This window comes from Salmo salar, chromosome 23, assembly GCF_965601325.2.
Source record: "Salmo salar chromosome 23, fSalSal1, whole genome shotgun sequence".
NCBI classification, from domain to species: Eukaryota; Metazoa; Chordata; class Actinopteri; order Salmoniformes; family Salmonidae; genus Salmo; species Salmo salar.
Genome location: NC_138313.1, coordinates 11,281,251 through 11,569,608, shown reverse-complemented (window position 1 = coordinate 11,569,608; position 288,358 = coordinate 11,281,251). Strand labels below are relative to the sequence as shown.

The 288,358-nt window shown below is 43.0% G+C and overlaps 4 protein-coding genes across 6 annotated transcripts in view; 1 reads left to right on the top strand and 3 right to left on the bottom strand.

Moving 5' to 3' along the window:
• LOC106584049 (rho GTPase-activating protein SYDE2) overlaps positions 1-85,436 on the bottom strand; it is an 89,024-nt gene extending 3,588 nt beyond the window's left edge. Inside the window, exons 1-6 of one of the 2 annotated variants that reach the window (XM_014168859.3) lie at positions 82,848-85,436; positions 61,028-61,762; positions 35,185-36,377; positions 31,531-31,657; positions 10,560-10,741; positions 9,937-10,168 (exon numbers count right to left, since the gene is read on the bottom strand). In XM_014168859.3, coding sequence (XP_014024334.3) covers positions 9,937-10,168; positions 10,560-10,741; positions 31,531-31,657; positions 35,185-36,377; positions 61,028-61,762; positions 82,848-85,056 — 4,678 coding nt within the window. In that variant the 5' untranslated portion in view covers positions 85,057-85,436. The remainder of the gene's footprint in view (positions 1-9,936; positions 10,169-10,559; positions 10,742-31,530; positions 31,658-35,184; positions 36,378-61,027; positions 61,763-82,847) is intronic. The other variant, XM_014168863.3, reaches the window with a different exon arrangement.
• Positions 85,437-91,871: 6,435 nt separating this feature from the next.
• Positions 91,872-106,331, bottom strand: LOC106584048 (UPF0690 protein C1orf52 homolog). Its single transcript, XM_014168858.2, has 3 exons — positions 105,887-106,331; positions 94,286-94,499; positions 91,872-92,838 (listed from the first exon to the last, which is right to left on the bottom strand). The coding sequence occupies exons 1-3, from the start codon at positions 106,193-106,195 to the stop codon at positions 92,684-92,686; spliced, it is 678 nt and encodes a 225-aa protein (XP_014024333.1). The 5' UTR covers positions 106,196-106,331; the 3' UTR covers positions 91,872-92,683.
• Positions 106,332-122,475: 16,144 nt separating this feature from the next.
• On the bottom strand, positions 122,476-236,677 carry LOC106584046 (N(G),N(G)-dimethylarginine dimethylaminohydrolase 1). Of its 2 annotated transcripts, none has more exons than XM_014168856.3 (6): positions 236,306-236,677; positions 146,318-146,417; positions 145,379-145,452; positions 141,367-141,486; positions 126,084-126,227; positions 122,476-123,980 (listed from the first exon to the last, which is right to left on the bottom strand). In XM_014168856.3, the coding sequence occupies exons 1-6, from the start codon at positions 236,381-236,383 to the stop codon at positions 123,864-123,866; spliced, it is 633 nt and encodes a 210-aa protein (XP_014024331.1). In that variant the 5' UTR covers positions 236,384-236,677; the 3' UTR covers positions 122,476-123,863. The 2 variants fall into 2 exon arrangements, with proteins under 2 accessions (XP_014024331.1, XP_014024330.1); XM_014168855.3 differs by lacking the exon at positions 236,306-236,677 and adding an exon at positions 232,331-232,905.
• A 1,057-nt stretch (positions 236,678-237,734) lies between these two features.
• On the top strand, positions 237,735-240,695 carry cef10 (CEF-10). Its single transcript, NM_001139977.1, has 5 exons — positions 237,735-237,980; positions 238,251-238,470; positions 238,858-239,202; positions 239,326-239,528; positions 239,667-240,695. Exons 1-5 carry the CDS (start codon positions 237,933-237,935, stop codon positions 239,967-239,969), a joined length of 1,119 nt encoding a protein of 372 aa, NP_001133449.1. The 5' UTR covers positions 237,735-237,932; the 3' UTR covers positions 239,970-240,695.
• Positions 240,696-288,358: the final 47,663 nt, after the last annotated feature.

The following is a 288,358-nucleotide window of genomic DNA, read 5'->3' as shown; positions in this document are numbered from 1 at the left end:
CCCTAACGAAGCTGGGCAAATTGGGCGCCGCCCCATTGGTCTCCCGGTCGCGGCCGGCTGTCGACGGAGCTTGGACTCGAACCAGGATCTCTAGTGGCACAGCTAGCACTGCGATGTAGTTCCTTAGACCACTGTGCCACTCGGGAGGCCCTCATTTGAAATGTTTTAAGCACACTGTACACACAAGGTCCTCCTGGAGTTAAATTCAGGATCTAAAAGTGGTATTTCCGACATCAACCCATGCCATGTTGCAACGACATGCTAAATCCACTCCAACACACTCTACTACTTCACTTCTACATCTAGTACCTTTTAACTTAGTCTTCAAATACTAGGTACAAATCACATCTAACCTAACACACATCCCTGCTTTGGGGTGAAGAAGGAGAGGTGGGGGGCGGGGGAAATCACATGATATGAGCATGTCTGATCTAAGGAGAAGAACACTGAGCACTCCAACCACCACTTCCCAGTTACCTGTCCTCCTGTAGGTCTCTCTGTGTACCTAGTACACTGTGTCCCCGACAGTACATCTTTAGATACCTCCTACAGTCAGTGGCGGAATAAAACAAAAAACAAAAAAAAACATTTCAGAGGTAAAACAGACAATGTCCACTCACTGCAACAACAGCAACCTGTCAGTCAGACAGTTTACAGGAAAACACCTTTGCATTTGACTTGACTTTTACATCTCCTTTATGCTGAAGGAGGAAGAAAGTAAAGTACACAAACCCCACAGTGGTACAGTAGAGCCAACCGTTGGTTCTGATATCATACCGTATGAATAATACTTTGAATCATTGTAAACCCATTGAGAAACTGTTGATGGACAAATAATGCTTGTGCATCTCCCATTGATCCAAAGATAAGGAAATAACCCTGAACTCCCCTCCACCCCATCCTGCCACACACCTTCCTGGATACTTCCACATCCAGGGCTGCTACCACTGTACTGGGATCAGTTAAAAAAAGATCCAGAGCCTCAGACACCCTTCCTCTCTCCTCGCTCCCCTACACGCCACTACTCTGCCATAGTGTGATCTCTCTCTGACCACAAAATAAACACCACAGCATGCACCAAAGCCAATGCACCAAAAACCAAGGCCCGGCAATCACATACAGTAATACACATAAACATATCAGCCCACACGCACGCACGCACGCACACTCTGGCAACCCATCATTCAGGGCAGGTGGCGCAGGTCATTGACAACAGATAAAATTACGTAAAATCACGTTATATCTACAGTAGCTTTGATTGGACTGATTATGTCAACCTGTTTTGAGTCCCACCTTTTAAGCTAAGGTGTGGCGCCTGTTTCACATGTTATTTTGACATTAATACGTGTCACATATCAGTTTGCAAGCAATGTAAAAAAAAAATATCATTGAGTTAATAAAGCTGCATACAAACTTGGTCTATTTTTGCTTTCTTGAGTAAGGCAGCTCCAAAATGCAGGTGTTTCAGCCTAGCGCTTTCTGTGGTGGTGCGGCAGCCAGCGAAAATACGGAGTGTAGGGGTTGGTAATATTCTCTAGTTGCACCATGATTGGGTAATGTTCTCTAGTTGTGCCGTGATTGGCTCAGTGCTCTGTCACTCATGGGGACACTACGTCACAGCCAAATCTAAGGGTAGAGATTGAAAATTCGAGCCCCTTGGGTGCTGCCATAGAGTAACATAAGAAGTGCCCATCCAAGAAAGCTCAAGGTCATTGACAACAGATAAAATGACGTCAAATCACGTTATATCTACAATAGCTTTGATTGGACTGATCATGTCAATGTCATACTTTCAAAATCTTAGCTAATAAGCTAGCAGTCATCATCATTTATCAAGTCGACAATCTACTGGTAAATGCTTTTTAATCCTTGTCATATGAAGATAAAGAATTAAGAGAAATTATAGATAAAACGTATCGGTGCTCATCGGCCATTGGACATAAACATTACACAACAAGTTGGAAATCGCAAATTCAACCATGAGTGGTTTGGAAGGAATTAGTGGCTAACGGCAAGCATTGCAAAGCAATCACTAGCCTTCTATTCAGTGGAGTTGGTGTGTGGTTCCAATTCTGGGTTTAAGGGTCTCTTTCCAATGTGAAATATACCTGCTGGAGCGCATGCTACGGGTGGGTGCTGCTATGGTGACCAGTGAGCTGAGATAAGGAGGGGCTTTACTTAGCAAAGACTTATAGATGACCTGCAGCCAGCGGGTTTGGCGACAAATATGAAGCGAGGGCCAGCCAATGAGAGCATACAGGTCGCAGTGGTGGGTAGTATATGGGGCTTTGGTGACAAAACGGATGGCACTGTGATAGACTGCATCCAATTTGCTGAGTAGAGTGTTGGAAGCTATTTTGTAAATGACATCGCAGAACTCAAGGATCGGTAGGATGGTCAGTTTTACGAGGGTATGTTTGGCAGCATGAGTGAAGGATGCTTTGTTGCGAAATAGGAAGCCAATTCTAGATTTTGGATTGGAGATGCTTAATATGAGTTTGGAAGGAGAGTTTACAATCTAACCAGACACCTAGGTATTTGTAGTTGTCCACATATTCTAAGTCAGAACCGTCCAGAGTAGTGATGCTGGACGGGCAGGCAGGTGTGGGCAGCGATCAGTTGAAGAGCATGCATTTAGTTTTACTTGCATTTAAGAGCAGTTGGAGGTCATGGAAGAAGAGTTGTATGGCATTGAAGCTCATCTGGAGGTTAGTTAGCACAGTGTCCAAAGAAGGGCCAGAAGTATACAGAATGGTGTCGTCTGCGTAGAGGTGGATCAGAGAATCACCAGCAGCAAGAGCGACATCATTGATGTATACAGAGAAAAGAGTCGGCCCGAGAATTGAACCCTGTGGCACCCCCATAGAGACTCCCAGAGGTCCGGGCAACAGGCCCTCTGATTTGACACACTGAACTCTGTCTGAGAAGTAGTTGGTGAACCAGGCGAGGCAGTCATTTGAGAAACCAAGGCTGTTGAGTCTGTCAATCACCACATTCTTATCAGCAGAGTCGAAAACCTTGGCCAGGTCGATGAATACAGCTGCCACAGTATTGTCTCTTATCGATGGCAGTTATGATATCGTTTAGGACCTTGAGCGTGGCTGAGGTGCACCCATGACTAGCTCGGAAATCAGATTGCATAGCGGAGAAGGTACAGTGGGATTCAAAATGGTTGGTGATCTGTTTGTTAACTTGGCTTTCGAAGACCTTAGAAAGGCAGGGTAGGATAGATATAGGTCTGTAACAGTTTGGGTCTAGAGTGTCTCCCCCTTTAAAGAAGGGGATGACCGCGGCAGCTTTCCAATCTTTGGGGATCTCAGATGATACGAAAGAGGTAGAACAGGCTAGTAATAGGGGTTGCAACAATTGCGGCGGATAATTTTAGAAAGAGAGGGTACAGATTGTCTAGCCCGGCTGATTTGTAGGGGTCCAGATTTTGCAGCTCTTTAAGAACATCGGCTATCTGGATTTGAGTGAAGGAAAAATGGGGGAGGCTTGGGCAAGTTGCTGAGGGGGGTGCAGGGCTGTTGACCGGGGCAGGGGTAGCCAGGTGGAAAGCATGGCCTGCCGTAGAAAAATGCTTATTGAAATTCTCAATTATCGTGGATTTATCGGTGGTGACAGTGTTTCCTATCCTCAGTGCAGTGGGCAGATGGGAGGAGGTGCTCTTATTCTCAATGGACTTTAAAGTGTCCCAGAACTTTTTGGAGTTTGTGCTACAGGATGCGAATTTCTGTTTGAAAAAGCTAGCCTTTGCTTTCCTAACTGCCTGTGTATATTGGTTCCTAACTTCCCTGAAAAGTTGCATATCGCGGGGGCTATTCGATGCTAATGCAGTAAGCCACAGGATGTTTTTGTGCTGGTCAAGGGCAGTCAGGTCTGGAGTGAACCAAGGGCTATATCTGTTCCTGGTTCTACATTTTTTTAATGGGGCATGCTTATTTAAGATGGTGAGGAAAGCACTTTTAAAGAATAACCAGGCATCCTCTACTGATGGAATAAGGTCAATATCCTTACAGGATACCCGGGCCAGGTCTATTAGAAAGGCCTGCTCGCTGAAGTGTTTTAGGGAGCGTTTGACAGTGAGGAGGGGTGGCCGTTTGACCGCAGACCTATTACGGACGCAGGCAATGAGGCAGTGATCGCTGAGATCTTGGTTGAAGACAGCAGAGGTGTATTTGGAGGGCAGGTTGGTTAGGATGATATCTATGAGGGTGCCCGTGTTTACGGATTTGTGGTTGTACCTGGTAGGTTCATTGATCATTTGTGTGAGATTGAGAGCATCTAGCTTAGATTGTAGGACGGCCGGGGCATTAAGCATGTACCAGTTTAGGTCACCTAACAGTATGAGCTCTGACGCTAGATGGGGGCAATCAATTCACATATGCTGTCCAAGGCACAGCTGGGGGCAGAAGGTGGTCTATAGCAAGTGGCAACCGTGAGAGACTTGTTTCTGGAAAGGTGAATATTTAAAAGTAGAAGCTCAAATTGTTTTGGCACAGACCTGGATAGTATGACAGGGAGATATGTATACCGTAGCTAAGAAAGTAATACTAAGTGTATGTTGTGTAGTAAGCTGTTAATAGCCCATGTGTCTCACCCTAATAATTTGGTCCCTTTTCCCCCTCTTAATTTCGACTACTGTTCTGACTTGGTGGTGCACATGTAGCCTCGCCTGTTTTAGAGAAATGTAATCGAATATTGTAAGATCTTTCATTGTCTGCTTATATGCCCCCTTTATTTATCATATGGTTCTGACTTGGTGTACAGGGAGAATACTGTAAGAACGACCCATGTTCTGAATTATATTTCAAAAGCGCTGAACAAATAGTTATATTGACTACGTCAATCCTAGCTCGCTCATTTATGTCTAAAACGAAATGATGGATTGCCTCTTATCAGCTCGTCGTCCCCTTATGTCATAGTTTGTACATCTCAATTGTCAATAGAAACCACATTTGTTTAAGCAAGTCAGCCATATAAGCTATGTTTTTTTTAAAGGGCAGTAAATGAGGCTGAATTAACTGTTTCGCTGCCAGACAAGGCTCAGCTGATAGCCAGGTGTAGCAGTGGTAAGGTGTTGTGACTGTTGTTGGGACTCTGCTGTTGGGACAGCTTTACTTAGGCCCTATCAATTTATGGGCACCGTTTGTCACCGTCATAGTGCAATTCATGTATTGTTTAGTTTTGTGTTGTGTAGTGGCTTTGCTGGCATGCATCTAAAAAATATATTTGTTTGCTCCACAAGATTTACATGCTAAAATTGCCACTGCACACACATACAGTACATTAACACTCTCCTCCCCGACACAAAACAAAGCACGTACAGAGACCAAGCCAAGCATTCTCCCACTCATACACTCCCAGACACACACTCCAGGCCTATGCAACAATGCATTGGAAGGTGTGGACCTTGTGAAGAAGCTGAAAATATCCTATAATGGTTTTTAAATGTTAGAGTAAAGCTGGGAGAGCTATGGGCTAAGGTTAGGACTGGAATGTCCTTAATTATAGACTGGCCACATTACACACTGAGCTGAGGAAGTGGGCATAAAGGACAGGAGGTAGGTGTGTGTGTGTGTGTGTGTGTGTGTGTGTGTGTGTGTGTGTGTGTGTGTGTGTGTGTGTGTGTGTGTGTGTGTGTGTGTGTGTGCGTGCGTGCGTGCGTGCGTGCGTGCGTGCGTGCGTGCGTGTGTGCGTGTGTGTATAAACATAGGGTTGCAGGCCAGCCAAGACTTAAATTTCAGCTTGGTCAAGGTTAGAGTTACTCACTCAGGACACACCTCTAGGCTCTAGCCAGGGATGGAAACTACACTGTGACCCCCAAGTATGTTTTACTCAAATACTTCTAGTAAGTTGAACTCAAAGTAAATGAAAAGTGATTATTACTTAAAATGTTTATATGGTACTGACCCAAACTAAATGAGAAGTCGCATATACTACATTTTTTTAAGTTATGATAACAAACTTTTTACCCAGCATGCTCTACTTCAGGTAGATTTTTTGGAATTGTTTTTAATATCTGTGTTTTTGCATGTACATTGAGTGATTGGTTGATTCATATTATGCTACACAAAGATAAATAACATACAATTTCCTAAACTGATCCAATCATTTGTTAGATTTTTGGCACCCATTACTGAAATGGTTGTTACAGTTTTAATGGCTTAGATAGTATCTGCACATTGTTCCTAATCCCGGCAGTCATTATGAAATAAGGTTGCGGGTGAATAAAAATTCCAACTGTTGGATTTCCAAACTCCAATTCCAACAAAAATTACACTTTGCAAGCCAGCATAATGTGACTTTCAAGCTTCCAGAAATCCCAGATGGAAGATTAAAATCTGGGAATTTGGAGAAAGTTACTGGAATTTTGCAACCCTACTAACAGGCCTGACGTGGCCCGTAAACCATGAGTTTCAGGCCACTGTATTAGGGTAATGCTAGGCCTCAAAATAAGGCCTTAAGAGATATGTAATGTATCATCATAAAGAGCTTAATTATAATGATAATATTAGCCAAGGAACTCACTTGAAGGCCACAGGTTCAAAAATGTATGAATTCAAGAACCATGTCTCTGTCACTAACAAATACATTCATGGGGGGTAAGTCTACAATTCGCTCGAAAAAGGCAAGGCACACTGAGAAATTATATTGGCTTAATGTTGGCGAGGCTTCCAATTGATTATTTTTGGCCACCCGTGAGTAGAAGTGTTGTACCAGTTTAACTGGTCTATGGTAGAGCTAGATCTTTGCAGCTGACAAATTAATGGGTACAATATTCAACAGCAGTCTGTTCTCTCAGGTACAAAATTATCTGAGATGGTTTCCTTGGACTGAATATCTAACTAGCACTAACATGTTTGCAATCTTTAAATAAGGATATATTCCATGTACAGAATTTGTTTCATGTAAGATTTTGTATATGGAGTACTGAAAGTATTCATACCCTTTGACTTTTTCCACATTTTGTTGTGTTACAGCCCGACTTAAAAATGGATTCAATAGATTTTTTTCTCACCCATCCACACACACAATACCCCATATTGACAAAGTGAAAACATTATGTGACTTGTTAAGCAAATGTTTTACTCCTGTACTTATGTAGGCTTGCCATAACAAAGGGGGTGAATACTTATTGACTCAAGACATTTCAGCTTTCATTTTTTATTAATTGGTAAACATTTTGAAAAACATAATTCCACTTTAACATGATCAGGTAATGTGTGTAAGCCAGTGATAAAAAAAGTCAAGGGATGTAAATATTTTCTAAAGGCACTGTATACAGTTGAAGTCGGCAGTTTACATACACTTAGGTTGGAGTCAATTAAACTCCTTTTTCAACTTCTCCACAAATTTCTTGTTAACAAACTATAGTTTTGGCAAGTTGGTTAGGACATCTACTTTGTGCATGACACAAGTCCTTTTTCCAACAATTGTTTACAGGCAGATTACTTCACTTATAATTCACTGTATCGCAATTCCAGTGGGTCAGAAGTTTAAATACACTAAGTTGACTGTGCCTTTAAACAGCTTGGAAAATTCCAGAAAATGATGTCATGGCTTCAGAAGCTTCTGATAGGCTAATTGACATCATTTGAGTCAATTGGAGGTGTACCTGTGGATGTATTTCAAGGCCTACCTTCAAACTCAGTGCCTCTTTGCTTGACATCATGGGAAAATCAAAAGAAATCAGCCAAGACCTCAGAAAAAAAATTGTAGACCTCCACAAGTCTGGTTCATCCTTGGGAGCAATTTCCAAATGCCTGAAGGTACCACGTTCATCTGTACTAACAATAGTAAGCAAGTATAAACACTATGGGACCACGCAGCTGTCATACCGCTCAGGAAGGAGACGCGTTCTGTCTCCTAGAAATTAATGTTCTTTGGTGTGAAAAGTGCAAATCAATCCCAGAACAACAGCAAAGGACCTTGTGAAGATGCTGGAGGAAACAGGTACAAAAGTATCTATATCCACAGTAAAACAAGTCCTATATCGACATAACCTGAAAGGTCGCTCAGCAAGGAAGAAGCCACTGCTCCATAACCGCCATAAAAAAGCCAAACTACGGGCTAACACAACAAAATGTGGAATAAGTCAAAGGGTATGAATACTTTCAGTGCTCCATATGCAAAATCTTACATGAAACAAATTCTGTACATGGAAAGGAGGAATGGGCCAAAATTCACCCAACTTATTGTGGGAAGCTTGTGGAAGGCTACCCAAAACGTTTGACCCAAGTTAAACAATTTAAAGGCAATGCTACCAAATACTAATTGAGTGTATGTAAACTTCTGACCCACTGGGAATGTGATGAAATAAAAGCTGAAATAAATCACTCTCTATTATTATTCTGACATTTCACATACTTAAAATAAAGTGGTGATCCTTACTGACCTAAGACAGGGAATTTGTTACCAGGATTAAATGTCAGGAATTGTGAAAAACTGAGTTTAAATATATTTTGCTAAGGTGTATGTAAACTTCCGACTTCAACTGTATTGTAAGGTCTGTCGTCAGGAATGGACCAAGGCGCAGCGGGAATGTGGATACTCATATTTCTTTAATAAAAACACGCAAAGCATCCACAGGGAAAAACAATAAACAATACTCACGACGACAGGAACAGTTTTGCAGGCACACCAAACGCAGTGCAAAAACAACTACCCACAACCACAAGGAAAAACACACAGTACTATATAGGACTCCCAATCAAAGGCAACTCAACACACCTGCCTTCAATTGGGAGACCAACAACCAACTCACACGTAACACAAAAATCTCTGCCACGTCCTGACCAAAACGAATACAATTGCTCCCTCTGCTGGTCAGGACGTGACATGTATACACAACACTATGAAGTTAAATTGGTTAGAGAGAATGTTAGAGATCTGAGGGGATTAGACAGTTACTGTATAGTCTTACAGTTTTCTCTTCCCCATCCTCCTTAAGAGGCAGCACATCCATCGGCACAGGATTTGACAACCAAACCCCCTAGCAACCCTACGCTCATCTTTCTTTCATATCCCTATATCCCAGTTATACTCAACAGTGCATATCTGTGTCTCGTATCACCGTGCACACAAAGAAGACAGCTGCTGAGAGCAGAACAGAGACACATTACCAACCATAGAGCCACAGTTGGTCCAGGATGTCTTCGGATGCATCCCAAATGGCACCCTATTCGCTTTTACAGTGCACTTCTTTTGACCAGGTCCCATAGGGCTCTGAACAAAAGTAGTGCACTATATAAGGAATAGGGTGCCATTTTAGACGCATACTTTCTCTGGACGGTGATTTATATAAAAGCGTCCTTTTTCCCCCTTGCTTGGTTTACAGTAAGGCTTTGGCCATCCCGTCATGATGAAGCACTCTGTGGAGCATTTAATCTACGATGAATGAACAGATGTGGCGAATGGCTATCTGCTGGGGTGTGTGTGCGTGCGTGCGTGCGTGCGTATGTATGTGTCAGCCAAAGCGCCATCCCAGCCTTTTAAAGTCATGTTTGGAACAGAACCACAGCACAGTGCTGGGAACAATTTCCACTAGAAAGCATCCAGGGGAACATAGTGTCCTTCTAAGAAATGGCTTGTCTGATTTTGGGTGAATGCTTAAGTCTGTTATTACTTGTTTATTAAGTTGTTGGTTTAGTAATTCAGAATGCCGATGTGCTGTAGACACACTACTCAACGGCCTAATCTAAAAGGCTGATACATTCACTGCAGGAGTAATGAGCCAGTAATTAAGATAGTCATTTAGTAAATATAAAAGGCCTCTAGATCCAGTGGTACTGCATGGTACTACACCATGAAGTATACTGGTTTAGAATGTATCCCTGACCAAGATGGCTGCCATTATCACCTCATTCTAGAGTTATGAAGGTTCATTTCAAACACCACTCTAGTATTGTAATGTATATCTATGGTGGAGGTTACCTGGCCATAGCTGCAGCAGGTAGTGTAGCACTTCGATATGTTTCTTGAAGTGCAGGGCGCTGGCCAACTCCTCCGAGTCGATGAAGACCCGGTTGCTATGACAGCTGGCCTCCTGGCGTTGGCTGAGCAGCACGGGGCCGAAGCATACCGCCAGGTTCTGACACGTCATCTTGTTGACCTCATGGTGTGACGCCACCAGCTTCAGATGGTCCAGCAGCCTCCGCAGGGTCAACTGGGGTAACAGAGACAGAGAGCATGCTGGGTAAGGGTGGATTAACACTGACCAATGACACGGCTCATTTTAGAAGCACAAACACACTAAGGGAAAGGGAATACCTAGTCGGTTGCACAAAAATGCATTCAACCGAAATGTGTCGGTTATTGGGTCTTTGTTTATGTTATTGTTATTTCCCTCAGCTACTGTTATTTTCCAACATCAAGAGGGTTTGAAACTGTGTACTGTGAACGCTGCACAGTACTAATGAACATTACTGAAGGAACTTGGTGAATGTAGAGAACCAAGAGCACTGTGAACCCAAAAAGGCAACTGCAAAAGCACTTTGTGACAAATGTTGATTCATGAATAAACTTGATTGATCGATTGAAGAGGAACTGTCCCTTACCCTCTCCACATCTGGCAGGTTCTCCAGGAGACTGACGGTGTGTTCTGTGTCTGCCGGGTCATTTTCACATCCTCCTGCTCCGATACGCAGAGGTCTCTGAGCCATAGAGTCCAACACAGTCTCATACAAGTGCTTAGTGATAAGGGGGTAGGGCAACTCACGCAGGTAGTCCTTCAGAACACCTGGAGAGAGAGAGAGAGAGAGAGAGAGAGAGAGAGGAGAGAGAGGAAGAGGGAGGGAGGGGAAGAGAAGGGTGAATGAGAGGGAGTGGGAGAGAGAGAGGGAGGAGATGGCGAGAGAAGAAGTAGGGGAAGGGAGGTGAGAGAGAGTATGAGAAACCCTTCAGTGAGTTAACAGAAAAATAATCTCTGATCATAACAACTCTGATAATGATGATGACAGCTGCTACTTAAGAGGACAGCAAAGATTTTCACCAGAAAGGAGACAATGAACAACACCACTGTCTGTTTGTGCTCTGTGGACCTAATCAGCTGGGCTTCATATGTTTTTTTTTTTTTACACGGCTCAATGAAGTGAAATACCTCTTATGTACTACTTCACAAGACAGCTAAAAATACCTGACAAATCCCTAACAATATTAGCTTTTCTCAATAACGACTCTTCATAAAGATAAGTGTTTTCTTCTCCCCTTTTATTACAGCAGGCCAGACCTGGCACACACTGCTGGCTGCCAAGGCTTTTAAGACTCTTTGTTGTGGTGGGCTCTATTCTGATTGAAATCAGGTGTGACATGGCAGCCTCAGAATGTCGGAGAAGGTGGTGGGGCGAAGAGGGTGGGGGGGACTCGGTTCTGTGATGGCGTGGGCGTTCACACCTGTAACTCCAGCCACATTCAGCCTTCACCAGGCGCAGACAAAAGAGACGAACAAACATAAAGCCCACACTGTCTATATACACTAAGCCCCTTGCCTTTTCTTTTCATGAAGGAGGAGGACAAAAAATAACAGACAAATACAGAAATAAAGAAGAAAAAAGTATTGACAGCGTGTCAATTCTTTGAGGTGGACTGGATTATTTTCTTTCTTTTGTGCCTAAGTACCCAGCTAGCACATTTGGTTCACTGGAAGTTGTGGGAACGTATAATCTTTTGTGTTTACGTTCTGAGAACAAATGTTCTGGGAATGTTATTCTACCCCCCAAGACATAAGACTGCTAAATATTTAGTAAAAAAAATTGAGAACAAACTTTGAGGGCGTTCTTCTACTCCCTAGCCAGAAGACTGCTAAATAGTTAACCAATTAGATACCCGGACTATCTGCATTGACCCTTTTTGCGCTAACTTTTTTAAACTCATCACATATGCTGCTGCTACTGTTTATTATCGGTCACTTTATTCCTAGTTATATGTACATATGTAACTCAATTACTTTGTACCCCTGCACATTGACTCGGTACTGGTACCCCGTGTATATATCGTTACTCATTGTGTATTTATTATTACGTTTATTATTACGTGTTTTACTTTAGTATTATTTATACAGTTGAAGTCGGAAGTTTACATACACTTAGGTTAGTCATTCAAACTCGTTTTTCAACCACTCCACAAATTTCTTGTTAACAAACTATAGTTTTGGCAAGTTGGTTAGGACATCTACTTTGTGCATGACACAAGTCATTTTTCCAACAATTGTTTACAGACAGATTATTTCACTTATAATTCACAATTCCAGTGGGTCAGAAGTTTACATACACTAAGTTGACTGTGGCTTTAAACAGTTTGGAAAATTGCAGAAAATGATGTCATGGCTTTAGAAACTTCTGATAGGCTAATTGACATAATTTGAGTCAATTGGAGGTGTACCCGGGGATGTATTTCAAGGCCTACCTTCAAACTCAGTGCCTCTTCACTTGACATCATGGGAAAATCAAAAGAAATCAGCCAAGACGTAAAAATAATTGTAGACCTCCACAAGTCTGGTTCCTCCTTGAGAGCAATTTCCAAACGCCTGAAGGTACCACGTTCATCTGTACAAACAATAGTACGCAAGTATAAACACCATGGGACCACGCAGTCGTCATACCGCTCAGGAAGGAGACGCGTTCTGTCTCCTAGAGATGAACGTACTTTGGTGCGAAAAGTGCAAATCAATCCCAGAACAACAGCAAAGGACCTTGTGAGGATGCTGGAGGAAACAGGTACAAAAGTATCTATATCCACAGTAAAACGAGTCCTATATTGACATCGACGCTCAGCAAGGAAGAAGCCACTGCTCCAAAACCGCCATAAAAAACTTTCACTGAATGCTAACATTGCTAGCTTATTTGGGGTTAACTTTTTTGAAATCCAAGCACAGATAGGACACATAGAAATTAATTACCTTAGGCATTAATCGTGCAAACACATTTCTTTTTTATTGTGACATTGGGATTTTTTTTTTTAATCACTTCTAGAATATGGCTGTAACGTAACAAAATGTGGAAATAATCAAGGGGTCTGAATACTGAATCAAAATGTTCTATCTTATAACAATAAGCATTTGTGCCAATTTGAATTAAAAATGGTTCAGTGGGTACTGACGGAACATAGGGCCGAGGGAACATAGGGAACATAGGAAGAGTTTAATGTACATTTTTACCAATATTTTATTTCTAACATTCTACATTACAACTCACCGTCTAGTAGTTTCATAGTGACAATGTTCCCTAACAGATTTAGAGGAGCAAAGAGAGCAGGAATCAATCTTCACTTTGTAATCCTGTCCATTCCCATTGTCCACTTAAGGAAGAGAATCATTAACTTAATGCTGTCCCGTCTATTTCAGACTGCCTGGCATAATCACCATCCCTGCTACCCACTAATCCAGCCAGAGACAGGAAACAAAGAGCAGATTGACCATTAAGTGGGAATCTGGGATTAGGCTGCTTTTTAGTGGTGGAATAAACAGGATTTCCTCCCCAGAGATGGAATAATAAAGTACTGTTCCATTCTATTCTCATTCCAGTGCATGAAGTCTGGCAGGAATGCAGTAGGTGGACTCCTGTTGACATAGTGATGTACAGTGCATTCAGAAAGTATTTAGACCTTGACTTTTTCCACATTTTGTTACGTTACAGCCTTATTCTAAAATGTATTAAATAATAAACAAATCCTCATCAATCTACACACAATACACCATAATGACAAAGTGAATTTAAAAAAAAATACATTTTAGCAAATGTTTCAAAATAAAAAACAGAAATAACTTATTTACATAAGTATTCAGAACCTTTGCTATGAGTCTCAAAATTGAGCTCAGGTGCATCCTGTTTCCATTAATCATCCTTGAGATGTTTCTCCAACTTCATTTGAGTCCATCTGCAGTAAACACAATTGATTGGATATGATTTGGAAAGGCAGACATGTTTATATAAGGTCCCACAGTTGAAAGTGTATGGCAGAGCAAAAACCAAGCCATGAGGTCGAAGGAATTGTCCGTAGAGCTCCGAGACAGGATTGTGTCAAGGCACAGATCTGGAGAATGGTACCAAAACATTTCTGCAGCATTAAAGGTCCCCAAAAACACAGTGGCCTCCATCATTCTTAAATGGAAGAAGAATAGAACCGCCAAGACTCTTCCTTGAGCTGTCTGCCCAGCCAAACTGAACAATCTGGGAGAAGGGCCTTGGTCAGGGAAGAACCTGATGGTCACTCTGACAGAGCTCTAGTGGTCCTCTGTGGAGATGGGAGAACCTTTCAGAAGGACAACCATCTCTGCACACTCCACCAATCAGGCCTTTATTGTAGAGTGGCCAGATGGAAGCCACTCTTCAGTAAAAGGCCCATGACAGCCCACTTGGAGTTTGCCAAAAGGCACCTAAAGGACTCTCAGACCATAAGAAACAAGATTCTCTTGTCTGCTGAAACCAAGATTGAACTCTTTGGCCTGAATGCCAAGCGTCACGTTTGGAGGAAACCTGGCACTACGGTGAAGAATGGTGGTGGCAGCATCATGCTGTGGAGATGTTTTTCAGCAGCAGGGACTGGGAGACTAGTCAGGATCGAGGATTGTAAGTCGCTCTGGATAAGAGCGTCTGCTAAATGACTTAAATGTAAATGTAATCCTTGATGAAAACCTTCTCCAGAGCGCTCAGGACCTCAGACTGGGGCGAAGGATCCCCTTCCAACAGGATTGTAAGTCGCTCTGGATAAGAGCGTCTGCTAAATGACTTAAATGTAAATGTAAATGTAATCCTTGATGAAAACCTTCTCCAGAGCGCTCAGGACCTCAGACTGGGGCGAAGGATCCCCTTCCAACAGGACAAGGACCCTAAGCACACAGCCAAGACAATGCAGGAATGGCTTCAGGACAAGTCTCTGAATGTCCTTGAGTGGCCCAGCCAGAGCCCGGACTTGAATCCGAACGAACATCTCTGGAGAGAACTGAAAATAGCTGTGCAGCGACGCTCCCCATCCAACCTGACAGAGCTTGAGAGGATCAGCAGAGAAGAATGGGAGAAACATCCCAAATATAGGTAAGTCAAGCTTGTAGCATCATACCAAAGAAGACTCAACGCTGTAATCCCTGTCAAAGGTGCTTCAACAAAGTACTGAGTACAGGGTCTGAATATTTACTGTACCAGTCAACATTTTGGACACACCTACTCATTCAGGGGTTTTTCTTAATTTTTACTATTTTCTACATTGCTGAATAATATTCATGTTGGAACCAAAAAAGTGTTAAACATCTAAATATATTTTATATTTCAGATTCTTCAAAGTAGTCACCCTTTGCTTTGATGATAGCTTTGCACACTCTTTTCCACCAGTCTTGAAGGAGTTTCCACATATGCTGAGCACTTTTTGGCTGCTTTTCCTTCACTCTGCAGTCCAAATCATCCCAAACCATCTCAATTGGGTTGAGGTCGGGTGATTGTGGAGGCCAGGTCATCTGATGCAGCACTCCATCACTCTCCTTCTTGGTCAAATAGCCCTTACACAGCCTGGAGGTGTGTTTTTTTTGGGTCATTGTCCATCATGAAGTGCTTTGAGAGACTAGTCAAGGACCATATCACCTCCACCCTACCTGACACCCTAGACCCACTCCAATTTGCTTACCGCCCCAATAGGTCCACAGACGACGCAATCGCAATCACACTGCCCTAACCCATCTGGACAAGAGGAATACCTATGTGAGAATGCTGTTCATCGACTACAGCTCAGCATTTAACACCATAGTACCCTCAAATCGTCATCAAGCTCGAGACCCTGGGTCTCGACCCCACCCTGTGCAACTGGGTCCTGGACTTCCTGACGGGCCTTCCCCAGGTGGTGAGGGTAGGTAACAACATCTCCACCCCGCTGATCCTCAACACTGGGGCGCCACAAGGGTGCGTTCTCAGCCCTCTCCTGTACTCCCTGTTCACCCACGACTGTGTGGCCATGCATGCCTCCAACTCAATCATCAAGTTTGCAGACGACACTACAGTGGTAGGCTTGATTATCAACAACGACGAGACGGCCTACCGGGAGGAGGTGAGGGCCCTCGGAGTGTGGTGTCAGGAAAATAACCTCACCCTCAACGTCAACAAAACAAAGGAGATGATGGTGGACTTCAGGAAACAGCAGAGGGAGCAGCCCCCTATCCACATTGACGGGACAGTAGCGGAGAGGGTAGAAAGTTTTAAGTTCCTCGGCGTACACATCACGGACAAACTGAAATGGTCCAACCACACAGACAGCGTGGTGAAGAAGGCGCAGCAGTCCCTCTTCAACCTCAGGAGGCTGAAGAAATTCGACTTGTCACCAAAAACACTCACAAACTTTTACAGATGCACAATCGAGAGCATCCTGTCGGGCTGTATCACCGCCTGGTACGGCAACTGCTCCGCCCATAACCATAAGGCTCTCCAGAGGGTAGTGAGATCTGCACAACGCATCACCGGGGGCAAACTACCTGCCCTCCAGGACACCTACACCACCTGAGCCACTGCCTGTTCACCCCGCTATCATCCAGAAGGCGAGGTTAGTACAGGTGCATCAAAGCGGGGACCGAGAGACTGAAAAACAGCTTCTATCTCAAGGCCATCAGACTGTTAAACAGCCATCACTAACATTGAGTGGCTGCTGCCAACATACTGACTCAACTCCAGCCACTTTAATAATGGTAAAATTGATGTAATAAATGTATCACTAGCCACTTTAAACAATGCCACTTCATATAATGTTTACATACCCTACATTACTCATCTCATATGTATACACTGTACTCTATACCATATACTGCATCTTGCCATCTTGATGTAATGTATCACTAGCCACTTTAAACAATGCCACTTTATATGTTTACATACCCTACATTACTCATCTCATATGTATATACTGTACTCTATACCATCCACTGCATCTTGCCTATGCCGTTCTATACCATCACTCATTCATTTGTTAGCTAGCCAGCCATCGAGGTTAGCTAGCCAGCTATTTCCGTCCCCCGCGACGCCTTTTTTCCTAACCCAGCCAACTATTACCGATGAGCAGCATTGTAGAAACTAAATACATTACAAGGAACGTCTTGATTAGTGTTATGTTAGCTAGCTAGCTACAAAGTTGCTTTGTATCATGACAAGGTGTAGTACTGAAACTATCGAGGTTACCTAGCCAGCTACACATTCAAAGTCAACAACGCAGCCACTGCTAGCTAGCCTACTCCACCAGCCAGCAGTACTGTATCATTTTAGTCAATAAGATTTTTGCAACGTAAGCTTAACTTCCTGAACATTCGAGACGTGTAGTCCACTTGTCATTCCAATCTCCTTTGCATTAGCGTAGCCTCTTCTGTAGCTTGTCTACTATGTGTCTGTCTATCCCTGTTCTCTCTCCTCTGCACAGGCCATACAAACGCTCCACACCGCGTGGCCGCTGCCATTCTAACCTGGTGGTCCCAGCGCGCACGACCCACGTGGAGTTCCAGGTCTCCGGCAGCCTCTGGAACTGCCGGTCTGCGGCCAACAAGGCTGAGTTCATCTCAGCCTATGCTACCCTCCAGTCCCTAGACTTCCTGGCGCTGACGGAAACATGGTTTACCACAGATAACACTGCTACTCCTACTGCTCTCTCCTCGTCTGACTACGTGTTCTCGCATACCCCTAGAGCATCGAGCCAGCGGGGTGGTGGCACTGGAATCCTCATCTCTCCCAAGTGGACATTCTCTCTTTCTCCCCTGACCCATCTGTCTATCTCCTCATTTGAATTCCATGCTGTCACAGTTACCAGCCCTTTCAAGCTTAACATCCTTATCATTTATCGCCCTCCAGGTTCCCTTGGAGAGTTCATCAATGAGCTTGACGCCTTGATAAATTCCTTTCCTGAGGATGGCTCACCTCTCACAGTTCTGGGTGACTTTAACCTCCCCACGTCTACCTTCGACTCATTCCTCTCTGCCTCCTTCTTTCCACTCCTCTCCTCTTTCGACCTCACCCTCTCACCTTCCCCCCCTACTCACAAGGCAGGCAATACGCTTGACCTCATCTTTACTAGATGCTGTTCTTCCACTAATCTCATTGCAACTCCCCTCCAAGTCTCCGACCACTACCTTGTATCCTTTTCCCTCTCGCTCTCATCCAACACTTCTCACTCTGCCCCTATTCTGATGGTATTGCGCCGTCCCAACCTTCGCTCTCTCTCTCCCGCTACTCTCTCCTCTTCCATCCTATCATCTCTTCCCTCTGCTCAAACCTTCTCCAACCTATCTCCTGATTCTGCCTCCTCAACCCTCCTCTCCTCCCTCTCTGCATCCTTTGATTTCCTCTGTCCCCTATCCTCCAGGCCGGCTCGGTCCTCCCCTCCTGCTCCGTGGCTCGACGACTCACTGCGAGCTCACAGAACAGGGCTCCGGGCAGCCGAGCGAAAATGGAGGAAAACTCGCCTCCCTGCGGACCTGGCATCCTTTCACTCCCTCCTCTCTACATTTTCCTCTTCTGTCTCTGCTGCTAAAGCCACTTTCTACCACTCTAAACTCCAAGCATCTGCCTCTAACCCTAGGAAGCTCTTTGCTACCTTCTCCTCCCTCCTGAATCCTCCTCCCCCTCCCCCCCCCCCTCCTCCCTCTCTGCGGATGACTTCGTCAACCATTTTGAAAAGAAGGTTGACGACATCCGATCCTCGTTTGCTAAGTCAAACGACACTGCTGGTCCTGCTCACACTGCCCTACCCTGTGCTTTGACCTCGTTCTCCCCTCTCTCTCCAGATGAAATCTCGCGTCTTGTGACGGCCGGCCGCCCAACAACCTGCCCACTTGACCCTATCCCCTCCTCTCTTCTCCAGACCATTTCCGGAGACCTTCTCCCCTACCTCACCTCGCTCATCAACTCATCCTTGACCGCTGGCTACGTCCCTTCCGTCTTCAAGAGAGCGAGAGTTGCACCCCTTCTGAAAAAACCTACACTCGATCCCTCCGATGTCAACAACTACAGACCAGTATCCCTTCTTTCCTTTCTCTCCAAAACTCTTGAACGTGCCGTCCTTGGCCAGCTCTCTTGCTATCTCTCTCAGAATGACCTTCTTGATCCTAATCAGTCAGGTTTCAAGACTGGGCATTCAACTGAGACTGCTCTTCTCTGTGTCACGGAGGCTCTCCGCACTGCTAAAGCTAACTCTCTCTCCTCTGCTCTCATCCTTCTAGACCTATCTGCTGCCTTTGATACCGTGAACCATCAGATCCTCCTCTCCACCCTCTCCGAGCTGGGCATCTCCGGCGCCGCCCACGCTTGGATTGCGTCCTACCTGACAGGTCGCTCCTACCAGGTGGCGTGGCGAGAATCTGTCTCCGCACCACGTGCTCTCACCACTGGTGTCCCCCAGGGCTCTGTTCTTGGCCCACTCCTATTCTCGCTATACACCAAGTCACTTGGCTCTGTCATATCCTCACATGGTCTCTCATATCATTGCTATGCAGATGACACACAATTAATCTTCTCCTTTCCCCCTTCTGACAACCAGGTGGCGAATCGCATCTCTGCATGTCTGGCAGACATATCAGTGTGGATGACGGATCACCACCTCAAGCTGAACCTCGGCAAGACGGAGCTGCTCTTCCTCCCGGGGAAGGACTGCCCGTTCCATGATCTCGCCATCACGGTTGACAACTCCCTTGTGTCCTCCTCCCAGAGTGCTAAGAGCCTTGGCGTGACCCTGGACAACACCCTGTCGTTCTCCACCAACATCAAGGCGGTGACCCGATCCTGTAGGTTCATGCTCTACAACATTCGCAGAGTACGACCCTGCCTCACACAGGAAGCGGCGCAGGTCCTAATCCAGGCACTTGTCATCTCCCGTCTGGATTATTGCAACTCGCTGTTGGCTGGGCTCCCTGCCTGTGCCATTAAACCCCTACAACTCATCCAGAACGCCGCAGCCCGTCTGGTGTTCAACCTTCCCAAGTTCTCTCACGTCACCCCGCTCCTCCGCTCTCTCCACTGGCTTCCAGTCGAAGCTCGCATCCGCTACAAGACCATGGTGCTTGCCTACGGAGCTGTGAGGGGAACGGCACCTCCGTACCTTCAGGCTCTGATCAGGCCCTACACCCAAACAAGGGCACTCCGTTCATCCACCTCTGGCCTGCTCGCCTCCCTACCTCTGAGGAAGCACAGTTCCCGCTCAGCCCAGTCAAAACTGTTCGCTGCTCTGGCACCCCAATGGTGGAACAAGCTCCCTCACGACGCCAGGACAGCGGAGTCAATCACCACCTTCCGGAGACACCTGAAACCCCACCTCTTCAAGGAATACCTGGGATAGGATAAAGTAATCCTTCTAACCCCCCCCTTAAAAGATTTAGATGCACTATTGTAAAGTGGTTGTTCCACTGGATATTATAAGGTGAATGCACCAATTTGTAAGTCGCTCTGGATAAGAGCGTCTGCTAAATGACTTAAATGTTAAATGTAAAAATTTATATATTTTTATTCATTTCTTTACACTTGTGTGTGTAAGGTAATTGTTGTGAAATTGTTAGGTTAGATTACTCGTTGGATATTACTGCATTGTCGGAACTAGAAGCACAAGCATTTCGCTACACTCGCATTAACACCTGCTAACCATGTGTATGTGACAAATAAACAACGCCATAAACGCTGTCTGCCATCTGCCCGGTAAAGCTGAAACCGGAATTCAGCCGTTTAGAGCACATTTCTCCAGCGTGCCAGTGGTCATCGAAGATGAGCATTTTCCCACTGAAGTCAGTTATGACGCCGAACTGCAGTCAGGTCAAGACCCTGGTGAGGACGTCGAGCACACAGATGACCTTCCCTGAGACAGAATCTGACAGTTTGTGCAGAAATTCTTTAGTTGTGCAAACCCACAGCTTCATCAACTGTCAGGGTGGCTGGTCTCAGATGATCTCACAGGTGATGAAGCCGTAAGTGGAGGGAAAGGGGGATGCCTAGTCAGTTGTACAACAATGCATTCCACTGAAATGTATAATTTTTTTACCTTTATTTAGCTAGGCAAGTCAGTTAAGAACAAATTCTTATTTACAATGACGGCCTACCCCGGACAATTGTGTGTGTGTGTGTGTGTGTAGCAACTCAGAGCAGAGAGATTGCAGCCATTATGTGTGGGGTAAACAATTAGCCTGCTATGACTCCGCGGTTGGAGTACCTTAACCCCTGTTGGGGCCTGACACACACACTCACACAAAACACAAGGCAAGGTCAGGCTCAGGGGTGAACAGGTGTCCTTGCTCTGCAGGTGTTACCCTTATTTTCACAGCCTGTCTGACAGGCAACAAACATGCCATGGAGAGGAGGACTGTTGTTCAGGGAAGGTGTTTTGGGATTTTGTGCCAGTAATTAGCTTTGAATTGCCTCAGAAAGTTTTTTTGGTCAAAATTGTAATCACTGAAAGGCAAATCTCACCATAGATCGGCCCGACAACTGAAACAGTAGATTTTTGCAGAAACTCTACAGAAATATCAGGAAACATTATAACATCCATACACTACAAAACCAACACTGTAATGGGGGCAATGCTCCAAAACCTTTGAACTCTTGTTAAAACAAAAACTGCAGGCTGCCGTCGGCCGGTGCCACCCTAAAGCAAAAAATATCAGACTTGTTCTCCCCTACCAACACTACAACCCCAATTTCCTCACCCCCACTACCCCCCATCCCCTCGAACCAGCAGACCAGTAGAGAGAGGGCCGGGAGGGGGGTGTCCAGTCCTTGTGTTGCCTCCAGGTGTTGCTGACACCGATCCACCCACTCACACAGGGCCAGGGCTGTAGGTCTTTGTATGGCGGGCTGACCAACTCCCTCCGGGGCCTCCCTGCCTCCTGGTGGCCCAGAGCTCAACTAATCCACCATGCGTGAGTGAGCCAAATACCATCTGTGTTTGTTTGGCAACAAAGGGGTCACTTGTCTTTCCATGTCTTCACTGCATGGGGAGGGCTGGGCTGGAGTGGAGGGGCAGAGGGAGGAAGGAAGTGGACTGGCGGTATGAAAAATAATTCAAGTCAGCTAGCTGAGCGACAAACTGGGGTCTGTATCCCTGATAACAAACTAGGCTTGCAAAACGAGGTAATCTATGGTAGTCTATGGTAACTTTGTTCATTTATACTTGAATAACCTTTTAAAAAAGTATTCATATACAGTGTAAATGTTTTATATCTGTGCCCATATTGTCCATGAGTTTCTAGTAGAAAGACCATGTGGCTTAAGAGAAAATAGCCTAATTAATGAAAAAAGCATCTAATCAACAATGGCATTATTTTCTATTAATTCTGCAACTCTTCTAACTACTGACTTTAACTCACAACTGCCACCAGTTTGGCGTCAATATTTACAACAAAGACATTGACATTATGTATTTTACAAAGTGTGTAAAAAATATATAAAGGACATGCTGAAACCCTTATATTAAACACCAATGGTATTCACTAAGTTGACGGTATATATTTAGGATAATGTTTGACAACTTTGTCACTATTTTAAAATCATCGTACTTAATTATTTTTTATATAAACTCAGCAAAAAAAGAAACGTCCCATTTTCAGGACCCAGTCTTGCAAAAAATTCGTAAAAATCCAAATAACTTCACAGATCTTCATTGTAAAGGGTTTAAACACTGCTTGTTCGATGAACCATAAACAATTAATGAACATGCACCCGTGGAACGGTCGTTAAGACACTAATAGCTTACTGACGGTAGGCAATTAAGGTCACAGTTATGAAAACTTAGGAAACTAAAGAAGCCTTTCTGCTGACTCTGAAAAACACCAAAAGAAAGATGTCCAGGGTCCCTGCTCATCTGCGTGAACGTGCCTTAGGCATGCTGCAAGGAGGCATGAGGACTGCAGATGTGGCCAGGGCAATAAATTGCAATGTCCGTACTGTGAGACGCCTAAGACAGCGCTACAGGGAGACAGGACGGACAGCTGATCGTCCTCACAGTGGCAGACCACGTGTAACACCTGCACAGGATCGGTACATCCGAACATCACACCTGCGGAACAGGTACAGGATGGCAACAACAACTGCCCGAGAAACACCAGAAATGCACAATCCCTCAATCAGTGCTCAGACTGTCCGCAATAGGCTGAGAGAGGCTGGACTGAGGGCTTGTAAGCCTGTTGTAAGGCAAGTCCTCACCAGACATCACCGGCAACAACGTCGCCTTTGGGCACAAACCCACCATCGCTGGACCAGACAGGATTGGCAAAATGTTCTCTTCACTGAAGAGTTGTGGTTTTGTCTCACCAGGGGTGATGGTCGGATTCGCGTTTATCGTCAAAGGAGTGAGCGTTACACCGAGGCCTGTATTCTGGAGCAGGATCAATTTGGAGGTGGAGGGTCCGTCATGGTCTGGGGCGGGGTGTCACAGCATTATCGGACTGAGCTTGTTGTCATTGCAGGCAATCTCAATGCTGTGCGTTACAGGGAAGACATCCTCCTCCCTCATGTGGTACCCATCCTGCAGGCTCATCCTGACATGACCCTCCAGCATGACAATGCCACCAGCCATACTGCTCGTTCTGTGCAGGATTCCCTGCAAGACAGGAATGTCAGTGTTCTGCCATGGCCAGCAAAGAACCCGGATCTCAATCCCATTGAGCACGTCTGGGACCTGTTGGATCAGAGGGTGAGGGCTAGGGCCATTCCCCCCAGAAATGTCCGGGAACTTGCAGGTGCCTTGGTGGGAGAGTGGGGTACCATATCACAGCAAGAACTGACAAATCTGGTGCAGTCCATGAGAAGGAGATGGACTGAAGTACTTAATGCAGCTGGTGGCCACACCAGATACTGACTGCTACTTTTGATTTTGCCCCCCTCCCTTTTGTTCAGGGACATATTATTCCATTTCTGTTAGTCACATGTCTGTGGAACTTGTTCCGTTTATGTCGCAGTTGTTGAATCTAATGTTCATACAAATATTTACACGTTAAGTTTTCTGAAAATAAACGCAGTTGACAGTGAGAGGACCTTTCTTTTTTTGCTGAGTTTATAAGACCACACAGAGGCCCAAAGATAATTACAGACACCTGTGATAATCTCAAGTACCCAAAAAGGCCACTAGATGTCATGTGATAAAATCCTTGAAAGTTATCCAAATTCTGGTAGTTTACAGGTAAACATAGAAAGTTAGCAGTAATATAATACCCTCCCTTTGCAACCCTATAACAAACTAACAAGTGAAAAAGGAGTCTCCACTTTCGGTTTCTTCTTTGGAGCAACTAGCACCCCAAAACACTGGCCTACCTTTCACTGTTCTGTTCATTTTAGAACATCACTGAGGCTTTTTGTTAGCTTCCTGCCAAGCAGAAAGTTGCTTGAAAGGGCTGATAGGGCTATCCTCTCAGATAACTGTCAAATGTCCTTGCATTAGCTACCAGGTGGAGCAACAACATCAGTTAACCCTTGTGTGGTGTTCGGGTCTGTAAGAACCCATATTCAATGTTTACTAAAATAAAAATGATACAATGATTGAACCTGAGACTCATTGGCCTTGGCTCATTTTCTGTGAAGAACATGTAAAATAACACATTTTCATTGAGTGCACACTGCACCCCCCTACACATGTATATTACATATGTGGTGTTTCGGTCCACTTGAACCGAGGGTAATAATAGTGTGGAAAAGTGTGTGTGTATGTGTGTAGGTGAAAACAAGTACAAATTAAACAAAAAGGTTTGCTGTGTGCCTTCACTCTGTCCTCCTCCTCCCTGGCCTAGCACCAAGAACCTGTCTGTCTGTCTCCCTGCCTGTCTGCCTGTCTCCCGCTTTTCTCGCACTCTTTACCCTTTGTAGTGTGTGAAGATGAAGAATTTTCAGAATATGAGGACCATATCTCTGTCAATTCGGTGTCTGACAGGGAGTTGGAAGAAGAGGATGAGATTTACCCCCAGCCAGTCCCAGGACCAGCCCGTCAGCAGCCAACTCCTCAGCAGCTTGAAGGAGGAGAAATACGGATGTCATTTTTTTTTTATTGAGAGGTCTTCTTGCCCAAGGAATGAGCCACCCCGCATGGCTGCCAACGTGATAAGGATGCAACCAGGGCCGACGCAGATGGCGGTTACTCATGTGCAGGACATAGTCTTCTTTTGAACTGTTCATCCCAGACACCATTCTGAAAATGATTCTGGACTGCCCTAATTTGGAGGGAAGGTGTGTTTTTGGAGAGAGACGGAAGGAGATGGACCAAACTCATTGACATGCATACTTTGGGGTTCTTATCCTTGCTGGTGTTTTCACATTCAAATGGGGAATCCACAGAATCCTTGTGGGATGCAAAAACTGGCAGATAACTTTTCTGTGCAACAATGTATCTGGAAAACTTCCACATTATTTCCAGGATTATCCACTCCGATAACCGAGACACCAGACCAGTTCGGCGGCAGAGAGACAAGCTAGCTGTAATCAGGTCAGTGTGTGGGATAAGTGGGTGGACCGCCTTCCTCTGTTTTACAACCCTGGACCCAACGTTACTGTTGATGAGCAGCTTATACCATTTAGGTGCTGCTGCCCCTTCAGGCAGTACATATCATCTAAACCCGCAAAATATGGAATCAAGATCTGGGCTGACTGCGATGCTGCTTCATCATATGCGTGGAACTTGCAAGTGTATACGGGGGCGCCAGGGGGAGGAGCCCCTGAGAAGAACCAAGGGATGCTGGTTGTCTTGGACGTGACAGGGACTCCGTGGCCGCAACATCACATGTGATAAGTAAAACAGCGCCGGAGAAAAAGGCAGTTTTATGTGCCGCCAACCGATTGCGTTTTTTGGTTCGTAACTTATTTTTTTACTTATTTTGTACATAATGTTGCCGCTACCGTCTCTTATGACCGGAAATAACTTCTGGACATCAGGACTGCGATTACTCACCACGGACTAGCAGAATCCTTTTTTTCCTTTGACGAGTCTGACGAGCCCGACGCGAACGATATACTACTTTCTCGGGAAAAGGCCCAGATCTGCCTTATGAGAATTCGTAGGCGATCGAATAAACCCCCACTTCCTTCCATTCAGCTAGCAAACGTGCATTCTTTGGAGAATAAAATACCTTCGCGGAAGATTAAACTACCAAAGGGACATTCAAAACAGTAATATCTTATGCTTCACAGAGTTGTGGCTGAACGACGACACTATCAACATACAGCTGGTTGGTTATACGTTGCACCGGCAGGATAGAACAGCAGCGTCTGGTAAGACAAGGGGCAACGGACAAAGTGTTTTTGTAAATAACCGCTGGTGCACGATATCTAAGGGAGTCTCGAGCTATTGCTCGTCTGAGGTAGAGTATCTCAGGATAAGCTGTAGACCACACTATCTACCCAGAGAGTTTTCATCTCTATTTTTCGTAGCTGTTTACATAGCACCACAGTCAGAGGCTGGCACTAAGACAGCACTGAATGAGCTGTATTCCGCTATAAGCAAACAAGAAAATGCTCACCCAGAGGCGGCCCTCCTAGTAGCCATGGACTTTAATGCAGGGAAACTTAAATCTATTTTACCAAATTTCTATCAGCATGTTAAATGTGCAACCAGAGGGGAAAAAAAAAACTCTGGACCACCTTTACTCCACACACAGAGACGCATACAAAGCTCTCCCTCGCCCTCCATTTCGCAAATCTGACCATAATTCTATTCTCCTGATTCCTGCTTACAAACTCAAATTAAAGCAGGAAGCACCAGTGACTAGATCAATAAAAAAGTAGTCAGATGAAGCAGATGCTAAGCTACAGGACTCTTTTGCTAGCACAGACTGGAATATGTTACGGGATTCCTCCGATGGCATTGAGGAGTACACCACATCAGTCATTGGCTTCATCAATAAGTGCGTTGATGACATCATCCCCACAGTGTCTTCACTGACATTTTCAACCTCTCCCTGTCCGAGTCTGTAATACCAACATGTTTCAAGCAGACCACCATAGTGCCTGTGCCCAAGAACACTAAGGTGAACTGCCTAAATGACTACCGACCCGTAGCACTCATCTGTAGCCATGAAGTGCTTTGAAAGGCTGGTCATGGCTCAACACCCAACCCTAGACCCACCTGAATTTGCATACCGCCCCAACAGATCCCCAGATGATGCAATCTCTATTGCACTCCACACTTCCCTTTCCAACCTGGACAAAAGGAACACCTATGTGAGAATGCTATTCATTGACTACAGCTCAGCGTTCAATACCATAGTGCCCTCAAAGCAAATCAATAAGCTAAGGACCCTGGGACTAAACACCTGCCTCTGCAACTGGATCCTGGACTTCCTGACGGGCCGCACACAGGTGGTAAGGGTAGGTAATAACACATTCGCCACGCTGATCCTCAACTCAGGGGCCCCTCAGGGGAGCGTGCTCAGTCCCCTCCTGTACCCCCTGTTCACTCATGACTGCACGGCCAGTCACGACTCCAACACCATCATTAAGTTTGCCAATGACACAACAGTGGTAGGCCTGATCACCAACAAGACAGCCTATAGGGAGGAGGTCCGAGACCTGGCCGTGTGGTGCCTTGACAACAACCTCTCCCTCAATGCGATCAAGACAAAGGAGATGATTGTGAACTGCAGGAAAAAGAGGACCGAGCACACCCCATTCTCATCGACGGGGCTGCAGTGGAGCAGGTTGAGAGCTTCAAGTTCCTTGGTGTACACATCACCAACAAACTAACATGGTCCAAACACACCAAGACAGTCGTGAAGAGGGCACGATAAAACCTATTCCCCCTCAGGAGACTGAAAAGATTTGGCATGGGTCCTCAGATCCTCAAAAGGTTCTACAACTGCACCATCAAGAGCATCCTGACTGGTTGCATCACTGCCTGGTATGGCAACTGCTCGGCCTCCGACTGCAAGGCATTACAGAGCGTAGTGCGAACGGCCCAGTACATCACTGGGGCCAAGCCTTCTGCCATCCAGGACCTCTATACCAGGCGGTGACAGAGGAAAGACTCCTGAACACCTAATCAAATGGCTACCCAGACTATTTGCATTGCCCCCCCCCCCCCTCTTTTACACCGCTGCTACTCTTTGTTGTTATCATCTATGCATAGTCACTTTAATAACTCTACCTACATGTACATATTACCACCTCAACTAACCGGTGCCCCCGCACATCGACTCTGTATCGGTACCCCCCTGTATATAGTCTCGCTATTGTTATTTTACTGCTGCTCTTTAATGACTTTTATTTCTTATTCTTATCTGTATTTCTTTTTAAACTGCATTGTTGGTTAGGGGCTCGTAAGTAAGCATTTCACTGTAAGGTCTACTACACCTGTTGTATTCGGCGCATGTGACTAATACAATTTGATTTGATAACTTTTTTACTTCGCTCAAGCTGGGACAGGAGCTCCTCAAGAGGAAGCTGACGATGGTAGGAACAGTACGAAAAAACAAGCCAGAGCTCCCACCTGGGCTGTTAAATACACGGAACAGGCCTATTAATTCCTCTGAGTTTGTGTTCACGGCTGTCACGTCCCTAGTGTCCTATGTGCCAAAGAAAGGCAAAAATGTGGTACTCATGAGTACGCTGCATAGGGATGGGCGAGTCTGTGTGGCCAGGAAACCAGAAATCATAATGGATTACAATGCCACAAAAGGAGGGGTGGACAATTTAGACAAGCTGGTGACTGGCTACAGCTGCAAAAGAAGAACCCTACGCTGGCCCACTTGTGATTTTCTTCAACATCTTGGACATCTCAGCTTACAACGCGGTTGTCATTTAGATGGCATTGAACCCAGATTGGAACAGAGGGAAGCTCCAGAGGAGACGGCTCTTTCTCGAGGAGCTGGGCAAGTCATTGGTAAGACCTCAAATCCAGAGGAGGCAACATATCCCAAGGACCCCAGCTTCTGCAGCCATAGTGAGGAGGATTCAGGAGGAGGATGCTGGTGTGAGTGATGTTGTTGCTTGTGTGTGTGTGTGTCTGAATCTCCTACCTTGGCCTGCTGTAACTATATATGTGCGTGACTGAGTGAGTGAGTGAGTGAGTGAGTGAGTGAGTGAGTGAGTGAGTGAGTGAATGAGTGAGTGAGTGAAATATTAGTAAAATTCCTGAACTAAGTGTTTTCATCATTGTAGATTGCAGCCGGTAGCAACAAGAAGAAGCGCTGCAATGTGTTGGGACCCAAGAAGGACAGGAAGACAGTACACATGCATCAAGTGCAAGAAATACATTTGCAACCACACACAGTAAAACTCTGTCCCTCATGTGGTGTATAGACCGGCCTTAATTTGTGTTCAATGGGGCTCATTTATAATTTTCATAAAATACTGTATGTAAAATTTGTCCTTCCAATTTGTTCAGTTCAAAGCAATAAACATCAATAGTGATGAAAACCTTGTTTCATTTATATTTGTTCAAGATAAACATGATTTATTCCACCCATGTTTTGATTATATAAAAAAAAAAAACGCTTTTATTGATAAATGTGATCTAGCAGAGGTAAATGGCAAATATTAACCATGTATGCTGTCTATACTGCTTGTAATTGATATAAGTCAACATCTAAGTATTAAGTAATTTTTTATGTAAATTGTTATGGCTGTATTGGGTCCATCAGACCTGTGAACATTGGGCGAATAACAAAAACATGAACACCACACAAGGGATCCTTGTATAGGCTCCTAGCTATGTTACATCGGCTAAAAATAAATGATACTTCAAGAAGAACTGTTACTGACCCTGTTACTGACCCAGTAGGCCTCTCAACTGCCTCCCTTGGTTAAGCATTACGGATTCTACAAGCAGGACCAGAGGAGTCCGAGGTAATCTCTGCCCGGTGGACTGAAACACACAACCGTGACTAAAAGTAAATCGAGCAGCTTGTCCCTCCATCTGTGCTCCTGTCTAAAGGGGCTGTGGGACTGGAGGGCTGTGGGACTGGAGGGTGGCTCTGTGGACACTGGATCCTGGGGGAATGTTCCCTAGTCAAAAGGGGCTGAGAGAGAGAGAGAGAGCGCTTCTGGCCCCCTACACCTCCCTCCCTGATTTAAGCCACATCCCAGCTGTTAACACAGACTCTGATTCAATTACAGTACAGATCTGCAAAGTCTAGACTCCTGCTGTCTGTCTACTGACTCCATGTTAACCTACAATAAAACGTCTGAATGTACATAGCAAAAACTTTATGGGGTTAAACTGAAAGTGCAAGGAAAATCTAACCCCAGAAAATCTGCTGATACAAAAACAGAGTTAGCTAAATAAATTCAGTTCATTTATGTCAGCTACTGTTCTGTATTCAGAGCATGACAACCATGATGAGGCTGTTTAGTGAAGTTGGTAACTTTGTCTGGGATCAAGGTTTGAAACAAAGGAAGGCCAGGCAGCACACATGTTTTGCAAGCTTTGGATTGAACTTTGACTTGGTCTTCCTTTTCACTACCTCTGCCTTTTAAATTAGCCGTGTGACAAGCCAGCCCTCACCGACACCTCTTAGCTCATACGTTTGGCATGCTTATTAGCTAGCCTCTCTGTCTCTCTCTCTGGCTGGCCTGACTCCACTTAAACCACCAACCCCCATACCCCAAGCCCCTCTATCTACCACCGCTCTCTGCCCAGCCTAACCCAGCCCTGCCCAGCCCAGGACAACCACCCTTCCTCTCTTTCTCTCCCTCACTCCACTTCCTCAGCCCATCTGTAACAGCCGCATGCTCGGCAGAGCAAATTTAGGCAGCAAGCAAAAAACAACAATCCACACTGGTGTTGGCCCTTTTTTTATTACCCGTTCAACTATTAACTGTGTTCTTTGCTCTGCCATGCAAATGCATTCAGATCAAAGCAGGCATCATACGAGGACACCTATATGGGCCTCTTCCTAATCCCACAATGCAGAGGGCTTCCATGGTCTTCCTCTTTTTTGGTGGGAGAAATCCATGAGCAAGTATTTTTCTATTAACTGTCTATTCCCGGAATCTGTATTCATTGGTTGACTGAAGGTGACATGGCAGGCAGACTCTAGAAGTGAACAGATAATTGGTGTTTGTTAATTCAGCCATTTTGATCAGGGTAATATCCTTCTGCAGGGGAAAGGGGAAAATTGGACATTCACGCCAGTCCCCACATGTTCAGGCAGAACAAATAATATTTAGCCAATGAAATAGTTTGTCCTAGTTTGTCACTGACACTGATAGAAACCAGTGAGGAATTACAGTACTTTAAGCAGAGTGAAACTGGGATATTGTCTCCTCTTGTGTAGATAATGGCAAAACTGTGTATGTGTGTGTGTGTGTGGGCGTGTTCCGGAGGTGGTCAGAGAGAGTGGTGTGTCAGAACCAGGAAGAGAGGAATGAAGGATTGACCTAAATGCACATTGGCCTGGATGGTTGGCTGGTTCGTGTGAGGACTCTCCCCTCAGGCACACTCACATACCGGTGGTATGCTGACTGGAATGCTTTTACTACAAAACACGCACGCACGCACAAGCACACACACACACGCACAGACTCGTATGCCATGTGTATACGTCACGCACACAGCAAGGGTTTTAATATATGTTAGGGGACAGAGGTTCTGATGCGGTTGGCAGTGTAATGTTACCTGTGATGACGTTGATGTCAGGGTAGGTGTTTTCACAGAGCTCCACTCCTAGGCTGTCCCTCTCAAAGGCCTCCCGCAGCTCCTTTTTTACTGATGCTGAGCCACACAGACGGTAGAGGCCCACAACCTGCAGAAACACACACACAACCAGGTTGAATACACACACACAACTTGCAAAAGCACACAGCAAGGTTAAATATTTTCCCAAATATAACCATTCACAACCCATTCACCCACATACACAATCCAGTCTCAATTGGTTCAAGGCTTAAAAATTCTCCTTTAACTTGTCTCCTCCCCTTCATCTATATTGATTGAAGTGGATTTAACAAATGACATCAATAAGGGAGCATAGCTTTCACCTGGATTCACCTGGTCAGTCAATGTTATGGAAAGAGCAGGTGTGGAGCAATGTTTTGTGTATATTCAGCATGACATTCATGTGAGCATTATAATATCACTACAACCCAAAATGAATGTGAAATGCAGTCATAACTTAGCTATGACAGCAATTTATTTAGACTACTTTGCATTTGTCTGGACATGCTATCAGTAGCCAGCCATCAGCCATGGGTGGAGCATTGCACTCTGGGAGTTGAAATGCTCTCTGGGAATCGTAGTATGCTGTGTAAAATCCATTGTATTTCTATGGTGTGTAGACTATATTGCAATATAGAAGCTTCAGAAATGAGTTTAAAAGTGTTTTTTTTATGTCATTTTGGATGCTCTGAGTCTCATATGGTTTTGCATAAGGAAAATGTATGTTTTATTTTTTGAAAGAAATTGAATATAGAAGATATTCTACTTGTTATTTTAGTTCTACCGGTTATTAACATATTGTTTCATGTTTAAAAAAAGAAAGCCCAGTGGTTACTCTGTGACTTTAGCTAATCAGTTTTTTTTGTTGTTGTTGTGGTATCGTTTCGGTATCGAGTATCGTTTTGGTATTGAGTAATGTTTCAGTATCGACTATTGTGATACTAAACCTGGTATCGAAGTCAAAATTCTGGTATCGTGACAACACTAAGCTGGACACAATATCTATAGTTTTTACAGACCTACAGGCTCCAACCACATGTCTATACAGGCTACTTGCCACACTGTTTGTGCCTGAGATGTCTCAGTTCTGTATAGCATTTCTAAACATCCCTCCCTCACACGAGAGGGAGAAAAATGGGCAGATTAGGCAAGGATTTAGCTTTGTGCAAAAGTAAACAGAAGTCACTGGGCACAATGAGCAAGTCCACTGAGCGAAAGCTCTACCTTTAGTTTAGGGTCAGTAGAAGCTCTGCTGAGCAACATACATACACGTGTACACACACACACACACACACACACACACACACACACACACACACACACACACACACACACACACACACACACACACACACACACACACACACAAAAATAGGAAATACTGGTCTGTCCTCATCTTAATTAAAAACAACAGAATGGTTTAGTGTGGTGAGTCAGGGACTTTCTGAATGAACCCTGAATGAGTGAGTATACACACACACACAGGTTGGACCCCTGACTAAGCCAATCAGTAGGGAGTGGAACTTTACAGTGTCACGTCCTGACCAGTGAAAGAGGTCATTTGCCATAGTAGTATGGTCAGGGCGTGGCAGGGGGGTTTGTTTTGTATGTATTTTGGGTTTTCTGTTTCTATGTGGGTTTGTTCTAGTTGTCTATTTCTATGTGTTGATTTTCATGTTCGGCCAGGTATGGTTTCCAATCAGAGGCAGGTGTCTTTCGTTGTCTCTGATTGGAAGCCATACTTAGGCAGCCTGTTTTTCCTTTGGGGTTGTGGGTAGTTGTTTCCCGTTCTAGTCTGAGTACCTGACGGGACTGTGTTGGTCGTTTTGTTATTTTGTCAAGTGTCGTCATTAAAATATTGAAAATGAGCACTATCCACGCTGTGTCTTGGTCTCCATTTCACGACCCCTGTGACACACAGGTTGAAAAAAGATGGTTGCACCTGCAACATTTACAGACTTCTGACCCCTCATAGCTTCTAGCAAAACAATGCAAGCGCTACAATTCACAAAATCGGATTTTATACTTGGTCAAATGACTTTTTACTTGAGAGAACACAACTAGCGCAGCTGATATCAGCTGGCTATTTTTCTCAATATGTCTGGTAGAGACAATGTACTTTCTTAAAGAAATCTGACACTACCAAACACAAAAAACACGCATTACAGCATCCACACACATTACTCGCTTCTGTGACACCAATCTGCAGTCTTTTCAGAACAGCCACAATCATCCCCCAAGTGCCTTAAAAGCTTCAGAGCCCCTCGGGCCATGCATTGGTGGAGACATTGAAACGAGAGTAGTCTCCATCTAGGGATACACATAATTATGTCTAAAGACATGTTACGCTGTGTGTCTGGCTCTCTCTGCCTGCCTCAGTGACACGTCCTATAAATTCCTGTGTAATCTGGTGTAGATTCCCTCCTAACCCCTCTCAGCATGGGCCCCTGGGGGAACCACGGGGTAAAGATGGCTCCAAACTGCATCTAGTGATACATAGTCATATCCCCTTACATAAGCTCTACTATGTCTCTGACATATGTGTGTCTCTTTAAACAACAGAGAAAGAGAACAGGAGAGAGAAATGGAGAGAGCATGCAGAGAGTAAGAAGGGGAGAGAGAAATAAATGGAGGAGTACAAAGAAAACACAGGTAATAAATGAACTTGGCCAGTGGCTAAAACCATTAGCACAAAACTGATTGGCCCAAATGCATAGCCACCCTAGTGAGGGACCGGCCCATGACATGCTCAGTATCTAGGCCAGACAGCCCCTTCAGAGTAACACTGATAAATGTCCTCTATAAGAACCTGAAGGAAGGTCTGCCTATGAGCCTGCTGGTAGCCATAGTCCCCGTCCCCTACTGAGGGCGAGCCCATGTAGAGCAGCCAGCCAGAGGACTGATATATGAGCTGTGTTATGTAGTGTGGAGAGGCCTGGAGAAAGGCCCTGGAGAATGGCCCGATGGAGGTTGCCCCACCAAGGACCAGCCACTCAGGGCACCTGCTGCCCGTAGCATCCTCCCTAAGATGGATGGATTTTCTACGGCAGCAGCCAGACACTTTTACGGCTGGGTGGCATCCCAACTAATTAGAAGAAACCAGTGCCAAAGGAGAGAGACTAATTAGAGAGTCTCTCTCCTTTGGCACTGGGCTTCAAAGAAGAAGACGGGAAGAAGAGTTATAGGGCAGTTCTCATATGGCACATCTGCAGCCAGCCTCCCAATACCCCTGCTGCCTGTCTTGCTCTGTTCCATCTCTCTCTCTCTTTCTGTATCACATAAAAGGCCACTTGCAACATGAAAACAAGAAGGCCTGTTATGTGATGCATGGTCTAATGTCTGCCACTCAACCAGAATCATCCAGAACTCGCCTCTGGACATGTTCCTCTCGCACCGAATGCTGAGTAACCAGGCCACTCACTCAGCTTGCTGGCTGTCACAATATAAAAGCACTGTACCGGCTATTCCTTGCCAAAATCGGTAGTTGGCTAACTAAGAAAGTCCAAGGTCTAAATAAGGGTTCTCTGACAGTCCAAGGCCCGTTGGCCAAATTTTCATTGTTGGACATAAAAGGCTGTAAAAACATTAAACATTAACACCATGAACTGAACTCACCTGGCAGCCTCTCGTCTCGATCTCCGTGATGCACTTCTCGATGAGCAGGGGCAGCATGAGTCCCGTGTTTTCCCTCACCACCACCCTCCAGGCCTCCACCCCAAACATCTGTGGCTCCCGGTCCCCATTGTAGCCTCCATCCAGGGAGTTCTGCCACTGCTCCATCAGGTTCAGCTTCACGTAGATCAGGCCTCGAGGCTCCAGCTTCACCGCCAGCTGATGACTCCTGCTCACCCTGAAGAGTGCCGGTAACACCACTGTACCGTAACAGCACACCCGGTTCTTCTTGGGTGTGGGGTCCCAGCTGAACACCACTAGCTTCAGGTGCTGGGCGTTCTCCAGCTCAATGTTGAAGGTGTGGTCCATGTCTAGGAAGGTGGTCCGACAGGTGAGCAGGGCAGTGCGCGCCTTGTTGACCGAGTCCACCTGGATGGCACAGTAGACGTCTCGGGAGTCGAAGCGTGGTGGCTTGAGGTCCTCGGCGCCGTAGAAGTGCAGGCTCATCAGGCCCGAGATGTATTGGGTGCACTTAGGCTGTTCTGTGAAGGCGTAGTGGCGGAACGCGTCAATGTCTAGTTCTGTGCCGTGCAGCTTGGGGCTGCCACTTCCTCTGGTTACTCCTCCAGCTCCTGTTTTCTCTCCTCCTCCAGTGGCTGGGTCTTTCTCCTTCCCATTGCCTCCCTTGGCCTCTGAGGACCCGTGCTTCCCAGACTTGGCCACCAGTTCTGGGGAGTCCCCGTCACTGAGGTAGCCCCCCTTGCTAGCCGACTTGGAGGTCCCGCTGCTCTTCTTCTTGCTGTAGCTTTGTTGCGTCGACACACTGCTGTCCAGGTGATACCTCGAGATCACATTATGGCTAGCCGCCGCCCCCTGTCCACCCCTTGGGGACAACCTGGGAGGAGCCGGGCCCGGTTCTGAACCGTAATTGGTTTTGGGATACTGGGTCCTTGTCTCTAAGTTGCTGCTCGCGCTGGCTCCGTTGCAGCTGCTGTTGTTGTTGTTGCTAGGGGTCCCTTTTACGCTGAGCTTGCGGCTGAGTTCCGGAAGCTTCTTCATCTTCATTGAGAGTTTCCTGACAGTGCGTGGGGACTTGATCTTGTCCGGGAATGACCAGTTGAGGGAGCTTCCCTTTTTGGCAGGGTTGAGGCTGGAGGGCGGCGGGAAGCCAGGGATGGCCAGGTCAGGGGCTTCTGCTGCAGGGAAACAACCAGGACAGAGAGAGGGGTAGACATCATTTTAAACTGTGAAAATACACCAAGATAATAGATTACCAAGATAATAAACCAAGATAACACTCAACCTCGTGGCACTAAAGAAGGGCACAGGAAAGATTTCTTAAATACATTTTTTGCCATGTACTTACTGTATACAGTTGAAGTCAGAAGTTTACATACACTTAGGTTGGAGTCAATAAAACTTGTTTTTCAACAACTCCACAAATATCTTGTTAACAAACTATAGTTTTCGCAAGTCGGTTAGGACATCTACTTTGTGCATGACACAAGTAATTTTCCACCAATTGTTTAGAGAGATTATTTCACTTATAATTCACTGTATCACAATTCCAGTCGGTCAGAAGTTTACATACACTAAGTTAACTGTGCCTTTAAACAGCTTGGAAAATTCCAGAAAATGATGTCATGGCTTTAGAAGCTTCTGATAGGCTAATTTACATAATTTGAGTCAATTGGAGGTGTACCTGGGGATGTATTTCAAGGCCTACCTTCAAACTCAGTGCCTCTTTGCTTGACATCATGGGAAAATCAAAAGAAATCAGCCAAAAATTGTAGACCGCCACAAGTCTGGTTCATCCTTAGGAGCAATTTCCAAACGCCTGAAGGTACCACGTTCATCTGTACAAACAATTGTACGCAAGTATAAACACCATGGGACCACGCAGCTGTCATACCGCTCAGGAAGGAGACGTGTTCTGTCTCTTAGAAATGAACGTACTTTGGTGCGAAATGTGCAAATCAATCCCAGAACAACATCAAAGGACCTTGTGAAGATGCTGGAGGAAACAGGTACAAAAGTATCTATATCCACAGTAAAACGAGTCCTAATATCGACATAACCTGACAGGCCGCTCAGCAAGGAAGTAGCCACTGCTCCAAAACCGCCATAAAAAAGCCAGACTACGGTTTGCAACTGCACGTAGGGACAAATATCCTACTTTTTGGAGAAATGTCCTCTGGTCTGATGAAACAAAAATAGAACTGTTTGGCCATAATGACCATCGTTATGTTTGGAGGAAAAAGGGGTAGGTTTGCAAGTCGAAGAACACTATCCCAACCGTGAAGCACAGGGTTGGAAGCATCATGTTGTGGGGGTGCTTTGCTGCAGGAGGGACTGGTGCACTTCACAAAATAGATGGCATCATGAGTGAGGTAAATTATGTGGATATATTGAAGCAACATCTCAAGATATCAGTCACGAAGTTAAAGCTTGGTCGCAAATGGGTCTTCCAAATGGACAATGACCCCAAGCATACTTCCAAAGTTGTGGCAAAATGGCTTAAAGACAACAAAGTCAAGGTATTGGAGTGGCCATCACAAAGCCCTGACCTCAATCCCATAGAAAATGTGTGGGCAGAACTGAAAAAGCATGTGTGAACAAGGAGGCCTACAGATCTAACTCAGTTACACCAGCTCTGTCAGGAGGAATGGGCCATAATTCACCCAACTTATTGTTGGAAGCTTGTGGAAGGCTACCCAAAACGTTTGACCCAAGTTAAACAATTTAAAGGCAATGCTACCAAATACTAATTGAGTGTATGTAAACTTCTGACCCACTGGGAATGTGATGAAAGAAATAAAAGCTGAAATAAATCACTGTACTATTATTCTGACATTTCACATTCTTAAAATAAAGTGGTGATCCTAGCTGACCTAAGACAGGGAATTTTAACTAGGATTAAATGTCAGGAATTGTGAAAAACTGAGTTTAAATGTATTTGGCTAAGGTGTATGTAAACTTCCGACTTCAACTGTATGTCAGTGTTTAGCTTATCACTTTGTGCAAAGATTAGATGTCTGACAGTTGGACAGGGGTTGAAATTAGACTAATATGGGACTAAATTCCATTGCTTTACACTGTTGGCAACTACTTACATGCCAGGTCAGACCATGACAAACTTCACCATTGATAAAAAAATAGGTCAGCCCTTAGCTAATAATTCATTCTAGTGCTGTGTTTAATTGAATTAAATGCTGGGGAAATTCAAATTAGATTATGCCAGATCTTATTAGCAAAGGTGCAAGCAAGCCACATCTGAAACAAACTGCTTTACAAAGAGGAATGCTTCACGGCGCAAGGCTAACATTACTGAAGGCAGTCTGTTACTCTAGGTATAGATACTGTATGTCTGGTATGCATCTACAACTTGCCTAACAGGGATATGAACTTGCATTCAGGAATGTTAGTCAGAGACAAGACAGAAGCTCTGTGGCCAGAGTGAGAGTCTAGTGGGAAGCGTCTGAAGTAGGACTGTCACTGGGCTCAGCCTGCTTCCTACAAACCATCCAGGCATACAAACTCTGTTTCTACAACAACCCCTCTTGCGCAATGCAATTCTATTATTTTGTTTCAGGAGAAGTTTGTCAGGTTAAAATAATCTATCTGGTCCAGCAGCCAGCCAGCGCTGAGCAGGGTGTACAGTGAGGACATGGACCGGGAAATCCTCACCCCTCTGCCTCAGGCCAGGCTAGCTACAGCTTAGATCAGGGATGGGCAATTTTGAAGCTAGTTTGCTGCAATTCTACACATTTTGCAATGGGGCGGAGAGAAATGTTTGCTGTTTTAATTATGATATCTGAGTGAGACTGACTTACAAAATCAATGGCCAGTAATTTGACCATGATAACAAGTTTAGATAGCTGGCTGATAATCAAATTTAGCAATCTAAAAATGTTGACTGACATAACAAAAGAGAAAAACTGCTGATGCACAACCACATTTCGAAATGGCACCTTGTGTATTCTACTATTCTTCTTCTTCTGTTATATTGGCGATCATACAATTTCAATGTGCATCCTGCCACCTACTATACGAGATGGAAACAGGATTCCCCAAAAAATGGAAATATTTAAAAAAAAAAACGTACAAAAAATAATAAATCAACCAACTTTCTGTTAAAAATAAATAAAACAGATCTGATCCCTACACAAGCTCAAGGGGAACCTGGGAGGGCGGGTCTTCTGGCGCCAGTTCCCCCTGCAAGTCTTTCCTTGAGTCCCAAAAACTTTTCTGCTGCAGCCACAATGATGTCTAGTATCTTTTGTCTGGCAGCAAACAAACTACAGGCTGTAGTCTACTATTATAACTCGCAACAGTAAGTTCAGACCCTGACTGAGTTCAAAACAATTGGGGGGGGGGGGGGATTAATCGGAGGTCCTTCAAAAGTGGGGTCGCGGGCCGCATGCCGGCAGTTGCCCATTCCTGGACCGGATGCTTGAGCCCGTTTCAAACGTAAAACAGTGCTTTTCCATTCGCTTTCTTAATAGGATTTCCTCCCTTCTTCGTTACCCTCTTCCCTTTTCAATCCTTTCCCTTTCCACACACTACAGGGAAAATACCATCAGCTTCAAGGGAGAAGATGCCCAAAACATGTAACACGGCTGATGTAACTCATTTATACAGTGCCTTTGGAAAGTATTCAGACCCCTTGACCTTTTCCACGTTTTGTTAGCCTTATTCTAAAATGGATTAAACAAAACAAAATCTTCAGTAATCTACACACAATACCCCATCATGACAAAATGAAAACAGGTTTTTATACATTTTTGCAAATGTATTAAAAATAAAAAACAGAAATACCTTATTTACATAACTATTCAGACCCTTCGCTATGAGACTCGAAATTGAGCTCACGTGCATTCTGTCTCCATTGATAACCCTTGAGATGTTTCAACAACTTGGAGTCCAGCTGTGGTAAATTCAATTGATTGGACATGATTTGAAAAGGAACACCCCTGTCTGTATAAGGTCCCACAGTTGATGTCAAAGCAAAAACCAAGCCATGAGGTCGAAGGAATTGTCCGTAGAGGTCCGAGACAGGACTGTCGATGCACAAATCTGGGGAAGTGTACAAAAAAAAAACTGCAGCATTGAAGGTCCCCAAGAACACAGTGGTCTCCATCATTCTTAAATGGATAACGTTTGGAACCACCAAGACTCTTCCTAGACCTGGCCTCCCTGCCAAACTGAGCAATCTGGGGAGAAGGGCCATGGTCAGGGATGTGACCAAGAACCCGATGGTCACTCTTGACAGAGCTCTAGAGTTCCTCTGTGGAGATGGGAGAACCTTCCAGAAGGACAACCATCTCTACAGCACTCCACCAATCAGGCCTTTATGGTAGAGTGGTCCAATGGAAGCCACTCCTCAGTAAAAGGCACATGACAGCCCGCTTGGAGGTTGCCAAAAAGCACCTAAAAACTCTCAGACCATGAGAAACAAGATTCTCTGGTCTGATGAAACTACGATTGAACTCTTTGGCATGATTGCCAAGCGTCACGCCTGGAGTAAACCTGGCACCATACCACAGCATCATGCTGTGGGGATGTTTTTCGGCAGCAGGGACTGGGAGACTAGTCAGGATGGAGGGAAAGGTGAACGGAGCAAAGTATAGAGAGATCCTAGATGAAAACCTGAACCAGAGCGCTCAGGACCTCAGACTGGGGTGAAGGTTCATCTTCCAACAGGACAACGACCCTAAGCACAGAGCCAAGACAACGCAGGAGTGGCCTCGGGACAAGTCTCTGAATGTCCTTGAGTGGCCCAGCGAGAGCCCGGCTTCATTACCCTCTTCCCTAGACCCCGATCGAACATCTAAACCTGACAGAGCTTGAGAGGATCTGCAGAAAAGAATGGGAGAAACTCCCCAAATAAGGTTGTGCCAAGATTGTAGCGTCATACCCAAGAAGACTCAATGCTGTAATTGCTGCCAAATGTGCTTCAACAAAGTACTGAGTAAAGGGTCTGAATACTTATGTAAATGTGATATTTCAGTTTTTATAAATTAGCAACATTTCTAAAATCTGTTTTTGCTTTGTCATTATAGGGTATTGTGTGTAGATTGATGAGGGGAAAAAACTATTTAATACATTTTAGAATAAAGCTGTAAAGTAACAAAATGTGAAAAAAGTCAAGGTATCTGAATACTTTCCAAAGGCAATGTATATTGTACAGAACCTAAAACACTCACCAGTGTACGATTTGGTGCACTGCAGTACTAGTATCTACATTCATGTCCTCGAAGACAGTCAATAACTAGTACAAATAAAACAAAAACTTGAGTTAATTTCTTCAACATTGCATTACTTTCTGGGCACAAGTCTTTTACAGTTGAATATAAGACATTAAATCACTCGAAAACAGGCTACAATGTGCCTATTCTCTCTTTACAGTTCTCGCTTGTGTATCATTCCATTTCTCTGTTTTTGTTTTCAAACTGCAAGTTCCTCCACAGTGCTGAGACAAAGGAGTCATTCTGTTGGCTAATCACTGAAGAGAGCAAAGCAGAGGGAGAGGGAGAGAGAGGGAGTCAAAAAGAGGGCGAGAATGGAGAGGGAGAGAAAAAGAGAGGCAAGATAAAGTAGAAGAGGGCAATATAGATAGAGAGGGAATAGGAGTAAAAGAGAGTAAGAGAGATGAGAGTAAAAAAAAAAATAGTAGAGAAGAGCATGACAACATCCTCTGCTCTATTTTCAGAGAGGCCTGCTGTGCTATTCTGGTTAGGGATAAAAGCTTTGCATGCTTTGGTTCGGCTGGCGCCTAGCTAAACTCGGTTAGGCGAACCGAACAAGTTTGCTCCATACTCCCTTACAAGACCTTCACTTGAAAAAAGAGAAAAAGCAGCAATAGTACTGTTTGTCCATCATGAGACTCCGCAGCATGGATACTCTTCCTCAAAATAGTCCGAATTAATCTAAGATACTGTAACTCAAGAAATCTGTCATTCATTTTGACGTTTTTGGCAATTTTACATCTGACTAAAATGTTTGGTGCAGTATTTCTCAAGTGAAAAAATGACAACAAATACTTCATTGAAGAACCCCTACTGTTGACCGATGAAAGGGCGTAGACTTCGGCTCCGAAATTCGGCTTGCCTTGAGAAAAAATGTTGCGTGCAGCCTAAAAAACCCTTGCCGAAGACCAAAACGAAGAAAAGAAAACCTCACAAAATGCCGTCATTATATATGCACGGAATTTTTCGAACTGTTTCGGATGGGAATCATGCGGACGCCTTAAGAGGGAGGTAGGAAATGGGCAGAGGAGGGGTAAGAGGGAGGCAAGGAGGGGCCAGAGGAGGTGTCAGAGGCTGTAGAAAAGGGGTAACATGGGGGAAAGAATAGTACAGGGTGGGTTGCTGCATGCATGGAGAGGTGCAAAGGAGGAGGTATGGGGGGACAAAGGCACCCCTTTGTCCTGAGAATCAGAGGCCTGGCCAGTGAAAGGGGGTGTTCTCTGACATTCCATAATAAACCATGTTTAGGCTCCCTTCCTTTTCCTCTGGCTGCTGAACATACTTCCCTGTCAGCTAGTGCTTCATCACAATAACAAACACCAACACAGAGAGTGGGAAAAAGCCTCTGGAAGAAGTGCCAAAAAACATCTAAGGTTGGGCCATGTCCCAGATATTGTCCCAGATATTGAGGTTTAGGTTTGGCCGAACTCACGACTCACACTGAAACCACAGGAACACACGTTTGACCAATCAGATTGCGTACCCGAAACGAACCGTTTCATAATCCCCCATAATAAAAAACGTGTTAAGTGTCTGTTCAAAATCATTGTCTTATTTGAAATCTGTTTTCAGATTAGTACATGATGTGGAAATGTCTTCGGCAATTATCCAAAATCTAATGGTATAAACAGAACCCTCATCCACAACAGCCAACCGGGTCAAATCCGGTGGATATAACATTTACCAAGTATAATAATATTACCTAAAAAACTATTTCCAATGACTACTGTGCTGTTTTCCATAGTTCCCTCACAGCTCTCTTCTGTAGCCATTCACCCTCTGGCAACAGCAACAGCAGCGGCAGAGAGAGGGAAAGACACCCGACACCCTCTACCTGATATTCAGGGGCACTGTTTGATACTTAACCTCGGGGGGCCATGTTCATAAGGTCAAAGGGCGAAGGGTTGCATTCCACCCACTGGAACCGGCGCTGGGTGACTACGCCCCCGTACCCTCTGTGACCCACAGGTCGACCCCAGGCAGCCTGCCACTGACACCTCTCACAAAGAGCAGGAATTTATGGCCCTTGGCTTGATTGCCTTTAATAACATTCTGGGCCCAGACAGCTGCTAAGCGAGGGAACGGTCTGTTTGTTTCGAAGGACTGTGTGTGTGCGTGCAGGTTTTTTTTTATAAAAATGGGGCTTAAGTGGTGGGCGTGGCCATTGGTGTGGCCAATGGTGCAGTCGCCAACCTAACATTTTAGAGGCCCTCCTGTTGGCTGCAGTAACAATATCAACCTGTTTTAAAGTTTATTTCCTGCATTTCTACACATTTTGCCATGTGGTGGAGATACCATGATACAGTTTAAAGCAAATTTCCTGCAATTCTACATGTTGCAATCAAAATATGCATTGTATTCATAACCCCCATAACCTTTTTCCACATTTTCTTGTGTTACAGCCTAAATTTCAAATGGATGAAATGAAGATTTTGTGTCACTGGCCTACGCACAATACCCCATAATGTCAAAGTGGAAACAGCTCAGGGTTTTCACCATGACTCCAATGGTGACTTTAAAACAGTTACAGAGTTTAATGGCTGTGATAGGAGAAAACTGAGGGTGGATCAACAACATTATAGTTACTCCACAATACTAACCTAAATGACAGAGTGAAAAGAAGGAAGCCTGTACAGAATAAAAATATTCCAAAACATGCATCCTGTTTGCAATAAGGCACTAAAGTAAAACTTAAAGAAATGAACTTTATGTCCTAAACTGCAAAAATGTGGCAAAGAAATGTACTTAATGTCCTGAATACAAAGCGTTATGTTTGGGGCAAATCCAACAAAACACATCCATGAGTACCACTTCATATTTTCAAGCATGGTGGTGGCTGCATCATGTTATGGGTATGCTTGTTATCGGCAAGGACTAGGGAGTTTTTTAGGATAAAAATAAATGGAATAGCGCTAAGCTCAGGTAAAACCCTAGAAGCAAACCGGGTTCAGTATGCTTTCCAACAGACACTGGGAGACAAATTCACCTTTCAGCAGGACAATAACCTAAAACACTAGGCCAAATCTGCACTGGAGTTGCTTACCAAGACGTCATTGAATGTTCCTGAGTGGCCTAGTTACAGTTTTGACTTAAATCGTCTTGAAAAATCTATGGAAAATGGCTGTCTAGCAATGATCAACAACAGCTTGACATTTTTTTAAAGAAAAATGTGCCAATATTGTACAATCCAGGTGTACAAAGCTCTTAAAAACTTAACCAGAAAGACTCATTTTAGGGAAATTATATATTTAGATATATGTATGTATTTCATTTTCAGAAATGTGCTAAAAAAATGTTTTCCCTTTGTCATTAAGGGGTATTGTGTGTAACACAACAACATGTGGAATAAGTCAAGGGGTATGAATACTTCCTGAAGGCACAGTATACACTGAACAAAAACAAATGCAACATGCAACAATTTTAAAGATTTTACTGAGTTACAGTTCAAATTAGGTAATCAGTCAACTGAAATGAATTCATTAAGGCCTAATCTATGGATTTCACCAGATTGGGAATAAATATATGCATCTGTTGATCACAGATAACTGAAAAAAAAAAGGTAGGAGTGTGGATCAGAAACCAGTCAGTATCTGATGTGACCACAATTCTTCTCATGCAGCGTGACACATCTCCTTTGCATAGAGTTGATCAGGCTGTTGATTGTGGTCTGTGGAATGTTTTCCCACTCCTCTTTTTTGGCTGTGCGAAGTTGCTGGATATTGGTGGGAACTGGAGCACACTGTCGTACACGTCAATCAAGAGTATCCGAAACATGCTCAGAGGGTGACATGTCTGGTGAGTATGCAGGCCATGGAAGAACTGGGACATTTTCAGCTACAAGGAATTGTTTACAGATCCTTGCAACATGGGGCCATGCATTATCATGCTGAAACGAGGTGATGGTGGCAGAAGAATGGCACGACAATGGGCCTCCGGATCTCTGTCCATTCAAATTACCATCAATAAAATGCCATTGTGTTCGTTGTCCGTAGCTTATGCTGGCCCATACCATAACCCCACCTCCACCATGGGGTACTCTGTTCACAATGTTAACATCAGCAAACCTCTCACTCACTCACGCCATCTTTCCTGTACAGTTGGAAACGGGAATCATCCGTGAAGAGCACAATTCTCCAGCATGCCAGCAGCCATCAAAGGTGAACGTTTTTCCACTGAAGTCGGTTTACGATGCCAAACTGCATTCAAGGCAAGACCCTGGTAAGGACGACGAGCACGCAGATGAACTTCCCTGAGACAGTTTTTGACAGTTTATGTGGAAATTATTTGGTTGTGCAAACCCACAGTTTCATCAGCTGTCTGGGTGGCTAGTCTCAGACGATCCCGCAGGTGAAGAAGCAGGATGTGGAGGTTCTGGGCTGGCGTGATTACACGTGGTCTAGATTTGTGAGGCTAGTTGGACATACATGCTACACATGTCATGTGGATGGATTATTTTGGCAAAGGAGAAATACATACATACATACATACATACATACATACATACATACATACATACATCACATACATACATACATACATACATACATACATACATACATACATACATACACTTAGGTTGGAGTCATTCAAACTACTTTTTCAACCACTCCACAAATGTATTGTTAACAAACTATAGTTTTGCCAAGTCGGTTAGGACATCTACTTTGTGCGTGACACAAGTAATTTTTCCAACAATTGTTTACAGACAGATTATTTCACTTATAATTCACTGTATCACATACGCCAAGCATCACGTCTGGAGGAAACCTTGCACCATCCCTATGGTGAAGCATGGTGGTGGCAGCATCATGCTGTGGGGATGTTTTTCAGTGGCAGGGAGTGCGAGACTAGTCAGGATCAAGGCAAAGATGAATGGAGCAGAAATATCCTTGATGAAACCCTGCTCCAGAGGGCTCAGGACCTCAGACTGGGGTGAATGTTCACCTTCCAACAGGACAACAACCCTAAGCACACAGCTAAGACAACACAGGAGTGGCTTCGGGACAAGTCTCTGAATGTCCTTGAGTGGTTCAGCCAGTCCGGACTTGAACCCGGTCGAACATCTCTGGAGAGACCTGAAAATAACTGTGCAGCAACGCTCCCCATCCAACCTGACAGAGCTTGAGAGGATCTGCAGAGAATAATTGGAGAAACTCCAATTAGGTAAATAATAGTTTGCAGGAAAACTAATCGTTTGCCACAGCAGGAAAATAATCCTACAGCAAGATGTGAATTACTATGTGGATTATAGTTAAATGGACGTTTTATGTAGGGGTTGATACATTTTCCATTAGGGCAAATCAATTCTGACATTTTTAAGTGGAAATGTCAAACTTTAGAAGCCTTTTTAAACCTTGAATACACTACAAGTTTGCATTTCCGGCTGTGCATGAAAATTCTCAGCAACAAAAGAGTGAACAAATTAAGATCCGACAACTGTATATAAGGAATAGGATGCCATTTGGGATGCAGCAAGATATTACTGTATTGGTGGCTCTCCTTGTGCTCTAAATCATTCAGTGCTGGATTCCTTTCAGGAGCCCAGAGGCGTTTCATTACAATGGTGACCAAACCCCTGCTAATATAGACTGCATCCGAAATGCCACCATATTCCCTATATATTGCACTACTTTTGACCAAAGGGTGCCATTTGGGATGCAACAATAGCCAGGCATGCAGGCAGTCTCTTCCTGGTCTCATTAGCACAACAACATGGCTACCTGTCAACGCAGCTTGTCCTGCTCTCTACGTAGGCTAAGGAAGCTACTGCAACAGGAATTTAATCTCAGCCCAGACCTCCTCTGTATCTTCAGCAACAGTATGTGTGTGTGTGTGTGTGTGTGTGTGTGTGTGTGTGTGTGTGTGTGTGTGTGTGTGTGTGTGTGTGTGTGTGTGTGTGTGTGTGTGTGTGTGTGTGTGTGTGTGTGTGTGTGTGTGTGTGTGTCTGTGCGCAAGTGCATACGTGCACGCACAACTGTATTTGTGTGTGTGTGTGTTTGTCTATTTTCAAAATTCATGAAATTATCATTAATTTACTACAGTACTGCACTTTTGCTGACTGATCCAATCAAAACAACCATAAAAATAGCGCTGACCACATATGACCCCATCGGTCCAACTACCAGATTCCCGTCCAGGCGCTAAGGGAACACTCTGAAACACTTTGCCTCTAAATGCGCTCTATAGTCCATCAATCATTATCCTCTATACAAACACAGCATTCAGCAAGGAGTCTAAGGGTGTATCCGGTTAGGAAAAAGAACCAACAAGCTGGACAGACAGAGAGTGCTTGTGTTGGAGTGGGTCATTCTAATCTAACATGTGCACAAATTCATTATTATTCAACAGACACTGTTATTATTTAGAGCCAATACAAAGTGTTATCCATTTTTAGCCACTTGTAATAAAGTAGCTTCTGTCCTCTTCATAGCTTTGGCACAAAGTGAAGAAGGGATAGTGAGACTTTATAGGAGAAGAGGAGGAAGAGGAGGGTGAAAGGATGTAGGCATCACAAAAACCTGTAAGAGGAGGACATCATGGTTCCTCTCCCCGTTCTATCCCTCTTTTATTCTAATCTAGGCCTTCTTCAGGCTGCATGGGACGAATCTGGCATTACTGAAAGCAGTGACCCTACTACTCCACTCCTGTCTTTCCCTGCTCCTCTGTCTACATAGCCTGTGACCTGTGGTAGATTGAGTGACAGGTCTCCATTACTCCCTGTGGGGAGAGGAGTGGAAACATTACATGACCAAATAGTCCAGTCAGTCAATCACAGATAGGAGGCCAACAACACAGCACATTAGACATTTGTCTTTTTAAATTAAGTCCTCAACCTCCCCCATCCCCCACCAACCAGCTAGTAGCACACCCTGTTTAAATCAGGGACATGTCTGATGCATTGTCCTCCTGCAAACCCAAAACACAACCTGTCACCCTGCCATTCCCTTCTGTGACAGTGTCACATTTAGATGGAGCAGTCAGCTCCAGTTACATCCCAAAGGATTATGGGAGTATCTTTACCACTTTACAGAGACCTGGCCATGTTAAATCAGAGCTAGGGTTGCAAAGCTACCAGTAATTTACCAAAGTTACTGGAATCTTCAGTAATTTTGGCAATTAACAGGAAACATTTGGCAATCTATTGTAACTTTGTTCATTTACACTTGAATAACTTAAAAAAAAATGTATTCATACAGTGCCTTCATAAAGCATTCACACCCCTTGACTTTTTATTGTGTTACAAAGTGGGATGAAAATTGATTTATTTATAATTTTTCATCAAAACTGTAACTCGGCCACTCAGGAAAATTCACTGTCTTCTTGGTAAGCAACCAGTGTAGATTTGGCCTAGTGTTTTAGGTTATTGTCCTGCTGAAAGGTGAATTAATCTCCCGTCTGGCGGAAAGCAGACTGAACCAGATTTTCCTCATGAATTGTGCCTGTTCTTAGCTCCATTCTGTTTATTTTTATCCTGAAAAACTGCCCAGTCCTTCACGATTACAGGAATACCAATAACATGATGCAGCTACCACTATGCTTGAAAATATAATGAGTGGTGCTCAGCAATGTGTTGTATTAGATTTTCCCCAAACATAACACTTTGATTTCAGGACAAAACATTAATTGCTTTGCCAGATTTTTTGCTGTATAAATTGAGTGCCTTGTTGCAAACAGGATGCGTGTTTTGGAATATGTTTATTCTGTGCAGGCTTCCTTCTTTTCACTCTGTCATTTAGGTTAGTATTGTGGAGTAACTACAACAGTGTTCATCAATCCTCAGGTTTCTCCTATCACAGCCATTAAACTGTGTAACTGTTTTAAAGTCACCATTGGTCTTATGGTGAAATCACTGAGCGGTTTCCTTCCTCTCCGGCAAATGAGTTAGGATAGACGAAAGTACCTTTCTATTGACAGGGTGTATTGATACACCATTCAAAGAGTAATTAATAACTTCACCATGCTCAAAGGGATATTCAATGTCTACTTTTTTTCTTTTTTTACCCATCTACCAATAGTTGTCCTTTACGAGGCATTGGAAACCTCCTTGGTCTTTGTGGTTAAATCTGTGTTTGAAATTCACTGCTTGTTTAAGGGACCTTACAGACAATTGTATGCGTGGTGTACAGAGGTGAGGTAGTCATTCAAAAATCAGGATAAACACTATTATTGCACAGACAGTGAGTCCATGCAACTTATTGTATCTTGTTGAGCAAATGTTTACTCCTAAACTTATTTAGGCTTGCCATAACAGAGGTTGAATAATTGACTCAAGTGATTTTTAGCTTTTCATTTTTATTAATTTGTACAAATTTCAAAAAACATAATTCCACCTTGACATTATGGGATATTGTGTGTAGGCCAGTGACAAATCTCAATTTAATACATTTTAAATTCATTAAATGTGAAAAAAGTCAAGTGGTGTGAATACTTTCTGAAGGCACTGTATATAGTAGTCATGATTTATATAATATTGTCCATGAGTTTCTAGTGGATAGACCATTTGGTTCAAGAGAAAATAGCCCAATTAATGGCTTTATTTTCAATTAACTCTAAAACTCTTCCAACTATAGATTTTCTCCCCCCACATCTGCCACCAGTTTGATGCCAAAACATTGACAACATATACACATACATATACACCATATATATACACACACACACACACACACACACACACACACACACACACACACACACACACACATACATACATACATACATACATACATATATATATATATATATATATACACACACAGTCATATATATATCATGCTGAAACCCTCATATTTAGAATCATGTTTTACAGCTTTGTAATTCTGTTTTAATAACTGCATAAATTTTACATGCGATAAGATCACACAGAGGGCCAGAGATCATTACAGACAACTGTGATAATCTGAAGTACCCCAAAAGGTCATCACGTGATGTCACTGAGAGCAGGGATTTTGCTGTTGTCCCATTGGCCGAGCTAGTTGCCATCCGCCAGTCAAGCCATGTGTGGTGTCACTCACTCTCACAAAGAAAGGTTCAGAGAGAATGTCCCCTCAGAACACTGTTTTGGAAGGAATGTCACAAAGACTATTGTCTTGTAAACGTTGGAGATGTAGGCTGAGGGAGGTTCCAAAACATTTGCTGTTTTCACTCAGACAAATGTAAAAAGTGCTTTAATACTTTAAAATGTCTAACCAACTAGTATTTCCAATAGATATTGGGTAGTTTGCTCTACTCACAGATACATTTAGTAAAAGAGAAGTGAGCAACACATTGCACTTGTCTGGCATATTATGGCTTTCATAAATAAGTTATGTTGCTATGACTGGAGGAGATAAGAACAGTTTAAGGCAGAAGTTTACAAACACCTTAGCCAAATACATTGAGACTGTTTCACAATTCCTGACATTTAATCCTAATACAAATTCCCTGTCTTGGGTTAGTTAGGATCACCACTATTTAAAAAAAATATGAAATGTCAGAATAAAAGTAGAGAATTATTTATTTCAGCTTTTATTTCTTTCATCACATTTCCAGTGGGTCAGAAGTTTACATACACTCAATTAGTATTCGGTAGCATTGCCTTTAAATTCTTTAACTTGGGTCAAACGTTTTGGGTAGCCTTCCACAAGCTTCCCACAATAAGATGGGTGAATTTTGGCCCATTCCTCCTGACAGAGCCACTCCAATATATTGACTTTGTTGTACTTAAGCCATTTTGCCACAACTTTGGAAATATGCTTGGGGTCATTGTCCACTTGGAAGACCCATTTGCGACCAAGCTTTAACTTCCTGACTGATGTCTTGAGATGTTGCTTCAATATATCCACATAATGTTCCTCCCTCATGATGGCATCTATTTTGTGAAGTGCACCAGTCCCTCCTGCAGCAAAGCACCCCCACAACATAATTTGCAAGCCTCCCCCTTTTTCCTCCAAACAATATGGCCAAACAGTTCTCTGGTCTGATGAAACAAAAATAGGACATTTTGCCAAAAAGTACGATCTTTGTCCCCATGTGCAGTTGCAAACTGTAGTCTGGCTTTTTTATGGCGGTTTTGGAGCAGTGGCTTCTTCCTTGCTGAGCGGCCTTTCAAGTTATGTCAAAATAGGACTCGTTTTACTGTGGATATAGATACTTTTGTACCGGTTTCCTCCAGCATCTTCATAAGGTCCTTTGCTGTTGTTCTGGGATTGATTTGCACTTTTCACACCAAAGTACATTAATCTCCAGGAGACAGAACGCGTCTCCTTCCTGAGCGGTATGACGGCTGCGTGGTCCCATAGTGTTTATACTTGCGTACTATTGTTAGTACAGATGAACGTGGTAACTTCAGGCGTTTGGAAATCGCTCCCAAGGATGAACCAGACTTGTGGAGGTCTACAATTTTTTTTCTGAGGTCTTGGCTGATGTCTTTTGATTTTCCCATGATGTCAAGCATAGAGGCACTGAGTTTGAAGGTAGGCCTTGAAATACATCCACAGGTACACCTCCAATTGACTCAAATGATGTCAATTAGCCTATCAGAAGCCATGACATCATTTTCTGGAATTTTCCAAGCTGTTTAAAAGGCACAGTCAACTTAGTCTATGTAAACTTCTGACCCACTGGAATTGTGATAGTGAATTCTAAGTGAAACAATCCGTCTAAACAATTGTTGGAAAAATTACTTGTGTCATACACAAAGTAGATGTCCTAACCGACTTGGAAAAACTATAGCTTGTTAACAAGAAATTTGTGGAGTGGTTGAAAACCGAGTTTTAATGACTCCAACCTAAGTGTATGTAAACTTCTGACTTCAACTGTATGTCCTTGTTATTCAGGTTTTCTTAGTGTTAAACAACCAGAAAGATGTTTTGCGTTCCACAGAAGACAGTTGTTAAAAGTCCTAACTATGGGTTACTTCAAGATTTGTCAAAATGTCCAAACTACTGTTGCCACAGTAAAAAACAAACAAAAAATACGTATTAAAAGAGACAGCTGTGCGCTCATGCTGGTCACTTGAAATAGACGTCAATTTCGGAAATCGATATGCCTTCTTCGGAGCTCACACCCCCAAAAGAAAGATCACCCAGCAATTGGTGAGAACTCATGAGGCTGCTTATGTCACTGCGCTATGGCAGCTCTAGCAAGCCTTTAGAATATTATGAATACTGATGGTACCTTTTAAATATTTTGGTTTTAATGCCTAAAAACTGTTAACCTTTTGAGTCGTTTGTTTTAACCCTGTAACCACACGGAATTAACCTTGTAACCATACAGAATGAATGTGTCAACAAAAAAAACGTTCATCAAAATGTCAAATTTCGAGGGGAAACTATGAGATCTTGTTGATGTGCTAGCTGTCATCACTATAGATGAAGTCACACTGTCCAGTCTCAACAACACACACTGCTAGATAACTAATGTCCACCCTTACAAAAATGAATTTGTTGCAGCAAACGTCCCGCAAGTTTGCAGAAAATTTGCTGGAAACTAAATAGTATGCCACAAAATGTTGCCAGAAGTTTTCCAACGTTTTCCATTAGTGGTGAATGTGAGGAAAACCTGTGGCAACAACTTCCAAGACCTGTAACCATTGATGACCAATCAGAAGGATTAGAAACATCTGATGGAAAATGGAAACCAAGCTATCTAGCTTGCGACCTACCAAAGTTGTCCAGTGAGTTTCTAACTTATTAAACGTGACATTTTATTTGCTAAATTATGCCTAGTTTGCAATGTCATGTTTTATGGGATAGAGTGAAAGGCTGGGAGGATGCATCAACACCCTGGAAATGTGTTTGTGGTGCAATCACTCGTAACACTCATTTTTTGAGTGATAAATGAGTGTATTGTCTTCAAGATTGATATGGTAAGCAAATACAAGTATTCTCAAATGTAGCCCATACATAGTTTGTAACAATTAGATCTTTCATTGCTTTAAAACTAGTAGTAGCTAACTCATCTTGATCATGTTGTTCCCTCTCTCATTCTAGAAGCAATCAGTTACAAGGCAAACATACAGATTGAGGCCTACAATCAAATTGAGGACAGAGAAATGTGTGTGCACCAGACAGGTCAATGCTTCATGCATGCATGGATTTGAGATGTAAGTTACACTCTCCAAAAAAAAGCTGGGTTGTCTGAATGACTCAAATTGCAGGCATTGGGTCTATAGTTGGGTTGTTTTCTGTAAAAACAGGAAGGTTGGGTTGTGGGGCAAAGTCAACCAATTTTTTTTAGATGCATGCCAGCAAAGCCACTACACAACACTAAACAAGTCCACCATAACATGAGCAAGTGTCACGATGTGGCAACTTACAAGTCTTCTAGAGCGACTTTGTGACTGACTGGAAAACAGGCCCAGACAGAATGGCACATATGTATTAAGATACAGTATCAGTCAAATGTATGGACACAAATACTCATTCCAGGGTTTTTCAAAATGTTTTACAATTTTCTACATTGTAGAATAATAATGAAGGCATCAAAACTATGAAATAACACATCATGTAGTAACCCCCCCCCCAAAAGTGTTAAACAAATACGAGATTCTTCGAAGTAGCAACCCTTTGCCTTGATGACAGCTTTGCACACTCTTGGCATTCTCTCAACCAGCTTCATGAGATAGTCACCTGGAATGCATTTCAATTAACAGGTTTGCCTTGTTAAAAGTTAATGTGTGGAATTTCTTCCCTTCTTAATGCGTTGTGTTATGACAAAGTAGGGGTGGTATACAGAAGATAGCCCTATTTGGTAAAAAGACCAAAGTCCATTTATGGCAAGAACAGCTCAAATAAGAAAAGAGAAACAACAGTCCATCATTACGTTAAGACATGGTCAGTCACTCTGGAAAATTAAGTAATTTGAACGTTTCTTCAAGTGCAGTTGCAAAAAACATCAAGCACGATGATGAAACTGGCTCTCATGAGGACCGCCACAGGAAAGGAAGACCCAGTTACCTCTGCTGCAGAGGATAAGTTCATTAGAGTTACCAGCCTCAGAAATTGCAGCCCAAATAAATTCTTCAGAGTTCAAGTAACATCAACTGTTCAGAGGAGACTGCGTGAATCAGGCCTTCATGGTCGAATTGCTGCAAAGAAACCACTACTAAATGACACCAATAAGAAGAGAGAAACACGAGCAATGGTGGAAATCTTTGGTCTGATGAGTCCAAGTTTGAGATTTTTTGGTTCCTAACGCCGTGTCTTTGTGAGACGCAGAGTAGGTGAACGGAAGATATCAGTGTGTGTGGTTCCCACCGTGAAGCATGGAGTAGGTGTGATGGTGTGCTTTGCTGGTGATACTGTCTGTGATTTATTTAGAATTCAAGGCACACTTAACCAGCATGGCTACCACAGCATTCTGCAGCGATACGCCATCTCATCTGGTTTGTGCTTAGTGGGACTATCATACGTTTTTCAACAGGACAATGACCCAACACACCTCCAGGCTGTGTAAGGGCTATTTGACCAAGAAGGAGAGTGATGGTGCTACATCAGATGACCTGGCCTCCCCAATCAAACCAACTTCAACCCAATTGAGATGGTTTGGGATGAGTTGGACCACAGAGTGAAGGAAAAGCAGCCAACAAGTGCTCAGCGAGTTGAAAACAGCAGTTCTGGGAAACAGGTCAGGGTTCAAAAGCATTCCAGGTGACAACCTCATGAAGCTAGTTGAGAGAATGCCAAGAGTGTGCAAAGGTGACATCAAGACAAAGGGTGGCTACATTGAAGAATCTAATATATTGTATCCAAGACGTCTTGGTGGCGACCGGCAAGTTCGGCATGGTGGCAGCACTTTTACTTTGTGTTTGTTTTAAATGTTACTGGAAATAATTGCATCTGCTATTTAGATGAAAGAATAGTAAATTCTCAGCAACTTCTCAGTCATGCAAACACTTTTGATGGCATCCAGCACTTCGGATTTGGAAGGAATGTTATATACACCGAACTTTCATAGCACCTTGGCACAAACCAAAACGATCATCAAAATCTAGTCTGAAATCGCAAATTAAGGGTGGAGAACTTATAATAACTCTATTCCTTCTCTTATCAGGTGATATCCATCAATGCCCTGGACCTCACTTTATCATGAACCCCATCAAACGGCCTATGCTCCTCTTGCGAACGGTGGATAAAGAGTAACAGCAAAGCTTTGGTATGTTTGGAACGCGCGCAGTGGATTCATCTAAAATGCAGCGATTCTAGCTTTGGACACGGGGTCAATGAAGCTTACCGTTGCTGTCGGTGTGCTGTACCCGCGGGGTGTGTGAGCATTGAAGGTGGAGTGGGATCAGAGGACTTACCGAGAGTGGAGAGTGCACCGGAGGAGGGAGGCAATCAGAGGCGAGTGACGGGGGACGCGGTGGTGAGGACGATGGAGTGGCACCTGGGGAGGGGTGCTCCATGGCGACAGAGGCCACCGGAGGCAGGGCAGTGGGAAGATGGCAGCGCAGTGGGAGGCGAGTTACAAGTGGATCGGGAATTCAATGAGGCCTTTGGGAAGAAGGGCTTACATTTTGTGCACTTAAACGTCCAAAGCCTACTACCGAAGATGGATGAGATACGCCTGTTGGTTTGCAAATCAGAGGTGGGTGTCTTATGTTTTACTGAGACATGGTTGGATTCATCTGTTTGTGACTCAGAAATTGAGATAGGTAATTACTCTGTTGTCAGGAAGAATCGGAACGGTGGGGGAATATGTGCGTTTGTAAGATCTGACATTGCTTTTAACGTCAGATCGGATTTAAACGCTGATCTGGAGATTGTCTGGCTGGATATCTGCCTTCCCAAAACCAAGCCGATTTTGTTGGGGGTGTGTTTTATTGGCCGCCCAAGCAGAATGCATTCTATGAAGGTCTTGAAATTGTGTTGTCAAACTGTAATGATTCGCTGTTGAAGGAAATCATTTTGTTAGGGGATTTCAATACTGATGTCTGCAAAAAGAATAGCCCAACCCACAATGTATTTATGCAGTTTTGTAGATCACTTGCTCTGACCCAAATGATAAAAGATCCCACCAGAATATCTGAAACAGTGCAAAGTACAATTGACTTAATATTGGTGTCTGATAAATCTAAAATATCGCAGAGTGGAGTAATAGTCTATGGAATCAGTGATCATTTTATTACATTTTGCACAAGGAGGATTATTAAAGATATATTTAAGTGTCACAAAACCGTTAGAATCAGAGCACTCAAAGTACTGTGTAGAAAAGTTTAGGGAGGAAGTGGGTAAAATTGACTGGTCACCTGTGCTAGATAGTGTAGGGGTAGACAGGGACATGAAACAAGCTAAAGTTATACCTCTGTATAAGAAGGGGATAAAGTCTGACCCTGGGAATTTTCGGCCTGTATCTATCCTCTGTGTAACATCAAAGATCCTGGAGAGAATTGTACATGAGCAAATGTATGAATGTTAACAAACAGGGTCTAATGTAGGATTTTCAGTCGGGTTTTAGAAAAACATACTCCACTGATTCATGTCTACTTTACATGACTGACTTCATCAAAGAGATTGATGAGTGAAATCTGTGTGGAATGGTCCTGCTTGACCTACAGAAGGCCTTTGATATAGTTAACCACTGTCTCCTAATCTCCAAACTGGAGGCAGTGGGGTTAAGCAATATCCCTCTAGGCTGGGTAGAGTCCTATTTATCAGGAAGGGAGCAAGTAGTAGAGGTTAATGGTTCACTGTCTCAGGCAAAACCAATGAGTTGTGGCGTTCCGCAGGGGAGCGTACTTGGGCCTCTGCTGTTTTTATTGTATATTAATATGAAAGATGCTTGTTCTTGCCGTCTTTTTCTTTTTGCGGATGACTCTACAATTCTGGTGTCTCACAAAAGTAAAACTATGTTGCAGCGCATACTTAGCACAGAGCTTACTAACATTAGCAAATGGCTTGGAGATAAGCTATCTCTGCACTTAGGGAAAACTGAAGCAATTATTTTTGGATCCAGACCTAAATTGTGTAGGTCGTCTGAAATCAGAGTGGAGTTAGGGGGTGAGGTGCTGACTACTAAAACCTCTGTTAGCTACTTGGGATGTATCCTTGATGGAAGCTTGGGAGGTGTGAGCATGGCCAATAAGGTGCTAGGGAAGGTTAATGCCAGGACTAAGTTTTTGGCTAGAAAGTCCAGGCTGCTTGATAAGGACTCCATGAAAGTGCTAGCTACTGCCCTCATTCAATGCCATTTTGACTATGCTAGTACTTCCTGGTTTGGGGGCTGATCTAAACTTATAAAAGGGGAAGCTCCAGATAGCCCAGAATAAGTTGATCAGGGTAGTATTGAAGGTGAGTCCACGTACTCACATAGGCAGGAGCTGCTTTCAGGAACTAAACTGGCTGCCTGTTGAGGCTAGGGTGTCCCAGATTAGACTAGGTTTGGTTTACAGGAGTATTTATGGTCCTGCGCCCAGATATCTAAGTGATTACTTTCCTCGTGTAAGGGATGCACACAATCACAGCACCAGATCATGTGTTGCTGATTTGCGCTTATACAGGTTCAGGAATAATGCAGGGAAAGGTACTTTCTTCTATACTGGAGCCTCACAATGGAATGATTTGCCTCTTCCTATAAAAACAACGTCCTCTCTGGACAGATTTAAAAATAAAATAAAAATATGTTTGTCTTCTGTGCCAATATGAATAACCCCTATGATGTAACTGGAATGATGAGATAAAACAAAAACATAGATGTTCTTCTATTATTTCACTGCCATACTGTGTTCGATCTTGTCTAGCCATCTTGTCTCAAGAGGACCACAATGGAAATAAGTCCCAGACTTTGTTATCCTCAATGATTTTATTCATGTGCATGTATGGCTTTAAGTTTTGTGTGCTTGTTTTTTTTTTAAATGGTCGAATTAATAAACTAAACTAAATTTGATGAACACTTTTTTTGGTTACTACATGATTCCATATGTGTTATTACAATGTAGAAAATAGTAAAAATAAATAACCTTTGAATGAGTAGGTGAGTCCAAACTTTTGACTGGTACTGTACATCATTATTTCACATGGGTTGGGTCACAAGAATTTTCAGATATCAAAATGGTGTCGTGTCAAAAACTAAACTCAGATTTTTTTCACAATTGCTAATTTTGTAGCTTAGACTCTACTTTACATCTGAGGTTTTTGTGTTGTTCCCGCCATTGGATGACACAACATGCTCTTGAATACAGGGTCGGTGTCATTTTAATCAGAAATATAATTCATAGAATGGACCTATCCCTTCAGACCACTGCAATTTAGCTGGTACACTTGAAATGTAAATTGAATTGAAATTGTAACTTCTAATTACTACCACAAAGATGGCCGCCAGCCACTCACCGTTGAATGTCAATATAATTCATAGAAATGACCATTTTAAGTTGATTAATTTCAATAGATTTCCTATGGAGGATTGACAATATAATTTAAAACAAATCAATATTCCCATTCAAGTCAACGTTCTCTGACGTGTGGACCTCCAACCATCCTGGTGGTACCATTTGAAAGTAGAAATGTACATTTTATTCCCATTTTAATAAATGTATCAGCCAAAACATGACATGTACCCTGTAATCAAGAGCATGTTGTGTCTCAACCGATGGCGTGCACAACACAAAAACCTCAGATGGTGTAAAATAGGGGCTAAGCTACATATGTGACCCGATTCAGGAAACTAGGCGTATGTCGCAAGTCACGACTTCACAGGAGAACCGTTTGAATGTGAAATATATGATCAAAATCCGTTTTTTGGCAGAAATGCTTTCTCAAACAAGTGAACTTTCATGTGCCTTAAACGTGTATGCCATCTGTAAATACGAATGCAATTGTTAAATTACGAGCCTAGTTGGTTTAGCCACAGAAAAAGCCAGCAACCTTCCCGCTAGCCATGATTGGCTGAGATAATGAGTGGGCTGGACATGCCGAGAGATGAGTTTGAACAGATTGATCTGTGGTGTAGCATCGTGTCTATAAAATGAGCTGCTCGTTATGTGTAGATAATCCTTTCTACTGCAGTTTTTCGAAACATATAACATCAGCCATGGAGAACTGCAAATATGTTGCTACTGCTCTCAATAACATTGCTGCCCTGAATTTATCAGGCACTATCGACAAAGGTCAGAGGGAAATGTTGTGATGGACTACTTTCTGGAGGACGATCGTGCCATGAGGACTCTGACTGAAAATGAATCAGATGATGAGGAAATCCCTGATTTAGGTAAAAACATTTTTTAGTGATGTTCTCAGAATGCCATTTCGCATTGCTAGTTATAGCCTAATGTTAGCTAGCTAACTAGGTAACATTGAACCTATTTGGTTAACTTTAGCTAGCTATGACAATCGGTTTGCATTGCAAATTAAATCTTGCTGAAGTTTGATGGCTGGCTTGCTAGCTAACATTGTGTATGAACTATCTATTGTATAATAATGCTAAAATATTTGTATCTGGAGTTTGTCTTTCAGCATCAGTAGAACACGCCTGACTCTCCTCCACCAGTCATACAAGGAGAATGGTCTAATGCCTCCCATCAAAAAGAGACCTGGCCCAAGCAAGCACTGATTACAACTGAAGCATGAGGCCTTGTAGCAAGTGGTGAACTTCAACAACTACGCAGAGGATAATGCAATTGTATTGCCAGAGGTATGTGTAGTTGGGCTCTCTTCCTTCATGAATCTGTGGAGAAAAGTGCTGCCCCACATCTCATGCACTAAGCCCAGGACAGACCTGTGCTTGCAGTGCCAGAGGTTTAACTATCAGGTCTTCAGATCTGCCAGAAGCTGTTAAGTCAGCCAAGCTGTGGAAGCAAGAGCAGCATCTCCTGCTTGTTCAGAGTGAGCGGTCTGTCTACCAGAAGATGGTCGTTGACTGCAAGACCACCTGTCAAGACCTGCAGTTGTCTCTGGAGCCCCTACTGAACCAGCAAACAAAGACATCAGGATGCATTACAGCTTTGATTTTGCTCAAAAAGTAACATTTCCTCCTTTATACTGATTAAGGACATAGATGGGTATACACAAAAAAAAAAATATATATATATATATATATATATATATATATATGGGAGGCAGGCAAATGCCTTTGAGCTGTGTAAAGACAGATTGATAAGGGTGAGACAATTAATTATAATTTATCTTAATGTTATTTTGTTGTTTGCAGGTGCACTATCCTTCTGACACTATGCAGCCAGATCCCATCTACTTTTTAACTCCTTGCAAGTGGGGCTTGTTCGGTGTCTTCTTTGAAGAAAAACCACAACAAGTCAACTACTTGATTGATAAAGGCATGGTCATCCAGCAAAGGCAGCAGCGCAGTCATCAACTACATGCACCATTTCTTCACCAACTACGGAGTTGGGGAAACACGCGTGGACCTGAATTGTGATAACTGCAGTGGCCAAAACAATAACAAGTTTGTGCTCTGGTATTGTGTCTGAGTAAGCGTCATGTAATATTTATAAAATATTTTAATCTGGACACTTTCTGTTCACCAGGAACTTTTCCCTTATTGTAGTCTACTACCACTGTTTAGCACATGACCTTACATTTGAATCCTTAAAGAGATGGGTGGGGCTGGCTTAAGAGGGTGTGAACAATAGGTAGACCTAGAATTCTAGAGAGCATATTCTTTACCTGTAGCTGTGGCTCTGCTGGAACTGGATGGGCACTCCTGAGGTTTGCACGCGAGCAGCATCTGTCTTTGCAGATGTAGAGACGGCCCCATGCAACGTATGGCAATCCCCTGCTGACTCCGCTCTCCACCTCCGCCACCCATGCTCTCCCCCACACCCTCCAGGTTAGGGCTGCATCCCTCCAGAGCCCGCCTGACCCCGGCCTCCACTTCCCTGCTGGGCCTCGTCTGGGGGACGTGAGGATCCTGGGGACGTGTCTGGACCATCAGCCTGACCTGGGGGGTGGAAGTGGGTCTGTGGCTGTGATGCAGCTCTAGTTCCTCATCCTCAGGGATGGGGTTGTACCAGATCTCCCCCTCATCGTCTGCATCATTCTCCTCAGTCGGTTCCACACACCTGGAATGAGGCGCCACACGGGCGTGGCCCATTCTAACGAGGGGCAGGTGTAGGCAGAGGGGGTGGGATAGGGTTGGCCCGGGAGGGTTTAGGTTCTCTGGGGAGGAGCTAAGAGTGGAGAGTGGAGCTTGTCCGTGTCCATTGTATTCCTCTGCTCCCAGACGGTACCGGGGGTCGTCCGTGGCGTGATGCGGCCTCCCAGAGCTCTGCTGGAGCCAGTTACGTTTCTTGGAGACGGTGATGGTGTTGAGCGGGGGTCTCCATAGCGACGTCTCGACGGCCTTGCCCCCGCCCACATCAAGGCCGTTGGCGAAGGAGGAGTGGTCATTTTCTATCAGAGCTGCAGGAGAGAGAGAGACGTGTCAGACTGTAGAGCAGGAGAGACTGAGGCTGCATCTGAAATGGCATCCCATTGTCTGGTCAAAAGTAGTGCACTATGTAGAGAAAAGGGTGCCATTTTGGACGCCTTCTAATACTAGTATCTCACACGACCATCTGCTTACCTGTGCCCCTTCATACAGGAGCCCTAACACACAAAGAGGTATCCAGGCAACTATCACTGTGGAAATTGTGGTGGCTGTTTTATAACCCTTATCGCCACCTGTTGAATCATAGTCTCCCACTTGTTTTCTCAACCCAACATTTGATTAAATGATTCTATTTGCCTTGGGAGGATAACATTGTGTCTTTGCTACTTTCTCCTTCACACTCAACCACAAATACACTATTCGAAAACCAAACACGCCATCTCTCTTCACAGCTGTATTTCACTTCCGACAGTCAGAATGAAATGGGTGTTTTGTCAATATCCTCTTATGCTCTGCTATATTTTGACCAAACAAACGTTTTAATTACTACGCTACAGGCCCTGTACCGCACTAGCACATTAGGCTCCAATGACTTCCCATGTCGGAAATGTCAACTTGGGGAATGTACGAGCTCAAACCGATCAGGCGATAACAAAGAGACGGGACAGAGTCAGAGCACCTCAAACACTCTACACTCCTCAAACAGAGCGGAAAGAAAATCATAAAAACCCCCGCCGCCATGACAGCTGTGAAAATAGAAGAGCGAGGGATAAAGAGGAGGAGGGGATGAAAGGATGAGAATCATGGTTGGGGCGGTTGAAATATACTGAACAAATATATAACGGCAACATACAACAATTTCAAAGATTTTACCGAGTTACAGTTAATTTGTTGGTCACAGATACCACCACCCCCCAAAAAAGGAAGGGCTGTGAATCAGAAAACTAGTCAGTATACCGGTGTGACCACCATTTGCCTCATGCAGCTCAACACATCTCCTTCGCATAGAGTTGATCAAGCTGTTGATTGTGGCCTGTAGAATGTTGTCCCACTCCTCATCAATGGCTGTGCGAAGTTGCTAGATATTGGCAGGAACTGGCAGAGCACCCAAAAACGCTCAATGGGTGACATGTCTGGTGAGAATGCAGGCCATGGAAGAACTGGGACATTTTCAACTTCCACTAATTGTGTACAGATCCTTGCGACATGGGGCCGTGCATTATCATGCTGAAACATGAGGTGATGGCAGCGGATGAATGGCATAACAATGAGCCTCAGGATCTCTTCATGGTATCTCTGTGCATTGAAATTGCCATCGATAAAATGCAATCGTGTTCATAGATTATGCTTCTACACCTGCATTGTTTGCTGTTTGGGGTTCTAGGCTGGGTTTCTGTACAGCACTTTGAGATATCAGCTGATGTAAGAAGGGCTATATAAATAAGTTTGATTTGATTTACATTTGATTTGAATATGCCTGCCAATACCATAACCCACCGCCACCATGGGGCACTCAGTTCACAACGTTGACATCAGCAAACCGCTTGCCCACACGACACCATAAACGTGATCTGCGGTTGTGAGGCCAGATGGATGTACTGTCACATCCTCAAAAACGATGTTGGAGGCGGCTTATGGTAGAAAAATTTAAATGTATTATCTGGCAACAGCTCTGGTGGCCATTCCTGCAGTAAGCATGCCAATTTCATGCTTCCTCAAAACTTGAGACATCTGTGGCATTGTGTTGTGTGACAAACATTTTGGAGGGATCTTTTATTGTCCCCAGCACAAGGTGTTCAATCAGCCGCTTGATATGCCACACCTGTCATGTGGATGGATTATCTTGGCAAAGGAGAAATGGTCACCAACAGGGATGTAAACAAGTTTGTGCACCAAATTTGAGAGAAATAAGATTTGTGTGTATGAAACATTACTGGGATCCTTTATTTCAGCTCATGAAACATGGGACCAACACTTTACATTATATTTTTGTTCAGTGTAAGTACAGCCAGTGGCAATATGAACATGAATAGGGACTGATAAAAGGTGGCGATGTGGTAGCTTCTGGCTTGATATTCAAAGGGTTCAGAGAGTTACATCCCCATTCAACACAACAAGAGAAGGGGTGTCTGTGTGTCTGTACAGCTCGCAGCTCTGTGTGTACAGTTTACCTAGCAGATAGTAAAAAGACTCTTACAAGTCGCAAAGTAATTGACCCTGCAAATCATGCAAAGATTGTCTGTCTGACAGGTCCTGTTTTTCTGCTGGGAGTGTTGACAAGCCATGGGCTGATGAGCAGATGCTGCCTGCTGGGAGAGAAAGAGAAAAACCGACAAGCTGGATCTGAGTGGGCTGGATCCTGCTGCAACGCGCATGGCATGGCAGTCTTCTCTCTGTAAAGACAGCCTTCTCTCTCAGCCTAGATGAGCTCTCCACAGGACACGCTAATGACAAGTTCTCGTTTCCTTAAGGAAACAGATTTCATGTCAGCCAGTCTACAACCACCAAATTACAGACTGGCTGCTGAGAATATTTTCATACATACACTACCGTTCAAAAGTTTGGGGTCACTTGTTTCTGGCCTGTAATCGAACCTACAAATGCTGATGCTCCAGATGCTCAACTAGTCTAAAGAAGGCCAGTTTTATTGCTTCTTTAAATCAGAACAACAGTTTTCAGCTGTGCTAACATAATTGCAAAAGGGTTTTCTAATGATCAATTAGCCTTTTAAAATTATAAACTTGTATTAGCTAACACAATGTGCCATTGGAACACAGGAGTGATGGTTGCCGATAATGGACCTCTGTACGCCTATGTAGATATTCCATTAAAAAATGTTTACAATAAAAGCCGTTTCCAGCTACAATAGTCATTTACAACATTAACAAAATCTACACTGTATTTCTGATACATTTTATGTTATTTTAGTGGACAAAAAAATGATTTTCTTTCAAAAACAAGGACATTTCTAAGTGACCCCAAACTTTTGAATGGTAGTGTAGGGTCCAGGGTTGGGTGTTGGTGTGTGTGGACACGTCTGTGTCAGAATAAATTGCTTTCCATTTCTTTTTAACCAGTACAATCAGGAATTTAAGAGAACAGATATCACATGGCCTGTAAAGTTGCGTAAATTGGCAAGCTATTCTGAGTTCTCTAGATGGAGACTAAGATGCTTTTGTGAGTATGTTACTGTGTGTGCGCGTGCATGGACTTCATGGTGAGAGACTAGAGCTCCACTGGGATAAGTTCCCTGAAAAAATATATATATAAACCTCTGAGCTAAGGCTTGGGTTTCCTCTTCTCACATCGACTGACTGCATTTTATTAACTCTTAAAGAAAGCAACAGTTGACTTTGGAATAATTGCTGCCATCTACACTACCCAAATCTCTTCAACCGAGCCTTAAAGTGTAAAGTTCCTCTCACCATAACAGATGTTTTTTTGGAGTTATTGAATCATTTCATGCTTCCTGAGAAAAAAATATTCCTGTGATTCTCAGTCCCCCCACTGAGGCCTACAAAGCAGGTGGTCGGCCCTATGCTGAACCTATTTAGTCGACTCTTTGGTCAATAGGCTGCTGATCGACCGAGATTTCTTTAGTCGAGCAGTAGCAAAAAAAAAGTGTCAAAAGTTTGGACACACCTACTTTTTGCCGGATTTCTTTATTTTTACTATTTTCTACATTGTAGAATAATAGTGAAGACATCAAAACTATCTGTACATTTTTGGACAAACTGATCATAGCGAAAAAATGTCATATCTTTGCATTTCCCACTGTGTAAACACATTGCAAATAGGCTTGCAATAACTCCTGATAAAGTTGGGTAGCTGATATTCAGTGCTTAACAGCCAAATTGATTAGTCACAGCAATCAAGACTAACAAAGCCAATGCAATGGCATATTTTACAAAAGGTGGACCTACCACATGGATGGGTAAGCACGAGCAGAATTATTTTGGATGTCTTTTTTTATCCTGTCTGCACATTGTTTTTTGGTGTTTTATAAAACGGTAGGCTTACCACATAGATAAAACTCAATTTCAGGCAACACTGTAGGCTACACCTTAGTAAGCACGGACCGACACCTTTTAGACGTCTTTTTTTGGTACAGTTCCGGACCGGCCTTGATTTCCACATCCACAGACATCACTTTTTGGTCCGACCAAATCTGAACTAATCATTCATGTCTATGTTTGGTTCAGATTTGGTGCGGTCCAGACAGGCCCTGATTTCAATGTCCACGGATTTTTGGTCCGGTCCAGACCAGACAATCTGAACCATCATAGATGTTTAGTTCAGATTTTGTCCAGTCTGGACAAGACTTGATTTGGTCCAAACATAGACGTCTATAAATGACTTCTTTTCGACTTTCATTCAGAACCAAAAATAAGCCTGATTTCAACACCTGGAATTACGTATTTTCAACATTCGGAAAATATACCTTTTCAGCTTCCTGGAAAATATATATTTAAAACATACGGAAAATACCATTTCACCTTTCATCCAGAAGCTAAATTGGATCTAACTTCAACGTCTGGAAATTATGTATTTTAGACGTCTTTTCAACGTCATTTTGCTTACAGGGACTATTCTAGTTTTGCGGGGGCAACATTTTTTGGTCTCACCTATGGCGGCAGAACGGCAATGACCAGACTGGCTATAGGTCAGGCACTATTGTGCCCTATTCAGACGGGATTTGTCTTCCGGGGGAGGTCGGGTAATGTAATTATGTGCACGAGCATAAAACACTACATTTGTCAATTTTGTCGCGTCCGAATCTGCCACATCAGTAATTTGATAAACACTTTGATGTTCAGTGGTGGTCGCTGCAGCAGTGAGACAACGCGTGCTAGTCACAATCACTCGCTATCTTTATTTTATTTTTTTAAACACAGTGTAGCGAGTCCGAGCCTGGCCCAGCACAATTAAATCAATTGCTGGTTGGACTCCCTCAAGTCATTTGTGTGTCTTAATTAGGTTAATCAAACTGTGTGCTAAAAGATTCAGACAAACTCAGTGAATATTGTTGATTAAAACACATAGGATGTGTCAATATATGGAAAAATACATGTTCAAAAATGTCGACCAATCAAATGAACAGACGACTCTTTTGTCAGGGACAGCCCTACTTCGTAATACACTGTGATCTTCATACGGGAACACGCATACATTAAAGAGGGAACCACTTTAGTTCAAAAAGTCTGACTCTGCACACTTCAAGGATACCAAAAACCTTAGAAAGTGCTTCGCCACAGTATATTTACTACGACTAAGCAAGAGGCACGTCAGGAATCTGTTTACAGTGAGCGAGCCAGCAGTCTGTTTGCATTAGCTCGGCTTAAGCTCATGTCCTCTTGGAAGGGATGGTATGTTTACTTTAGCTTATGCTAAGTTCAGGGACTGGCCTGTTAGCTTTAGCAGGTGCTGAGTAGAGGAGATGTCCTGTTAGCTTTAGCATGTGCTGACTAAAGTTACACGAAATGAGTGCATGTTGTGTCTCTTTCATATTTAAAAATGTTTTATATGAATAAAGACTTGCTAAAGTGTCAAACTTCAGAATTTTGACATGTCCCTCTGTGCATCCCTTGACTTCTTTTTTGGCACTGTTACGGTCAACCTGTTACTTTATTAAGGCACTTAATAGGCACTTACTATAGGATGTTTAATTGAACCTTGAGACAGGAAGTGTTTTTTATTAAGTTGTTCTCTTTATGACAGAATGTTAAAATCAGGTGAAATAGAACAGGTTTTTCTCATCAACAGGATTCTAGACTGCGACCATATAGTCACATTTTGCGTCTGTTTGACTTCTCAAAAATAACTGTCATAGAGTCCAGCCACCCAACCAACCCATAGACTGTGCTCTATGCTACCGCACAGCAGTGGAGTAAAGTACTTCATTACAAATTCTTTAAAGTTCTACTTAAGTCGTTTTTTGGGGTATTTATATGTGACAAATTTTACTTAACTACATCCCTAAAAGAATATGTACTTTACTCCATACATTTTCCCTGACACCCAAAAGTACTTGCTACATTTTGAATGGCTAGCAGGACAGGAAAATTGTCAAATGAATGCACTTATCAAGAGAACATCCCTGGTCATCCCTATTGCCTCTGATCTGGCGGACTCACTAAACACAAATGCTTCGTTTCTAAATTATGTGTTGGAGTGTGCCCCTGGCTATCCATAAATAAATAAAAATACTTTTACTCAAGTATGACAATTGGGTACTTTTTCCACCACTGCCGTTGTGGTGCCATATTTTTCCATGTTTTAATAATGGATTTAATGGTGCTCCGTGGGAAGTTCAAAGTTTTGGATATTTTTTTTATAACCCAACCCTGATGTGTACTTCTCCACAACTTTGTTCCTGACCTGTTTGGCGAGCTCCTTGGTCTTCAGGTGCCGCTTGCTTTGTGGTGTTGCAGACTCTGGGGCCTTTCAGAACAGGTGTAAAAATACTGAGATCATGTGACCCTTAGATTGCGCACAGGCGGACTTTATTTAACTAATTATGCGACTTCTGAAGGTAATTGGTTGCACCATATCTTATTTAGGGGCTGCATAGCAAATGAGGTGAATACATATGCACACACTACTTTTACGTTTTTAATAAATTTTTAATTTTTAAATAAGTTATTTTTTTCATTTCACTTCATCAATTTGGACTATTTTGTGTATGTCCATTATATGAAATCCAAATAAAAATCAATTTAAATTACAGGTTGTAATGCAACAAAATAGGAAAAACGCCAAGGGGGATGAATGCTTTTGCAAGGCACTGTAAATCCATTTAATATACACCATCACAATGAATCCATTATTTATTTTAGGCAGGTCTAAAGAAACATTATGATATGGAGAAAATGTATTTCAGAGGAACAGAATAGCATCCCACTGGGCATATACGTCATTTCAACATCTAGTTTTGATTTACATTTGGTTGAGTTGTCAGCTGAAGTGAATTCAACATGAACTCAACAAAACAATTCACCATGTCATTTAGGTTGAAAGTTAGGTGAAAAAAAAGACAAAATGCCCTTATGTTGATGACTTTTTGCAAATCCAATTAGTTTTCCACATTGATTAAATGTCTTCACATAGATTTTTGGGGTTGAAATGACGTGGAAATAACATTGATTAACCAGATTTTTCCCAGTGGAATATTCAGAGTTGGCCTACTGTATGTTATCTGGCTATGCACCATGCCAATGGCAGCATAGGCTAGTCAATTTAGCAGACAAGAGATGTTTATAAATTCCATGCCATTTTTTCATATTATATGATTTTAAAGTAAGAAGAATACAACTGAACATAACTGAATAAAATAGAAAGGATATTGTTCCCTTTCCTGAGCGAGTACGCATAAGAGCTACCATAAAACTTAAATTAAACGCAGTCTCAAATAGCCGCTTGTCCCTTTTAATAGCCCGACAACAACACACATTTCAGCAAATAAACGCCTGTTTAAAATAAACACTGGGTCTAAATGAATTACCATGAATTGTTTACGAGGTTTAATGTTTGATTTGTCACATTAAATAATTCAGTAATGATTCAATAAAATGATGGCAATCATCAGTTTTTTTCAGCAGTAAGAAACTGATAGCCATTGGCTGCTAACAGCTGAGAACGGTTAGCTAACTGGCAAGCACAAAAACAGTCAAAGAGGAGAATAATTATTGTCAAGGAATTTTTATTTATTTATTTTAATAAAGGGATACTAAGACAAAAGAAATGTGACAGTGTGTAAATGATACCACATTAGTGCAGGAAGAAGAAATGGACTAAAATGCTGGATATGAATGCTGGAATTAAACAATTAACTATGCAAATGAAGAAAAGCTGTGTGCATTAAGGAAATAGACAGCTGGCTCAAATAGAAGTCTGTCTCTATTAAGTGCCTGTTTTGTTCAGTGATTTAAGTAAATAAACACCCAGACAGAACTGAGGCGCCACTACAGCCTGGGGTTCGATCCGGCCATGACCGGGAGCCCCATAGAGCAGTGCACAATTGGCCCAGCATCGTCCAGGTTAGGGTAGGGCTTGGCCGGGGGGCTTTCCTTGGCTCAACAGGCTCTAGCGACTCCTTGTGGTGGGCCGGGTGCCTGCAAGCCTACTTCGATTGTCAGTTGAACGGTGTTTTCTCCGAAACATTGGCACGGCTGGCTTCCAGGTTAAGTGAGCACAGTGCGGCTTGGCAGGTCATAATTTGGAGGACGCATGTCTCAACCTTCACCTCTCCTGAACCCGTTGGGGATTTGTAGCGATGAGAGAACATAGTAACTACCAATTGGGGAGAAAAATGGGCTTAAATATAAATAATAACAGATCCCCCAAAAAATTTGCAGTGGCCTATAGGCTAGACCAATTATGTATCAAAGACATTTTTTTTGCTGTGCTTAATATGCGGTGGGCTATTAGGTTATGTATTGTATAATGGCACAATCATTATTTTAATTCAGGCTTTTTTTGGGGCTTGGGCTCATAAACTCAACTGCGTGTATTTTCAGCAAACTTAACATGTTTAAATATTTGTATGAACATAACAAGATTCAACAACTGAGATACAAACTGAACAAGTTCCACAGACTAACAGAAATTGAATAATGTGTCCCTGAACAAAGGGGGGGAGGGGGGGTCAAAATCAAAAGTAACAGTCAGTATCGGGTGTGGCCACCAGCTGCATTAAGTACTGCAGTGCATCTCCTCCTCATGGACTGCACCGGATTTGCCAGTTCTTGCTGTGAAATGTTACCCCACTCTTCCACCAAGGTCCCTGCAAGTTCCCGGACCTTTCTGGGGAAATGGCCCTAGCCTTCACCCTCCGATCCAATAGGTCACAGACATGCTCAAATGGATTGAGATCCAGGCTCTTCGCTGGCCATGGCAGAACACTGACATTCCTGTCTTGCAGGAAATCACACACAGAACGAGCAGTATGGCTGGTGGCATTGTCATGCTGGAGGGTCATGTCAGGATGAGCCTGCAGGAAGGGTACCACATGAGGGAGGAGGATGTCTTCCCTGTAACACACAGCATTGAGATTGCATGCAATGGCAACAAGCTCAGTCCGATGATGCTGTGACACACCGCCCCAGACCATGACGGACCCTCCACCTCCAAATCGATCCCGCTCCAGAGTACAGGCCTCTGTGTAACGCTCATTCCTTCGACGATAAACGCGAATCCGACTATCACCCCTGGTGAGACAAAACCGCGAATCTGCCTTACAACAGGCCTACAAGCCCTCAGTCCAGCCTCTGTCAGCCTATTGCGGACAGTCTGAGCACTGATGGAGGGATTGTGCGTTCCTGGTGTAACTCGGGCAGTTGTTGTTGCCATCCTGTACCTGTCCCGCAGGTGTGATGTTCGGATGTACCGATCCTGTGCAGGTGTTGTTACACGTGGTCTGCCACTGCGAGGACAATCAGCTGTCCATCCTGTCTCCCAGTAGCGCTGTCTTAGGCGTCTCACAGTACGGACATTGCAATTTATTGCCCTGGCCACATCTGCAGTCATCATGCCTCCTTGCAGCATGCCTAAGGCACGTTCACGCAGATGAGCAGGGACCCTGGGCATCTTTCTTTTGGTGTTTTTCAGAGTCAATAGAAAGGCCTCTTTAGTGTCCTAAGTTTTCATAACTGTGACCTTAATTGGCTACCGTCAGTAAGCTGTTAGTGTCTTAATGACCGTTCCACAGTTGCATGTTCATTAATTGTTTATGGTTCATTGAGCAAGCATGGGAAACAGTGTTTAAACCCTTTACAATGAAGATCTGTGAAGTTATTTGGATTTTTACAAATTATCTTTGAAAGACAGGGCCCTGAAAAAGGGACGTTTCTTTTTTTGCTGAGTTTATATAGGCCTGTGCATATGCATAAGCTCCAATATATTTATGAGACGTCTTAAACGCTTTTAATGAATCATCACCTTTCAAAGCGGTGTCTATTTCATTGTTTGGCTTTGAAACAACATCCACAACAACTATGTTTTCCACTGAGTTTCAAGCTGTTGTTGAACTTCTTTCTTAAAATTGATCCATCACAGTGAGGTCAAACAATGTAGCCTAACGATAAGTTTTAAAAGCATGAAACTGTTTTGATGATAAGTGTTTGATGTGATTTTCGAGTGCATTTGTATTATGAGAATAAAGGGACAAGAGCGCTGAGTACCAGACCATTACTGAGCTGGTGGTCGTTAGCAAATTGGGTACTTCCAAAGCATCAGCGCCATTCATGTACAGAGCGAATAGGAGGAGATTACCGTGACTCAACGGTCAAGTTGTCACGCCCTGACCTGAGAGAGACGGTTTATTTCTCTATTTTGTTAGGTCAGGGTGTGGGGTGGGCATTCTATGTTTTGTATTTCTTTGTTTTGGGCCGAGTATGGTTCCTAATCAGAGGCAGCTGTCTATCGTTGTCTCTGATTAGGAATCATACATAGGCAGCCTTTTCCCACCTGTGTTTGTGGGTAGTTGTTTTCTGTTTTGTTATAGGTGACCTGACAGAACTGTTGGCTTTCGTTTTTTTGTTCTCAGAATTAAATAAATCATGAACACTCACGACGCTGCGCTTTGGTACCCTCTTTAGGACGGTCGTAACACAAGTAGAATTTGACTGCGGTCATGAGTCATGACTGCCGGTGTGGCAGTAATACGGTAACCCCAACAGCCCTAGCCTTAGCTCAAGTTGAATTAGAGGCAGCAGTCTTACAGGCTAGTGTGAGTTGAGCTGGTCACTGCAGAGCTGTCTCCTTTAAGGGGTCTTTCATAAGAGAGAGGGATCGTGCTCCAACACGTAGAACATTCCAGACCACAGCTCCTCTAGATTTACAGCCTTCTCTTAGACCTCCATCACACACGGCACGGCACCACCCTCCCCTAACACTACTCCTTCCATTTGCTACTATCTACTGTACCATCACACTCAAACTGTAAACGCATATGCCCTTCATATCAACATACGATGCTTTGAAAATAAAAATACCATGCCATGGAGACTCAAGCAGGAAAGAACCAACTGAAAAATAACTTCTGCGTGTTCTAGAAAAGTTACTCCTATCATCCATCAACTCAGTAAGCTGTGTGAGAACTAAAGAACTGGTGAAAAACATTTAAACTGGGTCAACCCCAACCGCAGCGTGTGAGCGCAGTATGAGTGTGAGCACGGTGTGTGCGCTGTCTGTGTGTGTGTGTATACCCTGACCTGACCCCAAGATAACGGTAGTTATCCTGAGGCTTCCTTCGACCTGGGCTGCTATTTGGCGTGAGAGTCTGGTGACCTTCCCCACCAGTGTCCACCATGGTCTCCACACACACACATACAAACAGACAGACACACAGTGCAGGCCAATTAAAAGTCACGCAGAGTGAGTGCTGTATCCCTGTGTCTCAGAGAGTGTCCTTCCTGCCCAATGAACATTCAAGACCTTAGGGGTAACAGATGGCCTGGTTAAATAACACACTGGTGTGTGTGTGTGTGTGTGTGTGTGTGTGTGTGTGTGTGTGTGTGTGTGTGTGTGTGTGTGTGTGTGTGTGTGTGTGTGTGTGTCCTCTTCCATGCAATCACATGACCCTGCCACCCTGTTGCAAGGGTGAGAATTGGAAACAGTTTCACCCTCCTGTTCACATAGAATTCCAAGAGAAAATAACAAGACGTCTGGCTCTGCCACCCTGGTGCCTCCTCTACCTCATTCATCACCTGATCTGTCTTTAGCATCACCATCATCCATAAATCTATCCACTTACACAAACAGCAGACAAGAGGAAGCATTGTACCTGGTAACCTGGAACTGGTTCTATGTATGTTTGTGAGAGAAAACCATGCAGCTCAGTAACAAGACTTGACGTGATACAGACACTGAGAGTGACAGTCTTAACATGACTTAACAGTGGAGGGAAGTAGACAAAGAGAATCAGATTATGCCACTTTAATAGATTAACAAGAGCAAGGGAGATCACTTTACCCTGGGTTATGTGTTATGGCAAAAGGGCTATGCCACAATTTTGCAAAGCATCAGCTCTTACGACCGGATATATCACCATTATAAAGTATGTGAAACATCTATTATTTGTGAAACGTCTATGTCAACCTTTTAAAGGGTTTATGAATCCTTTACGCATTATAAGTTATATAGTGTGACCACGGACAAATATTACGAGGGGAACAGACTGAGCCACAGACTGAGGCATAACAGGAACTGAGAAAGGGATAGGCAAGGACACAGAGAAAATCACATTTTCAAAGTTCAAACAGCAGGTGGGTGTTTTACCCTGCTGGCTAGCATGGCTATACAGTGCATTTGGAAAGTATTCAGACTGCTTGACTTTTCCCCCATTTTGTTACATTACAGCCTTATTCTAAATGTGATGAAATTGTTAATTTCCCCCTCATCAATCTACACACAATACCACATAATGACAAAGCAAAAACAGGTTTTTAGACATTTTTGCAAATCTATATTAAAAATATTTTCAATAAAATCACATTTACATCTGCATTCAGACCTTTTAATAAGTACTTTGTTGAAGCACCTTTGGAAGCAATTACAGTCTTCTTGGGTATGACGCTAGAAGCTTGGCACACCTGTATTTGGGGAGTTTCTCCCATTCTTCTCTGCAGATCCTCTCAAGCTGTCAGGTTGGAAGGGGAGTGTCACTGCACAGCTAATTTCAGGTCTCTCCAGAGATGTTCGATCGGGTTTAAGTCCGGGCACTGTCTGGGCCACTCAAGGACATTCAGAGACTTGTCCCCAACCCACTCCTGCGTTGTTGTAGCTGTGTGCTTAGGGTTGTTGTTCTGTTGGAAGGTGAACCTTCGCCACAGTCTGAGGTCCTGAGCACTGGAGAAGGTTTTCATCAAGGAGCTCTCTGTACTTGGCGCACTTTCTTCTTTCCCTCGATCCTGACTAGTCTCCCAGTCCCTGCCTCTGAAAAACATCCCCACAGCATGATACTGCCACCACCACCATGCTTCAACATAGGGATGGTGCAAGGTTCCCTCCAGACATGACACTTAGCATTCAGGGCAAAGAGTTCAATCTTGAGTTCATCAGACCAGAGAATCTTGTTTCTCATGGTCTGAGAGTCCTTTAAATGCCTTTTGGCAAACTCCAAGTGGGCTGTCATGTGAATTAGGGATGGCACGATATATCGGTGAACATATCGGAATCGGACGATATTAGCTAAAAATGACAACATCGTGTCAGCCCGATGTGTAGTTTAACGCCGATGTGCAAAACCGATGTCAAAGCTGACGTGCATACCTATATTACATAGGTACATGAAGTAATGACGCCATGTAAAATTTTGCGCTACACGTGCAACACAGCATTCCCAACCTAGCCCACAATGTCTGCTGTGTGGATCGAGCGGTCAACAAGTCGAGCAGTCATTTGAAAGAGTAAGAACATTTCAGTGAGACAACTCAAAGGCGAAATCCATTAACGCCAAGATAATGGAATTCATTGTCCTTGACAATCAACCGTTCTCTGTCGTGGGTGATGTTGGCTTTCGCCGACTGGTCGAGCACTGGTACACAATACCATGTGCTCTATTTTTCAGATGTTGCCCTACCTGAGTTACACAGTAATAGCATCACTGCTATTAGCTTCACGACATACTATGGAACGCAGTTTGGGTCATTGCTGGTCAAAAAGGATACACGTCAAATAACACGATTTGACCCATTACATAAGCTTATAGAATGTTGTGTATTCTGAATTTGCACGTGCAAGCCAAGCGCCACCACTGCTATCACTAGCACTGTCAAAGCTGTTCAAAAAAGTCTGCAAACAAGCAAACACCGGCCACGAATGATGTGTTTACAATACCGCGTTAGTAATAAAGCATTATTTGTTCGACCGCAACTTCTGGAGTAGCTTGCTAACTTTAGCTTGGTACCTAGCTAGCACCAATACAACCAACCTGAAACAATGACCAGTGGAAACTGCAGTCATTTTCATTATTCTTAGCAATGATTTAGGAATCCTTGTGAGTTAGCTAGGTAGCCACTTGTTGTTTGCCTATTGAAATTGAACTTCAGTTCATGAAAATAAATAGCTAGCCAGCTACTTAAGCCTGTTGCCCAAAGCTAACGTTATAAGCAACCAGCTAGCTTCATCTGGCTAGTGAGGCTCGACCGGGTTATGTGTTGTGAAGCTAGAAACAATAAGGATTTGGCACATTAGTGGAATTTGCGGTTTGCCTTCAAAATAAAAGTACCTCTTTGAAAGTGATGCAGAAGGTTACAATTAGTGGAATCATGCCATATTTAGACTAGATAATGTTAAACAAGGTTGGAATTGGAAGCAATGAAATGGGGTATCAGTCTACTTGGTGTCAACGACAGAACACAACTGTGAAGAGTTTACGCAAATATTAGTGTTGTAGCTCTTATCGCGGGACTGTGACTGTGTGAAATCACCTCCCCAGTCAGCCTATTGTGTGTATTGACATTTATATTGCACTGTACAGCTTTACCTAAGGTTTGGGGATCAATGCAACGGGGTATCAGTCTACTACATACCTAAAATATTTTTACCAACATCCTCCTCGGAGTTATCAGACTCCAAAACATCCACGCAGTATGGTTTTTCCTCGGGAATAGTGTTCGATACACATAGATTGACAATAAATGTGGCTCAATTCAGTTGTTTCAGAGTCCCACAATAAGAGCTACGACGCTAATGTTCTCTGGGTGTCACTGAGTAGACTGATACCCCATGTCACAATCCATAGGTAAAACTGTACAGTGAAATAAGTATGCCCCCAATGCAATTCTAAAGTGTAATACATTCAGTGTGATTTCAACAGATTTTTGTCAAATGAACAAATTATTGTCTTTTGTTGATTTTATATAACAACATTACAACCTTGTTTAGCATGATCTATTCAATTATGGTACAATTCTACTATTTGTCATCACTGTCAAATATATACTTTTATTTTGAAGACTAACCGCAAAGTCCACTATTGTGGCTAATCTTTATTGTGGCTAGCTTCACATTTAATCAAATAAGAACTGTCTTATAAATTAGGGTTCTTTTAGATGATGACAGCTAGCATTATAGTTAGCTAGCTAACTATAGCTACTGAAACAGATTATGTCGTTTTTCTATGTTTTTGGAGAATATTATTTTTTTCATCCATGAGCTAGCTAGCTTTTTTGATTGACCAGCACTGTAGGTGCGCAAGACAACTTCACCAGCATCATGGTATATGTATCGATGAATCGTTGTGACATATGAAATACGAGTGATAGTGTAATCAATGTGTAATAACTACGTAAAAAATGTATAAACGTGTTAAATTATTATGTGACGTGCAGTCATATTCAGGTCCTGATTGGTCAACAAGCTTATTTGACACGTCAAATAGTGTTATTTGACACTCAGTGTTATTTGACACGTCAAATAGTGTTATTTGACGTGTACCTTTTTTGACACGCAAAGACCCAAACTGCGTTCCATAGAAATCCTGGTTGAGAATGAAACGACTGAACAAATGAACAATGAAACAGCACAGCAAGTAAGTGAAAGAAATAGGTTTTGATTATGTTTTACTGGTAATGGGACATACGTACATGGCAACAAAATAACTTGTGTGTGTGTGTGTAACTTTTATTTAACTAGGCAAGTCAGTTAGGAACAAATTCCTACTTACAATGACAGCCTACCCCGGCCAAACCCGGATGACGCTGGGCCAATTGTGTGTCGCCCTATGTGAGCCCAATCACGGCCGGATGTGATACAGCCTGGATTCGAACCAGGGACTGTAGTGAAACGTCTTGCACTGAAATGCAATGCCTTAGACTACTGTGTCCATGAGTGTGTGTTAACTATTTAACTGTACTAGAATGCTTAAAAGGCCGCTAAAATTGTAAATATCGGTTATAGGTATAACTTTTGGGGGCAAGGAAAATATCAGATATCGGTATCGGCACATCACTAGTCTGAATACTTTCCGAATGCACTGTATACAGCCAAGTTATCATTACTCATTTAATTTTTTCCTCATGTTATTTTTTTCTATTATTTTTCTATTTTTCTCTCTGCCTTGTTGGGTAGCTAAGGAAGCATTTCACTATTAGTCTACACCAGGGGTTTACAAAGCATGCGACAACTGTTTTGCAAAAGTAGTTGACTGCAAGTGTTACTCAAGGTTGAAAATGCATGGCACTACGTCAGACAGCAACTGGCTGTCAGTTTGTAGGTGCTCAGTGTGGATTGCGAACGGCTCTAGCAACTTCACAAGCTGCTCTAGCTTGGCCCAGTCGCGGGTCAGCAAGTTGGTCGGTGTGGGTTGCGAACGGGTCCAGCAACTTCACAAGCTGTTCTAGCTTGGTCCAGTCATGCTCCGTGCTCGCCCTCTGATTTCTTCCCTGTTAGCTAGTGATAGCTAGTGATAGTGATGCGCAAGCTACCCACTGGGCAAAAACTGGTTTAATCAACGTTGTGTCCATGTCATTTCAGCAACAGAAAATCTATGTGAAGACGTTGAATCAACTTGGAAAACTGATTGGATACGCAAAATAAACTAAAACCTAAACCTAACCTAAATCCAATGACATGGTGACATTTGTTGTTGATTTCACGTTGAATTAACGTTAGTTGACAACAAGGTACTAAGACTATACATGGAACAACCACCCACAAACACAAGAGAAAAATAAACCCACTTAAATATGGCCTCCAATTAGAAGCAACGATAACCAGCTGCTTCTAATTGGAGGTCGTTCCCAAAACTAACATAGAAAAAGACAAACTAAAAAACCCACATAGAAATAGAAAACATAGAACATAAACCAAAAACCCCGAAACACACTAAACAAACACACCCCTGCCACGTCCTGACCAAACTACAACAACAAATAACCCCTTTTACTGGTCAGGACGTGACACACCAAATGTAAATGAAAACTAGATGTTGAACTGACGCCTGTGCCCAGTGGGTAGGCCTATTTGAAACATCAACATCTACTAGCAACATTTACCCACCAGATTCAGAAGCTCGAAAACCCCACTAGAAAAGAAAGCTTGAAAACGCTATTTTATTTCGGCCCAAAGTTTAGAAGAAAAAAACACACACACGCGTACGTACACACACACACACACACACACACACACACACACACACGCACATATACACGCACACACACACACACACACACGATAAGACATCTGACAACTTCTCACTAGTCTATTTTAACCTACTTCCCTAGACACTCAGACTCACATCACTGTGAATAGCAAGTACAGTGTAGGTGATGAATCTACAGGGGATTTTCACACTAGACTTTAAAATAACTGTAGTAAAATATAATTTACACTCCAAATCGAATGAATGATTTTCCTGACTTCAAAGTGAATTCTAATTTCCAATTAAAAAACCAGGAGGGGGATAAACAGGGATCACTGTTATTGTCAGCCCAGACACATATAAATATCTGCATAAATTAAGAGAGAGCCCATAAAAGGAGAGTTTATAGTCTGGGTCACGCTTTGAGAGGTTTGTGCATTTCTTTTTTAAAGTGAGAGAGAGAGAGAAAGGTGAGAGAGCGAGAGAGAGCGAGAGAGAGCGAGAGAGAGAGAGAGAGAGAGCGAGAGAGAGCGAGAGAGAGAGAGAGAGAGAGAGAGAGAGAGACCCACGGGGTAGGATACGCTTTAGGGCTGACCTTGGTAAATACTTTATCACTCCCCATTTTGTTCATTCATTCTGAGGAATTAAGTAACAGGGTGCAAACATGTTAAACAACATGAATGGCATTCTAAATATTCACTCCCAGGTCCTTTTAAAATGCAAGTTACCATGGAGATGTGGGTTGGGTAAACTTATGAAGTAAGGAGGGGGGGACATGACAGCCCAATCCCCCCACTTTCTTCTTTCCTATCCCCAACAACAACCTACAGAGAGAGGAGGAAGGAGGTGGAAACGGAGCTGCACTTCCTAACCTCCTGCCAAATGTATGACCATATTAGAGACACATATTTCCCTCAGATTACACAGATCCACAAAGATTTTGAAAACAAACCCAATTTTAATAAACTCCCATATCTACTGGGTGAAATCCCACAGTGTGCCATCACAGCAGCAATATTTCTGACCTGTTGCCACAAGAAAAGGGCAAACAGTGAAGAACAAACACCATTGTAAATACAGCCCATATTTATGTTTATTTATTTTCCCTTTAATACTTTAACTATTTGCACATCATTACAACACTGTATATAGACATAATATAATATTTGAAATGTCTTTATTCTTTTGGAACTTCTGTGAGTGTAATGTTCACTGTTAATTGTTATTGTTTATTTCACTTTTGTTTATTATCTTCTTCACTTGCTTTGACAATGTAAACATTTGTTTCCCATGCCAATAAAGCCCTTGAATTGAATTGAGATACACCTTCCCTTCCCAGGTTCCTGAGCTAGTCTTTTCTACACATCCCTTTTCATACACAGCAGAAATAGCCTAGATGCTTGTATGTCTCTCTCCCCTCTCTTTCTTCTCTCTTCTCATGTTTGTCAACTTCAACAGGTCTGGTAAAAAGATTAATAGAGTGACAGAGATGGAAAAAAGAGAGAAAGATGAGGAGAGAGATACAGACGAGAGCGAGTAGAAAAAGAGAGAGTAGAAGGTTAGCAGCACCCGTCCCCTCTCTCACCCCCAACCCCCGGTTGCCCTTTTCTTGTGGCAAAAGGTCACAAATATTGCTGCCGTGTGAATGCACACTGTGGCACACCGTGAGGGAAATATGTGTCTCTAAAGACAAACAGAGGCCTTTCCGCTGCAGTCTGGAGATCACACTATTTCTAGCACTGCACCAGAGAGAGTCAACAACAGCACTCAGCACATGTGGCCTAACGCCCTATTGATTTACCCTGGACCTGACTCTCAACCCACCACAGTCACACACACACACACACACACACACACCCACCATGGAACACCAACTGGACATGGCAGGGATAGGTTTTCTAACATGGTAATATCAAAACAGGACATCCATTTGTGTTACAATGTTTTCATCTCAAATTTTGCTGGTAAGCAACATTAAACATTAATACACATTATTACATGTATTGTTGAAGAGACATTTTTTATACATACAGTTGAAGTCGGAAGTTTACATACACCTTAGCCAATTACATTTAAACTCAATTTTTCACAATTCCTGAGATTTAATCCTATTCAAATTTCCCTATCTTAGGTGAGTTACGATCACCACTTTATTTTAAGAATGTGAAATGTCAGAATAATAGTATAGAGAATGATTTATTTCAGCTTTTATTTCTTTCATCACATTCCCAGTGGGTCAGAAGTTTACATACACTCAATTAGTATTTGGTAGCATTGCCTTTAAATTGTTTAACTTGGGTCAAACGTTTCGGGTAGCCTTCCACAAGGTTCCCACAATAAGTTGGGTGAATTTGGGCCCATTCCTCCTGACAGAGCTGATGTAACTGAGTCGGGTTTGTAGGCCTCCATGCTCGCACACGCTTTTTCAGTTCTGCCCACAAATTTTCTATAGGATTGAGGTCAGGGCTTTGTGATGGCCACTCCAATACCTTGACTTTGTTGTCCTTAAGCCATTTTGCCACAACTTTGGAAGTATGCTTGGGGTCATTGTCCATTTGGAAGACCCATTTGCGACCAAGCTTTAACTTCCTGACTGATGTTTTAAGATGTTGCGTCAATATATCCACATAATTTTCATCCCTCATCATGCCATCTATTTTGTGAAGTGCACCAGTCCCTCCTGCAGCAAAGCACCCCCACAACATAATTCTGCCACCCCCTTGCTTCACGGTTGGGATGGTGTTCTTCGGATTGCAAGCCTCCCCCTTTTTCCTCCAAACATAATGATGGTAATTATGGCCAAACAGCCCTATTTTTATCATCGCCAGAGGACACCCAGTAGGATTTTGTCCCTACGTGCAGTTGCAAACCGTAGTCTGGCTTTTTTATGGCGGTTTTATGAGCGGCCTTTCAGGTTATGTCAATATTGGACTCATTTTACTGTGGATATAGATACTTTTGTACCTGTTTCTTCCAACATCTTCACAAGATCCTTTGCTGTTGTTCTGGGATTGATTTGCACTTTTCGCACCAAAGTACGTTCATCTCTAGGAGACAGAACACGTCTCCTTCCTGAGCGGTATGACAGCTGCGTGGTCCCATGGTGTTTATACTTGCGTACTATTGTTTGTACAGATGAACGTGGTACCTTCAGGCGTTAAGAAATTGCTCCCAAGGATGAACCAGACTTGTGGAGGTCTTCAATTATTTTCTGAGGTCTTGGCTGATTTCTTTTGATTTTCCCATGATGTCAAGCAAAGAGGCACTGAGTTTGAAGGTAGGCCTTGAAATACATCCACAGGTACACCTCCAATTGACTCAAATGATGTCAATTAGCCTATCAGAAGCTTCTAAAGCCATGACATAATTTTCTGGAATGTTCCAAGCTGTTTAAATGCACAGTCAGCTTAGTGTATGTAAACTTCTGACACACTGGAATTGTGATACAGTGAATGATAAGTGAAATAATCTGTCTGTAAACAATTGTTGGAAAAAATGACTTGTGTCATGCACAAAGTAGATGTCCTAACCGACTTGCCAAACTTATAGTTTGTTAACAAGAAATTTGTGGAGTGGTTTAAAAATGAGTTTTAATGATTCCAACCTAAGTGTATGTAAAATTCCGACTTCAACTGTATCCACCACCACCTGTTTCACCGTTATCAAGAGCATGAGACTACAGAGTGAGTTAGTGGTTATTGTTACTATTACAGCGTGACCCTCTATAACCCCGTGACGCGATATTCTGTGTTAAAATGTATCGTAAATTAGTGTGTGAAGGAGAAGAACCAGATCCCGCCACCAGTTAGACTTTAGAGAATCCTAATAAGGAAAGCAAAGAGGCCGGTCAGACAGGCATTCATTCCGTCCCTTTGGTTTGCATCCAGAGGGGGGAGATTGAGACCACCACCACCAGACGAAGTAGTTTAATATGGGTGAAGGAGGTTGGAGGAGGACAACTAGTGGGAGATTCCCTGGATGGGAGAGTGAATCCACTGGGGGGGCCACCACCACCCCAGGAGAGGCCTTCCTACCTGACTTCTGCGTTGCCTGGCCCTGGCATGAGACCACTGCGGCTGGTTTAGCCCTGTCAACTCTGGTCATCAGGGCTTCTGGTTTAGATCCACCTGGCCCCGAGCTGACCTGGCCCTGGCTGGGCCGTGGTGCCCTATCCAGGCCACCGTGAGCACCATAGGGTTGGGGCGTGGACCCTGCAATGCGCTGCTTCATCTCAGATGACAGTAGGCGGCCTTTGTGCATCCACTCCTGCATCTTGTTGACGGTGACACCATGGGGCTTGCCAGAACCTCCCTGGTCCAGAGCCCAATTACTCATCTCTCTGTCTCGATTGTTGTTACCACCCTGCTGGGGTTCTGCATTGTCGGATGACCCGGTAAGGCTGTTGACCGAGCCTCTACTCTCGTTTAACTTGCCATTGTCACCGGTGTCTTGGAGCAGGTCGTCGCTGCTCGTGCCACCATCGTAGCTAGTCTGTTTCTCAAATGGGTCAGAGGCTCCAACAGCTTTCGGCCTACTTGCTCCATCCCCATCCTCACAGGCCCCAACAACCGAAGGGCTTTGGGAACCGAGGCCCTGGATACAGGGCCCATTGTGCACACCACTGGAGTATTTGATAGTTCCGTCACTAGTGGAACGCAGTAAGGGGGGCCTAATCCTGCTAGCAGATAGGTTCACAAGGCTCTTGCTAATTAAATTATTATTTTCATTCAGTAGGCACAATAGGAGCGAGTCCATGTCAGACACCTGTTGGGCACTGTACTCTCCAGATGACAAAGCATCACTGCCCACGTGCTTGAAGGAAGACCATGAGCACATGCTCTTCTGATCTATAAATCCGTTGACACTGACCTGACCTTCAAAACGAATATCATGCATGGCGTTTATAAGCAGGTAATACGCCTCTTTCAACTGGCTATGTAGTCTGTCTGTCTCCTGCACACTGTCACTGATGACATGTCCTCTTGGAACATCTCTTCCCGACTCTATGCTTTCTACTTTATCAGAGCCTTTTCTGTCATTCGGTCCCACTGACTCCGATATGTAAAAGGGGAGAATTTCGTTATCATAATAATCGTCATCCTCGCTATCTATAGAGTGGTGTCGGAGTGTTCCCTCTCTAGCGCATATGAAATGGGAAGCCACGTTTACGTCGCACATCTCCAATTCAGTTGGGAAGAATGTGGGGCTCTGCAAATGTGTCACCCTAATGTTGTCCCCGGTAAATTCAGGCGAGCTCCCGTAACTCTCGATGTTTCTAATAACAATGTTTTCCTCGGTGTAACTACCGGTCGGATGATGTGCACATAGGACATCCAGCGGATACATTTGCATCCAGTTAGTTGTAACGTTTGTTTCCAATATTTGGTTGTGGCCAGGAAGCAAATTTGCCTTGCCTTTTAAATCATTTATTGACCTCTGCGCGTTCTCTTCCTTGTAGTTGTACACAGTTTGATGGCAGGAGTCTGCCTGCCCGTCGCTGACTCGAGTCTTTAGATATGTATCAAAGCAGTCATTTGTCCCATTGCTCTTTGAAACAGGAGAGTGGCCACCTGTCAGTTTAACTACCTCTCGATCTACAACACCAGGCCGTCTGTGGTATATAATGTTATTATTAGGACTACTGCCACCGAACCCTATGGAGTCCCCTGCGCTGTACTGTCGCGGAATGGGGCCAAAGTGTTTTCTCTGTTCGTGCGGTCTCCCGATGTGTTCTTGTTGTACTTGTCTCGAGAAGTAGCCTGGCACTTGTTTATGGATTCTGCCCATCTCGTATCTATCGTGCCCCCCGTACTGCGTTGCTATTTGAAGTGAGACCCCCAAGAGTTCTTCATTAACTCGACCCCTAAACCCCGAGCCTTCGCTACCCTGATTGTCTCCCGGCCCCCGGCTAGTGTTTATGTGCATGGTAGCTGGAGCCTCGTCCTGCTGGGGAAACACACTAGTCTTAACTCCTACCGTGCTCTGCTCCCAAACGGATCCAACCGTGTTTTCTACAATCCCGTTCACATAACTCTCGTTACCTCTCATGATATGGTCTGCCACACAATGCAACTCTGCGAACATTACTACTGGACGAGCTTGTCCGTGTGGGTTTTGAGAAACTTTTTCTTTACCTTCTCTGCCCCCATTAGCTGCAGCGCCGTATCCACCAGCCGGTGTCCCTTTCTTGGATTTCTTCCCCCGAAGTTTTGCTAGTAAAGTCCTCCGCAGAGGATCAGCCATTCCTTACTTTCCACCCGGTGTTTCTCCAGTTTCAGTACACGCCCCCTGGTCGGTAGAGACCGAGTTTGAGTAGCCTTTCTGTGGACAAAACTCGCCGAGCGTACGGAGTCCTCTCCATTGTCCACTGACACATCTAATATGCCCCCTTCAGTGTCTATAGCTAATTAGCTTGTTAGCTCACTTGCACCTCTCGTTTTTCACTCCCTCTCTCTCCACACTTCGCTATCTGTCTCCCCTCATCTCTGTGCTTGCAGTTAAAATATTTGGAATATTTTCTGGCGGTGATAGGAGCGCGTTGCGCAAACTCGTGCGCAAGCAGTAGGTTCAAAATGTTTAGCTGGCTGCTACGTTGTACAACTTCACCGAATATCTTGTGAATTTGGCTACAAAGTATCCCAACGACACAACGTGTGACATTGTATCCCAGAGGTAACATGTGACAGATTAGTAAATCACTGGTTACTTTCCAGTGAATCTAAACGTATTATGCAAAGTTATATAGGCTTGGTCGTGCATAATACAATTATATTACTACTACTAATATAATAACGGTTTCAAATGTGGTTTCCATGCCAATCCACAAACTATAGACAACTCATATAGCAATAATATATAAGTGTTTATCACCAACATGTTTGTCAATCTCAATATATTTTATTGGTTTTTACTGACTTGTCAGTGCACGCATTTCCCGGAGGATATGGAGTACAAAGCATCAGTGAACCTGATGACTTCTGTGCATGTCTGCAGAACAGATTTACAAGATGCTCAAGATTTGTTTTAATGAGTTGAGCATGACAATAAAACCACAAGAAAAGATGGTAGACAGAGTGAATAGACTAAGTATTGCTATCTCCCTTCACTACCAGTAAGCTAAAACACTTGATTGAACAGGTTACTGATTACTTATGCATTCATTTTTCTGTACTTTCTTGGAGAATAAGATAAACGTATGTCACTTTATGTACTGATACAATGTACTTACACAAATTATTCCCTTTTTTGTTCTTCTGGAATAAGACCTATGAGATAGTGTTGCTGGGAAATCCTTATTTTTAAGTGAACAGCCTTTATAGTGTTCAAATCCAACAGCACTTTGTCCTTGACCTGCTTAATAATAAAAGTGCAAGACCATGAGTAGCCTTCTGCTCAAAGGCATCATGTGCCCCCTCAGATGTGTCCTGTTTAAAAATGTTAAATAAAAATCTATATTTTTGGGGGGGTTTGTTGTAAAAATGGTTGTTGTTTCTCTGTTATACTACTAGCCCCTTATACATTTTATGAAGTTGGCATTAGCTAGCCAAGATTGGGAACCTATCTCCCAACTTCATAACTAGCTGCCAAGAAGCCATTTCAGGCTATCAATTAAGTTAGAGTAGCTAGCTTGTCTAAGTATCTTAGCTGCCATGCCTGCTGGCAAGGTTGGTAGACATGAAAAGCAATAAATTACTAAATAAGACGCACATACCTTTCAATCTTTTACCGAGATTTTAGCAGTGATGCAGAGAAGATGTAGTTTCTTAAATAAAAAAATTCAAAATAACACCAGTCAGGGGGTAACAGATGGCTCTAGAGGTGTGCTTAGATATGCAGAAAAATAAACACATTTATTGAATAAACATATAATTAAGCATAATTCTCCAATTTAGAGACAGGGGGAGTAGCCCCCCTCCAACCATCCTCATGCACTTTGTGCCCCCCTAGATTGTTGGGAATGCATGACGCTGTCATAGATGAGCCTATAAAAACATGGACACAGTCTAGTTTTATTTCCTTAAGCATAACACCGTGAGTGAAGTCACATGGCAAAGCAACATTACGCTAAGGTCTCTAGTAGAATGCGAGTTGTGCAACAACTAACGTTGCCAAGTAGTGAGAGCATCCTAGCCTGTTCCAAGTGCCTTATACATGTAAGAGCACATTGCAATTTACACTGCAAGCTCCATGATACAACAGGGAAAGAAGAGGATGATTTGTTTCTTTTTTCAATCACTCACTTTCCTCTTTGTTATGGATGGCAGGGGCAGAACATCTGCTTGGCTGGACCCTATACAGACAAACCTGTGGTTGTGTGCTTGTGTGTAGGCTGTGTGACTGTGTGAGAGAGAGTGGTGGACAGAGGGCTTTGCAGCTGTTGGGGCTCTCGTCCCGATGGCTGGCCATTGTTCCCAGTCTCTCCCCCAGACTGGTTTATGGGCCTTCACATTTTTTCAATGCGCACCGCAACTAAATGTATGGCCATGACATGCAGCCTTTCTCAGGTTATAAATTAGACTGGATCCCTGACTGTCAGAGCTGCAGCATTGCAAAGGGCCTCCTTTATGCTCAAGAGAGTCACTATTCCTTTCACATGCATTCCTCTGTATCCTCTCACCATTTGGAATGATGAGAAAACCATGAAAACAACACAAAACGAACTCTGTTTTCAGTTGAGAACAGAGTGTTAAAGGTTCCAGGCATAAGCGACATAAGCAGTCACTTAACGACCCCGGCCTTTTGTTATGTCACTCACTAAAATGTTTCAGATTGGTAAATTAGCTGGCTAGACTAACTTAACATGGCCGAATTACTGACCGGCATGAAGGGCATGTGCCCAGAGGCCCTGACCTCCAGGGGGCCCCCATTGATTTTGTTCGTCACTCTCACTCAGATATTTTAACATGGCAGAAGTTATGACAAAATGTGTACAATTTCAGGAATTAAGTTATAAAACTGCAACAATCTTTCTCAACCCCATTGCAAAACGTGTAGAATTACAGGAAATTTGCTGTAAAACAGCGTTTTTCTCTCCACCCCATGACCCTAGCCCCCCAAAAGGCTAAAGCCAGCCCTGATTGTCCCTAAAGTGAATAGTTAGAATTTGTTTATACATTGATATACAGACATTAATCTGTATTCCAACCACTGCCAAACAAAATGTTGTCATCACAACATCTTCCCTGAAATCTTACAAATCCTGACACAGCTTTATAAGTAGTGCACACCGTTAAGCATCAAGACAACACACTCATCAACACACTGACACTCCCAGGCTAGACCAGGGCAGGGTTATCTTTAAGCCTCCAGTCCAGTGCATGCGTTTGCTACTTGACCTTCTCCGGACACTTAAGCCTCTTCAGGCAGAACATGACGATGACAGAGATGTAGAGACACACATCTCTAACCGTAAGCCTACTGCTGTCCAGGAAGGCTATCAGGTTATTGCTCTGGCTCAGCGGGTTGGCCCTCTGCTCTGCCTTTGTCTCTGCTTGGCTTTATCGACAGACAGCCAATAGCATGTTTATCATCACAGAGGTCTCCTCATCTCCCTCCCTGCTACTGTTCACCATCCATCCGCAACCTCTCCTCTCCCTCTTTGGCGTCTGGCACCAATTTACTGCCACACACCATTGATCTCAGGCATGTCCACATGCTAGAGAGAGGGAGTGTGAGAGCGCGCGAGCGGAAGAGAGAGTCTTTCCTCTATAACACCACCAAAATGCCCAGGGCCCGGTTTCCCAAAAGCATCTTAAGGCTAAGTTCATCTTTAGAACCATCGATGGTTGATCGATGATCCACTATATGTTTAGACATTTTATGATAATTATGTTGTCACCTAAAACACACACACATCTCGATAACATGTGTTTAATGTACAGCTGGGACAGCAACGTGTTGCCTTACATGAAGCATTTAATGACATATTTAAGAAAGGATTTGTTCCTAGCTGATATCCAGGGTTTTCCCGCTCTGCAACATCTGTTTGTCAGAATGGGCCAGACAGTGGTGTGAAAAGCAACGGTTTGCTTCTAGAAAACATCTGCCCACGGCCCCTGCTGGCAGTGGGAGTGAGAAGAGAGACAACACAAGGCGTGCCTCTCAGCACCAAGCGGACCTGGGTTCAAACACTATTAGAAATCGTTCAAATACTTTGAGCGCTTGCTCTAGCTAGCCTGTCTGGAGTTGTCAGATGGGCAAGTTTTGCAGGTTTTGGACTCTTCTACTGACCAGGCAAGCGCAATCAAGCGCATACAATCACATTTATTTGAAATTATTTCAAATAGTATTTGAATCCAGGTCTGCGCTTCTCAGCAGCACCCACCACCCAGCATTCCCTGCAAGCCTCGCTGACAACCTGACAGCCCTCTTTCCTGGCACTTAGTAGTCCTCTCTCTCTCTCAGGGCGTAAATGTAGACCACAGGACAGTAAAGCAGCACATAACAGCAGTGGCCAGAGCCATGGGATTATATTATTGGTGATGTTATACCATCATCATTTGGGTTTAATACAACTAGCACATGGAAAAAACTAGGAGTATGAAATCAAACAAGGTCTTCATTAATTAAGTATGTCCATATCACTAAGGTATAGGGTCACTGGAAATGAGTAGTTAAGGACTTTTAAGAGCAAGGTAGCAACAGCCAGAGCTATGGATTAAAGAGGTCTCATCCCAGAGTGCACTCTGTTTTGCCAGGACATCATCATCATCATCATCATCATCAGGGCTTGAATTTACTTGATATGTGACACATAACATACTGTACAGGATGTCATCATATGATCCAATATTACACTTGGGAGTTCACTTATCAGCCATATATAAGGGAAGTTTGACTTGCATGACATTTACAGGGGACATATACTTGACCTTACAGTAAGTGTATCATATCATGCCTAGTAAATCACTAAGTGATGTATAAATAAAACAACACTTAGAGGACATAGGCCTGCTTGACCTTACAGTAAACGTGTGGCATGCTGTGTCATGTCATGCCTGTTTGTAACATTTCTTTCTACGCTTGGAGTAGTTCACTGGTGATGGATGAATTCATCTGAAGAAAAACAAAAAACAAAAAAGGTCATTGGTCGAGTACACAGATTTGCAGGTGTTACAGCGAAATGCTTGTGTTACTAGCTCCAACAATGCAGTAGAACGTCTAGCAAGTACCATACAAATAATCACAAAAATCTCAACAAGAAATCAAGAAATGACAGAATGGGTCCAATCAACAACCTAGAGTGAAAATATTAGAGTGAGCTGAGCATGTGTCAGAATCCAGAGTATAAATAGGTGGTGTGTATAGACAGTATATAATTTGGAAAGAAGACAGATTGGCAGTATTTCAATTACTTATGAGTATTTTGTCAATTTTACACTGGGCTGAACTACACGTCAATGTATTTTGTAACAAGACACTTTCGAGAGCTGTAATTTGTTTTTTCAAAATAATTTTCTATGCCATTTTTAATAGCAGTTCACCATTCTGAGGACCCCTTTCACTCCGCATTGATATCAGAAGTCTGATGGCACCATTGTGTGATAAGAGCGTCTGCTAAATGAACAAAATATATACAGTGCCTTCAGAAAGTATTCACACCACTTGACTTTATCCAAATGTTGTTGTTAGTCTGACTTTAAAATTGATTAAATTAAGATTGTGTCACTGGTCTACACACAATACCCCATATAGTCAAATTGGAATTGTTTTAGGACATTTTTACTTATTAATAAAACATCTAAAGCTGAAATTTCTAGTCAATAAGTATTCAACCCCTTTGTTATGGCAACTCTAAATAAGTTCAAGAGCAAAAATGTGCTTAGCAAGACACATAATAAGTTGCATGGACTAACTGTGTGTGCAATGAAACTGTTAAACATTTTTGAATGACCTCCTCATCCTTGTACCCCACACATACAATTATCTGTAATGTCCCTAAGTCGAGCAGTGAATTTCAAAGACAGATTCAACCACAAAGACCAGGAAAGTTGTCCAATGCCTCGCACTGTGGAATAAGTCAAGGGGTATGAATACTTACTTTCTGAAGGCACTGTACAACTAGAGCAAATTAGCCTTCCCCACTAGTGAGACGGTAATGCACTGTATATGGCTTATGCATTGCTGACAGGAGTTCTTTCCTTCCTCCCAGTCATACATGTGAATTTCCACACTACATTGCAAAACCCACGTCTCCTGTTTGGCATTCACTATCTTGAACATTGATGGATGTTACCTTGCTGGTCATCCACCGAGTCAGGGGAGAAGTGTTAGTTACCAACCGCAAAATATGGTTGATTGATTTTCCCATCTCCTGCTCCAGAGCTGGATCAGGTACACATTTCAGGCAAGGCCAGGCACATACCTGGAACAGGAATATGATCAAAAGCATCATTTACCAGTATTTCAGATTAGCGGTCGATGACTGATATGGCAGGAATTCCTCTGATCACAGAACAGTTGCAGTTAAGAATTGCGGAAACATCTTTTTTTTCTAGGGCTAAATACCCATTATATTTGCTCCATTGACTACTGGAAATTTCTGAACCGGGAATGCACATTTCATGCATGTCAATCAGAGCACATTCTCAAAAATACAGGTTCCAAAATGTCAATTTCAAATACACCTAAGTGCTGTTAAATATGAACAACGTATGATAATAGGAACTCTGTATTCATAAACAGAATGTCCATACCACCATGGTATAGTTTCATTGGAAATAACTAGCTATAAAGCACATGAGGGCTAAGGAAATAAAAAAACTGAACAAGAGTTAAAGTAATGTTTAACAGATAGAATCATTTCACAGGTGTTTCCAGTCATCCTTTACTTATCTGAAGTACACTGCCAGTACAGCATGTGGCAAAATGTTCCAAGTGACTCCTTTCACACTCGTTTCACAACATGGCACCTTGAACGTCACTTTGCTCCCCCCTGGTGTCTCACTCAGCATTTTGCTTTGTTCATTACAGTTATGCTTGATTGACCATATAGCGTTCACGTCAATGTACAGTAGACTTCTTTGGTCAAGCTAAAGAATGAAAGCTAATCAACAAAGTCATTAACATTCCCTTTATTGCATCAGTTGTGTATGACAAGGGAATGTACTACAAAACTGACATTAAAACTGTCAGTGTGTGGTTAACTGTATACATATTGTACAGACACAGTGAAAGACACGGCAACATAAGTTACTACAACTGCAAATGAGCCTTTCCCTCCAGTGAAAAGGTTGTGTACCAAATGTGGCCCAATGGCGCCATCAGGTGGATATTTTATGTAAATGAAAAGTTATCCGCTTGGTTTCAATCAGTCTATCGAATGCAGTGTTTCTTGACCTCGCTCCCTATGTTCTCGCCAACAGACACACTAATAATGCAATGTCTTTACCGTACATTTCTTACTATTCAAAAATAAAAAGCCATATACATTATTTTTTTTTTTTATCTACCCATGGTCCAAATGAACCCATTTTCGATTTCCCCCAAAGCAGTTGAAAGACATTCATCCAAATGAAGCCTATAATATGTTGGTCAGGCAGTTGTTTTACAACGAAACATTGGACAATACCTACAGACACACAAACTCAGGAATAAATGCGGTTTCCACTAGTGTCTGGATAATATGCACGTCAAAGATATACCAAGGGATTACAAATAACAGTCCAAATGTTTCAATAACATCTATATCATGTGTACTGGGTAGACGAGCACTGGACCATTCACATAACCGGGGGCTGGACACAGGAGAAGAGAGAGGAGTGTGAGGGTGTCTGAGGGGGAAAGCTGTAGGACAGTCCCTGAGGGTTAATGCACCCAGACTATGGACCAAAACCCAAATCAAAGCCCAGGTTTCAACCAGATCTAGGCCTCAGTCCGCGTTCTGCCTGAGAATCCTCTTCTCTTCCTCTACGAAACTCTTGTCAGAGGTGGCCTGGCCCAGATCCCTCTTCCTCTTCTCCTTCTGTTGGAAGCTCTCTACCCTCCTCTTTTTTGCTGACACGGATGCCTTGTCTCCGTCCTCGTCTACAACAGGGAGAAAACAGCACATCAGAATTCTAATTCAGAAATTAACAGATTGCATAGCCACCTACTGTGCTTAGGGCTTACCTAACCAGCACCGATTTCACCCCCTGCTATACATATCAAGTTACTGTGTATCAGCGAGGGAGAGAGAGAAATTATTTTCTGTATGAAAGTCATTGAGAGATGTGCAGGCATAGATATAGAACCCAGGTAGATAAGCAGATACAGAGTTAAAGATGGTAGCGCAAGTTCACTCCACAGCTTGAAATGTCTCCACACGCGTCACAGAATTGCTAACTTCTCGGTAGCACAACTGGCTAGTACGTTGTCAAGCGAGCAGTAATGTCGGTTTGCGAGTCATTGGGCCCTGGTTCAAGCAGCTGTATGAATTTGTACAGTGTACCTCGGGTAGTACCAAATAAGATGGAAGCTATACCACAGACAAAAGGGGAAACCCAGACAAATCACAGCGGCTATAAATCTGAAGCATCCGTTTAGAACTTCTCGCCGCTAAATACTTACTTGACCCTTTCTAAAAGTTTTTTTGTTGTTGCATTGCTTAGGAGTGCAAGGGCGAATTTAAGTTTATTGGTCAGATACACGGTTTAGCAGGTGTTATAGCAGTGCAATGAACTAACTAGCTCCTAACAAGGCAGTCGAATGTCAAACAATTACAATTGTACGAAAAATACAACAAAAAGCAAGATTAAGAATGGCGGGACGAATCCAATGAACAACCCAAATAGCACTGTAGCAGTATCAAAACGCAATTATGCATACAGTACCAGTCAAAAGTTTGGACACACCTACTCATTCCAGAGTTTCTTTAGTTTGACTATTTTCTATATTGTAGAATAATAGTGAAGACATCAAAACTATGAAATAACACATGGAATCATGTAGTAACCAAAAAAGTGTTAAATCAAAATATATTTTATATTTGAGATTCTTAAGTAGCCACCCTTTGCCTTGATGACAGCTTTGCACACTCACAATCCAGTATATAAATAAATGGTGTGTATAAACCATACAACTAATACAATTTAGAATAGTAGAAATATTAGAATAAGCTATGGTCAGGGATACAGTGACCAAACGGGAAGTGACCAGTGGTTCGATGTCTCTACAAGATGGGAAAGCAGTGTTGGCTTTGAGTGTGTGTGAGTGACTGTTTTGTGTGAGTGAGTGTGCATCACCTGGTATGCTGAGTGAGTGTGTTTCAGTAAGCGTTCCCTAACAGAAATATGCAAATACATAATAAAACACACCAATAGGATCTTGCTAGTGGTTGGCTCTGCCCACCTCCTTGCTTGTTTCTGACCATTTTTCTTCATTTGCTCCCATTGGAAAGAACGCCAATGATAAATCTTGGGTTAGTTGTCAGTATTTTTGGCTATACTAAGCAGGCAGACCCTGGTCAGTCATACAGATATTGTTTTCCCCCTACCTGAATCTGATGGCTGTTCATCTGTGGGCAGGAAGACAGCGTTGCCAGTGTGAGGCTGTGGAGCGTCTTCTCCGTTATCCTCGTAGATGTTGGACCACTTTATGGCCATGTCCATACCTGGGGGAGCTCCCTTCTTGGGCTTCTCTGTTTCTGTGGCGTAACTCTGAGGAGGGGGCACCGCATTCGTCTTCCACATCTTGAACTCCTTGGCAGGCTGCAGGCAAAAGATAATTATAATCAACTCCCATTTTACTTTAAAAAACAAAAGGGTTCCCCTATTCATCTGTGCCTTAAGTGTACGGTTTACAATGCAACACATTTTACTGCACCTATCCGGTCTATGTTACAATAAAACACATACACTAAGTGGCCGGTTTATTAGGTAAACCCCATTCACAAAATTAGTTTGCGCCTACAGACAGTGAATCACGTGGCCGTGGCTTGCTATATAATGCAGGTAGACAGGCATCGAGACATTCAGTTACTGTTTGATTGAATGTTAGAATGGGCAAAGCAGGTGACCTAAGCTACTGAGCGTGGTATGATCTGTGCCATGCGTGACGGTTCTAGGGCTGTGGCGGTCACAAAATTTTGTCAGCCAGTGATTGTCTAGCAAATAATTGGCAGTTGCACGGTAATTGATCGTTAATTAACATAAACACATTTAGTATCTCCTGGCTTCCTGGCCTACAAGCCACTGATGGAGACCTTTGGAACATCTACAGTCTATTAAATCCATGTAATATAGCCTACACATTCACAATAAATCCATTATTTATTTTAGACAGGTCTAAATAAACATGATATTAAGAAAATGTTGTCTATTTCAGAACAACAGAATAGCATACTCTGAGTTGTCCTTATGTTAGGTTCTGATCTGGCTATGCCATATGGCTGTAGGCTACACTAGTTCAATTAGCAGACAAGATTTGTTCAGAAATCCGTGGCATTATTTTATATTATGAAAAATTCAATTGAACAAAGCTGAATAAAATAGAAAGGATATTTTCTCCAAACGATTTGAGGGAGTGCGCACATGCGGCTATTCTGTGTCGAGCAGTTAACAAAGGAATAGGTACTATTGCATGCTTAATTTAGAGTTATTAACCTGTTAGGGCTAGGGGGCAGTATTGACACGGCTGGATAAAAAACATACCCGATTTAATCTGGTTACCACTCCTACCCAGTAACTAGAATATGCATATACTTATTACATATGGATAGAAAACACCCTAAAGTTTCTAAAACTGTTTGAATGGTGTCTGTGAGTATAACAGAACTCAAATGGCAGGTCAAAACCTGAGAGATTCCTTTACAGGAAGTGGCCTGTCTGACCATTTCTTGAACTTATTTTCCATCTCTATCTTTTACTAAGGATCTCTGCTCTAACGTGACACTTCCTACGTCGTCCATAGGCGCTCAGAGCCCGGGAAAAAACAGAATGTCGTCATCCCAGCCCCAGGCTGAAACACATTATCGCCTTTCTCAAGTGGCCGATCAAGGGACTCTGGGCTTAGGCGCATGACCCGACCGCCCCCGCCTTTGTGATTTTTTCCTCTGTTTGCCGAAAAGGAGATTCCCTGTCGGAATATTATCACTTTTCTACGAGAAAAATGGCGTAAAAATTGATTTTAAACAGCGGTTGACATGCTTCGAAGTACGGTAATGGAATATTTAGAATTTTTTTGTCACGAATTGCGCCATGCGCACGACCCTTCTTTACCATTTCGGATAGTGTCTGGAACGCACGAACAAAACGCCGCTATTCGGATATAACGATGGATTATTTTGGACCAAACCAACATTTGTTATTGAAGTAGCAGTCCTGGGAGTGCATTCTGACGAAGACAACAAAAGGTAATCAAACTTTTATAATAGTAAATATGATTATGGTGAGTGCTAAACTTGCCGGGTGTCTAAATAGCGAGCCCGTGATGCCTGGGCTATGTACTTAGAATATTGCAAAATGTGCTTTCACCAAAAAGCTATTTTAAAATCGGACATATCGAGTGCATAGAGGAGGTCTGTATCTATAATTCTTAAAATAATTGTTATGCTTTTTGTGAACGTTTATCGTGAGTAATTTAGTAAAATGTTAGCATATTCCCCGGAAGTTTGCGGGGGGTATGCTAGTTCTGAACGTCACATGCTAATGTAAAAAGCTGGTTTTTGATATAAATATGAACTTGATTGAACAAAACATGCATGTATTGTATAACATAATGTCCTAGGGTTGTCATCTGATGAAGATCATCAAAGGTGAGTGCTGCATTTAGCTGTCTTCTGGGTTTTGGTGACATTATATGCTAGCTTGAAAAATGGGTGTCTGATTATTTCTGGCTTGGTACTCTGCTGACATAATCTAATGTTTTGCTTTCGTTGTAAAGCCTTTTTGAAATCGGACAGTGTGGTTAGATTAACGAGAGTCTTGTCTTTAAATAGCTCTAAAATAGTCATATGTTGAGAAATTCAAGTAATAGGATTTTTAAGGTTTTGAAAATCGCGCCACAGGCTTCAAGTGGCTGTTACGTAGGTGGGACGAATTCGTCCCGCCTAGCCCATAGAGGTTAATGTAACTTCAGTTGTTCTACAAATGTTGGGCTATATGTTTTGATTTTTAATACATTGTAAGGCTACATGATGCGACTAATGATGATTTGAAAAAAGTCGCTTGAAAAGGCATGAGTTCTGCTTTGTTTTTATTGTGCAGGCTGTACACACTTCATCAGTCTCTCATTCACAAATTGACAAGCACTTGATATTTCCTCTAATTTCCCGGTGGCATCCCCTTTGTCTGGCCATAATGCACCCTAAAACAATCCATGCCTTTTGCAGCCAGTAGCCGTTGTGCCCTTGGGCTAATTATAATAATTAGAATGCCCTTCTCCCTGAGTGCTGCGTGCTCTGAAGCACTACTCACACACATGGCTCTCCATCACGTGACTCGAGTCTTTCTCACAGGCTACAAGTGAAGACAGACACGTCGAGGACGCAACTGCGTGTGTTCTTATCCAATTCGAGGCGCATACATACTGAAGATACTGGAAGAACTGTCCACATTTACTTTTCGTCAGCCAACAAGATGGGTAGACCTAACAAACAGCAAAAGCACTAGCCTATGTCAATCTACTATCACCAATTGTACAAAAGTTGATTTATTCCATTCTGTGCGAGGAATAAATATTACAAACATAGTCTGGGACAGTTGTGGGATGCGATAGATCCCAAATTAATACAACCACTAGCATCAAAAATACTTTTTTACACAACGAGGCTGATGCAACAGATCATAATGTTTACCTCTCAAATTTTGATAAACTATTAGGCTATTTCTTCACATTATAAGCGCAGCAATGTCCAAACGGCAGTAGGCTATAAGCGCGAATGTTCCATTGGCGGGAAAACACCATTATCAAAAGTGACCGCAAATGCGATTATACATGTAATGCTTTTATTATAAAGGTGCATTTTTATGGTGAAAAATATCTTCCCCAAACGTGAAACTCACAGGCTGCTTATGTATGCCAGTTAGGCTCTACACCCCTTGTAAAGCAGATTAATGTGCTTCATTTTAAGAAGTTATTTGGCCACTTTAGTGATACAAACCTTATAGGCCTATGGGCTAGGCAACATGAGGTGTGCGACAGATTCGAAAAAGCAGCAAAAAAAGGCATTGTTTCTTACCTTATGCTGTGCATCATTCACAAGTGGTAATACATAATTCACAAGTGATAGTCTGATGGGTGACAATATTAGGCTATTCTTGATTTAAATTATGTCTTTAGATACAGTATGTTAAATAATATGTGTGAAATTTGTTTTGATTTAGAAAGGTGCATGATAATGGTCCAGTCTCGAAACAGGGGCAGGGGAAAAAAATACAATATCATCTATGCACTTAAATAGCAAATGGAGGACGCTTTTCCCGTGGTTAATTTTCATGCCAGCCAGGTAGGCAATACTCCTGTTGCAAAGAGAAGCAATGTGCTTAATAGTAGGAAAATGAAATAAATATAGTAAGCCTAGCCTATATAAAGCTGATGGGACCCTCCTCTATTAAAAAGAGGTCATCACTCTGTTTTCTAACACAATTGAATAGCCTATACCAATGTTGCGCAACATCAGCTCACGGCCTCTCATGAAGTGTTTGATTAGATTTGATTACATTTGCATTGATGTCAGAGGGCTTAGAGGGACAATGGAGTGCTGAGTTCCAGGCAGTTAGCACGTTTGGTAGGCTACTAATGACCATCAGCATCAGAGCTTTGGAGAAGCCTAATTACCGTAACTAAACGGTCACATGGAATTTGGCTGCCTTCATGACTGCCGGTGTGGCGGTAATACAGTCACCGCAACAGCCCTAGCCAGTTCCAGTATCTCAGAAACGTCCGGCCTCCTGGGATTTTCACGCACGACAGTGTCATGGTGCGACAAACAAAAAACATCCAGTCAGGGGCAGTCCTGTGGGTAAAAACAGCTCGATGAGAGGTCGAAGGAAAATGGCAAGAATTATTTCAAGCTAACAGGTTAGCCACAAACGGGCAAATAACGGCGTAGTGGTGTGCAGAACGGCATCTCGGAACGCACAACTCGTCAGTCCTTGTCACGTATGGGCTATTGCAGCAGACGACCATGCTGGTTTGCATTCCTATCAGCTAAAAACAAGAAGAAGCGGATCCAGTGGGCACGCGATCACCAACACTGGACAACTGAGGAGTGGAAAAACATTGCCTGGTCGAACGAATCCCGCTTCCTGTTGCGTCATGCTGAAGGCAGAGTCAGGATTTGGTGTAGGCAACAAGGCCCCATCCTGCCTGGTGTCAACGGTACAGGCTGGTGGCGGTGGTGTAGGGAATGTTTTCCTGGCCCATTGATACCAGGCTGTTCTGGAGGTAAAAGGGGGGTCCGACCCGCTACTAGATGAGTGTACCTAATAAACTGGCACTGAGTGTACAAACATTAGGAACACCTGCTCTTTCCATGAAAGACTGACCAGGTGAAAGCTATGATCCCTTATTGATGTCACTTGTTAAATCCACTTCAAATCAGTGTAGATGAAGGGGAGGAGACAGGTTAAAGAAGGATTTTTAAGCCCTGAGACAATTGAAACATGGATTGTGCATGTGTGCCATTTAGAGTGTGGACGGGCAAGACAAAATATTTAAGTGCCTTTGAACGGGGTATGGTAGTAGGTGCCAGGCGCACCGGTTTGTGTCAAGCTCAACAGTTTCCCGTGTGTATCAAGAATGGTCCACCACCCAAAGGACATCCAGCCAACTTGACAACTGTGGGAAGCACTGGAGACAACATGGGCCAGTTGACAACTTGTAGTCCATGCCACAACGAATTGAGGCTTTTCTGAGGGCAAAAGGCTGTGCAATACAATATTAGGAAGGTGTTCCTTATGTTTTGTACACTCTGTGTATACAGTAAAAATATAATAATAAATGCTATTTAGCAGATGCTTTTATCCAAAGCGATTAACAGTCATGCATGCATGCATTTTACATATGGGTGGGTGGCCCCAGCAGGAATCGAACCCACAACCCTTAGCGTTGCAGACGCCATTCTCTTATGACAGTAGTTATAGTAGTTATAGCTACCAGATTGTAACAGGCTAATGCTATGTTCCATTAGCCATTTCAGAATAGGTACTGTTTGGTGAAGCAGAGAATTTGACCAACCTTAACTTGGCGATACTATCATCGTTCTCGATTTGGCCAACCTAGGGGTGCAAATTGACTAACCAACCCTCATTAACTGGGCAACAAACAGCAAAACATTTTCCAAACAGTCAAATGACATGACCAACAGAAAATACTATCCATGCAACACAAGGAATGGACATTTTTCATTAAGAGATACATTTGAATGAAAACAAGCAACAATAGCAAGCCTATCGTCTAACACTCAAAAGGCTAAAGCCTATTATTGAACACACAACTGCTGTAACGAAGCACTTCATCAAACCTCCTTTTTCAAACATTTACCAAAATGCAATTCGTAGGAAAACACTGTTCTAAACAGTGCACTTAATGCGAGCGGTTTCATATATGACAGAGATTAAAATTACTATCAGAAACTTAGAAAAGAGGCGGAATCTAATAGCAACAACTAGGATGTGCTGCTAATATGGCTAGGATTGTGCCATTGGCTTGTTGATATAAAAAAGTTGATATGAAAACCAATAGAATAGGAGAGAAATGCTGGTAATTGGCATGAGGAAGCTTTTATAAAAGAATTGCCACCACATTTCTATGGTTGGATTTTTGCTAGGCTACTTTGAAGCAAGGTAAGACATTCCTCAATATTTGGAGTAAAACGTTCAGGTTTCAAAGAATGATACTGCCTCAACCGTGGTAATGTGGTGGGTGACGAACTGATAGCCTGCCTACCGTTGACTATAGCTTATGCACTCGAATGGCGGGCGCGCTTTAATTACGAGTTGAAATTGAGAAATAAAAATAACTATTTTTAAAAGTGTGGTCATCAAAAGAGGTTAACACGCGACTGCATTTAGAATTTGTTGCACAATGACTGGGTTTATAAAAAGAACATTTCACTCTAGTACCAGCTTTGAGGAGCTGCTCTCAGGTGAAAGGCTATTCCGATCCTCAAACTAGTTTCTGTATGCTTTGTGCGTGTGATAAATAAGATACACGACGACTAATGAAAATACAGTCGAGAAAATTAATTCCCACTAAAGCATGACTGGTCAAATGTATTTTCAGCATCTAAAACCGATTAACGGTTAAGATCCCTAGGCCAAACATTTATCTTCTAAAATGTCTGTGTCAAATCAAAATGATCTGCTCCAGCTGCAGGTGGTTCTTTTGAACTTAGAAAATGCTCTGTTATTTAAAAAATAAATGCTTTGCTCCATGAAATAATCCAACAATATGTACGCCGCCATCTTGTCTATTTAAAATCTTCTCTCATTGATTGAGACAGGTGGGTCAACCCCAAAGTGTCTCGATCAATGAGAGAAGATCTTGTGCCCAAGAACGCCAAAGTAACCTGTTTAAATGACTATCACCCTGTAGCACTCACATCTGTAGCCATGAATTGCTTTGAAAGGTCAAGGCTCACATCAACATCATCCCAGACACCCTGGACCCATTCCATTTCGCCCTAACAGATCCACAGTGGCGTATATTCATGGATGCCAAGCTTCCCCCAAAAAACGGACCAAGCAATAATTAATTTTTTATTTTTCATTTTGCCTCTCTTGTATAAAAAGTATAAAATAGCCAATCAGCGTGAATTGTCCTAGCGCACCAAAAAAAAGTGTCAAGGGAAGCCAGTTTGGATTTGGCTTCACTCCTATCACATCGCATTAAGAGAAATACGCAATTGACAGAAACAACTTGAATTGTTGCATCTTGTTGTGTTCCATCCGGTGGCTAGCTAGCTAAAATTGACCCTTTCCTAAATTAGCCTTGTGGTTTTACTTAATTCTCTGTACTGGGCAATGATTATAACGGCAATTCTGATCCAACCATAAATTCAAACATTGTGCCCCTGGACTGAAAGAATATAAGTTCAATATGTAGCTAGATGTAGAAGGCTAATGTTAACTAGCTAATGCAGCCCACAAAAGGAAATTAGGCTAGCGAACAAGCATTTTAGCCAGGAAGCTTAGGACAACAAAAACTAAAAGCGTGTACTGTATGACAGAGTCAAGAACGCACGCAAACACACAAATCAGAACCATGGACAGCCACCTCATATTTAGCTTAAGTTGATTGAACTAAATTGTTTTTTTGTTTCTTTTAGTTGTCACTGTAGACTAATAAGCATAGGTGATTTGATGATGTTGAAATGGTGATGGAATAGTGGAGGCAGCTCCTGTTTTATTTGCGACTTGCGGTAACTGTGGTTCTAAATCAATAGTTATTTAGTAGTCTGAAAATACTTGCTTGACCATGATGTAGGTTATGTAACTGTTTGTTCCATGCAATATGCTTTCTGGACTTCACAGGAAAGAGGTTGCCATCCGGTTTTGTGATGAAACAAAGGTGTGGTTGAATCTATTCTGCCACTGTGTCTTCTTCTTGTCTCGGCCTTAGGCCTATATATCATGGTTGCAAGGCAAATGAACTAACAGGGTATAGAGCAAACACAATTATCACAACATAGGTTGTAATATGTAATATCTGGCTTGGCTCCCCCAGTGATTTCACCCATGCACCGCTAGTGTTGCACTCCACATGGCCCTTTCCCACTTAGACAAAAGGAACACCTATGTGAGAATGCTGTTAACTGATTACAGCTCAGCGTTCAACACCATAGTGCCCTCTAAGATCACTAAGCTAAGGACCCTGGGACTGAACAGCCCCCTCTGCAACTGGATCCTGCACTTCCTGATGGGACGTCCCCAGGTGGTGAGGGAAGCAACAACATCCGTCACGCTGACCCTCAACACGGGTGCGTGCTCAGTCCCCTCCTGTACTCCCTGTTCACCCACGACTGTGTATCCCTGCTCGACTCCAACACCATCATTAAGTTTGCAGATGAAACGACGGTGGAAGGTCTGATCACCGACGCCGTGATAGCCTATAGGTAGGTGGTCATAGACCTGGTAGTCTGGACTACAGGAAACGGAGGGCTGAGTACGCCCCCATTCACATCGATGGGGCTGTAGTGGAGTGGGTCGAGAGCTTCAAGTTCCTCAGTGTCCACATCACTAAGAGATCTATCAAGGTCCAAACACACCAACACAGTCGTGAAAATGGCACGACAACACCTTTCCCCCTCAGGAAGCTGAAAAGATTTGGCATGGGCCATCAGATCCTTAAAAAGTTCTACAGCTGCACCATTGAGAGCATCTTGACTGGCTGCATCACCGCTTGGTATGGCAACTGTTTGGCATCCAACTGCAAGGCAGTACAGACGGTAGTGCATACGGCCCTGTATATCACTGGGTCGAACCCTCTGCCATCCAAGACCTCTATACCAGGCAGAGGAAGACCCTAACAATTATTGTCAAAGACTCCAGACACCCAAGTCATAGACAGTTCTCTCTGCTACCAGACAGCAAGAAATACCGATGCGCAAAGACTGGATCCAACAAGACCCTGAACAGCTTCTCCACCCAAGTCATAAGACTGCTAAATAGTTAGTTAAATAGTTAACCAAATAGCTACCCAGGCTACCTGCTTTGACCCTAACTCATCACAAACATTGTTGCTACCATTTACCATCTGCCACTTTATTCCTAGTTAAATGTACAAATCTACTTTAATTACCTCCTACCCCTGCACATCTACTCGGTACTGGTACCCCTTGTATATACTGATGTATTTATTATTACGTGTTTTACTTTTCTATTATTATTTTTTCTTTGCATTGTTGGGAAGAGCATTTCACTTAGTCCACAGATGGAGGCATACACATTGTTGGATTACTTCATCGAGTAAAACATTTATTTTAATAAATGGGGCATTTTCTAAATTCTAACGAACCACCTGCAACTGGACACAGACATTTGAGAAGATACATGTTTGGCTGAATCGAGAACAAAGATAGTATCGTCAAGTTAAGGTTGGTCGAAAATTCTCTGCTACGCCAAACAGTACCTATCCTGTAACACTAATGGAGCATCACATTAGCTGTTACAATCTGCTAGCCATTATAGCAGATGAGCTGGCAGTCAAGTAAAACTTGAAAATCCCTGGAATAGAGCTTGCCAGTTGACGAGCCGTGGAAAGTTAGCGCAAGTGGATGATGAGTTCGAATCAAACAGCGCATCAAGCAAAGTTGGTGAAGACGAATGTTCTGAATGGACAACAGTAGTATCGAAAAACTGGAACAAAAAGGAAATTGTCAAAAATTGGAGTGGAGGATACGTATATGAATGAAAATGAATTGTTTCTTGTTGGGATGCATTTGTTGAGTAAGAAAGCATATGTGGGAGACCCGTTTGAGGTGTCGAAAATGGTGAAGTATGCGCTGGGAAAAGTAGTCTGTCATAGTTACCAGGAGTGGTCTTATTTGGATTAATTGTATTTCTGAAGAACAGAGGAAAGTTGCAGTGAGAATCTGGACAACAGAAGGTGTGTTTTGAACTTTGGAGTAGAGCACCAGTCAGAGGAGTCATCTCAGGGGTGACGACGGATGTTCAGGTTGAATCCCTGAAGAGATTTCCTGGTGTGGTTGGTGCCTGGCGTCTGACCAGCTGGGTGAATGGAAAAAAATAAGAAAGTCTGTCAGTACTGTTTTTTTTTGTTGATAAAGAGAAAATACCTACGCATGTGAAGCTTGGTTATGTAAGATACGCTGTAAGAGCTTTCGTCCCCAAACCATTGCAGTGTAAGAATTGTAAAGGATTTGGCCATGTTTCAAGTGTGTGCAGATGGAGAGAGTATATTGAAGAACGGTGTGTAGAAGGACGACAGTGTTGCAATTGTGGTGGGGATCATGATCCCAAGTTCCTGGAGTGCCCTGTAAGGGTGAAGGAGATTGAGGTGGCAAAAGTTAGAACGGTCAATCAAATCTCCTATGTAGAGGGGATTAAAAGAATTGAGAAAACAAGTGATGCTAGTGAAGATATGGTAGTGGACGCACCACAGCGTAGCTGCAAGTCAAAAGATACCCTGTGTGTTAAAAATGTGGATTTTGTGGCATTCATGGCCACAGTTACAAACTGTACAGCCCTAAAAAAATTGTCAAAGACCCCAGCCACCCCAGTCATAGACTGTTCTCTCTACTACCGCATGGCAAGTGTTTTTGGGACTTAATGATCTTACATCTGAAGACTTGCAAGGGTTACTGGTACCAGAAGACCAGACCTCCCAGGACCCCCTTGAGCCTTTGTTGGGATGAGATCTGTTTTTTTATTAACAGAAAATGTTTGATTTATTTTATTTACTGTTAGTTTGGTAGTTAATTCCATTTGTGGGAATCCTGTTTCCATCCCACACTGTATGTCGCGGAATACACATTAAATTGTGTGATCGCCAATATAGCAAAGAAGAACTCTCCAACCTGTAGTCCTAAAACATGGAAATAAATTAACTCTGGTTTGTTCAGCCATCCCTATGGCAAAAAACAGGGTTTGGGAATAAACGCCGAAAATAAGGTCTAAGGTTAATACAGGCTTAGGAGGTCGTATACGTTTTGTTATATGAGATAATAGCAGTCAGTTAACGAGACCTTTATGAATTATGAAACTTTTATATGTTTTTTATTATCACAAATTATTCAAAATTCACAAACAATGACGTTAGCTGATGAAGGTTATCTCACAGAACAAAACTATAAGATCAAAACCTGTGACTGGCTTTTATCCCAAAACGCCATTAATTTTCCTCATAGTAGCCTTTGTCCAAGGAACCATGGCGGAGTAAGTGTCTACAAAAATAATTACTATTTCTCTCTAAACCTGTGGCAACACTGTAGTGTTGCTTGCTTGTAAAACTAACGTTATCTAGCTGGTAGAATACAGTACAGTGGTGTTTCACTGGCTAATGTAACACTACACTGACGTTAGCTACTAGCAGTAGCTGCTATATTGTTGTATCGCTGTGGGAATTAGCTAGCTAGTTAACGCCACATTTCAAGCTACACGGAATGCTAGCTAGCTTCGTATTTTTACAGTACCTCTTCGGGAGCTTTCACGGCGCGGCTCTCCCAATCTATCTGTTTATTCAATGGGTTGTACAGGAAGGATGGCTTGGCAACCGACTTGAAGAGCTCGTCGGGTTTGGGTAGAGGAACTCCACTAACCGCCCGCTTGGTCCCGTGTTGGGGAGATTTGTTGCCGCTTCCAGTAGCATCGTCCCCCCCCTTTCCTCTCGATTTCTTCTGGCCCTGTTCATCAGAATCGCTGCTGTTACTATCGCTACTGTCACTCAGATCATCGTAACTCATGAAGTAATGGAAAGAGTCTGGTTTCTTCTTATCAACCATACTGATGAAAGGATTACATTAGCTAGTAATACGATGAATTTAACTTTAGAGATAGGAATATAATGCCCTAGCTAATTAGCAAGCAACCTTGATGATTTTGCTGGTTACTCCATTTTGAATCACTATTGCCGTAAGATTTGTAATACCCTAAAAAGTTGTCGTAAAACTATTTTCTTAAAGGAGCAGTAGTCCCTTTTTTCAAGACACTCTACATAACTTTTGTGAACAGTTATTTTCCTCAAACTCAATGCACAACCATATTGTATATTTACCAAAATCAAAATGTATTTTCATTTCTTAAACCAGGGCTGTAATATACAGTGTGTGTGAGTGTCTCCTAACTGACAGATTATTCGTATGGTATACAGTATATACTGATAAAAATATAAACACTACATATGTTGGTCCGATGTTTCATGAACTGAAATAACAGATCTAAGAAATTTTCCATACGCACAAAAAGGTTATTTCTTTCAAATTTAGTTCACAAATTTATTGACATTCCTGTTAGTGAGTATTTCTCCTTTGCCAAGATAATACATCCACCTGTGACAGGTGTGGCGTATCAAGAAGCTGATTAAACAGCATGATCATTACACAGGTGCACCTTGTGTTGAGGACAATAAAAGGCCACTCTAAAATGTGCAGTTTTGTAACACAACATAATGCCACAGATGTCTCAAGTTTTGAGGGAGTGTGCAATTGGCAAGGTGACTGCAGGAATGTCCACGAGAACTGTTGCCAGATAGTTGAGTGTTCATTTCTCTACCATAAGTCGCAGCCAATGTCATTTTAGAGAATTTGGCAGTACGTCCAACCGGCCTACGTGTAACCACAACAGCTGTGGACCTCCACATCTGGCTTCTTCACCCGCGGGATTGTCTCAGACCAGCCTCCCGGACAACTGATGAAACTGTGGGTTTGCACAACCGTAGAATTTCTGCACAAACTGTCAGAAACCATCTCAGGGAAGCTCATCTGAGTGCTCGGTATCCTCACCAGGGTCTTGACCTGACTGCAGTTTGCCGTCGTAACCGACTTCAGTGGGCAAATGCTCACCTTCGATGGCCACTGGCACGCTGGAGAAGTGTGCTCTGCAAGTATGAATCCCGGTTTCAACTGTAACAGGCAGATGGCAGACATGTATGTACGTGTATGGCGTTTTGTGGGCAAGCGGTTTGCTGATGCCAACGTTGTGAACAGAGTGCTCCACGGTGGCCTGGGGTTATGGTATGGGCATGCATAAACTGAGGACAACAAACACAATATAATTTTATTGATGGCAATTTCAATGCACAGAGATACCATAACAAGATCCTGACGCCCATTGTCGTGCCATTAAACCGCTCCCATCACCTCATGTTTAAGCATGATAATGCACGGCCCTATGTCGCAAGGATCTCTACACAATTCCTGGAAGCTGAAAATGTCCCAGTTCTTCCAGGGCCTGCATACTCACCAGACATGCTACCCATTGAGCATATTTGGGATTCTCTGGATCGACGTGTACGACAGCGTGTTCCAGTTTCTGCCAATATCCAGAAACTTCGCACAGCCATTGAAGAGGAGTGGGACCACATTCCACAGGCCACAATCAACAGCCAGATTAACTCTATGCGAAGGAAATGTGTTGCGCTGCATGAAGCAAATGGTGGTCACACCAGATACTGACTGGTTTTCTGATCCACGCCCCTACCTTTTTTTTAAGGTACTGTCACCAACAGATGCATATGATACTGACTGGTTTTCTGATCCACACCCCTACCTTTTTAAGGTACTGTCACCAACAGATGCATATCTGTATTCCCAGTCATGTGAAATCCATAGATTAGGGCCTAATGAATTTATTTAAATTGATTGATTTCCTTATATGAACTGTAACTCAGTAAAATCTGTTGCCTTTTATATATTTGTTCAGTGTATATTATTTTGCAAAACTCTTTTGGGGGCCAAAAATAATCACTTGTGGGACGGTTTTGGTCTGCGGGCCACCTGTTGCCAACCCCTGACATAGAGGACTCCACATCTCATGAATATAGTTATGTTATACATGCAGCATATTGTGAACATAATATGGTTTGAATGAGTACATTTTATACTTGTCTCTTATCTCAGGTGAGTCGATATTCACGTCAAATGATGTCATTCCCGTTTGACCACGCCCACAAATTGGTGAAAATAAAAATGATTTCCCATTGCAAAAGAGTCAACTTCGTTGCTGATTTTTTTGTTATACAGAAATAACAAAACATGCCGAAAAGCTGCTGTGTTGTTCAATGTACTTGTAACCAGGTCAAAAATCCCGACCTATGGTTCACAATGCTCCAATGTAGCGAAATAGAGCCTGAGAGAAAAGCCCTGTGCGGCTTCAGGCTATTCGGCGTGGAAGAGTGGGAAATGTGGGGACCCGGTGTCCAAGGAGTCTGGCTACAGGTAGCTACAGTATGTGTGTGGAAAACATTTTATCACACGTAAAACATTTAACTGGTTTAGCATAGTCTGTTTGTAACTCCAGTCACTACTGTATAGTTTGTTTATGTTGTTGGTCTTGGCTAGCTTAATGTTCCGGTCTGCTCGTTTCAGTCAATTACAAAAAAACTACATTTAAGAAAAGTACAAAAGATTACTTTTCAACATTGCCTGCTCCCGAGCGTTCTCACTATTTAGCAAAACGTAATATTGTAGGGCTTCCATCATGCCCCTTTTCATGATGGTCTAGGAAAATAAACATTTAAATTTCTTCTCATGTTCCTCTTCCAAGGCCATCCAGTTGTAAAAATATTTCAATTATCAAATATACGACCACAAGGGAGCGATATAACACTTATTTTTGAATGTGTGACTGAGGCAAGAGACTACTAGTGCAGACCAATCACTGTCTACTATATCAGCCTCCATATCATGCACATACGTCTCTAAGAAGTCAACAGTTCAATTTGATGTTAGAATTAAGTTTATTGTACAAAGAAGATGAAAAGCTAAAATCAAGATGCAGTGTGAAAATAATATGTTAATGGCTGAGCTAGATTACCACTCTAACCAAACATCTAAAACAGAAATGGGCAACTCCAGTCCTTGGGGGCTGGAGTATTGTCAAACGTTTCCCCCATCCCTAGCAAACAGTTGATTAAACTAATTGTATTCTAAACTGAAGATCATGATTAGTTGATTATTGGAGTCAGGTGTGTTAGCTGGGGCTGGGGATAAAGTGTGACACCAATCAGGCCCCTGAGGAATGGAGTTTCCCATCCCTGATCTAAAATACACAAACCAAGAAACCTGAGTCAAAATATGGACAATTCTGAACCCTTCTATACAGTGGCAGATTTAGGCATAGGCAACATGGGCAGCCGCCCGGGGCGGCATCTTGCCGGGGGTGGTATGGGGCGCCCGCACAAAAAAAAAAAAAAAAAAAATGCAATATTTTTTTTTATAAATATTCCGAATGGTGACATTTGTACGATCGGTTCTCTATCGCTCATTTTCACGTCATGCCAGTGAAATCATGTGACCGTGTGGGACTGTGGGTCAATTAACCTTGTCGGAGTTGGCACCCTGATTCTAGATTGTGAGCTAGGCAGGCTACTGCCTGGGAAGGTCTCCCACTCAGAAGTACGAGATGGGGAGGGGGCGGGGGTAGGTTGACCTCAGGTCTCCCCACTGGAAGCCCGAGGTAGGGGGGGCGGGGGAATCTATCAAATAGCGCACCTCTAACTTTGTATCGTACTAATGCAATTAGTTGTGCTTCTACACCTGCATTGCTTGCTGTTTGGGGTTTTAGGCTTGGTTTCTGTACAGCACTTTGAGATATCAGCTGATGTAAGAAGGGCTTTATAAATACATTTGATTTGATTTGTGCAATTTAGTTTGTGTTTCCTGTTTGAAGTACAATAGTGTAATAATCAGGTTCTCTTTTTTATAAGTGTTATTCTATTTGTGCATTTTTGTGATATAGGATTTCTGCAATTTAGTTTTATTGGTGTGTTCTTTGTTAGCAATAGGGTTATAGTGTAATAATTTGATGATCTTTTTTTACTTGTATTTACATACTACAATTTGTTTCTATTTGTCATTGTTACCACTTTTTGATATTTGTGAGTCTTATTTTTGTATATATATTTATATAGGTTTAAATGTTACGATTAATTATTTGTGTTGTTCCAAATGTCTGAATATAAATTACAGTTAGTGCAGGATGGTGCTTTTTTTGTTGTTGGAGGGGGGGTTCGCCCAGGGAGCCATACAAGCTAGAACCGCCACTGCTTCTATGGGATACACAAGGTCACTCAAAAGGTAAATCTCAACATTTTATCGTAGTTTATGAGGAATTCAATCTTATTTTTTACTTTTTTATTTCACCTTTATTTAACCAGGTAGGCCAGTTGCGAACTGGCCAAGATAAAGCAAAGCAGTTCGACACAAACAACACAGAGTTACACATGGGATAAACAAACATACAGTCAATAACACAATAGAAAAATCTATATACAGTGTGTGCAGATGTAGTAAGATTAGGGAGGTAAGGCAATAAATAGGCCATAGTGGCGAAATAATTACAATTTAGCATAAACACTGGAGTGATAGATGTGCAGAAGATGACATGCAAGTAGAGATACTGGGGTGAAAATGAGCAAAAAAATAAATAACAATATGGGAAAGAGGTAGTTGGGTGGGTTATTTACAGATGTGCTATGCACAGGTTCAATGATCAGTAAGCTGCTCTGACAGCTGATGCTTAAAGTTAGTGAGGGAGATATACAGTTGAAGTTGGAAGTTTACATACACTTAGGTTGGAGTCATTAAAACTTGTTTTTCAACCACTCAAACCATAGTTTTGGCAAGTCGATTAGGACATCTACATTGTGTGTGACACAGGTCATTTTTCCAACAATTGTCTACAAACAGATTATTTCACTTATAATTCATTGTATCACAATTCCAGTGGGTCAGAAGTTTACATACACTAAGTTGACTGTGCATTTAAACAGCTTGGAAAATTCCAGAAAATGATGTCATGGCTTTAGAAGCTTCTGATAGGCTAATTGACAATATTTGAGTCAATTGGAGGTGTACCTGTGGATATATTTCAAAGCCTACCTTCAAACTCAGTGCCTCTTTGCTTCACATCATGGGAAAATCAAAAGGAATCAGCCAAAACATCAGAAAAAATTGTAGACCTCCACAAGTCTGGTTCATCCTTGGGAGCAATTTCCAAATGCCTAAAGGTACCACGTTCATCTGTACAAACAATAGTACGCAAGTATATACACCATGGGACCACGCAGCCATCATACCGCTCAGGAAGGAGATGTGTTCTGTCTCCTAGAGATGAATATACTTTGGTGCGAAAAGTGCAAATCAATCCCAGAACAACAGCAAAGGACATTGTGAAGATGCTGGAGGAAACAAGTACAAAAATATCTATATCCACAGTAAAACGAGTCCTATATCGACATAACCTGGAGGCCGCTCAGCAAGGAAGAAGCCACTGCTCCAAAACAAAATAAAAAAGCCAGACTACGGTTTGCAACTGCACATGCGGACAAAGATCGTACTTTTTGGAGAAATGTCCTCTGGTCTGATGAAACAAAAATAGAACTGTTTGGCCATAATGACCATCGTTATGTTTGGAAGAAAAAGGGGGAAGCTTGCAAGCCGAAGAACACCATCCCAACAGTGAAGCACGGGGGTGGCAGCATCATGTTGTGGGGGTGCTTTGCTGTAGGAGGGACTGGTGCACTTCACAAAATAGATGGCATCATGAGGGATGAAAATTATGTGGATATACTGAAGTAACATCTCAAGACATCAGTCAGGAAGTTAAAGCTTGGTCACAAATGGGTCTTCCAAATGAACAATGACCCCAAGCATACTTCCAAAGTTGTGGCAAAATGGCTTAAGGACAACAAAGTCAAGGTGTTGGTGTGGCCATCACAAAGCCCTGACCTCAATCCAATAGAAAATGTGAAGCAGAACTGAAAAAGAATTTGCGAGAAAGGAGGCCTACAAACCTGACTCAGTTACACCAGCTCTGTCAGGAGGAATGGGCCATAATTCACCAACTTATTGTGGGAAGCTTGTGGAAGGCTACCCGAAACGTTTGACCCAAGTTAAACAATTGAAAGGCAATGCTACCAAATACTAATTGAGTGTATGTAAACTTCTGACCCACTGGGAATGTGATGAAAGAAATGAAAGCTGAATAAATCAATCTGTCTACTACTATTCTCACATTTCACATTCTTAAAATGAAGTGGTGATCCTAAGACAGGGAATTTTAACTAGGATTAAATGTCAGGAATTGTGAAACACTGAGTTTAAATGTATTTGGCTAAGGTGTACGTAAACTTCCGACTTCAACTGTAAGTCTCCAGCTTCAATGATTTTTGTAATTCGTTCCAGTCTTTGGCAGCAGAGAACTGGAAGGAAAGGCAGCCAAAGGAGGAGTTGGCTTTTGGGATGACCAGTGAAATATACCTGCTGGAGCGCGTGCTACAGGTGAGTGTTGCTATGGTGACCAGTGAGCTGAGATAAGGCGGGGCGTTACCTAGCAAAGATTTGTTGATGACCTGGAGCCAGTGGGTTTGGCGACAAATATGAAGCGAGGGCCAGCCATTGAGAGCATACAGGCCACAGTGGTGGGTAGTATATGGGGCGTTGGTGACAAAACGGATGGCACTGTGATAGACTACATCCAATTTGCTGAGTAGAGTGTTTGAAGGCTATTTTGTAAATGACATCGCCAAAGTCGAGGATCGGTAGGATAGTCAGTTTTACGAGGGAATGTTTGGCAGCATGAGGGAAGGATGCTTTGTTGCGAAATAGCTAGCCGATTCTAGATTTAATTTTGGATTGGAGATGCTTAATGTGAGTCTGGAAGGAGAGTTTACAGTCTAACCAGACACCTAGGTATTTGCAGTTGTCCACGTATTCTAAGTCAGAATCACCGTCCAGAGTAGTGATGCAGGTGTGGGCAGCGATCGGTTGAAGAGCATGCATTTAGTTTTACTTGCATTTAAGAGCAGTTGGAGGCCACGAAATGAGTGTTATATGGCATTGAAGCTCATCTGTAGGTCTGTTAACCTCTTGGGGCTAGGTGGGACGCTAGCGTGCCACCCGTGGTGCACTCCATCAACAGCAGGTGCATTTCAAGAGCGGCAAATTTGAATCCAAATAAATGTCAAACTTCAAATTTTTCAAAAATACAACTATGTTACACCATTTGAAAGATAAACATCTCCTTAATCTAACCACGTTTTACGATTTCAAAAAGGTTTTACGGCGAAAGCATAAATTTAGAGTATGTTAGGACAGTACATTTACAAGAGTTGTGTGTAATGTTTTGTCAAGTCAAAGACAGGGTCACCAAAACCATAAAACCAGCTAAAATGATGCACTAACCTTTTACAATCTCCATCAGATGACACTCCTAGGACATTATGTTAGACAATGCATGCATTTTTAGTTCTATCAAGTTCATATTTATATACAAAAACAGCGTTTTACTATGGCATTGATGTTGAACAGTGTCCAAAGAAGGGCCAGATGTATACAGAATGGTGTTGTCTGCATAGAGGTGGATCAGAGAATCACCAGCAGCAAGAGCGACATCATTGACATATACGGCGAAAAGAGTCGGCCCGAGAATTGAACCCTGTGGCATCCCCATGGAGACTGCCAGAGGTCCGGACGACAGGCCCTCTGATTTAACACACTGAACTCTGTCTGAGAAGTAGTTGGTGAACCAGGCGAGGCAGTCATTTGAGAAACCAAGGTTGTTGAGTCTGCCAATAAGAATGCAGTGATTGACAGAGTCGAAAGCCTTGGCCAGGTTGATGAAGACGGCTGCACAGTACTGTCTTTTATCGATGGTGGTTTTGATATCGTTTAGGACCTTGAGCATGGCTGAGGTGCACCCATGACCAGCTCGGAAACCAGATTGCATAGCAGAGAATGTACGGTGGGATTCGAAATGATCGGGGATCTGTTTGTTAACTTGGCTTTCGAAGGCTTTAGAAAGGCAGGGTAGGATAGATATAGGACTGTAACAGTTTGGGTCTAGAGTGTCTCCCTCTTTAAAGAGGGGGATGACCGCGGCAGCTTTCCAATCTTTAGGGATCTCAGACGATACGAAAGAGAGGTTGAACAGGCCAGTAATAGGGGTTGCAACAATTGCGGCGGATAATTTTAGAAAGAGAGGGTCCAGATTGTCTTGCCCAGCTGATTTGTAGGGGTCCAGATTTTGCAATGGGGCATGCTTATTTAAGATGGTGAGGAAATCACTTTAAAAGAATAACCAGGCATCCTCTACTGATGGAATGAGTTCAATATCCTTCCAGGATACCCGGGCCAGGTCGATTAGAAAGGCCTGCTCGCTTAAGTGTTTTTTGGAGCGTTTGACAGTGATGAGGGGTGGTCGTTTGACTGCGGACCCATTACGGACGTAGGCAATGAGGCAGTGATCGCTGAGATCCTGGTTGAAGACAGCAGAGGTGTATTTAGAGGGCAGGTTGGTCAGGATGATATCTATGAGGGTGCCCGTGTTTACAGATTTAGGGTTGTACCTTGTAGGTTCGTTGATAATTTGTGTGAGATTGAGAGCATCTAGCTTAGTTTGTAGGACGGCCGGGGTGTTATGCATATCCCAGTTTAGGTCACCTAACAGTACGAACTCTGAAGATAAATGGGGGGCAATTCATTCACATATGGTGTCCAGGGCACAGCTGGGGACTGAGGGGGGTCTATGACAAGCAGCAACAGTGAGAGACTTATTTCTGGAAAGGTGGATTTTTAAAAGTAGAAGCTCAAACTGTTTGGGCACAGACCTGGATAGCATGACAGAACTCTGCAGACTATCTCTGCAGTAGATTGCAACTCCGCCCCCTTTGGCAGTTCTATCTTGGTGGAAAATGTTGTAGTTGGGGATGAACATTTCAGAAATTTTGGTGGCCTTCCTAAGCCAGGATTCAGACACGGCTAGAACTGGCGGAGTCTGCTAAAGCAGTGAATAAAACAAACTTAGGGAAGAGGCTTCTGATGTTAACATGCATGAAACCTAGGCTTTGGTTTATCTAGGCTCTTGGTGTATAATGTTGTCATGTGGAACAGCAAATTAGTTTGCAGGGGGGCAGTACGTTTATCAGCAATGAAACTTGTCATCACTGATAGAAAAAATATGAACCCTTGAATAGATTTTTCTTTTGGCGAATCTATTTGGCGAAAAATTCAGATTATCACATGCAAAACCCTTGGTGGGATGAGGTGATTATTATCACTTTCAGCAGTAGAATACAACTGCAGCCCATTTCTATTCTACTGCCTGCTCTGCTCTGGTCAAAAGTAGTGCACTATGTAGGGAATAGGGTGCCATTTGGACGTATGCCTAGAAAGCCACTGACTGAGTGAAATCTGCTCTGCGCTGGATCAACATATCATAGGAAAACATTATCCTGTCTCGTTTTTGCTCGAAGTTATTCGTCAACCAACTGACATTTATGTCAATTGGCCATGCTCCCAGCAGGCTTTGCGGTGCCAATGGGAAAAGATGAGCGTCAACCACTTGATGTTTATGTCAATACACTGCAGTCAATGGGAAAAGATCAGTGTTGGAGGGTTGACGTGTATGTCAATACATTGTGTTCAATTTGAAAAGATGAGCGTCACAGAGTTGATGCTTATGTCAATACTTTCCAGTAAATGGGGGGGGAAATATTAAAAGACGAGGCTTAGACAGACAGACATGTCTCTCTATTCCCCCTCTCACAGTCCATCTTTCTCCTTCTCTTTGCCTCCCTCTATCTCCTCTACCCCCATCCTCCTTTCTCTCCCTATCTCTTCTTTCTCCCTCTCTGCTTTCTATTTCTTCCTTACTGCTCTCTCTTTTTCCCTCTCTGCTCTCTCTCCCGCCACTTCTCCTTCTCCCCCTCTCTCCTTCCTCCACAGACAGAATATTGACACATAAATATGTGTCAACACAGGCCATCCCTGTAAGGTCACGATGGGTTGTGTGAAAGGATGGGTAGCTTCAAGTGAGATCTGCCTTTCTGCAATGTAGTCGGGGTGGGCCGACTTAATTAATAGTGACACGTGGCAAGGACCACAGACTACAAAGGCAAATCCAGCTATGTGGTGCCCACTGAAGCCTCCCTCCCAGACGAGTTTAACACAGATTGCATCCCTGGCTGCGTCCTCAGAGTGTGCGCTGACCAACTGGAGTGTGCCTTCTCGGACATCTTCAACCTGTCCCAGGCTGTAGTCCCCACTTGGTTCAAGAAGACCAGCGTCGCCCCAGTGCCCAAGAAAACCAAGGTGACATGCCCAAATGACTATCGCTCTGTCACATTCACCCCTATCATCATGAACTGCTTTGAGTGGTTGATCGTGGTGCACATCAAGGCCAGCATGCCAGGCACACTGGAACGACTCCAATTTTCCTACCACTCCAACAGATACACGGAAGATGTCATTTCCATCGCTATTCACACAGCCCGAACACATCTGGACAAGAGGAACACCTATGTGAGAATGCTGTTCATTGGCTACAGTTCAGCATTCAACACCATTGTTCCTTCCAAGCACGACACCAAGCTCAGAGTCCTGCATCTGCAACTGGATTCTGAACATCCTGACTGGCAGACCACAGGCTGTGAGGATTGTCAAAAACACTTCCTCCACACGGACTCTTACCACAGTCCCCCACCCCCCCTTGGGGTTTGTCCTCAGCCCTCTGCTGTACTCCCTGTTCACACACGACTGTGTGGTTTGCCTGACACCAACTCCATCATTCAAGTTTGCCGATGACACCATAGTTGTAGGCCTGATAATTAACGACAATGAGTCAGCCTATAGGGAGGAAGTGCTAAGTGAACAGGTATTGTGGTGCCGAGACCACAACCTCATCCTCAATGTCAGCAAAGCAAAGGAGTTGATTGTTGAATTCAGGAAGCAGAGGAGGGAACACGCCCCGATCTACATCACGAGGACTGCTGTAGAGAGTCAGCAGTCACGAGGAAAGTAGAGCGTCCACATCACCGAGGACTTGACATGGATCCACAACACCACCACTCTTGTCGAGGGTGAAACAGCACCTGTACTTCCTAAGGCGGCATGCCATGCCGGGTCCTTTCTAAATACTACCGCTGCACGATCTAGAAAGTCCAGACCAGTTGCATCACATCCTGGCATGGGAATTGCTCCATCCAGAACCGCAAGACCCTCCAGCGGGTGGTGAAGACAGTCCAGTACATCACTAGGGCAGTGTTCCAACCCATCTCATGAAATCTATTTGAAACGGTGCCTGAGGAAGTCTCACAGCACCGTCAAGGATCCCACACACCCCATTCACGAGCTGTTAACTCCCTTACTGCCAGGCATACTGTATCGGAGCATGAGGTCTGATACCAACAGGCTGAGAGACTGTTTGGATCTTCAAGCCATCAGACTGCTGAACACTCAAACTGGACTGACCACCTGCACTGACTCTCCGCTCCTTAGCACTCACTCACTCACTCACTCACTCACTCACTCACTCACTCACTCACTCACTCACTCACTCACTCACTCACTCACTCACTCACTCACTCACTCACTCACTCACTCACTCACTCACTCACTCACTCACTCAGAGAGAGTACCCCCTTTCTGATACTTGTGTAAATATTGTACTATAAATGGTGCCTTCCTTTATACTTATGCTAAAATGTTTTTCTATTCTACTGAGTCATTTACTTTGTTTGTATTCTGATCTTTTATTGTTATGTAGTTTACGAAAGTTAAATCAGGAAATCTGGTCTTAATGCTTGTTTAACTTCATCCAGTAAGCATAACTTTTGTTTTCTAGTAGGAATGAATACAAACGTATCATCAGCAAAGCTTCTTGTTTCTTCCCTTCTTTCCTGGAATGTCCGTCACCGATTTACAGTACCTTATAGTACGGTTGCTATTTAACCTATGGACTCACTTTTGCAATTATCACCTTCCTCCCTCTCAACCAATTGGTGTAAGTCTTTGAGTATTTATGTATTTATGTCAACTTACCTTAGTTCTCTCATTTGCTGTTTTTCAGCAACAGTTTGACAACCATCCACCTCCCAACAAGCTATAATAACCTTAAGGCCCGTCATTGGAACTCCTTTACCCCAGCGAGGGGGTTTCGATGCTACCTGCCATCACTTCATCTGGCTCAGAGGATCTTCCCTCGGAGACGAGGCCATACCCCAAACTATTTAATGAAGTTTCATATTGTATTTTGTCTTTGTTGTTCATTCTGTTAAGACTGTACTCAATTGAAGTTGCATTAATAAATATTTCTAAGGTTGAGGCCTTAACTCTAACCTTCTCAGCTCAACCCTAGCTGTAACCCTTACTTCTTGTCCAGTAACTCTATCCCCCACTACTTTGCAGAAAGGTAGGCCTCACTTGAAGCCTGACGTAGAGTTAATGTGCTATTGAGTTACATTGGCAGAACAGTTATTAACAGTGTCTCTTAAGATTTGTCTTTTCACCTTTAGGTTATTGTGTACTGAGTGGAATCACAGAGGTACAGGCCAGATGTAAAATCGAAAAATGTAATGTGCAGGCTTTCAATTTGGGGTTTATAAAATGTTTAAATTCATAATGGTTATGAACTAAGCTTTGTTGCACTGAGCACGACCTTGGATTTCTGACACCTTTTTTGGAGATTGTCTAGGAAAGTTTGTGGCTTTCAGTTTGCAGAAAAGGTTCTAGTTGAATGTTACCAATATGTAGTGTTTAACATGTGTGCAAATGCTTAAACTAAGTTTTGAATCTAGACTAGAAACAAAATTCAGGTACTTTTCCATAGAAAAGTATTACCTACAGCCCTCATATAACCTTGCCGCATCCGTGGACTGCAATTGAGCAAGCTAACCGTCCTTCCACACAACCCATCCTGACTTTATAGGGACGCCCTGTGTTGAGGTTCTGTTTACTGTGGCAACAGGAAATGGCTTAGTTCATTCTCAACATGGTGCTTCATTCTTTCCCTGCAGTCAAACAAAAACACAATCTTCCATCCTCTGTAGAACGATCAATTCTTAAAGGTCATGAACAGTCAGTCATGTTTTTTTGTTAAATGTGATGAAACCAGATCAAAGTATAATGAACAAAGAATGAAAAATGACTGTTGCTTCTACATTGATGAAGTTTGATCATAAATTTACCGGTCCCCCTCCCACATGTCACACACTTGGGAGTCAGGAGGAGGCATTATTAAGGGGATAGAGTGACGTCACCCTAAATCTAATTGTAATACACAGACGAAGGCCTTGAGGCCGATACATAAAGCTTAAAAGAGCAGTGATACTAGCAAGAGCTGTCTGCGGGTTTCTTTATTTATCTTTCTCATCTTATTCAATTGTTACCATGCACCTACAACAAAGATAGCGCAGATGTGCGAGTGACTTTTGAATACACCAATGGTAACATGATTCTCTCTTACCTAATTCAAATAAGGCCCGCCTTGTAACCAACATCGGAGAAGGCGTGCTTGGAGGGCCGTGGTTTAAATAGCTACTCTACTGGTGCCAACATTTGACTGTAGGGTGTCAGCAAATATAATTAAACGTTTACACTTCATCTATGGCAAAGATACTTATGTCTTCCCTTTCATCTGTGTTTGACTAGCTTGGTCTTCAGCCAGCATGGAACAAAAGGGGGGGTGGGGGGGTGGTCATTCAAAACTCTGACGCAGTTGTCATGTCAATACATCAGTCAGTGCTGCTGTGAACCGTATGACAAGAGATGCCAAATGGGAGATGTATATATATATAAAAAAATGGACATCATCATTGATGTAATTCCATTGTTTCAGTTGCTTTGTGTATCACCAAATTTTACTTGATGATTTTACTGCAACACTGCATCCACTTTTCTTGCCACAAGTGTTTCAAAGAGCTGTCAGTCAAGGCGAGCTCATGAATATGAGATCACAGACCTCTCAGCCTGTCTTTTCAAACTGCCTGGTAGTTAGCCATGAGAGAGAAAGTATTTTTTTGTCACATTTTGAGCATTTCAATCCCCCCAAAAAATATTAGTCACTCAAAAGGCTATTTTACATGGCAATCAGAAGAACTGTTTTGGGACCTTTTTTAATGTATAGACATGAAACTGCCTGCCTGTCTTAGTTTTTGACCAATTTACCCATTGCAGCTGTATCACCAACTTTTTTTGTCTTGAATGCAATGTATTGACTTTTCAATGCTCTTGAGAGAGAGAGATAACTTTCGCTCAGCATCATACAGGCACCATCTGATCCTCTCTGCTATAGGCTGTGGACATTGGTAGCCATCTGTATGTGAACCTCCCTTCAATGAATGTTTCCCAATCTCCTATCTGACAACAGAGAAGGCCATTGGGGAAGAGCTTGTTAACGAGCCTCCAAGCTCTCATTGGAGACAATAGGTTGCGTCTGAAATGGTACCCTATTCCCAATAAAGTGCATTACTTTAGACCAAAATAGTGCACATTATAGGGTGCCATTTCAGACGCAACCTATTGCCTCCAATGAGTGCTTTGAGGCCTGTTAACGAGCTCTTCCCCAATGGCCTTATCTCTGTTGTCAGATATGAGATTGAGAAACATCTTCAGTGGAGGGAGGTTTACATATAGATGGCTAATGCAATGTAAATACGCCGGGGATAGCTAGATCAGATGTGGATGGTGGAGTGTCATTCACTCCCAAGTGTGTATTATCATCTCTCCAGCTGGAGGGACAGTTGGCGATAAGCCCTATTGGATTTCTCAGGGCTCACATTACCCAGCATGCTCTTATACAGCGAGAGCAGGGCAGGAAAAAGAGTACCAGTAGTAGAGAATATACAAGTAACTGCCAAAATAAAGGAAACACCAACATTGTGTCTTAATAGGGCGTTGGGCCACCACGAGCCGCCAGAACAGCTTCAATGCTCCTTGGCATAGATTCTACAAGTGTCTGGAACTCTATTGGAGGGATGTGACACCATTCTTCCACGAGATATTCCATCATTTGGTGTTTTATTGATGGTGGTGGAAAACGCTGTCTCAGGCGCCACTCCAAAATCTCCCATAAGTGTTCAATTGGGTTGAGAGCTGGTGACTGACACACACACATACACTTTAAACCTCCTTTGCTCCTTTGAGACCCCTCTTTCAAGGTCAGAGCTTTTCTTCTACTCATGGTAGCCAAAATAATGGGCAACTGGGCATTTTTATCCATGACCCTAAGAATGATGGGATGTTAACTGCTTAATTAACTCAGGAACCACACCTGTGTAGAAGCACCTGCTTTCAAAAATATAAACGCAACAATTTCAAAGATTTTACTGAGTTACAGTTCATATAAGGAAATCAGTAACTAAATGAATTAGGCCCTAATCTATGGATTTCATATGACTGGGAATACAGATATGCATCTGTTGGTCACAGATACCTTAAAAAAAAGTAGGGGCATGAATCAGAAAACCAGTCAGACCCTGGTGAGGACGACGAGCACGCAGATGAGCTTCCCTGAGACGATTTCTGACAGTATGTGCAGAAATTCTTCAGTTGCGCGAACCCACAGTTTCATCAGCTGTCTGGGTGCCTGGTCTAAGACATTTCAACAGGTGAAGAAGACGGATGTGGAGGTCCTTGGCTGGCATGGTTACACATGGTCTGCAGTTGTGAGGCCGGTTGGCCGTACTGCCAAATTCTCTAAAACAACGTTGGAGGCAGCTTATTGTAGAGAAATGAACATTCAATTCTCTGGCAACAGCTCTGGTGCTCCCTCAAAACTTGAGACATATGTGGCATTGTGTTGTATGACAAAACTGCACATTTTAGAGTGGCCTTTCATTATTATTATTATTATTTTTTTTTTAACCTTTATTTAACTAGGAAGTTAGTTAAGAACAAATTCTTATTTGCAATTACGGCCTACCAAAAGGCCTCCTGCGGGGAAGGGGGTTGGGATAAATGTAATAAAAATGAAATGTAATAAAAATATAGGACAAAACACACATCACAAGAGAGACAACACAACACTGCATAAAGAGAGACCTAAGACAACAACATAGCATGGCAGCAACACATGACAACACAGCATGGTAGCAACACAACATGACAACAACATGGTAGCAACCCACAGTTTCACAACACAAGGCGCACCTGTGTAATGATCATGCTGTTTAATCTGCTTCTTGATATACCACACCTGTCAGGTGGATAGATTATCTTGGCAAAGGAGAAATGCTCACTAACAGGGATATAAACACATTTGTGCACAACATTTGAGAGAAATAAGCTTTTTGGGGGTATGGAACATTTATGGGATCTTTTATTTCAGCTCATGAAACATGGGACCAACACTTTACGTGTTGCGTTTTTATATTTGTGTTCAGTATACTTTGTATCCCTCATTTAAATGTTTCTTTATTTTGTCAGTTACCCGTAGAATACAGTAGTCAATACAGGGACAATAAAGGGCTTTAAAACATCGAAGAAACCGCTATAATGGCTTCTTGACTAGACTATACAGCAGTAGTTATTAAGCCACTTAAGATGGAGGCACACAGCAAATTGAGACATGTTAAACGTATGTATAGTATAATGAGAAATTACAAGTATTGGTCATTACAAACATGTCATACACAACAGGGAAGTAGTGCTCAGTCCTTCATAAAGTGGGCACAGCTTAGGTTAAGACAGGGTAGGAAATTAACATCCTATGACTGTTTTTAGAAGGCATAATAGATGACAATTGCATGTGCATTTTGTAATTAGTTTCCTACCCTGGCTTTAGACTTCAGAATCACAGTTTAATAAGAGGAATTAACCCTTTGTTCAGCTAGATTGAATAACTAGCACCATCATCACAGCTAGGGATCAATCGACATTCCTGTTCAATAATCATAGAATTTTTTTTTGAATCAACAAGAATGTAGTAAGAGCACTCAGGTCTCCATGGCAGAGAGAGGAACAGCTCATTATGACAATTTCTAGATTATTAAGATAACTGGGTGGATTTCATTCCTTTTTCCCCCTCAATAAGAACTTCTACTTGTTACATGGCATGACTATGAATCATGATGAATTGAATCCAAAAGGAAATACAGAGAGCGCAATCAGCAATTGATTGTAAATGTATCTTGGCGGATTTGCGTTTTGTTTATTCTTCATAAACAGGCTCCTATACTATGCATACTGCACTATACCGTAACATTATATAGCTCCTCCACAGTTGTTTTTTTAAAATACTTTTCTATGAAACACCATCCTTTTGGCCTCTCCAGTGTTCTATTGTAAGTGATTGTTTTAAAAGGGTTGTAAACATTGACCAGTAAGCACAGGGATTGATTGACACATGAGCACTTTCAGAAGGGGGGGGGGGGGGGGGGGTAACCTGGATAACATTCTGTTATCGAGGGGTAACACAGCAGAAACAGACTTGTTTCGGGCAAGGGGGCAGCAGTGGGCCGACCCTGCCCTGAGAGCATACCTGGGTTCAAATACTATTCAGAATCATGTTAAATACATTGTCTGTGCTTGATTAAGCTTGCCTGGCTTAATAATGGCCCAATAGTATAGTCCCAAAATTGCAAACCCCGCTCTCCTGGCACATCAAAGTATGTGAAAGATTTCAAGTATAGTATTTGAACCCAGGTCAGGAGACCCCTAACGGAGTATGCTCAGATCAGACTTTGGCCTTCTTGTTGATGAGAACGGAGCAACAGGTGAGGGCTCCGTCCACCTTGACCTTCTCCATGTTCGACACTGGGATCAACATGTGGTCCTTCAGCTTCTCAAACACCTAGGGAAGAGAGTGAGAGAGGGAATATGTCTGTCTTCACCTTCCGTAACATTGTTTACAGGCATTGTTCATTTTACAATGATTTGGAAGCACTTATGAGGGATGCAAATCTAAGAATGAACATTTTAGGTATAGTGAGTTCTCAGTCTTCTGAAGGAAGAAAAACTAAGTGAGAAATATTACAACATCTCCAGAAACCCTCAACACAATGTGTCACCCTGTGGAGCCCCTCCTGAAGAAAACCACTGTTTTCCTAAGACACTTCCAAGCCAGTATATATATATATTATTTTTATTTTTTTCTCTCTCTCTCTCTCTTTCTCTACAACTTAGAAATAATGAAAAGGTCACCACCATTTTTAAGCAATTTTCATTTCTAAATTTTGTAGAAAAAAAATCTAAAGTAAAAAAGTACTAAACAATTACCTCATCAAAAGTTAAAACATTTTAAAAACAGTGATTTTCAAACACTATGAGGTTCGCGGTGACAAGGGAGCTAGAAAATACCCTCCCTCTGGCTAGAAACTCATTGCAGGGTTTAAAAATCCCCTTTTTTTTTACCCTGCAATGTCACACAGAAGCATTTCTTAGGACCTTTCTTATCTTTTTAACCACAGATCATAGAAACATACTGTTTTCATATATGTAGACACTGGTTCGGTGCTGGAGACAATGAATATGAGGTTGACTGGCAGAATTGCCCTTTAACAGTAAACATTACACACAAAAGTAAAAAAATAAATCCCCCTCTATACCATAGGAGCAACAAGCAACCCATGCACCTCCGGACTATCAGATCCTCCAGCCATGATGCAACAGGTCTTACTCTGGCCTTCCTACAACCAATACATAGAACAGGGATAAACCTCATCAACCGTTGGAGGGGGATCACGAGGTCAGGGGGGCGACGCACTCTATCCAAACTCCTCTCCGCCTAACTCTTTTTTTTCTTCTAAATCTGTTCTCTCACTCAAGTGTTTCTGTTTTTATGGCAGTGAGTCTGTGCTTTCCAGCTGGGTTGTTATTACTGTGGTTGAAATTTATACAAGGGGTAGGAGAACTTCACTGTGGGGGCTGAGACCTTTTGTCTAGTCGACTTCGATCTCTCTTCTCAGCCCCCCCCCCCCCCTTTATGTAACGTTACTAAAAATAGCCGTAGACAGAGTTTAGGGTGAGAATGTTTATATGGTTAGAAAGCAGAGCGGCTTTGCAGGCAGTGAGTGGGTTTGCTCTGATTGGGTTGACGAATCTCTCTCATTCTCTTCCTCCCTCTCTCTCTCCATCTGAAGGGCGGTCTGTCTGTCTAGATAACTGTTATATAGATGTGTTAAGTTCAATCAGGCTGAGAGAGCGCACGGCTTGTTTTTGTATCTCCCAGATCTGCTCTTCCAGAGGGGTGGTTGCGAGAGATTACATGGAACTGTGTCTGACAGTCTGACGCGCAGAAATGTATCCCTATGGTCTGACACCCCTGATGATTGTCATTCCAACACCTCTACATTTAATGATTCTTCATCACACAGATGGTGCGCAGAGGCAGAAAGCGTCCCAAGCTTCGATCCAGGACCCATATGAATACACTCTACAGTGGTCTGATACAGGACACTGAAGCAGTCACTCTGATTTTGTGTTTCGGTTGAATTCCCCTTTAGCCAATCCTCAAGGCAAATATTATATTAAGCCTTGGGAAATCGGACAACAGTTCCAAATCCAACGAGACATATTTCAATAAATGTTTCATACTAAAAATAAAATGTTCAAGTTTGGGTTTTAACCGCAGAGAACATTTGAGGTCTTAGGGCTGTCTGTGCAGATTGCAGGGTGTTGGTTGTCATAGTGACACAGGAATGCGTAGTGGCAATGAGGAATCTAAATGACATTGCTCATCCTCAGCCATCTCTTAACAGCTACAGAGACAATAACATTGTCATTCACTGCTCCCATACGAGCTGACATCCAAGAGGCACAAGGTCACGACAAAGTGCAGGGATATTTACAACAAACATATGCATACAAGACGACAAATATACAATATTCAGTAGCTAATAACTGGGGGAGCACAGAGATTGGCATGTGTGTGCTAGTGCACAGTGTGTGTGCTCACTTTGGCACTCTCTGGGAACTCCTCTGGGGTGCAGTGTAGCAGTACATGGCCTTTGCTGGGGAGGTTCATGTAGATGGTGTTGGCTGCAATGTCATCAGGCACCGTCAGCTTGTTGTAGCGATGGTCACTCATCTGCTGCATGATCTACAGACACATAGGAAGACAGACAGACAGACAGACAGATGTATGGTAAGCTGTAAGCGGGACATACAGCACCACGGTGAGATGGAGAGAAGCCCAGTCCAAATTCTCTCCTAAACCCCTTGGCCATAGCTCTCTGATGTTTCTAGATATCTAAAGAATATGGTGGGAGCTCCACCCCTACACTGCTTATACCTTTCCAGGCAAACATTGAAGGGTACGGTCGAAGGAGGAGGGGCAAGGATCATATTGTGGCTGGGCAAAAAGGAACCAGACCCTGCTGTTTTTGCCTGCTCCAGTCCTAACCTCCAAACCACTATCTGGGTGGCTGGGCCTTAATGGAGAACACAGACGGGCAGACAGACTGACTGACATTCTTTCACGGCAGATGTCTTGTTATTTATGTAATCTGCTGGGTCGGGGCTTGGGGGAGAAGGAGCAGCACTCCCTCCAATAAGTGGAAGTTCGAGCACTATGACTTGAATGCAGAGAAGAACAGATGTGTGTGTGTGTGTGTGTGTCCAATGTTTACAACCTGAACACCGGTGGATACCTTAGAGGAGGAAAAGGATGAGGGAGAACGAAGGTAAACAACATTGAAAGGGTATTGTCATCTCCTTCCCCTCTTCCCTGACTCCTTCCTCTCGCCCCTTTTGCTCTGCACCACTTTTTTATATCATGCAGAGAGAGAGTCTGAGCTGGTGTGTGTGTGTGTGTGTGTGTGTGTGTGTGTGTGTGTGTGTGTGTGTGTGTGTGTGTGTGTGTGTGTGTGTTTGAGGAGAATTGGGGTTAGAAGAGTGATTGTGTTGTTGATCCAGGATGATAAATCTCTCAACCCCTCACGGTGCTCCATTCGTCTCTGTGGATCATGACGTGAACAATGGGCTTTGTGGTTTGGCCTGTTCACACATTCCCCTCTACCCTGGGGTTGGCTGGTGTGAGTGTGTGAGAAATGTGCACGTGTCTAGTATGTGTTTGTATCTCCCAGATCTGCTCTTCCAGAAGGGCGGTTGCCGGGTCCGCCCGGGCCTGGCGGGGTGAGAAAACGACCATAAACACCTTGGCTTATGTATGGCGTGTTGCGTGATCGCAGCGGTCCCAAATGAAACACAGTCCATGTGCGTGACCGCGAGCGCTCTCTTCACACACAGGAGGATTAGAGGTCTGGCGAGAGAGACTGAGACAGAGAGGTGAGAGACTGTATGACACTCACGCCATACAGATCAGTATTTTACTCAGTTTTATAATAGTTCTAATTTTCTATCCTCTCAAATCCAAGTCGGACATTGACGAGGGATCATTTTTGGACTTCAGACAAATCCTCAGTTACTTTATCACATAATGACGTCATTACATCACTCCATCGCGGGGGTCAGAGGGCACAGAGCAGTAGCCAATGCCTGAGGAGCTGTGACATAACGGCTAGTCTCATGACAGACGGGCTAGCAAACACGCGAGATCTGGTTCTGGGTGCTGATAGAACATAATGGCAGACCACAGCTAGAGGAGACATACCGAAAGGCAGTCTATAGGAAATGCAACACTAACAGGACGAGGACTGTCTGATGAGCTGTCCAATTACTTTCTAATCTCAACTGACTGATGTTAAACTAGTACTCCCCATCTCAGTCCTCCTGGGCACAATTTGCCCTTCACTGAACTCTTCCCCATATACTGTAGGTATCGTTACTACCTCAGTCAAGCTTACAAACCCCCTGCAGATGAACGTTTTGCTATCTAACGTAAGACAAATGGGGCACAACAGAACTGGATTAGAACCAATGAACGATCTCTACAGTGAGCAGTGCCTCTCTCACAATGACTGTGTACATTCCCCCGAAGCACTGTTTAATATGAAAAACTGCTGAATGTGTGACGGAATGTGCAGAGTCAATCTTGCTAAACAAAATATTCACTGGGAGGTAACGGAATACCCTACGAGCAACAAACAAACACATAACAAAAACTACTGTCACTTTAATGAAGGGATATGGGATGCCATTCCTGTAAAGTCACCAGTACACAGAGTATTCTTGCAGCACACTTACAATATGTGGGATTTTCACAGTTCACACAATTTTCCCTGACCCGTGTAGCCATTAAACTAAGTTGTTACAATGGCTCTTTTCAAAAACACACTCACAAACCAGTTGCTATCCAATCGACCAGGGGAATGGTTATTACACTGTAATGGCTACCTGTTGATGTCATTATTTGGGATTGGTCCTTGACACACATTTCTTCCCAGAGAACCGACTGTTATTGGCTTATGGTCCATGTTTATTCATGTCCCTTTAGGCCAGCGTCTATTCAGGAAGGTGAATGCGGGGGCACAAGCATTGGTGTCTCTGTGAATAGGGGGGGGGCTGCTCCTCCTTCTGAGGCTGGGTACACCAAAACATTATGGGTTAAAAACAACCCAATGCTTGGGTTATTTGGTAACTCAGTGCTGGGTAAATATTGGACAGAACACACGCTGGGTTATCTTGATCCAGCCTGTTGGGTTGCGTGAATAACCCAACATGTTGTGTGGTTGGGATTACACAAACATGGGTAAATTTAACCAACAATTGGGTTTTATTCACTTTCATGCTGGGTTAACCCAGCAGCTGGGTCTTTTTAATGTAATCCTTAGGTTATTTTCAGGAGGCATGGCTTAATAGGGGTGTGGCTTTCAGATAGATATTTTTGGCTACCTGTAAAGGTAAATGTCATTGCTGTTCATCTGTTGTATTGTATCAAATGTTAAGATTGTACACTGCAATTTTGAATGTGCCTTAATTTGGCATATTTCATTATTATAAAATATGAATAATATTAACATTATTAATTGCATATTGCATAATGAAGTGGTAAGTATCCCAACTTTGTGATTTGTATAGGGTCTTAAGGAACACACATTTCTGTAAGCCTTAACATACGCTTACAATACAACATAACAGACTAACAGGAAATACATTTACTCGCACAGGTGGCCAAAAATAACTATTTGAAAGCCATGCCCCAAGTCTTCTGATCATGCCTCAATAACCCAGCATCAATAACCCAGAATCAACAACCCAACAGTGCTCTTTTTAAAGAAAATAACCCAACTAATTGAACCAATGCCTGCAACCCAGAAGTTTGGTCATCCAAACAACCCAGCATTTTGTAGTGTAAAGGGCTGAGTCTGGGGTATAGGACTGGGGTTGAGGCTGGGTTGTGGGATATAAGGCTGGTGTCTGGGTATAGGGCTGGGTCTGAGGTAGAAGGATGGGGGTATGGGCCTGGGGATAGGGCTGGGGCAGAAAGGGCAGTTATGAGCCAATCAGTGAGTCCTTTAAGCATGAGTCAACCTGGAACCCTGGATTGCTGGAAAGGGAGAGTGTGCGTGAGAGAGCATTAGCACTTCAGTATAAGTAAGAGGGAGTATTTTGGGGAGATGACTTCACGGCCGAGGCTTGGCAGTGATAGCCACGATTGTTATGAGTACGATCAGATGATGGAATTCATCCGGTACACGTCCTCAACTTGGGAGGGCTAAACATAGTATGACTGCAGACTATGCAAGGCACACACACATGCATTCAAGGACACACAGATGCACACACACAAACTGGCTGCCACATTTGGTGTGCCGTCAACTATACTGTATCAGAACCATGACTCAGTATCAGACCAGACATGGTAACATGGCAATACAGTCATAGCCTGCTTTAGTAACAAAGTCATAGTTTGGTCTGTGAATAACATGCCAAACTTATACCACTACTTCACTACACAAAATGAGGTGTGCGTTCACAAAAGCTCACAGAGGGAATCCAGCCAGCAGGCATGTAATAATATCTAATGATATTATCATTAGATTTGAGCTACATTCACAAAAACAACCCCTTTACGTTCATTACAGCTACATTCACAACAAAAGCAACCCATTTACATTCATTACAATAGCATTCACAACAACCCCTTTTGCGTTCATTAGAGCAGCGATGCCCAACCCCAGTCCTTAAGTACCCCTAACAGCACACATTTTTGTTGTAGCCCCAGACAAACTCACCTGATTCCACCAAAGATTGTCTATTATACTGACAAGACAGTCAAGTGACCGCTTCAACAATGGAAATACATGTCCTCAAAGATGAAAGGCAGGCAGGAGGAGGCGAGATCAGGTGGGACCCATTCTAGCAGATACGCATGAACAGGCCATAGAGATAGAGGACTCATCTTTGTATTGGTGCCATTATAGCGTTTGTGACAGCATGGGCAGCACCATTGAGGCAATCTCCATTTTAAAGTAGTCCGCTTTTTTCCTCTTCATTGGCTGATTGCTCCCAACTCATAGCAATGTTTATATTTTATTTAACTAGGCAAGTCAGTTAAGAACAAATTCAAATTTTACAATGGCGGCCTTTCCCTGGCCAAATCCTCCTCTAACCTAACCTGGACGACGCTGGGCCAATTGTGCGCCGCCCTATGGGACTCCCGATCACGGCCGGTTGCGATACAGCCCGGGATCAAACCTGGGTCTGTAGCAGGGGTGGGCAATTCCAGTCCTTGATAGGGCCTGATTGGTGTCACAGTTTTGCCCCAGCCCCCAACTAACACACCTGACTCCAATAATCACCTAATCGTGATCTTCAGTTTAGAATGCAATTTGATTAATCAGCTGTGTTTGCTAGGGATGGAGGAAAAGTGTGACACCAATCAGGAGGACTGGAGTTGCCCACCCCTGGTCTGTAGTGATGCCTCTAGCACTGAGACGCCGTGCATTAGACCGCTGTGCCACTCGGGAGCCCAATGGTGTAAGATGGTGTAAGCCCTCAATGGCCACGCAAAAATGAGTTATTTCCATGATTTATTTTTTATTTTATTTTACCTTTATTTAACTAGGCAAGTCAGTTAAGAACAAATTCTTATTTTCAATGACGGCCTAGAGTCCTCTGTTTAGCTCTATGACAACAGGCACAACTCCGATATAAAGTTGTTTTTTTCAAGGTTAGCGAAATGTCACGTGCGTCCACTTATATCAGTGCATTCATCACAACCGAACCATAAAACTTCTATTAGATCAAATAAGCCTCACGCAGCAAATTCAACACTCATTGACCTCAAATTCCTCACGTCGTGGGCTAATTTTTGTGGAAAGATTTTGGACTGAGTAAAACCTCTCACTTCACCTCTTCCTCTCTGATTCAACTCATTGAGGGCTTGATGATTAGTTGACAAGTTGGATCAGGTGTACCTTATGATCTCAGACGTTATAAAGGACTTTAATGAACCACAGCTAATTGCTAGCCTCTATGGGCTAGGTGGGACGCAAGCGTCCCACCCGTGGTGCACTCCATCAACAGCAGGTGCATTTCAAGAGCGGCAAATTTGAATCCAAATAAATGTCAAAATTCAAATTTTTCAAACATACAACTATTTTACACCCTTTGAAAGATAAACATCTCCTTAATCTAACCGCGTTTTACGATTTCAAAAAGGTTTTACGGCGAAAGCATAAATTTAGAGTATGTTAGGACAGTACATTTACAAGAGTTGTGTGTAATGTTGTGCCAATTCAAAGACAGGCGTCACCAAAACCATAAATCAGCTAAAATGATGCACTAACCTTTTACAATCTCCAACAGATGACACTCCTAGGACATTGTGTTAGACAATGCATGCATTTTTAGTTCTATCAAGTTCATATTTATATCCAAAAACAGCGTTTTACTGTGGCGTTGATGTTCGGGAAATCGTTTCCCTTCAATAACCGGCAGTCAAGTCAGCACCACAAATTAAATAATTAAAATTAGAAAACATTGGTAAAATATTATATTGTCATTTAAAGAATTATAGATTTACATCTCTTGAACGCAATCAACTTGCCAGATTTAAAAATAACCTTACTGGGAAATCACACTTTGCAATAATCTGAGCACTGCGCCCAGAAAAATACGCGTTGCGATACAGACTAGCCGCCATGTTGGGGAGATCTAAAATCGAAAATACTATGTAAATAATCCATTACCTTTGTTTCTCTTCATCAGATGTCACTTCCAGGTATCACAGGTCCATAACGAATGTAGTTTTGTTCAAAAAAGCTCATCATTTATGTCCAAAAATCTCCGTCTTGTTAGCACATGATCTAAGCCCGCCGGACTTCACTTCATGAACGAGGGGAAAAAATATATTTACGTTCGTTCAAACATGTCAAACGTTGTATAGCATAAATCATTAGGGCCTTTTTTAACCAGAACATGAATAATATTCAAGGTGGACAAATGCATTCTCTTTTAAAACGTATTGGAACGAGGGTACCCAACATGAACTCGCGCGCCAGGTGTCTAATGGGCCATCATCGTTCCATGGCTCTTGTTCGGTCAGATCTCCCTCCAGAAGACTCAAAACACTTTGTAAAGGCTGGTGACATCTAGTGGAAGCAATAGGAAGTGCCAAAATATTCCTCAGCCCCTGTGTTTTTTCAATGGCATAGGTTTAAAGGTAATACAACACATCAGGTATCCACTTCCTGTCAGAAAATGTCTCAGGGTTTTGCCTGCCAAATGAGTTCTGTTATACTCACAGACACCATTCAAACAGTTTTAGAAACTTTAGGGTGTTTTCTATCCATATATAATAAGTATATGCATATTCTAGTTACTGGGTAGGATTAGTAACCAGATTAAATCGGGTACATTTTTTTATCCAGCCGTGCAAATACTGCCCCCTAGCCCCAACAGGCTAGTTGGAGGAGGAGGGGGGGGGGGGGGGGGGTAATCAGGAATTACAATGCTGTGAGAAATTCTGTCATTAACCCATGCTAATGGCCCTTCTCTCTCTTCTCTACAATAGCTAATGGAATCTTAATGGGGCTCCAGTGTGTGTCAACTAAAAGTGTGCTGTATTAGTTAGCCATCACTATTACAGAGGTAGGATCTTCATTTGAGCCAGTTTTATACAACAGGAAGATAATCCTGCAGCAACAGAAAATGTGAATTATAATTTAGGTACATTTTTGTAGGGGTCGATTTAAAAAAAAAAATAATATTCAGTAATTTTTTGTTATTAGATCAAATCGGAAATTACAAACGTTAGAAGACTTTAAAAAAAGTTTGCATTTGCAGGAAAAATTCTCAGCAACAAAAGAGTGATCAAATTAAGACCCTGCACGCTGATGCAATTGTAACAGCTAATGGGGATCCACATGAACAAATAAGTACTTAGACGGACATGGAATTCTGTCTGTCTGTCGGTCTGTCTGTGGTTGAAGTATGTAGTATCTGTAGATAGTTCCTCTTAACTTAGTGTTTCAACACTTTGCAGCCCTGGGCCAGTAGGGGGTGACGTCTCACGAACCCTACCACTGAGAAAGCCTGGCTGTCATATTTCAGGTGTGTCTGTCCCAGGTGTGCAGGGCCAGAATACTGAACAGGCTCGCAGGACACATGCCCCGGGGCCCCTGACCTCCAGATGGAATATGATAGCAATGTGTAGAATTGCAGGAAATTAGCTTTAAAACTGCAAATTGTTCTCTCAGCCTTATAGCAAAATGTGAACAAAAGCATGAAATGAGCTATAAAACAGCATTTGTTTTCTTCTTCCATGACAAAAAGTGTATAATTGCAGGAAATTTCCTTTTAAACTGCACCATTTTCTCTTACTTAACCTCATGACAAAACATGTAGAATAGCATTATATTTTCTCTCTGCACCATGGCAAAATGTGTTGAAATGCAGTAAGTTTGCTGAATTCCAAAATGAAGAACAAAAAAAGAGGTTGGTGCCCCGGGGCCCCAAGTGCTGTAGTCCGACTGAGCAGGTGTGTGTGCTCACTTGTCTCTGAGGTTTCAAAATGTGTCACATTCTGTTTTCGTGTCTGTACTGTGTATTTACACAGAGTTGCGTGCCAGGCGCGTGACTCAACCCCCCCCCCCCTACAGTCTGTGATTTGGAGTGGTGTGTGCATGCCAGTCTCCTGCTTTGATGCCGGGGAATTCCTTGTGTCTGTTCCTCAGAAAAGAACAGGCAGAGATTTATTGCAACAGTCTCCATGAAAGGTAGCAATATGTCACTGTCAGTGTGTTTGTGTTTGCTCCACATCTTTTATGAAGAGGATCTGTATTCCCTACAGGGTGTGTGTGCATCCCTATAGTGGTTATTCAAGGTCTCGCATTAGATAAGCCCCATTGATTCAGAAGCCCCGTCTTTGGTAATGAGGCGGTGAGCGTTTTAAACATTTAAATAATAGTTGTATAATTGAGGTTCAGCTGTGTATAACATGGATTATACCATAGATTAACTACGAACATACATTTATCAGAGGGAGATCACATTCGCATGTGGTTTCTACAGGCTTGTAGAAGTTGTAGTCAGAGGCAGTCATCAAACCGCAGAGAGGGGGGGGGGGGGGGGGGGGATCTGTTGTCGTGTGTGAGGTAAGGGGGGGGTTGAGTCAACACGTGTGATGACCTGTCTTGCCATGTTACGCAGCGTAGTGAATGCCTGACAGAGGGGGAAGGAGAGCGGGAGGGAGGGAGGAGGAGGAGGGAGCACAGGGCTGTACAGATACAGTATATTGAGACAGAGCCAAAAATGAAAAGAGAAAAAAAGAAATAGTGTCAATGTAAAATAAACGCTCTTTAAACTTGATCGGTTTTCATGACTACAGTCCCAATCAGAGTTAACGTTGGGAATACCTGGGAAAAGGCAATGACAACCCTGCAAATCCCCAAAGATCCAAACATCCCTCGCATTGGTCCAACTCTGGTTCTTCCAAAGTAATGCTTGGGGGTATATGGGAGCTCCTCTGAGATAGAAAATGACCAAGTAGTGAAGCATGCATTGCCCTGTCTGTACCGTACTGTTTCTGCTTTACACTGAAGAAGCCTTCCTCTCAATGAGGTGTGCTCCCCTGTTTGTTCTACATCACTCAGGGGTGAGTTGAGTTAGAGCAATATGATCTCCAGTTTGATCTCAGTACAGGGGTGTGGGCAAGATGGCCTGCAGTTATTTCGAGCATCAAATGTGTCACCTGAAATACTATTCAATACAAAGACCAAATAAAACGTTTGCATTTGCAAACTCATTAAGAACTGTTTCCATTATTCTTATTATGGTGATTTATTACCAGGCGGAACTATTAAAAACAACGGGAAAATGAAGTAAAACATCTGACAAATCCATTCATATCGAAGACAAAAGAAGAAACAATATTATAATAATACAAATAATTAGGTGGGTGCTTACATTGGTCCTATTTGACAAATGTACAAGTATGTATTATATTCAAGTATTTCTCTCCACCTCCATCCACTTCCATCTCTCCTCCTGCCTCTCCGTCCCTTCCCCTCCAGCCTGCTCTCCCCCACCCCCTATTCTCTCTTCTCCCTCTCCATCCCCATACTACACAGTGCCTCTACCTAACTTTCTCTCCATCCCAACTCTCTCCCCCCTCTCTCTCATCCTGCCTATAGCTTTCTCTAAATTCATCCCTCCCCCTCTCCTCTCTCTCTGCAGACTCCTCTCCCTCCCTCCTTTTAACGCCTGTGTTCTTTGTTGTAAGAGACGGTTCCATCAAGGGCCAAAATGTTTCAAGTTTTGGTTTTGTTGAGCCCCACCACGAGAAGACAACCTCGGCATCCACATTTTTTGTGAGAAAGAATCGGCCACCTTGGCAATGTTTGAGAGTCGCTCAAATCTGTTCATCCCTGTCACCTATGAAGAATGTTCATATATACTCAGTGGCCAGTTTATAAGGTACACCATCCCGTTCACAAAAAAATGGTTCACTCCTACAGACAGAGAGTCACGTGGCCGTGGCTTGCTATATAAAGCAGGCAAAACGAGTGACCTATGCGACTTTGAGCGTGCTATGACCGTCGGTGCCAGGCGCACCGGTTCCAGTATCTCAGAAACAGCCGGCCTTCTGGGATTTTCACACACAACAGTTTCTTTGGTTTACCGAGAATGGGGCGACAAACAAAAAAACAAAGTCAGCAGCAGTCCTTGGGCAAAAACAGCTCGTTGATGAGACGTCGAAGGAGAATGGCCAGAATCGTTCAAGCTAACAATGCAAATAACGACGCAGTACAACAGCGGTGTGCAGAAAGGCTTGGAACGTATAACTCATCAGTCCTTGTCACGGATGGGCTGTTGCAGCAGACGACCACAACGGGTTCCACTCCTATCAGCTAACAACAAGAAGCGGCTCCAGTGGGCACGCGATCACCAACACTGGACAATTTATATGCACATATTCTTATTCCATCCCCTTATATTGTGTGTGTATAAGGTAGTCATTGTGAATTTGTTAGATTACTTGTTAGATATTACTGCACTGTCGGAACCAGAAACACAAGCATTTCGCTACACTCTCATTAACATCTGCTAACCATGTGTATGTGACAACTAAAATTCGATTTGAGTGGAAAAACCTTGCCGCTTCTTGGCAGAGTCAGGATTTGGGGTAAGTTTAGTGTAAACACGCCTGGCAGGCAACTCTGTGTCAATACACAGTACACAGTACACGGTACAGACACGAAACAGAATGTGACACATTTTGAAATCCAGGAGAGAAGGGAGAACACAGACCTTGGCGGGACTACCGCATTTGTGGCCCAGAGGCATTTAAAAAAATGATTCAGCTAACTTACTGTATTTCAACACATTTTGCCATGGTGCCAAGAGAATAATTTTCTGTATTATAATGCTATTCTACACATTTTGTCATGAGGCTAGGTAAGAGTAAATGATGTCGTTTTAAAGCAAATTTCCTGAAATTCTATACTTTTTGCCATGGAAAAAAAATAAATGCTATTTTTATAGGTCATATCATGCTTTTGCTCACATTATGCCACAAGGCTGAGAACATTTAGCAGTTTTAAAGCACATTTTCTGTTATTCTACACAATTCGCCATGAGGCTGAGAAAAAATGTTGCTGTTTTAAAGGAAATTTCCTGCAATTCTGCACATTTTGCTGTCATATGCTATCTGGGGCCCCAAGCAGGCCGATGGCGGCGCAGACAAAAGTGGTGTGCAGAACAGCATCTCGGAATGTACAACTCATCAGTCCTTGTCACGGATGGGATATTGCAGCAGACGACCACACCGGGTTCCACTCCTATCAGCTAAAACAAGAAGATGCGGCTCCAGTGGGCACGCGATCACCAACACTGGACAATTAAGGAGTGGAAAACCTTGCTGGTTCCTGTTGCGTCATGCTAATTGCAGAGTCAGGATTTGGCGTAAGCAGCATGAGTCCAAGGCCCCATCCTGCCTGGTGTCAATGGTACAGGCTGGTGGTGGAATGGTGTGGGAGGTACAGGCTGGTGGTGTGGTTAGGTCCCTTGATACCAATTGAGCAACGTTTCCATGCCCCGACGAATTCAGACTGCTCTGGAGGCAAAGGGGGTTCCAACCTAGTACTAGATGGGTGTACCTAATAAACTGTCCAGTGAGTGTAATGCCTAATAATCTTATCTAAAGTGTTAGATAAGTTAATTAAGTCCTTGTGCATATTGAGGAGGCCCCAGAAGAATTCTTACCTTATGCTTCAATGATGCCAGATGGCCCTGTTTATCAAAGCAGGACACTGGCATGCACACACCACTCCAAATCACAGACTGTAGTGTAGTGTACACACGCCTGGCACGCAACTCTGTGTCAATACACAGTACGAGGTAGAGACACGAAACAGACTGACACGTCAGACAATGGAGCACACACACCTGCTTGGCGGGACGACCACATTTGGGGCCCCGGGCATTAAAAAAAATCTAGAAATTCAACTAACTTACTGCATTTCAACACATTTCGCCATGGTGCAGAGAGAAAAATGTGCTGTTTTTATAATATGTGTTCGATGGGGTTGAGGTCAGGGCTCTTTGCATGCCAGTCGAGTCCTTCCACACCGATCTCAACAAAACATTTTTGTATGGACCTTGCTTTGTGCACTGGGGCATTGTCATGCTGAGACAGGATAGGGCCTTCCCCAAACTGTTGCCACAAAGTTGTAAGCACAGAATCATCTAGAATCTCATTGTATGCTGCAGTGCTAAGATTTCCCTTCACCGGAACTAAGGGGCCTAGCCTGAACGATGAAAAACAGCCCCAGACCATTATTCCTCCACTATGAATTCAGGCAGGTAGCGTTCTCCTGGCATCCGCCGAAAACAGATTTGTCCGTCGGACTGCTAGATGGTGAAGAGTGATTCATCATTCCAGAGAATGCGTTTACACTGCTCCAGAGTCCAATGGCAGTGAGCTTTACACCACTCCAGCCAACGCTTGGCAATGCGTATGGTGATCTTAGGCTTGTGTGCGGCTACTCGGCCATGGAAACCCATTTCCTGAAGCTCCCAACGAACAGTTCTTGTGGACTTTGCTTCCAGAGGCAGTTTGGAACTCAGTAGTGAGTGTTGCAACCAAGGACAGATTATTTTTTTCAGCACTCGGTGGTCCCGTTCTGTGAGCTTGTGTGGCCTATCACTTTTCGGTTGAGCCGTTGTTGCTCCTGGATGTTTCCACTTCACAATAAAAGCACAATCAGTTGATCGGGGCAGCTCTAGCAGGGCAGAAATTTGACAAAGTGACTTGTTGGAAAGGTTGCATCCTATAACGGTGCCACGTTGAAATTCACTGAGCTCTTCATTAAGGCCATTCTACTGCAAATGTTTGTCTATGGAGATTGCATGCCTGTCTGCTCGATTTCATACTCCTGTCAGCAACGGGTGATGCTGAAATAGCCGACTCCACTAATTGTAAGAGGTCGCTAGCTAGCATACACAGATATTTGCATGCTTGTGTTGCTATGGTTACACAGTACCAGAAGCTGTCAGGAGCAGTCTGTCTCTCAAAATAGACCAAAAACTACATTTTAGATACTTGCATATGAAATCTCTTCCCACATCCCTTGAATTAGTGCTGGCTGGTGCACATCGTGGCATTGTTGACTAGCTGGCTATTTTAATGTGGGATATCGTTTTCCCTGATTCACTTCCATTAATCAGAGGAGTAGGATAATGGCAGCTCGGTGGCTTCAAAGGCTCTTATTGGCCTAGACATTGCGTAGGCTGTCCAGGGTTTATATACAGTACAGTGCCTCCAGAAAGTATTCATACACCTTAACTTATTCCACATTTTGTTGTTACAGCCTGAATTAAAAAATATACACACAATATCCCATAATGACAAAGTGAAAACATGTTTTTAGAAATGTTTGCAAATTTATTGAAAATGAATTACAGAAATATCTAATTTACATAAGTATTCACACCCCATAGTCAATATTTTGTAAAAGCACCTTTGGCAGCGATTACAGCTGCGAGTCTTTCAAGGTAAGTCTCTAAGAGCTTTTCACACCTGGTAGTTGATCATTGCTAGACAACCTTTTTCAGGTCTTGCCATAGATTTTAAAGTAGATTTAAGTCAAAACAGTAACTCGGCCACTCAGGAACAGTCACTGTCTTCTTGGTAAGAAACTACAGTGTAGATTTGGCCTTGTGTTTTAGGTTATTGTCCTGCTGAAAGGTGAATTCATCTCCCAGTGTCTGGTGGAAAGCAGACTGAACCAGGTTTTCCTCTAGGATTTTGCTTGTTAATTTTTTTAATCAATTTTTAACGATTACATGCATACCCATAACATGATGCAACCACCACTATGCTTGAAAATATGGAGAGCAATTCTCAGTAATGTGTTGTACTGGACTTGCCCCAAACATAACACTTTGTATTCAGGACAAAAAGTGAATTGCTTTTCCACATTTTTTGCAGTATTACTTGAATACTGCTTTGTTGCAAACAGGATACATGTTTTGGAATATGTTTATTATTTTCACTCTGTCAATTAGGTTAGTATTGTGTAGTAACTACAATGTTGTTGATCCATTTTCATTTGTCTCTTATCACAGCCATTAAACTCTGTAACTGTTTTAAAGTCACCATTGGCGTCAATGGTTTCCTTCCTCTCCGGCAACTGAGTTAGGAAGGACGCCTGTATCTTTGTAGCGACTGGGTGTGTTGATAAACCATCCAAAGTGTAATTAATAAATTCACCATGCTCAAATGGATATTCAATATTTGATTTAGGTGCCCTTCTGTGCGAGGCATTGGAAAACCTTCCAGGTTTTTGTGGTTGAATCTGTATTCAACTACTCGACTAAAGAACCTTACAGATAATTGTATGTGTGGGGTACAGAGATGAGGTAGTCATAAAAAAATCATGTTAAACACTATTATTGCATACAGACTGAGTCCATGCAACATATAATGGGACTTGTTAAGCAAATGTTTATTCCTGAACTTATTTAGGTGTGCCATAACAAAGGGGTTGAATACTTATTGACTCAAGGGATTTCAGCTTTTCATTTTTAATTCGATTTTTTTTCTTCAAAAAACACAATTCCACTTTGACATTATGGGGGCCAGTGATTTAAAATGTAAATTTATACAATTTTAAATTCAGGCTGTAGCAACAAAATGTGGAAAAAATCAAGGGGTGTGAATACTTTCTGAAGTCACTGTACGTCATTGATTTCCACATATAATTGAAAGAAATTAGATTTTTATTCCATAAAGACTAATTGTGTCTTGTGAATATTGTAGAAAAATTATTTCAGCCATTTTCCATATTAAAAAGTGAAGTGCGATTTACAGTTTACCATGTACAGTAGGCAACAGGGAATATGTTCCTCCACCGATCTTGCCTTCTGGGATTTCCAGCAGTCTTTGTGTTTTTTAAATGTGACAAGCATTCATCGTAAAATTGTAAACTGACAAAAATGTTTAAAGTTAGAACCCATTAGTTAATATACAGCACCAACTACATAAACATCTGATAGGGTCCATTATTTGCTACCTGGATTTTAAAACATTGAGTTATGATTATGGGTAACTTGCAATAGCTCTTGAAAAGAGAAAGCAATTAAGCACGGTACTGTTTTAATAATTTTGTGCTTGTATGAGAATGATCACCACAAATTGAACTTGAAGAAAATCTATTGGGATGGGATAGGAGTTTTATTTCAGTTATGTTTTCTGCAAATACTATTAAACATATATTAATCTAAATGTAATTTACAAGATGCTGCAAAGGAAAGTAAGAAAGTAAGTCCAACTCTGTCCTCTGAACATAGGTCTATCTTGCATGACCCATGCACTCAATGGTGACTGATACCTTCAGGGCTTTCTGAGCCGGTTCGCTGGAGCCAATCACGATGAGGCCTGGTCCTCCCATGCTGCAAAAGCTCTTCAGGTGTAGACCATCAGTGACAGGGACAGTGGATACAGCATAGTCCTGCAAACACACAACAACCATACTGCTTTACAGGGACCGTGGACATAGTCTTGCAAACACACAACAAACCTACTGGATTACACAGCATAGTTCTGCAAACATGCAAGCCCTAACTAGACAGGTCCCAGTGGGAAAGGTAACCTAACCGACATTGGTTGAGAGTCTTAGAGACGAGGTCACTAAAGCCCCAGGCCACTGGTTGGTTGAGAGTCTGAGGTCACCAGAGCCCCAGGCCACTGGCCCCTCCCCTCAGTCTGTAAAAACCTAACCTAGCAGGCGTAAATTAAACTCTTGACATTAGATCCCCTATATACTGGTCTCAACGAGAAGAAACTGTCGGGAGGTTCTCTTCTGCACTGTTCAACCAATCCAGTAAATGTGGAGGAGGAGGACTTTTTGAGGACTTGGCAGAGGCTAGTTTTTAGTGGGAGCTGTGTTTTTCTCTGGCCTCGCATGCCAGACACTCTTATACGGCCGCCTGGCTACTGCTCAGACAAAGACTGATGATGTTGAGTGTCATCCTGCTCTGTTCTGTCTCATCTACCCCATGGCTATAGTTCTAGTTTAGAGCTCCCTGTTCCATGGTTAGTTTCTGGAGCACCAGACTACCGCTACTGCTCAGAGAGCGACTGATGATGTGGTGTCATCCTACTTTGGTCTGTCATACCATATCTACCCCATGGTAACAGGGGTTCTGGTGGGCTATTAATTAGCTTCTGGAGTGTGTTGTGTTGTGGCATGGGTTGGAATCCCAGGTTCACTGAGGCAGGAATGGACACGTTATATGGAGTGTCAATTCACTCCGCTTTGTCATCTGACCGATATCTGCCCCTGTTTCTCTGGCCTGGTCCATATTAAGTGTGTCATGACTTACCTGGACCACCTATTGAGGTGTTAAATGAGGTGAAAGGGCGACTGCAGTGCCACTTTAACAGTAGGCCTAGATTAAAGCAAATCGATCCTCTCTGAAGGAACAGCATTTCCTGACAGTCGGAATGTTTGTTTTACCACTATCCACTGAGTTTTTAAACTACGACGTGCAACATGTTTCAGCGCGCCAATAAATCAGTACTTTTTAGGTTCAAATTGCCGCCGTCTTGGAGCTAGAATTGGGATCATGTATACTGTGCTATTGACTAAACAAAAGGTAAAGGAGAGCAATGTACAATGCAGCAAATGAGGCATTTGTGGTAAGTGCATAGGGGCCGCCATCTTTATGCACTTCCACTATTGTCCTTTCCTCCTCATCCCCAGCTCTTCCTTGTCCTCCTGGAGCCCTATCTTAACAGTAAAATAGAACAACACCCTATTGACAACTCACAATTCATGACAATCACTGGATTAGGTTGCACAAGAATATTTTGAACCATGCATTCCCGCTTGGACATGTTAGATGAACAACTTATTTATTGAGTTTCCTACCATCTCAGTTGTCTAGTATACAGTCTAAAGCACTGCAAATTACTTTATAAGGTGAATGATAAAAAATATCTGAACATCTTGCATGACCCATGTACTCAATGGTGACTGATACCTTCAGGGCTTTCTGAGCCGGTTTGCTGGAGCCAATCACGATGAGGCCTGGTCCCCCCACGCTGCAAAAGCACTGCAAATTACTTTATAAGGTGAATGATAAAAAATATATTGCGTCTCGCCGAAAAAACAAAATAGTGTGAACAAATTATGAAAAAGTTGCTCACACTAATCTGGAGCCCTGTCAAGGGGTGTGATATAAAAAAATAAAAAATGCTACATTGTAATGTGTTCTTCTGCCAGTTTGGTTGCTGGGAAGAGAATCATGCGATAGGATGTTATGCAGAAAAATATGTTGGCAGTACAAGGCTATGTACAAGTAACTGCTAAGACAGGTGCTGCTCCAGTTTTCCATCAAGAAAACACCAAATTATGGAATTTCTTGTGGAAGAATGGTGTCACATCCTTCCAAGTGAGTTCTAGACACTATGCTGAATCTATGCCAAGGTCCATTGAAGCTGTTCTGGCTCGTATTGGCCCAATGCCTTATTAAGACACTTTGTTGATGTTTCCTGTATTTTTGTGCACATGAAAGTCAGTGATGTTTACTATAGGTTACTGAAGCAATTCAAATGTGATGTGGCTAAAATTTGACTGAAAAGAAAGGGCATTTAGTTGACTGAAATGGCCTACTGTTTTTGTCATTTTGATTCAGTAGCTTGAACCCCCCCCCCAAAAAAAAATGTTAAACCCTATTGATAACCCCATTAGACCCTATTGATAACCCCATTAGATCCTATTGATTACCCCATTAGATCCTATTGATTACCCCATTAGATCCTATTGATTACCCCATTAGATCCTATTGATTACCCCATTAGATCCTATTGATTACCCCATTAGATCCTATTGATTACCCCATTAGATCCTATTGATTACCCCATTAGATCCTATTGATTAACCCCATTAGATCCTATTGATAACCCCATTAGATCCTATTGATAACCCCATTAGATCCTATTGATAACCCCATTAGATTTATGCCCAAAGTTTAGGAAAAAAACTAAAAGTGAACATAATTCATGATGGGTTTTTATTTTAGTTAGTTTCGGGGTCTAAGGTAATAGTTTCAGTATTGTTTTAGATTTTCAAGAAGGTTTGTTAATTCATTGTTTTTTTTCATGATTCATTTTCGCATTAGTTTACTATAATAACCTTGATTCTCTGGTCTACCTATATACAAGTTACAATCACAAAGAAATACAGAATTTGAAGGTATGGGAGCAGACACAAAGGCCTACTGGGGGTATCAGGCATGAATCAATTGCCTTAGGTGTCTGGTTTATGAGATAGCTTACCATAAAGGACATCTGGTTGTTCATAAATATGTGGGGATAACTCATAAGTTATATGCAAAATATGATATGGACAGTGTTTTTGTATGAGTCTAAATTTGGCCTACAGGAAGGAGGTGAAATCTAGTTCTTCGTTTAAACCGTGTGGTGATACGGAATTTAATTTGTATACCCTCTGCGTGGTGGATAGCCTTTTTTCGACCCCGACACAAAGTAATTCATTAATAGTGACTTTGTACTATAAAATGTCTCGCAACTTGCGAGGTGATATTTTGATGTCCGATAGCGGATTTATGTTCTCCAAGGCGTACTTTAAAAGACAATAGCCTGGTAGAGATGTCTCCCCTGCACTTTGATCGTCCTCTCACGTGTCCTGCACTCAACAAGGATCATAAAATGAGGATAAGAGAATGTCCTTTACATATTTAACCCCCCAATCACATCTGTGGAAAATCCTGGCCTGAACAGAACAGGCTGTAAAATGATCCTGAATTTAATAAAGGAAGGAGGAAAAACAATGGGAGCTGTAGAGGGGAAAAAGCCTTGTATGTTTTCCATCATCAATACCTGACTTATCAAGGATAATGAATAACAGTGAGAGGCTGAGAGAGATACCATGGTGGAATTTAAATTGGACACAGACAGGAGCGGAAACAGGGCAGCGAGGAAAGGTCAAATTCCTGTTGGGGGTTGAACTCTCCAGGAAATGAACCCATGAATCAGCAAAAGGCCTTCTTTCCCGAAACCACTGGAATCACCCTCTTCTCCTGATCCTCCTAAGTGATGGCCATATGGTGACAATGGCAACAATCGTTCTGCTGTTTTTTTCTGGTTTCTCTCCTCGATATGTATACAGTATGATCAATTCATCTCAGCTGGCCATACATTCCTGAGACACCATGTTTGCCATCTAATCAATTTCCGAATCAATAGCGGATTTAAATGCCTTGAGGCCCTTGAATGAGACCATGATTACCTCAGGGGGTCAGTAATGGTGGCTTGATGACACAGGAAGTCAGTCTGAATATTCCCAGGGTCCACTGCCCTAGTCTGTTCTCACTCACCTTGAACACATCGGCCAGGATCTCTGCTCCTTTCTGATTGGTGCGTTTGGAAAGCCCCACAAAAAACTCTCTACCTGAGGAGAAACAGACAACAACCTGTGGTCAGTATGGATGGAGAGAAAGACAGATGGAGAGAAAGATAGAACAGAAAGAGAGAGAGAAAGTATGGCCTGAACGTTTGGGTCACCAGTCAAGAGCATTGCAGAGAGAATGGGCGTAGCCGTTGAACTTTTATAAATGAGCCCTTAGCCACGACGTTGCCAAGAGGAAATGTTCCTAGCCCTGCCTGCCAAGTGAAACCCATTTCAGCTGGATCGGAGATGGGAGGAACGCACCACAGAGAGCCAGCGTCTAGAAACTCAATTAAGTGTTCTAGTGCTTTTTCCAAGCCCTGCACGGTGAAGAGCATGACCCACATAACATTCACAGGCAAAGCTGCACAACTGTTACAGAATGTACAGAGTAGACCACAATAAAGACCTCACCTCACTAGCTCTCTACCTACACTATGTTCTCAGCTAGTTGATTGTGAGATGCCTGTTGTGGACCAAGGCTCCTATTGTGATGAAATGGGGTGTGTGTGTGTGAGATGGGGGTATAATATTGCCATCTGAGCTAATAATTTTCATTCATGCAGACTGCTGTAAGGAAAAACACTCTTGTGAGGTCACATAGAAAGATATGACAGTCAGCCAGTTGACATTTGTACGCCATTTTAGTTGAGGTCACCTCAACTACTTCACTATTCCGAATGAGTTATTCAGGAACAATATTTGTTCACCACCTGTGGTGATGGGTCATATCCTTTGCATGATCAAGTGGTCATACATGTTTAGCTTTGCTGAATACCTGTATACTGTATCCGTTTCCATAGTGATAACTAAGAGGATGGTGATGCCCGTGGTTTTAACGGTGTGCGATTAGTGGAACGTTGTGTACCTGTAAAGAGGACGTCTCCTCCATCCAAAGTGGCGTTCTCATCTGACATCTCAACAATGTTAAGGTCCAGCTCTTTCAGAGCTCGCCGCATGGCCTCCGTCTAGAAAACACACATAGACAGACAGGGTTAAGGCACATACACAAGTGCCTATCTAGGCACGTGCGGTCACGGACAGATGCACACACAAAGCATTCATTGGAAAGACTTTTATTGTAATGAGATATAGTACACACACGTGACACACCAATAGGAGAGCTCTCAATGATATATGGAAATGAATACCTGGGACAGCCTAATAAACAGTGTCCAGAGAAAGGTATTATGATCAAGTCATCATATTGCTACATAACACGAGCGAAAAGGCACATGATCCAACATCAGCCAGGTTCCTGAGTAGAGAACGAATCACGTAAACCAAACCAGTCTGTCCAAGAGATCATCATGACATCATCTCTGCGAGCCACAAGGTTATGTCATAACAGAGGAAGTATGTAAAACTTTTTATATGGCCACGGCGGTTGAAATGGGGTAGGAAGAGACCAACACTAACCTAAAAAAGGTTGGCGGATTAAAAAACAATCCATCCAAGTCAAAGTTCCTGGCTCGTTCTCTGGGTCAGCTGCCCTTGTGTGTGTGTCTCCATAGAAGAGGACCAGCTGTTTGGTGGTGGACTGGATTTGGTCAGTTTCGCCTGGTGTGAGGTCCACCTATTCTGGTTTTGACTGTCCCGGGTTTTGGGGGTCCCCAGGGAGCTGTGACTGCCGCGGGGCCTGGGGCCAATGTGATGTTAGTGTAACATCAGTGTTTCCACAGGCCCCTATCTCACCATGACCTCAGCCTAGCTGTTCACTAATCGAAGGCTTCTGCTTCTCCTCACACCAGACACCCGGGCCAAGCCATGAAGTCATCCAGGTAGAGACTGCCATGCAGGCCACGGCACAGCACAACACAGATAACACAAACACAGTTTCTCACTCTCCCACACACGCATACAGACACGTTATGCATTACACACATCCACACACAAATCCAAGACCTCCCTTGGTTCCTCAATGAAACATAGTAGAACATGAGAAACTGGCCCAATTACCCTTTAAGTTCTATGAGGTTTTTTTGGAAGGCTGCATGGGTTTGTTTTGTAGAGGGACTCTGATGTGATTTTGGACGATCTTGTGGCCCTGGCTCTCAGACACAACAGCACCTGTGTAAACTATCATCACACAGACCAGGCTGTACCGGCCGGTTCCTCATCTGCTACGGCTCAACCTCATTCAACACAAACTCAACCACTTCGCAGCATCCCACAGAGCACTCAAGGCATCTCCTCCACCACCTTATCCACATTTTCCCCTTTCTTCTCGCTCTCCTCCCTCTTCTTCAGCTCCCAAGAACATAGTCTCCTTTTCACCTATAGGTACACTGTACTCTAGTTCATTAGTGGTCATAAGTAGATAATATGAAGTCACTACTGAATGTCTATCTAATAAACAGCATGGAAAATAGCCGTTTTAATTGGACCAAATAGCTATTGAAATTAGAACAGACATGTTTTCGTTCAGAAGGTTATCAGTGCAACACCTTCAGCACTCCAATTAAGATGCATAGTAATTGCCCTAAGGGGACAAAAGTTGTTTTGAATGATGCACAATAGATTTCAGATCTACTTTCCACTTGTCTTTGGCCTCATATTGCGTAAGGAACCAAATCAAGTAAGTCAAGATTTCCACTTTATTCAGTTTCATCTCCATTTCTCTCTACTTCTCACTACTCTTCCCTTCTCCCAGTGCTACTCCACCATTCCCCCACAGCTGCCCAGCCTCCACCACTGCAGTTGCCCCTCTCCTTCCCCTCTGCCTCCCCATGTGGCACACTGTGACAGGACTGGAGCCTCTGCCTGTGCCATCACAGCTGCAGCCTCCAGGAATCTTCAACAATCCACCAACTAACGGGTGGGAGTACAAACGCACGCACCACGCAGATACGCACGCACACACAGACTAACCCCCTTGACTTCACCCCTCAGGCATTTCCTCTGACGTGACCTCACAGGAGGTGATCTGTCCCAGGGACGCCAACTGGGGCCCGGGAGTCAAACGCACCGACCCCTGAATACAGACAGGCGCTGATGGGGGGGAGTGTGTGTGTGTGTGTGTGTGTGTGTGTGTGTGTGTGTGTGTGTGTGTGTGTGTGTGTGTGTGTGTGTGTGTGTGTGTGTGTGTGTGTGTGTGAGAGAGAAATGGAGCGGGGAACAGTTCTGGGTGCCCGTACGTCTCGTTCTTTCCACCCGGACCCCCAAAACGGTTACGGATTAGATGTTTACATTGCATGGATGAGTAAATTAGCCCAGACTGGAAAATACAATTGGGGGTGTTCAGTGCATGACAGATACAGACTAGAGGTGTGTGGGTGGTGGACTGGTGGAGGGGTTCCCTAAAGTCAAACAAAGCTCAGAGGGTGTGCAGATACATACGGTGGAGGGGAAAATATAGGCTAGTACAAGGTTTCCGAAACTCGGTCTTGGGGCCCTTCATGGGTGCACGTTCTGGTATTTGCCCTAGCACTACACAGCTGATTTCAAACAACCAACTCATTATCAAGCTTTGATGATTTGAATCAGCTGTGTTGTGCTAGGGCAAAAACCAAAACGTGCACCCAGGGGCGGGCCCCAGGACCGAGTTTGGGAAACTCTGGGCTAGTATATGGGTATTTCTATAGACAATGGGGCCATTGTGTGACATTGGGATCAACATTTTAAAATGGTTTGAAACAAAAATAAAAAAGGATTTTCATGTAGTTCCACATGGTGTACTTAAAGGAATAAATGTGAATGTGAATATGTGAATATATGCAAATTGTCCCCAGTGCTACACCACTGCTTATAAAATCTAAGATGTGTCAAATAAATGATATCTAGCTCAGGGCTCCAGCTATGCATTTGGTTTGCGAACTTGCTAGCTAAGAGGCTAGATGCCAAGATCAAGCTTCTTGGCTACAGCAGATTAATTTCCCTCTTGGATCAAGATCCTTGTTACCTAAAACTGTTTAGTGCATCAATTATTATAGGCCCTCCTATGAATGAGAAGGGCCTTTTAAAATTCACAAGGGAGTTTTGGCTGTTCTGTTCTGGGCCCCACCTGCCCACATTCCCCCCCATTGCTGGGCAGAGCAGACAGGGGAGATGGAACAGAGAGTACAGGAGAGCAGGTAAGTTTACTCCACAGTGTTGGTAAATTAGATCAATGACAGAACTCTCAAAGTCATTGCCTGCCTTGAGGAGTGTTTCCGAGAGGGGAGAAGGGAAGGGTACAATGGCTAGTCATTATGAAATTCTTGGTCTGTCTTCAACTGAACTATGTATTGTACGTACAATATGCATGAGGTCATTGTTACTGTTCTCTGTGATATTGTGTTCACCTAGTGCTAACAGCTTGGTATTTTAGATTGATGCCCCAGGTACCCTGGTCCCAGATCTGTTTATGCTGTCTTTCCAACTCCTATGGTCACTGTCAAGCAAGACAGCACAAACAGATCTGGGACCAGGCTACTAATAGTTGGAGCATGAATACAGAAATAAATAGCTTAATTTTTATTCCAGGGCCATTGGGCAATTGAGTTGGAAAAGTCAAGTTCATGCGGCATCAATGGTCATTGGAGCTTCGGCTGGACATCCCATAGCATAGATGAGGATGAACATATAAGACTAATGCAGAGAAGGAAAAGTTAAAGAATGGAATGGGAATGCCAATCAGAATGGGAAAAGGCTAATGACAAAGCTATGTACCCCAGAGAAGGAATTTCAATAAACACACTGAACTTCATTAGGTATACAAAACATCCAGCGGGATAACGTTATCAGATCTTTCCAGGTATTTAGTACATCTTTGACGTCCTGGAAGGACTAGAGAGACGACCGGACTGTTTTTGTTCAGTGATGATTAGTAACTTGGAGCCTTTAAAGACAGAGGTTTGCTATGGTCAGTGATTCTCACCGAGTGGTTACCTTGGGATTTGCATACTTGGCCTAGAGGGTAACACACTCGCACGCAGGTTGATGTTTATAGTCATGAATCTTGCCCTGTAGGCAGAACTGAGCGATTTCCGCTAGATGGACCAGCTGCAAAGTCAAAATTGTCTATATCGTAACAATTCATGAAAACAAAAACTTGCTTTTTGGTCTTAATTTAAGGCTAGTGTTGTGAAGGGTCATGCCACCCCCAACAGTCTTCTAATTGTCTCCAATTATCTTCGGCAAGGCCCCTTTCCTCCACACCTGTTTACACTCCCTTTTCACCCTTCAGTTCCTTATTGATGCAGCATGCTCCTTCCTACACACTAGGATCATTTTTTGGTGATGCCACTGGGTAGCCCTAGCAATCCTCCTGCATGATATGATGAAGTAAGTGCCCTTTGTTATTATACTGTTCAGAGAATGTAAGTCCTAAATAATATATAGTACTTGCCCTATTATTTCTTTATATAGCCATGCCCTCAGTTTGCTAATGATGCTAAATGCTATGGGTCCTTTGTTCTAGTTATGTGTTGGCAGTCTCCTTAGTTTATAGATGTTATATGTTAAGCCTATTTATACCCATAGTCACTTGGCACTACCTTGACATGTCTGCACCTTTGTGTACATTTTTAGGTTTTCCTAATGTTTCATTTTTGTATCTCTCTTCCAGACCACCACACCCTAAAGCACAACCTTGTTATCCAAATTCTACCTACAGGCCTTACAAGCCCCAACTCCTAACCTCATCTTAATGTCCATCCAAACCCTCTCCCCATGTACTCTGTTTGTTCCTGTGTTAAACTGTATAATAAATACCTCTAAATCTGGATTCCTGCTCCATCTCCTGATTCACGTTATGACCGATGCACCGTTGTGGCAGAAACAGTCTGGAACCTAGCTTACTGTTCCGCCCTAGTCCTTTTTCTTCATGGTCCTTCGAGCCGGATAAGACTGCTGCCTTGGAACCAGACAACCTACCAGAAGGAGGTGCAGGAGTCATCCCCAAAAGCCTTCAAAACGCACACACAACCCAGAAGCACAAAGAAATCTTCACCCCCTTCCAGTACCAGCTCCTCCTAGGCATACTAAGAGACATCCAAAGTAACCTACAAGAGAATGCGGGTACAGCGGACATCACCCCCATCAAGCTCCTATCCAATCCAGCCTCCGTCGATAGTTCTTCCAAAACCCCCTCTTGTGGCCAGTGTGCCAGCCCCTCCAAGCCCCCCTCCTGTGGCCAGTGTGCCAGCCCCTCCAAGCCCCCCTCCTGTGGCCAGCACACCAGACCCTACCAAGCCTCATCCTCCAGCTCCGATCCAGGGAACCACCAGTCTAGCTCCGACCCAGGGTCTTCCCTCTCCAGTGGTCAGTGTGCCACCTCCGGGCCTTTCCTCTCCAGTAACCAACATGCCACGCCCTACGGGTCCCTCTCCTGTGGCAATTGTGCAACCTCCAAGATTCCCCCTGGTGGCCAGCATGCCAACACATGCCTTCCGGCTGGCAAAACAAAACCAAGCCTTCAAACTGTCTAGAAACTCCAGAGGGATGTTGAACTTTGCCTTCCTCCTTGCACATCCTTGTTACCCATTTCCTATCTCCAAGGCTTTACAAGCCTCAACACATCCTACCTACAGGCCTTATAAGCCCCGACTCCTAACCTCCATCCACACCCTCCCCCAATGTGCTCTGTTCGTTACTGTGTTCAGCTGTGTAATGACTCACATTCTGACCGATGCACCATGGTGGCAGAAACAGTCCTGAGCCTAGCTAAGTCTGTCCTAGCCCCAGTCTTTTCCTTCAGTTAGGGTATGCAGTGTGGTTAAGGTTAGGTTTAAAATCATATTTTATGACTTTGTGGCTGTGCCAGCTAGTGACCAGCTGGAGCTACCTATAGGAAAGATTCATAACCTGCCACTCACGCGCGCGCATACACTAGCGCACACACACAGGTTTTATATTAGTCTTATTTTAAATGAATATAGTTCAGTCCTTCAGCTGTTCTTGTCTAATGTTCTGTATTATGTCATGTTTTGTTTTGTGTGGACCCCAGGAAGGGTAGCTGCTGCTTCAGCAACAGCTAATGGGGATCCTAATAAAATACTATATGGGAGAGTGTGCGGGCTTGAGGCCCATCTAATTCTCCATTGCATACACTGCTCCTCTGGACCGTCCCCTAACATGACTAAGCAGGAATAGTATTTTATGAATAGTTCAGTAAAATGGAAGTTGCAGGTAATCGGGAAGCCAAGCAAAAGCACTGAGCAAGCAGGCACTGACTGACTGCTGCCTTGAGAGAGATGATGCTGTTTATCTCACTTTCTCTCACACAACCTAAATGCATGCGCACATGCTTGCAAACACACACGCCACATGCACACATAGTACTGTGTCAATTATCTTTGTTGTTGCAAAACTGAGTTGTTTTTTCATCATTCCTCTGTTAACGGGTTGTGGCAGTGCTATAACCCAGTTCACAGCAGGAATGTGACAAAAAGTATGCTATTTATGCAACAGTATAATGAAAATAAACTCTCAATGTCTTGTCCAGGCCAGGCAGGCGGTATCCAAACAAATCCCAGGGCAATACATTGGAAAAATACCTGTGGCTAAGGTAACCAAGCCATGGCATTCAATCTCTCCCTCCTCTCTCTCTCTCTCTCTCTCTCTCTCGCTCGCGCGCGCTCTCTCTATTTTTTATTTTGCATAACACACAACTATCTGCTTAGGGATTACATAAATGTTTGATCAGTAGGTCAAAGTAAAGCAGTCACAGTAGATCATCAAGAACCTCACAGCTGAGCAGAACAACAACCACAGGAGATCTGGCCGCCTGTCTCAGCAGCAGAGGAAAGGAGAGGAAGCTAGCTAGAGCCAGAGACCTATATCCAACCACTGCCAGACTGAGGTTTTGTCCCAAATAGCATCCCATTTTCCTATATAGTGCACATTTGACCAGAATCCAAGGCTCTGGTCAAAAGTAATGCAGTATATAGGGAATAGGGTGCCATTTAGGAGGAAGACTAGATCCAACCGCTGCCAGAACGACTTCATTTGGACTCCCAGGATATTCGGAGCTGGAGCAGAAAAATGCCCCAAACAGTCTGTGAGGCTGACATATTTATGGCTTCACTAAGGAGCGGAGATGGCAGAGCAGTGTGTGGCATGGTGGGGGGTACATTATGGTCTGAGTGTGGATTGTTGTGCTGGAGGAACCTCACATAGAAAACACTCAGAGTTAGAGTTACAGGGAGATAAAAAAAGGAGAGCGAGAGAGAGGAGAGAGAGCATTTAGGGGACTTGGCAAGGTAGGGCTCTCTCTGTCTATGTTCCTCCACCCTGTTACCCTAGCGAGCCAGAGTGAGCCCCCAGGTAGCCCCCTTCACCCTGCTGGGGGTACATTTCAGTCCCGTCCCTTGGTGTTACCATGGCCCAAACCCTCCAACCCGCTGGGGTGTTAGGCAAGAGGGGAAACCATTATACCAAACGGAGAGTTTGGTGCCTTGATAAAGTTGAAAACAATCATACCAGCTCAGGCATCTACCTCAGGCATTCAAAGGCTGTTTTTCTGTCACTGTCATTAGATACACGTGTCGTGTTGAAGACTGGCTTTGATAAAGGCATCACAATAAGCATGTTCAATTTCAGTTTATTTTCTGTCAAAGTGCTTCACTCACACCCCTTCCCTCTCCGGGACGAGTCAGCTACCCTTCCACACTGGGAACGAACTAAGAAATACTTCTAGTGCTTTTTACTATCACTATCCATTAGAAAGATGAGTTTCAAGAAACTTCGGCACAGCAACTGTGGAATGGCATCTTTTAAAAATAGCATCTTATTCTTAGTGTGCTTCAGTATACAGTACACTCACACGGGAAGCCTCACAGGGATGTGAACTTTAGAGCTGTATCGACCTAGCACTGTAATAAGCGCACAAACTCACTCCCGACACTACTCTGTTATGTAGCCTAGCTACAAGCCAGAAGGGGAACCCTAGATGATCTTCAGAGCTCTAGGCGGCATGCTCTCAGGAAGGGAGACAGATTAGAGGACATGGAAAAACAAGAAAAATACACAAAGAGGAGAAAGGGAATGAGTGGAATGAGAGAGAATTCTTTCAAGACACCTCAATTCTTTCAAGACCCCTCCCCCTCCCACCCCTCCCACCACACACACACACACACACACACACACACACACACACACACACACACACACACACACACAGAGAGCTCTACTACAACAAACAAAGGTATCAGCATTGCCGGCCCAGGGCCAGCATTCCAGTCCCAGGGAAAATAAAGCTTCTCCTTCCAACCTCCAATCTTCCTCCTTATATCAGCAGCAGAGCCATGGCAGATACGCGTTTATGTTGTTGTAGTAGCTGTGTCTCTCTCACACACAGCCTCACACTGCGATGGCTCCACAAATATAGAAAGTAGAGCTGCAGGGCAACAGGGTTTGTTGAAGGTGTGTGTATGAGTGGGGGTTATGGGTTCCCCTTCTGTATCCCCCCCCACGTATTGCCCTGACCACCAGGGACTGTATCTCTGCACCCCCCACACCCCTCTACCAACACAGGGGGTGAAACAATAAACACACCCCCCAGGAGGATTACAGTGGACCCTTGCCTGGCCGCCTCTGCCCCGATCAGAAATAACATTCTGTTCATCAGTGAGGGAGCATGCACACACGCACACACAGCTCTGTACCCCCAGCCGGTCAGTCACGCCATCCTACAACAGGCCCTTAGAGAGAAGACAAGCGGCTGGCATTCACTTTCAAGGGCTCTGTTAAATCGTACTGACACAATGATACATTCTGTGACCAGATGGGTTTAACGACAACAATGTAGGCCAGAAGTTAACTTCAAAAGGGGAACATAAATTCGAACATGATTGCCTTTGAAGGTCCTTTGATCTATAAAGTAAAAAGCCTGGCCGAAGATATGTTGCCCGAATGTGTAGGCGCTTAACGAGAGGTGGCCCCACTAACTCACCTCCCACACTTGTTGAATAGTGACTTTACTCTCCCTTTCTCTGGCTAATATAGAGGGAAAAACCGACTCCCAGCCCACCTTTGGCCTACCTGGCCAGGTATACAGGACCACCCACATCTTTAGCGAAGCAGTGAATTACTAAACACTGACCTGACTGGCTCCACCATCCCAAACACTCACCCTCCAACCCCTCCCCCCGAAATAGCACGTTGTGTATGTCTACAACTTCACAAGCTTCTATCGAAATTGTAAAATGTTTGGCAAGGGACTTCTAGACTAACGAAGAGACACTGAGAGTTTGTCTGGACGAGAGTTCGAGGAAACAGAGGGAAATTGTTCAGTGAAGCTCATGAACACTCACCACACACATGTACACACACACACACACTGAATCATAGAGCTCCAAACAAATACTTCTCCTGAATGTCTCCCAGAGCGTGACCCCAGATGACTCTTCCAGAGAGGGTAATGGAAAAAATCTGGTTTGACGCTTTGAGAGAATCAGAGATGAGACAGAAGAAACGAGATTGGTAGTTTAGACTGCGGTAAAATAGGCAGAGAGAGAGAGAAAGGAGATAGAGAGAGAGACGAGTCATGGGTGAAGAGGTGGCGTTACTAATGCTATCACTAAAGGAATCCCCATCTCCTCTTTAATCCTCCAATGCTCGGAAGAGGGAGGCTGGACAGGGTGAGGTCAGCCCATGCAGGGTTAGCCTGCTCTGGGCCTCTAAGAGAGGAACCCTGTCCATGGAGGTCATTAGAACCACCGGTCTCCAGAGGATACTGATAATGAGTAATTCAGAAGAAATGTCTGTACAGTGTACAGTCATGGCCAAAGGTTTTGAGAATGTCACAAATATACATTTTCACAAAGTTTGCTGCTTCAGTGTCTTTAGATATTTTTGTCAGATGTTACTATGGAATACTGAAGTATAATTATAAGCATTTCATTAGTGTCAAAGGCTTTTATTGACAATTACATGAAGTTGATGCAAAGAGTCAATATTTGCAGTGTTGACTCTTCTTTTTCAAGACCTCTGCAATCTGTCCTGGCATGCTGTCAATTAACTTCTGGACCACATCCTGACTGATGGCAGCCCATTCTTGCATAATCAATGCTTGGAGTTTGTCAGAATTTGTGGGGTTTTGTTTGTCCACCCGCCTCTTGAGGATTGACCACAAGTTCTCAATGGGATTAAGGTCTGGGGAGTTTCCAGGCCATGGACCCAAAATATCGATGTTTTGTTCCCCGAGCCACTTAGTTATCATTTTTGCCTTATGGCAAGGTGCTCCATCATGCTGGAAAAGGCATTGTTCGTCACCAAACTGTTCCTGGATGGTTGGGAGAAGTTGCTCTTGGAGGATGTGTTGGTACCATTCTTTATTCATGGCTGTGTTCTTAGGCAAAATTGTGAGTGAGCCCACTCCCTTGGCTGAGAAGCAACCCCACACATGAATGGTCTCAGGATGCTTTACTGTTGGCATGACACAGGACTGATGGTAGCGCTCACCTTGACTTCTCCGGACAAGCTTTTTTCCGGATGCCCCAAACAATCGGAAAGGGGATTCAGAGAAAATAACTTTACCCCAGTCCTCAGCAGTCCAATCCCTGTACCTTTTGCAGAATATCAGTCTGTCCCTGATGTTTTTCCCTGGAGAGAAGTGGCTTCTTTGTTGCCCTTCTTGACACCAGGCCATCCTCCAAAAGTCTTCACCTCACTGTGCATGCAGATGCACTCACATCTCCCTGCTGCCATTCCTGAGCAAGCTCTGTACTCGTGGTGCCCCGATCCCACAGCTGAATCAACTTTAGGAGACGGTCCTGGCGCTTGCTGGACTAACTTGGGCGCCCTAAAGCCTTTACAACAATTGAACCGCTCTCCTTGAAGTTCTTGATGATCCGATAAATGGTTGATTTAGGTGCAATCTTACTGGCAGCAATATCCTTGCCTGTGAAGCCCTTTTTGTGCAAAGCAATGATGACGGCACGTGTTTTCTTGCAGGTAACCATGGTTGACAGAGGAAGAACAGAGATTCCAAGCACCACCCTCCTTTTGAAGCTTCCAGTCTGTTATTCGAACTCAATCAGCATGACAGAGTGATCTCCAGCCTTATCCTCATCAACACTCACACCTGTGTTAATGAGAGAATCACTGACATGATGTCACTGGTCCTTTTGTGGCAGGGCTGAAATGCAGTGGAAATGTTTTTTTGGGATTCAGTTCATTTGCATGGTAAAGAGGGACTTAGCAATTAATTGCAATTAATCTTATCACTCTTCATAACATTCTGGAGTATATGCAAATTGCCATCATACAAACTGAGGCAGCAGACTTTGTGAAAATTAACATTTGTGTCATTCTCAAAACTTTTGGCAACGACTGTACAGTACATTGCCTTCAGAACGTATTCACACCTCTTGACTTTTTCCACATTGTGTTATGTTACAGCCTGAATTTAATAGCTAATTATTTTGTCACTGGCCTACACACAACAGCCCATAATGTTAAAGTGGAATTATGTTTTTCAAAATTTTTACAAATTAATACAAAAATGAAACGCTGAAATGTCTTGAATCAATACGTATCCAACCCCTTTGTTATCGCAAGCTTAAATAAGTTCAGGAGTAAAAATATGCTTAACAAATTACATAATAAGTTGCATGGACTCATTCTGTGTGCAATAAATCAAAAATCAAATCAAATTTGACTTTTCACATGCGTCGAATACAGTGAAACTCTTACTTACAAGCCTTTAACCAGCAATACAGTTTTAAGAAAATATCTAAAAAAAAAAGTAAGCGATAAGAAAAACAAATAATTAAGGAGCAGCAGTAAATAACAATAGCGGGGCTATATACAGGGGGTACGGTTCAGAGTCAATTTGTCAATGTGCGGGGGCACTGGTGTCGATGTAATTGAGGTAATTATGTACATGCAGACCGACTAGCATCACTACTCTGGACGGTTCTGACTTAGAATATGTGGACAACTCCAAATACCTAGGTGTCTGGTTAAACTGAAAACTCTCCTTCCAGACTCACATTAAGCATCTCCTATCCAAAATTAATTTCGCAACAAAGCCTCCTTCACTCATGCTGCCAAACATACCCTCGTAAAACTGACTATCCTACCGATCCTTAACTTCGGAAATGTAATTTACAAAATAGCCTCCAACACTCTAATCACAGCAAACTGGATGTAGTCTATCACAGTGCCATCTGTTTTGTCACCAAAGCCCGATATACTACCCACCACCGCGACCTGTATGCTCTCGTTGGCTGGCCCTCACTACATATTTGACGCCAAACCCACTGGCTCCAGGTCATCTAAAAGTCTTTGCTAGGTAAAGCCCCGCCTTATCTCAGCTCACTGGTCACCATAGCAACACCCACCCGTAGCACGCGCTCCAGCAGGTATATTTCACTGGTCATCCCTAAAGCCAACACTTCCTTTGGTCGCCTTTCCTTCCAGTTCTCTGCTGCCAATGACTGGAACGAATTGCAAAAATCACTGAAACTGGAGACTTATATCTCCCTCTCTAACTTTAAGCATCAGCTGTCAGAGCAGCTTACACTGTACCTGTACACAGCTTACGCTGTACCTGTACACAGCCAATCTATAAATAGCACACCCAACTACCTCATCCCCATATTGTTACTTATCCTCTTGCTCTTTTGCACCCCAGTATTTCTACTTGCACATCATCATCTGCACATCTATCACTCCAGTGTTAACGCTAAATTGTAAATATTTCGCCTCTATGGCCTATTTATTGCCTTACCTCCCTACTCTTCTACATGTGCACACACTGTACACAGATTTTTCTATTGTGTTATTGACTGTACGTTTGTTTATGTGTAACTCTGTGTTGTTGTTTTTGTAGCACTGCTTTGCTTTATCTCGGCCAGGTCGCAGTTGTAAATGAGGACTTGTTCTCAACTGGCCTACCTGGTTAAATAAAGGTGAAATGAATAAAAAAATAAAAAGGTAGATAGTGTGGTCTACAGCTTATCATGAGATACTCGAACTCAGGCAGGCAAAACTGTAATGCCCTGGCCATAGAGAGGGGTTTTTTGTTCTTTATTTTGGTTAGGCCAGGGTGTTACATTGGGTGGGTGTTCTATGCTCATTTTTCTATGTTGGCTGGTTTCTTTGGTTTGGCCGTGTGTGGCTCCCAATCAGGCACAGCTGTAGTTCGTTGTTGCTGATTGGGAGTCACACATAAGTAGCCTGTTTTTCTTTTGGGTTTTGTGGGTGATTGTATTCTGTTAGTGTGTTTTCCTGACAGAACTGTTTCTGGTCGTTTTTGTTTCGTTTCTGTATTGTGTTCGTTCAGTCTATTAAAATTCTAATGATGAACACATCCTCCGCTGCACCTTGGTCTAATTCTGATGACGGCCGTTACAAAAACTTTGAGACTTCCTTAGATATCATGCACCGGCTGTTGTTTACATGAATGTATAGGCCCCTGCCCCATGTCCTACCAGTCTGCTTAACTGTCTTGCCGATAGAGTGTATAACCCACCAGCTGTATGTTATTAATGTCGTCGTTCAGCCACGACTCGGTGAAACATAAGCTTTACAGTTTTTAATGTCCCGTTGATAGGATATACGTGCTTTCAGTTCGTCCCATTTATTTTCCAGAGATTGAACGTTAGCTAGCAGAATGGAAGTCAAGGGCAGATTAGCCACTCGTTACCTGATCCTCGCAAGGCACCTGGATCCTTTGCCTCAATCTCAGTTTCCTTCTCCAGCGAATCACGGGGATCGGGGCCTGTTCGGGTGTCTGCAGTATGTCCCTCACGTCCGACTCATTGACGAATAACTCCTTGTCCAATTTGAGGTAAGTAATCCCAGTTCTGATGTCCAGAAGCTCTTTTCGGTCATAAGAGATGGTAACAGCAACATTTTGTACAAAACAAGTTACAAACAATGCGAAATAATAGTGTTTAACATGATTTTTGAATGACTACCTCATCTCTGTACCCCACACATACAATTATCTGTAAGATCCCTCAGTCGAGCAGTGAATTTCAAACACAGATTCAACCACAAATACCAGGGAGGTTTTCCAATGCCTCAAAAAGAGAGGCACCTATTGGTTGATTGGTACAACATTTAAAAAGCAGACATTGAAATCCCTTTGAGCATGGTGAAGTTATAAGTTACACTTTGGATAGTGAACACTCAGTCTCTACAAAGATACAGGCGTCCTTCATAAATCAGTTCCCGGAGAGAAAGGAAGCCGCTCAGGGATTTCACCATGAGGCCAATGGTGACATTAAAACAGTTACAGAGTTTAATGGCTGTGATAGGAGAAAACTGAGGATGGATAAACAAGATTGTTGCTACTCCACAATACTAAATGCAATGACAGAGTGAAAAGAACGAATCCTGCGGAGAAAAAAATATTCCAAAGCATGCATCCTGTTTACAATAACGCACCAAAGTAAATCTGCAAAACTCTGGCAAAGAAATTAACTTCATGTCCTGAATACAAAGAGTTATGTTTGGGGCAAATCCAACACAACACATCACTGAGTACCACTCTTCATATTTTCAAGCATGGTGGTTGCTGCATCTTCTTATGGGTATCCTTTTCATTGACAAGGGCTAGGGAGTTTTTTGGGGATAAAAAGAAACAGAATAGACAGGCAAAATCCTAGAGGAAAACCTGGTTCAGTCTGTTTTTTAACAGACACTGGGAGACAAATTCACCTTTCGGCAGGACAATAACCTAAAACACAAGGCCAAATATTTATTTTACTAGGCAAGTTGGTTAAATAACAAATGTGTATTTACAATGACAGCCTACCCCGGCCAGACCCGGACAACACAGGGCCATCATCATCCTGTTCATAAGTACTGAACATCCTAAATTCAACATCAAATAACATGGGGGCCATAATCCATACATTGTAGTTACTCTTCTCATTCCTAGACTCTATAATCATTATTTTTCTATCTAATTTCGTTTTTTGAGGTGTTCCCAGCGATTTGTTCTCTGCTCCAGAACAATGAAATGGTTTTGGACAGATGGATGGAGAGCGAGCGAGAGCGAGAGAGAGCGAGAGAGCTGTGTGCAGTAAGAGAACACCATACCACACAGCAACACCCAGAATTTCCAAAGAATGTGATGGACATGTTCCCAAAGGCAAAAAGGGGAGTTTTCTGCCAACCAGCCAGGGTATAAACTAACTGCCCATTCTGGAGGGATTTCCCAAAACAGCAATAGAGCAGCCATGTAAACCCAGACGTATGGAAGTGGCTCATATGGATGGAAAAATAAGATATAGCTGCAAGCAGCAATGCTGGGGTTCAAGTTGTGGGCCCACTCTGCCACCATCAGGACGAATTGGACACATCACCCTAGGATGAGCTACTTCTGTACTCCTTACCATGTTTGCCAAATATCAGAACTCAAAATCAAACAGATTAAGCAATATGCTTCTGATGTACACTATTCTGGAACATTTTCAATGATGTTGACTACTTTAAACGTCTTCTCCAGAACTGCTGGACAGATTGACACCAAATTGGGTATATAGCATCTTGTACCCATGTCGTTAAATGCAATATTTCCCAAGACTCTAGCTGAAACAATATGGCCGCCATGAGCTTGCATTAATGTTGTTTCCTGTCCAACAACCCTACCATGCGGCTAAACTGAACCACAGGTCAGCTAGACTCATATCACTGAGCATGTGCGCCAAATTTCATGACTCTGAGTCAAACAGATCACAAGATATAAACATGTGCACCTTATAGAGCAACCGTGTGGTCAATCTGAATGTTCTTGCATATGTTGAGTCTTCACAGTGTTTGAAACGTGTCCCAAAGTTGTTACAATACGAATATACGTGTGATTTATTTGCATTTATGGACCACACCCACGTGAATGTTTAATGGCCAGTAGCGGCCATGTTGTTTGACATACTAGCATGGAACACATTGGGTTGAGAAACCTTGGTCCACAGATGCCATATAAATTACATGACCATATCTATGTGGACATCTCATTCCAAAATCATGGGCATTAATATGGAGTTGGTCACCCCTTTACTTCTATAGCAGCCTATACTCTTCTGGGAAGGCATTCCACTAAATGTTGGAACATTGCTTCAGGGACTTACTTCTATTCCGCCACAAGAGCATTAGTGAGGTTGGGCACTGATGTTGGGCGATTAGGACTCTCTCAGTCGGCGTTCCAATTCATCCCAAAGGGGTTCGATAGGGTTGAGGTCAGGGCTCTGTGCATGCCAGTCAAGATTTCCCTTCACTGGAACTAATGGGCCTAGCCCAAACCATGAAAAACAGCCCCAGATCATTATTCCTCCTCTACCAAACTTTACAGTTGGCACTATGCATTGGGGCAGGTAGCATTCTCCTGTCGGACTGCCATATGGTGAAGCGTGATTCACTCCAGAGAATGCGTTTCCACTGCTCCAGAGATCAATGGCGGCGAGCTTTACACCACTCTGGCCGATGCTTGGCATTGCGCATGGTGATCTTGGGCTTGTGTGTGGCTGCTCGGCTGTGGACATCCATTTCACGAAGCTCCCGACGAACAGTTCTTGTGCTGACGTTGCTACCAGAGGCAGTTTGGAACTCGGTATTGAGCGTTGCAACCAAGGACAGACAATTTTTAGGAGCTTCAGCACTTGGCAGTCCCATTCTGTGAGCTTGTGTGGCTTACCACTTTGTGGCTGAGCCGTTGTAGCTCCTAGACGTTTCCACTTCACAATAACAGCACTTACAGTTGAACGGGGCAGTGATAGCAGAGCAGAAATTTGATGAAATGATTTGTTGGAAAGGTGGCATCCTATGACGGTGCTATGTTGAAAGTCAATTAACTCTTCAGTAGGGCCATTTTACTGCCAATGTTTGTCTATGGAAATTGCATGGCAGTGTGCTCGATTTTATACACCTGTCAGCAACGGGTGTGGATGAAATAGCCGAATCCACTAAGTTGAAGGGGTGTCCACATACACTACATATACAAGTAGTAGATATTTCTTTCTTTTTATATTGTAGATATTTCTTTCGGTTCTCGAGGAGTAGCATTTTATGTGTTTTTCTCAAAATTCTAAATGACGGAAAATCCATTATGGCGGACCTTATGGGTCCATAAGGCAAGGGAGGGGCTTTACAGACATGCCTGGTGCCAAAACAAATTTGGTTCAGTCAATTCAGTCAGTCGTCCTCATGAGCCCTCCCTACCTAGCTAGTTTATGCTTGTGGCTAGAAATTTCTCCGCAAATTTGAAAGTTGTCTGCCGAAGTTGGGACTTGGGAGTGTTCAGAATCATTCAGTTTTTATTGGACTACAAAAGCAATAAAATGTGCTTTAGCTGTCACCCTGGCCTGAAATTAGCTAGACTGGCGGCAGGTAGCCTAGCGGTTAGAGCGCTAGGACAGTAAACAAAAGGTTGCTGGTTTGAATCCCCGAGCTGACTAGGTAAAGAAAAATATGTCGATGTGTCCTTGAGCAAGGCTAACCCTAATTTCTCCTCTACGTTGCTCTGGTGTTAATACACTGGTCCTTGGTCTGGTTCTCAGAAAGTTGTGGTGTGGATCTAAAGGGTTACATTCTTGACTTCCTTTCAGGTACTCACACCAACTTTACACTTTTGAATCCATGTGGGTTGTGCACACTTCAGGAAACTCTGGAGAGTATTGAGATTCATAGCCAGCAGGGGGCTCCATTCCCACCAAGAGTGTCTGAAAGACTTGAATTGTCACGCCAAACCTCACTCAACTTACAGATGCTTGGTCTATAGATGGAGGAATTAATTAAGCGCTGTCTGAGGAGATCTTGTTTAAAATGTTGGAAAATATACACTATTTTCAAAATGCCGGATGATCTATCATAGTGACATCATAGGTTCTAGAGGCACCTTACACCTTACCTTACAGTGAAATGCTTACTTATGAGCCCCTAACCAACAGTGCAGTTTCAAAAAATACGGATAAGAATAAGAGATAAAAGTAACAAGTAAATAAAAAGCAGCAGTAAAAAAATAATATATACAGGGGGTGCCGGTACAGAGTCAATGTGCGGGGGCACCAGTTAGTTGAGGTAGTATGTACATGTAGGCAGAGTTAAAAATTAAAGTGACTATGCATAGATGACAACAGAGAGTGGCAGTGGTGTGGAGAGGGCAGGGGCAATGCAAATAGTCTGGGTAGCCATTTGACTAGATGTTCAGGAGTCTTATATATTGGGGGTAGACGCTGTTTAGAAGCCTCTTGAACCTCGATTTAGCGCTCCGGTACCGCTGGAAGCTTGGCCCCAGTGATGTGCTTGGCCTTTCGCACTACCCTCTGTAGTGCCTTGTGGTCAGAGGCCGAGCAGTTGCCATACCAGGCAGTGATGCAACAAGTCAGGATGCTCTTGATGGTGCAGCTGTAGAACCTTTTGAGGATCTGAGGACCCATGCCCTTTGGGGCTTGGATCCTAATAATCCTAACAATTATAATAGGGTTCCCGCCCCTTTGTGGCTTGGACGCTTACTTAATAATGAACGTCAACAAAAACAATAGGGTTTCACCAGATTTGCTGCTTGAACCGTTTAAAAGAAAGTAAGTGCTTTTTTATTATTTTAAAGGGAGGGGAGAATAGAAAAAAGCGAGAGGACTATGTTTCCCATAAATGTTAATGAAGGGCTTTCCCAGAAGGAGTTTCTTTTTTTCCTGCAATATGAAACAAGGGATCAGACAGATGCTGATAGATGCTAAACCAGTAAGGGTCTACCTAAAAGAGGAGGTAGAGAGGAGGGAAAAACACTGGAAGGAACTGGACATTAACTATAGGTTTTTAGGCTTTACTAGGATCAGCTAGTTACTAAATCTCTTTACAGTGTACAGACACTATTCTCACTCCAGTCTTCCTCAAAATCAATAGTCTCTCAGTTCAAGGACACCATTTGTCCTCAGAAAATTCTGGCAATACCAATAAGGATTCAAGCCTTTTCCATTTAGTCTTAATCTTTGGGTTGAAATGAGGTAAAACCAGTTCCATTTTGTTTTGACATTTATGTCTATAGACACTAGATTAATGATATGTATTAAAAAGCTGGAGTGTGCGGTGAGCCATCTATTTATAGATTAAGAATGTAATGCGAATACTGCTGTAAAATGGCCTGGAGGAGGTAGTTTCCTATTAAATATGCCAATATGTACGTGCGAACGTGTGTACGTGTGTGTGTGGCCTCTCACCAACCTACGGCCAGGTTCTTTATCTTGATTGGGTGGGTGTTTTGCATGCATGACTCATTGAAACAGCCAGGGTCACAAAAATAATGATCTTCTGGCCCAGGGCTAATGTCAGGGTAGATTAGTGGTTACCGAAAAATACATGCTGAAGAGAAATGGAACAATGTGTTTAGTTCCTCTCCTGGGGTTACAGGACTTTTGGTGTATCACAACTGTCACAACTGCTGAATCAACTAGGCTAAAACACCTCTGCAATGAATCCTCAGAAAATGAATGTTGAAAAAGTAAATCGGAAAGACCTTATATAATCATATTGTAAACACTTGAAGTCACTTACAACTCCACAGTCTGCTCAAAACAAACCATCCCAGCCACAGACTAAAAAAAAAAAACAATAACACAACAGGCACCTCTACAGACAGCCATCTCTACAGCCAGCCAGCCTCAAACCAATCCCACACAGCCTCTGCTTCTGATTTATCCTGTCTCTCTTTGTGATAGCAGCCAGAAGAGCCAACCCGTCCAACAGATATGCGTTTGAAGCTCCACATGTAGCCCATGTGTGCCCACCACCTGGGGGGACACTCCTCACCCTACCTGGGGCTGCATGACCTGTCCACAGAGGGTCTCAGGCCTGCCTCTGCCATCCTCCCTCCTGGCCTCAGTGCAAAAACAACCAACGCAATGCACTGCGGCGAAACGAGACAGGCTGTAATGGAAACGTACACTTTCCAGACACTTAAGGGAATAGCAAGCATCCCTACCCTGAGCTCCATCCAAAAAAACAGTCCCCCTCCTCTGCCTCGCTGTTCCCCCCTTTCGCCAGCCCTCCTCTGTATAATGGCCCATCTCCTCTTTCAGGAAATAACTTGGCAGATTTTATAACGATTAGCATACAGTACATTACAGACAATAGAGCCTCGAGTCATACTGAGGATTTTGAACAGATGAAAAAAAAGAGAGCGAGAAAAAGAGATGAAAGAATAGGGGGGGGAAACAACAGAGCAGCGAGGAGGGCGACTGACTGTGTCATGCTCTAATTATGTGTGCTTTACTGGCATGGGGGGGGGGGGGGGGGGGGGGGGAGAGTAAAGTAGAGGTCTGCTAATTTGCTATGTGATGTAAGGCTTGCATGTAATTCCATATTTCCTCTGTTAACTGCAGGCAGAAATTCCACAGCATTCTGACCTAGAAAAAATAATCCATATGTTGTTATTTAAAGGTTCTCGTTCCGGAACTGGAGCTCTCAGGAACTCTGGCTTGGCTCTGACAGTACATAGGGTTGTCAGTATGACACTGACACTGCCCTCCACCACTCACTCCTATGTCCTGATCCTCTCCTGCTCTAGCTTCCCGTGTGACCCCGTGTTAACCAAACACTTAAATGCCCACTCTGTGATATTTACAGCGAGTTTCTCCAGCCCATCCCTCAGTTTAAATGGTGGGGCTGCCGTTGGGTTTGAAACACAAATCCCAGATAGTAGCTTTAAGTGAGTGATAGTTTCCACTCCTACAGACATTTGCTGCTGTGATTTCTGTGAAGGGATTTGGGAGAACAAATTAAATATATTTTAAATAAGTAACTGACCAGACAACTGTCTTCTCAGGACCAACTGTTACTGTTACACACCCTAGTGGGCCTGTTTATTTTTTACTTTGTACACAATGAAATGCTGTTGGGTTTAAATACAGCAAGAGGCCATCAGACAATGACCAATCTACATTCAAACTTGAACTAGAACAAAACAAACAGTAGTGCAATTGTGTGAATTCTCTGAAAGTGTGAAATCTGTATCATTTATCCCATTTTAATCCGATTGTTTACATTGTGGAAAGATTAGTGTCACCTTAAAGTACATGTGGGTGAACCTTGGTATGTGCCGAGTGTGTTCTCAGAGTAAACACCCACCTTGGGTTGGGACTCCAGCTGACTTCTTAGTGCAAAACCTATAGGGAGAAGGAGAGTGTCGCTCTTTCCCTTCATTTCACTAGTATGAAAGTGGATCAGATTTCAAAGTCCCTCCCATCCCTCTCCATAAACCCGTTCTCAATCTGATAACACACAGAGATGTTCAGAAGCTCATAAACTAACCCATTTCTGGGTTTCTCAGAATTCTGAAAGGTGTGACTTAATTGGATAAGAGAAGCCAACAGGAAAATATGTCCTATGATCCAACATGGAAAAGTTATTATATTATATTATGCATGCATGTGTATGTATCTGAGGATCTCATCTCGGTACCTAATGGCAGTCAGGCTACTTCTGGCGAGCACATGGAGGGCTGTGCGGCCCCCCAAAGAAATGCCACCCACACCATGACTGACCCACCGCCAAACCGGTCATGCTGGAGGATGTTGCAGGCAGCAGAACGTTCTCCACGGTGTCTCCAGACTCTGTCACGTCTGTCACGTGCTCAGTGTGAACCTGCTTTCATCTGTGAAGAGCACAGGGCGCCAGTGGCGAATTTGCCAATCTTGGTATTCTCTGGCAAATGCCAAACGTCCTGCACGGTGTTGGGCTGTAAGCACAACCCACACCTGTGGACGTCGGGCCCTCATACCACCCTCATGGAGTCTGTTTCTGACCATTTGAGCAGACACATGCACATTTGTGGCCTGCTGGAGGTCATTTTGCAGGGCTCTGGCAGTGCTCCTCCTGCTCCTCCTTGCACAAAGGTGGAGGTAGCGGTCCTGCTGCTGGGTTGTTGCTCTCCTACGGCCTCCTCCACGTCTCCTGATGTACTGGCCTGTCTCCTGGTAGCGCCTCCATGCTCTGGACACTACGCTGACAGACACAGCAAACCTTCTTGCCACAGCTCGCATTGATGTGCCATCCTGGATGAGCTGCACTACCTGAGCCACTTGTGTGGGTTGTAGACTCCGTCTCATGCTACCACTAGAGTGAAAGCACCGCCAACATTCAAAAGTGACCAAAACATCAGCCAGGAAGCATAGGAACTGAGAAGTGGTCTGTGCAGAACCACTCCTTTATTGGGGGTGTCTTGCTAATTGCCTATAATTTCCACCTGTTTTCTATTCCATTTGCACAACAGCATGTGAAATTTATTGTCAATCAGTGTTGCTTCCTAAGTGGACAGTTTGATTTCACAGAAGTGTGATTGACTTGGAGTTACATTGTGTTGTTTAAGTGTTCTCTTTATTTTTTGGAGCAGTATATATATATACATACAATACAATTATGTCTCAATTGTCTCAAGGCTTAAAAGTAATTATTCAACCTGTCCCCTCCCCTTCATCTACACTGATTGAAGTGGATTTAACAGGTGACATCAATAAGGGATCTCAGCTTTCACCTGGATTCACCTGATCAGTCTGTTATAGAAATGTCTTAATGTTTAGTATACTCAGTGTATTTTTGCATACAAGAGTGTGTGTGTGTGTGTGCATGGGCGATTGTGCATACCTGTGTTGTGTTGTGTTTGAGCGCATCTGCTTGCATCCCAGTGTGTGTGTGGATGCATGCCACCAAAACACAAACATGCATAAGCACACAAACAGTCTCAGTGTTGCGCTTCTGTAGCGGTCAGGGAGCTGCTGTGGCTTTAGGCTGGGGCTAATAGTGACAGTACGGGTCAGGCCAGAGTGCAGAGACACAGCTAACAGTCCACACTGTGGAGGCACACTAGCCTAGTAGTCCCAACACTAACATTTGCCAATGCTAAGTCAGTCCACTAAGTCATTTTGAGTGAGATATAAAACATAATTGAGTTAAAGCTAGAACACAGAGGCTTAATTGACATCTGAGAATGACTTGAATTATGGAAGGAGAGAAAGAGAAAATTAGGATTGGATGTGACCCTGAGGATTGGATGACACCCTTGTCACAATGCCTGCAGTGCTGCAGAAAGCAATTATATGGCATCTGCATTATAGATTGTTCCTGGAATACGGAACAATTGCATTCTTTAGGCTCGGCCAATCTACCACTCAGTGTGTATGTGTGTGCACGTGTCTCAGAGACAGAGCTTACATTCTTCTTATTGGAGTGAGAGATAGCGAGAGAGAGCGAGAGGTCTCCTCCAGGGGAGAGAGAGTTAGAGGAAGGGGGGGGGGGTCTCCTCCAGGGGCTGATTGAATGGTTGAATGGCCATCCCTGGACATGATTAACTACACAACAGGGAACTGAGGTATGCACTGCCACACACACACAGCCACACACACACTCACACTGCCACACATAGACGCATGAGCAATGGAGCAGCTGCATCCCCACATTCCAAACAGAAAAGTACTTACCACATTTACCAGAAAAGTATCATGCTCTATTGGATAATTTGTCATTTTCAATGATTCATGTTTTGAGCTAGTCTGTATTAAAATGAATAGGACAATTGCATATATTATATAATCATTAACAGATTGCATTTTGCAACCCCCCCATCACCTGAAGATGAATGGTTTTGCCCACAGCAAAGTTTTGCTTCCTTCCCGTGCGCCACTGTGTTGGTTCAGTACAGTTAGAAAGCACTAGTTATACCACTGGTGTTAAAAATGAAAATGCACCTGCATTTCAAAAAAAAAAAATCTATTTGTTGTGCTGATGCACTCAGGTTGTTGTTACATATCATTTGAGCTGTGTGAACCACAAGCACATTTTTGTCATTTAACTTAGCCTGTAAGAACCATGATGAGCACAGGCATATGACAGTAGGCCTAATATTACATATTAATAATAATAATAATACATTTTCTCCACAAGCTGTTTATAGGCATTTAACACCATTCTGCATTTTTGCCATCTATTTTCCGAACATCAATCGGTTAAATCACATTGTTCAAATGTTTTCATTCAGTTACAAAAGTAACAGTCCTGGCTGAGCCCCGTATGTGATCACACCATGGCCGCTTCGCAGTTACAATGTGGCCAAGCTGTGTCTGTATGCAGTGGCCATTTTAGCATGTAAATCTTGGTGGGGCAAAAAAATTAAATGTGGGATGCATGCCAGCAAAGCCACAACACAACACTAAACAATGCATTAATTGCACTATAACGGTGACAAACGGTGCCCACAAACTGTTAGGGCCTATATAAAGCTGTCCCAAAAGCAGAGTCCCAACAGCAGTCCCAACACCTTGCCACAGCTACATCTGGCTTTCAGCGGAGCCTTGTCTGGCAGCGAAACAGTTCATTCAGCCTCATTAACTGCCTTTAAAAAAAAAAACAGAGCTGATATGGCTGACTTGCTTAAATAAATGTGGTTTCTACTGACAATTGAGATGTATAAACTATGGCATAAGAGGACAACAAACGGATAAGAGGCAATCTGTAATTTCGATTAAGACATTAATGAGCGAGCGACAACGGACGTAGTCAATAAAACTATTTGTTCAGCACTTTTGAAATGTACAGTGACAGAATTCAGAACATGGGCCGTTCTTACAGAACCGTAGGATAAATAAAGGGGGTATATAAAACAGACAATGAAAGCTCTTAGAATATTCAATGATTACATTTCTCTAAAACAGGTTATAGGCAAACAAGCACACACCGGGCACGAACGATGTGTTTACAATACCGCGTTGATGAAAATAGACCAAATTATTAGGGTGAGGCACAGGGGCTACTAACAGCTTACTACACAACATACACTTAGTATTAATTTCTTAGCTACAGTATACATCTCTATGGCATCCTACATAATTTATGAAGCAGCACAATATATTTTTGGACTCACATTATTGTGATGTGCTTGGACAGGAAAGTTGCGCGGCGGGCAAATGTTGTCATCAAAGAGAAAGATGCCGATTTACAAAGTCCGAGTTGAATGACTGTTCAAAATGTATTTTCCCAGTCGTAGCTCGTTTTCCCCGAGTTCCCAGTTGTCTTGAACTCACATTTAGCCACTGATTCCTTCCAAACCAGTCATTGTTGAATTTGCGATTTCCAACTTGTTGTGTAATGTTTATGTCCAATCGCCGATGAGCACCGATTCGTTTTATCTATAATTTCTCTTCATTATTTATCTTCATATGACAAGGATTAAAAATTATTTGCCAGTAGACTTGATTCATGATGATGACTGCTAGCTAAGATTGTGAAAGTAAGATGTTGACATGATTAGTCCAATCAAAGCAACTGTACATAAAGTGATTTGACATCATTTCTATGGCCAATGACCTTGAGCCTTCTTGTAAGGGCACTTGTAATATAACTCTATGGTAGCATCCAAGGGGCTGAAATGTTGGATATCTACCCTTTATAAGGACTGAAAGCTTGGCGAGTGCGCAAGGTCCCCATGAGTGACAGAATACTGAGCCAGTCACGACGCAATGCTCCTATTTTCTGCTGGCCTGCCCCACCACCACAGAAAGCACTGAGCTAGGCTGTAACACCTGTATTTTGGAGCTGCCTTACTCAAGAAAACAAAAAAGAGACCATGTTTGTATGCGGCTTTATTAACTCAATTATATATATTTTACATTGTTTGCAAACTAATATGAAACAGTTGTGTCTTGACTGTGATAAGGGCTCAGGAAATAAGAGTGTCTTGTCTGCTAAATTAACAAAACAAGGCTATGTATGCCATTGCACAGCTATAGGCTTCTACAAAGAAGCACCACTGCCACGATATAATATTACCAGTTGATATTCCGATTTAAATCAACCTTAAATAACACAATTGTTTTATTGACTGAATATATATGGAGAAATTTAGCAATTAGGATTTGTTATCTGATATGGCTATGATAAATGAGGCATTGTTGCGCACTGTTGGCATAGATAAACACCTAGATAAATTCACTACTTTATTTCAGGCCTTGTATTCTAAAAGTTCTATATAATTTATTGTGGCAGAACCTAAGAAAAATAGTTGTGAATCTGTTCATAAATATGGATTCATCCTGTGAAGAAACCCCCACTTTCAGACAAAGTCAGAACACACACAGACAGGCCAGGTCCGGAAGTTCCAGAACACATAGTACTGTACACAACACACAGAGATGGGAGCACACAAATGGTGCGTAAGAGAACAAACGCAGAGAGCACTGGACAACAGACCTGGTTTTAATTCCATTTCAATTCAGTCAATAAAGAATTGAAAAGTCTCACTTATTTCAAATGAGGATTCTTATACTGATGGGAGTTGAGATAGAACTGACCACAACCCTACTGGACAAAAATAGATATTACAACAAAAAAGAAGCCCAGAACACCCACAGACACAGCAAAACTTTGGAAGGATCGGCACAGATTTCTGCAAGAGGGCCAAAAGAAATGGAGGGTTGTTTATGCTTATAACCGAGCTCTGAAAACACACATTTTGTTAGGCTTCGCTGATGCGTTTACCAAAGACTCTGAACTGGATAAAAAATGGCTCCAATTCTGTATTTTTGCATAATGCCAGCAGCCAGTCCAGAATTCCAGGATGTGTACAGGGAATCAGAGAAAACAAACGCCGTCTTCTACATGCTTCAAGCTTTTCCCAGCCATGAATACCTCAGTTCGTCTCAATGCTGCAAAATAGCTTCACTCTTGCTCTCGGCAGACCTGTGATTTTACCTTATAAGGGCTGAGAGGATGGCCTGGGAGGTGAACCTGCGTGGATTCAGGGCAGCATACCTTTACCAGCTGGTGAAGCTGTTTTATCTTCCAGGAATGGTACCCCTCCAATCGCCACTGGTTTAGAAAGGCTTAACCCCAGACGAAGGCAACAAGCCATAGACACCAGTAGACATCCTAGCATTCAATTCCAGTCATCATCCTTCCTCCCATTCCATCCAGCCACACAAATTAATCTCCAGGTGGGTTCTGGAACATTGCTAGAATTCTAGAGCTCAGTCGTCCAAACCCACTCCTCTCTCTGTGGCTTAGAGAGCAGCTGGTTGTTGAAGATCTTTAAAGAGCAACTGAAGGCAATAAACTACTTCTCTCATAGAAATTGGCCTATGTGGCATCGATATGAGTCAGAATCATATTATAGTGTCAAAATTGAGTAAAGTGTAAATAGGACCATTTTGATCATGAAGTCAGTCTCATCCAAAACTGAGTTTTGTAAGCGAGTTCATCAAAACTTACTTGAGAGTTGGGTATGTAATACTTACATGTCCACTTTTGCCAATGATGCCCAATTGCCCAGAGACAACATGCTGTGGTCCGCCCCCAGCTGCCATGTGGAGTTTGTGGACAATGTTGTCAAGTCTGCATACTGTATGGGTGCAACACGCACATTTCGCTCGGGAAATAGAAGTGAAAATAGGCTTCCATAAAGTTGCTGCAAACTTCCAATGCATTACAACAAGCTCATCATTAAGCCAAGGACCCTGGGATTACACACTTCCCTCTGCAATTGGATCCTGGACTTCCAGATGGGCTGTCCCCAGGTGGCAAGGGTAGGCACACTATTGAGCCAGGCTAGCTATGATATCACAGGGGAGTGATACTGTAGCTAGCTAAATACATCAAACTAATGTGCAATGTGTTGTACCATGTCAGAGGAAGATGTGCATAGCTCATGTTAGCTATCTACCTTGTAAACAACAGCTAACTGTAGTCCATTTGCATTGGATACTAGCTTGCTAGCCAAGTCATTTCAACTCGGACAAAGATATTGATAACTAACCTGGATTGGCAAGTTAGGTAGCTAGCTACCTAGCATTCTGGAGCCTTGTCAGCAAATATAATGAACATTTTAAACTAAGTTGCAAGCTACTTTTTTAGCAAGGTGTTGTAGAATGAGTGTGTTATTAAACACATTCCAGGCTCTTGCCGTAACTGATGACAGAGAAATATCAGATAGATAGGCTAGCCAGCTGCTGTCAGCTTGGCTAAACACAAGGTCAGCGCAGGCTTTAGCCTACGCGTGCAACTGAATTAGCTGACCATCTTAAGATGGCGAGTCAGTCAGGAGGGGAGAAGTCCTCAACTTTGTTCGAAACCATAGCAAAGCTAGCTTATTTTACCTTGCTGTACTCACTAATAGAGCTGTGGCGGTCCTGAAAATGTGTCAGCCGGTAACTGTCATGCAAACAACTGCCGGTCCAAAGGTAAACTATGTTTTAAGCCATTTTCTTTAACAAAAGCCACAATACCCTCACATACCCCCTCAATTCGAGCCTTGGTTTTAATTTAACACACCAAGCCATTCACTGACACTGAGATATTTAAGGAGTGCATGGTGACTGAAGGAATTGGCTGACAACATCTATGGCTAGTTGACTATAATTTCATCTGTCAAACAGGTAGGCCTATCTCTTATTTCTTGAATAGGAAGAAATATGCTCCAACACAAAGGCCATCCTGTTGTTTGTAGCCCAAAGTCAAATTGAAATGAAGACTGTTTAAATGAATTAGACATTCTCGAAATAGCCTACTTTCAGCACCCATGCGCTGTCGATCTCCGCGGCTGCCGGTTCATAGTAATGTACATTTTGTAAATTGAATATTACTTATTGTGAGGTCAATAACTCTAATAAATAGCTTCATTTCGGGACACTGAAACATTTTTATTAAAATCAATTATAGCAGTAGCAAGCTTAGCTCTGGTCTTCCATCTCATCTTCACACTCTCCCTCTCAAACTGAACAGGACATCAGTAGGCCTAGTCCACCGCACAGATATATTTTTATTTTACTAATATATTTTTGTTCTTCGGAAGAAGCCTTAGACTTGTCTCCTGAAGTGCCACCGGTACAGAGCACAGCCATTGGGTAGGCAGCACAAAAGTGTTTACATCAAGAGCAGGGAAGGCCAGGGCTTATGATTGGGATAGCCTATCCATTGCAGTGTGTAATGCACCCGGGGCGGGCAGGTAGCCTAGTGGTTAAAGTGTTGGGCTGGTAACTGAAAAGTTGCTGGATCGAATCCCTGAGCTGACAAGGTAAAAATCTGTAGTTCTGCCCATGAACAAGGCAGTCAACACAGTGGCAGTCAACACAGTGGCAGTCATTGTAATTAAGAATTTGTTCTTAACTGACTTGCCTCGTTAAATAAAAAAATGTAAATGTAGCCTAGTTTTAAATACACCATCCCAGTAGCACGAAAACTCAGGATGGAAGTTAATTTACTTAGAAATATAACTTTGCCCGGTGCATCTCCGAGCATGCTCTTCATATAGCATATAGCCTATAGTATATACTATGGATCATTTGATTGAGACCACACTAGGTGCACTGATATTGCTCAACGAGCAGAGAATCAGGGCTGAGGGTCAGCATTGGGCACACATCGAGATATAATAAGTAATTCATTCTCAAACACTGAGCATTATGACATTTAATCGATAACAAATTACATGACCCTCCACTGGACTAAATAAAAAAGACTAAACCCTCCCCCTGGCTGAAATTGAAAAAGCATGACCCTGCCCCATTTTCCTCCGGGTAAAACTGTGTAAACTTCGACTTGCTGTAACGTTCGTCGTTCAATGAAGACCAAGGTGCAGCGTGGTAGGCGTACATTTTTTTACATTTTAAATATACCACCAAAAAACAATACAAGAACTTAAAGCTAGGAGTGCAAACACATGCAACACAAAAGACAAGATCCCACAACTGAAGGTGGGAAAAAGGGCAGCCTAAGTATGATCCCCAATCAGAGACAACGATAGACAGCTGCCTCTGATTGGGAACCATACTCGGCCAACAAAGAAATATAAACATAGATTTCCCACCCTAGTCACACCCTGACCTACCAAATAGAGAATTTAAAGGATCTCTAAGGTCAGGGTGTGACAGTACCCCCCCCCAAAGGTGCGGACTCCCGGCCGCAAACCTGAACCTATAGGGGAGGGTCCGGGTGGGCATCTACTCTCTCGGTGGCGGCTCCGGTTCGGGACGTAGCCCCTGCTCCGCTTGCGGCTCCCCATACTTCCGTGGAACCGGACCGTGGATCATCGCCGGAGGCTCCGGACCCTGGATCGTCGCCGGAGGAATCGAACCGTAGATCGTCGCTGGAGGCTCTGAACCCTGGATCGTCGCCGGAGGAACCGGACCGTAGATCATCGCCGGATGATCTACATTTTCTTTAATTTTAAATGTACCACCAAAAAACAATACAACGAACGTAAACCTAGGAGTGTGAACACATGCAATACAAAAGACAAGATCCCACAACTGAAGGTGGTTAAAAGGGCTGCCTAAGTTTGATCCACAATCAGAGAGAACGATAGACAGCTGCCTCTGATTGGGAACCATACTCGGCCAACAAAAAAATATAAACATAGATTTCCCACACTAGTCACACCCTGACCTTCCAAATAGAGAATTTAAAAGGATCTCTAAGGTCAGGGAGTGACACTTGCTTATAATTCCATGGCATTTTTTTTTATAGTATTTTATAGTAAGAAGAATACAATTGAACATAGCTCAATAAAATAGAAAGTATATTTATCACAAATGATTTCCAAGGGAGTGCGCACATTCTGTGTTGAGCGGTTAACAAAGTGATCATTTTAATGCTTAACTTAGAGTTATTGATGCAACTTTAGTTGTGATACACACCTTAGGCTATATGTTTTGATTTGTAATACATTCTAAGGCTGCATGATGCGACTAATGATGATTTTTTAAAAGTCACATGAAAGGCATGACCTCTGCTCTGTTTCCTGTGCAGGCTGCACAGACTTCATCAGTCTCTCATTGACAATTTGACAAGCACTTGATAATATTCTCACCAATCAGACTATTCTCAATTTAGCCTGGTATTTACATATAGCCTACCAATATACATTGAGTGTAGAAAAGATAAGGTACACCTTCCTAATATTGAGTTGCACCCCCTTTGCCCTCAGAACAGCCTCAATTTGTCAGGGCATGGACCATACAAGGTATCGAAAGTGTTCGACAGGGATGCTAGCCCATGTTGACTCCAATGCTTCCCACAGTTGAGTCAAGCTGGCTGTAAGTCTTTTGGGTGGTGGACCATTCTAAGTATACACGGAAAACTGTTGAGCGTGAAAAACCCATCAGCTTTGCAGTTCTTGGCACAGTCAAACTGGAGTGCCTGGCACCAACTACCATACCCCGTGCAGAAACACTTAAATATTTTGTCTTGCCCATTCACCCTCTGAATGGCACACATACACAATCCATGTCTCAATTGTCTCAAGGCTTAAAATTATTCTTCAACCTGTCTCCTCCCCTTCATCTACAATGATTGAAGTGGATTTAACAAGTGACATCAATAAGGGATCATAGCTTTCACCTGGATTCACCTGGTCAGTCTATGTCATGGAATAGCAGCACGAGAAAGCTTGGATGCTCTTTTAAATAGTGACCAGTCAAAACTCTGTTTTTACATGTGATTGCGCAATGACTGAGTTTATAAGAACACATTCTTAGAAACGATGCCGTTCCAAGATGGCATAGCAGTCAGACGTCTTTGTCCTCGTCTTGTCGTGTCCCATGTATATATCTTTTACATATTTTTTCTTCGCATATCTTTTTATATTTTTCCTAAAGCTCAACTTCAAAATACTCTCCTGCAACCCGCCTCACCCAATGTGTTATGGATCTGCTATTTTCTAAAGTATTTTTCTTTACTTACTTTCGAACCGGAATCCCCTAACAGAAGCTAGCCAGCTAACTAGCTACTAGCTAGTAGTAAGCTAACCACTGCTAGCGGTCATAAGCTAACCTCTAGCTCGGAAATCTCTCGCCAGTTTGCACAACGCGATTCAAACCAGAGCATACCGGACTTATTTTCTCTCCATATCCCCGGATTTACTACACGAAGCCCTGCTAATCATCACGTCTTGACTACCGACGTAATCTGCCGAGGGATCTTTTTGCAACAGGCCCCTCCATCGCGATGTCCCCTGAATGCCCATCTGCTAGCCTGCTAGCCGCAGCCCGCTAGCTGTTTAGCCCATATTGGAATGTTAGCTGAATAGGTCCATCAGCTAATTTCTTGGGCCACTATACCTATTTTGCCAATTGGACCAGGCACCTTTACGACACGGAACCCTACTAATCCATCACGGCTGGTCTGCCAACGGAACCGCACGAGGAGGCTACAACAGACTTCTTCCGTCACGATGTACCTCTAAGGCCCTTCTGCTATCTTGCTAGCCCCAGCCCGCTAGCTGTCTGAATCGCTGTGTCTCCAGCCAGCTTAACTACTCACTGGACCCCTATGATCACTCGTCTACGCATGCCTCTCCCTAATGTCATTATGCCTTGTCCATTGCTGTTCTGGTTAGTAATTATTGTCTTATTTCACTGTAGAACCTCTAGCCCTGCTCAATATGCCTTAGCTAACCCTTCAGTTCCACCTTCCACACATGCGGTGACATCACCTGGTTTAAATGATGTCACTAGAGACAATATCTCTCTCATCGTCACTCTATGCCTAGGTTTACCTCCACTGTATTCACATCCTATCATACCTTTGTCTGTACATTATGACTTGAACCTATACTATCGCGCCCAGAAACCTGCTCCTTTTACTCAATGTTCCGAACGTACTAGATGACCAGTTCTTATAGCCTTTAGCCATACCCTTATCCTCTGTTCCTCTGTTGATGTAGAGGTTAATCCAGGCCCTGCAGTGCCTAGCTCCACTCCCATTCCCCAGGCGCACTCATTTGTTGACTTCTGTAACCGTAAAAGCCTTGGTTTCATGTGTGTTAACATTAGAAGCCTCCTCCCCAAGTTTGTTGTATTCACTGCTTTAGCACACTCTGCCAACACGGATGTCCTAGCCGGGTCTGAATCCTGGCTTAGGAAGACCACCAAAAACTCAGAAATGTCCATCCCTAACTATAACATTTTCCAACAAGATAGAACTGCCAAAGGAGGTGGAGTGGCAATCTACTGCAGAGATAGCCTGCAGAGTTCTGTCATACTATCCAGGTCTCAGCCCAAACAATTCGAGCTTCTACTAAAAATCCACCTTTCCAGAAACAAGTCTCATCATTGCCACTTACTATAGAACACCCTCTGCCCCCAGCTGTGCCCTGGACACCATAGGTGAATTGATTGCCCCCCATCTATCTCCAGAGCTCGTGCTGCTAGGTGATCTAAACTGGGACATGCTTAACACCCCGGCCATTCTACAATCTAAGCTTGATGCTCTCAATCTCACACAAATTATCAATGAACCTACCAGGTACAACCCCAAATCCGTAAACACGGGCACCCTCATAGATATCATCCTAACCAACTTGCCCTCCAAATACACCTCTGCTGTCTTCAACCAAGATCTCAGCGATCACTGCCTCATTGCCTGCATCCGTAATGAGTCTGTGGTCAAACGACCACCCCTCATCACTGTCAAACACTCCCTAAAAACACTTCACCGAGCAGGCCTTTCTAATCGACCTGGCCCGGGTATCCTGGAAGGATATTGACCTCATCCCATCAGTAAAGGACGCCTGTTTTTTATTTAAAAGTGCCTTCCTCACCAAATAAGGATGCTCCATTAAATTTTTGTTTTTAACCATAGCCCTTGGTTCACTCCAGACCTGACTGCCCTTGACCAGCACAAAAAGATCCTACGGCGTACTGCATTAGCATCAAATAGCCCCTGTGATATGCAACTTTTCAGGGAAGTTAGGAACCAATATACACAGGCAATTAGGAAAGCAAAGGCTAGCTTTTTCAAACAGAAAATTGCATCCTGTATCATGAACTCCTCCCAGCTGCCCACTGCACTAAGGCTAGGAAACACTGTCACCACTGATAAATCCACGATAATTGCGAATTTCAATAAGCATTTGTCTACGGCTGGCCATGCTTTCCAACTGGCTACCTCTACCCTGGTCAACTGCTCTGCACCCCCCACAGCTACTCCTTCACCTAAATCCAGATAGCTGATGTTCTGAAAGAGCTGCAAAATCTGGACCCCTAGACAATCTGGACCCTCTCTTTCTAAAATTATCTGCCGAAATTGTTGCAACCCATATTATTAGCCTGTTCAATCTCTTTTCGTATCGTCTGAGATCCCCAAAGATTGGAAAGCTGCCGTGGTCATCCCCCTCTTCAAAGAGGGAGACACTCTAGACCCAAACTGCTACAGACCTATATCTATCCTACCCTGCCTTTCCATGGTCTTCGAAAGCCAAGTTAACAAACAGATCCCCGATCATTTCGAATCCCACTGTACATTCTCCGCTATGCAATCTGGTTTCCGAGCTGGTCATGGGTGCACCTCAGCCATGCTCAAGGTCCTAAACGATATCATAACTGCCATCAATAAGAGACAATAATGTGCAGCCATATTCATCAACCTGGCCAAGGCTTTCGACTCTGTCAATCACCACATTCTAATCGGCAGACTAGACAGCCTTGGTTTCCCAAATGACTTCCTCGCCTGGTTCACCAACTACTTCTCTGATAGAGTTCAGTGTGTCAAATCGGAGGGCCTGTTGTCCGGACCTCTAGCAGTCTCTATGGGGGTGCCACAGGGTTCAATTCTCGGGCCGACTCTCTTCTCTGTACACATCAACGATGTCGCTCTTGCTGCTGGTGATTCTCTGATCCACCACTACGCAGACGACACCATTCTGTATACTTCTGTCCCTTCTTTGGACACTGTGCTAACAAACTTCCAGACGAGCTTCAATGCCATACAACTCTCTTTCCATGGCCTCTAACTGCTCTTAAATGCAAGTAAAACTAAATGCATGCTCTTCAACCGATCGCTGCCCACACCTGCCCGCCCATCCAGCATCACTACTCTGGACATTTCTGACCAAGAATATGTGGACAACTACAAATACCTAGGTGTCTGGTTAGACTGTAAACTCTCTTTCCAGACCCACATTAAGCATCTCCAATCCAAAATTAAATCTAGAATCGGCTTCCTATTTCGAAACAAAGCCTCCTTCACTCATGCTGCCAAACATACCCTCGTAAAACTGACTATCCTACCGATCCTCGACTTCAGCGATGCAATTTACAAAATAGCCTCCAACACTCTACTCAACAAATTGGATGCAGTCTATCACAGTGCCATCCGTTTTGTCACCAAAGCCCCATATACTCCCCACCAGTGCGACCTGTACGCTCTCATTGGCTGGCCCTCGCTTCATACTCGTCGCCAAACCCACTGGCTCCAGGTCATCTACAAGTCTTTGCTAGGTAAAGCCCCGCCGTATCTCAGTTCACTGGTCACCATAGCAGCACCCACCCGCAGCACGCGCTCCAGCAGGTATGTATATTTTTCCCTGGTCACCCTCAAAACCATTTCACCTTTTGGCCATCTTTCCTTCCAGTTCTCTGCTGCCAATGACTGGAACGAATTGCAAAAATCACTGAAGCTGGAGACTCATATCTCCCTCACTAACTTCAAGTACCAGCTGTCAGAGCAGCTCACAGATCATTGCACCTCGACATAGCCCATCTGTAAATAGCCCATCCAACTACCTCATACTGTATTTATTTACTTATTTGGCTCCTTTGCACCCCAGTATCTCTACTTGCACATTCATCTTCTGCACATCTATCACTCCAGTGTTTAATTGCTATATCGTAATTACCTCGCCACTATGGCTTATTTTATTGCCTTACCTCCCTTATCTTACCTCATTTGCACACACTGTATATAGACTTTTTCTACTGGATTATTGAATGTATGTTTGTTTATTCCATGTTTAACTCTGTGTTGTTGTATGTGTCAAACTGCTTTGCTTTATCTTGGCCAGGTCGCAGTTGTAAATGAGAACTTGTTCTCAACTGGCCTACCTGGTTAAATAAAGGTGAACTAAATAAAAACAAAACATTCTAGGCTCTGTAGGCTATGTGCTCACCAATCATATTCCAGGCTATAGGCTAAGCTTCGAGTTATTTGGCCACTTTAGTTGTGATACAAACCTTATCAAAACATATAGGCCTTTGGGCTAGGCTAGATGATGCATGTGACTATAATTTGGGAAAAGTTGCCAAAAACACGTATGCTCTGTTTCTTGCCTTAGACTGCACATGCTGGGCATCATTCACAAGTTATAATATTCTCATCCATCAGACTATTCTCAATGTAATCTGGTCTTTACATATACTAAATAATATAAGTTTTGATTTAGAATGGGCCATTATCATGCACCTGTCTCGAAACAGGGGCAGGGGAAAAAAATACATGCCATCTGTATGCATTTGAATAGCGAATGGAGGGCGCTTTTCCCACAGTTCATTTTCATGCCTGCCAGTTAGGCTACTCCGTTTGTAAAGCGAAGCAATGTGCTTAAGATCAGGAGAGTTGAGAAATAAATATAGTAGGCCTAGCGTATAGAAAGCTGATGGGATCTTCCTACAAAACTCAGTTTTCTCGTGCAATTGCATAGCCTATAGAAATGTTATGCCACATGGGCTTATAGGAACACATTTCATTCCATGGATCAACCAGTTATGAGGCGCTTGTTCTCGCTGCAGAACAGCTTGTCCGATTCGGCTCAAACTCGGAATGCCAGGGCTTTCATGGAGTGTTTGATTAGATTTTCGATTGCATTTGCATTGATGTCAGAGTGGTTAGAGGGACAATAGAGCCCTGAGTACCAGTCCGTTAGCGACTACTATTGCGGTCAACTTCTGCTACTGACATTAAATAACACGCAACACACACATTCACAAGAGGCAGAGATAAGCGATGGTCTCTCCATACAGCACATCCTAGAGCGGCTCATGGCCATCTAATCAACACACGGTAGAAGAGCTCTGGGGTAAACGCTAAGAGTAATTCCTTCAACTTGAGTTACACTTCTGTCTCACAGTGTCACCCTTAGACACACACCCACGTTGGTTTTACTATCCAAGTGGGGACCGATAATGTATTCCCATTTAACCCCAAAGCCTAACCTTAACCCTAAACCTAACACCTAAGCCTAAAATAGCTTTTTGGGGATCTGCGAAATGTCCCAACCTTCCTTCTTTTACTGTCAATGTGAGGACTTTTGGAACCAAATGTCTTGTTTGATGTCACCTCTAGCCAAACAAAGGTCACAGCACCGGCACAAACAGATCAGATTACATGACAATGGTCAGGGCCTGGTCTTTGACTATTCTTAGCTCACATGCTAAGGGGGTATGGTCATAAACCATCATGATGTAAATCTCAGAGACTTGGATATCTACCAGCTGACATCAACCATTCTCAACCACTACCATGACGTCATAGAAGGATCATGACCATGGGTGTTCTGTTCCACTTATCCTTTCAGCATCTCCACTGACACCAAAAAAGGTACGAGGAGTTGCATAATAAACTTAGAGAAGAAAAAAAAAGAAAAAAAACAGAATCACATGATGTAAACGTGGTTATTTAAGCACAAAAATAGTGCACTATATAGGGAAGAGAGAGCATGACCAATTCTCCTCACTAATGCTGTAATCTTTACAAACCAGGACCAAATGTGCTTCTCCTGTAGACACACTCACTGGCCACGGAATGGAGAGAAACTGACAGCATTGTTCTCCTTCCTCAATTCGAACATCATGGCAAAGTTATTTCTAATCCCCTTTTAACTTTCAGGTTTTTTTTGGACTGATTTCATTCAGGAATTCTCCCTGTAAACGCTCTCATTGTTATCACCCAGTGATGTCATAGGAACACGATTGGATGACTCCCCTCATGGAAGGACTACCGAGCCGAATGTTAGTTGAAGGAAAATTTGGATTTCTCTGCCAGAAATGAGGGAAGAATGACCAGAAATGAGTATGTAACGATTCAAAGCTTCTCCAAATTAAATATTTTCCCATTACAAAACTCTTACCTGAACGTCACATTTCGTGAATGCATAACTATAAATCGAAAATATTTCCATTTCATAGGACATAGGAGATTAATGTAGAAACTACTGGTTTGAATAGAAAGGAGTGAGAAGAGGAATGAGTGCCCATCTCTTGTCAGAAACAATCTCTCAAGATATTGAATATGTTATGGCATAATTTCCATTGTCCTCGAAATTGTGGAGGTTAACATAGCACTTTCATTACCAAGGAAGGACAAACTCAAGCAAAGAAGCACCTATGTAATGCACACACACACACACACACACACACACACACACACACACACACACACACACACACACACACACACACACACACACACACACACACACACACACACACACACACACACACACAATCCAAAGTGAGGAAATAATAAAACTTTACTAGTAGTTGGGAATGAAGCTTTTACGATGCAACATAGTGAACAAACCATTCTAACAAATGGTGAATAGTATGTAATTGAATGTCAGATATGGCAACAAGACAGAGGGCGCTATATCAGGGCTCATGATTAAGAGGCACGTTAAAAATACATGTTTTGACTATCAGTGGTTGACCCCAGTTGTGGTTTTGTGGTCAACAGTAAATAACCATCTGAGCAGTCATCTATACCTCATCTCCCAGGGATGGAGACTTGGTGGCACTCCTCTCCCTACATGGACCTGTACTAAGGTCACCCATTCACCACGGTAAATCGATTTAGTTTTGTTTGCCCTTTGTGGGTTTTGTGGTCACTAGTAAATAACCATCATCTACACCTCATGTCCTCATCCTTCAGTGATGGAGACCTTCTGGTGGTTACTGCACTCCTTACATGGTCAGGTAGTGGTACCCTAGTCAGCCATTCCACATGGTCAATCGATCTAGTGGGTGTTTTGGTAAAGGGAGGGGGGGGGGGGGCCTTCGAGGGTTATGAGTGTAGGGGTTGACTCATGTCCCAAGCTGGGACCAAGCAGGAGGCTAAGGGGTCTGGGGGACATTCCTAGGACGGCCGGGATGCCTGCGATATTCTGTCTCGGAAGTGCGCGACTGTTTGTGGGTCTCTTTCTGGAGTGTGCAGCGGCACATCTATGAAGATGATGTGAGGCCTAGAATGGGATGGACTAATGTCATACTGCTGGTCAGCTGATAGAGGCCCAGAGGCACCATGGGATGTTTTAACACCAATAAACTAGAGCATCCTGATTGTCTGGCTAAACAATTATGATCAAACTACATTGCGCTATAAAACTCAATGCTAGAAGTAATCAATGATGATGTCTTAAAGGGGATGTGTAGCTACTGATGATGTACTGTTGATGTTTTAAAAGCGATGTAGCTACTAGCTACTGAGGCCCATTGAAAAACTGGGTAATAGTATCAGGCACATAAACCATTCTGAAAATACTAATTAGAGGGAAATATTAGGAAATGAAATATAACATCATATGAATATAAGTTAGAATTCCAGACATGCTGTCACAGGACAGGAATGTAAGAGTGTAGTGGAGCACTGTGGGAAATGAGAAAGGCTGGCGGGGCTCGGCTCAGGCTTCGGACAGGTGTGCTCTGCTCATGAGGGCGGGATGGAATGGAAAATTCCCTGCCAATCCCCACCAAGCCTTTTAACACTTCCTCCCAGTGACCACCGAACGCAGCCAATCAGAGTGGTACGGTGGTAAATCGGTAGGAGAGAACAGTCGTAAATCACAATGCTCTCTGAGTGTATTTTGGATGATAAATATATTTTTCCAGGCAAGTTTCTGTCATTATCATTCCTGGAGTAGCTCATGTTTGAAGTCAGTGGGCTGTTGAACAGCGAGCTCCACACTGAGAGGACCGCGGAGGAGGGCTGATGGGGAAAGCAGGTGCTCTGACTGGGGCTGCAGCACTGCCAGAGAGGGGGCCTGACAGAGACTCTGTGGAGCTTCTGACCAGCGTTACGCTATATCTGTCCATCTGTCTGTCCCACTATATTTCTCAGTATACCTGTGTGTCTGTCTGCCCCTCTAGCTCTCTTTCTCTGGCCTTTATTGTCTGCCTGTCTTCCGTTCAGCTATGTTTTCCTGTCTTGGCTGTGTTTATGTCTGATGGAAGGAGTTATGGCAGAGGCAGTTAGACCGGGAAGCAGAGTAGCCAATAGGTTTTAGGCTTCAACGCAATGATGTCATCTTCATGCCTTTCTTACAGACAGGGTGGGAGGTAAATGGGGAGTGGTGGGGATACGGTCACATCTGAGGGGAACGAGCACACACACACCACACACACACACACACACACACACACACACACACACACACACACACACCACACACACACACACACACACACACACACACACACACACACACACACACACACACACACACACACACACACACCACCGCGTCAAGAGGAACATGAGTTGCACCATTTACAGTGTATGACGCCATACACAGGCCATGGGTGTGTGTGAGGGGGTGACATAATGCAACAGGTCCTATCTATGTTTATACAGAAGGTCAGCATTGTAGGAGTGTTTCTGTAATGCGAACACCCAGCTATCCCACCAATCCTAGAGGACTATGAATGCTGGTTCCCTACTACAGTACAGCAGCGGTCAGATCAACTTCCAGGTCATATCTCAGAAGTTTCACATTCTTTGAAATGATATCTACAATGTTTACGACAGCCTTATATCGTTACCACACTCTCAAAGCACATTAACAGGATCTTGTCTTGAACACGGCCACGCCCTATGACAACAAAGCAAATAGGTTTTCTGTAACACCTCTTTAAGTGCAGCCTAGCCAAGTTATAACCATGCCAGTGCCAGACATTTCCTGCCCTGCTGCAATGATGATGCCTACTCTACGCCTCCTCTCTCTCACTCTAAGGACCATTAGGTCCTTGGTAAATAAGGGGCTCATTTACAACCCTCTATTATACACATAGAGCGAACCACAAAGCATGGCAGCGTTCATTATGTATTCATGAATACGGCCGTACGTCGGCACACACACAATTAAAGTCCTTGTGTAGATTAAATGGAACCTGACACAACGAGAGAACATTCCTCAGAGGCCTGGAGCCGAGAGGGTTGTTGAGAATCTGTAATGGAAGTCTTGTACAGGTATCTGGCTTTGTTTAATACAACATGTCAAAGTGTCAGGAGCCACAACGCACTGCGCCCATAAATCTCGCTCTGCGGCAATATATCAGCATCTACTGGGAGCAAAGCAGAAAACAGTTCTAGGAAATACAAAGCTCAACCTTATCTATTTTCCTCGAGTCTCAAATAAACTTTTGCTGGTCAGTATTCATAGTAGGACTCACAGGAGTCATAGCACATGTGGTGGTAATGGACATTCCCAGTCAAGTTGATCTCATCCAGAAACAATTGAGTCACCATGAGCAAAAAGAACACAAGATATCAGTTGTCATCGAAAAACAGAAGTGGTTTAATGCTCAGATGTTTGGTCTGTAGCCGAGGTGCTTTCAAGGGTACATGACTGCTGTATACCATTATTCAGCATTGTAAATTGACATGGATTTTGCGGGGGTGCCCCCCCCCCCCAAAAAAAATTGGCAGTTAAAACATTAAGCAACATCCCTACACAATACACAGACATAGTCCACCAGAAGATTTCACATCTGCCATCTGCTACATCCCGAAAGTTTACAGAGCGAGTGCGAGTTTGATGTTATTGTCCGTCGGGTCAATCAGATAATGAGTTGTGACTTTTGGATAATAAGGCGGGCGGCTTAGAGTCTTTGGAAGTGACACATCTATTCTAGTAAAGGCTATTTTTAATCCATAGTTTGCCCTCAGAAAAACGTGAGTCAGGTGTGACAGGCTCTACTAAAGCGTGGTTGGCAGTGTTGCTCTGTTTGTCAGCGCATGAAAGGAGGAAGGATTTTTCTTAAAGCGTCATTAATCCAGACAAAAAAAAAGAACATTTATTGAGAGAGTAAAGAGTGGATTGAGTTAATCTTTCATTTTGTCACCTTACTGAGGGTCGACACAAAATGAAAACGACATTACAGACTAAATACTTTACAATGTACATACATTTAAAAACATGAACATGTAGTGTGCGTATGTGTGTGCATCTATCAGTTACACAGACATGTCAGTACATAAACACAACAAGTAGGTCACATGGGAGAGAGGCATTGTGCCTTGAGGTGTTGCTTTATTTGTTTTTTGAAACCAGGTTTGCTGTTCACTTGCGCTGTATGAGATGGAAGGGTGTTCCATGCACTCATGGCTCTGTATAATACTGTAAGTTTCCTTGAATTTGTTCTGGACCTGGGGAGTGTGAAAAGACCCCTGGTGGCATGTCTGGTGGGGTAAGTGTGGGTGTCAGTGCTGTGTGTAAAATCTGGAATATCCAACACATTGTTTCTTATATAAACAAGAAGTAATACAGTCAGTCTTTCCTCAACTCATAGCCAATAACATTTTTTTCAACAGTTTGCTAAGAGCTGGCAGCAAGCTCATAGGTATGCTGTTAAAACAAGTAAAGGCTGTTTTGTGATGAAAGATGGAGTTGAATTTGTCTTTCTGCCCATATTTTCATTACATAAGCTCTATACAGGGCAGACCAACAGGCGCAACCAATGGACGGGGTGGGGAGTTGGAGGTGGTGAACTTGACGACAAACAGACAACTTGAGGGAAGTGGGTTCCGAACAACAATAACAAAAATGGTATAACCCCACAAATACATATACCAGTGACCCTGGAGCAATTTTGGTTAAGTGCTTTGCTCAAGGGTACATCAACAGGTTTTTAACATGGTCAGATCTGGGATTCGAACTAGTGACCAACGCTCTAACCGCTAGGCTACCTGCTGCCCCTTGTTTTACAATGACATGGCATTGTAACAGCATGCAATAGCATGTGTGTCTGCATGTGCAGATAAATACTGTATTTCAATATTCACTGACATGGCATTGTAACAGCAAAGCACCATGCTTGAGCATGTGTCTGCATGTGCAGAAATAACTTACTGTATTACACTATTATCTGACTTCTGCTTTGGACAGTGCCAAACAGTGCCAGTCTCAATGTGAATAGTCAGCCTTCTACTTTCCAAGACGCTCCGTGACATCTGCAGAATGACTTATCACGTCTTCCGATAAACTTAGCTCTTATATATACACTGAACAAAAATGCGACTTTTACTAAGTTACAGTTCATATAAGGAAATCAGTCAATTGAAACAAATGCATTAGGCCCCAATCTATGGATTTCACATGACTCGGCAGGGGTGGAGCCATGGGTGTGCCTGGGAGGGCATAGACCCACCCACTTGGGTGCCAGGCACAGCCAATCAGAATGAGTTTTTCCCCACATAGGGCTTTATTACAGACAGAAATAATACTCTGTTTCATTAGCTGTCCGGTTGGCTGGTCTCAGACAATTCCGCAGTTGAAAAAGTCAGATGTGGAGGTCCTGGGCTGGCTTGGTTACATGTGACCTGCGGTTTTGACGCTGGTTGGACGTAGGGCTGCTATGGTGACTGTATTACTGGCACACCAGCGGTCACAAGTTATGACCGCAGTGAAATTCCAAGTGACCATTTAGTCATGGTAACTAGGCTTCTCCAAGTTCTGATGCTACTGATGGTCATTAGTAGCCTACCAAACTTGCTAACTGCCTGGTAATCAACTCTCCATTGTCACTCTAATCACTCTGACATCAACGCAAATGTAAAAAAAAAGAAGAAATATCACATTAATAAGTCTTCAAACCCTTTACTCTGAACATTGTTGAAACACCTTTGGCAGCGATTACAGCGTCGAGTTTTCTTGGCTACGACGCTACAAGCTTGGCACACCTGTATTTGGGGAGTTTCTCCCATTCTTCTCTGCAGATCCTCTCAAGCTCTGTCAGGTTGGATGAGGAGTGTCGCTGCACAGCTATTTTCAGTTCTCTCCAGAGATGTTTGATCAGGTTTAAGTCTGGGCTCGTGCGTCCCAGACACTATCCGAATGGTAAAGAAGGGTCGTGCGCATGGCGCAATTCGTGACAAAAAAAATCTAAATATTCCATTACCGTACTTCGAAGCATGTCAACCGCTGTTTAAAATCCATTTTTATGCCATTTTTCTCGTAAAAAAGCGATAATATTCCGACCGGGAATGTCCATTTAGCTAAACAGAGGAAAGAAAACAAAGCTTTCGGTCGACGCGGGCACGAGCCTGAGTCTCACAGTACTGTAACCAGCCACTACCCAAACGCGCTACTTTGTTTCAGCCAGAGCCTGCAAAGCCACGATTCAGCGTTTTGCTGCCTTCTGAGAACCTATGGCAGCCGTAGGAAGTGTCACAGGACAGCTAAGATCCTCACTCTTCAATAAACAGAGACAAGAAGAACGACACCTTGTCAGACAGGCCACTTCCTGCATGAAATCTTCTCAGGTTTTTGCCTGCTATATGAGTTCTGTTATACTCACAGACACCATTCAAACAGTTTTAGAAACTTTAGGGTGTTTTCTATCCAAAGCCAATAATTATATGCATATTCTAGTTACTGGGCAGGAGTAGTAACCAGATTAAATCGGGTACGTTTTTTATCCAGCCGTGAAAATACTGCCCCCTAGCCATAACAGGTTAAAACCTGTTGGGGCTCGGGGGCAGTATTGAGACATTTTGAAAAAAATATGTGCCCATTTTTAACTGCCTCCTACACCAACTCAGAAGCTAGGATATGCATATTATTAACACATTCGGATAGAAAACACTCTGAATTTTCTAAAACAGTTTGAATGGTGTCTGTAAGTATAACAAAACTCATATTGCAGGCAAAAACCTGTGAAAAATAGATCCAAAAAATTGAATTTTGTGACTGTACTATTTAGTGTCATTGTTTTATAGATACCATAGTGAGAAAGGATTTATTTCGCAACACCTACGGCTTCCACTAGATGTCAACGATCTTTATAAAGTTGTTTGAAGCGTCTATGATAAACAGAGAGCAAATTAGAATGCAGGGAAGTTGACATGTCATCACTTCATTTTTTTGCGCCTGCGCATAAATCTGAGAAGCGTGAGTTTGTCATCATTGTTTATCTAGACATAGGATAGGTTGTGTGAAAATATTACTGATGTTTAACGTTAAAAATGGACCAAAAGATTAATGCTAAACAACATTTGACATGTTTGAACGAACGTAAATAGATTATTTACTAGGTTTTTTTAGCTTTTCGGCGTGATTTTACACCCCCCCACCACGTTTTGTGGGAGCATAATGAACGCTAAGTACTTGGTGTTATTTGGACATAAATTATGAACTTTGTCAAAAGAAACCACATTTGTTCCGGACCTGGGAAATCCTGGCAGTGCCTTCTGATGGAGATAATCAAAGGTAAGGGGATATTTACAATGTTATTATCGATATTAGATGATGCTAACTGTATAGCATAGCTTATTGTTCTTAGCATAGCACCCCGTTTATTGCAAAATGTGATTTCCCAGTAAAGTTATTTTGAGATCTGGCCATTCGGTAGCAATTACGAGATGATAATATATTATTCTTTGAATGACAATATTATAATTTACCAATGTTTTCGAATAGTAATTTTGTTATGTTCACCGGAAGCATTTCAGAGAAGAAAAAAATCTGAATTTCACGCTACTGTAAAATGCTGTTTTTGGATATAAATATGAACTTGATGGAACAAAAAATGCATGTATTGTATAACATAATGTCCTAGGAGTGTCATCTGATGGAGATTGACAAAGGTTAGTGCATAATTCTAGCTGGTTTCTGCTTTTGGTGACGCCTGACCTTGAATTGAAAATGGATGTTTGTACTTTTGTGGCTATGTACTGTCCTAACATAATCTAACTTTATGCTTTTGCCGTAAAGCCTCTTTGAAAATCGAACAATGTGGTTAGATTAAGGAGATGTTTATCTTTTAAATTGTGTAAAATAGTTGATTGTTTGAGAAATTGAAATTATTAGATTTTTGATGTTTTGAATTTCCAGCCTTGTTAGCAATCCCGACTCGGGGTTCATTGCTAACCTGTAGCCCCAACAGGTTAAGGATCTCTACAGATCGGTATCCCACCCAAAGGACGGTTGAGCTAATGTATGCTAATGCGATAAGCATGAGGTTGTAAGTAACAAGAACATTTCCCAGGACATAGACATATAGGATATTGGCAGAAAGCTTAAATTCTTGTTAATCTAACTGCACTGTTCAATTTACAGTCCGTATTACAGTGAAATAATACCATGCTATTGTTTGAGGAGAGTGCACAGTTATGAACTTGAAAAGTTATTAATATTCCAATTAGGCACATTTGGGCAGTCTTGATACAACATTTTGAACAGAAATGCAATGGTTCATTGGACCAGTCTAAAACTTTGCACATACACTGCTGCCATCTAGTGGCCAAAACCAAATTTGCGCCTGGGCTGGAATAATACATTATGGCCTTTCTCTTGCATTTCAAAGATGGTACAAAAAATATTAAATCAGTTGGTTTTTTCTTTGTATTATCTTTTACCAGATCTAATGTGTTATATTCTCCTACATTAATTTCCCATTTCCTAAACAAGTGTTTCCTTTCAAATGGTATCAAGAATATGCATATCCTTGCTTCAGGTCCTGAGTTACAGGCAGTTAGATTTGGGTATGTCATTTTAGGTGAAAATTGAAAAAAAGGGCAGATCCTGAAGAGGTTTTAACAGCATGTGTGCACTCCCTCAAATCGTTTGGAGAAAATATCCTTTCAATTTTATTCAGCTATGCTCAATTGTATTCTTCATACTATAAAATATATGCCATGGAATTCTGAGCAAATCTTGTCTGCTAAATGAACTAGTGTAGCCCACAGCCATATGGCATAGCCAGATCAGGGCCTAACATAACATAAGAATATGCTATTCCGTTCTTCTGAAATAGGCTACATTTTCTTCATATCATGTTTCTTTAGACCTGTCTAAAATAAATAATGGATTTATTGTGATGGTGTAGGTTATATTAAATGGATTTATTAGACTTTTTAAAATGCAGATGTTCCAAAGGTCTGCATCAGTGGCTTGTAGCTATGCATGGAACCAGGAGATGTTAAATGTGTTTATATTAATTAACGGTCAATTACCGTGAGACCGGCAGTTATTTGCTTGACAATCACCGGCTGACAAAATTTCATGACCACCTGTCACGATTCCCACCGACGGTGGCGCCTCCTCCTGCTCGGGTGGCGCTCGGCGGTCGTCGTCACCGGCCTATTAGCTACCACTGATTCCCTTTTTGGTTTTCCCTTTTTGGTTTTGTGCACCTGTGTTTAGTTTGGTTAATTAGCGGGGCTATTTATGTTAGCTGGTCCGCTTCCGTGTTGTGCGGGATTATTTCAATTGTGACGGTTCATGTTCGTGTCAGCGCTATTTTACGCCGTGTGTACTTTCTCCCCTGTGTTTGGGAATATTTTGTTTGATGAGTGAGTGTACATTAAATACGCCACAACCCTGTACTCGCTGCTTCCTGTGCCTCATTCCTTCACCACGACTGCCAATCCGTTACAGAATCCCGCACCACGAAAAGGCATGGAATCAGCAGGAGCAGCGGCCACCCCTGTCCCCTCGATGGAGGAACGCGTCCTCCACCACACTACGGTCCTCCACTGCATAGGAAGCGCGATGGACCAGATGATGGAGAGGATGGACAGATGGGAGAGAAGTGGTCACCTCCGGCTCCTCCGATACAGCCACCTCCTCCTCCCACTACGTCTGGCTCAGGCGCGCTTCCTTTGGCGCTCCCGAGGGAGTATGATGGGGCGGCGGCTGGGTGCCAGGGATTTCTGCTCCAGCTCGAGCTGTACCTGGCCACCGTCAGACCTGCTCCCTCAGGAGAGGAGAGCGTGAGTGCCCTCGTTTCCTGCCTGACGGGCCGAGCTCTGGAGTGGGCTAATGCGGTCTGGAATGGCCCAGACTCGGCGAGGGACCATTATCCAGAGTTCACCCGCCGCTTTCGGGCCGTGTTCGACCACCCTCCGGAAGGAAGAGCGGCGGGTGAACGGCTGTTCCACCTCAGGCAGGAGACGAGGAGCGCTCAGGACTTCGCGTTGGAGTTCAGGACCTTGGCTGCTGGGGCGGGGTGGAACGACAGGGCCCTCATAGACCACTATAGATGCAGTCTCCGGGCGGACGTCCACAGGGAGCTGGCCTGTCGAGATGCAGCTCTATCCCTGGACGAGCTCATCGACATGTCCATTCGTTTGGACAATCTGCTGGCTGCCCGCGGGCGTTCGGAGAGGGTCCTGCCCATTCCACCTCCGTGCACCCCCGCCCCTACGGAGGTGGGGGGGGGGGCGTGCCAAGGGGCACCGGAGGAGCTGGCTCCTCCTGCACCAGCTGTGGTTGGAGAGGACACACGGCCGACCGGTGCCGGAGGATCCAGTCTGGGAGTCGAGAGGGCAGGCAGAACACTTCTCGGTCACCCCAGGAGAGTCAGCACCAGATTCACCCAGAACCCCCTGTTGGTCACGTGTTCTTACCTGTTTTGTTTTCTAAAATTTTCCCCTCTTCCCAGCATAGGGCGCTAGTCGATTCAGGCGCAGCTGGGAACTTTATGGATCGTGGACTTGCCATTAAGCTGGGCATTCCGCGGGTGCCGTTAGATTCCCCCTTCCCCGTGCACTCCCTAGATAGCCAACCATTAGGGTCAGGGCTAGTCAGGGAGTCTACGGTGCCACTGGACATGGTAACGCAGGGGAATCATAAGGAACGCATTAGTTTTTTCCTTATTGATTCGCCTGCGTTTCCGGTGGTGCTGGGGGTCCCCTGGCTGGCTGGTCACAATCCCCGTATTTCGTGGAAACAGGGGGTTCTCCAGGGATGGTCAGAGGAGTGTTCAGGGAGGTGTCTAGGAGTTTCCATAGGTGCCACGTCGGTGGAGAGTCCAGACCAGGTGTCCCCCGTGCGCATTCCCCCTGAGTACGCCGATTTGGCGATCGCCTTCTGTAAAAAGAGGGCGACTAAATTACCATCCCATCGACAGGGGGATTGTGCGATAGACCTCCAGGTTAACGCTGCGCTTCCCAAGAGTCACGTGTACCCCTTGTCACAGGAGGAGACAGCGGCTATGGAGACATATGTCACTGAATCCCTGGGACAGGGGTACATTCGGCCCTCCATCTCACCTGCCTCCTCGAGTTTCTTTTTTGTGAAGAAAAAGGAGGGAGGTCTGCGTCCGTGCATTGATTACAGAGGTCTAAACGCTATCACGGTGGGGTTTAGTTACCCACTACCTCTCATCGCTACGGCGGTGGAATCATTTCACGGAGCAAAGTTCTTCACGAAACTGGATCTCAGGAGCGCGTATAACCTGGTGCGTATCAAGAAGGGAGACGAGTGGAAAACCGCCTTTAGTACCACATCGGGCCATTATGAGTACCTCGTCATGCCGTATGGGTTGAAAAATGCTCCAGCCGTCTTTCAATCCTTTGTTGACGAGATTCTCAGGGACCTGCACGGGCAGGGCGTGATTGTCTATATCGATGACATTCTGATATATTCCGCCACCCGCTCCGCGCATGTGTCCCTGGTGCGCAAGGTGCTTGGTAGACTGCTGGAGCATGACCTATACGTTAAGGCTGAGAAATGTGTGTTTTCCAAAAGAGCCGTTTCCTTTCTGGGTTATCGCATTTCCACCACGGGGGTGGTGATGGAGTGTGACCGCGTTAAGGCCGTGCGTAATTGGCCGACTCCAACCACGGTGAAGGAGGTGCAGCGGTTCTTAGGCTTTGCCAATTACTACCGGAGGTTTATCCGGGGTTTTGGCCAGGTAGCGGCTCCCATTACCTCACTGCTGAAGTGCGTTTGCGATGGTTGACGGAGGCGGAGGGAGCCTTCAAGAAGTTGAAGACCCTGTTCACCGACGCACCCGTGTTGGCGCACCCGGACCCGTCTCTAGCATTCATAGTGGAGGTGGACGCATCCGAGGCTGGGGTGGGTGCCGTGCTATCACAGCGCTCGGGTACGCCATCGAAACTCCGCCCCTGCGCTTTCTTTTCGAAGAAGCTCAGTTCGGCGGAGCGTAACTATGATGTGGGGGACAGGGAGTTGCTAGCGGTGGTAAAAGCTTTGAGGGTGTGGCGGCACTGGCTTGAGGGGGCTAAACACCCCTTTCTCATCTGGACCGACCACCGAAACCTGGAGTACATCCGGGCAGCGAGGAGACTGAATCCGCGTCAGGCAAGGTGGGCCATGTTCTTCGCCCGGTTTAGGTTCACTATCTCCTATAGACCGGGTTCCCTTAACACTAGAGCCGACGCGCTGTCCCGTCTCTATGACACGGAGGACCGGCCCATCGATCCAACTCCCATCATTCCAGCGTCTAGGCTGGTGGCACCGGTGGTATGGGAGGTGGACGCGGACATCGAGCGGGCATTAGTGTTGGAACCTGCGCAGGTTCCTGTGGGTCGCATGTACGTGCCGCTCGGTGTTCGTGATCGTTTGATTCGATGGGCGCACACGCTACCTACGGCGGGTCATCCTGGTGTGGCGAGGACAGTGCGGAGTCTCAGGGGGAAGTACTGGTGGCCCACCTTGGCTAAGGACGTGAGGTCCTATGTCTCTTCCTGTTCGGTGTGCGCTCAGAGTAAGGCTCCTAGGCATCTAACGAGAGGGAAGTTACAGCCCCTCCCCGTTCCACAACGGCCATGGTCGCACCTGTCTATAGATTTCTTGACAGATCTTCCCCCCTCTCAGGGGAACACTGCGATTCTGGTGGTTGTGGATCGGTTCTCTAAGTCCTGCCGTCTCCTCCCATTGCCCGGTCTCCCTACGGCCCTGCAGACTGCGGAGGCCCTATTTACCCACGTCTTCCGGCACTACGGGGTGCCGGAGGACATTGTCTCTGATCAAGGTTCCCAGTTCACATCCAGGGTCTGGAGGGCGTTTATGGAGCGGCTGGGGGTCTCGGTCAGTTTGACCTCCGGTTTTCACCCCGAGAGCAATGGGCAGGCGGAGAGGGTGAACCAGGAGGTGGGCAGGTTTCTGAGGTCGTATTGCCAGGACCGGCCAGGGGAGTGGGCGAGGTACATTCCCTGGGCTGAGTTAGCCCAGAACTCACTTCGCCACTCCTCTAATAACATGTCACCCTTTCAGTGTGTTTTGGGTTACCAGCCGGTCCTGGCACCATGGCACCGGAGTCAGACCGAGGCTCCTGCGGTGGAGGACTGGGTACAGCACTCCAAGGAGACCTGGAGAGCCGTCCAGGACTCCCTAAAGGAGGCCAGTGCGCGGCAGAAGAGGAGTGCTGACCGCCACCGCAGTGAGGCGCCCGTGTTCGCACCGGGAGACAGGGTCTGGCTCTCGACCCGGAACCTGCCCCTCCGCGTGCCCTGCCGGAAGCTGGGGCCGCAGTGTGTGGGGCCCTTTAAAGTCCTGAGGAGGATAAACGAGGTGTGTTATCGGTTACAACTCCCTTCCTATTACCGTATTAACCCCTCGTTTCATGTGTCTCTCCTCAGGCCGGTGGTAGCTGGTCCCCTGCAGGAAGGTGAGGTGCTGGAGGTCCCTCCACCCCCTCTGGACGTTGGGGGGGGTCGCCGGCGTACAGCGTACGGGCCATTCTGGACTCGAGACGCCGGGCGAGGGGCCTGCAGTACCTCGTGGACTGAGAAGGGTACGGCCCGGAGGAGAGGTGCTGGGTGCCGGCGGAGGACGTCTTGGACCCATCCATGTTGAAGGATTTCCATTGCCTCCGTCCGGATCGCCCTGCGCCTCGCCCTCCGGGTCGTCCTCAAGGCCGGTGTCGGCGCGCTGCGGGAGCCGCGCGTCAGGAGGGGGGTACTGTCACGATTCCCACCGATGGTGGCGCCTCCTCCTGCTCGGGTGGCGCTCGGCGGTCGTCGTCACCGGCCTATTAGCTACCACTGATTCCCTTTTTGGTTTTCCTTTTTGGTTTTGTGCACCTGTGTTTAGTTTGGTTAATTAGCGGGGATATTTATGTTAGCTGGTCCGCTTCCATGTTGTGCGGGATTATTTCAATTGTGACGGTTCATGTTCGTGTCGGCGCTATTTTACGCCGTGTGTACTTTCTCCCCTGTGTTTGGGAATATTTTGTTTGATGAGTGAGTGTACATTAAATACGCCACTACCCTGTACTCGCTGCTTCCTGTGCCTCATTCCTTCACCACGACTGCCAATCCGTTACACCACCACAGCGCTAGGACCTGCCAAATTCTCTAAAACGACGGTGGAGGCGGCTTATGGTAGAGAAATGCACATGACATTTTCTGGCAACAGCTCTGGATGACATTCCTGCAGTCAGCATGCGAATTGCACGCTCCCTCAAAACTTGAAATATCTGTTGCATTGTGTTGTGTGACAACACTGCACATTTTAGAGTGCCCTTTTATTGTCCCCAGCACAAGGTGCACCTGTGTAATTATAATGCTGTTTCATCAGTTTCTTCATATGCCACACCTGTCAGGTGGATGGATTATCTTGGCAAAGGAGATATGCTCACTAACAGGGATGTAAAGACATTTGTGCGTAACATTTGACAGAAATAAGCTTTTTGTACGTATGGAACATTTCTGGGATCTTTTATTTCAGCTCATGAAACATGGGACCAACACTTTACATGTTGTGTTTATATTTTTGTTCAGTATAATTATAATTTAGAGATGCCACTTAGCAGATGCTTTTATGTTAGTGTGTACATTTAGTACATTTTTTGTATGTGTATGTGATCCCTGTGTTAATTTAACCCTCAACCTTGGCATTGGTAGCGCCACCCTGTTACTAACTGAGCCACAAAGACTTATGGCAGTCAAATGTACGCTTTACGGTAGTTTATGATAGTCATAAGTAGGGTTGAAGGCAGAAGGCAGGCGAACAGGTTTTTATTAACTACTTATGTCAGTCTTATGACAGCCAATGACAGTCTAATGTAGGCTTGAACAGGTTCTCATTAACAACATCACTATCAGAGCTACTGATCCTCATGTTCAGGCATCCACATTATAGTGAGCTGACTCCCTGGTGTCTCCAGAAGCGCGTAGTCACAGTTTAGTCATGTAAATCTGTCCTGGCTCCGTGGCTCAGGGGATATGGAGTACAGTTGATTGATATGACTGATACTCTCTGAGGAGCGATTGGTAAACACGCTAGAGCACTAATGCGATGAGTCAGCAGAGTGTGATATGACCCACTGCTCTGCCAGGAGGACTCACGCCTGAGCAATCACACAAACACACTCAGATAGAAACATGCAGACACACACTCTGGCGCTTGCACGCGCAACCACAAACCCAACACAAGCACACACACACACACACGCACACACGCACACACGCGCACACGCACACACGCACACACGCACACACGCACACACGCACACACGCACACACGCACACACGCACACACGCACACAAGCGCAAGCGCACACACACACAAGCGCACACACACGCACACACGCACACAAGCGCACACACACACACACACACACACACACACACACACACACACACACAAGCGCACACACACACACACACACACACACACACACACACACACACACACACACACACACACACACACACACACACACACACACACACACACACCACACACACACACACACACACACACACACACACACACACACACACACACACACACACACCCCGCGTCCGCACTAGTGCTGGGACGTTTTGATCTTTTTACTGACTCAGATCTTTGACTCGTTCAGTGAAAATAACAAATATTTTGACTCATTTAGTTCATTTGAGTCAGCAAGGACCAGACTCAGGACCCCCTACCGGCAAATGATGAACTGAAAATGCGAAAGAGTCATGGTTCTACAAGTCTCTCGTTCACATCTCGGAGTCGTTCACCATGGAGGGCACACGCAGGCCCACCTACCGGCGAACGATGAACTGAAAACACGAAAGAGTCATGATTCTACAAGCCTCTCGTTCACATCTGGGAGTCGTTCACCATAGGGGGCACGCAGGCCCGGCTAACAATGAACCTAAAGTAGCAGGCGTAAAAAAGATGTGGGTCCCCACATCCGGAAGCTAGGTGATCCTACAAGCTTCTCGTTCACATGTTGCTCACCATAGGGGGCTTATTATTGGAGCTGTCGTTTGTGACTGAGACTTGTAAAAGTGTGCTTTAAACAATGTAAATTTTGTTGATTGCTAGGCATACAAATGATTATTTCTTGATGAATTTGAAATGAGGACTAGTTATGGGCGCAACCGGACTAAATTGTGAACGACTCTTGGTGGAATGCATTTGACTCTTGCCGTCCCTAGGGGGGGGTGCATCACGTCATTGCCAGGCTTTTTTTTTCTTCGCTATACTCTACTTGAGTGGGTTGAGTCACTAACGTTATCTGTCATATCTGGTGTTTTTCCTCCTGTCTTATCTGGTGTCCTGTGTGATCTTAAGTATGCTCCCACTAATTCCCCCATCTCTCTCTCTCCCCTCCAGGAGGACCTGAGCCCTAGGACCATGCCTCAGGACTACCTGGCCTGACAACTCCTGGCTGCCAACCCTGCTGATCCAGTTTCTGCCTGCGGCTATGGAACCCTGACCTGTTCACCGGACGCATTACCCTATCCCGGACAACCCCCCCCCCCCCCTCTCTCGCACTATTTTTCTCAACCTCTCGACCTCTCTCTCTCTCGACCTCTGAATGCTTGGCTATGATAAACCAACTAACATTTACTCTTGAGGTGATGACCTGTTGCACCCTCTATAACCACTGTGATTATTATTTGACCCCTGATCTAGCCTTAATGGCCATGTACTCTCTCCACTGGCACAGCCAGAAGAGGACTGGCCACCCCTCAGAGCCTGGTTCCTCGCTATGTTTCTTCCTAGATTCCTGCCTTTTTAGGGAGTTTTTCCTAGCCACCATGCTTCTACATCTGCATTGCTTGCTCTTTGGGGTTTTAGTCTGGGTTTCTGTATAAGAACTTTGTGACATCTGCTGATGTAAAAAGAGCTTTATAAATACATTTCATTGATTTATTGACTGCCGTGAGGGTTAAAAGCACAAAATTATTTGAACTGTAGCCCCCCAAACGATTCGTTCTCGAGTTTGAGTTTGTTGAGCAGGTTCTACAAGGCTGTGTCCATAATAACATTCAATAATTAATTCATTGCATTCATTCTTGCACCATGAGATCAATTATCAGTTCTAAACATGTATTTTTCTTCTCTATGCTGTTTGCAGCATGATCTATTTTCCTGCGGGCATATATGACCAACTGTTGTTGGTCAGAGCACGTCTCTGGAGCCGCTGAGCGTGTATCAATCCTGCCGTAGGACTCATTGTGGCCAGCAGGTCAAATGAACAATTAAAATGAACAAGTCACTCCGAAATCTAATCATGACTCGAGTCAGTAAAAAGAGCAAAAAGGACAAATCGTTCGCAAACTGCACATCACTAGCTCGCACACACACAGATCGCACACACTCACCCTAGCCGCCCCGGCCTCTGATCCCCTGACAAGTCTGCTAAAACAGGGCCCATGGTGAGAGACTAGCCCAGGGTGGGTGATTTCCCCCCCTAAACAGTCTGATTGCCCTGCTTTAATGACAAGAGATCCATCCCTCTACAGTCACCTGCTGAGAGGAAATGTGTGTGGTGAAATGTGTGTGGTGGGTTATGTAAGTTACAGTAAGTGTGTGTGTGTGTGTTAGGTTAAAAAAGTGTTAGGTTAAAAAAGTACAAAAAGTGTGTGTGCGTGCATGTGTCTGTGTGTTTGTGAAAGTGTGTCTGTATACTGCACTGCCGGCGTGGCGATGACTTATCCAAACATGCATGTGTCTCCTGCTGCTTGGACCCCTGGCAACAGTCCCGGCGGATGAGCTCTTATTGTGGGTCTGAGCCGCAGAGCAATTAGATTAGTTTACACTGAGCGCTAAAGACGCGGGGAGGAGACTGTCATCCTTTCAGGGCCAATTTCCCCATGGCTCCAATGTCTGACCCCTCAGGGCTGCCTGGGGCCTGGCCGTCTGACAGACAGGGGCCACGTTACTGGCAGCAATAACCATACATGGGTTCAAATACTATTTGAAATCTTTCACATAATTTTTGTGTTTTTTATAATCTGCTAATAGTGCCATATGGGCTGGGTTTGCACTTTTGTGACTTTTCTATTGGATCCATTAAGCCACAGGCAAGCTCAATCAAGCAAAATTATTTAGAATAGTATTTGAACCCAGGTCTGCACGGTACTGTCAGTTCTAACCAGGGCCAGATGAAAGGAGAAGGAGACAGGTGGCTCATGTTTCCTCATGCCTTCCGGTCAGGCACATCACCAGACACCACAAGCGGTTGGAGGCCCCCAAATCCCCTCCAGAGAGGGTCAGCAGCTCAGATGACACCCTATTCCCTATACAGTGCACTAAATAGTGAATAGGTGCCATTTGGGATGCAACCAGGATGATGACTACTCTGACTCTGCAGACAGATGGATGGAACACCAGTAACGCTGTCTGTCTGCCAGCATCAACAACATAGAGCCAGATCAGCCACGGCGTGAAACAGCGAAATGCATTAATATTTTCCAGTAAGGCGAACCAAACAAAACCAGCGCTATCGAGTAAACAGAGTGAAACGGATGGGTCTGCCCTATCGGGAAGATAACGCAACCTACCCGAGAATCCATGACCCCCCACACACTCGCTCCAAAAAACCTTTCCCAACAACATTGAAGTATTTTTTTCCAAGAGCCATGCCAACAAAACACTTCATCTGAAGCACTTCAGAGGCCCAAGCATCCCCTTATCTGATTTAGTTTAGTAAAGAGATTCACCTCTTTACTAAACTATTCCCTGGAATATTAAATAAACACAGCCACACAAACTCCTAAGTCACATAACAGTCAGCAGCTACCCCATGCTACGTTCCAAATCCTACATTTTTATCAACACAGCCCCTCTCTGCCCTCTGCCCCCCCCCCGTCCCCCGTCACCCCATCAAACCAAACACGCACCCCTGCTATGCAGCATATGGCATAACAGCATTAACTCCTAACATCTGAACTAACATCTTATCATGGAGGATTAGGGAATGCTCCTAGTCAAATACCTGGAACTGAGACACACCTTAGTGTGTCTACATACTGTGCCAGATCCATCCACACCACACGACTAGCGCTGCCTGTGGTTCAAGCCCTCACAGTAACCATAGCATGACCCTTCACCTTCATAGTCACTATGATAGTAATCACTGCTGATTGTTGACACTGTGTTTAGTGGTACTGACACACTGGCAACACATATCCAGCCAAAATGATTCTAGAATATGTAATATACTGTATGACAGGAGATCTCACGAGTCTCAGCCTGTGTGTGTTTGAGGTCAGCAGGGCAGACAGGAAGAGAGGTGCTAGTGGGATGGTCGGCCCTGGCGAGCGTGAGAACAGACTGAGTTGTCGAAGTTATACCCTACTGTGACACCCAGGCAGTGGCCGCACATGTATCCTTTGCTAACCCCCTGCCCTACTGACCAGCCCTCTACAACCCATCCTTGTGTTCCCGTTTGGGTGCATGTGTGTGTGCGACGTGCGCGTGTGTTCATGTAGCCTATGTGCCAGGCAGGCCCTCTACTAGCCTACTGTCCCCAATACAACCTGGCCCACTGCACCTGTGCACCTCTCCCAGGGCACATTCTGGCACCCGGCCGAGACGCACTCAGTCATCCTACGACCTGCAGAGAATCTAGCAGATACAGCAAACCTACACACACATGAAAATGCACATGGAAGTCCATGCATGCAATCTGACCGGCACCGAGACACACAAAAATGCATACAACAACTGAAAAATATCTACCCTGTGGCTAAGTATTCAACAACGACATAACAAGGAGCAACAACATAGCATCATCGGACCAGCAATGTCTGAGCACCTTCAAATTGGAATCAATGAAGTCCGTGAGCACAGTGCTAAGAAGTACTGATCACCACTGTTGTCTCCGCAGCTTTCCATGAGGGTTCACCAGATGGACAGAACAGCGAGCTACAGCCTATGTATTCCTTAATCTTACAGAGTATTCCAGAATTTTATCGTTCAACGGACGGCAACATAGTAGGCGCATTTATTCCAGGAAAGAAACGATCAAATAAATCTGGTAGTAAAAGCTGTGTGGGTTTAAAATGACAGAACTAGAGTACACTGCTGCTTCAAAATGCTGCTTTGCCCATTTTAATACATTACTCTGATAAATTGGCCAAGTGAGAAGGCATGACGTGGGCTGCAGTGGAAGGCCTAACAGAAACGTAGCTAGACCACACATTCCTTTCTAAATGCACAAAGTTTTTTTTTAAAGGTAGTTTTTTTCCAGACCTCAACATGTGTCTTCTGGTGTGATTTAAGCATTAACATGGACTCAGAACATCAATTTCCATTGTGTCTCTGAATAATTGTAATATTGAGAGAAAAAAAAAAATAAGGAAAATACTAAATATAATTTTAATGGGACCCTTTAGAGTTGTTTTTTAACCATTATTTTACAGGGTATATTGAAAGCACATCTCTTGTACACCAAGGACCAGGGGGAGAGTTGCAGGGTAGAGGAGAAGAGAAGAATTTGCCTACTTGAAAGCTTAAAATAAAATTGTAACTCGTGACATGTTTGAAGTAGCTAGAAAAGGTTGCAGTCCCCTGGTTAGACTATAAACTCCCTAACACTACAAAGCCTATCATTCACCACAGCGATACACAATAAATCACAAACGAGACAAAGCACAACAAAAAGAAAGAGTGATGATGAAGTACAACTTAAGGAAGGTGGCATCTCAGCTCATTGAGCCAATTCACTTTGTGTTCTGTTCCTGCCAAGAGACTTTTGATACAATGTTGGCTTAGTTTAGCGAGGTGCCTTGAGTCTCGAGTGCCAGGCGGGCAGAGGTTTGCATTGGCTGGGTCTGGTCCTGTGGACACTGTGTCCTAACCAGGGGCGCAACTTTCACTGGGGATGGGGACATGTCCCCCCCACATTCTGAAATTGCACAAGACATCTAGTGGCCCTTTTGGTTACTTCAGATTATCACAGGTGTCTGTAATAATCTCTGGCCCTCTGTGTGGCCTTATCACATGTAAAATATATGAAATAATTGAATAAGATGGTTTTAAAATAAAAAGTAAAATGACAAAGCTGTAAAACATTATCCAAAATATAAAACATCAATTTAGTGAATAACATTGGTGTTTAATATGAGGGTTTCAGCATGCCATATCCTTTATATATATCTTTTTTATATGTCAATATGTATTTGTTGTCAATGTTTTGACGTCAAAGTGGTGGCAGCTCTGAAAAAAGTCAATAGTTGGAAGAGTTGCAGAGTTAATTGAAAATAATGCCATTGTTGATTTGATGCTTTTTTCCCTCATTAATTAGGGTATTTTCTCTTGAACCACATGGTGTATCGACTAGAAGTGAATACTATATATTAATGAATATGTTTTTAAGCTATTCAAGTATACATTACCAAAGTCAGGATAGATTGCCATAGATTCTGTTAATTACCCAAATTACTTTAGATTCTGCTAACTTTGGTAAATTACGAGTAGCTTTGCAACCCTAGCTGGAACGTTCTACATTACCGAGGCTTGCATTAGCTTGTCCTCTCAGGCGCCTATCCAAAAATATGACTGATGGTGATATGACCCAATGTGTATGTGCGTAACTTTGTGAGGAATTTAGAGTGTATTTAAGTGTGTACATAAGCCTGCAGGTGTGTCTGTGTGTGTTTAAGAGCACACACTGTGGTGTGTATCAAATCAAATTACAGTGAAATTCTTACTTACAAGCCCTTAACCAACAATGCAGTTTTAAGAAAATACCTAAAGAAAGTAAGAGATAAGAATAACAAATAATTAAAGAGCAGCAGTAAATAACAATAGCGGGGCTATTGGGGGGGGGGGGGGGGGGGGGGGGCAATGCAAATAGCTGTTCAGGAGTCTTATGGCATGGGGGTAGAAGCTATTTAGGAGCCTCTTGGACCTAAACTTGGCGCTCCGGTACCACTTGCCGTGTGGTAGCAGAGAGAACAGTCTATGACTAGGGTGGCTGGAGTCTTTGACAATTTTTAGGGCCTTCCTATGACACCGCCTGGTATAGAGGTCCTGGATGGCAGGAAGATTGGCCCCAGTGATGTACTGGGCCGTACGCACTTGTAGTGTCTTTGGCTATGCCGGATTAAGTGATATGACAAGCTATTCTATAAAATCATTTATCTATAATTAATATTACCTGATTAAGCTAAATCAGGTGAATGTACTGTAATTAAGTAGAAAGTCGGGGCACCACAAAATAATGTTTATAGAGCTGTTATCTTCCGATTAAACTCTTAAAGACCTAGTAATCTTTTGCATCAATATTTAATCGTCACTTTATTCATCTGAAAGTTGTAAATTCTTCGTTATCTTCACGAACCCTGGCTAACAAGTTGAATCAGCAATACAAAATGATTGTATTGGTTTAATTATTTATTTACTAAATACCTAAATAATCACACAGAATGGATCATACATTGATTACAAATTATGTCATAAAGAAAACATCCCTGGTGGACGGAACAGATACGACGGCTGGTTACACAAAGAGAGGGGGTTGGGTTTGAGTGAAAGAGCGGGAAGACTGAGTAACAAAGGGAGAAGCTATGCTATCGTAAATACAGTATCTTATGCATTCTAAATTACTGGCCATTTGAAAAAGGAGTATGCAATAAATATTTACTCTGAGCTGCGCTTCGGTAGATTGGTCGTAGATCATAGGCCGGGTTGTCCAGCATGGGTCTCTGGTCCTCTGAAGACTGTCTAGTGGTGAACTGGAGCGTGGTAGAATGGATACTCTGTCCGTCCTTTCCTAGCCCACGTTTACAGCTGCGGTTGCTAATGCAACGGCTAGGAGGTATAATTTCTTTAGTGAATAAGAGTTCAAAGTTCATACCAAGTTCCCATACTTTTAAGCTCATGCTATATTCTGGCTGAAATTTATCCTTCGGTGTGTAGGTCGTCACCTTCACGTTGAGATTCTATGCTAATTTTGTTAGGTTCTTGTCGTTCAACCAGAGCTCACGCTGAGGTTGGCTTAGTACTGTAGGTGATCTTTGTCCTTTCAACGCGGGGACCGCAAGTCCTCACGTCCTTGGAACAGAAAGTTACATTTTCGTCAAGGGCTTTATATAGGAGGGGAGAGAAGGGCGTGTTTCATAGTTTATAACCAATGTCTGTTCACATGGGCAGGGCCAATGAGTTGAGCATAGTTCACTCATGAAAACCCAATTCTCTCATTTGGAAGCTAAAATCACATTTCATCTTTTCACAAATAGTTTCATATTTAAACATTTAAAATGCACAACAATTCCATGTGAATTTGATAACTAGAATGTGTAGACTTTCCAAGATACAGTTTATGTCGTCCTATCATCAGTAATAATGTCTCAGACGCCAACTGATCTGGCATCATATTCAATTAGTATCAACGCATATTTACATCTGGTTGGATTACCCAAATATGGTTCCGTTCCCATCTTTTGATGTCACCAGACTCTCTCTCAATGTTAACCAAGGGATTTTCAATAGTCACATCGGTAGAGTAGCAAAAGGAAAAAGGGGAAAGGTATTTATGGGGGTCATAAACCTCCCCCACTCAGGCCAACGTCATGACACACTACCCTCTGTAGTGCCTTGTTGTCGGATGCCGAGCAGTTACCATACCAGGCAGTGATGCAACCCGTCTGGATGCTCTCGATGGTGCAGCTGTAAAACCTTTTGAGGATCTGAGGACCCATGCCAAATCTTCTCAGTCTCCTGAGGGAGAATAGGTTTTGTCATGCCCTCTTCATGACTGTCTTGGTGTGCTTGGACCATGTTAGTTTGTTGGTGATGTGGACGCCAAGGAACTTGAAGCTCTCAACCGCTCCACTACAGCCCCGTCGATGAGAATGGGGGTGTGCTCGGTCCTCCTTTTCCTGTAGTTCACAATCATCTCCTTTGTCTTGATCACGTTGAGGGAGAGGTTGTTGTTCTTGCACCACACGGTCAGGTCTCTGACCTCCTCCCTATAGGTTATCGTTGATCAGGCCTATCACTGTTGTGTCATCAGCAAACTTAATGATGGTGATGGAGTCGTGCCTGGCCATGCAGTCATAAGTGAACAGGGAGTACAGGAGGGTACTGAGCACGAACCCCTGAGGGGCCCCTGTGTTGAGGATCAGCTTGGCGGATGTGTTGTTAACTACCCTTACCACCTGGGGTCGGCCCATCAGGAAGTCCAGGATCCAGTTGCAGAGGGAGGTGTTTAGTCCCAGGGTCCTGAGCTTAGTGATGAGCTTCGAGGGCACTATGGTGTTGAATGCTGAGCTGTAGTCAATGAATAGCATTCTCACATAGGTGTTCCTTTTGTCCAGGTGTGAAAGGGCAGTGTGGAGTGCAATAGAGATTGCATCATCTGTGGATCTGTTGGTGCGGTACGCAAATTGGAGAGGGTCTAGGATTTCTGGGATAATGGTGTTGATGTGAGCCATGACCAGCCGTTCAAAGCATTTCATGGCTACAGACGTGAGTGCTACGGGTCGGTAGTCATTTAGGCAGGAACACACGCATGTACATGCTAATGCTTGAACATGAATGTTCAAATTTCTAGCAGGGTTACTGTGATACTGACTGGCATTGTTGGGCACAGCACCTCACAGCACAGTGCTGGAGGGTTAGTTAGAGGCCCATTCAGACCTAGTCTATTTATAGCTCAGATCTGTGCTGAAGCAGGTGTTGGATTGGAGGTGCTGTGCTGTGCTGGGCTCCACAGTTGGGTTAACCTCAGGGGTCTAATTCACCCTGGCTTAATGTTGGCATGTAAACACCAAACTCAGCCCTGTGAGTAATGGGGGTGAAGGGGTGAAGAGTTTATGATATGTTCTGCTGTCTCAGAGAGGATGTGCTGTTTAGTGCATAAGGGCAGACCCAATAGAAAATTACGTCAAAGTACAGCGCTTCTTACAAGGAATTTGAAAGTATATTCAGAAGTGAGTGCTATCAGCAATTTTATGTATTTTTGAAAACATATCTTTTAGCGAAAGCGTAATGATTTAGCACCGACACAGAGAGAACACGTCATTCTTAGCTGGTAAAAATGTGTTGTAATTAGCATACCTTCTCACTAATAAAGCATTGATGGATGACAACAACAATCATGTCACAATAAACACAAATTCATTACACTGATTTAGTTAAGAGTATTAGCAATGCATACGGTATAGGCATCTCTGCCTCAGTAGTTGTTGATAAGTACTGCACACAAACACTATCAATTCTATTCTGTCATCTTTTAATTGGTTAGAACACGCTGCAGGCATACAAACTCAAAGCTAATGATTGTAGTAGTAAGGTGCAGGAAGGTAGGGTGGTAGTGGGCCAGGATGGAGGGGAGCGGGGTTAGAAGAGGTTACATGTGCAGCTCCTGCCTGAGTGTCACAGTATGCCATATACTTCAAAAAGCACATAATTAAAATTAATTTCCTTGTCATGTCTAATGTACTGTCCTCTCAAGAGGAAAACAAAACTGCATTAATATTCATGCATGAAAAATGGGCAGGTCATCAGTTGACAGTTAAGGTTAGGCCTAGCCTACATTTAGTATGAGAAAAGTCGTGAACACAGACAGAAACCACAGAAGGAAGATCTACACAGACAGACACACACTCTCACTCTCTCTCTGGCCCTCTTTGACTTGAATGCAGCTTTGCCAACCTGGCCCTCTTCCAGCCCCGCAGGACTTCCTGTGTCTCTCCTCAGTCTGACATGCCAGACCAGACGTTCACACACCCCTGGTGACAGTTGACCATGACCCGGTCACCCTGTGACTGAGAGGGGTTCCTGTTCGAAAGCGTCCTGCAGCTGTCTACCAGCCCAGGGGGAAGAGTAGGGGCTGTGGGTGGGAGAGGGGCAGAGTGGGTTGGTCTGAGAAGAGATTGGTCTGTTCACATAGCACTCTTTACATAACCCAGACAGACACACGGCTGGCAGAAGCATGCAACACGTGCACCACCACCACCACGACCATCTCACACACACACACACAGACAGAGGGCCCTGTGTTGTCTGTCGGTCTTAAAAAAGACTGTGTGAAGGGTGAGGGGGGAGATAGGGAGGTAGAGCAAGAGGGTGGGGAGAGAGAGAAGACAGAGATGATAGACATGAGATAGCAAGACAATGTGGCAGAGAAAGACCGTAATAGAGAAGGATAAAACAGACAGACCTTCTCCAATCTCAACCCGAGTAGATGATTAGGAATGTGTCAGTCAGTTGGGGAAGCCAAGACAACTTGACCCTGCTTATCCCATATATACTGTAGCTGCTGGGTTCAAGCTGCTCCCCCGTCCCCCCCCTTCACACACGGATGTCATGGCCTCCAGAAGGAAACCAGGTCGATTCCGTACAGGAAGTCTTATAAAACTGTAGAGCGGCGGGGAATCCGCATCTGCAGCCTGTCTAGTCAAAACAGGGCCTCTCTGCTGTCTGGAGCTCAGCCTGGAGTTGGAGCTGGGGCTGACTCGGGGTGAAAAGTGCTGTGAGGGATGGCCAAGAATAGTGCAGGACAGGGTGGGATAGATAAACTATAAAGAGCTCCTGAGCCTAAATATTAGGTCTCTAGGACCAGGTCTAAATATTGTGTCTATGGAGAAAAAGCAGACTTCCTCTACCCATCCTGTTCCTGAAGTACCACGTAAGTGTTATTATGACTGTCCTATGACTGAGGATGTTATGGTCGTTTTAGTTGAATACTAAACTGGACATTACCTGCTATTAAAAGGTCAGTCTGGTTCTGGCCATAGGCGTGTCCATTTATGAACTATGAGATGGAGATCTGAAAGGTACTCCTTGCGCTAAGGGTACTTTAGGTGTATATGAAAAGAACAGGCAATGAACAGGTCGAGAGCTTCAAGTTCCTCGGTGTCCAAATCCTTATGGTCCAAACATGCTCACAGTTGTGAAGAAGGCGAAACAGCTGTACCATTGAGAGCATCTTGACTAGCTGCATCACTGCCTGGTATGGTAATAGCACCGCCCTCAATTGCATGCTGCTACAGAGTGTGGTGCAGACAGCCCAGTAAATCACTGGGGCCGAGCTCCCTGCCATCCAGGACATCTATATCAGGCGGTGTGGAAGGAAGGCCAGTAAAATCGTTAATGACTCCAACTACCCAAGCCATACTTCTATTCGCTCTACTTCTGCACAGGAAGCGGTGCCGGTGTATCAACTCTGACACCAACAGGTTCTTGAACAGCATCTATCCCCAAGCATTAAGAAAACTACATGGACTATCTGAGTTAACCTTGAATCTTTATTGACTTTTTAATTCTCTATGCACACTCACAGGGCCCTACACACTCACTCCATCATCTGCTCACTCACACATAATATGCACATACTGTACATTTATACTGACTCTACACACACCCACTCACATACAAGCTGCTGCTACTCTGTTTATCTTATATCCTGTTGCCTAGTCACGTTACCCCTATACATATCTACCTCCATCACTCCAGTATCCCTGCACATTGCAAATATGGTTTTGGAACTGACCCTGTATATATTTTGCTTACTTACATATTGTGTTCTTCATATTTATTCTTATTTCTCATGTGTTTTTTCTAGTAATACATTGTTATTGATTATTGCAATGTTGGGTTTTAAGGTTGCAAGAAAGGCATTTCACTGTACTTGTGCATTTGACATTAAAACAAATCACAGATGAAAACCCATCATAACAACTACTCCATGAATCTAACAAGTAGAGTGAGTCATGATGACACATGATTAGCTGTATTAAGTGATGAGCTGTATTAAGGAAAGGTAAACAGTCATGGATGGAGCAACTTCACCAGTCAACCATCTAGGAGAGGTCAGCCATCACATAATCAGACCAGAGAGCATCTCTGCAGTGTGTTTATACGCTTTTAAATCAACTCTGATCGCTTCAGTGACCGAATGAGAATAATGGCAGATAAAGATTGAAGAGGTGGGTGTTAGGCTAGGTGAGGCGGGTTGACTCCTCTGTCTCCTTTAATGTGATTAGCCATGGCCTCACTGTCAGAGCGACAGCAGCAGAATCATCAGAGCACAGTATTCTGGCTGGGGCGGAGGAGGTGATTGATGACTAGGGCTCAACAGACCGCATCAGGGGAGCAGATAAACTCTTTAAGAAGCCTGTAGGGAGGGAGGACTATTTACCTGATGCTACGGCTATAATTGAAAGGGGATAGGCAGAAAGAGAGAGAGAGCAGGAGAGAGAAAGCGAGAGGAAGACAGAGAGAGAAGGAAAGAGAGAGAGAAGGAAAGAGAGAGAGAGGGAGTGGTGGACAGAGATAACAGAAGCAAGAGAGAAACAATGTGGGAGAAGATTAAGGAGGATATACAGGTACAGTGCATTTGGAAAGTATTCAGACCCCTTGACTTTCTCTAAATTTTTCCCCCTCATCAATCTACACACAATACCAGTTTAAAATTCCTGCAAATTTATAAAAACAATTAAAATGTAAATATCACATTTACATACAGTAAGCATACAAACCCTTTACACCTTTGGCAGCAATTACAGCTTTGAGTCTTCCTGGGTATGACGCTGCAAGCTTAGCACACCTGTATTTGGGGAGTTTCTCACATTCTTCTCTGCAGATCCTCTCAAGCTCTGTCAGGTTGGATGGGAGCATAATTGCACAGCTATTTTCAGGTCTCTCCAGAGATGTTCGATCAGGTTCAAGTCCGGGCTCTGGCTGGGACACTCAAGGGCATTTAGAGAATTTTCCCAAAGCCACAATCGCATGGTCTTGGCTGTGGGCTTAAGGTCATTGTGCAGTTGGAAGGTGAACCTTCCCCCAGTCTGAGGTCCTGAGTGCACTGGAGCAGGTTTTCATCAAGGATCTCTCTGTACTTTACTCTGTTCATCTTTGCCTCGATCCTGACTAGTCTCCCAGTCCCTGCCGCTGAAAAACATCCCCACAGCATGATGCTGCCACCACCATGCTTCACCGTAGCAATGGTGCCAAGTTTCCTCCATATGTGCCGCTTGGCATTCAGGCCAAAGAGTTCAATCTTGGTTTCATCAGACCAGAGAATCTTGTTTCTCATAGTATGAGAGTCTTTAGGTGCCTTTTGGCAAACTCCAAGTGGGCTGTCATGTGGCATTACTGAGGAGTGGCTTCCGTCTGGCCACTCTACCATAAAGGCCTGATTGGTGGAGTGCTGCAGAGATGGTTCCACAGAGGAAATCTAGAGCTCTGTCAGAGTGACCATCGGGTTCTTGGTCACCTCTTTGACCAAGGCCCTTCTTCCCTGATTGCTCAGTTTTGGCCGGGCGGACAGCTCTAGGAAGAGTCTTGGTGGTTCCAAACTTCTTCCATTTAAGAATGTTGGAGGCCATTGTGTTCTTGGGGACCTTCAATGCTGCATACATTTTTTGGTACACTTCCCCAGATCTGTGCCTCGACACAATCCTGTCTCAGAGCTCTACGGACAATTCCTTCGCCCTCATGGCTTGGTTTTTGTTCTGACATGCACTGTCAACTGTGGGACCTCATATAGACAGGTATGTGCCTTTCCAAATCATGTCCAATCAATTGAATTTACCACCGCTGGACTCAAATCTTGTTGAAGAAACATCTCAAGGATGATCAATGGAAACAGGATGCACCTGAGCTCAATTTCGAGTCTCATAGCAAAGAGTCTGATTACTTATGTAAATAAGGTATTTCTGTTTTTTATTTTTAAAACATTTTCCATAATTTGTCATTATGGGGTATTGTGTGTAGATTTCTTACGATTTTTTTTTATTAATACATTTTAAAATAAATAAGGCTGTAACGTAACAAAATGTGGAAAAAGTTGAGTGGTCTGAATACCTTCCGAAGGCACTGTAACTGCCAAAACAATAGAAAGAAAAATTCAGGATACAAAGTATATCTTTAATTAAGCAATTAAAGTCCCATCATGCTTAGGGTCATGTATACAAATACTGGGCAATGCCCCCATCCACAATGCCCCCATCCAGAGGGCACGTGTGGTCACTGAATGGTTTGATGAGCATGAAAATTATGTAAACCATATGCCAAGGCTGTCTCAATCTACATATTTCAGCCCTATTGAACAATTATGGGATATTCTAGAGCAGCGCCTGAGGCAACATGTTCCACCGCCATCAACAAAACAACAAATTATGACATTTCTCAAAGAAGAATGGTGACATATCCTTCCATTAGAGTTCCAGACACTTGTAAAATCTTTGTCAAGATGCATTGAAGCTGTTCTGGCTCGTGGGGGCCCAACGCAATATTAAGACGCTTTATGTTGGTGTTTCCATTATTTTGGGAGTTACCTGTAGATACAATAAAACTAAACCCAAGCAACTCTGCTTAGCCGAAACTATCCCAAGTTTGGATAATTGAGTCTGTACTCTTTTTTCTTCTTTCTTTTCATAAGAGGAGGCAATAAGCTCATTATAACAGGAAATTGAGAAGTTATCTGAGTGCTAGTCGAGATAAGAGTTTCTCTGAATGATACACTGCCAACAGCCGCATCACACGCCATTCATTTATTAATCTATTTGGCATGGCCTATTATAGTGATAATGGATTGGAGTTTGATTAAGAGTGGAGAAGTTCTGCTGATAGTTCATTTCTGCTCTCTCTGGTTGGCCATTGTGGCCTCCCTGAACTTTCACATCATTTTTGATTTTTTTTTACAAATATGCATATTTAATATGCACAAGTTAATTTAAGTCAAGGAAGACTTCTCCTTTGTTGCTGAGGCCATTGATGTCATGGTAGGATTCAACTACACACACAAACATGCTTGCTTGGTCGTGCACACACACACACACACAGGTACGCATGCAACTCACACTATTCCTTGAGGTCTGGAAGCCACATGAATAATACAATCCTGATGTACTCTTAACTGAGAGCGTCCATCAATATACATCGGTAAGGTCCCCAACCAAGAAAATATATCTCAATATTTGCTATTGCCAGAGCAAATGGTTCAGACAGGACTTCTTAATGAGGCTGTGTTGGACAGGGCCCAGACATGCAGACACTTCATATCAATTGAATAGTGGTTCACAGATGATAAGAAATATATTGCAAGCTATTGCAAACTCACCCCGTTGAGCTTTGCACTTTTTTTTCAGGATAAGTACACTTGTGTGCAGATTATAGTAGTGATTACTGATTACTGACTATACTGATTATTGACCTGATTATTGACCTCCTGTCATAATAGCAGTCTAACTTTACTTTGAGTTATTCATGGGAGGCTATACTTTCCAGACATCATCATAGTAGTCATAACAAACTTTACTAATGACACAGGCTTTAAAGGGAATCACTGTCATGCTTGTGATGTTTCGTTTCTGTGGCTGAGAACACAAGGAGCACAGAACGAGGGAAACCCTTTGTGAGAGGGGACTCTATTAAACCAACACACCCCTTGGCCTGTCATACACACGTCAGCTGTTCTACCCACAGACAGACACACAAGGGTACGCAAACCCCGTGAGAGAAGAGTCAGTGGGAATCCATATCAAACACTATTCCCATTGCGTAACCAATAGCCAAAACCAATTTAAGGTCAATCCCACAGTTATGCAACCGCACCAGACAAGATGGACAGATAAGTGCTGCATGGGGAGTGGATGTCGCGCCCTGATCTGTTTCACCTGTTCCTGTGATTGTCTCCACCCCCTCCAGGTGTAGCTTATTCTCACCAGTGTATTTATCCCTGTCTCTCTGTGTAAGTTCGTCTTGTACGTTAGTCAAGTCAACCAGCGTGTTTTTCCCCCGTACGCCTTTTGCTATTCTCTTTTTGATAGTCTTCCCGGTTTTGACCCCTGCCTGACGCTGGACTACTTTCCCACCTGCTTGATCATCCTGCCTGCCCTGACCTTGATTCTGCCTGCACTTTGGTACCCGTTGGACTGTGAACTGGTTTTGACCCCTTTGCCTGTCCATGACCATTCTCTTGCCTTACCCTATTGGATTAATAAATATTGTAAGACTCCAACCATCTGCCTCCTGTGGCTGCATCATTGTCTCGCCTTGTGTCATGATAGAGGAAACATTGGAGTGAAGTATGGTGCAGCCTCCTGCAGCCAACCTATCACCTGCTGGGACAAATGTATCTGTCAAATACTTTCAAAATACTCCAAGCTAAATCAAGCATACTTCAAGAAATTGATTTGACTGAGGTCTGGTATTGGTGACCTAAATATAAATATGTCCTGTGGTTTGTTCCAATTGCTCAATGTTGCATGACCACAACCATTTTTATGCGTTTGTAACCAGGTTTCCATCCAACCTTTTTATGCGAATAAAGTACATACAAAAAAACATACATAAAAAAATTCGCGACCGGCCTGATGGAAACTGCAAATTTGCCATTCAAAATGTCGACAAAACAAAATACGCTCGAAATTATGGGATCTTTTTGTGTCTGTAATGCGAGAAATGGCGGTGAAAATGTTTTTATCCGCAAATATTGACATAATAACCATCATATCGAAGTAAACTTGGAGTCACATGATGACATGTGTGGTCCTCCCATAAGACTCAGGAAAGCAAGCAACTTCTTAGGCTACAGATAAAAGTTATTATGAACTTCACAGGGTGGTGAAAGTGCACGGTGATGAGCTCGATGTTCCTTTCCCGATAAATATTGAGGGTCTTAATCTGATGACATGATGATCGACGTTTGGCTCAAGTTTCACAACTAAAAATAATCTTGCTCTTTTGTCCATAATAATGTCATCTATAGGGCCGGGACGATACCAGTATCGCGATACGCATTAGTAGCGTGGCAAGGACGCACAACATGAAGAGGATATAACTTCTTTAGGAAAACAGCCCTAATGTTGGAAACAAACATTATGTTGTCATCGAGTGTCACATGTATTTATTTTCCAAGTATAGCAAACAATATTTTATATACAGCAGGTTTTTAAAGGACCCAAGAGTTTGATCTGCTTCGTGCTTCCATTTTTGCCATGGAAAAAAAAGGCGTTACTGGTATTGTCCTGGCCCTAATCATGTAGGCTATACCCGCACTGTAAATGCGAGCTGATATTGGCATGTGCACTGAGGAGTGCACATGCCAATACCAGAGTGGGCACATTCGCTATATGCCGCAACATTTTTTGATACAAAACCATCAGTAGAGTTGAAAATGCGATGGAAACCCATTTAGCTTGTATTTTTTTTATCTGGGCGGCACTGAAGATTTGTTTTCACATGGCTAGCAGCTAGCAAGCAAGCCTTCTTTTGTTATTTAAAAAAGTTCAGTTCGCAAAAAGTAATCAGCAAAGAAAAATAAGGCAGCTGTCCGCTCATTTATTGCCTCTTGGACAAAGGATTTGTTTGGATTCGTTTTACTGAAGGGCCGGGCTGTTTGCCTTCACTGTTGTAAAACTGTTGTTTGTCGGACATCAAGTGTTCACTGCAGTGTTAAGTGGAAGGAACGTTTTGGAATGGTTCGTGGAGTATTTGGATACGGTTAAAGCATTTGTCTGAAAAGAGCCAAAACTACCAAGAGCTAGAGGATGCGGATTGGCTTGTAAAAGTGATGTTTCTTACTGACATAACAGGTCACCTGTCACGTATACTCCCTCTCCTGCCTCTAGGTCATCAGACTGCTGATTATCGCACACCCGCGCCTCATGACACTCACCTGGACTCAATCACCTCCTTGATTATCTTCCCTATATCTGTCACTCCCCTTCCTCAGGTGTTATTGACTCTGTTTTCATTTGGGTGCGTTGTTTGTGTTGTGTTTGTTTATTTATTAAAAACACTCACTCCCTGTACTTGCTTCCCGACTCTCAGCGCAGTTGTTACATCACCTCAATGAGCTCAATCTGTGCCTGTGGGACGTTCCACTACTTCAAGCAACTCAAAGGGCTGTCAACGCGACAGTGTCATTACTGACGTCATCGGAGTGTAAATGGGGGAGCTGAAGTCAGAGTTCTCTGTCAAGCAACATGGCCCAATCTTTGATATTTTGATCAAGCCAGACAACTTTGAGGAGAGCGACATGGATCTATCTGTCTGTGTTTCAGTGGAAGGATATCGAGGACTTTGAAATGCAGCTGATTGAGCTCAAGGCATCCTCCCTTTGGTCATCAAAATAGGCTACGATTCTCAGCAGCAGATATGGAGATACAGAGTTAAGTTACATTTAGGGCTGTTGGTATGCCTAACAGTCATCTTTTTATTGAACCTTGCATTTTTCAATAAATGTCATTTTGTAATCACATGTAATACTTGGCCTTTGTAGTTCTGTAGCCTATATTGAAATGGGGCTGTTCCATAAAAATACTTGGAGCAATATATCCACATTATTATAAACAAATATGAATAAATTATATTTAAGTGTTCTAATGAAATGTCCATATATTAACAATCAAAATGTCCGACAAATGCAATTTAAAACAGCAGAAGTGTCACACCACAACGAAATCTTGATTGTATCTTGATAAAACGCATCAAAGGAATATTGTCCATAAATCAAAACCATGAATAAAACCAACATTTAGACAGCTTTACGGAACAAAATATACAGAAAGCCACTACTACAGGCCATCAAGTTACAATAAGGCCGATATCAAATACAAACTTAAAATGACCAACACATTAAAACTGCTGACCACAACTGCATGTCAGACAAATACACATAATGCAATGGAATAAGAGGCATAACATCAAAGGAATTACTTACAATCATCAAAGATGCATGCCAAACAAACTCAACCAAACAATGGAGAAATCAGGAAGTACAATACAAAGATCTACAGTTGAAGTCGGAGGTTCACATACACCTTAGCCAAAAACATTTAAACTCAGTTTTTCACAATTCCTGACATTTAATGCTAGTAAAGATTCCCTGTCTTAGGTCAGTTAGGATCACCACTTTACTTTAAGAATGTGAAATGTCAGAATAATAGTAGAGAGACTGATTTATTTCAGCTTTTATTTCTTTCATCACATTCCCAGTGGGTCAGAAGTTTACATACACTCAATTAGTATTTGGTAGCATTGCCTTTAAATTGTTTAACTTGGGTCAAACGTTTTGGGTAGCCTTCCACAAGCTTCCAACAATAAGTTGGATGAATTATGGCCCATTCCTCCTGACAGAGCTGGTGTAACTGAGTCAGGTTTGTAGGCCTCCTTGCTCACACATGCTTTTTCAGATATGCCCACAAATGTTCTATGGGATTGAGGTCAGGGCTTTGTGATGGCCACTCCAATACCTTGACTTTGTTGTCCTTAAGCCATTTTGCCACAACTTTGGAAGTATGCTTGGGGTCATTGTCCATTTGGAAGACCCATTTGCGACCAAGCTTTAACTTCCTGACTGATGTCTTGAGATGTTGCTTCAATATATCTAAATAATTTTCATCCCTCATGATGCCATCTATTTTGTGAAGTGCACCAGTCCCTCCTACAGCAAAGCACCCCCACAACATGATGCTGCCACCCCCGTGCTTCATGGTGTTTTTCGGCTTGCAAGCGTCCCCCTTTTTCCTCCAAACATAACGATGGTCATTATGGCCAAACAGTCCTATTTTTGTTTCATCAGACCAGAGGACATTTCCCCAAAAAGTACGATCTTTGTCCCCATGTGAAGTTGCAAACGTAGTCTGGCGGTTTTGGAGCAGTGGTTTCTTCCTTGCTGAGAGGCCTTTTAGGTTATGATGATATAGGACTCGCTTTTACTGTGGATATAGATACTTTTGTACGTGTTTCTTCCAGCATCTTCACAAGGTCCTTTGCTGTTGTTCTGGGATTGATTTGCACTTTTCGCACCTAAGTACGTTCATCTCTAGGAGACAGAACGCGTCTCCTTCCTGAGCAGTATGACGGCTGCGTGGTTCCATGGTGTTTATACTTGTGTACTATTGTTTGTACAGATGAACGTGGTACCATCAGGCATTTGGAAATTGCACCCAAGGATGACCAGACTTGTGGAGGTCTTTTCTGAGGTCTTGGCTGATTTCTTTTGATTTTCCCATGATGTCAAGCAAAGAGGCATGGAGTTTGAAGGTAGGCCTTGAAATACATCCACAGGTACATCTCAAATTTATGTCAATTAGCCTATCAGAAGCTTCTAAAGCCATGACATAATTGACTGGAATTTTCCACGCTGTTTAAAGGCAAAGTCAACTTAGTGCATGTTCATTTCTGACCCACTGGAATTGTAATACAGTGAATTATAAGTGAAATAATCTTTCTGTAAACAATTGTTGGAAAGATTACTTGTGTCATGCACAAAGTAGATGTCCTAACCGACTTGCCAAAACTATAATTTGTTCACAAGAAATGTGTGGAGTGGTTGAAAAACGAGTTTCAATGACCCCAACCTAAGTGTCTGTTAACTTTGGACTTCAACTATATAGATGCATTTTAAAAGGTGCAAAGACCGCGCAGGATTCAACATCTTGGACAGCGCCTTGGTGCGGCATCGCTCATCTGATGCAGGCAGGCCTATAGTGGAGCTCCGTGGTGCTAATTGACAGCGCCTCTGTTTAGCGAGCCATGGAATTCTTCAGTTTGTGGGCAATTAGACATTCAATAGACACAATTAGCTGTAATGCACATATGAAAATCATAACTGGCACGCAGCTCATTAGAAATGGTAGGATAAATTGTAAATTGGCACTCCACACAAAAAAAGGTTGCTGACCAGTTTTACAGAATTTGGCAGTATGTCCAACTGGCCTCACAATCACAGACCATGTGTAAGCATGCCAGCCCAGGACCTCCACATCCGGCTTCTTCACTTGCGGGATGGTCTGAGACCAGCCACCTGGACAGCTGATGAAACTGAGTAGTATTTCTGTCTGTAATAAAGCCCCTTTGTGGGGAAAAACATATTCTGATTGATTGGGCCTGGCTCCCAAGTGAGTGGGCCTATGCCCTCCCAGGCCCACCCATGACTGCGCCCTTGCCCAGTCTCATGGAATCAATAGATTAGGGCCTAAGTATTTATTTAAATTTACTGATTTCCTTATATGAACTGTAATTCAGTAAAAAAATAAATAAATAAACATTTTTTTTTTTTTTTTTATAAAAAAAAAATATATATAATATATTTTTTTATTTTATTTTTTTTAAATCGCTGAAATTGTTGCATGTTGCATTTAGATTTGTGTTCAGTATAGCTATGATCCCCCTTATATCTTAATGTAATGACAAAAAAATGGCAGATTATTATCAACAGCTGTAACAAGTTGTCCAGTGTAGGACATCTTTACTGGTACCCTAGTTTAAAGAAAGACCCATATACATATTTCACATAATAAACAATATACCATTTCTATTCAATAACACAAGTAAAATATATTCTAATATAGCTTCTTTCCATATATTAAGTATCTCTTACAACCAGTTTTACATTCCCCTTTTACAACTAAATTCTCTTTGTTGAAGAAGCCTCTGGAAGCCCCCTTACAAATTCTGTCAACCGTCAACGAGTGTAATCTTGGTATATGATCTCCGATGTGAAGAACATAGATAGAGCTTCCACCATTTGGTTACATGAGACCAGGATTCATTTACAAAAACAAAGCCTACTCCAATTTACCACTGCCTTCCATAGCCATAAATAACTTAATACATTATGCAAGCGCCTTATGAGGGTCATAAAATCAAGACCACTTAAAGGGATACTGTGAGATTCTGGCAATTAAGATGGACTCATGGATATCATTTTTAAGTCTCTGCGTGCAGTATGAAGGAAGTTGGATGTAGTTTCGTGAGCCAATGCTAACTAGCGCTTCGGTGAAAAGTCTGCTTCAAACCAAATCAAATGTTACTGGTTACATACCCATATTTAGCAGATGTTATTGCGGGTGTAGCGAAATGCTTGTGTTCCTAGTTCCAACAGTGCAGCAGTATCTAACAGTGCAGTAGTATCTAAAAACAATTCACAACAATACACACAAACAGTGTTTATAGGAAGTCTGGTTCATCTAACCATTAAATTGGCAGTGGCAGTCACAAATAACTAGCTAAGAGGGCTGGGATCTGGGATACAGAGAAGGATCAGAGGACTGTGCTTTCTTCCCTATGTCCCAGCCAATAAAGCATTGTTAATCCAGACTGAATGCTGTGCTCACGGTGACATACACACACACAAACACACACACACACACACCGATAGGCAATAATATAAGCTCTTTGCTGGACTTATTTACCTCTGGGATCAGAAGACAGCGGCTGTGCCAATTATAGAGAAAACAGCCTGTTTGTTTGTTTGTCAGTAGAAAGACAAGAAGGGAATCCACATGTAAGACCGTAGAGAGGCATGGTAATACCCCTGAGGTTTAAACAGTAAAATGTGCTGTGTGATAACGATTGATTCTTCTAACCAGAGAGAAGGAGGCAAAGCGAGAGCCCTATCTCTGCCCAAAATCTGCCCACGTTACACAGGTGAGGAGTTTTTGTATGGGGGGGGCAATGAGTGTCGAATTTAGTCAAGACAAACATTAATTGCTATTTTGATACGTGAGGCTTATTTGATCTAATAGACGTTTCTTAATGTACTGATATAAGTGTGATGCACGTGACATCCCGGAAACTTTAAGAAAAAAACTTGTATAACACAAACACAAAAGTGAAATAGAAAGGTGAACGCAGTGATCAGGTTGGTTCCACCATGCTAATCATTACCACCATTGATAATGTAATCATTGCTCACTGTCTGTATGTGTTTGTGCATGACCGACCAGTATCTCTGACATGTTCGCCAAGATAGACCCCTTACTAGGGGTGTGCCAACATGGCCATACTTGTATTCGAAATCATATCCGTAAATAGCCAGTTGATAGTCGGATCGGATGATACTCATGAAAAAACGTAAATGTTTTAACATGCCTAAGTAGATGTTGGCAAAATACCTATCTCCCTGCATGTTTATAGACCAAACAAGCTGCAGATTAGGAGCCGTTGAGGGGTGTGTGTGTGTGTCTGACCTGTGTCTGTCTTCAATTTGCAGCGGGCAGACAAGTTTGCTATCAATCAGAATGCACGTCAGTGTTTTGTTTTCCTTACCCTCACCCCGCTTGTTAGATAATATGCACATTGATAGCTTGATAGCAAACTTCCTTGCCTTTTGATGTATCATAGTAGCAGGCTAACAGTAGGCAGCAGCAGTCTGAATGACCAGACCGAAACAGCGAAGTGAAAGTGGTTGTGTGAAATTCTGAAGCGAGTGGACAGAGAAATACAGCTTCACTCTATCCAATCAGAGCAGCAGGATCAACATACAGCCCACACTTCTTTTTACAGACTGGTAAACTAGCCAGTTGAGTTATTTAGACCACGTAAAACCTCACTTGACTGACTGACATGAGAAAGATGCGTGCGTGCTGGCAACCAATTTATTTTTCTAATCACGGATAATTACTTAAAACTACTCGGATCATAATCGTATCCAGAAAATTGTCCATATCCATTACGATACTCGTTTTGTCCAACTACTCGGCACACCTCCACCCATTACCACCAGACAAAATGCCGATAGGCATAGTACCTGTATCGGCAGGGAATGACAATGAAAGGTGAAAGGTGCACATTGTTATATTAGCATAACACTGCTTCTTTGGTATTATGTAAAGGATTGTTAGTTCTACATGGACCTGTTACTACATTTGAAAGTTATCAAAACATTTAGTTTAGAATATCTACATACATTTAGCAATTGCATTCTTCTCATATTACTCTGAAAGGCTACTGACCTATTCAAAGCTTTCTACAGCATCTCTGCCTAGTTATTGAACTCAACCTGCAGGAGGTTTGTTTGTTGTGATTGAGTGGGGGGAAACAGCTGCTTGCAAGGTTCTGACAGATGGGTGTGTCTTGGTGGTGGCAAGGATTACTCACGAAACTAAACCCTAAGCATTAGCTCTGGGAGCTAACACCCATCTTCAGGTCTCTTCACGCAAGCATAGTTCTCTGAGCCACAATGTGACCAACCGAGTATCGATCCCAGGTCTTCTGCCCGACTCTAATACTTTAGATTTGGTAGGGCATTACGACTCTTTATGTCATGGTCATAAAGGCTTTATGAAAGCTAAATGTTACATAATCACAACTCTCTCTAAGTAAACCATACCTCTTCCATTTTATACCGTAAAACATTACACTGCATGGACACACTTTAGTCAGATCCAAAACAGTCCAGCTGACCAAACCTTTGACCAATAAATTTCCTGTATGTCGAGAGCCATTATGAACCCCAGGAGGTTTACAGATCAATATCAAGATCAATATTTCCCAATGGTATGGCCGGGGCCCATTAGCAGCCCTGAGCCCAGAGGGGGTGAGTCTGATACGATATGACAGGGGCTTTCAGAGAGCTCGTCCAAACTTCAAACACACTGTCACCAGTAGGGTTACAAAGGGTCGGAAACTTTCTGGTAAATTTCCGGGATTTTCCCGGAACTTTTCCATGGGAAGTTAAGCCCTGGAATTTTGGGAATTTCGCTTAAATTAACCAAAAAAGTTAGCTTATAACAGTGAACCTTTCTTGTGGGATACACATAAGACAATTCTAGGTCTTGTGGCATATTTTGGTTAAACTATCCCCAATTCAATGGAATTGCAACCCTCTGCATGCACAGTGCATTCTTCCATCACATGTGCAGTGCACTCTTCCATCACATGTACAGGTGATTCTCAAGATCTTGCAAACTAATCAGATGCTATTGAGCCCCACTACTACACTGTCTGAGCCAAGGACTACATACTTTCTGGTAAGTTTTGATTACAATACTGGGTGGGGTGAATATTTTATTTGACATACATGATTTTTTGTTAACTAGAAAATAGTAGCCTACAGCAAAGTGTGCTTAAATAATTTCTAACTTGTTAACAATTTCTGCTAGTAAGTTTTTTTCTACCATGTGGGTTTTTAGCTTGCTTGAGCTTGCTAACTGAGGAGTGTTAATTCACCTGTTTCCATACATGTTTAATTTTAAAACATTTATCTTACAAAGGAGTTATTTGATCCAACTGCTTAACTATTTATCTGTATGTGGAATTGTATTATTTTTTTTCCCCCTCATTTTTATCTGATCTTTACAGGAAAATGCCACTGGCGCTATCTGATGTATGGAGACATTTCACTCCAGTAATGTAGAAGGAAAAGCTGTGTACATTTGCAAATACTGCATGTAGTCAGAGAAATGCTGATGGATGTCTTGCTCGAGCTGTGTATGCAACTGGTTCACCTCTGATGCTCACAGGCAATGTGTATTGGAAGAGATTTCTGAATGTTCTTCGCCCAGCATACACCCCTCCAACCAGACATGCTTTATCTACTCATTTGCTGGATGCAGAGTTCAACAGAGTTCAAGTGAAGATCAAGCAAATCATAGAGAAAGCAGACTGTATTGCAATCATCTCTGATGGGTGGTCGAATGTTCGTGGGCAAGGAATAATTAACTACATCATCTCCACCCCTCAACCAGTATTCTACAAGAGCACAGTGTCACGAATCCCACCGAAGGTGGCTCCCCTGCCTGCTCGGGCGGCGCTCGGCGGTCGTCGTCACCGGCCTACTAGCCGCCGCTGATCCCTTTTTCCTTTTCGTTTGGTATGTCTTATTGTTTGCACCTGTTCCTCATTTGGTTCTTTTGATTTTTGGTTATTTAAGCCTGGTTAGCCCGCCCAGGTTTGTGCGGGATTATTTGGCGTCAGGTTGTGTTTTGTATTTGGATGTGCTGGCGATCTACTATTGTTATATTTTTATGCATGCTGTGCACCTGTTGTTCTGGGCACTTTGCATTTTTCACGCCGGTTGTGTTGGCATTGATCGTGTTGTGTTTTATTTAATAAACACACAGTTCCTTACCTCTGCTCTCTGTGCCTGACTCCTACCACCACTCCTAGCAACTACTGACACACAGACACAAGGGACAACAGACACACTGGTCTCTACATTTCAGATGACCTGAAGGCAGTCATCAATGACCTTGGACCACAGGAGGTATTTGCACTGGTGCCAGACAATGCTGCGAACATGAAGCCTGCTTGGTCTAAATTGGAGGAGTCCTACTCTCACATCACACCCATTGGCTGTGCTGCTCATGCATTGAATCTACCCCTCAATGACATCATAGCCCTGAAACCAATGGATACACTCTATAAGAAAGCCAAGGAAATGGTTAGGTATGTGAAGGGTCATCAAGTTATAGCAGCAATCTACCTCACCAAGCAAAGTGAGGAGAATAAGAGCACCACCCGTTGGGGTGGTGTTGTCATCATGTTTGACAGTCTCCTGGAGGGAAAAGATTCTTTCCAAGGAATGGCAATATCACAGTCTGCCGATATGGACAGCCCCATCAAGAGGATCCTGTATTATGTATTTTTGGAGAGCGTGGTAAGCAGCCTGAAACTTCTGAAACCTATAGCAGTAGTCATTGCCCGGATTGCAGGAGACAATGCCATCCTGTCTGATGTTCAGACTCTGCTTGCAGATGTAAGAGAAGAAATCCGTACTGCCCTGCCCACTTCACTGCTGCTCCAAGCAGAGGGAACTGCAGTTCTGAAATACATCAAAAGCCTAAAGACTTCTGCCTGAAGCCCATACACGCCGCAGTGTACATGTTGGACCCCAAGTATGCTGGCAAGAGCATCCTGTCTGGTGCAGAGATCAACAAGGCCTATGGTGTCATCATTACCGTGTCTCGCCACCTTGGCCTGGATGAGGACAAGGTTCTTGGCAGTCTGGCGAAGAACACTTCCAAGCAAGGGCTTTGGATGGAGATGCAATATGGCAGTCATGCCAAAATATCTCATCAGCCACCTGGACTTGATGGATCTGAGGCTCTTTCCCCTGTTGCCTCCATCATCCTCCAAATCCCACCAACATCAGCCGCCTCAGAGCGCAACTGGTCCTTGTTTGGGAACACACACACCAAAGCATGCAACAGATTGACCAATACAAGGGTTGAAAAATTGGTGGCCAAATTTGAGGCTTTTTGAGCCTGACAACGAGCCATCCTCAAGGTTGGCAAGTGACAGTGAAGATGAGGCCTCAGAGTCTGATGTTCAAGAGGTGGACATTGAGGAGGTCCAGGGAAAAGACATGGAAGCTTGAGAGGAAGACAACCAAAGCTTTAGTTTCTAGAATATAATTTTAGAGATGTTGATCATTGGGGATCATTCAATATTCACTTAATTTTGTTGTTCAGTGAAATCATTCCATGTGAAGAGTCAACTCATTTAATTAAAGTTAAATTGCACTTGCAATTATGTCTACTTATGATAAGGTAAAAGATTTGTTTCTGTCTCCATTTGATATGGTAAATTTATCCAATGCAAAAAACATCTACATTTAAATGGTTAGTCTACAGCCCAGGGTGCACATACAGTTGAAGTCGGAAGTTTACATACACCTTAGCCAAATACATTTAAACTCAGTTTTTCACAATTCCTGACATTTAATCCTAGTAAAAATGCCCTGTTTTAGGTCAGTTTGGCCTTTCAGGTTATGTCAATATAGGACTCGTTTTACTGTGGATATAGATACTTTTGTACCTGTTTCTTCCAGCATCTTCACAAGGTCCTTTGCTGTTGTTCTGAGATTGATTTGCACTTTTCGTACCAAAGTACGTTAATCTCTAGGAGACAGAATGGGTCTCCTTCCTGAGCGGTATGACAGCTGCGTGGTCCCATGGTGTTTACTTGCGTACTATTGTTTCTACAGATGAACGTGGTACTTTCGTGCGTTTGGAAATTGCTCTCAAGGATGAATCAGACTTGTGGAAGTCTACAATTTTTTTTCTGATGTCTTGGCTGCTTTCTTTTGATTTTCCCATGATTTTAAGCAAAGAGGCTCTGAGTTTGAAGGTAGGCCTTGAAATACATCCACAGGTACACCTCCAATTGACTCAAATTATGTCAATTAGCCTATCAGAAGCTTCTAAAGCCATGACATCATTTTCTGCAATTTCCCAAGCTGTTTAAAGGCACAGTGAACTTAGTGTATGTAAACTTCTGACCCACTGGAATTGTAATACAGTGAATTATATGTGAAATAATCTCTCTGTAAACAATTGTTGGGAAAATGACTTGTGTCTTGCACAAAGTAGATGTCCTAACCGACTTGACAAAACTATGGTTTGTTAACAAGAAATTTGTGGAGTGGTTGAAAAACTAGTTTTAATGACTCCAACCTAAGTGTATGTAAACTTCCGACTTCAACTGTAAATACTGTGCATACATTTAGTCTGTTAATACTTAGTCTTCTTTATTAGGGTACACTATTAAGTAAACACACAGCAGAAATATCCCTGTCCATAGCCTGCTGTTAGTATAGCTTATTGGTGTAATATGGACAGTATACCACTATTATGGGGAAAGAACAAAAATAACGTTTTGCTTTCAATGGAGTGACATGCATTGCAGTAATCTTCTCTTTCTGTATGCAAGAGCCCTCTGCCTAGGAATTATGGCTGTTTCAATTAAAGCATCTATTTTGACAGATCAGATGATGAGATGCAGATGCTTTCTCATTACTGTGTGTGTGCTCTAGTACTCTGTGCAAACAGAGAATCACAGTAATAATATCTTTTGACAGCTCACATCTGACTAGATAGCTGTCAGTATTAACCACATCAAAGGTTATTGTAGAAAAATGTCTTTATAAAGCATTGCATTTTACAATATACATACTGTAAAGAACAATGCTCATCATCTACTCTTGTTATAGCTAACATAGGCTACTAATATCGAGTTCTGCCGGAGGTACATTTTACTGCTTCACTCCTCTCATATGTATATACTGTATTCTATTCTACTGTATTTGAATCAATGCCACTCCGACATCGCTCTTCCTAATATTTACAGTACCAGTCAAAAGTTTGGACACACCAACGTACTCATTCAAGGGTTTTCTCTATTTTCACCATTTTCTACATTGTAGAATAATAGTGAGGACATGAAAACTATGAAATAACACATGCGGAATCATGTAGTAACCAAAAAAGTGTTAAACAAATCAAAATATATTTTATATTTGAGATTCCACAAAGTAGCCACCTTTTGCCTTGATGACAGCTTTGCACACTCTTGGCATTCTCTCAACCAGCTTCATGACGCACTCACCTGGAATGCATTTCAATTAACAGGTGTGCCTTCTTAAAAGTTAATTTGTGGAATTCCTTTCCTTCTTAAGCTAGGGGGCAGTATTGAGAATTTTGAAAAAAATATGTGCCCATTTTTAACTGCCACCTACACCAACTCAGAAGCTAGGATATGCATATTATTACCAGATTTGGATAGAAAACACTCTGAATTTTCTAAAACTGTTTGAATGGTGTCTGTAAGTATAACAAAACTCATATGGCAGGCAAAAACCTGAGAAAACCTGAGAGAAAAAAAGAATTTTGTGGCTGTACAATTTTTTTAAATCATTGTTTAATAGATACCACAGTGAGAAAGGATTCATTTCGCAACTCCTACGGCTTCCACTAGATGTCAGCGATCTTTATAAAGTTGTTTGAAGCATCTATGATCAACAGAGACCGGATGACAAGGAAGGGAAGTTGACCTCCCTGGGATGTCGTCACTTCATTATTGGCTGCACCTGCTCAATCATGTGATGCGATACATTTTTCAAATACGTTTTTCAAGACACAGGAGAGGTCGGGTTGAAACATTACTGATGTTTCACGTAAAAAATGGCTCTAAAGATTGATGCTAAACAACGTTTGACATGTTTGAACGAACGTAAATAGATTATTTTTTTTACTTTTCGCCGTGACTCCCCCCCCCCCCCCCCCCCCCCCCGTGTTACTTTTTAGTAGCCTACCGAAGCGCTAACAACTTGGAGTTATTTGGACATCAATTATGAACTTTGTTGAAAGAAACCACATTTGTTGTGGACATGGGATTCCTGGAAGTGCCAATGGATGAAGATAATCAAAGGTAAGGGATTATTGACAATAGTAATTTTGATATTACATGGTTACAAGATGGTGCTAACCTGTATAGCCTAGCCTATTGTTCTTAGCACAGCACCCGGTTTATTGCAAATTGTGATTTCCCAGTAAAGTTATTTTGAAATCTGGCAATGCAGTAGCATTTACGAAATGTTAAACTATGAATATTTGAATGACAATATTATAATTTACCAATGTTTTCGAATAGTAATTTTGTAATTTGTAACGTTGTTCACCGGAAGCATTTCAGAGAAGAAAAAAATCTGAATTTCACCGCTACTGTAAAATGCTGTTTTTGGATATAAATATGAACTTGATGGAACAAAAAATGCATGTATTGTATAACATAATGTCCTAGGAGTGTCATCTGATGGAGATTGTCAAAGGTTAGTGCATAATTTTAGCTGGTTTCTGCTTTTGGTGACGCCTGACCTTGAATTGAAAATGGATGTTTGTACTTTTGTGGCTATGTACTGTCCTAACATAATCTAACTTTATGCTTTTGCCGTAAAGCCTCTTTGAAAATCGAACAATGTGGTTAGATTAAGGAGATGTTTATCTTTTAAATTGTGTAAAATAGTTGATTGTTTGAGAAATTGAAATTATTAGATTTTTGATGTTTTGAATTTCCAGCCTTGCTAGCAATCCCGTCTCAGGGTTCATTGCTAACCTGTAGCCCCAACAGGTTAATGTGTTTGAGCCAATCAGTTGTGTTGTGACAAGGTAGGGGTGGTATACAGAATATAGCCTTATTTGGTAAAAGACCAAGTCCATATTATGGCAAGAACAGCTCAAATAAACAAAGAGAAACGACAGTCCATCATTAATTTAAGTCAATCCCGAAAATTTCAAGAACTTTGAACGTTTCTTCAAGTGCAGTCGCAAAAACTATCAAGCACTATGATGAAACTGGCTCTCATAAGGACCGCCACAGGAAAGGAAGACACAGAATTACCTCTGCTGCAGAGGATAAGTTCATTAGAGTTAACTGCACCTCAGATTGCAGCCCAAATAAATACTTTACAGAGTTCAAGTAACAGACACATCTCAACATCAACTGTTCAGAGGAGACTGCGTGAATCAGGCCTTCATGGTCAAATTACTGCAAAGAAACCACTACTAAAGGACACCAATAAGAAGAAGAGACTTGCAGGCACACTTAACCAGGATGGCTACCACAGCATTCTGCAGTGATACACTATCCCATCTGGTTTGGTCTCAGTGGGACTATCACTTCTTTTTTTTAACAGGACAATGACCCAAAACACACCTCCAGGCTGTGTAAGGGCTATTTGACCAAGAAGGAGAGTGATGGAGTGTTGCATCAGATAACATCGCCTCCACAATCACCCGACCTCAACCCAGTTGAGATGGTTCGGAATGAGTATGACCACAGAGTAAAGGAAAAACAGCCAACAAGTGCTCAGCATATGTGGGAACTCCTTCAAGACTGTTGGAAAAGCATTCCTCATGAATCTGGTTTAGAGAATGCCAAGAGTGTGCAAAGCTATCATCAAGGCAAAGGGCGGCTACTTTGAAGAATCTGAAATATACAATATATAACACTTTTTTGGTTACTGCATGGTTCCATATGTGTTGATGTCTTCACTATTATTCTACAATGTAGAAAATAGTAAAAATAAAGAAAAACCCTTGAATGAGTAGGTATGTCCAAACTTTTTACTGGTAGTGTATATATTTCTTAATTCCATTCTTTAACTTTTACATATGTGTGTATTGTTGTGAATTGTTAGATACTATTGCACTGTTGGAGCTAGGAACACAACGCTAAACCCGCAATAACATCTGCTAAAAATGTGTACTTATGTGACCAATAATATTTGAGTTGGACAGTGGTGTCTCATGTGACTGTGTGACCATATTATCTGGTCATCTTTCCAAGGGCGTTGGCGTTCTGATGATGGCTTATCACATATCCCTTCCTTTGTAGCCTATTACTGTTACAATGTAGCTATAATCTCGATATGGGGTTGACAGTTATACATATACGATACATTAATACCAAAGATGACAACAGTAGTATATATCAATACTCCAAATAAAGAAATGGTCAACAGAGACATGTTTTTTCTATAATATATATATATATATACATATTATATATACACACACACACACACACTTTATTTACCTCTTTCCTTCTGCTCTCTGCCCCGGGTCTGGTGATCAGAGCGGTGTCACCGCAAACCACAGCGGCATCCTCCACGAACACACAGTCCGGGAGTGACTCATCGGCGGGGAGTTCTATCACCTGCAGCCCGAGTTTGTGCTTCAGAACCCCAACATATACCTCATGCTCCCGCTGAGCTTTCACCAGGTCCACGTCCAAAACGTTCATCCCCAGTGCCTCTTTAGCAAGGGAAGAGGGGATAGCTCGAACAACGGCGTGAGTGAAGTTACCAAAACCTGTCATCACACCAGCCATGTTCCGTTAGCTGTTGTTACCCTCAAATTGCTCAAACAAACAGCTCGAACCGTAGCCTATTCTAAACGTATGAGAGAGCGAATGCTGCCGGTTCTCTTTCTGTTGGTTAACCTTTGTTTGTTTGTTTTTCTTTCTTTTTTTTATGTACTGAACTGACAGCTCCACTCCGGTCAAATAGGCAACAAGCAAGCAAGCGGTCTGATGACGTGCACTAACAAATCATCACGTGTACCAATGTAGCAATTTCTAGTGAAGCGCACAGCAAAGCCCGACAAGTGACAGTGTGGCTCTTAAACAGCGCAAGCACAGACTCGCTGGCTGTTACTTTGTAACAACTTTCTATTACTTTGTAACAACGTTTTACCATAAAGGAACAAATGGGTTACAAAGTCACCACAGTGTCTAGACATAAAATAATGTAAATCAAGGTTAGTGTACAATCAGTAATCAAACCGTTAATAATATTTACAACCACCTGGGTTTTTCAGTCTTTTCATTCAAATACCAATTATTTATGTGTACATTCATAAACATAGTGTATTTTGAAAAGTTGAGAATGATGGTCGCTGTCATCTCTGGCTTATTGCAATACCTGCCAGTTTAGCAGATGCCAATGCCAACGCAAAACAAAAAGGAAAGAGGCTGCTCGGTGCTCTACTATTGACATCATTTTATTCCCCTGGTTGACAATAACCCATTCTCCCCTGACCCCAGCTCAGAACAAAGGGTGCTTCTTTGACACAGTCCAAGGACAAGGAGGTGCAGTGGCTATTCTGAGCCATTCACTTTCCTATACACCTGCCCAATTGTGTTCAGACTACAGTGGCCCCCAGCATATCAAAGTGTATGGCAATAATCGGAATAACAGATATTCAAAGTCAACAAAACACATATTTTAGAATAATTTCTAATGTCACCATACACCAGCATATTATCGTCGCAGTAGATGGCAATAACAGATTTCACATCACCACTGAAATATGAACAAAGCACACATTTCATTTCTCTAATGTTGGTTTTCTTAATGTAATAGTCATACAAGACCCATGGAAAGGAAAGGGAAAGGGGATACCTAGTCAGTTGTACAACTGAATGCATTCAACTGAAATGTGTCTTCCGCATCATGGGAAAGGAGAGTCAAGTGTTCTTCAGCTTCTTATGGCCATTGAATGAAGGAGTGTATTGTATTTATCCTGTGCTGTGCTCAGTGTGAAGACTAAGCAGGGAAGATATTCCTATTCCTATTCTCTGTGGTGCCATCTAAGGAAGCCTCTGGGCTCGGCTTTGAATGGAATGTTTCTCCAGACTTCCTAAAGCACATTCTTCCACACCCCTGGACCAAAGTTTGTATTTTCTTGTTCCAGATACACTCAATTATTCTGACTGGTCCAAACATTCCAGGAGTCCCACATTCCATTTTCCACTCCTGGATGGACTACCTGGTCTGTCAAAAAAAACCTCAGTCCTCCAAATTTTTTTCTCCATTCCACATTGTGTATGTCTGACTCTGTCTGGTACATTCTGCCCTAGAAAAATATCTCTCTCTCCCATGCTTAAGTGCTTGGGTTAGTCTGAAGGAAACCCCTCATAGGCACACCTGGTACATTCTGGGAATCTGTGTTTATCTTAAAGGGCACCTTTTCCCTATGGGCCCAGGTCAAAAGTTGTCTGGTATAAAGGGAATCAGGTACCATTTGGGACCCACCCTCTGAGATGTACCATGTAAATTTGTGAAAACAGAGACAACCCATACACCAGGTCTGCGGTTGATTTAAACCTCAATAACAATACTTTACTCTCTCTAGATCAATAAAAAGTCCTGCTAACACAGGGATAATATATAGTTTTGAGTGGCAAATAACACTAAGGTTCTGGCAAAGGCGCCAAGTCTTTCAACTGAATCTAATGTAAATGACCCATTGCTCTGACACAACAGTTGTACAGTAGCGCTGTGTTCAGCCTACCATTGTATAAATGGGGCGTAGGGGCAGTCGCCCACCTATAACTCTTGCCCCCTGTCTAAAATGGACAGCTTTTGGTGCAAGATGGCCTGACTGTTGTTTTGGAGTAACGTTATGCCCCGCCTGTAAAAAAAAAAAATAAGTGTGCAGGAGAATACTAAAATGGCTGAGATTTTCCACTCTATTATGGATTGGACTACAGTAGTGAGCTCTTCCACCATCCACCTACTTCAGATGCACTGACTGTCATTCCTTTGGCAGGCTAGGACACACAATAACAACACACTGACTTCATAACACACATCTGTTAGGGGTGTAGGTAAAACAAAGGACATACCAGGTCCAGGAATAGAAAGACCCAAGTATTATGGAATAGGGCTCTCTTGTGACTAAGCACAGTGTGTAAGATCACCCCATAACTCACTGAGCTTCCGTCCCAGAGTTCCATGAGCTGACATAGAGAGGAAGCTTCAACAACCACTGCATGTTATCCATTGTTTGAACAGGCTTACAATAAACAGCCAATCATATTTGGTCTTGTTCTGTTTTACACTAGTCTCTCTAGGAAAATAGACTGGGATCCAGTGATTCATAAGGGTGACGGGGAAGAGGGGGATGGAAAATATTTGCCATTACTACATGGATACATATTTCTAGCCCTGGTCGCCCTGGCGATGTTTCCTGAATGGGTAATTACAAGATTAATATCATTATGGGATGTTATTCAATGGTTCCATGGTGTACAGCACTGTTTCCTATAACATACACTGTGTCCTTGTCAGGGAAAGAGGAAAGAATCAGAACAATATGCTGGCAGAGCGGAACAATCATAATCAGAAAAGCATCTCATTGAGCTCATTGGGGCAAACTCACCACACAGAGACTTACTGATGAGGTCATAATGCGTATTGGAATGGCAGGATGGCATGGGAAACATTTGACATTAAGGGTCCATTTATGTTTTGGAAACAAGCATCATGATCACCATCACTTGGATGACATAAGTATTACTTGGGGCTAGATACAATACACACACACACACACACACACCAACAACCAAAATAAACTAAATCCATATGGGCACATGGCAGTGCCCCATTGGGAATCTGACACTTAAAACAAACAGACATTTGTTGATGCCAACTGTCAAGCTGTGACATAATGCCAGTGTCATTTCATGAGCTTTAAAGTTGTTTGTCTGGTTTAATCGATGAAGAATCACAAGCTTTCAGATTAATGACAAATTATATAGCCCTCAGCTACGTCAAAACGACTCACAACAGTCACAACAGCGAGGAAAATGTTGACAACCCAATGGGCACACACTGGTTGAATAAATGTTGTTTGCACTTCATTTCAATGGAATTACGTTCAACCAACGTGGAATAGACGTTGAATTGACATCTATGCCCAGTGGGAATGTCAAGCAAGTTAACCAAAGCATTACACCATCTAGTGTCTTAAACTGGAATTATGAAAATGTGGACAAATGAAATAAAAATAAAGCAAGCGCGCATCAAGATACAGAATATTAAATATCACTCGGTACCGAAATAATGATTGTCAAATTCCAACATCAAATGGAAAGGTTACAACGGATGACGGATCAATTAAGATACTTCAATATATTTGCACACTATGAACAAAGTGATAAAGCAATAGTGTATACAAAACATTTGAAAACAAACGGATTAGTAAAGGTAAAGTAAGACAAACTCACCGGAGGGAGATTTCTCCGTGGTCTTGACAACCATTCTCCGTTAGTTATTTGTTCAGCGCTCTCAAAGTATCTCGTCATGTAAGTCTAAGGTATAAAGTTACTCAAAAAATATTTCCGTTCTTGTGTTTATGGTTATTACAAATAGGGGATTGTCATATCGTCCTTCGGTTAACAGTCTATTAACATTATTTTGGCAGGGGAAAAAACGTTTTTCAAGCATTCTATAATCTTTGCTTTCTTGGTCAAATCCGGTTTGTAATGACTTCTAATCTCTGAATTTCTGAATTCGATAAAATGTAACTTATTTGAGACCCGAAGAATAGTAGGACTAGAAACTAGTTGGGTATTTTCTCCCCAAACTAACATCGTATGTGGAAAATTGGATCACTGTAAGATTATGTTTTCAAACGTGATGGGCAGATTGCGTGAAAAGTAAATTAACCCAAACAGGAATGCTAAAGAATTTCCTGTATGAAGAACTTTAAAAACTCTTTAAACTGTCAGGAATGCTTTGTGGTTGGCTAGAGAAGGAGAGAAATATGTTAATAATGTAGGCTTCTGCCATACCAAATATGGCAATATTGTTACGTCTGAAGTCTGGTTCGCATCTGGTATAGTTTAGTTCTACGGAATAAAGGGGAGAGCGGGCCAAAAATAGAAGCCATAAACTTTATTTCTACCACTCTCAGACGCGCAAAGAAACTCCGAATACCGGGACTTCTCTCTCCTAAACTGTGTACAGTTACAGTAGCCTTCATTTAGGAATAATGTAGCCTATTGATATATGGGCTATAATAAGACTTTTCCCTTACACAATGATTCTCATCATAAACGTATGAGGGGAAGCACTGACAGCATGACAATATATTTAATAGCCTTGGCAACTGTTGCACAAATGACCGCAAAAGAGGTTGTAAAATAATAACAAATATAACAAATCTATAACACGTAATAAAACACCTACATCAAAAGGAAGAAAAATTAATCAAAACGACAATGTAACATTATCATATTTTTTATAATTTTTTACAAATAATTATTATATTTGTATATAAGCCTATTACCCATAATGACAACAGCAGTCAAATGAATGGAAACAAACAGACCAAACTGCTTTTAAAAAAAGTTACATGTACCCTAACCCTACGGCCCATAACCTAAAAGCTGTGAGAAAACCAATAAAGAAAATAAAAAAGGAAGAAAGGAGGATAGTATCGAAGGGAAACAGCGAGGGGAAAATGTGTTCAGTTCTAGGGAAAATGTAATTTAAGAAAAAAAAGTTAGACAGGGTGGTGCTTAGCTTGGATGGAAAACGCGCCAAGAAACATTCCTGGCATAGTTTTGGAACAGTTCAGCAGTCAGCCAACAACGACGTCAGCTTTCACTACAGTATAAAGGACAGGAGGTACTTAGCTTCGGCAGACTGCAACTTGCAACCAGAGCTAGAGCAACTCCTAAGCCTCTAACTAAAGATACTAAAAAACAAACCAAACCGCTACAGACGAGACGACTGACTGCTTCACTTAGGATAAAAAGACACTTGCAAAGACTTAAAGCAATATATCGAAAAGGAATAGCAAAAGAAGACAAATCTTATTCTTGAATAGAACAAGAGAACAAGGCAAATATGTTCATTTGCTCAATCGTCGTGATGTTTATTGGAACCTTCAACGTGGTAAGTTATTTTTCTATAAAATATTTCAGTTTAAAGTTTCTTGTCTTTATAGTTTTAAATGATTAGATCGAATACTGAATTGATACTTTATTGTCTGGGAAATACAACATTGTAGAACACTGGTTTGTAAACCTATTGCCTCTTACTAAAACATTCCCGCACTGTTTGAATAACGAACTAAAGAAGCTATGTAAATAGAACCTAAAAATGTCACTTTTAAGATGTTGGTTACAAAGTATCTATCATTAACGTGCTTGATTATCCACGCAGGTTATTTCCTCCTCCTCCTGCCCCTCGGTATGCGAGTGCCCGATGGAGATTCCCAGGTGCGCACCTGGTGTGAGCCTCGTAGCGGATGGCTGCGGGTGCTGTAAGGTCTGCGCGAGACAACTCAATGAGGACTGCAGTCTGACCGAGCCTTGCGACCACACCAAAGGGCTGGAGTGCAACTTTGGGGCCAGCTTCGGAGCTATGCGTGGAATCTGCCGTGGTAGGTGTCTCATTAAAATCCTACTATGAAGTAAACTGATCTTAGGTCTGAATAATGTTAGTTTTAAAGTTTGTAACCTTGTTAAAGTAAAGGGTAGAGTTAAGATGAACTAGTGAGAGAAAAAGAGGACCATGTGATTTCAACTCTTAAGGAATGTAACTCAGTCTAAACTCAGAAGTACAAACATCCTGCTCTGGTAGAAATTGATCCCCCCCTCAGTGGCTCCTCTCCTTAGGCAGCCCTAGCCTAGAACCTTCTGAGGACTTTCTAGAGTTAAACCAAGCCTCCCTCAGCCAGCATCAGCCAGCATGTGATTTGTGATGTCTATAGCAGACGCTAGCCTTTTGAACAGAGGAATAACATCCATTTCCACTCTCTTCTCCTCAGCTAAGTCAGAGGGTAGACCCTGTGAGTACAACAGCAGGATTTACCAGAACGGAGAGAGCTTCCAGCCTAACTGCAAGCACCAGTGCACATGCATCGATGGGGCTGTGGGCTGCGTCCCCCTGTGCCCTCAGGAGCTCTCCCTGCCCAACCTGGGCTGTGCCAACCCAAGGCTGGTCAAGGTGGCAGGCCAGTGCTGCGAGGAGTGGGTGTGTGATGATGGCAAAGACACTGACATCATTGGCAAGCTGTTTGGCAAAGACAGCATGACTGACGAGTCAGAGAGTGACCTCACCAACAGGAATGAGCTCATCGCCATCGTCAAGGGAGGACTCAAGTCTCTACCTGGTAAGCAGCTTCTTTCTAGCAGCAGCCATTTTTTATTTCAACTTTCAACAATTACATTTTCCATTGCCTCAAATGTTCATACCGGAACAGTTTGTAATGTTTGTTTGATCTTTCTCCTTACAGCTTTCAGAGTCCAGCCTGAGAGCCACATGTTTGAGAGCCAGAAGTGTATTGTCCAGACCACTCCTTGGTCCCAGTGCTCCAAGACCTGTGGCACAGGCATCTCCACCAGAGTCACCAACAACAACAATGAGTGCAAGCTGGTCAAAGAGACTCGCATCTGTGAAGTGCGACCATGCACCCAGTCTCCTTACTCCAGTCTTAAGGTAAGCTCAAGCCACTAAGACTATACTATACTGAAACATGGCATACTATATATATATATATATTTTTAAATAACACTGCTCAGCCTGTTTATGGAACCTCTTGACTGACTGTTCCTCTCCCCTTGTTCCCCCTAACAGAAGGGAAAGAAGTGCAGCAGAACCAAGAAGTCTAACCAAGCTCAGAAGTTCACCTATGCCGGCTGCTCCAGCCTGAAGAAGTACAGATCCAAGTACTGTGGATCCTGTGTGGACGGCCGCTGCTGCAGCCCCCAGCAGACCCGCACCATCCGGATCAAGTTCCGCTGCGAGGATGGAGAGACCTTCAACAAGAATGTCATGATGATCGAGTCCTGCAAGTGCACCTTCAACTGTCCTCATTCCAACGAAGCCTCCTATCCCTTCTACAGACTCTTCAACGACATCCACAAGTTCAGAGACTAAATCAAATCTGATTGGACTGAGAACCGACCACTGAGAGATCCCAAAACAACAACATTGACAGACCAATGGCAGTTCATCTAAACGCAAGGGTCCAACTTAACCGGCCAATGAACTATCAACTTCCTGTTGTAACTAGATTCCCAAGGAATTATGGGCTTACATCATGAGGACTTTATGAAGTGCACTGTCTGCTGTGACTGAATCAGCATTCTCAATTAAGATTCGCTTCATACTACTGGAGCATCATAGTAGCTTCGTTATGGAGCAAAATGTAAATTAACATGTGTAAATGACAACGTTAGTATGTTTAAATCAATTCGCTGTCTATATTTTCGACCGATACATACCAACCAGGCATGACCCCAAAAAACGTTTGACTTGTGTGTATATAGATGTTGTATGGATATGCACATACATAACTTAATTTAGTATTTCATGATCCTGTAACCGAAGGAACCAAGACACCATGTTAATGTGGTTTCATTCCTTCCTGACATGGGCATATATGTTCATGTTTTGTGGCAGCTATCGAACTTCCCAACGCTATCAAGAAAGACAAAGTGAAACGTCAAATAAATGAATTCATGTTTTTATTATTATTAATATTATTTATCAAAAAAATGTAGCTACTTTATTTGGATATTATGTGTCTTACTGGAATAAATTGTAAAAATGATTTAATTTTATATGTTAAAAAATAAAACATATTTATTTATGAAATGTAAACACCATCTTTGTTTCCTTTTTTGATCAAACTGAAGATGGGTGACCAACAACTATCAGGTTACTGAGCTGAACATCTTCATTAGGATTAGTAAACAACAGTACTTAAAGTACATACATGTAGGATCATATAGTTCAGAGAGAGGGAAGTCACAAGTGGTAGAACTCCATTAGTGATACCATGGACATTCTCACTATAATGACTCCAACAGAGCGATCGTTCTGGGCTGATCTGTTCTTATATAACAGAGTTTTGCAGACCGTTTCCGGGTTTTGTGAATTGGAATGTCATTGTAGAGCTCTGTAAGCCAAGGTAGCTTGCATTCACCAGATCAGGCTAAGTCACGCACTTGACTAATTCGAACAGAAAAAGTAAATCCAAGCATAGCAATGAGCACGGAGCTATGCCAAGAATCTTAAGTGCCAGTAGTACCAATGAGCTTTGATTAGAAGTAGCAATGCAAAGGAGACTATGTGACTATGAATGTATTTTACACATAGTATACTATACAATAAAGAATGTAACCTCTTAGAATACACTCTTAATCTTATTGGGAATAACACTAAATATATACCTCATTTGTAGTGGTTGGATAGAAACTTTGGCTCTCCGCACTAGGCTAGCTGCAAGGGGTTGCTAACATTCTGTAAATATTCTGATAAAGCCAGGTGGGATAAAGCTTCCCAGCCTTAGGAAAGCAGACATCAGGTTGCAACCTGTGGAGGCTAATATTAGCAGGTGTAGGACAGGTAGCAGTAGAATCCTCAAAGTAGTCTCTCTTCTGCAGCTGCTGAGAGGGTGGATGTTTGCAGATGTCACCAAATACCTATGGTTTGAATCGGGGTAAGCAGACCAGTGCTTAGGGGCAACTTCTCAGGTCGTAAGAACACACATAAACACATGCGCTAGCGCACACACATACAGACACACACAGAGCTAAGGGTTTGATCCAGGTAGAAGGAAGGGAACGGCTCAGGAATGCAGCGGAGGATCAGAAAGCAGACAGACATCCTGATGGGTGGCAGATGTTGGAAAATATTTTGGATTCAGAGGAGTAACATGTTCACTTAAAGTCAGGCAGGCAGTCCTAAAAATAAACAAACACCAAGTGCCCGCTCAAACCCACAGAAAGTGCATCATATCAATACAGGGCACAGAAAACCCATCTAACCAAAACCGCCATGGCAGGGTACCTATGCAGAACTTTACTTTCCAGCAAGGCTGGCGGAAAGTGCTTTTTAATAGTGTGTATTTAATAGGAGGTAGAGCAGAGCGGGTGCAGGGCACATCCCCCTTGGTTATGGTTAGGCTGCATACCGAACACACTGTGCCTGCTGCTGAATGTTTTACATAAATATCTGCTTTACACAAGGCCGCTTGAGGTTTACCTTATTTAAAGGATGTGTTTGGCCATTTATCCCAGTCTGATTTACAGTCAAAACACTTTTTATAAAAAGTCTGTTTTTGTTTTTTTGCTCCTTCGCCCCTATTTTTTTCCCCTCCTTCTGAATTTAAGATAATATCATTTCAATCCCTGTTTTGTTTGGAAAGAGCACAACAACCACACTGTTGTCGTATGCTTGTTAACACAATGCAACTCAGATGGTTGTTAAGTAATGACACCAGAATACTGCGTGAGCTTTATCGAAACACTGTGTCAAGAAACTGGGCCCAGAGAATACATTGTTGTGAGAGAAGGGAATGAAAAGGTGACCGAAAGAGCACAAAAAAAACCATCTTAAATCCTCCTACACCGAGACACGCAAACCCCACACCACATCACATGTCAGGCACTCTTGAAATTACATCCATCACCAACTACCTCACCCCCTGAACACAAAGTGTATTTATATGACAAAGACATTAACATGAAGGCTTCATTAGGCACTATGTACTGTGGTGCGGCCCTAGAAGCTAACGGGGGATGGAGAGAGAGAGGGAAGCTTGGCCATCACAGTATTACAGCATTCTGGAAGCTGCGAGGCACTGATGTCATCTCTTTTACGGCCCCCTTGTCTATAACCTCAGGTTAATTTCCACCGTTATTGGGAACCCAAGGGCGAGAGGCACAGAGAGTTTTAAAAAGCCATTTAGAGAAGACCAAACTGAGAAAAAGACCCACTTCCTCTAGAACAGGGCCATCTAGTGGTCTGTAGCAGTATAGCCGGAACATAACCAGCATGCTGTGTGCACCGGTCCGAGTCTGAGATTTTACTGGCAACAATAATGGGCATGTCTGACATTGAGAGAGACGGTGTACCAGTAATGCCTGACTGCATCAAGGCAGTGAGTGTGTTACACAAAATCCTAACACGTTGCCAGGTTTATTAGCAATATAAATGCCACTTTCTCTCTGCCACAGGAGCTTGATAATGCTCCCTGCATACGTTCTCACATCAGTTGGAGAGGCACCGGGGCCTCATTTATAATCGTTGCGTAACTTTCATGCAAAATATCTGGTGCGTCACTTCTGAAAAGAATATGTAGGTCCTACGTCTAAAAACAATGAGATCAATAAACTTGGCCCACGCTGTACATACGCATGTTTCCTGTTATAAACAGTGTGCAAATTACAGAGGGCCGGGGGGCCCCTGATACATGTGGTGCTGATGAGCTCAGGACAGACACAGCTATATTTGCGTCCTGTATTTCAGCACCTTTTCAGTTGTCCCGACATTTCTTAAAAAAAAAAAAGTTTAAAAAAGTACATTTGTCAACGAGACACATCAATTAATTCAGGCTACAAGAGGGTTGCCCTAATGACAATCACCAAATGTCTTTAGACTGTTTGGTGTTTTGTAGCAGGTGTCTCTTCCCGTCGTCAAATGGTGGCCTGGCAGGTACACAGTAAACTGTGTGGATGCTGGAATTATTTTGGCGTGGATGAATGTGTGCAGGTAGCTTACTCTTTTAAGTGATTTGTTCATGCCACATCAAATAGGTAATGCATGTTTACTGTTAAAATGTACTATTAGGCCCATCATTTTTGGGGGGTCAAAAATGTGCGAGTATTTACAAACATTCATCTTTTATGGTGACAATAACGCACATACATTTCAAATCAAATCAAATTGTATTTGTCACATGCTTCGTAAACAGGTGTAGACCAAGAGTGCTTACTGATGGGCCCTTCCCAACGATGCAGAGAGAAACATTTAAATAAATAATAGAAAGATAATAACACAAGGATTAAATACACAATGAGTAACGATAAATTGGCTATACACACAGGGTACCAGTACCAAGTCGATGTGCAGGGGTACGAAGTAATTGAGCTAGATAAGTACAGTATATATACATTGCCTTCGGGAAGGATTCAGACCCCTTGACTTAAGGTTAAAGCCTTATTCTAAAATTGATTAAATGTTTTTTTTTCACCTCTTAAATCTACACAAAATATCTCATAATGACAAACGCAAAAACTGTTTTTTAGACATTTTAGCTAATTTATGAAATAGAAAAACCGAAATATCACATTTACATACAGTTGAAGTCGGAAGTTTACATACACCTTAGCCAAGTCCATTTAAACTCAGTTTTTCACAGTTCCTGACATTTAATCCTAGTAAAAAGTCCCTGTCTTAGGTCAGTTAGGATCACCACTTTATCTTAACTATATCTTAACCTCTCTTTCGTGTCGTCTGAGATTCCCATAGATTGGAAAGCAGCTGCTGTCATCCCCCTCTTCAAAGGAGGGGAGACTCTAAACCCAAATTGCTATAGACCTATATCCATCCTACCCTGCCTTTCTAAGGTCTTCGAAAGCCAAGTCAACAAACAGATTACCGACCATTTCGAATCCCACCGCACCTTCTCCGCTATGCAATCTGGTTTCAGAGCTGGTCATGGGTGCACCTCAGCCATACTCAAGGTCCTAAACGATGTTGTAACCGCCATCGATAAGAAACAATACTGTGCTGCCGTATTCATTGACCTGGCCAAAGCTTTCGACTCTGTCAATCACCACATCCTCATCGGCAGACTCAATAGCCTTGGTTTCTCAAATGATTGCCTCGCCTGGTTCACCAACTACTTCTCTGATAGAGTTCAGTGTGTCAAATCGGAGGGCCTGTTGTCCGGACCTCTGGCAGTCTCTATGGTGGTGCCACAGGGTTCAATTCTTGGGCCAACTCTTTTCCCTGTATACATCAATGATGTCACTCTTGCTGCTGGTGAGTCTCTGATCCACCTCTACGCAGACAACACCATTCTGTATACTTCTAGCCCTTCTTTGGACACTGTGTTAACAACCCTCCAGACAAGCTTCAATGCCATACAACTCTCCTTCCGTGGCCTCCAACTGCTCCTAAATACAAGTAAAACTAAATTCATGCTCTTCAACCGATTGCTGCCTGTACCTGCCCGCCTGTCCAGCATCACTGCTCTGGACGGTTCTGACTTAGAATATGTGGACAACTACAAATACCTAGGTGTCTGGTTAGACTGTAAACTCTCCTTCCAGACTCACATTAAACATCTCCAATCCAAAGTTAAATCTAGAATTCGCTTCCTATTTCGCAACAAAGCATCCTTCACTCATGCTGCCAAACATACCCTCGTAAAACTGACCATCCAACTGATCCTAGACTTCGGCGATGTCATTTACAAAATAGCCTCCAATACCCTACTCAACAAACTGGATGCAGTCTATCACAGTGCCATCCGTTTTGTCACCAAAGCCCCATATACAACAAACCACTGCGACCTGTACGCTCTTGTTGGCTGGCCTTTGCTTCATAATCGTCGACAAACCCACTGGCTCCAGGTCATCTACAAGTCTTTGCAAGGTAAAGTCCCCCCTTATCGCCACTCACTGGTCACCATAGCAGCACCCACCTGTAGCACGCACTCCAGCAGGTATATCTCTCTGGTCACCCCCAAAGCCAATTCCTCCTTTGGTCGTCTCTCCTTCCAGTTCTCTGCTGCCAATGACTGGAACGAACTACAAAAATCTCTGAAACTAGAAACACTTATCTCCCTCACTAGCTTTAAGCACCAGCTGTCAGAGCAGCTCTTAGATCACTGCACCTGTACATAGCCCATCTATAATTTAGCCCAAACAACTACCTCTTCCCCTACTGTATTTATTTATTTTATTTATTTTGCTCCTTTGCACCCTATTATTTATTTCTACTATGCACTTTCTTCTACTACAAATCTACCATTCCAGTGTTTTACTTGCTATATTGTATTTACTTTGCCACCATGGCCTTTTTTGCCTTTACCTCCCTTATCTCACCTCATTTGCTCACATTGTGTATAGACTTATTTTTCTTCTGTATTATTGACTGTATGTTTGTTTTACTCCATGTGTAACTCTGTGTTGTTGTATGTTGTCGAACTGCTTTGCTTTATCTTGGCCAGGTCGCAATTGTAAATGAGAACTTGTTCTCAACTTGCCTACCTGGTTAAATAAAGGTGTGAAAAAAAAATCTTAAGAATGTGAAATGTCAGAATAATAGTAGAGAGAATTATTTATTTCAGCTTTTATTTCTTTCTTCACATTCCCAGTGGGTCAGAAGTTTACATACACTCAATTACTATTTGGTAGCATTGCCTTTAAATTGTTTAACTTGGGTCAAATGTTTCAGGTAGCCTTCCACAAGCTTCCCACATTAATTTGGGTGAATTTTAGCCCATTCCTCCTGACAAAGCTGGTGTAACTGAGTCAGGTTAGTAGGCCTCCTTGCTCGCACACGCTTTTTCAGTTCTGCCCACAAATTTTCTAGAGGGCTAGGGTCAGGGCTTTGTGATGGCCACTCCAATACCTTGACTTTGTTGTCCTTAAGCCATTTTGTCACAACTTTGGAAGTATGCTTGGGGTCATTACCCATTGGGAAGACCCATTTGCAACCAAGCTTTAACTTCCTGACTGACTGTCTTGAGATGTTGATTCAATACATCCACATAATTTTCATCCCTCATGATGCCATCTATTTTGTGAAGTGCACCAGTCCCTCCCGCAGCAAAGCACCACCACAACATGATGCTGCCACCCCTGTGCTTCACGGTTGGGATGGTGTTCTTCGGCTTGCAAGCATTCCCCTTTTTCCTCCAAACATAATGATGGTCATTATGGCCAAACAGTTATATTTTTATTTCACCAGACCAGAGGACATTTCTCCAAAAAGTATGATCTTTGTCCCCATGTGCAGTTGCAAACCGTAGTCTGGCTTTTTTATGGCGGTTTTGGAGCATTGGCTTCCTCCTTACTCAGCGGCCTTTCAGGTTATGTCGATATAGGACTCGTTTTAATGTGGATATAGATACGTTTGTACCTGTTTCCTCCAGCACCTTCACAAGGTCCTTTGCTGTTGTTCTGGGATTGATTTGCACTTTTCGAGCCAAAGTACGTTCATTTCTAGGAGACAGAATGCGTCTCCTTCCTGAGCGGTATGACGGCTGCATGGTCCCATGATGTTTATACTTGCGTACTATTGTTTGTACAGATGAACGTGGTACCTTCAGGCATTTGGAAATTGCTCCCAAGGATGACTAGACTTGTGGAGCTCTACAATTTTTATTCTGATGTCTTGGCTGATTTCTTTTGATTTTCCCATGATTTCAAGCAAAGAGGCACTGAGTTTGAAGGTAGGCCTTGAAATACATCCACAGGTACACCTCCAATGGACTCAAATGACGTCAATTAGCCTATCAGAAGCTTCTAAAGCCATGACATCATTTTCTGGAATTTTCCAAGCTGTTTAAAGGCACAGTGAACTTAGTGTATGTAAACTTCTGACCCACTGGAATTGCGATACAATGAATTATTAGTGAAATAATTTGTCTGTAAACAATTGCTGGAAAAATTACTTGTGTCATGCACAAAGTAGACGTCCTAACCGACTTGCCAAAACTATAGTTTGTTAACAAGAAATTTGTGTGGTTGAAAAACAAGCTTTAATGACTCCAACCTAAGTATACCTAAACTTTCGACTTCAACTGTATAATAAGCAGTAGTAGCAGTGTATGTGATTAGTCAAAAGAGTTAGTGCAAAGGGGGGTCAATTCAGGCAGTCTAGTAAGCTATTTTATGAACTATTTAGCAGTCTTATGACTTGGGGGTAGAAGCTCTTCAGGGTTCTGTTGGTTCCAGACTTAGTGCATTCGTAATTTGGAACTATTGTAATTAGGCTACGGCATTTTCTAAGAGAAAGAGCGATGGCAAATTCGATCACATTTCTGTAGAGGTGTGGGCAGAATGTTTTGATATTTTGCAGTGACTTTTTCAAACTAAACATGCAATTCAAAAGTAGGCTAAATGCTACAGCCCACACTTCAATGCAAAATATGAATTGTTGTCAGGTGTGTGCGTACTGGTAGCGAAGTCAGGTGCAGGAGAGCAGAGATTGTGAACAGGCGCACACTTTATTGAGGCAGAAGTGCAAAACGCGCAAAACAGTCACAAGAATTATGTTTAACAATAAACATCTTTGTGAAATACCACGGAAAAAACAAACCAGTCTGGCGCGTCGACAATAAACACGTAACACAAACAATCTTTCACAAAGACATGATGGGGAACAGAGGAATAAATACACGTAGATTGATTGAGGAATGAAAACCAGGTGTGCAGGGAACAAGACAAAACAAATGGATACATGAAAAATGAAGCGGCGATGGCTAGAAAGCCGGTGACTTCGACTGCTGAACGCCGCCCGAACAAGGAGAGGAGCTGACTTCGGCGGAAGTCGTGACAATAGTTGTTCAATAATTTGTTGATCAGTAGAGAATTGTGTTTCTATATCCTGCCTCGGTATAAGATCTGATATTAAATAGGCTGTGATGCCTAGATAATGCTAGATAATCCTTTCTACTGCAGTTTTTTGAAAGATATAACGTTAGCCATGGAGAACTGCAAATATATTGCTACTGCTCTCAATAACATTGCTGCCCTAAATTTATCAGGCGCTATTGACAAAGGACAAAGAGATACAACTTCAATTAGCGCTGACGTGTGAAGCGAGAGGTGTTGAAGCCTTTGAGCCAAACAAATGGCAGGCTACCCCACCCAGATCCAGAGGCCTTGATGCCCCCTCCAGCTGTTCAGCCCATCCACTAGCATTTTCTACAAGAAATCTGCCTCCAGAAATAAAAGGGTTTGACACCTACTCCAATTGCCTGCTGCACTGCTGCTTGGATTCCACCTGGCGATCTGTTCACCATCTGCCCTGGTTGTGTACCCCATTGTAAGTTCAGAGTGACTCTGAACTTACAATGGCTAGCCCCACGTCATTATATATATAAAAAATGTATTGTGCATTTAGCTATTTTGTTATTTGCCTCATGACTCCTGCACGCTTTGTTGACTACGAACTTTCTTTATCCAACCGTGGGACAGACTGTTTGTTCCTACACTCGGAACTCTCTATTGGTTACAGACTTTTGGCCTCCCATTCTAACCAAACTCTCACCTGCTTTGTATTCATGTTACCTGATGAAATTGCTGAACAATATGATCTGTTGCCATCTGATGCACATTCAGATGTCATAAATCAGCACTGCAGAGCTCTTCCTGTCCTATGCCGTGCCTTGATTGTATTACTGTTGATGATATCTGTGCATGTACACCCTGGCCCATCTACTGTTGCTAGCCCCAATTCTGACTTGTGCTTTGATATCTGGTTCCCTGATTTCTGCTCCCGTGTGGCTCAGTTGGTAGAGCATGGTGTTTGCAACGCCAGGGTTGTGGGTTCAATTCCCACGGGGGACCAGTATGGAGAAAAAGTTTATGAAATGTATGTATTCACTACTGTAAGTCGCTCTGGATAAGAGCGTCTGCTAAATGACTAAAATGTAAATGTAAAATGTAAAAGCCTGGGTTTACTGCACATTAACACTAGAAGCTTATTACCTAAAATGGATCAATTGAAAGTGTAGGTTCACAGCTCCAATCCAGATGTGTTGGTCGTTACTGAGATGTGGTTAAGAAAGAGTATTTTGAATACTGATGTTAACCTTTTTGGTTATAACCTTTTTCGGCAAAGACAGATCTTCCAAAGGTGGGGGAGTGGCAATCTTTACCAAGGATCACCTTCAGTGCTCGGTTGTCTCCACCAAATCTGTCCTCAAACAATTTGATTTGCTGGTTTTAGGTATTAAACTTTCAAACAGCTCTTTGTTGACTGTTGCTGGGTGCTATCATCCTCCATCAGCACCGGCCTGTACCCTACCTGCCTTAAACTCTCTCCTGGCCCCTTACACCAAGTCTGAATTTGTCCTGCTGGGTGACCTAAACTGGGACATGCTTGAACCACCTGACCAAGTCCTAAAGCAATGGGACTCCCTAAATCTTTCTCAGATTATTACCAATCCCACAAGGTATGACTCCAAACACCCAGAAAAGGCTACTCTTCTTGATGTTATCCTCACAAATAATCCTGATAGGTATCAGTCTGGTGTTTTCTGTAAAGACCTTCTTGATCATTGTTTTACAGCCTGTCTTTGTAATGGCTGCTCAGTGAAACGACCTGTCCTGATTTGTCATAGACTCTTGCTAAAAAACTTTTATGAGTAAGCCTTGCTTCATGAACTGGCCTCAGTAAAATGGCATAGAATCAGCTTGATCCCCTCTGTCGAAGATGCTTGGACCTGCTTTTTTTTATATTTTCAGTGGTATTGTTAACAAACACGCTCCCATAAAGAAAATGAGAATTAAAAACAGGTTCAACCCCTGGTTCGACCGTGATCTTACAGAGTTACTCCACCTCAAGAATTGCATTTGGCGAAAGGCTCGGCACACGCATACTCAGGCTGACAGGCTTTTGTTCAGGCAAATGATAAATAAGTGCACTCAGGCTATCCGGAAGGCCAAAGTTAGTTACTTTAAGTAGCAGTTCTCTCTCTGTGGGTATAACCCCAAGAAGTTCTGGAAAACAGTTAAAGACCTGGAGAATAAACCCTCCTCCTCACAGCTGCCTATGTCCCTTAAAGTTGATGATGTGGTTGTTACTGAAAAGAAGCACATGGCTGAGCTCTTTAATCACCACTTAATTAAGTCAGGGTTCCTATTTGACTCAGCCATGCCTCCTTGCCCGTCCAATATTTTCTCATCTCCTACCCCTTCTAATGCATCTATCCCCAATGCTTTCCCCTCTTTTTCCCCTGCTCCGCTACAAAGTTTCTCCCTCCAGGCAGTCACTGAGTCCGAGGTGCTAAAGGAGCTCCTGAAACTTGACCCCCAAAAAACATCTGGATCAGATGGTTTAGACCCTTTCTCTTTGGGCTAGACGTGACTCTAGTGACCCACCTTGACAACATTCGGTGAAATTGCAGAGCGCCAAATTCAAATTACAGAAATCGTAATGTTAATCATTCATGAAAATACAAGAGTCATACATCATTTAAAAGCTTAACTTCTTGTTAATCCAGCCGCTTTGTCAGATTTCATAAAGGCTTTACGGCGAAAGCACACCATGCGATTATCTGAGGACAGCGCCCCGCACACAAAAGCATTACATACATTTTCCAACCAAGCAGATGCGTCACGAAAGTCAGAAATAGCGATAAAAGAAATCACTTACCTTTGAAGATCTTCATCTGGTTGCAATCACAAGGGTCCCAGCTACATAACAAATGGTCCTTTTGTTCGATAAAGTCGTTCTTTATATCCCAAAAAAGTAAGTTTCAAAGGCGCGCTTGATTCAGTAATCCACCGGTTTCCCTCGTTCAAAATGCATACAAAATGAATCCCGTAAGTTACCTATGAACTTCTTCTAAACAAGTCAAACAACGTTCCTAATCAATCCTCTGGTATTATGTAAATAAACAATCAAATTTAAGACGGAGAATACCGGAGACCATTAGCAGAGATAAATAACGAAGTACGCTCACTCACCGGAATGCGCTACAAACACTACAGCCAAAATGGGAGCCACTTAGAAAAACTGCAAATTCTAGCTCATTTTTCAAAAAACAAGCCTGAAACTCTTTCTAAAGACTGTTAACATCTAGTGGAAGCCCTAGGAACTGCAATCTGGGAGGTCTTCCTTTTATATTCCCATTCCCAGCCATCATAATCAATGGTGAGCTGGAAAAAAAATTCTGGATGGATTGTCATCGGGTTTTCGCCTGCCATATCAGTTCTGTTATACTCACAGACATTATTTTAACGGTGTTGAAAACTTTAGAGTGTTTTCTATCCAATACTACCAATTATATGCATATCCTAGCTTCTGGGCCTGAGTAACAGGCAGTTTACTTTGGGCACCTCATTCATCTAAACTTCCGAATACTGCCCCCTAGCCCGAAGAAGTTTTAAGGTTGCTGCCCCTATTATCGCCAAGTCTATCTCTGACCTTTTTAACCTGTCTCTCCTTTCTGGGGAGGTTCCCACTGCTTGGAAGGCAGCCACAGTCCGTCCTTTATTTAAAGGGGGAGATCAAGCTGATCCTAATTGTTATAGGCCTATTTATATTTTGACCTGTTTATCAAAAGTATTGGAAAAACTTGACAATGATCAACTGACTGGCTTTCTTGATGTCTATAGTATTCTCTCTGGTATGCATTCTGGTTTCCGCTCAGGTTATGGATGTGTCACTGCAACCTTAAAGGTCCTGAATGATGTCTCCATTGCCCTTGATTCTAAGCAATGTTGTGCTGCTATTTTTATTGACTTGGCCAAAGCTTTTGATACGGTAGACCATTCTATTCTTGTGGGCCGGCAAAGGAGTATTAGTGTCTCTGAGGGGTCTTTGGCCTGGTTTGCTGTGATGTGGGGGTGGAGTGGTGCTGTAGCATGTGGTTGTTCATCATGATGATGATGAGCTTTTCATTGGCCGTTATGGAGGTGGAATATACTGGACACAGTTTTTGGTTGGAGTCACCATGTGTTGCGATATTGTTCTAGTTGTTCCGTATCCTCATTTAGGGTCTGCTCCAGGATGTTGAAGTTGGGAGCTTGCATTGTCAGGCAAATCCCATCAGCGTATATTCATTTTCGGGAGGCGGTTTCTGGGAGGCCATTTGTGTAGAGGTTGAACAGAGTGGGGGCCAGCACTGAGCCTTGGGGAAGACCGTTGGTCTGTCTCTTCCATGTTCTCTTTGCCTCACCGAGGTGGACTAGTCTGACACATCTTTTGGTCAGTAGTGTGGTGATGATTTTGGTTGACCAATGGGAGAGGGACTGTGGGGTGGGGTGCTGGTGTGGCCCTTCATGTGTGGTGTGCTGTGGCCCTTCAGCAATATGAACCCCATCATGGCCAGAAAAAGTGAGTAATTTATTCTGTAATGGTTATGAAAATCAAATAATTAGGAAATAGATTCTTATGTCTGATTATTTTAGATTTCAAAAATAATAGATTTTCGCTCTTCTCACTAACAGCAAATGGCTGCATCTTGTTATTATGTTTTTATGAATGAAGGTGTCATCATATCCCCCATTTGCAAAAAAAAAAACGCATTTACTTTCCTGCTTGCAATACAATACTTCAACCACTAGAAAATGTGCGTACGCGTGGTCTAAAGTTTGTGTGGAGTAGAAGATATTCTCGCACCAAGTTCAGTTTTTATAAATGCTAACTTTTTCCGGGAAAACTGACGCACGCATGTTTTGGCGTATATTTTGCATGTACACAACGTTTATGAAGCCCTGGGGCCATTTAATGAGAGCTATGAAATAAAACAGAAAGAGAGAGTAATGGAGGGAGGAGGGAAAGAAAGGGGGAGAGAGGAAAATAAATAGTAGAGAGAAAATACAAGAGAGAGAGGCTTCAGCCAATATGAGCTGCTGTAATGTCTCTGGGCCGGTTTTCCCAAAAGCATCTTAAGGCTAAGTTCATCGTTAGAACCATTGAGCTTAATGATGGGAAACCGGGCCCAGGTGTGTAGACGCCGGATCAGATGGAGACAGACTAAACTGAGTTAGATAAGATCTCTCTTTTATAGAAGGAGCTCTTTGTAGCATTATGCCCCATTTGTGAATAAAGAGAATTAAGCAAGTAAAGTGTTATGTAATGTCGGGGGAACGCACAATTGAGACTTCCAGGGTGCATACATACAAGATGCTTCACACTGGTCTACAGTGTTATTAAGTTATTATTATATTGATAACACAATACTTGACTCACGCTGGCCCGTAAAAAAAACATACTGTACATCACTGGGCCGATGTGGACATTATAGAAGGATATTTAATGAAATATTCATCAGGTCATCTCAACTTAAAACATAACTGCCAAATCAAATCAACTATTATTGGTCACATACACATGGTTAGCAGATGTTATTGCGAGTGAAGCGAAATGCTTATGCTTCAAGATCCAACAGTGCAGCAGTATCTAACAGGTAATATCTAACGAATTCCACAACAAAACCTAATACACACAATCTAGTAAGGGAATGGGATGAGAATATATAAGTATAAAATATATGGATGAGCAGTGACAGAGCGGCTAAGATGCAATAGATAGTAAAGAATAGATAGTGGAGGATACAGTATATACATATGAGATGAGTAATGTGAGATATGTAACTATTCTTAAAGTGGCATTATTAATGTGACCAGCGTTCCATTTATTAAAGTGGCCAATGATATCAAGTCTGTAGGTAGGCAGCCACCTCTCTGTGCTAGTGGTGGCTGTTTAACAATCTGATGACCTTGAGATAGAAGCTGTTTTTCAATCTCTCTGTCCCAGCTTTGATGCACCTGTACTGACCTCGCCTTCTGGATGGAAGCGGGCTGAACAGGTAGTGGCTCAGGTGGTTGTTGTCCTTGATGATCTTTTTTGCCTTCCTGTGACATCGTTGTGATGCGTTGTGCAGACTGCAACACCCTCTGGAGAGCCCTGCGGGTGTGGGCGGTACAGTTAACGTACCAGGCGGTGACAAGCCACATTTTTTCTGCCTCCTGAGGTTGAAGAGACGCTGTAGAGCCTTCTTCGCCACACTGTCTGTGTGCGTGGACCATTTCAGTTTGGTGGTGATATGTACACCAAGGAAATTAAAACTTTCCACCTTCTCCACTGCTGTCCCGTCAATGTGGGTAGGGGGGGGGTGCTCCCTTTGCTGTTTCCTGAAGTCCACGATCATCTCTTTTGTTTTGCTGACATTGAGTGAAAGGTAATTTTCCTGATACCGCACTCTGAGGGCCCTCACCTCCTCCATGTAGTCTCTTGTTGTTGCTGGGAATAAAGCCTACCACTGTAGTGTTGTCTGCAAACTTGATGATTGAGTTGGAGGCGTGCATGGCCACGCAGTCGTGAGTGAACAGGGATTACAGGAGAGGGCTGAGAACGCGCCCTTGTTGGGCCCCGGTGTTGAGGATCAGCGGAGTGCAGATGTTGTTTCCCGCCTTCACCACCTGGGGGCGGCCCATCAGGAAGTCCAGTACACAGTTGCACAGGGCGGGGTCGAGACCCAGGGTCTCAAGCTTAATGATGAGTTTTGGAGGGTATTATGTTGTTGAATGCTGAGCTGTAGTCAATGAACAGCATTCTTACATAGGTATTCCTCTTGTCCAGATGGGATAGGGCAGTGTGCAGTGTGAAGGCGATTGCATCGTCTGTGGACCTATTGGGGTGGTAAGCAAATTGGAGTGGGTGTGGTGGAGGTGATATGATCCTTGACTAGTCTCTCAAAGCACTTCATGATGACAGAAGTGAGTGCTACGGGGCGATAGTCATTTAGTTCATTTACCAAACATGTTAATGAGAGGAAGCCCACTGGCGGGCAGTGGGAGAAGATGGAATGAGATGGATTTTGGCCGACATTCTGCACATTCTCTCATCGATGAAACATTTGTAGTAACCAAATGTAACCAAATGATCAGATAGAACAATGAGACAGATATTTCACTGGATGTATAAATGTGAAGCATCCGAAGCATCCACTTGGCATTTCCACTCACTACCAAAAATGTTAATGAGAGGAAGCCCACTGGCGGGCAGTGGGAGAAGATGGAACGAGATGGATTTTGGCCGACATTCTGCAGATTTGCTCATCGATGAAACATTTGATCTCAATACCGTAGCTTTCCTGGGAACAGGAACAATGGTGGCCATCTTGAAGCATGTGGGGACAGCAGACTGGGATATGGATTGATTGAATATGTCCGTAAACACACCAGCCAGCTGGTCTGCGCATGCGCTGAGGACTCGGCTAGGGATGCCGTCTGCCATAACATTTGATGTGTTGTGCATTACACGATGATGCGAACTGTCTGGGAATTTCAATGTAATCGTCATGCCAAAAAATGTGCTTAATCTAGAAGTAGTAACCAAATGATCAGTCCTGTCATACGCAGGCTAGGGCCACAGATAGAACAATGAGACAGATATTTCACTGGATGCAAAAATGTGAAGCACCCGCTTGGCATTTCCACTCACTAACAAACATGGCAGTGAGAGGAAGCTCGCCGGCGGGCAATGGGAGAAGATGGAACGAGATGGATTTTGGCCGACGTTCTGCACATTTTCTCATCGATGAAACATTTAATCTCAATACAGTTTTCTGTTCCCAAAACTAGAATCTGTTATGAACAGAATGGACTAAGGTTTGTACACTTTACCCTTTGCAAACGTTTAAAAAAATAGTGTTGTTTAGAAGGAGAGCAAAGGCAAATTTAGATATTGGACACGCACACTTTACAGAGTAGGCGTTCCCTAACGGAAATGTGCAGATCATGCTAGAACGCGCCAATAGGATCTCGCTAGCTCGTGCTTGGCTCTGCCCCCCTCCTTGCGTGTTCTTCACACTAAGCCTCATTTGTTCCCATTGGAAACGACAGGCTGTGGTCTATCTTGGTTTAGTTATAAAAATCTTTGCTAGGGCCTGTTCACAGTTTCCATATTGTATCCCGTATCCCGTTCCACACCCCTAACAAGCAGTAGAGTCAGTGATATCAAGGGCATCCCTGTGCCAAATCCTAAGAGGGTGTGGGACCCTCTTTCTCAGTCACAACCAGGGTCAATTAGAAAGACATAGAGTACTCAGTACAGTGACACACACACACACACACACACACACACACACACACACACACACACACACACACACACACACACACACACACACACACACACACGGACACACGCACAAACACACACTGTTCAGAAACACACATGCACACACTGAAAGCACACACGTATCAAACACACACACACACGCACAAACACCACCCGCATGCAGGCTAAAGATGTCAGTGATGACGCAAGTCCCCTGAAAACACACATCATTAGAGCCCCCAACTGCATTTAAAACAGAAGAATAACTGATGAGCAGGGCTTAAGAAACATTAGACTCCTGGGCTGTTAGCTGGGCCTCTCCCAACAGGGATGCTGGGGACTGGATTGTGTTTATTTGCTCAAACAAGTTGAGCATTGATGGGAGAGGCAGCTTTGACGTCTGTGGACTGAACCCAATAGGCGTCTCTGAACCATGTTGGACAGAGACAGACAAGTTCTTACTCCACCTTCAGCTTTTAAATGCAGGAGTTTCTGAATCTAACCAAAGGAAACTTTTGGACACAAAGATGGGACAAATTGTGAATGCCATTGGTTCTAAAAAAGGTGATTCTGGAATTTGTAACTCTCGAATGTGGGCCTAAACTGAGCCAGTAGTCATAGATATAACTGTAGAATTCTGCAGAGATCCCTATGGAATTCATGAGGGTGAGAGTGACGTAGGTTCCATCTATAACAAACATTCCCTCTCCATGCTGGGTAATGAGTGGGAACAGTGACCTCAGGGTCCAGGCTCTCACAGCTAGCCAGTTGGCTCTGGCCCCCTGATTTCTACAATACAGTAAACACACACATGCTCACGCAGATACACACAGGCACGCACGCACACATATACACACACCAAAATGCATGCACGCACACACGCACTTGCACATCTACGCATATGCACACACACACAACCCGGAAACTCCTCCAGGCCCGGGGCTCTGACCATGTATGGAACGCAGCTGTACATACGTAGCCCAGTTAGCCTCGTCATGCTGGACGGTGGCCCATATACTCCCCCATCACAAAGGTGGTGACCCGTGTGACCTAAATATTGATCGGCCCATTTCTAAACTCTCTTGCCTAGCAAAAATTCTAGTATCCTTGGTAAATACTCAACTTAGATTATTTTTAACTACGAAATGTATTCTAAATGTACACCAGTCAGGTTTCTACTTCTCTGCTACTTCTTTGGTATTAAATGATGTTTTTAATTGTTTGGATAAGAAGAAACTGTGCAGCCCTTTTTATTGACCTGTCTAAAGCATCCAACACTGTAGACCACTCAGTGTGGAATACTCATCTTTAAGGTGCTTTTTAGCTGTTCAGTTTGTTATTCTTCGTTTTTTTCATCTTATGTTTGTTGTGAAGTAAATATTTAAACTTTTATTTTCATTGTTTAAGATTAGTTTTTTCCTGTAAAGCACATTGTGTTGCATTCCATGTCTGAAACGTGCTGTATAAATAAAGCTTGATTTAATACTTATGCAGAGGCTTTCATCAATTGGTCCGGACCAGGCTGAGTGTAACTGGTTTGAAAGTTATTTAAAGGACAAAACACGGTATGTATTTACTGATGCTGTTAAATCACGTTTTCTGGACAGAACAGAGGGTGTCCCACAGGGATCGATTATTGGTCCCGTGCTTTTCACTATTTACATTAACAATATTGATTTATCTGTACCTGTATGCAGATGACAGTGTTGTATGCTCTTGCCCCCATCAATCTGCCTTTGTAGCCCTGCAGAAAGCCTTTGTTAAACTGAAATTGATATTTAATGCAGGTAAAACCAAGTATATGTTATTTTCCAAATCATGTAAAAATGTATCTGATGATTTATGCATATGTACTTTGGTTGGTGCCCTCATTGACCGTGTCCACGCTTATACAGTGCCTTCAGAAAGTATTAATTCCCCTTGGCTTATTCCACATTTTGTTGTGTTATGGCCTGAATTCAAAATTGATTAAATATACTTTTTTCCTCTCACTCATCTACACACAATACCCCATAATGACAAAGTGAAAACATGTTTTTTGAAATGTTAGAAAATTATTTTTTCTAATTTACATATAGCACCAATCAAACGTTTGGACACACCTACTGATTCAAGGGTTTTTCTTTATTTGTACTATTTTCTACATTGTAGAATAATAGCGAAGACATCAAAACTATGAAATAACACATATGGAATCAAGTAGTAACCCAAAAAATATCCCCCAAAAAGTATCAAACAAATCAAAATATATTTAATGTTTCTTCAAAGTAGCCACCCTTTGCCTTGAGAGCTTTGCACACGCTTGGCATTCTCTCAACCAGCTTCACCTGGAATGCTTTTCCAACATGACTGAACCAGGTTTTTTTCTATGATTTTGTCTGTGCTTAGCTCAATTCTGTTTCATTTTTTATCCTGAAATACTCCCCAGGGCTTAAGAATTACAAGCATACTCATCATGCCGTTTAAGATGAGGGAGGATGATTTAAAAAAAATTGATGAGCATATTGGATGACTGTCATTCATATTCCTTTCTCCCAGCTAAATGTAACATTGATAGGTTTAGGCTACTAAATGATACTCAAATGTTCCTTGTACCCATCATGTGGTTGCTACAACCTACCCTATGAATTAAAGTTTACAACGTAGGTGCACACAAGTAGAGATTATTTTTCAATAATGTCTTGCACACTCTTACCTGCATCTAACTGATCTATGGTGTAATCATTAGTTCAACAGTTGCAAATGAGAGTTTCAATTTTACATATTCAGGTATGTTTATCCCCATTTTGTTCCGTTTGCTTTCATTTAAGAACCGTTTTTCAACAGAATCGGTGGAATAATTACACTCCTGATCACACGCAAACAGTTCATTTTCATAGCAGCCATATAAAAACAGCATGATCACTTTGCTCGTTGTATATATAATTCCTTCTCACAACTATCTACATGCTCTCTTCCTCTCACCTTCAGTGCGCAACACATCAGCTGTCTGTGAACAGGCAAAAAAAACTTTCCAAGCCAAACCTTCCTATCATGACCGCTAACCGCTACACACAGCCTACATAGTTATCATGAGAACCGTGAGCCTCCTAGGTTTTGCATTGAAGTCAATGTACCCAGAGCAGGACAGAAGCTAGCTGTACTCCGGCTACACCAGGGTTCTACCCTACAGAGTGCTGCTGAGGTTACTGTAGACCTTCATTACAAAACAGTGTGTTTTAATCAATTATTTGGTGACGTGAATATATTTAGTATAGTTCTATCTAAAAATGTTAACTTTTTAAATGTTTCACTATTTAGATTTTTATGAAATTCACTGAGGAGGATGGTCCTCCCTTTCCTCCTCTGATTAGCCTCCACTTAAACTCATAACATGATGCAGATACCACTATGCTTGAAAATATGGACATTGGTACTCAGTAATGTGTTGTATTGGATTTGCCCCAAACGTAACATTTTGTATTCAAGACAAAAAGTTAATTGCTTTGCCACATTTTTTGCAGTATTACATTAGTGCCTTGTTGCAAAGAGGATGTGTGTTTTGGAATACTTTTATTCTGTACAGGCTTCTTTTCACTCTGTCATTTAGGTTAGTAATGTGGAGTAACTACAATGTTGTTGATCCGTCCTCAGTTGTCTCCTATCACAGTCATTAAACTGGGTAACTGTTTTAAAGTCACCATTGGCCTCATGGTGAAATCCCTGAGCAGTTTCCTTCCTCTCCAGCAACTGAGTTAGGAAGGATGCCTGCATCTTTGTAGTGACTGGGTGTATTGATACACCATCCAAATTGTAATGAATAACTTCACCATGCTCAAAAGGCTATTATAATTTTTTTTACCCATCTACCAATAGGTGCCCTTCTTTGCAAGGAACTGGAAACCTTCCTGATCTCGAAAAAACATAATTCCACTGACATTACCGGGTATTATGTGTAGTCAAGTGACAAATAAAATCTCAATTGAATGAATTTTAAATTCCGTCTGTAACACAACAAAATGTGCAAAAAGTTAATGCGTGTGAAAACTTTCAGGCAGTGTAAATATCTTGGCATCTGGACTGACAAAGAGCTGTCTTTCGAAAAGCATGTTGAGGAGTTAGTTAAGAAATTATGTATTTCGTTAAATAGCAGAAAACAAATAATTCAATCAACATTCATTTCGGTTATTGACTATGGCAATATTGTCTATATGAATGTGTCTTCCACTGTATTGAAGCCATTAGACACAGTTTATCATAGCACATTGCACTTTATTACAGGCAATAGGTTCAGTACACATCATTTAATTTTGTATCAGAAAGTAGGCTGGACTTCTTTGAAGTCTCGTAGATCAATGCATTGCATTATTTTTGTCTATAAAGCTCTGCATAAACTTCTCCCATACCTTACCTCATTGTTATCCTTCATACGTATAAGTTACCAGACCCGGAATCAGGGTTGGTTAACCCTGGAGATCCATTTAATCTCCACCGAGTAAGCTAAATCCGAGTAAGGCCTCTCATGTGGAATGATCTACAAAACTCCTTAAAGTTCAGGCAGATGTTAGAGGGCCTTTTTACTGAAAAATGTGTTTGTTTCATATGATTGTGTTTTGCTTTTTATGTTTTGTGATTGCTTTTGATGTATTGTGTAACTGATGTGTATACACTGTAGATATGTATAGTTTAACTGTGGTTTATTGATGTGTTCATGCAGGGCTGATCTGCAAAAGACACCATGGTCTAAGCAGGACTCCCTGGCTAAATAAAGGGTAAAATAAATGCTTATGAGGCAACATCAGACCAGGCCTCTCTAGTCCAGCTCACCAGAACCTCTGTGCCAAAGTCTGCCGCAACAAATCAACTTTTCCAAGTTCCAAACTAGTACTCCTTAGGTTGAGACACTGGAGAAGATCCATGGTCAACACAGCTCCCACAGGGTCTGCAGCTCACACAAGTTCTTCTAAAAATAACTGACTTATCCATGGCAACTGAGTGGAGTGGAGACAGATAGGAGGGGAACAAACAGAAAGAAAACAGACTGTGTGTATTCAAATTCAGTCTGTCAAAGATCGCAGTGTAACACAAGACAGAACCAAGCACATCCCAACAGTATGGGAACAAAACGCTTCCTGCCAGTAACCAAGGAAACGTCCTTGCCAGTAACTTGGCGACTGAAACAACCACTAAACCCTAATGTGTTTTCTCTGGTGAACAATTCATAAAAATCGCCACTGGACAATTTACATTGTACTTTTGTACACTGCTGCTACTCGCTGTTTGTTTGTTACCTATGCGGTGTCACTTCGCCCCCACCTACAATTACAGATTACCTCAACTAGCCGGTACCCCTGCACACTGACTCTGTACTGGTGCCCCCTGTTTATATTTTCGATATTGTTATTCTTATTGTGTTACTTTTTATTATTACTTCTTATTTTAGCCTACTTGGTAAATATTTTCTTCTTCTTGAACTGCACTGTTGGTTAAGGGCTTGTAAGTAAACATTTCACCGTAAAGTCTACACTTGTTGTATTCGGCGAATGTGGCAAATCAAGTTTGATTTGATTTGATTTGGTTGTGAGGCATTGACGTCTGTTTACCCTGTAAGTTAAGATGAGGCAGCAAACACCAAACACATCCGCTTCATACAGACCAACCCACTCTACAAAGGGAAGACAAATCAGGTGGAGAGGAAAAAATAAATTAGGATGTTCAGAGCTGTCATTCAGTTATGCACTTTCAAACTTTTGAGCTGAGCCGGTCTGAGTAGATCTGTACTACGCTGGCCTGGTTGTACATCTACCACATTTTATAAACTGAAAAGGACAATATGAAAAGAAAATAGAACAGTATACAATACATTCTGAAAGTATTCAGACCGTTTGACTTTTTCCACATTTTGTTACAGTCGTATTCTAAAATGGATTGCATGTAAATACTCCTCATCAATCAACCCCATAATGAAAGAGCAAAAACAGGTTTTTAGAAATGTTTGCTAGTTTATTAAAAATAAAAAAAGGTCCCACAGTTGACAGTGCATGTCAGAGCAAAAACCAAACCATGAGGTAGAAGGAATTGTCCGTAGAGCTCCGAGACAGGTTTGTGAAAAGGCACAGATCTGGGGAAGGGTACAAAAACATTTCTGTTGCGTTGAAGGTCCCCAAGAACACAGTGGCCTCCATAATTCTTAATTGGAAGAAGTTTGGAACCACCAAGACTCATCCTAGAGCTGGCCACCTGACCAGGGGAGAAGGGCCTTGGTCAGGATGGTGACCAAGAACCCGATGGTCACTCTGACAGAGCTCTAGAGTTCCTCTGTGGAGATGGGACAACCTTTCAGATGGACAACCATCTCTGCAGCACTCCATCAATAAGGCCTTTGTGGTAGAGTGGCCAGACGGAAGACACTCCTCAGTAAAAGGCACATGACAGCCTGCTTGGAGTTTGCCAAAAGGCACCTAAAGACTCTCAGACCATGAGAAACAAGATTCTCTGGTCTGATGAAACCAAGATTTAACTCTTTGGCCTGAATGCCAAGTGTCACATCTGGAGGAAACCTGGCACCAACGCTATGGTGAAGCATGGTGGAGCAAGCATCATGTTGTGAGGAAGTTTTTCAGCGGAAAGGACTGGGAGACTAGTCAGGATCAAGGGAAAAATGAACGGAGCATAGTACAGAGAGATCCTTGATGAAAACCTGCTCCAAACCTGCTCAGGACCTCAGACTGGGTTGAACAATAGGACAACGAAGCTAAGCCAACAGGGCAATGAAGCTAAGCATACAGCCAAGACAACGCAGGAGTGGCTTCGGGACAAGTCACTGAATGTCCTTGAGTAGCCCAGCCAGAGCCCAGACTTGAACCAGATCGAACATCTCTGGAGAGGCCTGAAAATAGCTGTGCAGCGACGCTCCCCTATCAAACCTGACATAGCTTGAGAGGATGTGCAGAGAAGAATGGGAGAAACTCCCCAAATACAGGTGTGCCAAGCTTGTAGCGTCATACCCAAGAAGACTTGAGGCTATAATCGCTGCCAAAGGTGCTTCAACAAAGTACTGAGTAAAAGGTCTGAATAATTATGTAAACGTGATATTTAAGTTTTTTATTTTTAATCAATTGGCAAACATTTCTAAAAACCTGTTTTTTTCTTTGTCATTATGGTGTATTGTGTGTAGATTGATGAGGGGAAAAAATGATTTAATCAATTTTAGAATAAGGCTGTAATGTAACAAAATGTGGAAAAAGTCAAGGGGTCCAAATGCACTGTATTTTGGGTCAGAATGGCAGTGTAAAAAGGGTATTACATCCCTACTAGCATTGTTTAAGGCAAGCTGTCTCCCACAAACACCCAGGCAGCAACACTCCTCTTCATGCAACATTGCTATGGAGCTAAACCAGTGCTCTCCTCCACTGAGCCTTTGCGTGCCTAAGTACCTGCCACAACAGATGCACAGTGCTTCTGCTAACATTCCCCCAAACGGAACCATGCCACAGCAGAGTAGCTGGGTCTACAAGCTGGGCTCATAAACAAACAATTACGCACGTGGTGTCGTTTAAAAGCAAACCACCAAATCAAGCCTAATTTATTGCAAAACCCAACTTCAAAAATATCAGGGGTAATTTAGTGAAATTGGATCAGAGGAATTATTTCAAATGCCTCTCGTGTTCCCAACAGACTAAAAAAGGCACATTTTCTTTTAACAGCAAACAGAAACAAAAGTGGCGCTTTCGTGTGTGTATATATATATTTTTTATTGAGATAGAAAATTAAGACACAGCTGCTATAACGCAGTGGGAGGCAGTTTATCACAGGCCTGGAATAACAGATGTGTTTAAAGGTTTTTAAATGGTTATCCCCGAGTTTCTCAATGGTTGTTTGGTAGGGACCCACTATTGCAATGCTGGTGGAGAATATGCTGTGATATAATCGTATCTTTATCTTGACCAGAAGGGCACAAGAAAATTGCAGTTGTTGAATGAATATTACGAATGTGTTATGAAGCCATTATGTACTGGGTACCATTCAAATAAATTGTTATTAAAAACTCAAATGGCTTTATGCGGGTGTGCAGGGCACAAAAATGTTGACAACTAGTTACAACACTGATATTCTCTGTTCAATTTGGGACATCACCAAAAGGGCATAAAAGTGAATTGGAACTTCCAAACCAACACTTTCAGCATACAGTCCCTCTCTTGTTCTACAAACATTCCCAACCAATTGTAGCATTGGCAAACATTCCTAATATCCTGTCAACAATTTGGCTCTGCAGCTTCATCAAATAAGAGCCTCTACTACACGTTCCCCATCAACGACCTTAACCACAATGCCCCCTGCTGAACGGTACCCACAATCCCCCCTGCTGTACACATTCTGTTTTGGGGGCAACATTATCTACACGCTCTCCATCTTACCCATAAATCTCTTTGCCTCTTCCTACGTTACCCACAATGCCCATGTTGAACTGTGGAGGGCACATTCTTGTTGGTGGGCAACAGGAGGTTGATTGATCTCAGCTATATTTTATGTCTCTCTCTGTATCCCTACAGAAATAGGCATAGCATTTCACATCTGAAGCCAGTAAACAAACCTTGGCAAAGAATAAGTTAAAGGAAAAACTAAAATAATTATAATAATTAACTTATTAAAGAAAGATCAAGTGTAATATATTATAAAAAATAAAGCAAACTGGATGGAATATGGGGAACAATTTTAATCTTCAACATATAAATGCTACCAATTTTTTTTTTACTGAAACTTGTTATAAAAGATGGAGTCACCCATGATTCAGTCTCCTCCATTTCCACTAACCAAAGTTAATTGTAGGGATTTCTTTCTATTAACAATGTAAAATTAACAGCTGTACAGAAAGACTCATGTGAAGGCCAAATTACAGAGGAGGAACTTCTTGATGCAATTAAAGCCTTTAAGTTCGGTAAAACTCCAAGGCTGGATGGCAAACCAGTTGAGGTATAACAAACCTTTTTTGATGTACTCAGAGGACCGTTATTACTATGTTTTAACCACTCCTATAAACATTTTTGATAATAAGATACTCAACAAGAAGGTCTGATTTCATTATCACTGAAATAAGACCCTAGTGATAATATAAAGATCCGGTCCACTTAAAAAATTTAAGGCCCCATTGTTGTGATGCAAAAATTCTAGCAAAATGCATAGCGCATAGAATTAACCTCTATGGGCTAGGTGGGACGCTAGCGTCCCCCCCCCCGTGGTGCACTCCATCAACAGCAGGTGCATTTCAAGAGCGGCAAATTTGAAACCAAATAAATGTCAAAATTCAAATTTTTCAAACATACAACTATCTTACACCCTTTGAAAGATAAACATCTCCTTAATCTAACCACGTTGTCCGATTTCAAAAAGGTTTTACGGCGAAAGCATAAAGTTAGATTATGTTAGGAGAGTACATTGACAATAGCTGTGTGTAATGTTTTGTCAATTCAAAGACAGGGTCACCAAAACCATAAAACCAGCTAAAATGATGCACTAACCTTTTACAATCTCCATCAGATGACACTCCTAGGACATTATGTTAGACAATGCATGCATTTTTAGTTCTATCAAGTTCATATTTATATCCAAAAACAGCGTTTTACTATGGCATTGATGTTGAGGAAATCGTTTCCCTCCAATAACCGGCAGTCAAGTCAGCGTCACAAATTAAATAATTAAAATTAGAAAACATTGGTAAAATATTATATTGTCATTTAAAGAATTATAGATTTACATCTCTTGAACGCAATCAACTTGCCAGATTTAAAAATAACCTTACTGGGAAATCACACTTTGCAATAATCTGAGCACTGCGCCCAGAAAAATACGCGTTGCGATACAGACTAGCCGCCATGTTGGGGAGATCTAAAATCGAAAATACTATGTAAATAATCCATTACCTTTGATTCTCTTCATCAGATGTCACTTCCAGGTATCACAGGTCCATAACGAATGTAGTTTTGTTCAAAAAAGCTCATCATTTATGTCCAAAAATCTCCGTCTTGTTAGCACATGATCTAAGCCCGCCGGACTTCACTTCATGAACGAGGGGAAAAAATATATTTATGTTCGTTCAAACATGTCAAACGTTGTATAGCATAAATCATTAGGGCCTTTTTTAACCAGAACATGAATAATATTCAAGGTGGACGAATGCATTCTCTTTTATAACGTATTGGAACGAGGGTACCCAACATGAACTCGCGCGCCAGAGTCTAATCGGCCATCACCGTTCCATGGCTCTTGTTCGGTCAGATCTCACAGTAAAAGACTCAAAACACTTTGTAAAGGCTGGTGACATCTAGTGGAAGCAATAGGAAGTGCCAAAACATTAATCAACCCCTGTGTGTTTCAATGGCATAGGCTTAAAGGTAATTCAACACATCAGGTATCCACTTCCTGTCAGAAAATGTCTCAGGGTTTTGCCTGCCAAATGAGTTCTGTTATACTCACAGACACCATTCAAACAGTTTTAGAAACTTTAGGGTGTTTTCTATCCATATATAATAAGTATATGCATATTCTAGTTACTGGGTAGGATTAGTAACCAGATTAAATCGGGTATGTTTTTTTATCCAGCCGTGAAAATACTGCCCCCTAGCCCCAACAGGTTAAAAAGGTATTGTAGAATATTATTAATCCTAATCAGACAGGTTTTTTACATGGATGGTATACATAGCAAACGTTGAAAAGGCTTTTGAAGGGAATTTCCGGGGGCATGAATGATGTAACTCCCGGAGCTCCGCCAAGTTGTGACAAACTTCACTTAATTTAGTTTAATTTAGCACAGTGTCATTATTTTTTTTATTAATTTCGTTTTAGTAAGTATTGTTGACATAATTTCATCTCTTGTTGCTCTTCAGTAATAACAGTAATAATGGCAGTGAATTACAGAATAGAAGATTGCTAAAGTTGGCTGCAGCAAAGCCTTGGATTTTCGTCAGCAAGCTAGCACAGCCGCTAATTGAGCAAACGGTCATATATCTGTTATTTAAAACCTCAGCCTAGTCTACAACTTGACTTCTATTGCTGCGCTTCATTTCCGAAACATAATCTGACTCTTCACTGTTCCACAAATCCCGGAATTGGATGATTAAAGAGACACTCGCTCTAAAAGAGACCCTCCCAAAGGAGGCTTCATTACTCTTTTCTCTGTATACATCAATGATGTCGCTCTTGATGCTGGTGATTCTCTGATCCACCTCTACGCAGACGACACCATTCTGTATACTTCTGGCCCTTCTGTGGACACTGTGTTAACTAACCTCCAGACGAGCTTCAATGCCATACAACTCTCCTTCCGTGGCCTCCAACTGCTCTTAAATGCAAGTAAAACTAAGTGCATGCTCTTCAACCGATCGCTACCTCATTTGCACACATTGTATATATGTCACGGTCGTCGTAGTGAGTAGACCAAAATGCAGCGGGTACGTGAATGCTCATATTTCCTTTATTGAGAACACGACACAAAACAAGAAAACAAAAGACAGCTAAACAGTTCTGCAGGCTAACCATAGCAGTGCAAAAACAACTTCCCACAAAAGACAGGTGGAAAAAGGGCTACCTAAGTATGGCTCCCAATCAGCAACAACGATGTACAGCTGTTCCTGATTGAGAGCTATACCAGGCCAACACAAAGAAATACACAACATAGAAAAAACATAGAAACACAAAACATAGAACAATACCCAAAAACCCTGACAACACAAAATAAACACACCCCTGCCATGCCCTGACCAAACTACAATAACAAATAACCCCTTATACTGGTCAGGACGTGACAATACAGACTTTTTCTTTTGTATTATTGACTATATGTTTGTTTAATCCATGTGTAACTCTGCTTTGTTTTATCTTGGCCAGGTCGCAGTTGTAAATGAGAACTTGTTCTCAACTAGCCTACCTAGTTAAATAAAGGGGAAATAAAAAATAAATAAAATAAAAAGCCCCAGGCTTGCCTGGGCGAACATAACAGGGCGGGAGGAGGACAGCGATGGCTAGGACGCTGCCCTTAGTTTGAGGAAGTTCACAGAAGCTTGGGATGGGCTCAAAAGAGACATAAATGATAAACCGGACACAAAAATTGACAATCTCTCCAAAACTCTCCTCTCAGAAATGTCCTTAATTAAAATAACTGAAATAATCTGTAGCTGCACTACAGGCAACAGTGACTACACAGGGCACTACCATACTCTAACTAGAGCGCTCTGCTGTTACTTACAGTGATGACCTAACCACCCTTCAGGCCACAGTGAATTCAGTCTCATCTGATGTTAAAGCGCTGAAAGAAAAATGCGAGGACCTAGAAGGACGTCAACGCCTGGTGGGCATTGCTGAAGGTCTGGAGGGGCCCCGCCCAACAGACTTTGTTCCCCAGCCAAGCTCAGGATCACACTACCAGGCGAAGCTCTTCACAAGTTCAACGACCCGACCGCTGCAATTTACTTAATCAACAAGAACTTGAAAGAAACTCCTCCCCCAGACTGACCAGAGCAACTTGATGGATATTTAGCCTATCTGCATTGCAATGTTTGATAGGTAAGGCCCGCCACATGTAGCCTACTACAGTGCCTCCTGTTTTTTATTTGCATTATATGTAGATTTTCCTCATTGTTGGCTGAAATAGTAAGCCTTTATTCATATAATATATATATATATATACACACTACTGTTCAAAAGTTTGGGGTCACTTATAAATGTCCTTGTTTTTGAAAGAAAAGCACATTTTCATTAAATAGTACCCACAAAACACCAGTCTCAACGTCAACAGTGAAGAGGCGACTCCGGGATGCTGGCCTTCTAGGCAGAGTTCCTCTGTCCAGTGTCTGTGTTCTTTTGCCCATCTTAATCTTTTCTTTTTATTGGCCAGTCTGAGATATGGCGTTTTCTTTGCACCTCTGCCTAGAAGGCCAGCATCCTGGAGTCGCCTCTTCACTGTTGACGATGAGACTGGTGTTTTGCGGATACTATTTAATGAAGCTGCCATTTGAGGATTTGTGAGGGATCTGTTTCTCAAACTAGACACTCTAATGTACTTGTCCTCTTGCTCAGTTGTGCACTGGGCTTCCCACTCCACTTTCTATTCTGGTTAGAGCCAGTTTGCACTGTTCTGTGAAGGGAGTAGTACACAGCGTTGTATGAGATCTTAAGTTTCTTGGCAATTTCTCGGAATAGCCTTCATTTCTCAGAACAAGAATAGGCTGACGAGTTACAATAGTCATTTACAACATTAACAATGTATACACTATTTCTGATCAATTTAATGTTATTTTAATGGACAAAAAATGTGCTCTTCATTCAAAAACAAGGACATTCCTAAGTGACCCCAAACTTTTGAACGGTAGTGTATATATATATATATATTTATTATATTTATTTTGTCATTGTTTTCAATGTAGGCTTGTGGAACAGGTTCCCTTTAATTTTGTTGAAGGCAATAAGCTGTCATCCTGCCGGTGTTATTTGATTTAACACCCTGTTGTCACTTTACTTGGCACTATTGGTCATTGGTGTAAAGTACTGAAGTAAACATACTTTTAAAGTTCAACTTATGTCGTTTTTTGGGGTATCTGTACTTTACTATTTATATTTTTTACTTTTACTCCAATACATTCCTAATGAAAATAATACTTTTTCTTACTTTTTCCTAATAAACAATACTTTTTACTCCATACATTTTTTCTGACACCCAAAAGTACTCGTTTCATTTCGAATGCTTAGCAGGACAGGAAAAGGGTCCAATTCACACACATCACAAGAACATCCCTGTCACGCCCTGATCTCTTCCCCCCTCCAGGTGTCGCCCATCTCCCCTATCATCCCCTCTGTATTTATACCTGTGCTCTCTGTCTGTTTGTTGCCAGTTCGTCTTGTTCGTTCAAGCTAACCAGTGTTTTTCCTGTCAGCTCCTATCGTTTCCCAGCCTCTCTTTCCTCGTCCTCCTGGTTTTTGACCTTTGCCTGTCCTGACCCTGTACTCGCCTGCCTGACCTCGCTGCCTGACCCTGAGCCTGCCTGCCGTCCTGTACCTTTGCTCCACCTCTGGATTACTGAACTCTGCCTGTCCCTGACCCTGAGTCCGCGTGCCGTCCTGTACTTTTGCCTTAGCCTGGATTGTCGACCCCTGCCTTTCTTGACCTGTCTTTGCCTGCCCCTTGCCACAATAAACATTGTTACTTCGACAGTCTGCATCTGGGTCTTACCTGGATTCCTGAAAATCCCTCGTCATCCCTACTGCCTCTCATCTGGCAGACTCACTAAACACAAATGCTTCATTTGTAAATAAGGTCTGAGTGTTGGAGTGTGCCCCTGGCTATCCGTAAATAAAAAAAAACAAGAAAATCCGGCTGTCTGGTTAGCTTAATATAAGGAATGTGAAATTATTTATACTTTTACTTTTGATACTTAAGTATATTTAAACCAAATACTTTTAGACTTTTACTCAAGTAGTATTTTACTGGGTGACACATTTTTTATTAAGGTATCTTTACTTTTACTCAAGTATGAGAATTGGAAACTTTTCCACCACTGCTATTGGTAAACTGTGCTTTCAAATTTTGGGGGGGATATATATATTTTTCTCGTTTAGAATATAATTGTCACAACGCTCCACTTGGTAAGATTTTAGCCTAGCTTCTGGAACCACTATGTTTCCTGAAGAGTATTTAGGAGCTTGAATACCAGGGGGATGCAAGTGTCTTGTTTGTTGAAGACACTTCACCGGGTGAGAGGAAGTTCAACAGTTTTTTGGTTTTATTTTTTCTTGTAATTCAGGTTCAGTCTTCCACCTACATTTAAAAGGCTACACTAATTTCCTATTTTTCCAAAGTATAACTAAACAACCTAATTTAATAGGGCAGTTGACTGGGAGTATACTTACATTTTCTAGTTGGAACTGTAAAGGTTTGAACCAGCCAGTCAAACGTAGTAGGTTACTTCATCATCTTCAACATCTGGGAACACTGATTGCTTTCTTACAAGAGACCCATCTGAGAGTTTCAGATCACTTTAGATTGTGAAAAGGCTTGGTAGGCCAACTTTATCACTACACTTTTCAAAATAAATTGAGGGGAGTTCTGATACACAAATTGGTGGCCTTTGTTTCTTCCAATGTTATTTCAGATGCCAATGGCAGATATATTATTGTCACTGGCAGAATCTATAATACTCCATTGATCCTTGCCAATACCTATGCGTCAAATGGGATGACAAATGCTTTTTTTCCAGATATGACCTCACACATTAATCTTGGGAGGCGATTTTAATTGCTGGCTTAATCCTACTTTGGATCATTCCTCCAACAAAATTAGCACACTTTCTAAGTCTGCTAAGGTTATCCAAACATTTCTTGAAGAGTTTGCCGTTACAGACCCCTGCCGTTTTTTCAATCCAACTAGGAGGGAATATTCCTTTTTCTCCCATGTCCACCACACCTATACTCACATTGATTACTTCTTCTTAGACAACAGACTTCTTTCCTCTGTACGCTCATGCTCATACAATTCCATTGTCATATCTGATCACGCCCATCTGACTTTAGAGCTATCAGTTGGTGGTGGGACTGAGCCTCGTGTACCTTGGCATTATAATACGCGCTTGCTGTCTGATGAAAGTTTTGTCAACTTTCTGACTGCTCAGATGTATGTTTTTATAGCAACTAACAACACCCAACGTTTCACCATCTGTTCTTTGGGAGACTTTTAAGGCCTACGTTACAGGTCAAATAATTTCATATACTAGTTTTGAAAGAAACAATTGGAAAAAGAGACTCTCTCAACTGAGAATTCCTATTGTACAGTTAGACAATACTTACGCTACCCAAATGTGTACAGGGATTGACACTCTTTACAAGCTGAATTCAATACCTTGTCAACAGGCCAAATTGAGGAACTTTTGCTTAAGTCGCGACATACTCACTATGAGTATGGTGACAAGGCAAGTAAATTGCTTTCTCATCAACTTCGCCAGTTTTCTTCTGCTCAATACATTTCTCAAATTCAAACACCTACAGGTGCAGAAATTGATACCAAGCTAATAAATAACCAGTGTAAGGACTTCTATGTCTATGACTTCAGTCTGCTGACCCCTCTGCTCTTGATACATTTTTTAATACTCTAACTGTTCCAACAATTGATTCAGCCTCCAAGATTCAGTCTCCTCAATTGGAGGAACCTATCACCATTGAAGAGATTTCAGAGGCGGCAGATGCATGCAAGGTGGTAAATGTCCTGGACCAGATGGGTACCTAATAGAATTTAATAAGAAGTTTCTGGTAAATTAGACCCGCTCTGGATTCAAATGTTTATTGAATCCTTTGAATCAGTCTCTCTCCCTCTATCCTGAACACAGGCCTCCATTTCATTAAAATTGAAAAGGAATAAAGGCCCTCTCTCCTGCGAGTCCTATCTCCCAATTTCAATGCTTAATGTGGATGTTAAGCTCCTGGACAAACTATCAATTGTGTTTGGAGTCGGTCTTACCATCTGCTATTTCCTCTGACCAGACAGGTTTTATAAAAAAAATAGACATTCTTTCTCAAATACAGTCCCAGTCAAAAGTTTAGACACACTTACTCATTCAAGGGTTTTTCTTTATTTTTACATTGTAGAATCATGGTCCAAACACACTTGGGGGTAGAAGCTGTTAAGAAGCCTTTTGGACCTAGACTTGGCGCTACAGTAATGCTTGCCGTGCAAACAGTCTATGAGTAGGGTGGCTAGGTCTTTGACAATTTTTGGGGAGTTTAGCCCCTACCCGCTGTAGTGCCTTCCGGTAGGAGGCCAAGCAGTTGACATACCAGGCAGTTCTTAATGGTGCAGCTGTAGAACCATTGAGGATCTGAGGACCCATGCCAAATCTTTTCAGTCTCCTGAGGGGGAATAGGCTTTGTCGTGCCCCTCTTCATGATTGTCTTAGTGTGTTTATTTATTTAACTAGGCAAGTCAGTTAAGAACAAATTCTTATTTTCAATGACAGCCTAGGAACAGTGGGTTAACTGCCTTGTTCAGGGTTAGAACGACAGATTTGTACCTTGTCAGCTCGGGGATTCAAACTTGCGCCCTTTTCAGTTACTAGTCCAACGCTCTAACCACTAGGCTACGCTGCCGCCCCAGGTATCTGGCCTCCTACATTTTTTTTACATTTTAGTCATTTAGCAGACGCTCTTATCCAGAGCGACTTACAAATTGGTGCATTCACCTATAATATCCAGTGGAACAACCACTTTACAATAGTGCATCTAAATCTTTTAAGGGGGGGGGTTAGAAGGATTACTTTATCCTATCCCAGGTATTCCTTGAAGAGGTGGGGTTTCAGGTGTCTCCGGAAGGTGGTGATTGACTCCTCCCTATAGGCTGTCTCATCATTGTTGGTGATCAGGCCTACCACTGTTGTGTCATCGGCAAACTTGATGACGGTGTTGGAGTCGTGCCTGGCCATGCAGTCATGAGTGAACAAGGAGTACAAGAGCAGACTGAGCACGCACCCCTGAGGGGCCCCCGTGTTGAGGATCAGTGTGGCGGTTGTGTTGTTACCTACTCTTACCACCTGGGGGCGGTCCGTCAGGAAGTCTAGGATCCAGATGCAAAGGGAGGCGCTTAGTCCCAGGGTCCTTAGCTTAGTGACGAGCTTTGAGGGCACTATGGTGTTGAACCCTGAGCTGTAGTCAATGAATAGTATTCTCACATAAGTGTTCCTTTTGTCCAGGTGGGAAAGGGCAGTGTTGAGTGTTCTTGGGCTTAGGGACTATGGTGGTCTGTTTGAAACATGTTGGTATTACAGACTCAGTCAGGGACAGGTTGAAAATGTCAGTGAAGACACTTGCCAGTTGGTCAGCGTATTGCGCGGAGTACACGTCCTGGTAATCCGTCTGGCCCTGCGGCCTTGTGAATGTTGACCTGTTTAAAGGTCTTACTCACATCAGCTACGGAGGGTGTGATTGTCCATCTGGTTTGCTCTTAGTGAGAATATAATTTGTTTTTAACAGGATAATGAACAAAACACACCTCCAGGCTGTGTAAGGGCTATTTGACCAAGAAGGAGTGATGGAGTGCTGCTTCAGATGACCTGGCCTCCACAATCACCTGACCTCACCCCAATTGAGATGGATTGGGATGATTTGGACCGCAGAGTGAAGGAAAAGTAGACAACAAGTGCTCAGCATATGTGGGAAGTCCTTCAAGACTGTTGGAAACGCATTCCAGGTGAAGCTTGTTGAGAGAATTACAAGACTGTGCAAAGCTGTCATTAAGGTAAAGTGTTGCTTGTTTGAAGAATATAAAACACAATATATATTTTTTAACACTTTTTTGGTTACTACATGATTCCATATGTGTTATTGCATAGCTTTGATGGCTTCACTATTATTCAACAATGTAGAAAATAGTAAAAATAAGAAAGAACCCTTGAAGGAGTAGCTGTGTCCAAAGTTTTGACTGGTACTGTATTTCTAAGCTCCCAGAGATTCTAATTACGCTAGATGCTGAGAAGGCTTTTGAAAGAGTGGAGTGGGGCTACCTTTTTCATATCTTAGAAAAATGTGACTTCGGCAAAAAATGAAATGCTTGGATCAAGTTACTATACACTTCTCCACATGCATCTGTTAGAACGAATAACACTCACTCAGACTATTTTCCTCTCTTCAGAGGCACCAGACAGGGGTGTGCAATGTCTCCCTTAATCTTTGCCATCACCATTGAGCCCCTCGCAATTGCATTTAGATCCAACCCACATAAAATGGGAGTGTTCAGAGTTGACATCGAACAAAGGGTCTCACTTTATGCTGATGACTTGCTTCTCTATATCTCAAACCCCGATGCATTCTTACCCATTGTGCAATCTGTTCTTAATGCATTTGGCCTAGTCTATGTTTACAAGTCAAATCTAAATGAGTGAGCTTTTCCCTTTAAATGCGGCAGCTCGTAACTACCCATTACCCACATTGCCTTTCAGAGTAGTTCTCAACAAATGTACATACTTGGGGGTACATGTCACGGACATATTTGATAACCTTTTAAGGCTAATTCTACTCCTCTCCTTACTCTGGTGGAGAAAAATGTTAAACGATGGTCACTACTCCCCCTATCATTAGCTGGTCAAATTAATTTGGTTAAAATGAATACCCTGCCTAAATTCTCTTACCTCTTTCAATGTATACCTATTTTTATTCCAAAATCTTTTTTCTGCAAACTCGATGGGATTATCTCACACTTGGCAGCATTCGCACAAAACTGAAAATGCGAACCACGGCATTAAACCATGGCAAGATGACTGGGAATATGGCCGAATACAAACAGTGTAGTGATTCCCTCCGCTAGGCAATCAAGCAGGCAAAATGTCGGTAAAGTGACAAAGTGGAGTTGCAGTTCAACGGCTCAGACATGAGATGTATGTGGCAGGGTCTACAGACGATCACAGTCTGCAGAAGGAAAACCAGCCATGTCGCGGACACCGACAATTGCTTCCGGACATGCTTAACACCTTCTTCGCCCGCTTTGAAGATAACACAGTGCCACCGACGCGGACCGTTACCAAGGACTGTGGGCTCTCCTTCACCGTGGCCGACGTGAGTAAGACATTTAAGCGTGTTAACCCTCGCAAGGCTGCCGGTACAGACGGCATCCCTAGCTGTGTCCTCAGAGCATGCACAGACCAGCTGGCTGGTGTGTTTACGGACATATTCAATCTCTCCTTATCCCAGTCTGCTGTCCCCACATACTTCAAGATGGCCACCATTATTCCTGTACCCAAGAAAGCAAAGGTAACTGAACTAAATTACTATGGCCCCATAGTACTCACTTCTGTCATCATGAAGTGCTTTGAGAGACTAGTCAAGGATCATATCACCTCTACCTTACCTAACACCCTAGTATTTTGATAAAATACGACTGGAATTTTGTAAAAATATTTTGTCTTGCCCATTCACCCTTTCAATGGCACACATACACAATCCATGTCTAAATTGTCTCAATACTTAAAAATCCTTCTTTAATAACCTGTCTCCTCCCCTCTTACACTGATTTGAAGTGGATTTAATAAGTAACATCAATAAAGGATCATAGCTTTCACCTGGTCAGTCTTTCATGGAAAGAGCAGGTTCTTCATGTTTTGTATACTCAGTGTATAAAGAGAACCAAATCACTCATAAACAAACTAAATAATCCGTTCTCAGCTTAACATTATGCCAAAGTCAATTGTAGGAGCTCTGGCTGTCACACAGCTATTTGTGTTCATCACATATTCCACTTCCTGCAGCTTTTTAAGCTTTAAGTTGCATCATGTAGTTTTATACGGTGTCATGGAAGAGCAAAATGTACATGTACCCTCTGGCTGAATCTTCCTGTTTATCTATAGAAACACAGCAGAGGCCAAGGTCCAGTATTCTGCTGTGTTAATAAAATATATTTAGTATGTATAAGCTGGAAGTAGAAGCTTAAGTGTTGTGTCCATTAGTTTACTCCAATTAAGGGAGGGGTGGTAGAGTTAGGGGAAAATAAAGGAACATTTATTTACAAAAGATATATGGGGGATTGGAAATGATGCAGACAATTACATTGATGGAAGCTACAATCTATCTACAATATTAAAGCTGATCAACCCCTAAAAAAAATCTACCGCTTGGTGTGGCAGATACTATGGTAATGGCTGGCTGGTAAATGAGGTTCAAGCTAACTAACACAGCAGAATCCTGGACCGAACCGCCTCTGGCCCTTAGCCTATGCTGTGTTTCTATTGATAAACAGAAAGCTTCAGACTGTGAGTAAAACTACATTTCGCCCTTCCAGGACACCATATAAAACTACATGATGCAACTTAAAGCTTAAGTAGAATATGTGATGAACACAAAGAGCTATAAGAGTAGCTGTGTGACAGCCAGAGTTCCTAAAATTGATGATGTTAAGCTGAGAACGGCTTCTTTAGTTTGTTTCAGAGTGATTTGGTACTATATATACACTGAGTATACCAAACATTAAGAACCTGCTCTTTTCATGAAATAGACTTACCAGGTGAAAGCTATGATCCTTTATTGATGTCACTTATTATATCCACTTAAAATCAGCTTTTGACACCTTGTAGAGTCCATGCCCAGAAGAAATAAGGCTGTTCTGATAGCAACTCAGTATTAGGAAGGTGTTCCTAATGTTTGGTATACTCAGTGTTCACCACCCCATTCACGAAAATGGATCACTCCTACAGACAGTCAGTCACATGGCCGTGGCTTGCTATATCAAGCAGGCAGACAGGCAGACAGGCATCGAGGCATTCAGTTACTGTTAGACTGAACGTTAGAATGGGAAAAACGAGTGAAGTAAGCAACTTTGAACATAGTATGATCGTTGGTGCCTGGCACGCCGGATCCAGTATCTCAGAAACAGCTGCCCTTCTGGGCTTTTCACGCATGACAGTGTCTAGGGTTTACCGAGAATGACAAACAAAAAACATCCAGCCTGCGGCAGTCCTGTGGGCAAAAACAACACATTGATGAGAGAGGTCGAAGGAGAATGGCAAGAATCATGCAATCTAACAGGCGGGCCATAAACAGACATAACGGTACAGTACAACAGTGGTGTGCAGAACAGCAACTCGGAACGCACAACTCATCGATCTTTGCCACGGATGGGCTATTGCAGCAGACGACCACCCCAGGTTTAACTTCTATCAGCTAAAACAAGAAGAAGGGTCTCCAGTGGACAATTGAGGAGAGGAAAAACATTGCCTGGAACATGACAGCAAGTTCAGTTTACTTGAGTGGCCTGTGCAATCCCTCAACCCTATATAGCATCTTTCATATGAGATGGAATGAGCTGTTCGCAGCATTAATGTACCGGCGTCCAATCTGCAGCAAATGCGTGATGCAATTTGTGTCAGCACGGACCAAAATCCCTGTGGAAAGTTTCCAACACCGTATAGAATGCCCCAAATAATTCAGGCTGTTCTGGAGACAAAGGGGAGTCCGACCGACATTAGATGGGTGTACCTAATAAACTGGTGTACAGTACATTGACTTTTTCCACATTTTGTTACATTACAGCCTTATTCTAAAATGTATTTTTTTTTTATCCCTCAGAAATCTACACACAATACACCTGTCACGAGTGTCGTAGGGTAAAGACCAAGATGCAGCAGGAAAATATATACTCATCTTCTTTTTTATTGGTGAAGAAGGGAAACACAATAAACGTATACAACAAACACAAACGAACTGGACAGTCTTGTCAGGCACACAGCTAAACAAGCACAATCTCCCACAAAATCCCATGAAAAACAAACTCCTAATTATAGGACCCTCAATCAGAGGCAACAATCACCAGCTGCCTCCAACTGAAGGTCCAACCCCAATTAACTAAACATAGAACTACAAAAGACTAGATAGAACATAGAAATATACTAACATAGAACAATGACTAACAAACCCCGGACTAATAAATCAAATACCCCTCTACCTAAACACATACACAAAACACACCCTGAACCACATAAAACAAACACCCCCTGCCACGTCCTGACCAAACTACAATAACAAATAACCCCTATACTGGTCAGGACGTGACAACACCATAGTGACAAAGCGAAAACAGGTTTATACATTTTTGGTAATGTATTAAAAATAAAAAACAGAAATACCTTATTTGCACAAGAATTCAGACCCTTTGCTATGAGATTTGAAATTGAGCTCAGGTGCATGCTTTTTCCGTTGATCATCCTTGTGACATGAATACAACTTGATTGGAGTCCACCTGTGGTAAATTAAATTGATTAGACATGATTTTTAAAAGGCACACACCTGTATATATAAGGTCCCACAGTTGAAAGTGCATGTCAGAGCAAAAACCAAGCCATGAGGTCGAAAGAATTGTCCGTAGAGGTCCGAGACAGGATTGTGTTGAGGCACAGATCTGGGTAAGGGTACCAAAACATTTCTGCAGCTTTGAAGGTCCCCAAGAACACAGTGGCCTCCATCATTCTTAAATGGAAGAAGTTTGGAACCACCCAGACTCTTCCTAGATCTGGCCACCCGGCCAAACTGAGCAATCGGGGGAGAAGGGACTTGGTTAGGGAGGTGACCAAGAACCCGATGGTCACTCTGACAGAGGTCAAGAGTTCTTCTGTGGAGATGGGACAACCTTCCAGAAGGACAACCATCTCTTCAGCACTCCACCAATCAGGTCTTTATGATAGAGTTGCCAGACAGAAGACACTCCTCAGTAAAAGGCACATAAAAGCTGCTTGGAGTTTGCCAAAAGGCACCTAAAGACTCTCAGACCATGATTCTCTGGTCTGATGAAACCAAGATTGAACTCTTTGGCCTGAATGCCAAGTGTCACATCTGGAGGAAACCTGGCACCATCCCAGCATGTTGGTGGCAGCATCATGCTGTGGTGATGTTTTTCAGCAATAGGGACTGGGAGACTAGTCAGGGTTGAGGCAAAGATGAACGGACCAAAGTGCAGAGAGATCCTTGATAAAAACCTGCTCCAGAGTGCTCAGGACCTCAGACTGGGGCTAAGATTCACCTTCCAACAGGACAACAACCCTAAGTACACAGCCAAGACAATGTAGGAGTGGCTTCGGGACAAGTCTCTGAATGTCCTTGAGTGGTCCAGCCTGAGCCCGGACTTGACGCAGATCGAACATCTCTGGGAAACCTGAAAATAGCTGTGCAGCGACGCTCCCCATCCGACCTGACAGAGCTTGAGAGGATCTGCAGAGAAGAATGGGAGAAACTCCCCAAATACAGGTGTGCCAAGCTTGTAGCGTCATACCCAAGAAGTCTCTAGGCTGTAATCACTGCAGAAGATGCTTCAACAATGTACTGAGTAAAGGGTCTGAAATTTCAGTTTGTAAATGTAATACATTTGCAAAAATTTCTAAAAGCTTGATTTTGGTTTGTCGTTATGGGGTATTGTGTGTAGATTGATTTAAAAAATAATTTTATAAAATGTATCATAAGGCTGTAACTCAACAAAATGTGGAAAAAATAAATGGGTCTGAATACTTTCCGAATGAACTGCATGTGAATGAACTGCAGGAAAGGACCACCTTACTACTGTATATATCCGTCAAGCATGCACATTTGCAAATTGTGTAACAAAGCCTTAGAATTATGAAGACATTACATTGAACAGAAGTATAAACGCAAGATTCAATAATTTAAAAGATTTTACTGAGATACAGTTCATATAAGGAAATCAGTCAATGGAAATAAGTTCATTAGGCCCAAATCTATGGATTTCACCTGACTGGGAATTCAGATATGCATATGTTGGTCACAGATACCTTAATTAAAATATAGGTAGGGGTGTGGATCAGAAAACCAGTCAGTATCTGGTGAGACCACCATTTGCCTCATGCAGCGCGACACATCTCCATCTCCTTTAGAGCTGATGAGGTTGTTGATTATCGCCTGTGGAATGTTGTCCCACTCCTCTTTAATGGCTGTGCAAAGTTGCTGGATATTAGCGGGAACTTGAACACGGTGTCGTAGACGTTGATACAGAGCATCCCAAACCTGCTCAATGGGAGACATGTCTGGTGAGTATGCAGGCCATGGACGAACTGGGACATTTTCAGCTTCCAGGAATTGTGTACAGATCCTTGCAACATGGGGCAGTGCATTATCATGCTGAAACATGAAGTGAGGGCGGCGGATGAATGACACCACAATGGCCTCGGGATTTCGTCACGGTACCTCAGTGCATTGAAATTGCCATCAATAAAATGCAATTGTCTTCGATGTCCGTAGCTTATACCATTACATAACCCCACTGCCACCATGGGGCACTCTGTTCACAATGTTGACATCAGCAAACCACTCGCCCACACAACGCCATGCACGTGGTCTGCAGTTGTGAGGCCAGTTCGAAGTACTGCCAAATTCTCCAAAACGATGTTGGAGGAGGCTTATGGTAGAGAAATTAACATTACACTTTCTGGCAACAGCTCTGGTGGACATTCCTGCAGTCAGCATGCCAATTACACACTCCCTCAAAACATCTGTGGCATTGTGTTGTGTGACAAAACTGTCACCAGCACAAGGTGCACCTGTGTAATGATCATGCTGTTTAATCAGCTTCTTGATATGCCACACCTATCAGGTGGATGGATTATCTGGGCAAAGGAGAAATTCTCACTAAAAGGGATGTAAACAAATTTCTGCACACAATGAGAGAAATAAGCTTTTTGTGAGTATGAAAAATGTCTGGGATCTTTTATTTCTGCTCATGAAACACGGGACCAACACTTTACATGTTACGTTAATATTATTGTTCAGTGTAGTTTGACCACTTGAATTGAAGGTCAGAGCACAAGGGAGAGAGAGAGAGAAAGAGGCAGAGGGGGGGAGAGAGAAGATGGATAGAGAGAGTGTGAGACCTGTGTACTGCTCCATGGGAGAGGGAAACACACTGGGCCGTGAGATCATTGCAGCCTCTCCCTGTGTGAGGGGTGGAAAATGTGTCATCACATCCCCAACATCAAAGACACCCCATCCATAGGGGTTAACGGGAGGTTATGACAACACAGACACACACACACAGCATTTGGAAACAGCAGGGTAGTATAGCCATTAACATCTCTTATAGAAAATACATACATGAGTTAGTTGTGTTTGTAACGAAGAAGATTATTCCATAGAGAGAAGATGCATTTAGACAACTACGAAACCCCTGGAATTAGGCTAAACCTTGTTTACCACTTAAAAAAGATCCTTTGAGACAGATGAATCTGAACAGGGTATGGTGAGGGTTATGGTCTAGCACTCTTACTGAGGCAAGTCTAATCAACTATAGTGGTTGTTATAATGCATCACAAACTTTGAAGCTACCATGCAAAAAGGCATCTGCGATACCCCAGTCCAATAAAACGCAATGGCTTCATGTTACTTTTATTTATTTAAGAAAGCATCTCAATAGATGACGTGCAAATAAAAAATGGATGACAAAAAAAAAATAATGAACATTGTTAGATGATAAATATCATATTGGCTGTTGAAATGACCTCTACTGTATGACGTAATGCAACAAAGACGTTTTTATAAGTAGGTCCAACTGCATCACATTTTAGTATATAAAGAAAACATACAGTATTCCCAGACTCACTTTCCCTCTGCTTCCAACTCTTCAGTCATATTTTTAAACATGCTCGTCGTCATAGTTATTGGCATGACTATTAACCCCAGTGTCATTATCATTTGCACAATGACTAATATGAATCTTACCAGAGAGCTCATCATTATTGACTTGGCAATGGCTCAAGAGATTAACAGACTGCAGGCTCTGGCTCACTCCCTCTCTCTGGGTCTCCACAGTCATTTTGACATCAACTGTTTCAGTAGCAGCAATCAATGCATCGCCAATACAAGTACTAGCATCGGCTTTAACATGGTTATTACCATCGATTGGGTTGTCATCACTCTGGCAGTCACCATGGAAACCATCAACTGTCATCTCATCATCCCCATTATCATCATCACCATGGGCAACAATCTCTTTGACCATCTTATCAACTTCAACATCATCTTCATCGTCACTGTTTCCAACCTCAAGTTCCTCTGGTTCTCGCTTGGGTTCTATTCGCCTTCGGTGGGTTAGTCAAAGGAGAGTCCGTTCTCCCCTCCTCCCTCCTCCCTCTAACCGTAACCCCGTAACCCCACCATGCCCCCCTCTGTCGTGGGACTGCTACGGCATTACACAGCCTTCGCTGAAACGAAAGCAATCGTTAACAGGATGTGGGAAAATTTGTGGAATAGGTTGCCATGCTGCATACACACACGGCCTCACAACATGCAGTCTCACCATGCTCAATACGCACACAAACACACACACACACACACACACACACACACACACACACACACACACACACACACACACACACACACACACACACACACACACACACACACACACACACACACACACACACACACACACACACACACTTATGCATTAGCACAGGCAGGGTCTGGCTAGGCTGACGGCATCATTTGGCTCAGCGGGCCTTAGTTGAGCGAGGCGGCGTGCCAGGCCATTAGTTACGCAATAAAGTAGGGCGGACGTATGTTTGGGAGGGAGTGAGGAATCAGGGGCGTAAAAGTGTTAGATCAGAAATCACCAAAAGATCCCATTTCACTGCAAACAATTTCGGAAGATTGATTGGAACATTTCACAGGACTATTGCCCATGCATACATCACAAATATCATTGAATGAGTTTGGGTCTATGACATGTCTAATTAGTCAAAGTGTCTCTTACGAGACCAGGCCAAGTGTCTCTGATGAAACTCTGAGATGACCTGTGTGTTGCACAGATTGAGGACGGTGCACAAAATGTCCAAGTAAACGCATGTAAAACGAGAACGCTCCAAGTCCTCATTGACCTTAAAGTGGGACATATCATAAGTGAGTGACCCAACCGCAAAGGAACCATGACTGACCGTCATTCACTGACCACAGACCAAGCTGCCAGAGGGATATTAGGACCTCAATGACGTGCTAAGGCCAGCAGATCAGCTATTCCACCACAGGGTCTGATTTGTGTGTGTGTGTGTGTTATCACTACCTACAGGCCTCTCTCTCAGTGTTGTGATGACTCTCCAACACTTATCAGTGATAGTGTTACTACGATTAACACAACAGAGTAACAGCTTGGCAACATGGTCTTATCGAAGACAGATAAAATGCCACAGCCCGATTACCCTTTATCACTTCCTACAGGCCTTTCTATCAGTGTTGTAGAGACTATCAGTGGTAGTTGTAGTGTTACAGTGCCACAGCGTAGCAAGACACTCCATCCGTTCTGGGTCTCAGAGAGTCTGATAGGGTTATCGAGGCCAAGGGTCTGTTTTTTTTAAATTACTTTCCTGTTTGTTTTTGTTTTGTTGCTGTCCCTGACTTTGGAATCTCCAGGCATGTACTACAGCAACTTGAAGTCTGTACTTGAAGACCTAGCCTTGTCACGCCTGCTCCCGCTCCCCCCCCCCAGGGCTCGAAGGCGCCAGGCTCCCCAACATTACGCACTCCTGCCACTATCAGTACGCACACCTGCCTTCCCCCGTCACGCGCATCAACGATTATTGGACTCACCTGGACTCAATCATCTGTGTCATTACCTCCCCTATATCTGTCTGTTCCCAAGCTCTGTTCCCTGCATCAGGATTAATGTTTGTTTGTCTTTGCTTATCCAGTTCTGACGCTGTCTCTGTTCTGTTTGATGTCTGTTCCCTATTAAATGTTCTACTCCCCGTACCTGCTTCTCTTCTCCAGCGTCAGTGCTTACAAGCCTACTGTAAAATGGGCCTTGGATTAACAGATTAAGTAGGAGGACCAAAGTTCTGTCCATTCTCCCTTTCTGCCTTAACCCTAACCCCCATCCATAATTGCAACAGTTCCTACATCAACCATCTTTGATCCTTTTTTTGGCACGGGTTAGCAGAGGTGGAATGTGTTGGGGGTTTGGTGTGTGTGATGTTATACAGAACACACACATTTCCTCTGTTGTCATAATGAAATAAGGGCATAGGGAGTCACCAGGAGACTCCAGGACATTATTTGACATTAGGTGCTTGGAACTCTTGGAACTAACTGGGGATGGCCTGTTAATGTTAAGATGGATGAGTTCTGATCCTTCATTAACAACACCCTTGAGGTTGTTCTAAGTGAAATGGATTGGAGGCTGGATTGCCTACTTGCAGCCTACTGTAGGTGTAGTTGGTGGGCTTGTTATTACCCGGTCCTTTCAGTGGGTATTCCTGGCAGAGGTCCTTGAGAACGATGTGTAGCGATGAGTACTTAATCACCAGTTTGAACTTCAAATTGTCCTTCAGGGTCTTTGCCACCTCCAGCTCTTGGTACCTAAACAAACAAACAACATGTTTTACTACACAGCCACTACCAGAAGCTATAGCAGCCAGCTGCCCCCATTTCAAAGAAACAAAAATGGCCGCTGTTCGTTGTTGACATTCTCTTTCCACATCCCATCTGCTCAAGAGTGCTCTAGCTCTAGAATCCTTCTATGATTTCACGGCTGAGGCTTGGTCTGTCTTTCAAGGAGGAGGGTTGATGGATAGGAGTCATGGCTTGGCACAGTAAAACCCCACAGTGCTGATCCCCATCCATCCTCATGGAGAAAGTCAATAACATCTCTCACTAAAACTGCTGTAGCCCTTGAAGCTCCTCTCTCCCGCTCACTCAGTCTCTCTTTCTCGCTCTCTCACTTAGTTTCTTTCTCTCTTTGTGATTACATCAGTAGAGCCTGAGTAATCCTGTCATGTGTTAGAGATGGTCATAAATCATCATGCTAAACAGTTAACAGGCCTCAGGAGGGACATGGTTTGCCTTGACGCTCAACCATTTGAAGCCCATCCAGTTTACCCTGTATTCGCCAACAACATATACAGTACATGATATAATTAATATATACAGTGCATTCAGAAAGTATTCATACCCCTTCACTTATTCTACATTTTCTTGGGTTACAGTCTGAATTCAAAATGTATTAAATATACTTTTTTCCCCTCAACCATCGACACACAATACCCCATAATGATGAAGAGAAAAAATGTTTTTAGAAATGTTTGCAAATGTATTGACAATTAAATACAGAAATATCTCATTTACATAAGTATTCACACCACTGAGCTGATACTTTGTAAAATCACGTTTGCTAGCGATTACAGCTTTGAATCTTTCTGGGTAAGTATCTAAGAGCTTTCCACACCTGGATTGTGGAACATTTGTACATTATTGTTTAAAAAAGTATTCAAGCTCTGTCAAATTGGTTGTTGATCATTGCTAGACAACCATTTTCAGGTCTTGCCATAGATTTTCAATTTGCTAAAAGGTGAATTAATCTCCCAGTGTCTGGTGGAAAGCAGACTGAACCAGGTATACCTCTAGGATTTTGCCTGTGCTTATCTCCATTCTGTTTCTTTTTTTAATCCTGAAAAACTCCCCAGTCCTTAACAATTACAAGCATGCCCATAACATGATGCAGCCACCCTTATGCTTGAAAATATGGAGAGTCGTACTCAGTAATGTGTTGTATTGGATTTGCCCCAAACATAACACTTTGTATTAAGGGCAAAAAGTTAATGGCTTTGTCACATTTTTTGCACAATTACTTTAGTGCTTTGTTGCAAACAGGATGCATGTTTTGGAATATTTGTATTCTGTACAGGCTTCCTTCTTTTCACTCTGTCAGTTAGGTTAGTATTGTGGACTAACTACAATGTCAATCCATCCTCAGTTGTCTCCTATCACAGCCATTAGATTCTGTAACTGTTTTAAAGTCACCATTGGCCTTCATGATGAAATCCCTGAGCGAGTTCCCTCCTTTCCGGCAACTGAGTTAGGAAGGGCACCTTAATCTTCGTAGTGACTGGGAGTATTGATACACCATCCAAAGTGTAATCAATAACTTCACCATGGTCAACGGGATATTCAATGTCTGCTTTAAAAATTTTTTTTACCCATCTACCAATAGGTGCCCTTCTTTACAAGGCATTGGAAAACCTCCCTGGTCTTTATGGTTGAGTCTGTGTTTGAAAATCACTGCTCGACTGAGGGACCTTACAGATCAAATCAAACCAAAAAAATAAAATCAAATTCATTGTTCACATACACGTGTTTAGCAGATGTTATTGTGGGTGTAGCGAAATGTTTGTGCTACCAGCTCCGACAGTGCAGGAATATCTAACAAGTAATATTTAACAGTTTCACAACATATACTGTATATGTCAGAGTGGCATTGGACTAAGATACAGTGGCATAGTATAGAATATAGTATATACATATGAGGTGGGTGATGCAATATTTACATACAATTAAAGTGACTAAGATACTGTAGAATAGTATAGAGTACAGTTTATACATATGAGATAAGTAATGCAAGATACAGAGACATTATTAAAGTGGCTAGTGTTTAATTTCCTTAAAGTGGCCAGTGATTCCTAATCTATGTCTATAAGCAGCAGCCTCTGATGTGCTGGAGGTGGCTGTTTAACAGTCAGTGGTGTAGTATAGAATACAATACAGTATATACATATGAGATGGGTGATGCAATATGTAAACACAATTTAAAAGTGACTAAGATATCATAGGAAAGTGTGGAGTGCAGTTTATACATATGAGATGAGTAATGCTAGATATGGAAAGATTATTAAAGTGCCTAGTGATCCATTTCTAAAAGTGGCCAGTGATTCCTAATCTATGTCTATAGGCAGACGCCTCTGATGTGCTAGTGATGGCTGTTTAGCTGTCTGATGGCCTTGAGATAGAAGCTGTTTTTCAGTCTCTCTGTCCCAGCTTTGATGCAACTGTTCTGACCTCGCCTTCTGGATGATAGCGGGCTGAACAGGCAGTGGCCCGGGTGGTTGATGTTCTTGATGATCTTTTTGGCCTTGCTATGGCATCGGGTGCTGTAGGTGTCCAGGAGGACGAGAAGTTTGCCCCCGGTAATGCGTAGGGAAGACCGCACCACCCTCTGGAGAGCTTTGCAGTTGTGGGCGGTGCAGTTGCCATACCAGGCGGTGATACAGCCTGACAGGATGCTCTCAATTGTGCATTTGTAAAAGTTTGTGAGGGTTTTAGGTGTTAAGCCCATTTCTTTAGCCTCCTGAGGTTTAAGAAGCTCTGTTGCGCCTTCTTCACCACACTGTCTGTGTGGATGGACCATTTCAGTTTGTCAGTGATGTGTACGCCGAGGAACTTGAAGCTTTCCACGTTCACTGCTG

Coding starts and splice junctions, on each gene's coding strand:
- LOC106584048 (XM_014168858.2), bottom strand. CDS start 106,195: ATGGTTGATAAGAAGAAACCAGACTCTTTCCATTACTTCATGAGTTAC. Junction 94,500..105,886: donor CCGTGAAAGCTCCCGAAGAG/GTACTGTAAAAA, acceptor TTTTGCCTGCAG/CCTGCCAAGGAGTTCAAGAT. Junction 92,839..94,285: donor TGAACAGCCATCAGATTCAG/GTAGGGGGAAAA, acceptor TCCCTGTTGTAG/ACGAGGACGGAGACAAGGCA.
- LOC106584046 (XM_014168855.3), bottom strand. CDS start 232,624: ATGGCTGGTGTGATGACAGGTTTTGGTAACTTCACTCACGCCGTTGTT. Junction 141,487..145,378: donor TCCTGGCCGATGTGTTCAAG/GTGAGTGAGAAC, acceptor GTGTGTTTGCAG/GACTATGCTGTATCCACTGT. Junction 123,981..126,083: donor AGTTCCCAGAGAGTGCCAAA/GTGAGCACACAC, acceptor TCTCTTCCCTAG/GTGTTTGAGAAGCTGAAGGA.
- cef10 (NM_001139977.1), top strand. CDS start 237,933: ATGTTCATTTGCTCAATCGTCGTGATGTTTATTGGAACCTTCAACGTG. Junction 238,471..238,857: donor TATGCGTGGAATCTGCCGTG/GTAGGTGTCTCA, acceptor TCTTCTCCTCAG/CTAAGTCAGAGGGTAGACCC. Junction 239,203..239,325: donor AGGACTCAAGTCTCTACCTG/GTAAGCAGCTTC, acceptor TTCTCCTTACAG/CTTTCAGAGTCCAGCCTGAG.